The sequence below is a fragment of the Haliotis cracherodii genome, unplaced genomic scaffold (genome assembly GCF_022045235.1).
Source record: "Haliotis cracherodii isolate W230 unplaced genomic scaffold, xgHalCrac1.p SCAF_3, whole genome shotgun sequence".
Classification (NCBI taxonomy): Eukaryota; Metazoa; Mollusca; class Gastropoda; order Lepetellida; family Haliotidae; genus Haliotis; species Haliotis cracherodii.
The window spans coordinates 25941668-26207390 of NW_027266286.1; the positions used below are offsets into that span (position 1 = coordinate 25941668).

The following is a 265723-nucleotide window of genomic DNA, read 5'->3' on the forward strand; positions in this document are numbered from 1 at the left end:
GCTGAAGATCTATTCTAAGCCGGATCTTCCCGGGTGTACTCTGTGATTTAGCAGAGGCGGATCCTGGAGGGTTTAAATGAGGAGGGTCCAAATACACTACAATTTTGTAGTGTCACAGTCGTGTTGATTCGAACTCTGGCAACTGCATATATAAACAATTCTACAAAGCTGCTACACGCGATTTGAGAAATTAGGCACTTGCCATTTATTACAGAAAGGGGACGAGGTGGAAGAGGTGGGATTGCAGTCTCAGGTTTTTAAACACTAATGTACTGAAAATAATGATCCTCCCCAATGCTTGTAATATTTTTCGATGACCCTCCACATGTCCTTGTACATTTTGTCCATGACCCCCATGAAAAAGACATAATGCAAAATCACTTTATGTTTTATTAAACAATGTCATTTTTTTCATAACCCTCCCCAAATATGTGTATTCGTTTTTATGACCCTCCCCTAAAGACTGTCATATTTGTGGTGACTCTCCTCTTATTCCCTCTGACCCGCCCCTCCTTTACCAAACCACAGGTCCCTTCATTTTCAATAGTTTTACTTTTCCCATCATGGAACGTGGCGCTTTAGATGCCAACTTACCAAGCAACAATCAGTGTTAGAGGTCAACAGTGACAGTGATGTGACTACATGGAATTATTCCGATTCCGAAGTGATAGAATAAGATCAAGGTAGTGAATGAACTGTTCATGGCAAAGTCCTCTCTCGTAGTGGGAATCCAACTGATGTGTTATTTCGCACTCAAGCGCAAAGTAGAAATTGAAAGTCGAATAAGTATATGTCGTTGACTTCGCATTCACTGGAGTCTATTTTCGTCTGATGTTATTAAGTTGGGCCATGAAGAACACTCACTTGATAAAGTCATTGTTCTCCACAGTCATCAAAACTGTTGATGTTTAACCGAGAAAATGTCTGTATTAATGAAGACTGTCCAGCTGATTCAGTAATAGCTTTCTCATGAAGGAAATGTATGTTCGTGGCAATTTTAATATTATGACATTCCACCACGGCATTGAGTAAAGATTGAATTTGATTGGTAGAAAGTTGTATAAATCTTCTAATTGACACCTCTATTAAATCAAGACTTTTCCTACAGAACCTCTGCGTACGAATACACCGATAGAGTACATATCGATCCATACAGATACGGCTGCCGATCACCCACCGGAGCGCTTACCGATGTTTGGGGCGACGACGATTTTGAGATCAAATCAATACATTATTAACAATGGTACGTGTTCGCAAAAAAGCGGTAACGTTTATACGGATATGCTCTCTCATTGCAACACACGATAATAAACGTGAAAAGGAAACATTGGAAAAATGTAACATAACCCTTTATTCATGGCATTTTGTTACGTATATTCGAAATAAGTACATTTTACCTATAATGCATTTACTTACACGAGGGCCCGACACTGTCTTGACAGAAGCGACTAGGCCTACACTTCCTACCGAGACAGTCCGAGGAACACTTGACAATTCATCTTTCAAACGCATCCTACTTCTCGGTTTCGAAATCATTTGTTTTAGATGAAAGCTTGAAAACTCAATACGCCGCTTCCAATTTCTAAATTAAGTACACAATTTTATGGGATGATTAATATGCCCCTATCTGTCACCATCTCTCACCATCTGTTACCAAGCTATCATGCAGTAACGTACATTTATGGAGCAACGCAGACGCACATCAAGTTCACGGACAGTTGTTACATTTTATGCGTGCGGACAGGCAAGTTTTAATATAAATCCATACTTCAAATTAAGCACAGGTTTTTTGCTAAAACTGTTAAATTGAAAACTGTATTACAGGATCATATACACACTGGTTTTCAGGTACACTACCCGTGTTAAACCCGGCTTTTCTCTCCCTCAAACGTATGTCATAGTGATCTAGTGGTTGTTCTTGCTACATTAAGAAACGGTGTATCATGGTTCATGTTTTCATGAACATGTTAGATATTAGCATAAGTGTGCTATACAGTTTATTCGTAATTTCACGTTTATGACACAGACCACAGTTTAACATGGATACCCCACTAAGACACAGTATTATGAATCCGAGGCGACCAGTTCTTGTTCTTTCCAATTAATATTAAGTGCCAGGCAAGGAAAAAACGAGTGCCATCTTTTAATGGTCTCCAGGCGGGCTCTCTATCCAACAGATCAGGGAATCGGTCGAGTAAGGTAAGTAGCGGCAGGGATTAAGTAAAAAAAGTTCTTCAGGTGTCCCACGTACATATATTTTCATTCCTTTAGATACAATCAATATATACAAACGTCCCGATAGCCAGATGTGTGGCTGAAATAAATTATCACAGATAAGAAGGTATTTAAAAAACAATATAGTTTGATTAAATCTAATAGTTTCGTGACCAGGGAGTGATATGGTGTAGTATGTTGATCGGTACATTTTTTTCCTGACAAATAAGGTTTTGCAAAAAGCATCAAAAAGGAATTAACTCAAATGAAACAAGAAAGAACTGTCATGTAAGCATTGATTACAGTGTTGGTTAAATGCTCTTGGTCACATTTCTGCTGGGGATTATGGCAGTTTTTCTTTGCAGAATTATTAATTTGAATTTTTTTTTTATTCTCATATTTGGTGTATCTCTTTAAAGTATCGGTATGAAATGTGAAACGGCATACCCCTGAAACATATGTCGTCTTTAGTTATATGGAGTGGATTAACAGACTGATTTAGTTCACGGTTATCAAGCTGATATTGAAGGCCTTAATAACAGGTTCATGCAATTATTGCTTCACCCTATCAAGTCGCTTGTATAGGTTTTCGATGGAACGTGGATGATGGACGTTACTGAACTACTGGGTATGAGTAATTGCTTTTTGATTGGAAATCTAATCCTGTGTATTTAAATATAATTTGTTGGTTGTTTATTGATCTTGCTATTCGATATATGTACATTTTACCTTTAACGCATTTACTAACATGAGGGCCCGACACTTTCTTGACAGAAGCGACTAGGCCTACGCTGGCTACCGAGACGGTCATGGTAACCCTTGACAATTCATCTTTCAAACTTTATTTTTGGAACTTTTTGGAAGATGTAATGCTTGAAAGCCCTACGCCGCATCCTACTTCTCGGTTTCGAAATGATGTGCTTTGGATGAAAGCTTGAGAACTCAACACTGCTTCCAACTTCTTACTTCAGTACACCATTTTCGAAGGATGGAGGCTCGAAGCTCTTCTTCGCGTCTCACTAAATATGTTTAGGAAGCGTACAATATGATGATAAAACAGAGGCAATGATAATCGCTCCACCCTCAACACAATATAAAACTCAGCAAACCCACCTCACAATTGGACAATCCTTGACGCCGTTTTCCTCACCTCGTCAAAAACCTTGGTGTTTTTATTGACTCCTCCCTAACTATGGAAACACATGTAAAGTCCTTCCGTGCTCGATTAAAGTGAATTGAGATGTTTAGAATGTCCTGCATGAGTTTCATAATATATGAATTATAAAGATATAACACAAAACATTTCATCAAGACCTATTTATTTTAAAATGACTTAACATTAATTGTAATTAATGCGCATGACGTCTATGAATGACTAAAGTCAACGTATGCTAACAACTGGCGACTGATATGTGAATAACTGGGCTATGTTCTATCGTACAAATACCAACTATGACTCGTGTCCTCGGAATGTATTTCTCTATTGAATGCAGCAATTCAAATTACGAAATGTTATAACTGTTGAGTTACATACCAGATTAATGACATTGGAAAGAGTTATCATCCTTTAATAATATGCAATGATATTAGTTGTAGTGTGCGTGTTATAACCATTTTGTAACCACATACTTGTTTACATATGTTGAAGTGATAGTGCGGGAATTTTGATAAAAGAGGCATAAAACCACTCACTCACTCACCCACTCACCAATTTTAAAAGACAAACGCCTCAGTAGTTTTAGATTTTGCAATCTATGAAATATAGGGTTGAAAATTGGCAGAACATTCGAGGTTTTAAGGTTTCTATCTCCTAAAACATGTTACCGAAGTGGGAAGTGAGACGCGATGTAGAGCGTGGAGCATTCCATCTTTCCGAAACGTTGTACGGAAGTAAGAAGTTGGAAGCTTTCAAGCTTCCATTTTTCACAACTAAACTTAGAAAGAAAAATTTTGAAGTGTCACCCGGACCGAGACAATGACGTCTTCTGGTGCTGACAGTCGCCATTTCGTCACTCTCAACATCGCAGTGATCGTGCAAATAGTCTCAGATTCGGAGGCACAATGCACCTATAAAAAACAATAGTGCCCGAAAGGATGCAATCGGTTTCAGAACACGCACAATAAAGCAAAAGATACACGAACCACCGTGTCAGAGCCAGAGCAGTGACATTTCATGCACATGCTGGCGTCGAATGCCATGAAATCATGAAACTGACAGGCCACAAAAATGAACAATCCTTCATGTCATACTATGACGACTCGTCTTCAGGCTGGTTCCAATGGCAATAATGTTCGACCAGCTGGTATCTTACCAGTAAATCAACATGTTTATGTTGAGCAGCAGTTCTGGATTGTGTTCTGGTTCTTTTTTGTTGCAATATTTTAAAAACCATGGTGACTATGACAATTATTTTGGAAGCCACTGACTGTTTAATGACAAGTTCCTGGGAACTAGGTCAAGTCAACCACTTCCAAATTCAGGGATTGAGAGGGTCATTATTTTGTATTTATAGACTTTACTTGGGGAAATTCTTATCTAGCTAATAAAATCAGTACAAATATGTTATTTAACTTGTTGTAACTGGCTTTGGGGTTCCCAATATACCATTTAGCAGCTACCCATTTATTGCTGTTCCGTGCCACCTTTGCCATTGCTAGTCTGCAACTCAGATGACAGTGATAGGTTATCTAAGTTTGAAAGGAATGTGTCCTTGGACCGTAGCTCCTAATTACCTACATTGACATCGACATGGGATTTATGCAACACCAGGTTTGATACTCATAAACACTGCACTTATGGCACTGAAATCCACCCCAGAATACACAACTTACTTGACAGGACAGGCTCGTTAAAGTATGGACAACCTGAGACGACCAGGCATCGAATCGATCTCAAAACCGCTAAGCCCTCACTACTGGCTTTACCATCAGAAGCTCTTCTTGAGGTGTTCGTACCTGGTTTGCCTATCACATGTCCTGACATTCCATTTTGATTTTTTTTAAACATATCAGACCGTGATTAAATATTGTTTGTGTGGTGATCCGATGATTCATGATCACTCAGTGACTGGTGTCATCATGGGTTGCGGCTTGTCTCCAATGTTTCCAGATTCTGAAACACTTCACAGAAAAGCAAGCACAGCATATGAAGCTATCCATAGCAAAGCCGCTATTTTGGACCTCGATCTTCGTGTAAGGGGCCATCTCAATAGGTGAAAGAGAAGGTGAAGGTGAGGGTGAAGTGAATTGGTACAAATTACCCACTTAGTGATAGGAATCTTATTATGATGATGTATTAACTCAAAGCACAAAGGTTGATTTTTGTGCAAATCCTCCCAGTAATGCAAAAGGTTTTAAGAGCATTCTCTTGAAATCAAACAAACTCAGTCTGCCCGGGAAAAGCAAAAACTAAGAGTTTTAAACATTTAGGATAACAAAATTAGATATTGAACCGTATACAAGTTATGTTCCCGAAAACTACATTTAAATCATGCATGTTTTGTCTTGAAAGGGCAAGATCATTTATAGAAATATAACAGAAGCGGTCCCATCCCATCTTTTTACAGAATGCCCCCAAGCTCCTCTATCAGAATCCCGAGTGAGTGAGTTGTGTATAACGTCGCTTTGAACTGGGTTACAGAACTCCAATTATATCCTGAAAAACGCGATGTTTCATAATGTGTCCGATAGTAACCTTGACTTGCGGCAGGAGGTTATACAAAAGTTGATGCAATCGAGGCAGTGCCCTTGAGATGATTCATCAAAGTTCGATCAATTTTCAATCACAAATACAATTATCGTGCACACAAGGTGTTTTGATGCCTAATTAATATTGAGTGACTTGATCTTCAGCTCCATCCAATTCCATGCAAGAACATTACAATGTATTACTCATATTACCTCAAATATCACATACGAACATGTATCTCTTTCAAGCAGGTAATGATGAAGTTCAAACGATGGAGGTTATTGATGCTGGGTCTCTGTCTTTCACTGTGGCAAGTGACTCGAATGGCATTCTAAGCGAATATAATGAAATCAGCAAGTATTTGTTTTCCGTTGGATATGTACATGTATCTCTATCCAGCAGGAGGTGGCCCAGTCGTCTAAGGCGCCGCGATTGACGCGATTCTTGGGCACGCCTGAAACCTATGATTGTGGGTTCGAATCCCGGTTCATCCCGATTATGTTTCTAGGTTTGTCAGCACCATACCCGTGCTCGTGGGTTTCACTGAAGTGGCAAACGTCTGAGACCTGCATCACTTCGGGCTTTCCTCCCACATTAAGCTGACTCACCGTGATATAACTGGAATACTGTTAAATGTGGCGTTAAACCCAACTCACTCAATCACTCACTCTTTCCAGCAAGTCACGATGAAGTTCAAGTTATGGATGTTAGTCATAATGGTTCTTTGTGTTTCACTGTGGCTTGTGACTCGGCATGGCATTCCAAGCGGATATAATGAAATCAGCAAGCACCTGTTTTCACATGAATATGTACCAGAAGCAAACAGAGTAGACGACACATTAGTGAAACTTGGCATTCGGTGTGTGGGAGCAGGACCACATGAGGCAGAAGATCTGTTCTGTATGGTATGTAAAGGGTTGGCTTAGTTACTGAAATCACATGAGGAAACGTGTCGATGTTAAGAATTTTGAGTTGTTGTTTACCACATTGTCCACTTTCGCCATTATTGGCAATGTCACCATAGAAATTATATTATCAAAATCTTTGATGTATACATTTTACACGAATGTATTTTACCATATAATATTCTTAAGAGTATTACCTTGGTTTCATACTGTCTTCTCACACAATTAACAGTTGCATTCATATTTGAGCTAAGTAATGTTTCTTTCCGGACAATGTCTCAACATCAAGAAACTTTTGGCACACACATTGAACGTTAATCGAAGAGATGTATTTCTCTACCTGCTATATAAAGGACATTTAATGGCGGTTGTCAAATCGTTGTTAGCGTGGTTAGAAATTAGAAGTTATGTTATCACTCCAAGCCCTTTTGATAACATTTTATAGTCGGAATAAAGAGCAGTTGGTGATTTAGAAGAAAATCTTGTTGATAGGCAATGTTACTGGGTTTTCAATGTTCACGGTGTTATGTGCTGTGAGTCAACGAAGAGGATACCGCCTTTTGTGTTACAAAACATAAATGCAGTGCTGTTTTTTTTATACTGAGTCTTATATCACAGGAAAGACCCAAATATCTGCCAGACTTTAAGAATCCCTGCTGGTTCGCAAAAGAGGACGGGAAGTTACGCCTCAAGTGTGTGCCTTACTTCCATCTATTGGGTGTGTGCAAATCGGGGACCACCGACCTCGCCTACCGAATAAGGGCCCATGAAGACGTCCTCGGATGCAATGATTGTCGCGGAAAGAAGGAATGTATTTACTGGTGCCGTAGAAGATATGGTAATGATGTCATTATGTTAATACCACTGTAATTGTGTATGGATGAGTGAACGACTGAAAAGGATTTTAAGCACACTTACAAATGGGTAGTTACAGTATTCCAAATCTATTTGCTCCCTCCTCAACTCAAATGTTGATATAGTCGTGTGCACAAAGAGTCACAGATACAACAATGTATTTATACCTGGTAGTTATGGGACAAGAATTACGCACACAGTGATTGTTTGGTTGGTTGGTTGGTTTACGCCGCACTCAGCAATATTCCAGCTAAATGACGGTGGTCTGTAAATAATCGAGTCTGAACAATCTTCCACCAAGTCAGCGAGCCTGACCACCCGATCCCGTTAGTCACCTTTTACGGCAAGCATGGGTTGCTGGAGACCAATACTACCCCGAAATATTCCGGGTCTACGCACACAGTGGATACTCTGTTAGAAGTGATACTTCGTAGCAGTAAATAAATCAAGGTAGAAAGTGGTGCCCTTAAATGATCAATAAGGGGACATATAAAAAGTACATACAATGTGTGTACATGTTTACTCCAAGCGTATTTCGAAATATACTGTACCATAGAGAACATGGTTTTACACCAAAGACAAATGTCAGAGGAAGAATAATCATTAAAGAATATTTCCATTATGTTCGTTGCACAAGATAGAGCAGTAATTAATTCACATGAAGAGTTACATATTGGTATACTGGTTTTACTGGCATACTTTATTCGTATTTTGCATGTCGTGATCCACAACACTCAGTATGAATGGAAGTGTAAACTTAATTGCAAAACGAAAGTGCAAAAGAACAAACCCTAAGCCATTTTTAAATCACCCTGCATAAATATGTCGGAGATGCACAAATATTTATGACCATGTTCTCACAATGTATTGCTCCCTCATTTATTGCACATATTACTCCTTGTCTAGTCTGTCCTCCACAACCTAGAGAATACAATGGCGCCCAACCCATGCCTAGATTGCCTCAGCTCTAGGAAATTAAACATTTTCTGGATTCCATTTAGATTATAGTTTTCTTTTGTGTAGATATGTATTTTTGAAGATTATTTCTGAGACTAAATGTTAGACTACCCTTTGTCAATTAACGAACACACTTGCGACCTAAACCAGGACCCATGAGGCCAACATTGTAAAGTCACATTGCATGGATGGGAACTCAATTGATCACAGTTAATAAAGCGTGTGTAACCAATTGGCTTCAAGATGCACATAACTAACTGATAATTAAGTAACGAAATAAAACTAGATGATTTGACCTTCATTAGGCCTATCTAAAAATTATTGTACTTAGGATCAACAAAAAATCCAACAAACATATTCCACAAACCTCAGTTTGAGCATCAGGGACCACTTGCACAAAGCGATCTTAGCGCTAAGATGATCGTAACTCTCATACTTTAACATAGGCTTACAATAGTCTTAGCACTAAGATCGCTTTGTGCAAGTGGGCCCAGATCTACATGTGTCACGTGTATTGTTTGTTTGCTGGATTTGGGTACCTTCGCGCACAAGTTTAAAAACACAATCTGGCATCACTTCCTGTTTTGGCCACACCAAAACTTCATCTGCCACTACGTTTAATATCCCTTTCTTCAAGTCCAAGTATCTGGGATCTCTCCAAACACTTCGTCTATTCAGCTCAGTTCAGAAGTATTTGTGGCACTGTTTTCGAATCAACGAATTTCTGCATCTCGGTGGGGCATCATTCCCTAACCACGATTGCCTGTGCTGTGTCAAAGTATATTCCAGAGAAGGACTCTGTTGTGACGCCGTTTCTGTATTACATTGTTGAAGTCAATTGACCAGGAAGATTGTCGAGACACTGACATTATGGCAGATGCTCGTCATGGATTGAGAAAAAATGCACTTTTGCTTTGAGCTCCAAGACCAGAAAATGTGTACATACCGAAGTAGTTGCAAGAGATCCGTGTAGAGAGCAACTTGAATAATCGTGATGAAAATATTGTCGAAGTCAATGTTCACGCGCATGACAGAATTAGTGTGAACAATTTCTTATCTGAACATCGTTTCGAAGTATGTAAGGCTGTCCGTGTTTTATCCGAGATCCCATCTCAATTCTGTGAAATAATATGAAGTTTTCGTATCCCAGTTTCTCCTGCCTCTGTGGAAAAAAATCGTTTCCGAAGCAAAGCTACTCTGTCTAAGTCATAAATTAATATATAGACTAGAGCCAATTGTTTTAAACTTTATAAAAAAATGTCATAATATAGTGTTATCATTAAAAGACATTTTTTTAAATTTTACATTTTATTTAGTCCGCGGGGGCGGTCGGGTAGCCTAGTGGTTAAAGCGATCGCTCGTCACGCCGAAGACCCGGCTTCGAATCCCGACATGGGTACAATGTGTGAAGCCCATTTTCTGGTGTCCCCCGCCGTGATATTGCTTGAATAGTGCTAAAAGCGGCGTAAAAAACCATACTCACTCACTTATTCAGTCCGCCCGCTCCCTTCTTAGTTGAGCTTGGAGATTAGAAACACGTGTTAAAAGTATGGGTGGCGATATGCAAATAATACTTGGCATGCCACAAATGGAATAAACAGGGAATTAAAATCTGGGACACGGGGACCAGCGAAGAGCTTTCGGACAAGTGAGACTCTGCCAAAATACATTGCTACTGGGCAATGAAAACATATGATGGAAATAACAAAAACCTACTTTCATCACTTTAAAATAGTTTTGACCATTACCAGGGTTTTTACGATCATTGTCATCAAGTTCCAGATGTAGGCAAGACGAACACGACGAGAAAAAAACACTGTTGAAATCACCGACTGATATTTTGAGAATGCTATTCATAAACTGCAAATATACCGGACGTACACCACAGGATTACGTTTTGTGCCGTGATGGCATACATATTAACACTGCTCTTTTTCATCACGACAAACGTATTTCGTTCTCGTTCAGGGATACAAGCGAAGGACTTGGTGAAGACGACATGGCAAGGAGGTTCTGAAACCAAACCCTACGCCTTTGTTGATTTGTCTTTGGAATCTTTTGATGGATATTTATTTCCATTAAAACGTACTTCCTTGTCAAACGGCCCACATGGGTGGGTGTTTACATCTTGTCACCCGTTTTCGCACGAACCAATGGCATCTGTGTGTTATCATGACGTCAGTTCCAACCACAAAAGCATATTCAGATGATAGATATGCAAATAACAATCTTCGGTTGGTGTGGTGACACGTGGTCTGCCTGTCCTGGGTTTGTCCATTGTCTGTCCTGTATCGTGATTCCAACCTGGTGATAGTTGCAAGTAGCTATCGATGTATGGCTCCCAGTGACCAATGACCCTCATCTCTGTTCCGTATAACATGTTGCTGTCTATTTTTAGACGTCTTATGCGTTGACGAATTTTGTGAGCTGTTTTTGTACACATATGCACCGTGTGATAATGCTGGACCTGCATTACAGTTTTCGGTAAACAGTCATTTTACACCGACTTCAGTGACTTAAAGCAAGATTTTTCAGTTGCACATATGTCCGTTGCTTGTCTACGAGTTACATGATCTTGGAACATGAATATTGTTTCGTGTTTGAATCCAAATTCTAATAAATTTGATTCTCGTATAGTTTGTGTATGGGCCGTATGTATAATACATGAAACAGTCTGGTCCATCGCAATTATGTGCCATAATAGTTTTCATGAAGGCCATGATTCTCAGGTATGAGAGAAAGTATCACGTCACTCGGAATGTAATAACGTTATCAGTCTGATTTGTATAGACAGCAGAAAGCAGGAATAAACCAATTAATATAAGTAGTAGTTGTTGACACGATGGGAAATACAACATTCATTTGATGTGAAAAATAGAATAAATCATTGATGTTTCAAACCGCTGACATTTCCACAGGTTATGAATGGTCCATGAAAGAGAGGACACCCTGCAGCTTCAGCTGCTTTCAACATATGTTTGCTGACGCTGCGCAAAAGATAGAACAGACAACTACGGAAACAGGCTATCACAATATGATTACAGGTAAGTATACTTGACTATTTTTCATTAATCATTGGACAAATTGAAAATTCCAACCATCTCATGATAGGTCACAGGGGACGCAAAAGAAGGATAATTTACCTAGGCAGAGAATCCGACTGCCCCGTCCTTTGCAGAAATAACGATTTGAATAAAATTATATTGTTTGACTTAATCTACTCCCACCTTCAATCGATTTTCTTTTACGTATGACTTGTGCTACAATTGTATTTTGATTGTTAATGTTAAAATCATTAAAATGAAATGAGACAAAATTGCTGTTAAATGATAGCATCATGTTCCTTTATTGTTATCTTTATTCGTGCAGGTGACGCAACTCCGTCAGATTTTAGCGATTTCCGAGGATGGCCAAAAATACCACAAAATGTAGGTTCAGAGAAACCAGTGGTTATGACACCCCATCTTATGAGACACGTGTATACAGATCCGAAGTTCATTCTCATCTTCAGAAATCCAACTGAAAGGTATCTACACACTGTATGTATGTTGTGTGTGCGCAAAACCTTGGTTACTTTTGTAACAGTCAGAAGAAAGATAAATGAGTTTCGGGGAAATGGTCGCATTGGCAGGGTGAGTGAAATTATTTGAATATCTAATTGTGTCTATAACATGCTCACAGTACACAGCGTTCAAATCGATATCAACCCGGGTATTTCTGGTCTTTGAGTTGATAATTTTGAAGGTCAAGGTCACACTTTAAAATACGCATATGAACATCTTATGACCAAATGAACTTGATATTTTAGTCAAGGGAAATCACGACACTACGTTTACATCACTCTTTAAAAATATTGACAATGGGCAAAAAAATTTAAAAATAATACTTCTTCACTGAAATATTTGAACATGTCCTTCACTTATGAACACGGAAGTTTGTAGAAACGTTTTTTTTCGTTTAAGTTTACAATTACTGAACGTATTACTCATGCCTCCTGGTACATCTCTGTTTGATAATGATAAAGAACAATGCCATGATTATGAAAATGCTTTGTTGCTTATTTAAGTGCAATCTTACAAAATCTCTGCTCAAATACCCCGATATATCAAAGTGTTCACAGAGCTTGAAAATCGTATCCAAGTGAATTATGCCGTGTGATATGATTGCAGGTTATATTCTGATTACACAATGCGGGGCGGAAGATCAGCTGTGGCTTTTCACGAAGCTGTGAGAAGAGATATTCAGATCGAGGAGACCTGCATGAAGAACCACACGGTGGAACATTGTCTGTACAGCCTGGACATAGCACGAACACTTCGGGTAGGAAAAGTTTGTTATTAAATAAGTCTGAAGTACATTCACACAACTGACGAGATGTTATCGCATATTACAATGGCCATTCTTCTTTCACAGACTCGGATTTTCTTAGGGTGCTATTCAGTGTACATGCGAGAATGGCTGAAAGTTTTTCCCAGACACCAATTCCTTATTTTGCGAACAGAGGACCACGATGAAGATCCAGAATCTCAGTTAAGAAAAGTGTACAACTATTTGAAACTGAGTGAGTCTTTTTCTTTACCTTTCCATAAATATTCTTTCCCACTATTAACACAGAGAGAGTTATGGTAAGATCCAGGAAAGGATGTATAACGCATTCCTGTTTTATGTTTGAGACTTAGCACCATTACCTGTGCACATATTCCTCCTGCATCATAAATCATACCACGTTACACTGTATTTCAGATTATACTGAAGATTGGTTGAGTTTCATCGCCAATGTGCCTCATCAGCATGTATCTCAGAAGAAGATAAGACAGGGTCCTATGCTTGAAAAGACTCGTGTCCTGCTGGACAATTTTTACAGCAGATACAAACATGATTTGTCAAATATACTACAGGATAAGAGATTTCTGTGGTTGACATAAAACCTGCTGAAAGAGAGAGAGAGAGAGTACATCGATGAATCGAGGCCAGGCGTCGCGTCCAGTAATAACAGAGTCTGGTTATCATATCTTCCTCATCACGTTTTTGTTTTTTGGGTTTTGAGTAACCATGGTAGTATACTTGTGTTTCACCCTCCTGGCTCCCCACCCACCATGGAGCATCAACAAGGACGATGCCAAATGTCTGTGGGCCTCCAACAGGCGGCACCAAGGATGCCAAGAGAGTATACTCAAGCAAAAATATTAGAAATAATGTACCACCAGATTGGCCCTGGGCTTTACGACTCTAGGCAAAATTGCAAATAAATCAACATACATATTTGGTTTGAATACAATTTAAGCAGAAGTAAAATTTGCCAAATGAAAACTAAACTGGGTCAAATCTGTCCTGATAAAGATAACACACAGGGCTCGGCATGACCAGCCGATTGATAGGACCGGGCCCATCCTACCACACGTCTAGGCGAAGTAAGGGTCGAAGTGGTGTATTGGGCAACATTCCTTGAACCAGTGCCCTCAACCACCAGACTCCCGTCCTCCGCCGACACAGGGACGCAACCCACGGCAAACGGGTTGCCCGCTTCGGTCGCCTTTTACGACTAGCAATGGGGTGCTGTGGACACATTCTTGTTTGCCATGGTTCTGATATGGAGTGCTTACTTACTTACTTACTTTGGAGATTTAACGTGCGCTTTCCGACTGATGCGTATTTCGCACACGGGATATGGAGTGCTTACTTACTTACTTACTTACTTTGGAGATTTAACGTGCGCTTTCCGACTGATGCGTATTTCGCACACGGGCCCGGCCAGGCCATTTAATGTGTTTCCGAAAGGGGCGAGGGTGGTCTGTGCAACCCAAGAGGGGGCTTTAGGGGTTGCTTATATAGAATTTGGGAATTTTGAGATTTGGAATAGATGCCGATGGGGTTTGGGAGGAGAACTAAGGGAGCTGGGTATGGTGGATGATTGTTTGTTTATGTGATTTTGATTTGGTAGGTTATTATGTTTTTAGATGCGTTTTATTAGTTCCGTTTTGATTAAGAATACGCCTAAGGCCTTGAAGTTTTCTAGTTTATTTTGTGGGTTTAGTATTGCTTCTAGAGTGAGAGCCTTGTTTAGATTGAGGGTGGTTTGTAATGCGGTTCGATGTGTTAGGTAGTGTGTGCAGTGGATGAGTGCGTGTTCTGGGTTTTCTGGTTGTTTGCAGTGTGGGCGTGATATGGAGTGAACACGACGTCACTTAAATATGTTATGAATAACAGGATGAACTCAATGTCAATTAAGACCGCCTTTGATCTCTCTAAAGAACACCACGCTTAGTAATTTAAATGTGGGACACTCATATCGGTAATCGGATTAATTAATTACCGGCTAGAATAGCACTCAGCTGAAAATGTGGCTCTACCGGCAATAGCAATTCACAACACGACCCTCATCCAAGCACCCTACAGCCCATATGGCAACAACACTCTCCCACAAGCAAGCACAACAACAAAACACAAACACTAAGACAACATCAGCTACACCCATCCCGCAAACACCTTCACAACCCTCCACATCACATGCCTCCCCCATGGAAACTCAATCAGCTAAACCTAATCCAACCGATGACGAAGATTTCTCCACTATTGACGAAACAATAGACACTGTTCCAACTAAAACAAACCAAACTCCCCAACCAGCCAACACCCCAAACCAAAATAACCTCACCTTACTCCTAGCATACATGCATAGTCAAATAAATACGCTGTAGTCGGAAAGCGCACGTTAAATCTTCTATATCAGTCAGTCAAATCTCACCAAAAGCTAGTATGAAATCCTTCCACAAAGTAGCTTTCAATCTAAAATTAACCGATCTTCCCTTCTTCCTCTTTAACATCCATCTAAAAGAACTCACCGAATAAAATAAAAAATAAAAAATAAATCACCAATCACCCGAAACCAATAATGGAAGGACTAAATATTTTTCAGTGGAACGCCAACGGACTCACCTCCCACGGCCATGAACTAAAAACTAAATTTAAACTAAATAAAGGCCCTCACATTGCTTGTATACAGAAAACCAAATTCTCAAAAAAATCCAAATTCACACTACCTAACTACAACTCAGTTAGAACTGACAGAGCTAAACCGAAAACAAGAAGAGCCGCAGGAGGACTAATCATATTTATCAGGGAAGATATAAAGTACGAAGAAATAAAAATAGACACGCCAAACCTAGAAGCCAACGGCATTAAAATCACATTAAATAACCGAAACATAAACATCATAAATATTTACCACTGGGCGGAACAAAAAGTCCAACCTGAGGATCTAAACAAACTACTCCAAATAAGCGATAAATCTACTATAATCCTAGGAGACTTTAACGCTCACCATCCTACATGGAGCATACATGATAAAATAGATAATCATGGCAAATTAATCTCCGAATGGATAGAAACAAATGACCTAGTACTCCTTAATAGCAACCAACCCACGAGGTACGATAAGATAAACCAAAAAATGTCGACTATCGACCTAACCATATGCACCGCAGATCTAGCCCAAAGCACTCAATGGGAAGTGCACGACGTCCCGCTAGGTAGTGACCACTTCCCCATAAACATAACCATAGGAAAAACAAACGTACCAATCCAAACAGAAAACCAAGAACCAAAAATTCCATTACAATAAAGCTAACTGGGACCAATTCCAAGATATCTGCAACGAAGCTAACTTAAACGAAATAGAAAATAAGGATCCAGAAACCTATTGTAAAAACCTAACAGACTATATAATAAACGCAGCCAAAACCTCCATCCCCTTCAAAACATCTAAGACAGGCAAACCGACGGTACCATGGTGGAATGAGGAAATAGAACAGACTAGACGAAAACAAATATTTAAACATAGCCCACGAACTAAACCACTAGGTTCAAAAACTAGTCCAAATAGCCAAAAGTAGAGACTGGAAAACATTCTGCGAAGGTATAAATAACCGTACAGATGCCAGAACGGTCTGGCGCAAAATCCACGCCATTAGAGGCTTAAAACGACATAAAAAAACAAAACATTAACAACTCAACCAACCCCGCCCAAAAAGCAAATAATCTCGCCAACCACTTTTCGGCCGTTAGCAGTAACAGCAACTTCAGCCAAAAATTCCAAGATAAACTTAAAACAGAAAATAAACCCACAAAAGAATCAAACAATAACAATCTAGAAATAAATCAACCCTACACAATGGAGGAGCTCCTCAACGTAATCCAAAACAGGAAAAAGGGCACAGCTCCAGGATTAGACCTAACCTCTTACCAAATAATTAAAAAACTCCCCCTAAAACTACTCCAGGCACTACTCAAACTATACAATCTCATCTACCTAAACGGACAGGTTCCTACTCCTTGGAAACAGGCCCTAGTCATACCAATCCCTAAACCTAATAAACCAGCTAATCAAGCTAACTCATATAGACCAATATCCCTAACTTCAAACTTATGCAAAGTAAAGGAATCAATGGCTAAAAATAGATTACAACATTACTTAACCCAAAATAACATCATAAACCCAGATCAAAGCGGTTTCACTCCTGGCCGCTCAACCCTAGATAACCTCGCCCGACTAGAACAAGATATTAAGACAGGACAACTAAATAAACAATATACCACAGGCATCTTCTTAGACTTCTCTAAAGCTTTCGACATGGTATGGCACGATGGGCTAATACAAAAACTTAAAAAATAGGACTCAAAGGTCAGATAATAAACTACATCCAGGACTTCCTAAACAATCGTAAAATAACCGTGGGTATAGACCAAACTCTATCGGACCAATGTCCCCTAGAAAATGGCACTCCACAGGGCAGTATCCTCAGCCCCACCCTCTTCAATATAATGATAAACGATCTATTCGAGGGCCTATCCCCTAAAGTAAACACATCAAAATTCGCGGATGATGGAGCCATCTGGATCCGCACTAAAAGCATGAAAATGGCCCAAAATTTACTCCAAAAATCTCTTAATAAAATACAACAATGGGCTGACAAATGGGGCTTCTCCCTTAACTCAGAAAAAACAACAGGAATAGTATTCAAACATAAAAACATGAAACCCGCCTCCCCAATCCTCCAGCTAAACAATCAAACAATCAAATTTCAAAAACAAACCAAATTCTTAGGACTTATTTTCGATGAACATCTCACCTGGGATGCTCACATCCAAAACCTAACAACTAAATGCAGTAAAGACCTAAACACCCTAATATGCCTAACTGGCTCTAACTGGGGAGCCTCCAAGGATACTCTCCTCTCTCTCTACATATCACTAATTAGATCAAAACTAGACTACGGCTGCGCCATATACAACACCCTTAACAACTCCCTATCTAAAAAACTTGACTCAATACAATATCAGGCTCTCAAACTAATTACACGCACCCAACATGGCCCCTCCTACACCTCACTTCAGGCCTTAACAGGAGAGATGCCACTAAGTCTACGCAGGGAACAGCTAAGCTTAAATTTCTGGGCCGCGTCCCAATCAAACCCTCTCATCCAAAACTTAATAAACCAAAACATCAGCCCTAAAAACCAAGCTCTAGCTCGTAAACACCCCTTACTTACCCCAATATCCCAAAGAATAACAAACTACCTTAATGAACACCAAATTAAAAATCTTAAACAAAACTGCAAACAATCAAATATCTTCACCCCTAAACTTAAAATACCCAAAATAGACACAACACTAGCTAGCCAAATAAATAAACAAACCGACCCAAACATAGCTAAAACTACCACACTAGCATACATACACGAAAATTGGCCAAATTGGTGTCACATTTACACAGACGGATCCTCAGATCCGACCTCCAAACACACAGGTTTCGGAGTCCATACCACACAACCAACTAAAACCACACAATCCTTCCGACTCCCAAATAACCAATCAATATTCACGGCAGAACTAATGGGCATGGCCTCAGCCCTCCATAATCAAGAATCCAAAAAACCACAAAAAAATCCTAATACTTACCGACTCCCTAAGTGGACTGCAAGCCCTCCAAAACAAAAATACCAAAAACCGACCTAAATTAATAAATCAAATACTTAAAAGCTCCAACGACCTAACTAAGGCAGGCAAACAAATAACCTTCTTGTGGATCCCCGCCCACGTAGGAATATACGGTAATGAAAACGCAGATAAAGCAGCTAAACTATCCCTCAAAATCCCAGAAATAAGCTTAAACTTACCCATCTCAAAATCAGAAATTAAAAGTGTAAACAAGCAAAAAATCACCAAAAAATGGCATAACCTTTATCTAAACTCAAATAGCCAAATCAAAAAAGTGCTCAGCAAACCACTAACCAAACCAAAAATTCTCCATCCATCCAAAAAAATCGACAGAGTAATCACTAAACTCCAAACAGGACACACCAACCTAAATAACCACCTAAAAAAATTTAAAAAACACACTACAGGTAACAGCCCACATTGCAAACAACCAGAAAACCCAGAACACGCACTCATCCACTGCACACACTACCTAACACATCGAACCGCATTACAAACCACCCTCAATCTAAACAAGGCTCTCACTCTAGAAGCAATACTAAACCCACAAAATAAACTAGAAAACTTCAAGGCCTTAGGCGTATTCTTAATCAAAACGGAACTAATAAAACGCATCTAAAAACATAATAACCTACCAAATCAAAATCACATAAATAAACAAACATCCAACATACCCAGCTCCCTTAGTTCTCCTCCCAAACCCCATCGGCATCTATTCCAAATCTCAAAATTCCCAAATTATATATAAGCAACCTCTAAAGCCCCCTCTTAGGGTTGCACAGGCCACCTTCGCCCCTTTCGGAAACACATTAAATGGCCAGGCCGGGCCCGTGTGCGAAATACGCATCAGTCGGAAAGCGCACGTTAAATCTCCAAAATAAGTAAGTAAGTAAGTAAGCAATAGCAATTTCTGAAATGTGGCTCTCCCGGCTAGACACGTGTACCGTGTATATACTGGAAGCACTTGCAATCCGAAATACTGTCACTTAATACCCTCTGTCATCTGCCTCATACTGTATTTTTCAATGAGTATTTGTACGTTGGCCTATGGCCTTTATACGGAAATAAAGAATTGAATTTGCAGTAGTATGGGACAGATTCATTCTTGTTCCTCTACGTCTTGGTTGGGAAATTCTTCGATGCGCGATAGACGTTGTTTTCACACGCCTTTTTTTTGGAAGCGTGTATATATTACAGTCAATTTGTAAAATGTGATTCTCTCAGGCAATTTATAAAAATGTGTAAATATTTCAGTCATTTTGACTGAAAAATCTGTCCATTTCTTTAACAGATTGACCAAAATTGATTAAGACGATAAATAGAGCCTAAAATCATCACAACAGATTATGTAGGATTAGAAGCCAAACAATATAGAAATGTACTTTTCATCGTAACATTTTCAGTCTCTTTGTGGGGATATTAAACATAAAAATGTTAGGAATTCGTTGTCATAATAATACAGTTGGACATATTTTTCAGTCAGTTTGTAAAATAAATGAATATTCAGGCGTTTAATTAATTTTCTAAGTGAACATTTTGCACATTTTAACGGTAAAAATATAAACACGATAAAATAAGCAATGCTCAGGAGAAATATTTACTTTATTTTGCAAGTCAAAATAGTGTAAACGAAAATCGCACAATTACCAAGCAAGTGACTTATCAAAACTTCGTCACCATTATCGATGCTACCCACAAAGATACCTACATTTCCTTATTATCTCCAAAACTGTATTTCATTTTGTTGTTCAATGTGACCATACGCCCTTATACTATCAATAAAAATGACAAATGCGCTTACGAATTGCGCAGCACGGGTTGCTAACTAGTCTACGGTCCTGCTACATCATCCGGGTACTTACGGGGAAAAACAATAACAAAGGCAACAACCAGTCCCGGGGAATTGCTTTAGAGCAGTGCCCCTTTAAGTATTGTTTTTTTCAATGCTTAACATGAAATGCATACAATCATTGTAAGGACGAATATCAGTGTACCCCGGATATACAGGAGGGTACCTTGTTATTACAATAAGTCACTAGAGTACCATGGTGACAGTCTTTTGTACAGGAGGGTACCTAGTTAATACAATACGTCACTAGAGTACCATGGTGACAGTCTTTTGAACAGGAGGGTATCTAGTTAATACAATACGTCACTAGAGTACCATGGTGACAGTCTTTAGTACAGGAGGGTATCTAGTTAATACAATACGTCACTAGAGTACCATGGTGACAGTCTTTAGTACAGGAGGGTATCTAGTTAATACAATACGTCACTAGAGTACCATGGTGACAGTCTTTAGTACAGGAGGGTACCTAGTTAATACAATACGTCACTAGAGTACCATGGTGACATTCTTTTGTACAGGAGGGTACCTAGTTAATACAATACGTCACTAAAGTATCATGGTGACAGTCTTTAGTACAGGAGGGTACCTAGTTAATACAATACGTCACTAGAGTACCATGGTGACATTCTTTTGTACAGGAGGGTACCTAGTTAATACAATACGTCACTAGAGTACCATGGTGACAGTCTTTTGTACAGGAGGGTACCTAGTTAATACAATACGTCACTAGAGTACCATGTGACAGTCTTTTGTACAGGAGGGTACCTAGTAAATACAATAAGTCACTAGAGTACCATGGTGACGGGCGTGTGTTCAGGAGGGTCCCTAGTTAACACAATACGTCACTAGAGTACCCCGGGGACGGTTCTATATGCATGAAGTGACTTGCTGACGGTGTTGGTATCTGCACCGAAACGTTGCATTCGTTTTAAAAAAAAGAAGTCGTATATCCATAGAGCTATCTCCCTTCTTCATCTTTAACAGGAGCATATAAAAACTATTCAAATACATACCCATGAAATCCGAAGTGAACAATTAATAAGTGTTTCTCCGCCTAAAAAAATGCTCAAATTTCAAACCTTACGGAAAGCCGTAACAAATTTTCGAACATATCACAAAAATACTGCATTTGAAATACGCTTTGAGCAAGTATTTACTTGGGTTCTAACTTCGGAAGCCATGCTTGGATTTCTTTTGTAAATACGATCACAGCATTCATGACAATAGTGTTTATGAATACGACCATTCACGACGATAATATGTTTCATAGGTCAAGCTTCCGACCAAGGCCGACAACTGCAGCTGAACTGCGTCAGGCGTTCCTCAGAGTGTGGTCTCAAGTGCCTATGGCCTTCACCAACCGCCTCATCCATTCCATGTATCGACATGCACGGCAGTCATCAATGCACGTGGCGGACACACGAGATACTGACTTGTAATGCCATTTTCCCAGAGACTAGTGTTGTGTTTCACTTTAAGTACATTTGACATTATAATTTCAACCTTGATGATCAGCTCTGCCAAGCTTCATCTGTTTATTATTGTCTCAAAGTATGTTTACCGTGTTTGGACAAATAAGGTTTCTCATATATCTATCCATGCTGACGTTTCTTTTGCGGCAAACATTTTGCAAATACTCCAATAATTTAGTTTTCAATTTGAAAATGTATACACCTTATCTTGTGCTACAAAGTACCTTTACCAGATTGAATGAAAAGCTCCACTTAATTTAAAGCATGAATACATATTGAACTTACCTGTCAGTCAGCACGCATGAAATGCAACAAGTTTCCGTGAACAGGATGTGTCTGTGTTGCTCCAAGACTTTATCACTGCATGATCACTTGGTGACAGATTGCCGCTGTATACTGCTGTACAAGGTAGCGGCATTCAGATCAGCTAGAGTCATGGTCTTCCCCTGTTGTTGCCACATACATCTCTGACAACTAAATATGTGCATAACTCTGATTGGACGTTTTAGTTATTGTCGCTCGATGCACAAAGTGCAGGGGACAAACCCAGAGCACAAATATCAGCAGGGACAGTCAGGGATGAGAAAAGACATAAATCGTGCTTTAGATATTAATTATTTCAGGAAATAACAGTGTCAGAAACACCTTCAGTCGAACCTTTTGATGGTCGATGATGCAGCTCTTGGAATAGATAGGGAAAATTAGGGAAGCGTTTTTATTATAAGCAAACAAATGAGTCTGTGTGTATATTATTGCTTCGTCGTTCATTGAGAGTTCAACAAGAACCCCTGAATACGTGTTTTGCATGCTTACAATTGTAACTTTGATTTCTGCGATAATGACAGGCATTAAAACAAATTCCCCCTACAAATTTGCAAAGTATTTTTGAGAAATAACGAAAGGACTAGCACCAGAAAATGTCATTTAAAAGGGTAACCATGGCCAAAGATTTATCTGTTGCGCTTACCGAGAAATTGGCTGTATTGTGCACCTTGTAAAACAATTAAGGGCCATAACTCTGTATTCCATTAATCTTTATTACAGTGGGGATATTCGAACTCGATCAACATATTTATCCCTTTATGATGTGTGCTTAATGCCATCTTTGTATCCATAGCTGTTTTCGCTTTTGATTGTGCTTGTGTTTTTTTGTGTGGAAAAATACCACTCCACTCCACTCCACTCCACTCCACTCCACTCCACAAATGGTTTGGCGTTATAGTTCCATATACATGTATATGGCTAACATGATCTTCTCGCAAACCATTTAGGTACTTTGAACTGCATCAAGGCAATATTCAAAACGATCAAAGAAGCAGGCCTCACTTACACAGCAGGCCTAAACCCGCACATGTACAGATCCTTCAAACATAGATACAGTCAATCAAATCCCATTCCCTGAACATGTCCATGAGGGGCTTCATTGCTTAGGTTTAGCAACTTATTATGTCAAATTTGGGAAGACTTTTGTGGCATCGCCCACCCTTCTACACAACATGTTAAAACAAGACGCATCTTCCGAAGGGTCTGACATTGGTGAACAGGTATTAGAAAACCTAAAGCAAGCCATTACAATTTCCCCCGCTCTTGCATAGCCTGACCAAAACCAACCCTTCATCCTCACAACCGATGCATCTCAAACTGCACTATTGTGTAATTTAGGCCAACCAAATTCGTATCATTTAAACAAATGGATTGCTTATTCAGAATGCAAATTTGAAAGTCCATGACCTTCTGGTCCTCATGTCCTAACATAGGTAAGATTTATCCAATGTTTACACTGCAAAATTGATTGTACATGTACGTTACGTAATTAGATTGTCCCTCAAAATGTATCTTTTCAAACGAGTCAATATCCAAAGGTTTTGCCTATACCCAAGTGAATGTGTTTTTAAATATTCGAGGAGATTGTAAAATACTTTAAGCGTTTTTGAAATGCATGTAAAAGAATAACCTTTGATCATCTGCTGGCCTGAGCCAATAATATTTATATATTTTTTTGTTCTGGGCCGAAGCTTAATCAATAAACTTGATTGGTTAAATGAACAATGTTCCATTTGGCCTCAGGATACTCCAGTAGGTCACTGTCTTTGCTGCATCATCATCCACGCAAGCTGCTGGTAGGAAGACTGTTTCAAGTACGCCCCTAACGGAGAGGCTAAGATATCCTGTTGTGAATAACAGATTACCAGGCCCAGGTCCGTTTGCTTGTATTGGCTGTAGAAATGTTTATTCCACCATTACGATAAAACGAATTCGTAATAATTGTTTTAAGGGTGTATTCCTTTGAACTGCTTGTTTGTATGTTATATCATTTAAACTATGTCAACCACAGAAATCTCTCATCCTGTAGCAGATTTGCCAAATCCTGCTGTAACAAAGTGTCCAGCAAGAAACGGGTCTTTTCAAGCATAGGTCCTTCACTAATGCTCTTCGAACTGACCCGCATATGGGGCATATTGGCGATGGACGTCAGCCAGTCTTCTGTATAATTTGAAATACAATGGCTCTTTGAATGAGTTGTCCTGACGAAGGGATATGTGTATGATAGTATTGAAAGAGTTGATCCGCCGATCCAGGATGTTGATGTATCCCAAACATAAAATAAAGATTGTGTTACCATAAAACTCAGCATCGCCCTTCTGGGTCAATAGTTGGAAAGATTTTTCTTACGGAACGGGGAAAAAAGATAAAAACTCACTTAGTTTCAAATAGTTATACACTTTTCTCAGCTGAGCTTTTGGATCTTCATCGTGGTCCTCTGTTTGCAAGATAAGGAATTGCTCTCTTGGAAAAACCTTCAGCCATTCTCGCATGTACACTGAATAGCACCCTAAGAAAATCCGAGTCTGTGAAAGAAGAATAGAGATTGTAATATGCGATAACATCTCGTCAGTTGTGTGAATGTACTTCAGACTTATGTAATAACAAACTTTTCCTACCCGAAGTGTTCGTGTTATCTCCAGGCTGTACAGACATTGTTCAACCGTGTGGTACTTCATGCAGGTCTCCTCGGTCTGGATAACTTTTCTCACAGTTTTGTCGAAATCCTCAGCTGATCTTCCGCCCATCATCATGTAGTCAGAATATAACCTGCAATCATATCACATGGCACAAGCGTGTACGTAAACAACCAGTACGGAAGCCGACTTGAGAGGTCAGGATGTTATGAACAAGTATTTTTTGTGTTCAAACCATTCTTCCAGAAACATAAATATCGTATTTCATTGACATTTTCAAGTTCTCATTTTACGCATTTGAACATATGAAGTATTTGAACAGATATATTGTGTATTCGTATTAATGCCATCATATTTACAATTTCCTTTTCGCATTCTGTTACAGTACAGTTATTATACCCGTGTATATCGTTTTTGGCATATGGCCTATGAAATAAACGTTTGTCATATCTAAGCCTAAGAGGTCCTGTTTTCCTTCTGACTAAACTGTAATGAAATCTCGAGTGTGCTTATTTCATCAATAATGGTCGTGACCTGAAAAGTACAGTACGTCATATGCCACCTTGATTTCACAAACCCGATTTCAGGAAGCTATCGGTGCAGCAGCCGCAATTTTGATTTCTCTTTAAACTAAACTCTTGCTTCTTTGTTATGATGAAGAAAGATGTTATGGCCATTCTCTAAACATGTTAAAACGATGCAGGAAAAGGCATTGACGATGTCAAGGTTGGTTCAAATTGTATCTATCAATATGTAAAAGGTTGTTTTTTTTTAAAGTGAGTGTGGCTTAACGCCGCTTTTAGCAATGTTCCAGTAATATCACGGCGGGGGATACCAGAAATGGGCTTCACACACTGTACCCATGTCGGGAATCGAACCCGGGTCTTCGGCGTGACGAGCGAACGCTTTAACCACAAGGCTAACCGACCGCCCCGTTTATGAATATAAGGAATATAAATTGTGTTTGTCCATGACAGGTAAGTTGTAGTTACAGTCCCAACGCATACGTCACAAGAAAAATAGGCATTCTTAGGTCACATTTCAATATTTGTTTCCAATGTTTGCATACAGTTACCCTTTGTGGATTCCGGTTCAGAATAAATCCTGATGTTTGTAAGAGTCAACTCAAATCAGGATCAGATACTTGATTAGAAGTCATGGCGTGCATATTTGCTCTGAGGGCCAGTCCCTGTGACTTGGCTAATTAGAAATCTTGGCGTGCATATTTGTTCTGAGAGTCGGTCCCTGTGACTTCGCTAATTTGAAGTCATGGCGTGCATATTTGCACTGGGGGTCAGTTTGTCAGTCCCTGTGACTTCGCTGATTAGAAGCCATGGCTTGTGTATTGGCTCTGAGAGTCAGTCCCTATGAGTTCACTGATTAGATGTCATATTTGCTCTGAGAGTCAGTCCCTGTGACTTCGCTGATTAGAAGCCATGGCGTGTATATTTGCTCTGAGAAGCAGTCCCGGTGAGTTCACTGATTAGATGTCTTGGTATACGTATTTACTCTGGGAGTCAGTCCCTGTTGAGTTCACTGATTAGAAGACATATTTGCTCTCAGAGGCAGTCCCGGTGAGTTCACTGATTAGATGACTTGGTATGCGTATTTGCTCTCGGAGTCAGTCCCTGTTGAGTTCACTGATTAGAAGTCATGGCGTGCGTATTTGCTCTGGGGTTCATGTGGTGAGTCCCTGTGACTTCATGCATATTTGCTCATGCTTCCGGACATTATTTAGCCTTGCCGTGATTCGATTATTAACCAACCCATTCCTGCCGTAAAGGCGACTATGCTTGTCGTAAGAGGCGACTAACGGGATAGGATGGTCAGCCTCGCTGACTTGCTCAATTCATGTCATCGATCGCAATTGCGTGGATCGATGCTCATGATATTGATCACTGGATTGTCTTGTCCAGACTCGATTATTTACAGACCGCCGTCATATAGCTGGAATATTGCTGAGTGCGGCGTTAAACAACAAACCAACCAACCAATCGATTATTAACAGGTAATCGCATTTCACCAGAGAATATTACTAACTTCAGCATTAAACATCATACACTAACTCATTTACTCTACAGTATGCGACTGTAAAAAATAGACCTGTGTCTGCAAACAAAAAACAGGTACCTACCTACATTGTGTATCAGTTGGATTTCTGAAGATGAGAATAAACTTCGGATCTGTATACACGTGTCTCATAAGATGGGGTGTCAAAACCGCTGGTTTATCTGAGCCTGCATTTTGTGGTATTTTTGGCCATCCTCGGAAATCACTAAAATCTGAAGGAGTTGCATCACCTAGACGAATAGGGAGAGTGATGGAGTGAGTGATGGAGTGAGGTAGTTTGTTTTAAAGCCACTGAGCACAATATTTTAGTTATATGTTATATTATGGCGTGTAAGCTTCATGCTGGAGAGAGCCCGATCTTAGGGTGATGCAAGACAAAGGCATTTACCAGATTGTTGAAATCCACTTATATCACGGCGTGTCAGTTTGATGGGGGGGGGGGACCAATGAAACTGCATAGCGCATTTGCTCCGAGACTTGTGTAAGGGAACTTCCGGTACATTAAACTGACATATGCTCTTAATAAATGGACTTCTCCGTGTAAGCACTAAATAATACAACGGCTAATAATTTATTAAGAAACTATATGTACATGTACACTACTGCCTAAAAGTTCATTCCCCTTATACGCGTTGAGAACGAAATTGTCGGTTGTAGAATAGTAAAATAAAGCAGATTAATTGGGTAACAATAAGAAGAAAGGATAAAATCAAAGTCACCATAGTTTGGTGTAGAGTAATGAGAAACTATCTTAGAGGGGAAATACTATAAAATATGTTTTCATAACAGATTGTGTGAACGGAAGTAGTAGATACATTTAATATAAAACAAAAATAGATGGATAAATAACAGTAATAATATAAATCAACTGAGCTCACGCCTGGGTCAAGTCTAGGTCCTGGCACACCCGGGTTAATTGCACGGACTCGGCACGTGCATATGGACTGACTACTGTGTGTCGCACACCTGGCTAATTTGCACGGACTCGGCACGTAACATATCACACGTTCGAGTTTGATGGTAAACTCACAATATACATTGTAATGCATAAACGTTGCTTTTATAGGAAATATATCTGCGGACCTACAGGCTATTCAAGGTATCCGCGCACGTCGAGTCTTATGTCCGGAATATTCTTAACAGAAAACAGTACCTCATCAACTGTACCCTCTTCTCGGATATCCGCTACGACCTAAGGAGGAAAGCCTGCATTGCCAATTCACAGTTTCTGATTTTCCATCCTTGTGATCAACTTCGCTTCCTTATACAGTGTGTCAGCTTGTGTAAACCTCTGGCTGCAACAGTGACGTCAATGTTTCTCCGGCGACAACGTGCCGGGCAGTGATGTATATAATGTGTATGTTTTTGTGATTGATGGATGAGTATGTGGGCAGCGTTTGTATGTGATGTATGCTCACGTGATATTGAGTGGATGTGGTGAACTTCCATGTGTGATTGAAAATGAAATGTGTGTAATATTTATGTGTGCGTGCGTGCGTGCGTGCGTGCGTGTGTACTTTCAATTATGTTCGTGTATTATTCTTGCTAATTTATATAATGGATAATTTAATGATTATAAGTGCCTCATAGATCCTTCATGGGTCGGCTGATGTTTTTATATATCATACGTATGTATACGTGTAATGTTTTTTATTGTCTTTAAACACCAGGTGGCACTGTAATAAAATAATTTTAATTAATTTTTCTTCTTCTTCTTCTTCTTCTTCTTCTTCTTCTTCTTCATATCACACGTTCGAGTATGATGGCAGACTCACAATATACATTGTAACATATAAACGTTCATTTTATAGGTAACACATCACACATCACAAGTCGGACCCAACACTTCTGACAGAGATTTACTTAAGAAAATACAGTAAAAGTGTTTGACTTTAAGGGACCAGTTTTCTTTAAATACGATCTACTGAGACATTATAAAGTGGTATATAGGTAGATATAATAGTAGTCTATAGATGTAAACACATTTGATGTTACATCTGTGATGTTTAAGTTGATTTTGACAGCCCGGGCCAAGTCGGACCCAACAGAAACAAAACAGTTCTGATAGAGACTATGTGTTGGTGGTTCATGGGTACGTTTAATAACAGTTGAAACAAGTCGGGTCTGGTACACAAAGTCAATTCACAAGGCTCAAAAATCTGGTTCACTCGGATCAGGATCAACACATGTCCTCCACATGGTGGCTGACACCTTGGATCTAACAAAAGAATTTCAGAAAAATTGGATATAGACTGGGTTAATACTAAAACAATGAATAGTATTAATTAATTGAAGCCCAGGTAAAATATCTCCAAACACATAAACAGCTATCACTGTATAACAGCCGCCCCAAATTTAGGAACTAAATTTTAAACTAAATAAAGATCATGTCAATGTTTCACAATAAATCAAAGTTCATGATTTCTTCAACCTGAAAGAAATACATTTGAAACAAAACATGGAATCAATGGCTATCAAAATGTCATTAATTGTCAACTGGTTCAGGAACATTGTCTTATTCAGTCATATTTTGACAATTTGATCAATTTTGACACTGGTCGGTGAATCTCATTGTCACTGGTTTTCACTTTTGCTGATCGTACTCTACCGTCGGACCCTGCATAGGTCTCTACCACTTGTCCAATCTTCCACTCACTGCGAGTGAGAAGAGGGTCAATGATTAGCACAACATCGTCAGTTTGTACATTGCGCCGTTCGTCCGTCCATTTCACACGTGGCTGGAGATTTGGCAAGTACTCCTTGATGAATTTCCTCCAGAAGTGATCAGCTAGTACTTGAATTTTTACGAAATCGTTTCTTTGTTAGTCTGTCTTCATTCAGGTAGACAACCTGAGGAAGCGCTGGGTCTGATCTCCCGATCAGCAAGGTGTATGGAGTTACAGGATCAGTATCGGAGATGTCAGATGAGGTGTAACCCAGAGGTTTGGAGTTCAGAATAGATTCTACCTCTGTCATGACAGTTCTCAGGACAGATTCACTGACGGATTCAGTTCCTAGTATACTGCGTAGGCCATACTTGATTGATCTAATTTCACATTCCCACAATCCACCAAAGTGAGGGGCAAATGGCGGATTGAATTGGAATCGGATATGGTTCTTGGCGAGTTTTTCTTTCAGTTCCGAGTTCAAAGCTTCAAAAGCTTTGCACATTTCATTTTCACCACCTTTGAAGTTTGTGCCACAGTCTGACAACAGTTCAAAGGGACAACCCCTCCTGGAGATGAATCTGCGAAGGGCCATTAGGAATGCGTCCGTGTCCAGACTGTCAAGTATATCAATGTGGCCGGCTCGGGTTGTCATGCATTTAAAGATGATTCCATACCTTTTCTCTCTGCGTCTGCCAATCTTTATATACATAGGCCCAAAGCAATCTATTCCTGTCGAATAGAAGGTTGGTTTGAACAGCCTTAGCCGAGCCTCTGGTAGGTCGGCCATCAAAGGAATCTCTGGATTTGCTCTCCATTTCTGAAAATCATGGCATTGTCTCTGATGTTTTTTAACAGCTTCACGGCCTCGAAGAATCCAGAATTTTCTTCTGATTTCACCTTGTAGTCTTTCAGCACCATAGTGGTGGAGGTCAGAGTCATATTTCTTTATGAGGAGCATTGTGTATGGATGCTATGTCAGGATGCTTGCTGAGTCCTTCTCTCAGTTCTTTTCATGTTCTCTAACATGACTCTTTACCTGTTTTGAGTACAGTCTTGTCAGGTATTCCGAGAAGAGGAGTGGCGAAGTGGATTTCACTATCTACTGTCACTTTGACGGTTTTGTCCTCAAGGGTTTTGAAGGCAAAATGGTCTAGCTTGGATCGAGTCACCTGTTTTGTGGTGTAGAGCAAGATGTCGATCTTCCATAGCCTCTCAACATCATCAGTGATCTGGAGTTGAGGTTCGTGTAAAGTTCGAGTCAGGAAGCAGTGTTGCTTTCTGTTAGGTTCAAAGGCACATGGTCCCTGCAGTGACCACCCTAGTCGTGTGTAGATGGCCACTGGAGTTCCTTGAGGTCCAGCTCTGACTGGTTGCAAGGGCAATATCAAGGCAAAAGTTTCAATGTCACATTTGCCATGTAATGTTACAGGAACAATTTTCAACATCACATTGTTGGGATTGTCTAGATAGAATGAAGTTGTCTTCTTCAGTGATATTGTTCAGTTCATGGATAGCATGAAGTATGGTTAGATGTTGACCTTTGCACTCTCGGCATGGTTTCTTAAGGTTGCAGTCTTGCTCTTTATGATTTCTGCCAAAACGGATGCACCTGTTTTTGTCCTTTATCCATTGAAGTACATCCCTTGTTTCCAACTTGTGGAAACTTTCACATGCATTCACGTGATGGTCCTTGCTGATACAAAAAGCACAGTAAGATTGGTAAGACGTACTCGGAGTTTTGGACCCGGTAGGTGTGTTGAGCATAGCTGTAGCTTGTTTTGTTTTTGAATCTGACTTAGTGGTGTTTGTCTTGTCGGCAATTGCATGAGCTGCAATGCTTCTTGCCCTTGACTTGACATTAAACCACTGTGAAAAGGATACAAGATCATAGTTTTTGGTATTACTGATCACCCCTTTATTCAAACAGTACTCAACAAAGTTGTCACGTAAGGAGCCTGGCAACTTCTTAAGAAGTGTGTCAACATGTGAGGCAGTTTTCAGCTCATAGCAGTCATTACCATCTACAGATGTCAACAATCCGACAAGGGACTGAATTGATAAGGCGAAGATGTCAAAAGCTTCGTAATCACCAGGTTTGATAGTGGGGAGAGTCAATATGCGATTGATCTCGCCTCTAGCTAGGTTATGATCTTGCCCATAATTCTCCTTCAATTCTTCAACAGCTTTGGTGTAAGGTGTAGGATGACAGAGAAAACTTGTAGCGAGGGTGAGTGGTTTACCTCCTAAACGGTCTAGGAGCACTCCATATTTATACCTTTCAATGAGCTGTGGGTGAATATCAAGCAGACTTTCAAGTGCCATCTGCAAAACAGCAAAGTCTTTCTCTTTACCACTGATAAACATGGGTAATCTTGGTTTTGGCACCCCATATGCTGATAGAAGAAGTTCATAATTTGGTGCATTAGCAATTGGCTGTTGTTGTTGGGAAAAGTAACTACAGGCTTGTGGCATGACATTTGGTTGAGGTATTATCCTACTCAAAATTTGATAAGGATCACTAGGTGATATGTGTGTAAGTTACCACAAACATAACAAAAGACATGACTCTGACTCAGAAACGTGTTTAATCATGTTATGAATGAAAATTCATGAACGGCATGAACTTGTATCAATATGGAATGTTTGAAATCTGCAAACACCAAAAGGCATTTCATTAAAAAATGTTAACAGCAAACAAGAGAAAGAATTACACAGTTATGAGGGATAGTCCATCATTACACTTAGTCGATGAAGTGTCAGTATCGAGTATGACCTCCCCTTGCATCAATGACGGCCTGACAACGTCGAGATATGCTGTCAATAAGCACCCGGATGTTCCCAATGGGAAGGTTGTTCCACTCTTCCACGAGGGCATGTCCGAGCTCTGCCAAAGTCGTGGGTTGTGCTCTACGGCGTGAAAGGGCAACCTGCAGCATGTTCCAGACATGCTCAATCGGGTTCAAGTCCGGCGAGCGCGCTGGCCAATCCATGCGGACAATTGTCTCCTGCTCAAGGTACTGCTCAACCACCCTGGCGCGATGAGGACGGGCGTTATCATCCATCAGGATGAACTCAGGGCCAACAGCACCAGCGTAGGGTCTGACGTACACATCGAGGATCTCATCCCGGTACCTCACCCCCGTCATTGTTCCTCTCTCCAGGACATGAAGATCTGTCCTTCCATCTCTGTTGATTCCACCCCAGACCATGATGGAACCACCACCATAACGGTCATGTTCACTGATGTTGGCATCATGGAAACGTTCACGTTGTCGTCGCCACACCCGCTGCCTCGTGTCTGTAAAGTCCAAACAATACCTGGACTCATCGGTGAACAGAACTGGAACCCAATCGTTCCGTGTCCAAGTGACATGATCTTCAGCCCATTCCAAAATTTTGCTGTCGGGACCAGGCCCTGCTTACAACGCTCTGGCTGACGTTTAGTGCATTGGCAACGTCACGTTGTGAATAGCCAGCATCAATCATTCCAATACATCCGCCAAGTTGTTCTGTCGTCAGGCGACGCCTTACACGTTGAGGGGGCATTGCGTAGATAAACGTAGTGTAAACACTCAATTGAGTTTACAGTTTCACAATGAATCAGACACCGTTGCCTGATTGGAAATCGTGCAATGGTAGCAAAAGCATGAACTGTGATGTGAAACGCATTTCCCATGGCATGAAATGCACGTGCACGTGTGTAGGAGACGTTTTTGATTTCACTTGAACACAATATTGCCAGTTATGCAGTTATTTTGTTTTTTTATTAAGAAAAATATCTACGATCCTTATCAAATTTTGAGTAGTATATTTGTGGAATGCTTGGCATTGGATTAATACCACTGGTGTATGTTGGATATGTATGAAATGTAGACATCCCTGTCTGATATGGAGGCACAACTGGGTCATATTGTGAAAACACTGGCTTGTAGGGTGAGACATTTGGAAAGTCTAGACTAGACATGTGACCGGGATATGTGACATTTGACACATGTTGGGGTTTTACAGGTTTATGTTCATATTTCTGTTTCATGATAACCTGAGGTTTCTTTGGTATGGCACCACTTGAATTGTTAGTTGATATTACCTCCGACTTTACAGAGATTGGCTCTGCAAATGTGAACACAGATGTGGTTGGCTCAGTTGTCTTGGTACTAGGGCAGGAGGCTGTCCCTGAGATTTCAGATATTGAGACTCTTGTCATGGTAACAGGCGTAGTTGACACTTTGGAAGCTGTAACATTTGAGTTCAAGTTCAATGAAGTAATGTCAGGTAATGAAAATTCAACATTCTGAGAAGAAATTGGCACTCCAAATTGTAAGTTGAATTCCTTTGCATTGGCATTGAGACTTGATACTACACCAGCTGGAACACTGGCACTGATACTGTCAGTGATATTTATAGCACCAGTGACCTTTGACACTTCAGACACAAATGCATCAATGTCAGTTTCAGTCTTAATTGGTAAAACATTGTCTTTATCATTTTCAGAAACCATACCATGAATAACGGATGCCATTTCTAATTCAGCTTCTACTTGCCTCATTTGACGATGTCTCTGCAGTGATGATTGAATTCTCTGCTTTTCTCTCAAGCATTCATCAAGCTTATCTTTCATTTTATCATGAAGAATTTCTTCTTCGTGTTGTTTTTTCAGTTCACGTAATTTCTGTGCTGCTTTAATTTTCTGTATCTCAGCTTGTTGTTTTTCTGACAAATTTGAGGAAGCGGTAGATGAAAAATCAGAAAAACATGAGCGGGAAGGAATTACAGAAGTCACTGACCTTACATCATCCTGAATATGTTCACTTGGATCAGGTACACTATGCAGATAGGCCTGCAAATGTTGAGGAATTCGACGCTGTCTCTTACTTCGTCGAGTGTCACTCATTTTCAACTATTATCCGGCTCGCGGGACCATTTGTTGCGTGGTTCATGGGTACGTTTAATAACAGTTGAAACAAGTCGGGTCTGGTACAGAGGCTCAAATCTGGTTCACTCGGATCAGGATCAACACATGTCCTCCACATGGTGGCTGACACCTTGGATCTAACAAAAGTGGAATTTCAGAAAAATTGGATATAGACTGGGTTAATACTAAAACAATGAATAGTATTAATTAATTGAAGCCCAGGTAAAAGATCCCCAAACACATAAACAGCTATCACTGTATAACACTATGTTGAGAATGTAGAGGGAAAAGGGCTTTCTCTTTGAGCACCTTGTTTTCTTTAAGTACAACGATCTGAGACACTATTAAGTAGTATATAGGTAGATATAATACTAATCTATGGATGTAAATCCATTTGATGATACATCTGTGATGTTTTTGTTGATTTTGACAGCCCGGGCCAAGTCGGCCCGAACACTTCTGACAGATTTTCTTAAGAAAATACAGTAAAAGTGTTTGACTTTAAGGGACCAGTTTTCTTTAAATACGATCTACTGAGACATTATAAAGTGGTATATAGGTAGATAAAATATTAAGCTACAGATGTAAACACATTTGATGATACATCTGAGTGTGTAAAGTTGATTTTGACAGCCCGGGCCAAGTCGGACCCAACACAAGCCAAACACTTCTAATAGAGAGTATGTTGAGAATGTAGAGGGAAAAGGGCTTCACTTTGAGCACCTTGTTTTCTTTAAATACGATGTACTGTGACATTATAAAGTGGTATGTAATTAGATAAAATACTAAGCTTCAGATGTAAACAATTTGATGATACATCTGTGTTAACAAGTTGATTTTGACAGCCCGGGCCAAGTCGGGCCCAACACTTCTGACAGAGATTTTTCTTAAGAAAATACAGTAAAAGTGTTTGACTTTAAGGGACCAGTTTTCTTTAAATACGATGTACTGTGACATTATTAAGTGGTAAATAGGGAGATATAATAGTAGTCTATAGATGTAAACACATTTGATGTTACATCTGTGATGTTTAAGTTGATATTGACAGCTCGCACAAAAGTCGGACCCAACACAGACAAAACAGTTCTGATAGAGACTATGTTGAGAATGTAGAGGGGAAAAGGGCTTCCCTTTGAGCACCTTGTTTTCTTTAAGTACAGCGATCTGAGACACTATAAAGTGGAATATAGGTAGATATAATACTAATCTATAGATGTGAACACATTTGATGAAACATCTGAGTGTACAAGTTGATTTGGACAGCCCGGGCCAAGTTGGACCCAACACTTCTGACAGAGATTTTCTCAAGAAAATACAGTAAGTGTTTGACTTGAAGGGACCAGATGTACTGTGACATTATAAAGTGGTATATAGGTAGATATAATAGAAGTCTATAGATGTAAACACATTTGATGATACATCTGTGTGTTTAAAGTTTATTTTGACATCCCGGACTAAGTCGAACCCAACACAGACAAAACAGTTGTTTTAAGCATATTTATTTCACAACTTGTGAACTGGATTGGTAAACAAGCAAAAACTTATTTGAATACCGCTCCAGAATTAGAATACAATATAATATGACAAAAGTACAGTCAAGGAATACAATTGTATACATGTTCTTATCATAGAAACTACGTTGAAACTACGTCGTCGGCGCTGTCAGGTCTCATTTTTAGTAGTAATAGTGTACTGGGCCTGTCCTCATTTCGCCTACACCCTTATCAAAACAAATTTACAGCTGACTGCACATAAGTCAAGTGCTGTGTTACCTCTAAAATAATGAACTGACCCAAAAGAAGTTTAAACAGACAAGACAATCTGAAGCTTCATACATTGTTTAATAACTGATATTTACATTATGCAGTAATAATAATAATGACTCATGATGACTGTAGCTTTAGTACATATCCAAGGGCCTCAAGAAATTGCATTATATATATACTATTTATAACATGGGCCCCAGATCGATGACTATGCAAACATTACTGTGACATAAATAGTGACCATCTAGGTTAATCAGATTTGTTTCTTGTTAACTCAAATCATAATATCACAATAAAATATAAGCAACAATTACCAGTTAACCATATAGACCGATTTTCTGTTGAGTCCTGTATTAAATTGATTATTTTGTATCTGTTATTTGTATCTGGACGCCCGCATACATTCGTGTGAAAAACAACAAATACATTACAAGGGACATTTTTGTTCATGCATGTTCTAAATTACGCACATTTTAAGCGTGAAGACAAAATGCTGCTTAAAACAATGTATACTAAGACAGAATGATGATCAATATGGACATTTTCAATGGCATGGAATGGTTGTGATAGCATCCTTTGTCAGTTTATAATTGGCGTTGAATCCGGGTTAGAACTGGTATATGTTATAAGATATATGTTATTGTGTTTTGATATTCTTAATGACTCCACAGACGCTACACAATGGGGACACAAAACAGTACCAGCATTACATATATGAATATTACCTTTTTGTACCCTTGGGATATTGAATAATTTGAAGTTAATACATTTATGAGCAGGCTGTTCTTCTTTGAACACAAAAGGAGGGCATTCAGATGTCGGGGCGATTGACAGCTTGTGATTAATTGTTACCCGATGGCTCCAGCTGGGCTAGCAGACAATCACACTATTCTTGAAAAACAAAACAATTGAAAGCTTACTTACAAGCATGGGACGAAACATCATATTATCACTTTATCAAGTCTATGTAACCATTTCAAAATAATACAGATTTAATCATGCACATAAAATAATACAAACTAAATTTAAATTTGTGCATGTTGTATTATCGTAGAGAATTAAGAATTGTATTGATAATGCCAATATTAGAAATAATCTCCATAAGATCCATTCCTCTTTCTATTTTTTTATATGAAATAATATAATAACTTATTATTTTTAACAATCTGAAGGTGTAATAATGACAGTAATATCATAATGAAGCAACCTATGAACATAATATCCTTTTTATATTTATATTAACACTTTTATTAACATATTAACATACGAACATATCGTTATCAATTTTGTGCAACCAATTCAGGAAACAGTAAGTACATCAAGTACATCATAGTAATTTCTTCTTGGGACACTATACACAAGAGGAAAGATTCACCTCACGTAAAATTGTCAGATACGCAAGCATATTTCATTGCATGTCCATGTTGACATTTATGTTTTATTTCGTGAAAGATGACGATAAACATTTCTGCTTTTGATTTCATAGAAGTAAGTTAAGTTTTTGAAGATAGCAAATGGTAGTTTTCAATCGAACTTCCATCAGTAAATACTACATCATGGAATTCTGGGCTATTCGCATTAAAGACAGGGCTAATCGCATTAATTTGGTGACACATTTTAGGACAGCGTCTACACTCGCATTAATTTGGTGACAAATTTCATACCGGTATATGGTCTCTGATTTACAGTATGGGGAAGTAGAACTGAAGGGGTCGATGCGTCACGGGCACGTACGTTTTCGTGTACAGAAATATGCCCTTGCCAAAATCTGAGTCTTCAGCATAGGGAATGATGAGCAACGACTTGCTACAAACTAAGAATTCTATGATATTCATGCCAGCTCAATAGAAACGTTGATATATTTTAATAGTATCCCCACAATAGGTGGGATAAAGGTGATATTAAACTGATATTTTAAGATGACATAAAATTGAATTATATATGATGTTGGCAACATTGTTCAAAAATACCTAAAACCACAGCAAGGCTACTCATTCTCAACATGCCAGGCACAATATAGCTGGACAGGGGCAGGAGAGGGGACCTTGAAGGACCCTTCGCTGATCAGTTAAATAACAGTTACCGTATGGCTAATTGTGGGGAGAGGCTTGGCATGGATGGTTGGAGAACTGCAGGGGGTTCAGGGCACAAAGTTGATGGTACAGACAGATAAGAGAGATAATTTTACAACTGCAAAGTCTTATTTCCGAAAATAGATAATGCTAAACTTGGTATGAACCAGATTACTCACACGCGTTTGACATGTTCTTTATGCACGATCTACAATCATCTGCGATCAATATAGATATATAAAATATGTCTATAAGCATAAAATGTCCATACATAGCTGTGATATGTACATATATATTTATGAAACTTCGGCACACTTCCTTGAGGATAGCAATTCCTCTATTTCAACGTCAACACTGATGCAGTGTATGTACCACATAATGCTTTTAAGTATACTCAACAACAAAAGTTCCCGTGATACCAATATGTAAATGTATTTTTCAAACAAGTAAAGTTTGGTTTTCAATATTATAGTACATGTATGGAATCAAGTCACAAAAACGCAACTGCTACAGAAAAGCATGCATTCCATGCAAAAGTTGACTTTTATGCAAGCCCCGTGCATTTCACTACCCAAGAATGGGAATACAAACATGTGCGTTAAGAGGATTCTATATGCATTGTTTAGCATCGTGCTGACAACAACCACTCAGAAAAACAACAAAATTCCGCAATTATTCAACATTACAATATGCCACGCCTGTCCGAAAATGAGCGTCTGCGGGCCATTGGTATGCTTGAAGCAGGATCGAGTCAACGTGATGTTGCAAGACAATTTAACGTCCACAGAAACACCATTTGGTGTTTATGGCAACGTTGGCAACAGACGAATGCAGTCAAAGACCATCCTCGGAGTGGCAGGCCACGTGTAACCAATAATCGACAAGACAACTGGATTCGAACAACACACCAACGAAATCGATTCCAGCCAGCAACAGTGACTGCAAGAAGCATCCCTGGACTTCGACGAATATCTTCACAAACCGTACGTCGTCGCCTCAGATGTGCAGGGATTGTCGCCAGAAGACCCACCAGACGTCCCATTTTGACAGGAAAGCACCGTCAAGCACATCTACAGTGGTGCAGACAGCATCTACGCTGGACGGCCATGCAGTGGGGACAAGTTCTATTCACTGACGAGTCTCGTTTTCACAGCGATGGACGGATTCGAATGTACCGACGTCGAGGTGAACGTTACGTCAATCATTGTGTCATGGAAGAAGATCGGTTCGGGGTCGGCAGCGTTATGGAATGGGATGGGTTTACAGCAAGACAGAGGACCCGTTTGATAGTGGTAGAGAGAAATCTCAATGGACAGCGCTACCGCGACGAGATCATCGGCCCTGTTGTTCTACCGTTTTTGCGTCGTCATGGACCAGGCATTACCTTTCAACATGACAACGCCCGGCCACATATTGCTCGACTTGTTCAGGAATCTCTTCAACAAAACAACGTGAATGGCATCCCCTGGCCGGCTCGCTCCCCTGATCTCTCGCCAATCGAGCACATATGGGATGAGATGGATCGGCGCCTTCGACGTCAACCACGTGTTCCACAGACACTCCAGGAACTTCGAAACATGCTCCAGCAGATATGGACAGATATCCCACAGGACCTTGTGCGACACCTAGTCCATTCCATGAGACGAAGACGTGTTGCTTGCATCGCAACCAGATTTGTAAATTGACATTTTGGCATGTTCATGTTTTTTTATGAAATCACGCATTTTCTGAAGTCAGCATGGCAAATTAAACCATTAGAACACTTACAGGAGTCTTTTATCTGTTGCAAACCGAAATTGTTTCAGATTTGGTAAAGCATAACTTTGCATTAAATCTTATTCAATGTCACAGGAACTTTTGTTGTTCAGTATATAAAATGGTGCGAAAATGGCGAATTCCCTTTTGATGAAACAGCAGATCAGTGTTTGATGTTTGTTGTAGAAGTTGATTTTGGAAATGTTGTATTGCAAGTTCCAATTTTTTTTTCAAATTAATCAATGATGTCTTAGCACTGTAGTACTCAATTTCTTCTGGTATCTTCGGGGGGCACGGGTGGCCCAGTCGTCTAAGGCGCCGCGATTCGCTGTGCAGGGTTGCGTCCCTTGGGCACGCCAGAAACCTATGATTGTGGGTTCGAATCCCGGTTCGTCCCAATTATGTTTCTAGGTTTGTCAGCACCATACCCGTGCTCGTGGGTTTCACCGAAGTGGTAAACGTCTGAGACCTGCATCACTTCGGGCTTTCCTCCCACATTAAGCTGACACGCCGCGATATAACTGGAATACTGTTAAAAGCGGCGTTAAACCCAACTCACTCACTCACTCACTCTGGTATCTTCATTATCTTATATGAACATTTCCCTTGTTGTGTGGTTATTTCTTCCACATAAACTTAACATTTTCTGTGTTTTTCTCCTGCGTGTACATGTTGAGGCCTCTGTTAATCTTTGCAATGTATGTAGTACATGTGTTTCTCGACCAGGGATATTAAGACATCCATGTGCATGTCCCTGCAACACTGATGAAAAATCATAAACTGCATATCAGCAGTCGGAACAAGTTGATATGGATCACTGAATATATATATATATATTGAGAATGTTATAAATGTTTTGCCGGTGCTCATTGCAAATGGATCTTGTATTGATAGTATGTAAGGATGTCCATGGTCACCAACAAGTCATGGCAGCATAGATTCATCTTAAGAGTCTTGTTGATGTGCATTGAACTGGTTGTAAGTAAAACATGGGAGGGGGAAATATTTGTGGTGAAAGCGCAGCTTGTTTTTCTGCAAATACACACAAACACATCTTGTTGGAAACTATTGACATCAGATTATAATGTCTTACTATTGTCACAAAAGGCACTTTCTTTGTCACTGCCTCTAGGAGTGAAGCTGAAGCTGAATCCCCAGCACAATAAGTAATGCAGCATTACCGCATATGCAAAACACATGCGCTATCGTGTGCAGACAGATTGTCCTGCTAAGTACTTAACCCTACCTCTGATGGTCTGTACCTGTTTGACTGCACTGGCACTACTGTACATATTAGCCTGTAGACTGCAGGAGACGTCACCCAATGAAGTATTGTGTTGTTGATGAATGTTTTATGTAAACTTGAGTTAAATTAATCAGAACATAATGTCTACATTTTCAATAAACTGTTCAATCACTTAAAATACAATATGTTCTTTATCAGTTTACTTCAGCATTGTACCAATGCTCACGCAAGAATAAAGCATCTTTTTCTATGTCATAGTTGTATTGTAAAAATGTTAGGACGAGGTATCAAGATGCTTTTCTAACATGATGAGGATGGTTTGGCTTTTGTCCCCCTCCTGTCCCAGGCCTCCTTATCACATCTGACTTTTCTTTCGCTGGATGAAAGAAAACTACTGTATGCATTGTGTAGGCACTTTTAACACAGATAGTCACTGATATCAACAAACAATATTTCTCTGACACCTTAAATAAGGGCCTCTCAAAATCAGGTAACATGTCGCTGTTTTTTCTAAAAGAATAGAGGTTATTGTAACATATTTTAGATGAATTATTAATGGATGTGTGTCCGGAGCCAAGTAACACACTAAAAGCATAAATTATGATAATTGTTGCCTAACACTGTCATTTTTAATAAATCATATAATGAGTTATGAGTGAATAATTCAAGGGAAGATGGGGATTATTATTTATGCAAATTATGAAAATATTTATGAAATTGTCCAAACAATAACAATTATCAGCAAGTTGCATACAAAATATATAAACAAACAGTGTCATTTGATATGTAAACATACATCTCTGTTTCAATTAGCATAGTGATTCCTGACCTCATCTGCAGATATTCGCACATAAATAGATATTCTTGAATACAATTTCCTTCATGTCAGTAAACCATTTTCAGATCTACAGTTATGTCGTTCACAAATTTATAACATAGTTTGGATTGTTTTTAAAATTCTCACAGATATGGATACTTTTGCTAAAATAGGCTACTGTAACAATATATCATTCGTTTTCAACAACATCATCAACAAAGGCAGGTCCAGAATTTAGAAAATGGGTGAGTGTCTGGCAGTGTTAATTTATTTTAATGAGGGCTATGAATACGTGTAGCCGCGATGTGGTCCGACAGTCTCGGCTGGGATGCGTGTAGACATGCTATCGTTCTCGTTGTCAAAGGCTCAGTGTACCCAGCAAGGTATTTCGATTTCCAACTTTTACTTGGATACTTCATTCAATGTTACATCTGAGTAATAATGTGCATTAACTTACGCATTTAGGACATCAGTAATCTGCTCTCGGCGCCTGCTCCTTGTTCTTTGCGCCCATGCCACACCCCTGGAATTTTCCAAAACAGCGATCGTGTCGCATATGCACTACTTCAACAAGTAGCTCCCTCTCCCACTCGTTCCAATTCGGCCTCCTCTTGCCACCATCGACATTAAACCGCTGCGTTTCGTTCCGTTGACGTTTATGTGCAGACGACAAATTGCTGACATTGAAGAGTATCGGGAAATCGGGACCAGAACAGCCTGATAAATCGCCACTACCCCCTATCATCGATAGGTGCCCTAAATCCTGTGCCCTAACGCCTTGCAGACCTAACTCTTGGTCTGATCAGGGAATCAGAGTTCTGAGATGAAAGCCCATATCTAAAGCTATGCCCTCCACCGATTCCGTCGGATAAAGATGAATTTAGGAATAATATTATGCACAATAAATAAAAAATACAGTAAAATAGATATTTGTTCATATGTGTATACTTATCCTGTATTACTGCGTCTAAAGATGTCTCCGATGTTCCCGACTTCAGAGTTATGTGGTCATCCGTGACGTCACTTCTTGTCACAAGTGAGCTGTGTGATAGGGTTGGCTTCACAGCTAGTTGGAACAACTTTCTTCCAGCAAGATCTTCACACAGCTCTTTTCTATGCCAAGAACAAGCAGTAATATGCATTAAGGAAAAATGCAGGAATGTATACAAATATTTAAAATATCTAGGATTTTACTAGTTTTGGAACAATCTTCCCACATCCTGAAATAGGGTGTGGACCATGAACAGTTGTCTTTCTGAATATACATGTACCATTGAATCGCTGAAAGCATATCATGGACGTTTGGTGGTAGAATGTATCCTGCTTTCAATAGTTTAAAACATTAATGAATGTGAATGGCATCCCCTGGCCGGCTCGCTCCCCTGATCTCTCGCCAATCGAGCACATATGGGATGAGATGGATCGGCGCCTTCGACGTCAACCACGTGTTCCACAGACACTCCAGGAACTTCGAAACATGCTCCAGCAGATATGGACAGATATCCCACAGGACCTTGTGCGACACCTAGTCCATTCCATGAGACGAAGACGTGTTGCTTGCATCGCAACCAGATTTGTAAATTGACATTTTGGCATGTTCATGTTTTTTTATGAAATCACGCATTTTCTGAAGTCAGCATGGCAAATTAAACCATTAGAACACTTACAGGAGTCTTTTATCTGTTGCAAACCGAAATTGTTTCAGATTTGGTAAAGCATAACTTTGCATTAAATCTTATTCAATGTCACAGGAACTTTTGTTGTTCAGTATATAAAATGGTGCGAAAATGGCGAATTCCCTTTTGATGAAACAGCAGATCAGTGTTTGATGTTTGTTGTAGAAGTTGATTTTGGAAATGTTGTATTGCAAGTTCCAATTTTTTTTTCAAATTAATCAATGATGTCTTAGCACTGTAGTACTCAATTTCTTCTGGTATCTTCGGGGGGCACGGGTGGCCCAGTCGTCTAAGGCGCCGCGATTCGCTGTGCAGGGTTGCGTCCCTTGGGCACGCCAGAAACCTATGATTGTGGGTTCGAATCCCGGTTCGTCCCAATTATGTTTCTAGGTTTGTCAGCACCATACCCGTGCTCGTGGGTTTCACCGAAGTGGTAAACGTCTGAGACCTGCATCACTTCGGGCTTTCCTCCCACATTAAGCTGACACGCCGCGATATAACTGGAATACTGTTAAAAGCGGCGTTAAACCCAACTCACTCACTCACTCACTCTGGTATCTTCATTATCTTATATGAACATTTCCCTTGTTGTGTGGTTATTTCTTCCACATAAACTTAACATTTTCTGTGTTTTTCTCCTGCGTGTACATGTTGAGGCCTCTGTTAATCTTTGCAATGTATGTAGTACATGTGTTTCTCGACCAGGGATATTAAGACATCCATGTGCATGTCCCTGCAACACTGATGAAAAATCATAAACTGCATATCAGCAGTCGGAACAAGTTGATATGGATCACTGAATATATATATATATATTGAGAATGTTATAAATGTTTTGCCGGTGCTCATTGCAAATGGATCTTGTATTGATAGTATGTAAGGATGTCCATGGTCACCAACAAGTCATGGCAGCATAGATTCATCTTAAGAGTCTTGTTGATGTGCATTGAACTGGTTGTAAGTAAAACATGGGAGGGGGAAATATTTGTGGTGAAAGCGCAGCTTGTTTTTCTGCAAATACACACAAACACATCTTGTTGGAAACTATTGACATCAGATTATAATGTCTTACTATTGTCACAAAAGGCACTTTCTTTGTCACTGCCTCTAGGAGTGAAGCTGCAGCTGAATCCCCAGCACAATAAGTAATGCAGCATTACCGCATATGCAAAACACATGCGCTATCGTGTGCAGACAGATTGTCCTGCTAAGTACTTAACCCTACCTCTGATGGTCTGTACCTGTTTGACTGCACTGGCACTACTGTACATATTAGCCTGTAGACTGCAGGAGACGTCACCCAATGAAGTATTGTGTTGTTGATGAATGTTTTATGTAAACTTGAGTTAAATTAATCAGAACATAATGTCTACATTTTCAATAAACTGTTCAATCACTTAAAATACAATATGTTCTTTATCAGTTTACTTCAGCATTGTACCAATGCTCACGCAAGAATAAAGCATCTTTTTCTATGTCATAGTTGTATTGTAAAAATGTTAGGACGAGGTATCAAGATGCTTTTCTAACATGATGAGGATGGTTTGGCTTTTGTCCCCCTCCTGTCCCAGGCCTCCTTATCACATCTGACTTTTCTTTCGCTGGATGAAAGAAAACTACTGTATGCATTGTGTAGGCACTTTTAACACAGATAGTCACTGATATCAACAAACAATATTTCTCTGACACCTTAAATAAGGGCCTCTCAAAATCAGGTAACATGTCGCTGTTTTTTCTAAAAGAATAGAGGTTATTGTAACATATTTTAGATGAATTATTAATGGATGTGTGTCCGGAGCCAAGTAACACACTAAAAGCATAAATTATGATAATTGTTGCCTAACACTGTCATTTTTAATAAATCATATAATGAGTTATGAGTGAATAATTCAAGGGAAGATGGGGATTATTATTTATGCAAATTATGAAAATATTTATGAAATTGTCCAAACAATAACAATTATCAGCAAGTTGCATACAAAATATATAAACAAACAGTGTCATTTGATATGTAAACATACATCTCTGTTTCAATTAGCATAGTGATTCCTGACCTCATCTGCAGATATTCGCACATAAATAGATATTCTTGAATACAATTTCCTTCATGTCAGTAAACCATTTTCAGATCTACAGTTATGTCGTTCACAAATTTATAACATAGTTTGGATTGTTTTTAAAATTCTCACAGATATGGATACTTTTGCTAAAATAGGCTACTGTAACAATATATCATTCGTTTTCAACAACATCATCAACAAAGGCAGGTCCAGAATTTAGAAAATGGGTGAGTGTCTGGCAGTGTTAATTTATTTTAATGAGGGCTATGAATACGTGTAGCCGCGATGTGGTCCGACAGTCTCGGCTGGGATGCGTGTAGACATGCTATCGTTCTCGTTGTCAAAGGCTCAGTGTACCCAGCAAGGTATTTCGATTTCCAACTTTTACTTGGATACTTCATTCAATGTTACATCTGAGTAATAATGTGCATTAACTTACGCATTTAGGACATCAGTAATCTGCTCTCGGCGCCTGCTCCTTGTTCTTTGCGCCCATGCCACACCCCTGGAATTTTCCAAAACAGCGATCGTGTCGCATATGCACTACTTCAACAAGTAGCTCCCTCTCCCACTCGTTCCAATTCGGCCTCCTCTTGCCACCATCGACATTAAACCGCTGCGTTTCGTTCCGTTGACGTTTATGTGCAGACGACAAATTGCTGACATTGAAGAGTATCGGGAAATCGGGACCAGAACAGCCTGATAAATCGCCACTACCCCCTATCATCGATAGGTGCCCTAAATCCTGTGCCCTAACGCCTTGCAGACCTAACTCTTGGTCTGATCAGGGAATCAGAGTTCTGAGATGAAAGCCCATATCTAAAGCTATGCCCTCCACCGATTCCGTCGGATAAAGATGAATTTAGGAATAATATTATGCACAATAAATAAAAAATACAGTAAAATAGATATTTGTTCATATGTGTATACTTATCCTGTATTACTGCGTCTAAAGATGTCTCCGATGTTCCCGACTTCAGAGTTATGTGGTCATCCGTGACGTCACTTCTTGTCACAAGTGAGCTGTGTGATAGGGTTGGCTTCACAGCTAGTTGGAACAACTTTCTTCCAGCAAGATCTTCACACAGCTCTTTTCTATGCCAAGAACAAGCAGTAATATGCATTAAGGAAAAATGCAGGAATGTATACAAATATTTAAAATATCTAGGATTTTACTAGTTTTGGAACAATCTTCCCACATCCTGAAATAGGGTGTGGACCATGAACAGTTGTCTTTCTGAATATACATGTACCATTGAATCGCTGAAAGCATATCATGGACGTTTGGTGGTAGAATGTATCCTGCTTTCAATAGTTTAAAACATTAATCACGGCCAAATTTATATAAAAAACAACAACATGTTTTATAATATGTGCACGTATTTAAAAGCTTTCAATCTTCAAAGGGATAATAAGTGTTTGTCTTTATCATATATGCTGGTTTGTATGGTCATACCTCGATAGTGCTTTCAGCCTTGCTCAGATCACTCCACTCTACATGGCCCAAAACACTCACTCAAACCTCAGGTTATACCGCCTTGGGCTCAAATCAGTCCCTTACATTTTTAGACCCGTGAAGATCCGGGGTAGAATAGGTCTTCAGCAACCCATACTTGCCGTAAAAGGTGACTATGCTTGTCGTAAAAGGCGACTGACGGGATCGGAGGGTCAGGCTCGCCGTCTTGGTTGATGCATGTCATCGATCCCAATTGCGTGGATCGATGTTCATGATATTCATCACTGGATTTTCTGGTCCAGACTCGATTATTTACAGACCGCCGTCATATAGCTGGAATATTGCTTAGTGCGGCGTTAAACAACAAACCAACCAACCAACCTTACATTTTTACAGTATTCTAATTTTCCTGTCCAGTTTTGGCATACATTTCTAAAGTTTCCAGATGTCAAGTATTAATAGCAAATAGCAAAATTACTTAAAAGCATTAGGTTTGTCTGTCATACAGACCCCGAAACAAATATATCCAATACAGCCCAAAATTGGGCAAAATGAAGAAAATCTCTGGGCTCTTTTTTATTATATTTAACAACTATTGTTTAACAACTGGGTTTTTTTTCTATAAATTATGTTCATTTCTGAAATTAGATGTTATTCTAGCATCAGGTCTGTGGTACGTTCGCTGCATCAGCGTTGACATAAAAACGATATTTACATATATAAATACATACAGAGGAAATGCTTAGCATTTATCTTTTAAGGAAGAATGTGGGACTTGCTTAATACATATGTATGTGGACATATATGCATGGACATTTGGATGAATATAGATCTATCTCCTTATAGATAGTGATCGTAGATGATTGTAGAGCGTGCATTAAGAAAATGGAATAATTATGTGAGTATTCGAGTAAATACCACGTTTAGCAATATTCAGCCATATCGCGATATTGGTTTCCCACAAACAAGACGGACCATGAAAGTATGACTTGAGTTTGGACCTGGCTTTCTGGTGTGATGTAACACCCCATAATCTCCTGTAGATAAAGAGCTAAACGCACGAATAAAGATCACGAGATGAAACTGATGTATACATCTGGTCATATATTTGCCAAGTATTACAACGTTAATTCATCAGTATATATATGTATTTTGCGCAAAAGGATATTGTAGGATCGACGTTGACATGCGCATATAACCTATTCAACAGAGCTGTAGTATTTCATTCATTTGTCTTTTGATACATATCGATAGGAACATGGAGAGTCTGTCTGAAGAAATATAGACATGCATGGGATCTTTTGGATAGTTGTACTTCACGGTTAGACTAACGCTTAGTCTCTGAAAATATATTATTTTGGTTAAAACGACTAACTATATTTAAATTTAAAAGGAGCCTAAGTGAGATGGAAATTTCAACCTGAACCTGTTGAACATCTAGGCTTGTTTCATTTGGGGCTATAGCATTGCAGTGAGGCCTGGGCGGAAGAGAAAATAATATGGTTCAGGGACTGTGAGACAAACTACTTCATGGTCTGTATCGCCGTCGTGATCTTTAGAGCTACGAAACTAGAGCCATCTGAGACAGCGACTCGACACCTGTTTGCACCCATCAGATACCAGTCACTACTGTCACTACTTCCCTCTCCAAACGAAAGAAAATACGAAAAATGTCGGAAGCGTATATTTTTAATCCTTCTAATTTACAATTTAGATTCATGATTTAACCTTAAAGTAATAATATGTATCTCGTGTTCAAAAATGTATTATAGGTATCTGTGATGCTGGTACCGTTTTGTCGCCATTGTGTAGCTTTTATGGAGTTATTATGAATATCAAATACATGTCTTGATATATGGACTTGTAAAAGAGTTCATCAAGGAACCATATGCATTCTAACCCATTTAATTGGCGTGTATGGATATATTATCCATTTACTTATACACACGTATTATGGACATATACAGAATTTCATTGTACCTTATTATTAAAAAAAATACCCGTGAAGATCCGGGCTAGAATAGGCCTTCAACAACCCATGCTTGTACGAAGGCGACTAACGTAATCGGGTGGTCAGACTCCCTGACTTGGTTGATGCATATCATCGTATCCCAATTGCGTAGATCGGTGCTCTTAATGTCAATAACTGGATTGTCTGGCAAAGACTGGATTATTTACAAACCGCCGTCATAGAGCAGGTATATTTATGAGTGCGGCGTTTAACAACAAACAATCAAACAAAAACTATTATTAAACACCTTCCAACAATGAGAAATTAAACTTTTATTTTCTATATATTCAGTTTTATGTATAAAATAATTTGATTCATAATTTAATCATTGCGTTGTCTGTCATTCAATGCACATGTTCAAACCCCTAAACTTTTAATATTTCATTTTTCACAAATGGTTACGTTAGTGAGTTGCCTCGATCTTTTGTTACCTACTAACACGAACAGATTAAAATAATTTGTTTGTACTATCATATTTCAATTTATTTAATTCATAATACGAAATTAATAATTCATTTATCACAGTATAGATCATATTCGTATATATCACTATCTGATGTTAGGGTTTTATTGCAGAAATTACAATGAATTCAAAATGTGGAAAGATACACAATTTGCCATTATTTGAAATGCAATATTTCTCAACTTTTAAACTATAAAAAGTATGATAATTATAATGATTAGAATGCCTGTAACGGAAAGTGTTTAAGAAAGAAATATTAGTCGATTAGTCCCATTTTTCAGATATGTTGTTGCATTAAGTGTTTAGGAGGTCGCCTTCTGCCTAGGCAATTTCGGCTGACCTGTCCCTCTTTGGGACTCCTGTGTGTGAGTAGGGTACACCTATCTATTGTGAGTTTGGTGTTCACATAATTTCTGTTTTTGTATTGATATGATTTCTATTTTCTTATATTGATATGATTTCATTTCTATCCTTGGCTGCTCTGTTTATAGACGTTCGAGTAGCTGTCCATCTCTCAGAAATAGAGTTAGTTTGGCCTTCGCTATGGCATCTCTTGGCTTTAGGAGATCTATGACAGATAGCGGATCTAACTGCAATTCTTGTTTTAACCTAGCCCGGGCTGGGGCATGGTCTTGACATTCTAGTAACACGTGATCAATGGTTTCAGCATGATTGCAAGATGAACAAACCTTGTCATAGTGCTTTTTGTGACCAAGTCTGAGGCGTGAGATAGCAATTTCAATGTTCCTTTCATTTGAGTATGAGTTTGGCTTTTGTTGGACCTTGGGTTGAATTTTGTATAGCCATCTGCCGATCTTACTTGCGTCCCATTGGGCTTTCCATCTTTTTGCTATGGAGGCTTTGATTTTGCTTTTTATCTCTAGTTTACTAAAGGGAATAGGCTGTATATCCGCTTTGTCTAGAGCTAGCTTCGCCAGTGAGTCTGCTTTTTAATTTCCATGAATATCTATGTGAGAGGGGATCCAACACAGCTCCACCTGCTGCCCTTGGTCCGATAGTTTTGTATATTCGTATAGAATATTGTTGACTGTGTTTGGCCTGGAGTTTGAGTTTCTGTCACTGATGGCCTGAAGTGCACTTAGCGAGTCTGATAGGACGACTGCCTTTGCTTCCGGAAGTTCCAGAATGAGTTTGAGTGCATGATGAGATGCCTCCAATTCAGCCGTGAATACTGACTGACCATCAGGCAAGCGAACTGAATGTGCTTGGGGTTTGGAGCTGTGGATATGGATCCCGTAACCAGCACTGTTGTTGATAGGATTCTTGGATCCATCAGTGTATATAATGGGCCAGCTGTCCCAGGTAGTTTGAATTTTAGTGATAGCTACTGATCGTAGTAGGGTTGGGTTTTCTTTTTTAGTGACTTTTGATGTTAAAGCAGTGTCAACTTTGGGAGTTTTTAAAGTCCAGGGAGGGTGTAACCCTTTGTAGTGACTTTCTGGAGGCTGAATGTCATCCCAGATGGCTTTAGTGAGGGATTTTTTCGAGCTAGGGCTTCATCTCGAGCGTTTTTGTCTTGCCATATCTTTTTAACCAAAGGGTTTGATGTTCGTCCCCAGAACGATAATATTGCCTGCTCTCTTCTTAGTTTCAATGGGAGTTCTCCTGTTTCTACTTCTAGTGAGGTGCCTGTTGCTGCGCCTGTGGCCAGCATTAGGGCTTTGTATTGTATTTTGTCTAGGCGCCTCAAGACAGTTCTTGATGATGAATGAAAAGCCTCACAACCATGGTCAATTTTTGATCTGATAAGAGATTTGTAGAGGTCCAGCTGAGTGTCCCTCGATGTGCCCCAAGATGTGCCTGAAATTGCCCGTAATACGTTCAGGTCTTTTTGACATCTGTTTTCCATATGTTTGTGCCAAGTGAGGTGTTGATCAAGGATAACTCCAAGAAATATTGTAGAATTTTCGAATTTGATAGGTTTGCCTTTTATGGAGACACGGGGTATCATAGCATCTTTCCCCTGGCGTTTGAATAGAACTCCAACCGTTTTTTCACTTGAAAGGGTGAATCCCCATTTATTGCACCATTGATCTACTCCGTCCAGGGCTGACTGGAGTTTTTTTCTGATTTGTGAGATATCTCTGTGCTTTACCCATATTGCTCCGTCATCAGCGAATTTAGAAGATTGGGTAGGAGAGTTGACACCGTCAAAAAGATCGTTGATCATGATATTGAACAGGGTTAGGCTTATAATGCTGCCTTGTGGCGTGCCATTGTCCAGTGCCATAGGATCAGATCGATTGTTCCCTATTTTAACTGATAGCGACCTGTCTTGCAGGAAGCTGTCTATGAAGTTTGCCATGTTCCCTTCTACTCCATTTTGTGATAGTTTTGAGAGGAGTCCGTCATGCCATACCATGTCGAAGGCTTTGCAGAAGTCCAGAAATACTGCGGCTAGGATATTGTCTGTTTAATTGCGCTTTTTTTATTTCAATTTCCAGTCTTAGAATATGATCTAGACACGAGTGTCCCTTCCTAAAGCCACTTTGGTCATACCATGTCGAAGGCTTTGATGAAGTTCAGAAATACTGCGGCTAGGATATTGTCTGTTTAATTGCGCTTTTTTTATTTCATTTTCCAATCTTAGAATATGATCTAGACACGAGCGTCCCTTCCTAAAGCCACTTTGGTCATACCATGTCGAAGGCTTTGCTGAAGTCCAGAAATACTGCGGCTAGGATATTGTCTGTTTAATTGCGCTTTTTTTATTTCATTTTCCAGTCTTAGAATATGATCTAGACACAAGTGTCCCTTCCTAAAGCCACTTTGGTCAGGTTTTATGTGGTTGCCTGTTTAAAGGTGATACATGAGCCTTTTCGTAGCCATGTCTTCCATGGCTTTAGACATGTTTGAGGTGAGTGAGATCGGTCGATAAGAGTTTGGTAGGGCTTTGTCTTTCCCTTGCTTTAGCAGCGGGATAACTGCAGCATGTTTCCATGCTTTGGGGACTTCTCCTTTGGACCATATCGTGTTATACAACTAAGTGAGTAAGCCTTTGGTTTGATCAGGTAGGTTTTTCAATATGTCGTAGCTGGTTGTGTCAAGACCAGGTGCTGTGCCTTTCTATGTTGTATCGCATATGTGTCAGATATGCCCTTCAGTTGTATTATTGTATATCTCCAGAAAGATGTTTACATTGTAGTTCTCATTATTTGTGGATAATTCAAAAAGCAACATAGAAAATATATATTCTACCATGACGAAAGAATGCAGTGTATACAATAACTCGCAATTGTTCAAAAAGAGATTTCAAATCACAATAACATATCTGATATAAACAGAGGTGGAGATGCTTTAATCTCTACATTGTGCCCTTATCCGTGAGCCCTTGTTCTATTCAGCAAAGAGCCCAAACCCAAAACTCCACAATATATCCGATTACACTAACCATGATGGCCCCTGCTGCATTCTCCCAAACGTCAGTTCCCCATGCGATACTGACACCCTTGTACGTCTCCCAGACCATAGAGAATAAATTTTAAAGGATTCCAGCTCAAGTCTAGAACGATTTGGCAAGCCCAGATTGCCTCAATTCTATCCATGGAAGAAAGCATTAATAAAACAATATTGTTCTTGGCTCCTTTAGATTATATTTTTAACTGCGAAAATTTTACTGACACCGGTACTGTCCCTGTTGAAGCTATTTATAGCTCGAATAAGAATTTCGAATTATCGTCCATTGTTCGATGTCAATACATCGATGACAAGTAAGGATATCATAAAGTAATCGTTGATGACCCGCAACACTATAATAAACATTATAATCAAGTTGACTAGTATGTACATTACTACAGTGAACATGTACCTGATCATGCCCTTCGTAATATCAAATACTAATATGTTATTGTGTGATGAATTTAACTGGATTATTGGTGACATGTGATATTAATATTCCATCAATTTCTTTCCTGGTTGGTCTATCCATGTCTACAAAATAAAATTAAGAAATTAAAAAGGAGGACAGAACCATTCTTAATTTCAGGCTAGAGCTGTGGAAATCTAGACTTTCCCAATCATTGTAGCCTTGCGTTGGTCTCATTTTTTACCTTATTCTCTTGGGTCTACGTCACAGCTCATACCACACAATAACGACACCAGTTTGACCCCCGCCGGATGTTGTTGTTGTTGCATTAGGTGTTTAAGAGGTCGCCTTCTGCCTAGGCAATTTCGGCTGACCTGTCCCTCTTTGGGACTCCTGTGTGTGAGAAGGGTTCACATATCTATTGTGATTTCGGTGTTCACATAATTTCTGTTTTTGCATTGATATGATTTCTATTTTCTTATATTGATATGATTTCATTTTTATCCTTGGCTGCTCTGTTTATAGACGTTCGAGCAGCTGTCCATCTCTCAGAAATAGAGTTAGTTTGGCCTTCGCTATTGCACCTCTTGGCTTTAGGAGATCTATGACAGATAGCGGATCTAACTGCAATTCTTGTTTTAACCTAGCCCGGGCTGGGGCATGGTCTTGACATTCTAGTAACAGGTGGTCAATGGTTTCAGCCTGATTGCAAGATGAGCAAACCTTGTCATAGTGCTTTTTGTGACCAAGTCTGAGGCGTGAGATAGCAGTTTCAATTTTCCTTTCATTTGAGTATGAGTTTGGCTTTTGTTGGACCTTGGGTTGAATTTTGTATAGCCATCTGCCGATCTTACTTGCTTCCCATTGGGCTTTCCATCTTTTTGCTATGGAGGCTTTGATTTTGCTTTTTATCTCTAGTTTACTAAAGGGAATAGGCTGTATATCCGCTTTGTCTAGAGCTAGCTTCTCCAGTGAGTCTGCTTTTTCATTTCCATGAATATCTATGTGAGAGGGGATCCAACACAGCTCCACCTGTTGCCCTTGGTCCGATAGTTTTGTATATTCGTATAGAATATTGTTGACTGTGTTTGGCCTGGAGTTTGAGTTTCTCCCACTGATGGCCTGAAGTGCACTTAGCGAGTCTGATAGGACGACTGCCTTTGCTTCCGGGAGTTCCGGTATGAGTTTGAGTGCATGATGAATTGCCTCCAATTCAGCCGTGAATACTGACTGACCATCAGGCAAGCGAACTGAATGTGCTTGGGGTTTGGAGCTGTGGATATGGATCCCGTAACCAGCACTGTTGTTGATAGGATTCTTGGATCCATCAGTGTATATATGGGCCCAGCTGTCCCAGGTAGTTTGAATTTTAGTGATAGCTACTGATCGTAGTAGGGTTGGGTTTTCTCTTTTAGTGACTTCTGATGTTAAAGCAGTGTCAACTTTGGGAGTTTGTAATGTCCAGGGAGGGTGTAAACCTTTGTAGTGACTTTCTGGAGGCTGAATGTCATCGCAATTGTGACTTCGAATGAGTTCACGTACTAATATCCCAGATGGCTTTAGTGAGGGATTTTTTCGAGCTAGGGCTTCATCTCGAGCGTTTTTGTCTTGCCATATCATTTTAACCAAAGGGTTTGATGTTCGTCCCCAGAACGATAATATTGCCTGCTCTCTTCTTAGTTTCAATGGGAGTTCTCCTGTTTCTACTTTTGTGCTTCTAGTGAGGTGCCTGTCGCTGCGCCTGTGGCCAGCATTAGGGCTTTGTATTGTATTCTGTCTAGGCGCCTCAAGACAGTATTTGATGCTGAGTGAAAAGCCTCACAACCATAGTCAATTTTTGATCTGATAAGAGCTTTGTAGAGGTCCAGCTGAGTGTCCCTCGATGTGCCCCAAGATGTGCCTGAAATTGCCCGTAATACGTTCAGGTCTTTTTGACATCTGTTTTCCACATATTCTATATGCTTGCGCCAAGTGAGGTGTTGATCAAGGATAACTCCAAGAAATATTGCAGATTTTTCGAATTTGATAGGTTTGCCTTTTATGGAGACACGGGGTATCATAGCATCTTTCCCCCGGCGTTTGAATAGAACTCCAACCGTTTTTTCACTTGAAAGGGTGAATCCCCATTTATTGCACCATTGATCTACTCCGTCCAGGGCTGACTGGAGTTTTTTTCTGATTTGTGAGATATCTCTGTGCTTTACCCATATTGCTCCGTCATCAGCGAACTTAGAAGTTTGGGTAGGAGAGTTGACATGGTCAAAAAGATCATTGATCATGATATTAAACAGGGTTGGGCTTATGATGCTGCCTTGTGGCGTGCCATTGTCCAGTGCCATAGGATCCGATCGATTGTTCCCTATTTTAACTGATAGCGACCTGTCTTGCAGGAAGCTGTCTATGAAGTTTGCCATGTTCCCTTCAACTCCATTTTGTGATAGTTTTGAGAGGAGTCCGTCATGCCATACCATATCGAAGGCTTTGCTGAAGTCCAGAAATACTGCGGCTAGGTATTGTCTGTTTAATTGGGCTTTTTTTATTTCATTTTCCAGTCTTAGAATATGATCTAGACACGAGTGTCCCTTCCTGAAGCCACTTTGGTCAGGTTTTATGAGATTGCCAGTTTCAAGATGATGCATGAGCCTTTTTGTAACCATGGCTTCCATGGCTTTGCACATGTTTGAGGTGAGTGAGATCGGTCGATAAGAGTTTGGTAGGGCTTCTTCTTTCCCTTGCTTTAGCAGCGGGATAACCGCAGCATGTTTCCATGCTTTTGGGACTTCTCCTTTGGACCATATCGTGTTATACAACTAAGTGAGTAAGCCTTTGGTTTGATCAGGTAGGTTTTTCAATATCTCGTAGCTGGTTGTGTCAAGACCAGGTGCTGTGCCTTTTCTATGTTGTATGGCATCATCAAACTCTGTCACCGTAAATGGTATATTGTATACCAGATGCTTGCTTTGCGGCCGTTTTGAGATCTTAGGCATAAGCATTTTTTCCTGTTTGAATTCTTCGCTGCAATTTGTGTTGCTGGTGACAGATGAGAAGTGCTCAGCTAGAATGTTGGCCTTTTCTTTGACTGTATGGGCGTTGGCTAACTTGGGAATTTTTGTGGGTTTCCGCTTACCCCTGATTGCGTGTATTTTGCTCCAGACTGTTTTAGCATTTGTTTTCTCATTAAGGGATTTGCAGAAGGTCTGCCATGACTCTTTTTTAGAATCGTCTATGAGTTGTCTTACTTTCGTCCTGGCTGCTCGGACTTGGGCAAAGGCTGATTTATCCCTTTTTGACCTATTTAGGGCTTTCTTTCTCACTCTCCTAGCTTTTGCTATTTCCCTGTTCCACCATGGTACCGGCGTTTTGCCAGTTTTGTGGTCTTTTTTTTGGAATTGATTTTTCAGCTGCGGCAATAATTGCTGAGGTGAGATTTTGGCAAAAAAGGTCAGGATCATCCGAGGCAATTTCTGAGGACTTGAATGATAAACATTCCTTCCTGAATTTAGGCCAGTCAGCCTTTGCATAGTCCCATGTGGGCTGAGGGTCGGGCTGTTCCTCTAATTGTGGTGGGCTACCTATGTAGTGAGTATAGGAAGGTGATCGCTTCCCCAAGTGTCGTCATGGACTTGCCATTGGCAATGTGAGGCGAGGTGTTTGGTGGCAGTTGTAAGATCAATTGAACTCCACGTGTTGTGGACTTGGTCATAACGTGTGTGACTGCCGTTGTTCAGAGTTATGAGATTGTCGTCCTCAACCCATTTCTCTACCATTTTGCCGTATTTGCATGAATCATTCCTGTCTTCCCAAAGAGGGCTGTGGGCATTAAAGTCACCAAGTTTTATCCCATTTTTGCCTACTATTTGAGCTAGTCTTGTTAACTCTTCCATGTTCGTTTCATGGGTAACCCTGTGATATATGTTAGCTATGCGTAATTCGTTGCCATTTGCCAGTTTTAGGGAGATTACTTGGGTTTCAAGGTTTCCTACGTTTGCTTCAATATTCTTGGAGGTACAGCTGTCGTGGACAAGGGTGATTAGTCCTCCTCCCTTGTTGCCAGGCATAAGTCTTTTTCTGTCTTTTCTATATTGGGTGTACCCAGGTAGTGTGAATTTGGCTTTTTCACTGAGTTTAGTCTCCTGTATTAGAATGACATGAGGCTTGATCACCTTTTTTTTGACGAGTGCAGTCAGTTCATTGCCGTGGCTCTTAAGGCCATTTGCGTTCCACTGTAGTAAAAGCAAGTCCATGATAATTTATAAATGAGCGCTTATTGAGTTTTAGGGCATACCCTATTTAGGATCTGTTTCTTTGTTCCTTTGTATTTCATTATTTTGGAAGCCAGTTTGAGGATACAGGTGGCTTTGGCTTTGACACTCATTTTTCTGCTTGTAATTTGGATCAATGCCGTTGCAATGAACTCTACAACTTTGTTTGTGTTCTGAGCCTTTTGTTTACCATGAGCTGGTGTTTTCTTAGCCTGACTGATTCGTTTGCTGTGTTCCTCAGTTTGAGGATTAGAAGGCATGGGGTTTGATTGGGGAGCTTGGGTCTTTTTCCCCTTGCGTTTTGCAGTGGCTTTGTGCCTGTGAGCAGGCGGATCAGTGCTCACAGATTCGATTGTTTGCTCAGTGCTCACAGATTCGATTGTTTGCTCAGTAGAGTGATCAGTAGTCGCTTGGGTTTTTTCGACCTCATTGGGTTGAATAGATTTGGATTCAGATTGCTGAGAAGGTATTTTATTTATACGTTTGCTGATGAGCAAGCGTTTAGGACATTTCGGCGCCAAGGATGAATGACCCTCTTTCCTGCAGTTTGTACACCATGTGTTGCAGTTTTCTTTGCAAGAAACTCGGGAACAGTTTTTGCACTTGGGTGGCTGGTTACATGATGTTTTCGTATGTCCATAGAGCATACAGTTTGTGCATTGGGTTGGCCTTTTCCTGTATGGCATTGTTTCTATGTCCTTACCACCTAGATTAAGGTGGCCGGGGACTGACTCCAAGTAATGTGAGTATCACTACTCGTGTGTTGTTTGTGCCCATTGATTTGATCCTGAATGCCGACAGGATTGTAGGGTGAGTGACTTTCTTTTGAGCTTGACAGACAATTTGATAAAGCTCGTCGTCATTAATTGTTTTGTCAAGATGTACCGCACATCTGACATTGCTAAGCCACTTTGGGGTATCCCATTTTAGTTTGATCCCGTTTATGCTTTTGGGCATATCAATTGACTCTGTGAGGTTGTCCCCGACAACAACATACCCTCTTCCACACCGGAGCTCCTGGATTATGGTTATATCAGAGTATACCCAGATCGCGTAATTTCCTAAACCAATTAATGACCACATTGTCTAATTACTGGTGAGCCCAGATTGCCTAATCTGTGTGCTCACTAATCCATGCGCCCCCGGAGTAGGCCAACGTTGAGCAACGGGGAAGTCATAGCTGATTAGGCCTTAAACCAACACTGCTCTTTAGTGGGAATATTAGCGGTGTATAGCTTGCACATGAGTAAAGAATCATAAACCACTGAGATAGAGAGATCAGTAAATTTTGCCTTCCTCCAATGAAGAGAAGGATATACACAGATATAAAAGGAAAATGTCTCGCCCTGACCGGCTCCAACTGGGGGGCCTCTAAAAACACCCTCCTCTCACTCTATATATCACTAATTAGGTCCAAACTAGACTATGGCAGTGCCATTTACGACACCTTAAACAACTCTCTCATTAAAAAACTAGACTCAATCCTGTATCAGGCCCTAAAACTAATCACACGAACTCAACATGGCACCTCTTCCACCTCACTCCAGGCCTTAACAGTAGAAATGCCACTTAAACTACGTAGGGAACAACTTACCCTAAACTTCTGGGCCGCCTCCCAATCAAACCCACTAATCGAAAACTTAATAAAACAAAATATTAGCCCTAGAAACCAAGCCCTAGCCCGGAAACATCCACTACTTACCCCAATTTCCCAAAGAATAACCAATTACCTAAACGAACACAAAATAAATAATCTTAAACAAAACAATAAATCATCCAATATCTTCACTCCAAAACTTAAAATACCAAAAATAGACACAACACTAGCCGATACACTAAATAAACAGACCGATCCTAACATCGCTAAAACCACCACACTAGCATACATACATGAAAATTGGCCAAATTGGTGTCACATATACACAGACGGATCCTCAGATCCGATCAAAAAACACACAGGTTTCGGAGTCCACATCGCACAACCAACCAAAGACACACAATCTTACCGACTCCCAAACAACCAATCCATATTCACGGCCGAACTAATGGGCATGGCCTCAGCACTACACAATCAGCAATCTAAAAAACACCAAAAAATCCTCGTCCTAACCGACTCCCTCAGTGGACTACAAGCCCTCAAAAATAAAAACACTAAAAACCGCCCCAAACTAATAAATCAAATACTCAATAGCTCAAACAACTTAACTAAGGTAGGTAAACAAATAGAGTTCATTTGGATCCCCGCCCACGTAGGAATCTTTGGAAATGAAAAGGCAGATAAAGCAGCAAAATTATCCCTTAAACTCCGAGAAATAAGCTTAAACTTACCCAGCTCAAAATCAGAAATCAAAAGTGTCACTAAACAAAAAATTAACAAAAAATGGCAAAATATATACCAAAACTCAAATAGCCAAATCAGGAAAGTACTCAAAAAAAACCTAAATAAACCCAAAATACTACACCCATCCAAAAAAATCGACAGAATAATTACCAAACTACAAACAGGCCACACCAAACTAAATAATCACCGTAAAATAGCTTAACTACACACAACAGGAAACTGCCCACATTGCAAACAACAAGAAACACCAGAACACGTACTCATTCACTGCACACACTACCAAACACACCGAACAACACTACAGACCACCCTAAATCTTAAAACCGGACTTACACTAGAATCAATCCTAAATCCACAAAATAAATTAGAAAAATTCAAAGCCTTAGGCATATACCTAATACAAACAGGACTAATTAGTCGCATTTAAACCCCAAATAAAATATTAAAGCCAAAACTACCTTATTTGATAACCACCCAACACACACAGCTCCCTTAGTTCGTCCCCCACCCACTCTTGGCATTCTTTCCAAATCTCAAAATTTCAAAATTACTATATAAGTAACCCCTAAAGCCCCCTCCTGGGTTGCACAAACTCACTTTTCCCCTTTTTGGAAACATATTAAATGGCCTGGCCGGGCCCGTGTGCGACATACGCTTGCAGTCGGAAAGCGCACGTTAAATCTCCAATATAAGTAAGTAAGTAACCCTGTTGTTCCACACCAATCTCCCTCAGACTCATCGCTAACAACCAAAAAATCATGTGCCAAACAGACACCTCCATCCACCTCAACATCTGCCCAGACTTCAGCACCAAACCAATCCAAACTCATACTATTAGCATTTTCAACCAACACAACACCACTAAACGACACCTTCTCAAACAATAAGTTCGCCCTCTGCCTGCAAAAATCCCAAATATCATACAAATACATAAACAGATGCGGCAGGGGGTTCAAGGTCACCTTTCCATCACAAGACACTCCCAACCAAGCCCCCAGACAAACAATGATAGATGGTCTCAACATAACATGGCAAACACCAAAATGGCTCACATGAATACAAGGGGTTATATACATAGACCATAGGGACACACGGGAAGACATACTAGAATACATACACACAGCAAACCAACTCCATACACAACCTGAAATTACAGATTACAAGAGCATAAACAGCAGAACACCCATACCAGGCAGAACTACAACACAAACTATTTTCCTCACCTTCAAAAGCACCACACTACCATCACACATAATCTTCGGAGCACTCAGATACAAAATCAACCCAATAAGGAAAAAAAACCCTCAATGCAACATATGCCATTCATATAACCACATTACAGCCACTTGCCGTCAACCGCCCATGTGCCAGAAATGTGGGTCCCTCAGGCATGAAACCCCTGAGTGCACATGGGCGGCCTACTGTATTCAATGCGACGCCGAAGGACATACAGCCACCGAAAAATACTGGCCCACTTAAACAAAAACACATCCTTCGGCTAAACAAACATATCAAACAAGAACATCTACCCAAACCGGCCAGACTAATACTAACATACAATAGCTTACCAGAATATGAAAATATATCAGACACATCATCTTTTTCATCACTACCTGTCCCCATACCCCCCAGCCCCGGCCCACCCAATCCAAACGTAAACAACTCTTCTCCACCCCAGCCCCACACCCCCCCCCCCCCCCCACCCCAGCCCCCCCCCCACCCAACAAACACCATTCCCCACACCCCCTCATTAAACACTGTCTCACCCCAACTAGCCATTCCACCCCAACCATGTCTCCCTCCAGCAGTACCCCATCCCACAAGACACATGACACGCCCCAAGGCCACCAATCCCCTGTTACCTACCCCTACCCACCCCGTACTATGCCCCCCCCCCCCCCCCCCCCCCCCCCCCCAGCAGTCGACCTATCCATTTCTACCCCCATCTCTTCCAAAAACTCACCTGGAACCCCCACAATGATACCTGGGGTAGTGATCACTTCCCCATAAAAATCTCCATTAATATCCTCCCCGACCAGTCTCCTTCTGACCCCAACCCCACACCAGACTGTACTAATCAAACTAAATTCAACTTTACTAAAGCTGACTGGCAGGAATTCACCACATTATGCAATAAAATAGACACCCATAACATACACAATGCTGATATCGACACCTTCAATACAAACCTTAGCAACTCACTATACAACATAGCCGTGAAATGCATACCCACTAGCAAAACAAACCCCACACATAACACAGTACCATGGTGGAGCCCGGAAATAATAGAATCTAGAAAACTTAGGAAAAAAGCACTAAATAAGGCAAAACATGATAAATCTAAACTCGATTTGGTCCATAAACAAAGAAATCTCACCAAAGAACTAATCAAGGCAGCCAAAATAAATCATTGGCAAACATTTACATCAACCTTGAGGATGGGCAAACAAAATTCAAAAATACTGTGGAAAAAATTTAAGGCAATAAAAGGCAATGCCAAAACCTTTAACTCGCCCAAATTCCCCTTACTTACAACAGATAAAGAAAAGGCTAATGCCATGGCTGCCCACCTTTTGGCCATCAGCAGCTCCACCAACCACTCCAAACACATCCAAGACACTATAAACACTCAACCTGCATTCCAAAACAAAACCCCACACTCACATCTTCCTATTAATAAACTCATAAACATCCACGAACTTCAAACTGCACTAAAAACACAAAAACACAGCCCCAGCCACTGCATTAGACAATATAAGCTACAAAATCCTTAATAATGTCCCCATCAAAATTCCAAAATGAATACTTCAACTATATAATCAAGTTTGGACAGCTGGCTACCTCCCCAAAACATGGAAAAATGCATTAGTGGTGCCAATTCTGAAACCAGGGAAATCCCCAAATGACCCAGATTCTTATCGCCCCATCTCACTCACATCCCATCTATGTAAAATTATGGAATCAATAATTAACAACAGACTAAAGCACAAAATCCAAAACAATAGCCTTATTAAAGAGGACCAGAGCGGCTTTACAGCAAACAGACAGACCCTAGACCATATTTTAAATTTAGAACATGATGTTAAGACAGCTCAAGCACAAAAACAATACACTGTGGCCATTTTTATTGACTTTTCTAAAGCATTTGATATGGTTTGGCAACAAGGCCTAATTCAAAAACTACTAGATAAAGCCATTGATGGAAGAATTTTAAATTTCATTCACTCTTTCTTAAATAACAGAAACATAACAGTAAAGACAAACAACACCCTATCAGACCCCCACATTCTCGAAAACGTCGCCCCCCAGGGAAGCATCCTGTCCCCTACACTATTTAACTTAATGATTGAAGACATATTCCCATCTACCCCCAAAAATATAACTACAGCAAAATTCGCTGACGATATTTCATTCTGGACGTCATCAACATCCATAAAACAAATCGAAAAAGGAATTAAACCCATCCTCTCGAAACTAGAGTACTGGGCTTCCCAAAGGGGGTTCAAAATTAACACCAAAAAAACCATCGGCATTGTTTTCAAAAAAAACTTCATGCCAAATTTAACACCCAAACTTACACTTTACAAAGAGAATATTAAATTTCAAAAAGAAGCAAAATTCCTAGGAGCCACAATTGACCAACACCTAACATGGGCTCCCCACATCAATAATGTGGTCAACTCCTGCCAAAAAGATATCAATCTAATGAGAGCCATCGGCGGCTCTCACTGGGGAGCTGACAAACAAACACTCATAAATATATACAAAACCCTTATCCAAGCTAAAATAGACTATGCCGCCCCGGTCTTCCACTCTAACAGTTAATCTGGAAAAAAAGCTAAACTCAGTACAGTATAAAGCCCTTAAGATAGCATCAATTCAACTTAAACACCATCAATCTATACTCAGTTACTGGGCTGGGGCACAAGAAAACCCCATTTACAAAGAAATACTCAAAAAATAAAAAAAAACTCAAGACCAGCTACCATCAAAATGTTCAAAAATAACACTAACATAGCCCCTACTTCATCACACACCTGCAAAACCTCATCAAAACCTATAACCTACAACATATAACTCACTCGCCCCCCAACAACTCATACATCCTCGCTAAAATAGCAAATAAAACAATAACACTTGTATGGATACCCAGCCGAACAGGCATACCAGGCAATGAAATAGCAGACCAAACAGCAACAACTGACCAAACACCCACTTTACAATTCCCCCACAAGCAAAACCGAAACAAAAACACTAATAAAACACAATATTAGACAGCAAAGCTTTAATAATAACATTCAAAAATGTAAGTCACAATGGATTAAAACACTGTTCACCAACCCAATTACTAAATGCAAGAACTACACAAACTCCATTTTAGCAGACACAATTATAAACAGAATACAAAGCAATCAAACTAACTTAAACGAAACACTCTACAAACGTTAACAAAACAGACATACAAGTCCAAACTGCATACACTGTAACACCACAGAAGACATAAATCACATATTCACCACCTGTAGTAAATATAAACAAAAACAGGTAACACTATATAACTCTCTTCCGCCTAAATACAAAAACAATACTACCATGCTATTTAAACCAAACAACCCACCAGCCATCTACCTTCAAATAGCCATCTTTTTCAAAGACACTAATTTATTAGCAAGAATTTCGACCTCGTTCGTTCGTTATTAAGGGGTTTAACGTCCGCTTAGCATTTACTGCATTTCGCGGACGGGGTATTTTTTAATTTGAGGTGTGGCCCTCTGCTTTACAGTTAACACAATACGGGGCCCAGGAGCATTCCTGAATGGGATGATTTTCAGAGCCACACTTGGGGCATAGGGGCGTTTTTTTGCAGTCAGAGGACTTGTTTGGTGATTCTGCCCTGAGTGAGCGGTCGTTTGTTAATAGCTCGGAAATTGATGATTTGGGGTTGTGTGGGGAATTGGTTGGAAATGTTGATATATTCTTGTATGTCCTCTTGGGTGTCACGTGCATCGAGATAGATGACTCCTTGAATTTCAGATTGCCATTTAGGAATTTGCCAGTTTATATTTAGACCATCAATTATGGGGGTTCTGATGGCTGAGTTGAGTGATGCTTGGTCATTGAAGGTGATTTTGAAACCTCTCCCACAGGAGTTAATGAATTCAAAGTTAAGGGCTGATTTTTTAAGACAGACTGCAAATTTGTTTGCAGAGTAGGTTTCGTTTAGTGGTGTAGTGGAGTTGGCGTGGAAAGCTAGAATGATCTGTTTTGGGGTTGGGGGTTTGACGGTGTTGTTTTGGGGGGGGGGGGGGGGGGGTTGGGGGGGTTTGTTTGTCACAAGTTTTTTGGGGTATTTTGTTGAACTTCTCTTGGTGAGTCAACAGACAGTTTGTTATTTTTGGTGGTATTTGTTGTTGTTGTTTTTGGGGGGGGATAAATGTTTAGTGATTGGTCGGGAGGGGGTGATGATTTCCAGGTCTAATCCAAAATATGGGGGTATTATATTAATGTTGTGGGTAGCTGGGAGTTCCGGGAATTCTTTGGGGTCAGGGGTTGAGAAGATGGCAGTGGATAAGAGTGGGGAGGGGAGGTCCCTGGAGGGCGAGAGGGTAGAGTCCATGGTTGGGGAGGGGGCGTATGTGACGTTGGTGTGGATGAGACGCTGGTTTGTAATGGCGGCTGGCCGGCCGGCTTGCGCTGGGGGTCCGAATCCCTGGCTTGGGCTTGTGTCCAAGTTGTGAAGTTCGAAATCCCAGGGTGAGAAATTGATTGCTGTGTTGATATTTGCAGTGACTTTGCTGATGAATTGGGTACTGAAGGTGTCCTAAGACGATTGTTTCCGTGCCCGTATAGGGAACATGACTTGTTTCTCCAACATGTAAACAAAGAATGACGATTTAGACCTTCCCAAACAAAACCATTAAGTAATTCTCTCATACTACAGCAATACTTTAGATTCGGATCGGGATCGAAAATCTCTGCATGGACTGTCTTCTACGACGTCCGCGCCTCTAAATCTCAGCGCGGATTGTCCACAGTGACGTCCGCGCCACCAAGTCCTAGCGCGGATTGTCTACTCCGACGTCCGCGCCTCAAACTCTCCCATATCCACTCATAGAAACAATATAGCCGTTCATCCAGCCACTCTGTCAAGGTTAACAACCCCACTGCCACACACGCCGACACACAGCCTTTAACCCCCTCCCCCCGCGCTAGCCCCCTGCTTATTAACATAGGTTACTCTCTCTTATTCATATCCATTTCCCCCATTTATTTATTATTTATTATTAGTATTTACTCATCAGCTTAACTGATTCCTTCTGTCTCTCTACCTATCCTATTTATTTACACCCCCATAGACCCAGGTTAACGTAGGACCTTTTACCTCTTCACGGCTCCTTACTGCCTCTTAAACCCCAACCCTTCTTCTCACTACTTTATCCCCCTTCACTTACAGTTTTTTGGGCTGGACGTTTATTATTATTCCCACTATTTATGATTTTATAAAACCGTCTGCCCCGAGTGCGAAATAGCCAGAGGCTGAAGCGCTCGTAAAATCTCTTAACTACTACTACTGTTGTTCCACCAGTTGTGTCACAGGTCCCGTATTGTACGTTTCCATGACAACAAGATGGACCTAGGTTCCAAACTCTTCTCTTTTTTTACAATTTCCATGACAAATTCAACCTCGGTTAAAAAAGGTTAGGGTTTGTTTAGATGTCATAAATTCTGCAACAGGGGCGGGGGATATAGCCACGTCAGTGGCAAACTCTTGTTCTGTATTGTACGACATTGGATATATGCTCCTGTACCGCCGCTGATCGACTGAGAGAAAAACATGCAATGAACGCGATTTATCTAAATATAGAAAACAAAGAAATAAAGTAAACAATTTGAAGAAAGCTGCCAAGGAAAACTTTTGTCTCAACTTAGATGAATTATTATCTACACAAATCAAGGAAAATAGTTCTAATTATTGGAAACTTTTACGTCACTTGATCAAAGAGTCTGGAGCCAGCACCGTGAACCCACCTCTGGTCACTAACAACAACACTGTACCTGAAGCATTTTCTGATTTTGATAAAGCTGAAGCGCTCAACGATTATTTTGCGTCAGTTTCCAATGTTGATGATGAAGTCGCCTCAGTACCACCATTTGTTAAACTATGTGAACATGAATTGGATTATACCGTTATTGAAAGTCAAGAATAACAGATCTCATAAAGTCCCTACCGGTAAATAAAGCAAGCGGTCCCGACAACCTGAATCACAGATTACTTAATATATATCACTATCCATAGCCAATACTTTACGCTTGTTATTTAATTTGTCTCTTGAACATAGCACATTCCCATCACAGTGGAAACTTGCTAATGTAATGCCTTTGTACAAAAAGGGAGATAAATCCAACCCTTCCAACTACAGGCCTATTTCACTGTTATCTTGTCTTGGGAAATTATTTGAAAGACTCATTTTTAAAAGAATGTATAATTACTTTCTGGAGAATAAGCTACTTTCCAAATATCAATCGGGATTCATGCCAAACAATTGTACTACATATCAAAAAATTGAAATTTACCATCACATTTGTAATTCACTTAATGATCATAAATATTTTTGTATGATATTCTGTGATATTTCTAAGGCATTCGACAGGGTATGGCACAAAGTTATATTGCATAAACTTCAACAATATGGTATAACTGGTAAATTATTAGCTTGGTGTCGTAGTTATCTGTCAGCCTGTTGCCAAAGAGTATTTATTAATGGTAGTTTATCAAGTAAAACATTCACTAAAGCAGGTGTCCTACAGGGCTCTGTACTGGGGCCGTTCCTATTTCTAGTTTACATAAATGATATTACTGATCAGCTTCAAAATATTACTAGGTTATTCGCCGACGATACATGTATAGGAACTTCATCTACTGATATGGTAATTGAAGACAGACTAAATCAAGACCTTCTCTCTCTCCACCAGTGGGCAATACATGCTTTTTAGTCACAAACAGGTACAGGATTATCCAACTATATTTGCTATGCTAACAGTGCCATTGAACATGTTGAAACCCACAAACATCTGGGGGGCACGTTATCTCAAGATACGAAATGGACTGCACATGTTTCAATTATTGCTAGGTCAACGGCGAAAATGGTTCCAGCTATGCGAAAACTTAAAAATAAAAAAAAAGATATAATCTGTAAAAAATCTATCTGACATTTATAAGACCTATTCTGGAATACTCGTCGGAAGTATGGGACAACTGTTCTGCTTATAACGAAAATAAACTTGAATTAATACAACTTGGCGCTGCCAGAATTGTGACGGGCTTGACCAAATTTGCCTCGAGAGAAAGTTTATATTTCGAAACTGACGGGCTACCACTAAAAGAGAGACGAAAAAATAAAAAACTTACGACAGTGCACAAAATGATAATAAATGAATGTCCCTCATATCTAAAGGATTTGTTACCCCACAATAGATCAGCTGCTTCAAATTATAACCTACGTAAAAAACAGAACATGACTGTACCTTTTGCCAGAACAAGTACATTTAAAACAATGGAATTCACAAAATGAAAATATTAAAAATAGTATCTCTGTAGCTGAATTAAAAACTAAAATTAATCCAATTGTTATTAAATCTCCAAATTATTTCAATTATGGAAAGCGTCAAATTAATATTATCCTCACAAGACTTAGACATAGATGTAGCAATCTAAATGATGATTTATTTAGGGTTAATTTGTCAGACACTATTTCTTGCCTTTGCGGTTCCCCATGCGAAAATGCTTTTCACTATTTTCTTGAATGTAAAAAATATTCTTAAATAAGACAATTTTTGTTTATCAACTTTAGGAATATAGGGACTCAGCCAAATTTAGAAACATTTCTTTGTGGTAACAAAATTCTATCTGAAGAACAAAATAACTTAATTTTTAAATATGTCCATAAATTTATTGCAGAAACAAACAGATTTTAAATTGTCCTAATACAACAAGAACTATAACAAGAATTATATTTCACGAGCTACTTTCAAACTATCTGGATTTTACAAGTGATTGGTACATATAATACCTGGTTGTTTCAACACTCTGATTTTGATGTAAAACAATAGCATTCCCTGTAACTATCACAGCTTATATATGTAGGTATATGTGTTTGTGTGTAATACTGTATATATATGAATATGTGTGTGTTATTATATTTTCTCATTACTTGTAATTCCTATGCACTGTATATTTATTCTGCACCACAGAATTCACATACCACAATGTAGTGAAATGTATATAGGAGAAGGACTCGTAAGTTTGTCACTTGTGCCTAATCCATTTGGTTTTCCGAAATAACATTTGTTTAAATCAATACCGCTGCTGGTAGTTTAATTTGTGAAAAATAGCAGGACATTCAGCTGTCGGGGGTATGGGTCAGTGGGTGATTGACGGTTTGTGATGGCGCAAGCTGGGATAGGAGACGACACACTTTCCAACTATGCTAAATATGTGTAGGCTGGTTATCCTCGAACTCTAGCTGGGCTAACAGATGACTCACCAGTCTAAGATGTATTGAAAAAACACAATTAATTCTCAACCTTAACTAATGCTAATTTAACAAGAGACACAGGGGCACATAGTTGTTGATAGGGGCTACTTGTTATGATATGTTGTTGATTAAAATATGTATGTATCTCTGGCTGTCTTGTCATCCCTTCTTTCAGTAAAGTGGACTGTTCCAACTACCCACATTACCTAATTATATAAATCTCATCCAGGCATGGCATAGCCACATCACCTAATTGTATTTTGGTACCTTGTGGGGAGAAATTAAGCGATCTGGGAGGACACCGTTATATCATCTAACATAGCCAACTCTGCTCTTAAGTGAGGTGAGGTGAAAATTGGGTTTAACGTCGCGTCCAAGATTATTGCACTTATATAGCGACGTGCATGCACGTGTATGTGTGTGCGTGTGGCTGCTTGTACTAGTCCGGACTGATGCCGATTTATAGTGCTAGCTCACTGAGATACCATGCCGCAGATTAACACGAATACTCCACTCAGACACAGTATACTGACTCCGAGCCGACCAGTCCTTGTTTTAGCCCCTTAATGCCCAGCGCCAGACGTCCTTTGGAATGACGCGGCCGGGGATCGAACCCCGGACCTTCTGCTCTCCGGGCGGACGCTCTACCATTAGACCACGGAGGTGGTCCCTGCTCTTAAGTAAACAAGAACCTAATCAGTGAGGGGTCTTTTATCATCCATATTTGACTGCTTATAAAAATCTTATATCTCTCCTCACAGCTGGTTATTATATATTTTTGCTGCTGAATATTCGAAACAGAGTGATTGAGTTGGTACAACACATGTATATGGTTCCATTTTAAATGACTGCAGCGCTCCGTTATGAAAACAAATTGTTTTAACGCCGCTCTCAGCAGCATTCCAGTGATATATGATGGCGGTCTGTTGTATATGAAAAAATGCAAATTGAATCTTGAATCTTGAAAGTTGCAGCTTTTCCGCAAATCAGTACCACATGCAGTATACAGTATGTCAACTGCAATATACTGTATACAACATGCAGTATACAGTGTGTCGCGAGCTCCGCGCTGGGCTGGAGCACACATTTCCTGCCCCTCTCCCTTCTACAAACACCTCATGGGGGGTGTAACGAGGTCCCAGGTCAGGCGTGAACTCGTCAGTTGTCTAATACGGTCAAGAGTAAGATCTTCCGGACGATCACTGCACTAGAGGAATGTGGATTGTTGATGAGGTACAACGTGTTTGGAACTGGGAGTTGAACACTAAGCACTTATAGAGAAGAGCTCACCATAAAACGTTATGGACTCGCGGACGGACTTGTGTTTACAATTCAAGACGTACATGTATCAAGTTGAACTTCTACGACAGATATAACTTGGTTACCGCTTCCTAACTGTAATATTAACTGAACTTTACGCCTTTTATACATATTTGTGATGGGGCGACAATTCGACAACGAGACATATTTTGACATTGAAAAACGTCGTGTTACGGCATTGTCGCCCTTTTGTAAAATATAGAAAAAGATTATTCAAAGAGAGACAATGCGACTACGCGACAATGCGACAAATGGCCAAAATATCGCGTTGTCGAATTGTCGCGCTTTGGTTAATTTCGACACGTTTTGCTTGTTTTTGTAAGGGCGTCAATGCGGCAATACGACAACGCGACAATGTCCCTTCCAAGATTCCATAGTGATCCGTGCAAATAAAACTTAGTTATAAAATAGAAGTTTAACATGCCAGTTAAAAGATAAAGTGTAAAAATGCGCTGATGAGTTCATCTGCATGCCGAGTCTATACGCTGTGATCAACAATAATGCTCTGAGCCAATACATTTTGTCAAATGTATGACCTGTATTACCTCTAGGAACATGTTGCTTATACTCGTCCATGTTTTTGACGGACTATATAATTTACATGCTCGGTAATAGTGAGAACAGGCATCATTGTGTGTTTCCGTGCTTCGTTCAGGTGAACAATTGACTTGTCCTTGCATGTGTTTGTGACGGGTGCCACCTGTATAGCAGAATACGCTCACCTTTCGCACAGCAAAAAAAATGCAGTTTCCGGTATCCGGATACCTGCCGGATACCACCGGACACTTACCCAAAACGCGTCCGGGTATCCGGTGGCAGATACCAAGCCGGATACCAGATCCGTGGTATCCGGCATGGACACCTCACCTGAAAGTATGCCACCTGGAATCCGGGTATCCGGCAGCGGATACCTCACCGGATACCTCAATCTGGGTGTCCAAGGATCCGGCACCGGATACCAAGGATCCGGCACCGGATACCTCATTCTGAGTTTCCAAAAACGTGTCACAATTTGGGGGTGCATTTTGTTCAATTAAGTGTGAAACACCTAAATATATATTGGAAACTAGCCATGAAAATTGAACATTGCTGAAGGAATCCGGCAGGTATCCGGATGCAATCCTGGTAAATGATGTTAGCCTGGGCATATCAGATAGCTGTAGTAACATTCTGTGTCATTTTAGTTGTAAATATCCCCTTAAAGTTGAGATCTATGGGCATGTACTTTTGGAGAAGACAATTTTTTCAATCTTTTTAGATGTTAAGCTGTTTAATGAACAAACATCAGTTCTAATACGTGTATGATGATATCCTTAAATTTCATGTTCAGACTTCCAGATTGTTCTGAGTGAAAGTATAAACTCATCGACTGTGTGCTCACTTGGGCCTTTGGTCCTAGTGAGATGATAATATGATTATTTGTAAAGGTACAAGTACTTGTTACGAGCATACCAGCTTCATTTAAGTTTGAAACACAATATGCCTCACTCTGAGGGTGACATGTACCAGATTTCATCACACTACAGAGAGCTGTTCCTCAGTTACTGTGAACATTTTTACTGAAAGACATTGAAAGCTAATCTGACCTTCAATATCAGTTGCGACTATTTCAAAAACAATTGTAAATTGCTTCATTCAGTATAACATTGACAAACATATGACAATGATATACAACTATATGAGTAAGAGTTATTTAGACTTCTGCAGGAAAAGGCACATTAGAGAACAAGAGTCATCAGAAAGATGACATAACCCCCGGCAGATGTCTGTAAAGTAACCACTAGTAAATGTGCATTTCTGTATGTAATGAGTCAACAGTTTAAAGTTCTTTAAGAAGCATACATTGTTTATCCACAAAAGATCCACCATGGTCGCATCCATATGAATGCCAAGTTTTGATCAAATACATTGAATGGTTTTCGAATTCTGCCCCAGAAACGAACCTCATCCCCAATTGAGTCTATGTCCAACTTCATTCCATAAAAATTTAAAAAAATAAAAATTAGAAAAATCCCAAAATATCAAAAGGCAACACTTCAGTATGTGCCTGATAGCTTTGCCAAGTTTCGATCAAATACACTGAATGGTTTTTGAATTCTGCCCCGGAAACGAACCCCATCCCCAATTGAGTCTATGTCCAACGTCATTCCATAAAAAAAAAAATTATTTTTTTTTTAGAAAAATCCCAAAATACCAAAAGGCACCACTTCAGTATGTGCCTGATAGATTTGCCAAGTTTCGATCAAATACACTGAATGGTTTGGGAATCCTTCCCCTGGAAAAGGAAATGATTACGGATGGACAGACAGACTGGCTGATCGCTATATCACCCCGTATTATATGCCAGGGGGGGGGGGGGGGGGTAAAAGTAAGTGTATGACCTGTTGCCAACTTCTATCCCTGCCCTAAGGAAGAGTTTGGCCATTAACAATTTTTTTGTCTGGCTATGACATTGACCTTTGACATAGCAGATCAATGTGTTATTCCAAAGATGTCCAAGCAATGCATGGTTTCATCCGATAACTGTGGCTATCAAACTGAGGCAAAATATTGGAAAATCCCCATTTACACACCTGGCTAAAGAAACATAAACAACAAACAAATTATCAATTTCTTTTATTTATATGCCTATATCACACACTGAACATTGTTCACATGATGGTTCCTGATGCAGTATGCAATTTCCTCCTATTCTTCAATACTGACTGTTCGCTTGAAAGCATAAGCAGACCATGCTCACCAGTTCAGAGTTACTTGCCCTCAAATATCCTTTCCCTTCTATATTGCCATGGAAAAACAGGAACCAGGATGAGGGGAGGCCAGATCGGCTCTATCCCTGTTGCATTGTGTTAGTAGAATTGTGAACATTCTATTTGGTGTTTGGGTCCACATTTATAGACAAGTAGTCGCAAACATCATTCCTTTCAAGTGATTACCACATGGCCAAAGACAATAATTTCTTCAACGTCCTTGAAGGGTCCCACTCCGACTTGGCATTGGTTGGTCTTCTCACATTAGCCAGACCAGCCTTTGTGAGTGTGTCCCAGTGTCAATTGGGATATAACTTCTTGGTAGGCCCCCATTGAAATAACAGGATTCTCCTCATCACTGTCTGCCTATCACTTCTGATATCTGGAAGGGTCCTTCCAGACTGTCAACCAGTCATCCGGGTATCTCAAGCTGGACTTCAGTTTCTGCAAAATTATGTATAAAGATTGTAGCAATAGAAAAGAATTGTTGCAACATGTACTTACAGATAAAAGGCAGCAAATTCACTTAATTTATCATCTTTGAGTTTTGTTATATACCAAACATTTGAGATATATATTGTTCCATGCTGATGAGTTGAAACAATCATTAACTGACATCTCTTAAAAATGCTTCCCATACAAGCCAAAGTAATAGATGAGGTAGCAAGTGGGCTCATTGATCGCTCGTAATCGTACCCAATAACGTGGGATGTTGTCCATAACAGTCATCATCGGTGCGTCTGGATCGAGCTCATAACATTACTCACTGGTTTGCCTAGTTGGGATTTGAGATTTGATTATTTATAATCCTTGTCATTTAGCTGAACTATTGTTGGATGTGGTGTTAAATGAGTGAAATGGGAAGAGAGCCCGAAGTGATGCAGGTCTTACATGTTTACCACTTTGATGAAACCCACAAGCAAGTGTATGATGCTACCCTCGATTCAAACCCACGACCATTGGTTTCTGTCAAGCCCAAGAGATGCAACTATGCACAGCAAGTTGTGGTGCCTTTGATAATTAGGCCATCCATGCCAACAGGTGATAAAGAACAAGCAAACTGAAAAAATATTTGCAGAATAGCTACATGAACATGATGAACCAAACAGAATAATTTCAAATATTTACCACTCACTGCTACTCTTCTCTTGTTCCTCATTGCTTCCCTTTTTCCATTGATGCTGTGCAGATGACTGACTCATTCATTCATCCAGACATTCTGCAAAAATAAGTAGCATTCACATTACAGAATTATCCAAACTGTACATGCTGTACATTGAATTCAATTGAAAAGGCCCCAGTTGAGTTTCCAACTTAGAACTGTCCTTATTAAAATATTTCATCCCAAACATTCAGAGATAAAACATAATCCCATATTTAACAACTGTCAAACAATTATTGGGTCATTCAACATACACTTTACATAGGGAATCACTTGTTGGAAAAAAGATCCTCGCCAAGGTCAGAGTCATTCAATGAAATATTGAATTATTTAGTTATGAAGCTTATACAAAACAAGGACATAACAGTGTAATTATAAAAATATGTTAAGCGTAAAAAAAGTAAAGTCTTTGGTGGCCATTATTGTAAATTATAGTCTGTATTAGCATCCCACAAAAGTTTAGAGTTAATAATCGTTCCTAGATCTTTGTACATTTCTTCATTATCTATAAAAAGCGGATCTAATTTGGATCATCTTGTTTTGACCACAAATCCATTACGCCCCTTATGCAAATCCTTGTCGTCATAACAAACAGTTGACCATAATACTAAAAAAAGGACCCTTGGCGTTTACGGTAAAGTATGTAGAGCAGGAAAATATCAAAATCAATCCGTTCCATAAGATCTCTGCACGGAAATCATAAGGTCACGAAGCCCTGCTACGTACCTGGCATCCGCATTTGCTGCCAATCGCCTTTCCAAATACTGTTGACTTCCGCGTTGTGGATGGCTCAGAGGAACTTCGGCCGGCATTTCCGTGGTGGAGGTGAATGAGAACAATGTATCGATACACGAGGTAAGCTTATCGTAATCAAGCATGACAGTGTATATCGATACACGAGGTTTGTTTACGTCCATGTTCTAAAATGGCGCCCTGGACCGCAGGGGAATATGGGTAAATTGGCTTGTTCCGGGTTAACACAAAGCTGGGCCCCCGTCTCTAATATCACAATATTGTTTGGCGCAAGTTGGCGATGCGCATAGGGAGCCCGGAACCAGTTTAACACGACATAAGCTGGTTCCCGGCTCTCTATGCGCGTCGTCAACTTGCGCCAAGTTATATTAAAGCTCTGCACGCTAACGTCGAACCCATTCGACAGAGGTGTCCATCCCCGTGCATCTGATGTCGAACCCATTCGACAGGCGAATAGCATAACAACACCCCAAAATAAAACTCGCTATATCTATTTACCAAGAAGGCTTTGCGTAACATTTAAATTACGTATGACATGCATAAATGCTCAGCTTGCTCAATATCAAAACGTTCAGTCATTTATTTACCTCAAAAAGAAAATATCGCGAGTTAAAAAAGTTTCGGCCAAACTTCTCGGCACACATCTACCAGGAACGGCCATTGTTGACGTTTGGCACTTCACGTTGAGCGGCATGCAGTCCGATATTTTCTTTATAATTTCATCATTTTTCCTATTCGATCATAATTTTTTGTTTGCTGACGAAAGGAAAACACTCATGTCCCTTTATTTCTAAAAATTAGCAACTTTCGGTGTAATTAATTGTAAACAAAAACAATCTGAATCGTAACATCATCGATTGGATGGAACTTGTACGATCATGGCAACGGCGGTAAACAAACAACTCCACATGCATAGTTATCCCGTTAGACTATTACAATCATTTTGTTACATCTAACTTAATTTTCTAGAATTATTGACACGCATGTATAAATCTTTGTAAAAAGAATTTCATTTTTAAAGAGTTTGCAAATGATTTTGTTTGATAAACTTTCCGACACATTGCCAAGCCGACAAACGTCAGTGATACGTTTGGGCGTGGCCTAACTCGCGATTTGTTGAGTCGAACAAAGTCAACAAACACTGCGAAAAATGACAAATATTGGATGATACGCAAAATCTGAACTGATATACATTCTAGGTAAACCATTCAATAGCAAAATAATGCATTTTTATGAGAAATAATCAAAATACTTGCAATTTTAGCTATCATTTCTGAAACCGGAAGCACGTACCGCATGTGACACATGGAAGCAAAATATGCAAAAGTTGGTAAGCTATCATAAAGAAATTCCGAAATTGATTCAAATTCAAAAGAAAATACATAATTTACTATTTTTCGTCAACTAATTACTATTTATTGATCTGGAGAGCAGTCTTCACTCTTATTTGTTTCATATTTCTTCGTGATTGTCGCAATAAAATGTGTAAGTCTAAATCCGAAACCGTAATGGATTTCACGCTCGATGATTTTAATTTTCAAATATTTTCTATAAACGAGCGCAACGGAGAGCGATCCAACGTATTGATATGCCATAATAATAACATAATATTGTTATTGGTCTAACATTACAAAAAGAACAATTTAAATATTAAAGATGTTGTTGAAAACTTTCTGAGAACCTCCCGTCCTCTGAACCGATAACATTTTGGTACACAACGAGGTAGTGTAAATATATATAGATACTAGGCTCCTATTTATATATATGTGTGATTTTGTACCCAAAACAAATTAAATTATACCCAAAATACTTTGTGAATTTGTACCTAAGAAAATAAGACAATAGAGCTATAATTATATTTATGTTTTAATGTAGATGAACAGAACACATAATAAAATATTTCATCAAGTTCCAAATATGATTATGACTGTGATCCTTGAAATTGATTGTTTAGTTTTGAGAGAAAATTGACGTCTTGTCACTGAAGGAGAGGCCAGTTAAGTTGGTTAAACCTAAGTTATAATGAATTGTTTTGATAGGAAAGTGATATTATGTTATGTTTAAGACACCAAATTAATGTATATCTTTGAAATAATTCTAGGTAGATCTACAAAATCACATACCCATTTGGGTAACAAATTACTAGAAATTTTGGGTACAAAAGTCACCACTGTACATTTCAACTGATTTTCGTGAATCAATGGGATAAAAAAAATTTGTCTGAATGATTCCTTTTCTCAATTTTTAAGACAAGAATTTGTTTTACATAACAAAACAGGCAGATCTACACGGATCACGTTTAGTCCTAAAAATGTGAAAAATATGGACACCTCAGAAATGAGGGCTTATAAGGTTATAATTCTACCTAACTAGTCACATGGTTTGACTTAGATCTAGGTCTATCTAAGAAAAGTCCTTATGAAAATCTTTTTTTAATTTTTTTTATGACACTTACATTTCTGGCACTTAGACAAAGAGTATTCAAGGAAAGACAGATATGTTTTTGAATGAAAATATGACTTTCCTTTATAATTCTTTTTTCATGATGACAGGGGAACTTTTATACACACCAGCTGAGGAAGTTGTGATACTGTGATTGCATACAAAGAAAAAACAGTTTGGAAGCAGTATCTGTATGTATAAAATAGACCACATAAGGTGAACAAAAGTAATGGGTTGGCTGACTGGAAAAAATACATCTGGCAAGGGTAAACATGTACAGAGGCATGTTTCTTTTCATTCCAACCAGAAGACTGAGATAGCATTTTCTAAGAAACCTATGGCAAACTTACCAGCTTATGTGCCACCATGGTTCTTGTGATTAAACAAACAAAAATGTCATGTACTGTAACAAGTACTGTTACTGTAATTAAATTAATTCCTATTAAATTATATTTCAGAATTGTTTTATTTGGAAACAAACCACATAATGCACAACATTAGTGTCCATATGAGTTTAGTATGTATATGTTAAGGATCTGATTTATTCATTATTGATGGAATACTAAAATTAAAATGATGACATCAGAGAGTTACTTATTCACATAGTTGATTTTCAGAGTGCAAGACAATAATTGTTGAATAAATATGTTTAAACTAAAGATAATAATTGAAGTTTGATCAGTTACACTGTGCTGATGCAAAGACTAATATTTACTGTCCCCACACACCATCATTGTGGGAAAAATAACTATTAAATATAACTTAAAATTTTAAAACCTGTAAACAGCTGTAAATAATTAAACAATTACAAATCTATCATCAATGCGCAATCATGGTGGTCTTCATATTTTTGGAATAAATTTAGAAATCCTTCGTGAAACTGTTCTAAAATCATGCTAGAATCTATGAATGTATTCCCGAAAGGAAAACTATCCTAAATGTAATGTGGAACTAACACAGAAAATATGTACGTAGAATTCTATTGCTTATATATACCCTATCATATTCAGCAACGCGGGGATGTTATTTTGAAACACGTTTTGTCAAGCCCATTTTCGCGCACCTGTTGTTGAGGGTGATCTTGCTGATCGACGATATCCATAGACGTATTACGTGGGATACACTTGTTGTAGTGAAACTTATCAGCATGTACATCGCAGAAATATGAATCATGTCCCATTTATATTCACAACATTGAATGGTGATTCTTAAATATCAACAGAAGTTCAAATAAAAGATACCGAGAAACTTGCATGTGGCATGTTGATTTATCGTCTACCGTTTCCGGGTCACGGGAGCATGCAAGGTCAAACGGATTAACTAATACGCGAATTATATCGTCAAAGTCACATGTTTATGTCATGTTAGTGGTGATTACTGATACTGTGTATCGACTTATATTTTTGTTGTATGTGATAGGCGAACTATTTCAAAATTTACTGTAATTGTTTTGTTTCGAAAGCTTATCAGCAGACTACCCCTGTCTGTGACATCACATCCGGTGACCTTTGCACTTACTGAAATAGTGCTGTCAGAATTCACGATCTTTATTTTCATTTTTCTCTCGTCATATTTATTGGAATATGACGAATAAAACATTCTTCTATTGAGAAGATCGTCAACTTTCGCCAAGTTATATTTATAAAGGCAATGTAATCTTTGTTGATATTAAAATAACAATAACTTATGCGGAGGTCGGGCGAAGCGCGCCATGTTTGATTTTAGGACGGCTGCTAGCATCATGACACTGGTTGTTTATTTTTGTATATCGTAAATATTCAACCAAAACGCTTGAAATTAGGATTAGTGAATATTTATAAGTCATTAATTGTTTCCTGCAAATTTTATAACATGACACGTCAGATTAAACCGAATATTCGTATTTCTGCAACCGACATGATGACCTCGAAAATTAAGTTATTTTTCTGTTTAACGTTTAGATAATAAATTCACTGAAATGGTTCATAATTTACCATCGCGCTGATATATGCCGATTATAAAACCCGAATTTTTACTCAAGTAAAATTAAGATATCGGAGATATGATTATTGAAATCAATTTGCAAAAATGTTACGATATTAGAGGGTTCCTAGCATGAAATGCAAACCACCTTCAATAACGCAATTCAGGTAAGTTCAAGAAAATTTACAAATTTTGTGTTCGCTTTGGTCTTAACCTTGGTATGATTGAAAACACCAGGATATTTTTATATAGAATTGTGTAGTTTTCTATCAGGAATAAATGTGCAAAATATTTCTTCAATTGGCCCTTGTTTAATGAGGCACCGACTGTTTGAAATCACCCACCCTCTTTAGAGCGCCTTATGCTAAAATTAATCCAGCAGGCAGGGGTAAGAAGTGTGAAAATAATTCAGCAGGCTAAAGGTTAAAGACGAGGCCCAGCTTATACACTGAAAACGATCGGTCATTTCGTCAAAATTGGCCAAATATTGAGATTGCAGCTGAGGTAATGCTGGCAGCTGAAGTGACACATTAAGGTAAGGAATATGTGAATATTACAATGATCACGTATTAAAGTAATTTACCACATGTAAGCCTGTCACATGTGACACATTAACTTTCATAGCCAACATTTAAGTAAATGTATCAGGATATAATTATATTTTTATATAACAAGTAGCCTGTCTATCATATGTTAGTATTTGCTTATGTATATAATGAAGAAATATGTTTACTTTAACTGGATAATTTGTATGCTAATGTGACTCACTGTCTTATTTCATATACTCCCTTTACTCTGTGAGATGATTAATAGCCTCAACATATTTTTCCAGATGTGAAGAATCAAGAACAGCTTTAATGACAGGGAAGTTTTGCATCAGAGATCATCGTGATGTGGAAGATAAGACATTTTAAGGGTATGAACATTTTCACTTGAACTAGCTGAACAATAACCATGATGACAACTTTATCATGGGGGAATTTTGGGTGGTGGGGTAGCCTAGTGGTTGAAGCGTTCACTCTTCGTGCTGAAGACCCATGCAGGTTTGATTCCTGCCACATAGCTGCGATATTGCTGAGTGTGGCGTTAAACATCAAACAAAGCTAACAGCCGCATACATACTCACATGGGGATTCCAGGTTGAAGTTAGTCCCCATCAACATGATCAACCTATGCTAGTTGTAAGAGATAACTTAATGGATCGGCTGATCAGGCTCGCTGACTTGGTTGATCCATGTCATTGTATCCCAATTGTGTGGATGGATGCTCATGATGTCAATCACTGGATAGTCTGGTCCAGACTTGATTATTTACAGACCACCGTCATTTAGCTGGAATATGGCTGAGTGCAGAGTTAAACAACAAACACCAACATGATTCTACAACCTGCTCTTGTGGATACCATTTTGAGGATCCTACTCATAACTTCTTTTCGGGTCTTAACTATTGCAATATGTTCTACTACATGTGTTTTAAACATATATTTTTTTCATTGGCTTATCTAAATGATGCTCAAATACAAAATAATTAATAATATAATACTAATTCTATACTATTGCAAACTATCAGTTGAGCAATAATGTAATCATCTGATTATAATTAGATAATGAAGGAGAAGTCCATATTGATTAAATCTATTCTGAGATAAATGCACGTATTGATTGATTTATTTCAATGTTTTCCTGTACATAATTTTCAACAATTCCATATAAAGCTTTCTTATATCCATGCTGTATAATAATAATACCTATTATTTCTAATAATAGCATAATTTGGACACACAAATAAGTAATGAATGGTATTTTTATAACAGGTGCCACACATGCGGGATAGGTCATTTCACATGAATCATTTTTATGTGAATTTAAATCACTAATATCCATGCTGTATAATAATAATACCTATTATTTCTAATAATAGCATAATTTGTCACACACATATAAGTAATGAATGGTATTTTTATAACAGGTGCCACACATGCGGGATAGGTCATTTCACATGAATCATTTTTATGTGAATTTAAATCACTACAAGCTGATCTGAGTCCTGAAAGGATATGCCTTCGATTCTGTGAAAATGGAAATGCTTAAACATCTCCCAATATTAACCATGCTATTACAGAATCTGTTCACTTGTTTGTGTATGTAAAATATTTTTGAACCATTACATCCATCTAATGATTGTTTGTATGTGTGATGTGCCAGTAGAGGTATATATGTACAAGCATGTGCATACGCGTATAAAAAATATGTATGTTTGGCTAGGTACCAGTATAGGAATTAGTTGTTTTGTGCGACTTGTATATTAGCATCATCATAGTTTCAACAGACAGTTTATGTATATCAAATGTTAAATGTCTTTGAAGGGAGAATTGCATATCAAAACTGACATTATTTTATTACTTATGAGTAGAACTTTTTAAGTATCTGGCAAGATACATTTCCTTGGTCCACAGAAACATGTTACTAGTAAACTGTAAACTGACTTGTCAGTGTGGTTGGAAACTAACTAAGCTGTCACTACTCAATTAAGTAATTAACAGATAATTGCAAGTGATAATACCCACCTGACACTAATTGCCCTGTTAATCCCTAATCCACCATGAGTTGACATTGATTTCATCTTGCTAATGAGCTGTTGTGAGCGTAACAAGATGATAAACATCAAAGGTGGGGCAGGCTTTGATCAAGTGTTCTGTAGAAGAGATTATGTCATTTGTTTAATGTTTATTTAGGATTAGCTACATCCCTTGATCCTACCAAGACCATACTTGAGATTATCAGACAGTTTTTCTGGATACAACCTGATGTCTCAACTGTATTGGATTCTGCCTTGTAGCAAACTATGTGTGTGACAAGGACTTTGACCACTCTGTGCAGATGCATAACAATGCACTTGGGGTATGATTCAATTGGGGTATGATTCAATTATGTCACACAAGTCAAAGATGGGTTCCACTGTATTTAGAAACAGATGATAGATGCAATACTGTGTAACTTTATAACAATCAAACGAGTATTCAAATAGGAATACACATATTTTTACAATGACCCTTGAAAAGTTCCAAAACCAAATAGAACTACTTAAATAATGATTACACTTGACCAATATATTTGGCAGTTTTTCCCGTTATTGTTAATCTTAATTAAAGATAGGATAAATGATAAAAATATGATAATGATTTTACTCATGACTAATCATGGGCAGATACAGCTTTTTTTACAGCTACAGTATTTATTGTCTTTGGTGGTAATTTATACAGAAATAAAGATTTATTTTCGAAATAAAAAGGGGGGTGCGCACCACAGCACCCCCCCTCTGTATCCGCCCATGCTATTGCCAGCAAGGTCCCCAAAATGTAATATACATAGTTTTTAGTCGATTGTTCAGGTGGTTCTTTTCAGTTGATTTTTTTGCACCAGTGTCTATTTTGGCCTACTAATTAATGGTAGATATTAATTATCAATAATAAGTGAGATAATTATTTTCAATGTGGCTCCCATTGCAACTGAAGCAAGGAACGATTCAAATTAAGCCTGATTCAGCTGCTACATTTATATGTTCTTGCTTCTCTAATCAGTAATTCAATCAGTTGTATAGTGACTTGATATTTGGTGAAAATATCTGTTGTATGAAATCCTAATGTTACTTACTTTTGTATTTGAGATGATATTTGTATTTGGTAGCCTAGTGGGTAATGCGTTCTCCGAAGCACTGGGTTCTGTTCCCCACATGGGTACTGTGTGAAAAGCCCATTTCTGGTGTCCCCGCAGATATATTGCTGGAATATTGCTAAAAGCTGTGTGAAACTATACTAACTTGCACACTCATTATATAATATTTTGAGATCACTTACATGACTTGTGTGATTGAAAGTTTTGATAATTATGAATACCGTATTCGACAGAATAAGCGCCCAGGGCGCTCTCAAAATTTTGTGCTTTATGCTGGCAGCCTGAAATGTTAATGTACGACAAATATATTTTTCCAGAATGAAATTCCCCATAATTAAGGGTGCATATCACACACGAATGTGTATTATATGCAAATAAATAAGCGTTGTATACATTGATCAATTGGAAAGGGTGCTAATTGGGATTGTTAACTAGCCAATATATTAGCAAATATTCCCGTGGGCGCTTATTAGAGCGAGGCACTTATTACATCAAATACGGTAGTTCTGTTTTTATGTATAAGAACCTATTTTATGCAATTTGCATTGCCTTGTTTACCCTTCCTTATGTTTTGATGTAATGCAAACATTTGAGAAAAATTCAGGGGAGCCTGCCTTATGGCACTACAGGAATTGTTTTCAGAAGATCAATTACAATTTTGTATTTTCTGTAAAATTTACTGTTTGCTATGGCTTTTTTACATTGGTTAACATGGTTTGGTTAACAGTTGCTTGATAAACTGTCATTACCTTACTCATTGAGAAACCAACTTTTTACCCTTTGTCAATATATGTGTGTTTCTTATATTTTTAATAACAAGATTTTAAAGATGTTATAAATTGTTTCAGGCACCTGGATTTCACAATGACACCAGATCAGACAAGTCATACAAAGGACTCTCAGGGTGATGAATAATCCTCCCCAGAACAACTAGCAGGTTCACCTCAGAAAGTGATGATTCTGAATGAATAATGCCACATCAGTGTGATTCTGTAGGTTGTTTTATTACGACATTAATCAAGTCTAAAGGAATTAATACCACAGCAGTGAGACTATGTTTATGTGGTGTACACTGACGCTGACTATACAAATCTGAATGACTTTTGTGGTTTACTGCACAAACATAATTGACTTTAGATATTCTTCTCCCTTGAAATTCTTCTGAGATTTGACCGATTTGTTTATTTAGAAAATGGCATTGAAGCATCTGTTTCTGTTTTTGAATGTTCTTGCAAACACCTTTGGTTACTGAACCAATGAAATGTCATAAAATCAATAAATATGATTTGTTATCTTAACAACTTTTTTTGTTTTGCTTCTTTAAAGAAATATGATATTGATCATTCATAACATAGGTGCTAACATATATCAAATATACTAATGCCCTGAATGTTTTCCTACAATTAATACAGCTCACTGAATGAAGTTTTTAGTTCCATGTCAGTAGAAAAATTACATTGATATTTTTATGTACCGGTACTTTATTAGGTGTTTTCTGTGGATGCACCCATTTGGGTTAATGATATTCTGTTTCAAACTTCAATGAAACTCGTCTGTCAAGATGTAACAAGTACTGATACAGTTCCAAAATAATCTTTTAATCTCACCAGGAACAAATGCCCAAGTGAGCACATAGCCAATGACTTTCATTTGTTTTGTCAGAGTGAATATGGTGTTATGTCACTTTATGAGCAAAATTCCAACAATATAATGATGGGTGACACCAAGCAATGTACCGATGTGGTGAATCGAGCGCTTCAACCACGAGAAGCTAGAACAAACTGGGAATATGAAGATGAAATGTAAGGATACCATCATACCAGGACTGAATGCTTTTCATTTAATACGCTGAACATCTAAAATGAAATATATATGAATTTGAAAAATGTTTTCACCAAAAGTACCTGCCCATAGATCTCAACTTTAAGGGGATATTTACAACCAAAATAACACAGAATATTACTACAGCTATCTACTATGCCCAGGCTAACATTATTTACTAGGAGAAAGACATCTCGAAAAATTGCATCCGGATACCTGCCGGATACCTTCAGCAATGTTCAATTTTCATGGTTAGTTTCCAATATATTTTTAGGTGTTTCACACTTTATTGAACAAAATGCACCCCCCAAATTGTGACATGTTTTGGGAAACTCAGAATGAGGTATCCGGTGCCGGATCCCTGGACACCCAGATTGAGGTATCCGGTGAGGTATCCGGTGCCGGATACCCGGATTCCAGGTGACATACTTTCAGGTGAGGTGTCCATGCCGGATACCACAGATCTGGTATCCGGCAAGGTTTCTGCCACCGGATACCCGGACGCGTTTTGGGTAAGTGTCCGGTGGTATCCGGCAGGTATCCGGATACCGGAAACTGCATTTTTTTTGCTGTGAATTCGCGAACACCCGTTGGATGGCCTGAACCACTTCGGATTTTTATCCCACATCAGTCTGATACACCGTGGTATAACTAAAATACTGTTCAAAGTGGTGTTTAATGCGATCACCGTAGTGTGTTACTGCAACTGTCCAAATTTTGTGTAGTGATGTTATGTAATATGTAAAATAAAGCATATTCAATTAACCAATTGATTTGATTAGAATATACTTGCGTTAGTGTATTTTATTAACGCCCAAAACCGTATTTGATAAACACATATAATAACAGATCATATACACGCATGGTGCCTTGACTTACTATTAGCTTTAATAGGCCATTCCGGAATAAAATAGTTCCCCCCAAAGCGAGGAACATCTGTTTTAGTTTGTTTACAAGAAATGTATTCCAAAAAATATCCTCATTAGATGAGAAGGTCTGTTAAGAACTACCTCAGTAAGTCAATCACAATTACCGAGCGTCGTAATACATTTACATCAAGTACAAAATGGCCGACACGATAAACGTGACGGGAGATATGTCCGAATTGGTTAATTAACCTGTGGCGATTTCAAGCCTTTGTCATCACTGATCAATTGGCCGATCATTGAAAGGTAATTGTAAGGATGTGTCAAATAGATACTAAGGTAAATTCATAGATTGCTGTAGATTGGCACTACGATAGTTTGGATTTTGGGGGTTTTTTTTCTCTAGGATGGGTATTCTTGAACGGGCATGCAACCAAACTCTATGACTTATCCCAGAGTATGCTAAGACGCAACGTTCAAAGTTAAAGGGTCTAAATGATGAAAAACAACGCTTCTGTATAAATTCGTACGAGGGAATTCCCAGGGTTTTCCCCAGGAATGTGGAAGTAGTCAGTGTTTACGTAATTTCAAGAATACAGTCACGTGATAAACGTCATGTGACCCACCTCTCGTCCTATGGAAAAGCCGTATATCGTTAAACTTCACATTACAAAATTAGTTATGTTATAACCAAATGAAACACAACCCATTATCCGATAGAGGTAACTGTGCATAGCGGAGGGATATGTTATCTCAATAAACTTGGTAACATGGTTTGGTTTGACTTCTTGGCGCGTGTCTGAATTCCAGTCAATCTCGCTGCACTGCGCGCGACAGATACTAGAGCAAGGCATGCCAGAAATACGAAACCTAGTGCTTCCGAAAGGAAGCCTTGGGCATCACGTGCATCGGGGGACCAGCGCTATCTGATTGGCCGTTAACAGTTGTACAAGGCGGAGCAAAAAGCATCGTTTTTCCGTCCATTTTACGCTTGAAAAAATCGACGCTTTTCCGAAAGCACAATAAATACTGCACAATAAATATCTTGTTAGAGATGTGTGTGGCAACAGCTGGGGAAGACCACCTTGTCTGAATGCCGCTACGTTATTCATACAAATCAGTTCACGGACAGTATCTTCATTTCATGTATGCCGACAGGTAAGTTTCCTCACACCTTCCACTATCTTGTTCATTTCAAGCACGTGACCTGGAGATTCCCGTTGAGACAGCAGGGGTCGCACGTGCGCCTCGTGAAAACTACCACTATGTGTGGGATGCGGCAACTCGTGTACCTAACATATCACTAGAACAATTGGTTGATCATTTTAAAGATGTGTTTGACAATCTGAGAGATGAAGATATGGTTAACACCGATACGACTATTAATGATAGTCATGGGATCATGATGATATGAGTTGCTATATTCTGGACTCACCCATTTCACAAGAGGAGGTGCTTTGTGCCATCAACTCTTTGGAAATTGATAAATCCGGAGGAAATGACCACCTCATATCAGATTTTTTTAAATATGCGAATGATATTTTTGTCCCGTATCTTACAGTGTTGTTTAATAAGTTGTTTGATAATGCATACTTTCCTGAATCTTGGTCTTTGGGAATTATTGTTCCGATACATAAGCGAGGAGACTTCCATTCCCCATCCAACTATAGGGGTATATCAGTCCTTAGTGCACTGAGTAAGTTGTATGTTTCTATTTTGAACAGAAGGGTCACGTCTTGGTGTGAGGTCTATGGTATAATTGCAGAGTCCCAGGCTGGTTTTCGTCATGATTACTCCACCATAGATACTATCGTTATATTACAGTGTATTATCCAGAGATATATCAGTAAGCGTAAGGGTAGGGTATATGGTTTGTTTGTCGATTTTGCAAAAGCCTTCGACAGTGTAAACCGGATGAAATTATGGTCAGTACTAGCTAATAAAGGTGTCGCTGGCAAAATGATAAAAGCTATACGGTCTATTTATACAGCTGTTAAGGCCAGTGTTAAATTTAAACATACATTTTCTGAAATGTTTCAGTGTCCAAGAGGAGTACGTCAGGGTTGTGTGTTAAGCCCCCTTTTATTCTCGATGTTTATTAACGAACTAGCTGCTGAAGTTGAACAGAATTCTGGACCAGGAATACAACTTCATCCTGATATTACAGAGATATTCCTGTTATTATTTGCAGACGATATTATATTAATTGCAGATACTAAAGGTGGACTTCAGAAGCGTATTGATGTTCTAGAAAAATAGTGTAACGATTATGATCTAGATGTCAATTTGGATAAAACCAAAGTGTTTTTTTTTTAAGAAAGGTGGAGTGTTGTCAAGAAAATAGATTTGGTACTATAAAGGTCTAAAGTTGGAGTGTGTGTCCTCCTATAAATATTTGGGCGTTACTTTTACGAAAAGCCTGACCTGGTCAAGTCATTTTTCTAATGCTGGTCTACAGGGGAAAAAAGCAGTGTTTGGAATTTTAAAGTCATTGATAAAATTACATACTCTTCGATATGACTTATATTTTAAAATATTTGATATGAAAATAGTCCCAATTTTGCTCTATGGTTCCGAAGTCTGGGGTCTACACCAGAATGATGAAATGGAAACTATACATACGTTGGCATGCAAGCGCTTTCTAAGTGTCAAATCGTCAACACCCAACAACATGGTTCGAGGTGTATGTGGGCGGTATCCATTATAAATTTATGCATACAAAAGAGTTATTGGTTATTGGATCAGGTTATTGAGTATGTCGATTGTCGCTTTCGAAAGAAATGTCATTATATGATGCTTCAGGCAGAAAGTAATGGTAAAATTAATTGGGTATCAAAATGTAAATCTTTATTGTTCTGTTTGGGTTTGGGCTCTGTATGGAAAAACCAGTGTATAAGTCATCCTCATTCGTTTTTGACAGAATTTATGTCGCGTCTGAAATGTAGTTATGAACAGGATTGGCATAGTCTTCTGGTAAAGGGTAGTGAATCTTTCTCGTATTCTCTATTCAAGGTACCGTTTGGTACAGAGTTATATCTTAGCTGTGTGACCGTCAGTAAATTGAGAGTGGTGCTAGCTCGGTTTAGATGTTTTTCGCATCAGCTGTGTGTTGAAACTGGGAGATATGCTGATATCCCACGTAACAGAAGACTATGTTGTGTTTGTAATGCTGGTTATGTGGAGGACGAGTATCATTTTGTGTTAGTTTGCTCCAGTTATAACAAGCTACGCATGGATCACTTACCACAAACATTTTATGAATATCCGACCATACAAAAAATTAATATCATTATGTCTACAACTGATTGTAAATTAATTGAACGTCTAGCTATCTATATCTATCAAGCGATGTCACTTCGTAGTACAGTATTGTCACAACAATAACAGCTGTGTACATGACGTCCATTGTAATACAAATGTAACTATGGGCCGATGGCCTAGACTTACAAAATAAACCGAATTGACTGATAGTTTTGGAACAATCTTCCCACATCCTGAAATAGGGTGTGGACCATGAACAGTTGTCTTTCTGAATATACATGTACCATTGAATCGCTGAAAGCATATCATGGACGTTTGGTGGTAGAATGTATCCTGCTTTCAATAGTTTAAAACATTAATCAGGGCCAAATTTATATAAAAAAACAACAACATGTTTTATGATATGTGCACGTATTTAAAAGCTTTCAATCTTCAAAGGGATAATAAGTGTTTGTCTTTATCATATATGCTGGTTTGTATGGTAATACCTCGATAGTGCTTTCAGCCTTGGTTCAGATCACTCCACTCTACATGGCCCAAAATACTCACTCAAACCTCAGGTTATACCGCGTTGGGCTCAAATCAGTCCTTTACATTTTTAGACCCGTGAAGATCCGGGGTAGAATAGGTCTTCAGCAACCCATACTTGCCGTAAAAGGTGACTATGCTTGTCGTAAAAGGCGACTAACGGGATCGGGTGGTCAGGCTCGCCGTCTTGGTTGATGCATGTCATCGATCCCAATTGCGTGGATCGATGCTCATGATATTCATCCCTGGATTTTCTGGTCCAGACTCGATTATTTACAGACCGCCGTCATATAGCTGGATCACGATATGGCTGCAATACTGCCGATGTGGCGTTAAATATTAACACACATATAGCTGGAATATTGCTTAGTGCGGCGTTAAACAACAAACCAACCAACCGACCTTACATTTTTACAGTATTCTACTTTTTTCTGTTCAGTTTTGGCATACATTTATACAGTTTCCAGATGTCAAGTATTGATGGCAAATAGCAAATCAAGTATTTAATAGCACAGCACTAAAACAGCAAACAATTGGCTTTTGTTGCCTGTTTGTTGTTTTACGCAGCAATCAGCAATATTCCATCTATATGTTGCCGGCTTGAGCCTCTAGCACTGCCTCCTGACATAGGAAGGCGACTACTGATAATCAGCAATGGTAGAGATATACATTCCTTCCCCATTATTTGTGTCACACACATAAGATAAACATGCATGCAGTTCAGAGTGTCACATGTATAAAACTGTTTTAAACTAGAGAGTACACATTAAAATTAAATATTATCAAGTTAATATATTCTTCGATTTTAGGATTATTTTAGAAATGCTACATAACTAACGGCATTCCAACCATTCTGCACAAAGCAGAGTCGACATACCCATCTGGAATCTGGTATTCCAAGAACAACACTTGATTCCGTTTCTGTGATAACTATCTTAGTTTTGTAAAGTTGTTCATCTACAAAACAGCAAAGTTCAGTATCTAGAGTTTGAACAATGTGAATATTATGTGTCAGAAAGGATAAACATTCAACCTTTAACCTATTCCTCTTTAATAAAAAACAACAACATCTGTATAGTCCGTTGTATCAAGTTTTAATCAACATTATCAAGAGCAGCTCATATTTTGCCAGTGCCTCACAATCTGAACAACGTTACATCTGGGGAGATTTTACAGAGGATTTCCATCGCGACTGTTTCTGTTTCAAAGATATGAATAATATGTCGGGTAAGAGGTAGTCCTTCGCAACTAGGATCGAACTCTTCAATAATCGTAAAACAAAAAATATAAAATAAAAAAACATTTCTCATGCAAGGTAGCAAAGAAACAAAACTCGCAACTTGTCTGTCTCACAGTCCTTGAACCAGTCTATTTTCCCTTCCGCCCAGCCCTTAATATAATAACATGTCCCATTTTAAAGGGGCACTGATCTAACGCCATTTCCCGGATTGGTTGTTGCCTTTGTTATTGTTTTTTCCCCTGTGAGTACCCGGATGATACGCAACGCAACTGAGCGTGACCAGAGACTGGGCTACCGTCTGCAAGGACAGCTAAATAAACTTGGAGGCATTTTTGAATAAACACTGATTAGTTAAATGTGATCTATAAAGATTCGACAAAGGGCGCATGTTAATTAATTTCTTCAGCCTAAACAAACAGACAAAAAGAACGGCGGAGCTCATCGGAAGTCGTCATTTGGAAATACCCCAGATGGTTATAGTTTAATACTAAAAAAAAGGTATCCATGCAGTGAAAGCATTTTCGGATTTCGGATTGCGTCGATAATACGATTACTACTCCCTTGTTGTCATCAACGTTTTCTCGTATAACCCTACACTTGTGTATTTGTCGTCATTCACTTGATGCTCAGTTAATGAATTTATTACAGGTACAATTAGTGGTAGCACCACTTAGATTACCTGACAAAGGTTCTCATTTGGCATTTATTGTGTCTGGGGTAATTATTCAATCTATATCCAGGTTTGAAGTGAGGTGAAATGTGCGTTATGTAATATGCACGTGGCAGCCCAGCAAGAGATGAATGATCAGTTGATTTACTTTTTTAGGTAAATCAACGGATCGTTCCTAGTCATCAAAGGATTAACAGAAAATACGTTGATTGATTAATCACTGTTATCTTGCACAGTGGATATGTCAAAAGTGAGTGTTTACATGTCTAGGTTTACTAAAACAAAGGGAATACACTCATATCATGGCGTGAAGTGCCGATGTAAAAACAACATACTTTGTTCAAAGGGTTAACTGATAATACGTTGATTGGTTGCTCATTGTTATCAAACTCAGTGGATTTTTTAGGAACCGTGGACGTTATGAAAATAGTTGTCACGTGGCCTTTCTCAGCCAACCCTTGAGACTTGACACCTATGTGAAACACCTGAAACAATCCAAGTGATCAGTTGAGAAACGAACACTGGTTATAATATCCCGAAACGATATATATCTTTTAGAATATTTGATAGTTACAGAGACACGTGACATCGAATAAGTTATTTTGTATAGCTGCAGATGAGTGGGACATTATTCCTTTGTGTGGATATTCACGGATACATTCCTCGAACAAGGAAGCTGCCTATTTATACACATAAATTTGGTAAGTTGTAATTATGGTATTTGCATTTTGTTTTCCTTCATTTGAACCGATTCGTTCTTGTTTCTCTACGTCTTGGTTGGGAAATTCTTCAATGCGCGATAGACGTTGTTTTCACAGGTCATTTCCTTTGTAAGCGTGTATAGATTACCGTCAATTTGTAAAATGTGATTCTCTCAGGCAATTTATAAAATGTGTAAATATTTCAGTCATTTTGACTAAAAGATCTGTCCAGATTGATTGAGACGATCAAAAGGGCCTACAAACATCACAACAGATTATTATGTAGGATTAGAAGCCAAACAACATAGAAATGTACTTTTCAACGTAACATTTTCAGTCTCTTGGTGATGACATTAAACATCAAAATGTTTGGAATTCGTTATCATAATAATACAGATGGAAATGTTTTTCAGTCACTTTGTAAAATAACTGAATATTTATACGTTTAATAAATATGTTACACATTTTGACAGTAAAAAAATATACACACTATAAAAAAAGCAATGCTCAGATGAAATATTTACTTTGTGTTGCAAGTCAAAATAGTGTAAACGAAAATCGCAAAATTACCAAGCAAGTGACTTATCAAAACTTCGTCACCATTACCGATGCTACCCACAAAAATACCTACATTTCCTTATTATCTCGAAAACTGTATTTCATTTTGTTGATCAATGTGACCATACGCTCTTATTACTACCGGTATCCATAAAAGTGACTAATGCGCTTACGAATGGCGCAACAGAGGTCGCGAGCTAGTCTAGATTTCTGCTCTACATCCGGGTACTCACTGGGAAAAAACAATAACAAAGGCAACAACCAGTCCCGGGGAATTGCGTTAGATCAGTGCCCCTTTAATTCTGAAAACCCAATAGTCCAGAAACTCAACGGTCTTTGCCCAGTCTCGGTCAAAGGTATTTACAAAATTAAACATGCTGTTTTCATGGGAACATACAATGTACTAAGGAAGAGTTTATTTTTTTTAAATTGTTCAAAAACTCAATATTTACACCATGTCGCCCATGGGCCTGCCCATGGAATATTTCGCCCATGGGCGAGAAAAAGGTTTGGCCCATTGGCGAGAATATTTTTCTTTGCTCAAAACTCATGTTTTTGTTTCCCAAGTACATAAATGTAGTTCTTTCAAGTATCATGACACAAAATGTAACTCTTTTCAACCTAATTCAACGATTTTATAGCGATATTGAAATATTTCGTCCATGGGCGAGAAAAAGGTGTGGCCCATGGGCGAGAATATTTTCCTTTGCTCAAAACTCATGTTTTTGTTTCCCAAATACATAAAGGTGTTCTTACAAGTTTCATGACACATACTTTAACTAATTTTAATTTAATTTAACTAATGTACGACGTTATTGAAATATTTCGCTCATGGGCGAGAAAAAGGTTTGGCCCATGGGCGAGAATATTCTCCTTTACTCAAAACTCGTGTTTAGTGTCGAAAATACATAAAGGTGTTCTTACAAGTTTCATGACACATAATTTAACTCATTTTAACTTTAACCACACCACTGTACTCCTAAAGCTGTTTCTGTTGGCAAGGCGTCACAATCAATCTCAATGTCCTGAACACCACTTACATGATCCTCAGGCGGTATAGCTGACAGGACCTCCTTAGAGTTGGAGATGAACTTATGCAAATGAAGGCCTTTCATTGCACATACACTCCTGCTTTCATTAATGAGTGACACTGCATCACAGGGTGTAGGAACAGAACACAATCCGTCGTCGACATAGAAGTCGTTCTTGATGAACTGTGCTGTGGCTGAACTTATGTCTGTCACATGGTCTGTCACTGTTTGCTTTAGTGCAAAGTTGGCACAGCCTGGGCTTGACACAGCACCGGAAAGATGCACTTTCATTCGGAATTCGACAACTTGATCCTCAACGTTCCCATTTCTCCACCAAAGGAACCTTAGATAGTCCCTGTGTTCCTTGTTGACAAAGAACTGGTGAAACATTTGTTTCACATCACACATCAACGCAACAGGTTCAAGGCTAAATCTGCAGAGCACGCCTAACAGATTATTGGTTAGGTCGGGTCCTTTCAGGAGACAGTCATTTAAGCACTTGCCATTATATCTGGCACTACAGTCGAAAACGACTCTTATTTTATTTGGCTTCTTAGGGTGATATACCCCATGGTGCGGAATATACCATCTGTTACATGCATGTAGTTCACCTACAGGAACTTCCTCTGCATGTCCACCTTTAATCATGGCATTTATAAAGGCGGAGTAGTCACTGTGGAACTTTGGATTTCTACGGAAACGTGATTTTAGTCCATCAAGTCTTTGAAATGCCATCCCCTTGTTATCTGGAAGCTCTGGAGTTCCAACCTTGAACGGAAGCGGCATTTCATAATGTCCTTCTGCTACATGAATGCTTTCTTCCATCTGTTTCATGAATATCCTATCATCATGAGAGATGTTGGAAGCATTGTAGTCATTCTCATTAAAGTCTACAGAGAACATGCGGATCACATCATTTGGAACAATCTGCTCCTTCACAGATGTTCTTTGAGATAGATGAACTTCGGACGGCGGACGTAGTTTGAGCGGAATTTCCAATTGAATCAGAGTTCTCAATTTGTGATTGATCAATGATACCGACAACACCCAATCCCAGGTCGGTACGTTGTCCATATGGTTGACCTTCCTGAACTGGTGCGATAACCTCACGAGGTATGAGTGCTTGTGGGCAATTATAGCCTATCAATAGACCGATGACAACATCGTATGTTGGCTTCAATACATCACACAGTTGTCGTAAGTGTGACCATGCTTGCACTTTGTCAGGGGTCGGAATATGGTCCTTATTGGCTGGTATCACATCCCTTGAATATGTTCCAGGGAGAGCAATCCTGAACACATTGTCCATTCCTCGAACTTGAAGACCTCTGACCTTCTCGCTTCTGACATGTGCATTTGCTGAAGTCATTGTAGAGAGCAACAAATTAACTGGTGTACCTGTGACGCCGAGTTGTTGCACAAGTCTTTTAACACAAAAGTCGCATCGGATTGGGTATCCAGCAATGCATATGTCAACAGTTCATTTGACGGATTATCGGAATGAGATACCCAAACGGGGAAAATCATGGAGCACTTATCCACAGAATTGCTTCCATTACTGAGATGGCTAATACCTTTCAGCTTTGTCTCCTCAGAAGGTTTAAGGAGATCACCATGTAACATAGCAGCATGAAGGCGTGAGCATGTCTTACATGTTAGCCTGTTCTGACAAAACTTTGAAAGATATCCTGGCTTGAGACATCCAAAGCACACTTGACTGTCTATGAAGAACTGTTTTCTTTCAATCAAGGGTTTAGACAACACTGTCTCACAATCATCAAGCTTGTGTTGACCTTTACAGAAAAGGCAAGTTTCAAATTTCACATTTGATTTCTTGTCTAATTAATCTGTGACAGTGCTTAGAGATGAATCTTTCAGATTTACGTCGAACACTGTACCATGTGGTCGTTTAGCTGTCTGATGCTGTGACGATGCAAGAGTGTTCCGGGGCTTCTTCTCGTGTTTCAATTCCAAGGGAAAAGAAGTGACAGGATCACACATTATTTCTGCTTCCTCAGCAATGAAAGTCACAAATCTGGAGAATTTAGGAAACTCTGATGTCTGTTCCCTATATTCGGCGACTTTAAGTCTCCAACAATTTAGGAGCCAATCAGGTAGTTTCTGAATAAGCTTACGATTTTCACGTTCATCATTTAGGATGTCTAGTGATCACACGCTTGACATTGCTGTTCACACTGTCTGAGAAAATCTGCAAACTTACGTAATGCATTACCATCGGCCATGAATCTAGACGGTCACGAAACGCACCTCAAAAAATGAAATGGTTTCCAAAACGTTCATCAAGCAATTTGATCGCCTCACTGAATGCATTCTCTAACGATAAAAGAAAAAATCCCTTGACAGCCTCTTTGGCTTGTCCGTCAAGATAGCTTTGCAAATAATAGATTTTTTCACCTTCAGGAATACCTCGCCTCCCTATGAGGACATTGAATGCACTTTTCCATTTTGGGTACATTAGAGGGTCCCCAGAGAAAGTTCCTGGCTCTGGTGGAGGTAAACGCCCAATGTTTATCTGATTTGTTAAGGCCTTGATTAAATCTTCATTCTGAGATTCTCTGAGCGGAACGTTTTGACTGAACAGAACATTTTGCGAGTCTTGAACGTTTTTAATCGGAACAGATTCTATGTCTACATTCACAATGTCACTTTTGACACATGACACATGTGGAGCTTTAATTTCACTTTGAGCAAGATTCTCAACCTGAACTGAGTCAATATAATCTTGTACAAACATGTTTTTTTCATCCGGACATAAAGCAGGAGAATGAACAGAATCCTCATTCACTTCACTTTCTAATTTCTCTACAGCTTCTAATTGTGCCATAGCCATAGATAATTTCATTTCAGTTTGACACCTTTCAAGCTCAGCTCTCTTTTGATTTTCAACTTCAAGAAATTTCAATTTAGTCTTTAATGCTGCAGCTTCGGCTGTAGCAGCAATTTTGGTCTCATACAATTTTGACACATTCGACAATTTTGATGACTTAGTCTTTATAGATTTACATGATTTGCTGTCAGCGAATTTCCGTTCATTCAAACCACATTCAAGTTCACACAGTTTATCACTTACGGATTTAATTAAATCAAAATGTTTTGATTCAATCTCGTCAAATTTTGCAAGCACATGTTCATCAGAATAATTGAATTCAGTTAGTTTCCCATGTTCACTACACACAATTGCCATACGGTCTCCTAAACAATCACGAATTGAACGCAGTTCAGATATGTCCACACTGTCAGATACTAACTTCATGACACTACTCGCCTGCCGACGCCATGCAGATAGTGCAGATTTGAAACGTTTCACACATAGTTCAATCTTATAATCAGTGTATTCTTGTGTAGGTTTAGCCGCACGGCTACTTAAATCATCATCAATATATTGTCAATATTCAAATCCATGCTGACACTATTGAAATTCAACTTACTCCCGGTACACGTTCTTTCCACTCAATCGATGTTTTACTATAATGTTTTCGAAAACTCTGAACGTAGAAACTGAGTATTCATGATGTTTATGTTACAGAATTTCTAATATAGAGAACTCACAGTTGTCCAATTCCCTGAAATCCGTAAAACATCTTGACGGAATGCGGATAAACATAGGCCTTTCTCACCGGAAAGCATGGTACTCGCTCCATACCCCAAGGGAGCTAAAAACAATACTCACCACTAATGAGAAGAAACAATAAAGCGCTATTAAAATATCTTATTACCATATCTGACTGACTACCGTTACACTAAAGGTAAATATTGATAAATCGAAAATAGTAGTTTTTAAGAATGATGGAGCACTTTCTAGATCTGAGAAATGGTATTTCAGTGGCTGTCAGTTGGAATGTGTATCATCGTACAAATACTTGGGAGTTGTATTTTCAAAGAATTCATCATGGTCCAAACATACTTACAATGCTTCATTACAGGCTAAACGGGTATTGTTCTCGGTTCTAAAATAACTTTCATCACTTTAACCTATTCCACTGAAACTATTTTTTAAAGTATTCGATACTAAAATTGCTCCAATTATGTTATATGGGGCTGAAATGTGGAGTTTTGAAAACTGTAAAGAAATAGAAAGTATCCATGTACTTGTTTGTAAACGTCTGCTAGGTGTTAAAACGTCTACTCCCAATCATGTTGTGCGAGGGGAGTGTGGAAGATACCCACTGTACATTTCTGCGTATAAACGCTGTATAAAATATTGGTGTAAACTTATGTCCCTCCCAAATTCACGATATCCTAAGGAAAGTTATGGTATGTTATTTCAGCTAGCCACACATGGTAAAACTAATTGGGCTACAAAAGTCAAAACTCTTTTATACAGCCTTGGATTTGGATATATATGGGAGAACCAATATGTTATTTGCCCCGAATCATTTATTTCCGAATGTGAAGATCGGTTAAAATTTGCTTACGAACAGGATTGGCATTGGTCTTAAGCAAATAGTTCTAAAATGTTCCATTATACACTTTTCAAAAATTCATTTAGTCTAGAGTTGTATTTGTCTGCTATCACTATAAACAAATTTCGTGTTGCACTAGCCCAGTTTCGCTGTAGCTCCCACACTCTCCACATTGAGACTGGTAGATACGTTAATACTCCACGAGAGCAGAGATTGTGCAATAGTTGCAATCAAAGATATGTCGAGAATGAATATCATTTTTTATTAATTTGTAACGCTTATGATTAACTTCGTCTTCAGTATTTACCACAGAAGTATTTTGTACATCCTACTCTTGCTAAATTCAATATGCTTATGGCGGTAAACAATGAAACTGTTATTAGAAATGTTGCAACTTTTATATACCATACTATGAATGTTAGACTCCAAACACTAAGCCTATAAATGTTAATGATGGACCAAATATTGTACCATGGGCCGCTGGCCTACACATGTACATGAATAAATAATTGATATAACAGAAGAGATGTTTTCCATCTTGTAAAATAGTGTTTTCTTATGGCTATGTTAGTTTCTCAATAAAGTTCCTCATGGCTTGTACCCTTTGTCCCCCCACAAATAGTCCGTAATGCAGTGTAAACTTTCTCGGATTGGTTCTTGTCCTTTGGTACAATTATCCCAAATATGGGAGCAAAGATATGGCCAATAAGCTTTACATAACTTTTAACGATTTATGTGAAAGGAAGTATTTAACTGAGTGAGTGAGTATGGTTCACGACAGGGGGCACCAGAAAGGTATTTAAGACTTCTAAGGCAATTAATCACAGGGCTTACCTTTTTAACTATATCGTCAATATCAGAATGCTATTAACAATCTGACTGAAACATTTAACCAAAAGTCACTGATACAAAAAAAATTCATTTTAAGGTTAGGTATTGCATGTAGACTGACTTCAACGTGAAATTGTATAGTTTCTGTTTCCTTTGAATTATACTTTACTTGCTTTCATCCATTTGGTAATTTTCTCCAAATCAGCATTAATATTTTGCGCAGTAGTATTTGGAATTGTCCACTTGGGGAACTGTCTGGACCCCGCTGCAAACACAGTAAACAGACATTCCAAGGTGAATAATATATACAATTGTTTCTTGGCTCGACATGCTAGGGTCCATAATGTTACTTATAATGTAAAACTAATAGTGATTTTAAATTATATTAAAACATTTTTATACATTTGTGTATTTAACATGAGAGAGGTAGCGACACACATATATAAACATGCTGTATTTTATAATAATGATTGTACAATTCTGAATGCTTTAAACCTGTTGCATTAAACAAAGTTTGGATATGATGTTGTCACATTGTGAATCAATTTATTTGATATTCACTTAATGGCTTTGTTGTGTACTAGACTTGTAAGTGATTTTTTTATTTCTTCCAAATGTTCTATTGCGAACACATACAGAGTCAGCGCTCATGATTGCCATATCTATTGCACGGATGAATAAAAATATCATCATTAATAAACTTGCCTGAGCAACACTGTGTGTTCTGAAGTAAAATCGATGTAAGGCACCCTGCACGGCTTCGTTCACGTTCACCCTCAAATGTACGATAGAAAAATCTACGATTCTGTGTGTTCTATGTTCAACTACATTTTTGTGACAGGCGTTCGTTTATTTATTAAGATTCCACAAATTCATAAATCACATTGAGTTGCTCGCCTCTTCTCAACTGATGCTGACTGCCGGTCACTTCTCAGTCTGCCTTCATCTCAATCTGCCTACACTTTTTTGTAGGCAGACAGAGTATAAATTAGCACAGTTGGTGAATTTGTTCGAAATTCATCCCCTCACAACCACGAAGTTTTTGAAGACGACACAACCTTACGCCTCATGAGTAATCTACGGTGCCGAATCAAAGAAGATATCAAGCCCATACAGCAGATTTACAATGAAGTCATGAGTCCTCTTAGTGTTCAAGAAGCTGCCACAACACCAACCTTTGCCAGTATTGACGCAGGTAATTAGTTTGAAATATATATTTAAATGATATGACTTCCTTGAGTTTAATACTATGGTGCAATTTATTACTAATTATTTACATTTCAAACATGTAAGTACTTAGCCGATGTTTAGCTGAATGAGCCCTGGACGTAATTATGGAGCCAGCTGTACGGCATTCACTGCCTGCAAGGAAACCACATGTCCCCCGTTGTCTTTGCCTTGATGCCGAACAGACAGCGACACACGTATGTAAGATTGTTCAACCAACTCGAGAGTACTGTTGAGACTGTTACTGGTGCAGAACTTCTCCCTATCACCATCCAAACTGACTTTGAGCTGCCAGCTATTCAGGCTTTGGAAGAGACATTTCCTTCATGGGCGTTTGTTCCATTACAGCCAGTGTATCCTGCGCAAGGTCCAAGCACTTGGTCTTGTTAGACACTACAGAGAGGATGCAGAAATCCAGAGAATCATGAGACGATCTGCCTGCCTTCCTCTCCTGCCACCAGACACAGTTCAAGATGCATGGCTGGAGATCCTGGAAGATAGGCCGGACATTCCTCTTTTGAACAACTTCACTGACTACGTGACATCTACCATTTTCAGGAAAGGCCAATCCAAATTTACATGAATTTGTTTCCAAATTGAAGGATCTTGAGAAGATTGACAAGAGCTGAACTTCAACACGGCGGCCAGCCAGCTCCCCGAAGGAGAGTATACTGAGACTTAGACTCGCGTCTTCAGACACTGAAAGTGAAGCTTGTGCAAGGACAGATGAGCTCAATGAACTTCTTAGATGCTGCCAGCCACCTGTTGAAACTGAAGATGTGAACTGTGAACTAAGATGACTATGTGAACTATTGATAGATCTAGGCCCAATTTCTCAACACAAAGTTTTTGCTATTAAATAACATTAAATATTACACATTCTTTTTTGTTTGTCTGACAGTCTGCACACTGTTATTATTGAAATAGGGGTGTTCTCGCTGTGCCTACACTTTAATTTACAGTGTAGGTAGACTGAGATGTAGGCATACTGAGAGTGAACCCTGGCTGCCTTAGCTAACTGGAGTCCGCATATAACTAATTACAAACTCTGTTCTAATTATGCTAATCGAGGAAGTGCATTATACCAGATGACAAACTTAGTTGTCCTGTCACACTAATCCTTGTTTAAAATGAACACATGTCAATTGACTAAACGTACAACATTTTTTATATACGTACGTAGGAGTATCACATTGGACAGTGCACACAACTGATTGTCAAAACAATATCAAGCAACATTTTAGATTTAGAATCACCATACCATGACATAACAGAAACATATAATTGTAAGACCGCATAGACCAAAAAACCGAATGAAATATGTTTGGGTTAAGGAGAAACATTAAAGTGTTTTATTATACTTTGGGAACATGAGCAATAGGATGTAGCAACATAAACATGCATGGAATAGGGAAAATGGGGAAAACAAATTGAAAAGGATTTTAACACAAAATGATTGAACTAAATAACTTGCCTGAACACAAGGGGTACCCAAACTTGTTTGACAGTTATTCGTGTGTTGTAGATTGTCGAATGGGACCCATGTGTGTGCGTAGGGTACATATATCTATTGCAAGGTTAAGTACTCATACACTTTCTCTTTTTGTGTTGATATGATTTCTATTTTCGTACATGAAATGATTTCATTTTTTTTCTTTAATTGGCTGCTCTGTTTATATTTGTTCGAGTAGCTGTTTGTCCCTGATAAATTGATATAGTTCTGCCTGGCTATTGCATCTCTTGACTACAGGAGATCTACAACATATAGCGGATCTAAATGCAATTCTTGTTTTAACCAAGCCGGGGTTTGACTTTCAGGTTGTTTGCAAGATAGGCATACCTCGTCATAGTGATTGTTGTGAATTCCTCCAAGTTTTGTTTGTTTGTTAGTTGTTTAACGCCGCACTCAGCAATATTTCAGCTATATGATGGAGGTCTGTATATAATCGAGTCTGGACCAGACAATCCAGTGATTGACATCATGCGCATCAATCCACGCAATTGTGATACGATGACATGCACCAACCAAGTCAGCGAATCTGACAACTCGACCACTCGACAACTCGATCCCGGTAGTCGCCTCTTACGACAAGCGCTGTCGCCCTTTTACGCCAATAATGGGTTGCTGAAGATGATTAGGTCGTCTGACAATTGGGAGTAAACCATAGCAAGTACAGCGGGATATCTGAGAAACAAGTTGATCCTTTTATTGGACCGATTAGTATTATGACCACGGGCCTCGGCACAAGCGTGGTGTTGGAAGACAAGTCATACATGTACATCCCATATGGGACTGTTTTTCGCTATTCATATTCTAAATCCATTCACAATACCACAACATTTTAGTACTCCTTGACTTCAAAAATGTACAATAGATTGAACGAAAACAAATGATATATTGCAGATTATTCAATCATTGCCTCTATTATCAGCCGCTACGTTTGTATCGTTTGCATTGTACAAAGAAATATTTTTTCTGTCCTATTGCAGATTTAGCCTCAGAATGTGCTCATTCGAATTAGGAACGAAAATAATTGCTTATCATGAATATATATGATACATTTAAAATGACTACACTGTACACTGTAGATGTATTCACTTTAAAGTCGTATACGACTTTCGACCTTCGCGAGCGAGTTGAATGATCCAGGTTGATTGGAACGAAGTCTAGAACGGGTTATAAAGTTTTGTACATGTATTTGGTAATGTGTAGGTTTGTTAAATACGATTTTTTAAATTCCTTTTATTGAAAATGTAAAAACATTAATTATGGGCTGAAAAATAGAGCTGACTTGTCTGGTGGACACGGTTTAACCTTACTGTGCCCTCACCCTGGTTGTTGTTGTCGTTGTTATAAGGGATTAAGAGCTACCGCTCATTGCATTTTGGGGTTACAGTCTGTCTGACTAAAGTGGACATGTGCAGGTGAACTCAGGTGTTCAATTAGTGTCTGAAATGCCCAAAAATGTGAACTCCAGACAATAATAACCTTAACGTAAATAATACACGTGCGTCTGCCTTTCCCCTCGTTCACCTTCAAAATCCTTGATCATGCCAGAGTTCTGAAATTCTGACAATGTTGCTGAACAATAGAATCTGATGGACGTATTGTGCAGAACCTGTTTGACACTATGGGTTCCAGGACCACTAACACTGGGAAGAGTGGCACTCTAAGCTGAAAACGTTTGGTCCTAACTGCCCCAACATCTCCAAGTTTGTAAGCTTGTAGACATCATTAAGAAGAAATGAACAGTCCCATGCTGAGACCTTTCTCAAAATTCAGGGAATTTGTTCTTGCACTGTAGCATATCGTGTGTTTCATCTGTATATGTGTAATGTGTATATGTATAAATGATTACACTTATAGCGCATATTCTGCAACAGAGTATAATTAATCAACTTATTATTGTCTCTCCATTTACCATGGCTGACTGCACCTTTTAACAGTGGACAACGGTTACAGTATACATGTAGGCTTTTTGTTCAAAAAGGAATATGCAGGAAATTATATGTAACAATTAACTGTGTACTAATAACATGGTTGAATGTTATCAGTTTTGCGTTCTGAGATACAGTGATGTAAGCATCTTCTACAATTAACAATACATGAAAATAATAAAATACAAAACTCTCTGCCGGAATGTTTCGTGGAAATCATTTGATCAAGTAAAAATGACTGCGTGACAAGACGAATCAACTATTTATACCCGATAAAAGAAACTGCCTTATTTTAGAAAAAGTGCCATAACAGGACATTTGAAATTTCTAACAAGCAGATACATTAGCGACAGTGACTAGACTACATGTACCTAATCCGTATCAATCAAAGGTGTCAAAAAATGAAAATCATATCTGTCGGAGACCTACCAAATTACCAAGTTTTATTAATACTATATTCATCACAATGCAAATACTTTAGTGATACATTTTTCAGTGGAGAGGGCACACACACAAGTATATTGCTTTCGTGTGTGAATGCAGGTTATACTTGGCATCTCAGTTCTCAGTTTCATACCGGATGTATATCTGAATTTGTATATGGAACCATGCGTACAGCATGACAATTACTTGCTAGTCGTTAGTCTACAGCACACATAACACGGTCAAACAATTTTGGGCACCGCTTTTGCAAGTTGTTTAGTACAATAATGTTTTATTAAAATCTCTTTCAATTTGTTTTCACCATTTTCCCTATTCCATTCCATGCCTGTTAATGTAGTTCCATCCTATTGCTCATGTTCCCAAGTATTATAAAACACTTTAATGTCTCACCTTCCTAATCTAACGTTATCACAGTTCAGGTCATCACCATCATCTAATACACAAGCGATGATACCAAGACATATTTCATTCGGTTTTATGGTCTATGCGGTCATCCAATTGATTTTATTAGTCTCTAAATCTTATGTCTAGTACATATTTTCACAAACAGGGCTATTAGCTGATATAAAGAATGTAACATCCAGTTGAATTCCCAGTTGACCTACTTACTTTTTTATCAAATAAGAGGACTCTATACGAAATACGTTAGTCTCTTAACGAACTTTCTACAAATAATATTTTGAATAAGCCGTTAATACGCCAGTTGTGACAGGGATGATGGTATGGTAGCTGTATCAGACAGATTGACAGTCGTTGTTACGTGCGTCACTAGGTTATTAGTACGGCATTGACCTTGACATGTGTCCTTTGGCAAACATCGTCCTAACCAGAAGTGCTGAATTATAAGATGCACTTGGGTGTAAATTGACTGGGGAAAAAATAGGAACCACATTATTGATATATTAATGACACGAAGCTCGTAGATGTTACTGCATGCGAGAAGCCATGCAGTACAATATACGTTTATGTATACAGCAGCTGTTCATTTTGGGAAACGCCTTTGTTCATGTTCACAATTCATGTCAAAGATTTTAGATGATGTTTCAGAATCAGTGAGGTGAATTGGGGTGTAACGTTGCACTTCTATAGCGACGTGTGTGTGTGTGTGGTTGGTGTGTGTGTGTGTGTGTGTGTGTGTGTGTGTGTGTGTGTGTGTGTGTGTGTGTGTGTGTGTGTGTGTGTGTGTGAAATGATATTTACTTGACTGTTTGTAGTGGATGCAATGAAAAGTACATCGGGACGACAGAACGCAAAATGTTTAGTTTTCCCTCTTTAACCCTCTGGATGCCGAGGTTATTTTTCTGACGCACATTTTCCTAAGATCGGAAAAGTGAAGGTTGTGCGAGAATTGCGCTCACGCGGCACAGGATCTACCTCTGGCTTTAAAAGTACACAGAGGTGGGGAATATCAGATTTCCTATTTGATGGTGTAAATTTAAGTGCAAATATTAAACCTGTTTTTAAAAAACGACATTTTTAAGTGTTGTCCGAGAATATATTCTGCAAGGAAAAACAGTAAATTTCTCCGCTTTTTATCGTACACCGATAAAAGTACTATGCGGCGATTTTTTTTATTTAGAAGCTTTACGGAAACTGTGAGCGAACAAAATACTGCCTAATATCTGAACGACATAGCTACATATCAAATAGAGTTATATGCGTATGTATAACGACATACATTCAAAATTGTATATTTTGTAAAGACATCCCCAGATAGTTTATCAAACATCCATCCGAGAACATTACTAATGCAGTACAATATAGTCCTATGTCTCTGCAGCTAAGAACAATAAAATAAGCACCTACGGTTTCATAACATCACTTAAGTTCATGTTTTGTCAAATTCCAGTGATGAATGCTGAAGGTGACTGCTTCACACGTGACACTGACCTGAAATGTGATCCAATCGCATGGGATTCGAAAATGCTTTGATTGTTCATGAATTAATACAACATTTCCCAAGAAACTTTTATGACCTTTTACGATGATGACCTTAACTTGAGGGGAAGGTCATAGAAAAGTTGATGCAATCAAGGCCGTGCCCTTGAGACAATTTGTACCATGTTTCGTCAAATTACAATCAGAAATAAAATTATCGTGTTCACAAATTGTTCCAATGAGAACAACACAATGCATTACTCAAAAACCTTAAACATACGAACATGTATCTCTTTCCAGCAGGTCACGATGAAGTTATGGATGTTATTCACAATGATTCTTTGTGTTTCACTGTGGCTTGTGACTCGGCAGGGCATACTAATCGAATATTATGGATTCAGCATGTTCCCGATTTCACATGGATATGTACCAGAAGCAAACAGAGTAGACGACACATTAGTGAAACTTGACATTCAGTGTGTGGGTGCAGGACCACATGAGGCAGAAGATCTGTTCTGTATGGTATGTAAAGGGTTTGCTTCGTTACTGCAATCACCTGAGGAAATCATTACTTTCTATCAAGGGGATATATGGTAGAGATTCGTGTTCCCTCCATTCTGAAGAACTCATCAAAAGCTGTCTAATAATTCCTTTGTACAAGAGATGCCTTTTGTTGTATTTTTACACGAATTAAATTATGTTTTAATCAGGGAATTTAGAAATAGAATCACCCCTTTTCTTAGTAAAGTATAACAATGATCGAGCTGAGACTGTGTAGATTATAATTATATTTGTAGTTGGAATAAAGTGCAGTTGGTGATTTTGAAGAAAATCTTGTTGATAGGCCGAAGAATAAAAACAATGTTACTTGGATTTAAATGTTCACAGTGTTATATGCTGAGAATTTACGAAGAGGATATCGCCTTTCATGTTACAAAACAGCACTTCATTTATGTTTTTTAATACTGAGTCTTATATCACAGGAAAGACCCCAATATCTGCCAGACTTTAAGAACCCCTGCTGGTACGCAAAAGAGGACGGGAAGTTAAGCCTGAAGTGTATACCTTACTACCATATTCTGGGGGTGTGCAAATCGGGGACCACCGACCTCGCCTACCGCATAAGGGCCCATGAAGACGTCCTCGGATGCAATGATTGTCGCGAAGAGAAGGAATGTTTTTACTGGTGCCGTAGAAGATATGGTAATGCTGTCATTACATTAATACTAAAGTAATTGTGTATGGATGAGTGAACGACTGAAAAGGAATTTAAGCACACTTAGAAATGGGTAGCTGGAGTCTTCCAAGTCTATTTGCTCCCTCCTCACATCAAGTGTTGACATGGTCGTGTGCACAAAGGGTCACAGATACCACAATGTATTTATACCAGGTAGTTATGGGACAAGAATTACGCACACAGTGGATACTCTGTAGGAAGTGATACTTCGTAGCTGTAGATCAACGTAGAAAGTGGTGCCCTTAAATGATCAATAAGGGGACATAAATTAGGTACATACACTGTGTGTACATGTTCACTCCAACCGGATTTCGAAATATACCGTACCATACAGAACATGGTTTTACACCAAAGACAAATGTCAGAGGAAGAATTATTATTTACGAAAATTTCCATTATGTTGCACAAGACAGAGCAATAATTCACATGAAGAGTTACATATTGGTATATTGGTTTCACTGTCATACGTTAATTCGTATTTTCCTGGTCGTGTTCCATAACACTGAGAATGAAAGGAACTTAATTTCAAAACGAAAGTGCAAAAGAACAAACCTTAAGCCATTTCTAAATCGCCTGTCGTAATAAATATGTCGGAGACACGACCTGTTTGTTTTGATACACAATATTTTTATGACCATGTTCTTACAATGTATTGCTCCCTCATTATTTCCACATTTCACGCCTTGTCTAGGCGACCCGTGAAGATTCGGGGTAGAATAGGTCTTCAGCAACCCATGCTTGCCGTAAAAGGCGACTATGCTTGTCGTAAGAGGCGACGAACGGGATCGGGTGGTCAGGCTCGCTGACTTGGTTGATGCATGTCATCGATCCCAATCACGTGGATCGATGGTAATGATATTAATCACTGGATTGTCTGGTCCAGACTCGATTATTTACAGACCGCCGTCATATAGCTGGGATATTGCTGAGTGCGGCGTTAAACGACAAACCAAACCAAAACCAAAGCCTTGTCTTGTCTGTCCTCCAGAACCTAGGGAATACAAAGGAGTCAAGTCAAGAGTGATTTGGCAAGTCTCGATTGCCTCAGTTCTAGGGTATTAAGCATTTTTCTGGACTCCATTTGGATTATATTTTTCTTTTTTGTAGGTATGTAATTTTGAAAATTATTTCGGAGACTAAAGACTAAAAACTTGGTTGATGCATGTCATCGACCCAAATTGCGTGGATCGATGCTCGTGATATTAATCACTGGATTGTCTGGTGCAGACTCGATTATTTTATCGTCATGGATAGAGAAAAAATGCATGTTTGCTTTGAGCTCCAAGACAAGAAAATGTGTACATACTGAAGTAGTTGCAAGAGATCCGTGTAGCAAGCGACATGAATAATCGTAATGAAAATAATGTTCAAATCAATGTTCACATGCATGACAGAATTAGTGTGAACAATTTTTTATCTGAACATCGTTTCGAAGTATGTAAGGCTGTCTGTGATTTTTCGGACATCCCCATCTCAATTCCGACTTGAAATAATCTCAGTATCCCAGTTTTTCCTGTCATTGTGGAAAATTGTGCACCGATCTAATAAACAAAATTACTACTACCATAGCACCGTCATAAAAGAATCATTTCAACCTTACCCTTCTTCAGCTGTTCATTAAAAAATTCGTTTCCGAAGCAAAGCGACTCGGTATACGTCATAAATCAATTTATAGACTAGTACAAAGTGTTTTAAACTTCATAAAAAATGCCATAAAATAGTATTATCATAAAAAGACATATTTTTTTTATTTTATATTTTATATCAGCCCGCTCTGGAGATTAGAAACACATGCGAAAAATATGGTAGGCGATATGCAAATAATACTTAGCAAGCCACAAATGGAATCAACAGGAAATTAAAATCTGGGACACGGGGACCCGCGAAGTTTCACAGAGTGAGGACGGCACGAAGAGCTTTCTGACAAGTGTGACTCTGTCAAAATACATTGCTACTGGGCAATGAAAACATGTGACGGAAATAACAAAAACCTACTTTCATCACTTGAAAACATTTTGACCATTACCAGGATTTTTACGATCATTGTCATCCAGATTCCAGTAGGCAAGACGAACACGACGGTGTTAAAATCACCGATTGCCGTGGATATTTTGAGAATGCTATTCATAAACTGCAATTATACCGGCCGTACACCACACAACTTCGTTTTGTGCCGTGATACATATTAACACTGCTGTTATTCATCACGACAAACGTATTTCGTTCTCGTTCATTGTCTTTGGAATCTTTTGATGGATATTTATTTCCATTAAAACTAACACCCTTGTCAAACGGCCCACGTGGGTGGGTGTTTACATGTTGTCACCCGTGTACGCATTAACCAATGGGATTTGTGTGTTACCATGACGTCATATTGACCTGCCAGATCACCCGTATAAGCTCCGCCCACTGAAAGTGCGGTAGTTCCTACCACAAGTGCTGCTATAAATGATGGATATGCAAATAATGATCTTCATTGTGTGTGGTGACACGTGGTCTGCCTGTCCTGGGTTTGTCCACTATGTCCTGTATTGTGATGCCAACCTGGTAATAGTTGCACGTAGCTGTCGACGGTGTCATGTATGGCTCCCGGTGACCAATGACCAATGACCCAAATCTCTGTTTTTCATAACATGTTTCTGTCTTTGTTTTATTAAGCTTTTGTAAGCTGTTTTTTTTTGTACTCATATGCATCCTGTGATCATGCTACACCTTCACTCCAGTTTTCGCCAAACAGTCATCAACATGGACTTCAGTGACCTAAAGCAAGCTTTTTCAGTTGCACATATGTCCGTTGCTTTTCTACAAGTTACATGACCTAGGAACATTGTTTCGTGTTCGAATCCAAATTCTAATAATTTTGATTTTGGTATAGTTGTTGTTGCTCGTCAGTATATTATACAAGGTCGTATGTATAATACATGAAACAGACTGCAATAACGTTATCAGTCTGAATTGCCAAGACAGAAGAAAGCAAGAGTAAACCAATTAATATAAGTAGCAGTTGTTGACACGATGGAAAATGCAACATTCATATGCTGTGAAAAATAGACTTAAAGAGAATAAATCATTGATGTTTCAAATCGCTGACATTTCCACAGGTTATGAATGGTCCATGAAAAAGATGACACCTTGCAACTTCAGGTGCTTTCAACATAAGTTTGCTAACGCTTCGCAAAATATAGAACAGACAACTACGGAAACAGGCTATCACAATATGATTACAGGTAAGTATGCTAGACTATTTTTCATGAATCATTGGACAAATTGAAAATTCCAACCATCTCACGATAGGTCACAGGGGACGCAAAAGAAGGATAATTTACCTAGGCAGAGAATCCCACTGCCTCGTCCCTTACAGAAAAAAACCGATTTGAATAAAATTGATAAATATATTATTTGACTTAATCTACTCCCACCTTCAATCGATTTTCTTTTACGTATGACTTGTGCTACAATTGTATTTTGATTGTTAATGTTAAAATCATTAAAATGCAATGAGACAAAATTGCTGTTAAATGATAGCATTATGTTCCTTTATTGTTATCTTTATCCGTCCAGGTGACGCAACTCCATCAGATTTTAGCGATTTCCGAGGATGGCCAAAAATACCACAAAATGCAGGTTTAGAGAAACCAGTGGTCATGACACCCCATCTTATGAGACACGTGTATACAGATCCGAAGTTCATTCTCATCTTCAGAAATCCAACTGAAAGGTATCTACACACTGTATGTATGTTGTGTGTGCGCAAAACCTTGGTTACTTTTGTAACAGTCAGAAGAAAGATAAATGGTCGCATTGGCAGGATGAGAGAAATTATATGATTCTACGCAGCTGTGTCTATTACATGTTAACAGTACTTGTAAAAGCGTGTATACTGATATCAACCCTGGTATTTCTGGTGTATGAGTTGATAATTTTGAAGGTCAAGGTGAACACTATAAAATGCGCGTATAAACATCTTATGACCAAATTAATTTGATATTTTAGACAAGGGAAATCACGAAACTACGTTCACATTACTCTTCACAGACATTCTATGGTCATTATTGGATTTTTGTGAAGGTTCAAGGTCACCCAATTTCAAAAAGGCAACTATCGAAAATAAGGTTTGGAAAATTGGCAAAATGTTTAATAATTCTTCACTGAAATATTTGAACATGTCCTTCACTTATGAACACTAAGTTTGTAGTTATTATTTTTTCTTTGAAGTCTACAATTACTGAACGTATTACTCATTTTCAACTGAAACTGCATAAAGGCTTCGTATACAGTTTGGAAACATATTGAAATCGTTTTATATATATAATGCCTCCTGGTACATCACTGTTTGATAGTGATAAAGAACAATGCCATGATTATGCAAATATGCAAATGCTTTGTTACTTCATTAAGTGCAATCTTATAACATCTCTGTTCAAATATCACGATATATCTGAGAGTTCACATAACTTGGACATCCTATCCAAGCGTATTATGCCATGTTCTTTGACATTTAATACAAGTTAGCTAGTTATAACGTCCCCACTACTCATCACTGAATAAAGTTGAACTTTACCTATGTATGCATATAATGATAATGATAAAGAACAATACCATGATTATGAAAATGCTTTGTTGCTTATTTAAGTGCAATCTTACAAAATCTCTGCTCAAATAACCCGATATATCAAAGTGTTCACAGAGTTTGAAAATCGTATCCAAGTGAATTATGCCATGTGATATGATTGCAGGTTATATTCTGATTACACAATGCTGGACGGAAGATCAGCTGTGGCTTTTCACGAAGCTGTGAGAAGAGATATCCAGACCGAGGAGACCTGCATGAAGAACCACACGGTGGAACATTGTCTGTACAGCCTGGAGATAGCACGAACACTTCGGGTAGGAAAAAAATGTTATTACATAAGTCTGAAGCACATTCACACAACTGACGAAATGTTATCGCATATTACAATGGCTATTCTTTTCTCACAGACTCGGATTTTCTTAGGGTGCTATTCAGTGTACATGCGAGAATGGCTGAAGGTTTTTCCAAGAGAGCAATTCCTTATCTTGCGAACAGAGGACCACGATCAAGATCCAAAATCTCAGTTAAGAAAAGTGTACAACTATCTGAAACTGAGTGAGTTTTATCTCTTTCTTTACCTTTCCCTAAATATGTTTTTCCACCATAAAGCCAGAGACCGGAATAGTCCATGAGCCAGACCCCAAAGTTTTATAAAGTGTATACCACCTGGGGTGGCAAAATCTCAGTATGATTTTTTGAAAGTCACATATCCATAGATGAAAAAAAACCTTTGAAAGCAATCCGGGACTCAGGGCTTAGTGGTAGTAATCACCTCATAAAGGGGGACCCCTGAGTCGAATCCACGGGAACAGATTTCGGGGTAAGGGAAACTAGAAAGTGGAATAACTTTACAAGCAATAGTCGTATCGCTAATACATAAATAACAATGAAGTCACCAAAGATCACGAAATTTGACCCCTGCTTAAATTATTACCACCTGTCAGAAAATACACTGCAGACACCACACCAGTGGGACTTTGTTAACCCAAATGATTGAAGCCAGGAAGTACTCAAGTCTGTTAAAAGTCTGAAAAAGTGAAATTTATTGTCTTTTGTGGTGTGTACAGAACGGGTTTTGATGCATTTTAAGACAAATGTCGTTTTGTGCTAATAGCATACAAGATTTTATGAAGTTGGACTTCCTGAAATTTGTCATTATGTTCTGATAAAAAAAAACACTCCTATTGCTAATAGTCATGTCCTATGTGTATTCATATGTTGGTTAAGTTAAATTTTATGTAATTTGGTTACCACTAATCCAAGAAGAATGCCATCTAGTTCCATATATGAACTTGGTTTAAACCTGAATATATTACAAAATATAACTTTTTCACATATATGTTGAATACGAATAAGAAGGGACGCATCTGGACCTTTATTCTGCAAAATAAAAGACAAACTTAATGTTTTGTACTAAAGTTGAATTTGAAACAATGACTGCTCCCTTTCAATGGCCTCCTCGTGAGAACAAGAACAGGGATGTTAGCCAAAAGCATTATGAGAGTATAGACTTTTTTGGTATGAAGAAAAACAATCGCTAATATGTAACTCTCCTTAACATATGGGAAAGTTTAAATAATCTTTCAAGATGCTTTTCAAGAGATAACTCTCATCTACCATTTTTGAAAAAGGGAGCAGTTAATGTGTTTAAAGTTGCTGCTGAAGGAGATTTCCATCGCTCTGGCTATAAACTATGCTTGGAAAGACGCCACAGCTGCCACAGACTCTGTTTCTTGCGACCTTGACCAAACATATACTCAAATTGAAGAATATCCATATGATACCTGATGAGAAAAGCAAACCTTTGGATTATCCTGACAACTAAACATTGACTGATCTGGTCAAAGAAAACCAGAAGTTGAAGGAACAGCTCCTAGCTGCCAAGCAAGACACTTCTCATTTTGATATAATGATGATGAATGTATTTGTTATGCTTAGAAATGAAGTCAAGGGGTAAGATGTTAAAATTCCTTGGCCACCAGTACCAACATACATGAAAAATGCATCTGCCTACTTTCCTGCATCAGTAACCTTCTTCTTGAAAATACTTTAAACTTGAGACAGTGACACATCATTTCTTGTATCAGACCATATTCACATAGGGTAAGTGAGTGATTGAGTTAAAATTGTACGTCACATAGGCAAATATTTCAGCCATATAGTGACGACTATAGGGTAGGACATTGTTTATGGTAAAACATGTGTCAAGATGAAACCCCAAAAACAAATCCTGATGCCATATGTTGGGAAATTACTCAATGGGTGTGTGGAACTAATTCGCATTCTGAACCTAATTGGACGTGGCGTTTCATACTCTCAAATTGAAGAGATTGACACCGAGAGAAGAAAGTGTTACACTACCATTATGAATACAACCAAATGTCCAAGTAACATTGGCGTTTGATAACATCGATTGACTTGAAGAGACACTAGGTCGAGGAGGGACATCACACAAAGTGAATGGAATCTACGTGCAGCAAAAGGTGTGTGGTCCACATCATTTGAAGGATGTCCAGAATGAACCAACACAGAAGCAGAGAACTATCAAGTCGCAGCTTCCTAGCTACAATGCTTATGTACGAGATGGTCCGCCACCTCGTGATTTCATTGAAGTAGATGGCCTGGAACAGAAACAGGAGGTGTACAAGAAAACCCTACTATGGACGATAACTCGGTTGCATTGTTCAGCAAACCTGTGAGTAGCATGAAGGAGTTCAATATTCAGGTCCATGATAAAGTTGTGATTGGTGTTCCACTCACTGTACATGAGGTTTTGTGTCAGTCCTAGAAGATCAGAACGTCTCTAGCCCTTGGGAACATTGTTTTGGTTTGCGACCAAGCATTGTATGTAAAGGCCACTGAAAACCTTTGGAAACAGAAGACGCTATTTTCTGAATCGTCCCTTGGTTATGCGTATTTCACACAGAGCGCACAATGTTAGGTGTGGTAGAAAAGGTAGACCTCTGCATAGAATCTGGAGTGATCGCTGAAGGTTCTGTTGAAGGTGTACTTAATGGTCGAAGATACAACTGTGTGGTTGGATTCCACAAATTGCTCTCGGAGGCACTGCTACGGCGTGTGTGGAATGGGTTTAACTGATTGAAGGCCTCAAAAAAGATAAAAGAGATGATAAATACGTTTTCACAAGACATATGCCAGGAGACCTTCTATGAAGCACTTCGCACTTCACCATACGACTATTGCTTGTAAAGTTATTCCACTTTCTAGTTTCCCTTACCCCGAAATCTGGTCCCGTGGGTTCGGCTCAGGGGTCCCCCTATATATGGTGATTACTACCCTAAGCTGTGAGTCCCCGAGTGTTTTTTTTCATCTCTGGGTATATGACTTTCAAATAATCCCCAGGAGGTACCAATTTCTGGTCTGGCTCATGGACTACCAGAAAAGGAAGTATAACGCATTCCTGTTTTATGTTTGAGATTTATCACCTTCAAAGTTCAGCATATCACCTCCATTACCTGTGCACATATTCCTCCTGCATCATAAATCATATCAAGTCACACTGTATTTCAGATTATACTGAAGATTGGTTGAGTTTTATCGCCAATGTGCCTCATCAGCGGGTATCTGAGAAGAAGATAAAACAGGGTCCTATGCTTGAAAAGACACGTGTTCTGCTGGACGATTTTTACAGCAGATACAAGCAGGATTTGGCAGATATACTACAGGATAAAAGGTTTCTGTGGTTGACATAAAATCTCCTGAAAACAAATGGTTCATGTAAGCAATTATAAATAACTCAATGTATCAAAATCGTAAATTTCATGCAGACGATTTATATATATATATGACTTGTGATGTTATTTACTTGATTGTTTGTAGTGGATGCAATGAAAAGTATATCGGAAAGACAGAACTTAAATTAAAAAGAAGAATGAATCTTCACCGTTCACAAACAAAGCAGCAACACAACCGCACGATTCCACTCAGTGAACATTTAGAAGCATGTGGAAACGGCAACTTTTTAGTTTTCCCGCTATATAAGCTAAATTTTGATAATGAAACTACATTGTTTCAAAAAGAGCAACATTTCATTCATAAATACGCGCCTTAGTTAATGTAAAGGCGTAAGTAATTTGTCCATTGTCACCTTGGTATTGTGACGTCATAGTTTCCTTAATGTTATGACGTCACGTAACTATATGTTACTACTTCATGTCCGTTATTCAGTTATGGCCTGATGAGACTCGTACGTGGTACGAGTTGAAAGCGCTAGCCTATTAAAACTGTGTTCAATCTTACACCACTTATATATTATATATATATTTATATTAACCAACTCGAAAATCGTAAAATAACATTTCATGCAGACGATATGCTATCGTTACTTGCGTGATAAGTTGGAATATGCACAAAGGAAGAACTGTTCAATCTATAAAAGCGTCATGCCCTTTTCCACAATCATATGACAAATGACAAAAGCAGATTCCATTTTACGATTCTGACTATATATATAGGCAAATTAATGAAATCACTAACATGAAGGTTTCTGTATTCAGCACATTCCGATTTGAGGGGAGGGGGAACCGGTGGTGTTAAAGGCGTATTTGTGACTCTGTTACTATTAAATGGGGTCGTGATATTGTGATAAATATTGAAAGCACAGTTGGCTTTCAAAACATTTTATCGGTTTCTATTTTTTTCTAATCGTCTGGGGTTTCTTTTGTTTTTCAGAAGTGGTATGTGTTTCATTGTGTTTTGAAATCAAATGATAATGCAGAATCAGGGAATCGTAGTCTCAGTTACAAGGAAATACAAAACGTCCATGCCAGAGAATCAGACGAAACAGATTCCCTTTGGCATAAGCAAAATGGCGGTAGCAAAAATAACCTGAATGGATCAGTGAAAATCAGTGATGACACCTGCCCGTGAAGATCCGGGTTAGAATAGGTCTTCAGCAACCCATGCTTGTCGTAAAAGGCGACTATGCTTATCGTAAGAGGCGACAAACGGGATCGGGCGGTCAGCCTCGCTGACTTGGTTGATGCATGTCATCGTATCCCTAATGCGTGGACCGATGCTCATGATGTTAATCACTGGATTGTCTGGTCCAGACTCAATTATTTACAAACCTCCATCCTATAGCTGGAATATTGCTGAGTGCGTCGTTAAACAAAAAACAAACACTGATGACACCAGGGCCCACTTGCACAAAGCAATCTTAGCACTACGACTATTGTAAGCCTATGTTAAAGTGTGGGAGTTACGATCATCTTAGCGCTAAGATCGCTTTGTGCAAGTGGGCCCTGGTGTTCGCGGAAAGGGTGGGCATGTCCGGGAGTACCCGTCACTTAAGCAATTTGCATAATAAGTAAGTGTTTGTTTACCGCCTCTGGTGCAACGAAGCACGACCACTGTTTTTTTCAAACTGTAGCTCTTAGTGTTTATGGCCTCAAAGCAGTCGTGTGTAATGAAAGAATTATAAAACAATAAATCCTGTTTTGGAGTCAGATATGGATCAATGGCACCAGTTTATGTTATTATCTATCGTTACACAAGTTACTGGGTTTTTTATATCGAAAACAAAATGGATTTGTTGCTATATCAAAACTATCGTTTGCATCCTGTTGTTGGAACGGTGAGAATAAATAATTGACAACAGAACAAGCATAGGAAAAACATCTCATAGATATGTGATTATTTGAATAAGTTTTGTGCATTTGTGCGACAAATGCTTAGTTTATGTCATCTTTATTACCAGGTAAAGATAAAATGTCTTTTATTTCAAAAGTGTTTGTTCCATGAATCGCCTGCTTTGATGAATAAGGAAACATAGCTTCTGTTGTAGGCGCCCCTGTATATAATGTTTCAGTTAAACAAACAGTTGGACCCCGTTATCTCGAACTTAGTTATCTCGAATGTACCGTAATCTCGAACCTCATCTCCGCCTTACTATATAAATGCATATAAACTTGACCGCTAATCTCGAATTCCAGATAAACATACATAGCACAATCTCGAACTTTGGACCCGGCCCAATATTGACTATATAAAAGTATATACCTTTGTCTCGAAGTTTGCAATTGCCACATTAACACCTCTGGAGGTCGAAATGAGCATTTCACATAGCTGTGAGTTATTTTACTTGATTCAGGTTGTGGCTGACATTTGTTCGTACGCGTTCACATAAACATGTGTCGCAATTTTCATTGATTACCTGCGAAATATATTTTAACTAGTTATCGGATACACGTGTTGCACCTTTTAATGTATCGTTCATGGTATTGCATTTGTCATGGATCTATAATACTCAGTCTGTTACACAATCTGTATTTTACTTATTGACGTTCTACCTAAGCGAAAAATACCAATTTCCATGCAAAGAAAATGCTATTCAGAAAATATAGTTACATGAATAGGATTTGTGAACAGACAATTAATTATTTATATAAACACCTCCTCCTTTAAAATAACACACATTTTAACACATACAAATGTTTTACGATCAATAAATGATGTCATATTTCTCTTCAAGCCAGACGCAAGCTGTCGTTGAGTTTTCATTCAGCCAAGGTAAAGTCTTACCTGATCACAAATCTCTTTCTGTTATGTTTCATTTAACAAGTGACCTAACAATTTCAATGGAGCCCCACATAGACAAAATGGATCGGTGGAGATGCGTGAATGTTTATTGATATGAAAACGTAGATTCTTATTTTAGGTAAATACATGAAGCTGAACGTGTTCCAACAGAAAATGACTTGTAGAAACTTAAGTACATGTAGGTGGCAACGTGACTACCATTGCGGTTCAAAATAACTGCGTATAGTGTATCCAAGTACAAAGAAAGAGGATGACCCCATTTGTGTTTGTTCAGTCATCAGAAATGTTACAAGAGACTCGTTTGCCAGACGTAACATACAACAAATGAAACACGAATGTAGTGAGTGAGTGAGTGAGTGAGTTGGATTTAACGCCGCTTTTAACAGTATTCCAGTTATATCGCGGCGTGTCAGCTTAATGTGGGAGGACAGCCCGACGTGATGCAGGTCTCAGACGTTAACCACTTCGGTGAAACCCACGAGCACGGGTATGGTGCTGACAAACCTAGAAACATAATTGGGGCCAACCGGGATTCGAAGCCACAATCATAGGTTTCTGGCGTGCCCAAGGGACGCAACTCTGCACAGCGAATCGCGGCGCCTTAGACGACTGGGCCACCCATGACCCCGAAACACGAATGTATGTAAAATTATCATCCAGAAGATTACCACCTCCTCACCTCTCCTCTACCTACACACGCGTGCATGCACGTACGTCTCTATATGCAATAATCTTGGACGCGACGTTAAACATATTTTCCTCTCACTTCACCTCAATGTTGAGCTGTTGCTGTAGTAGAAACGGTACTATACTGAATTTGGAATCGAACGTGTCAGCGCTTGTTTATATCAATTAAACGATTATTGTATTAAACATTATTGTTGTACTATTTAATTCGACCCGTGAAGATCTGGGAAAGAATTGGTCTTCAGCAACCCATGCTTACCGTAAAAGGCGACTATGCTTGTCGTAAGAGGTGACTAACGGGATCGGGTGGTCAGGCTCACTGACTTAGTTGAAGCATGTCATCGATCCTAGTTGCGTGGATCGATGCTCATGATATCAGTCATTGGATTGTCTGGTCCAGGCTCGATTATTTACAGACCACCACCATATAGCTGTAATATTACTGCGTGCGGCAGAAAAAAACAAACAAAGAAAACTATTTAATTTGCACGCACGCACGCACGCATGCACGCACGCACGCACGCACGCACGCACGCACACCAGTGAATAGGAATACATATATTGCCTAACCCGTGTTGAAATCCCAACGCATTCAATGAAAGCGCACTCACACCTTTGCGAGTACTGCAAGCTGCTAAACATCATAGCTGAGAGGGTGCGAGGGACACCCACTTTCTCTCGACCAAGCCCCACGCAAGATGTGGTATGGTATGAGCTCCATCTCAGAGACGTACGATGTGACAGGAGATCCAGCTCGGATATAACCAAGATGATTATCGCTTCAGCTCTAACATACAAGAGCGGAGAGGAGATCCATATCAGAGATACATGAGCCGAGCGGATGTCCATCTCGGGGATACATAGCTAAATGGAGTCCATCTCAGAGATACATGAGCCGAGCGGAGGTCCATCTCGGGGATACATAGCTAAATGGAGTCCATCTCAGAGATACATGAGCCGAGCGGAGGTTAGGGTTGCGACGGGTACTCGAGTACCCGATAACGTGTCGGGTAGCTTAGGACCCGAATCCAATTTTCAGGACTCGAGTACCCGTTCAGGGGAGATAGTTATGCAATCATCATGAATTATGTCCGTTCTCAGTAGTCTAGATCTTATACTTACCAGATCTGATTTAGTACTTTCCATGAGACAGGCGTACAATGAGAAAGTCCATGTTGTGGTGATAAGAAATCACAAATGACATTCCACAAGTGTTAGTTAAAATTCGTTTGATAACTTTTCTTGATCACTGATTTTTTAAATTTTTGTTCGGTTAAAAAACAAATTAGGTTTTTCAAAGTTAAAAGTTTGTCTTTATGCTTCAGCACAATAAAAACAGAAAAGTTGTTCTGTTGGACTATTTTAACATAAAACAAAACAGTTTTCAATAATTTGCTGATCTGTTTTGCTGTTATTGTCAAAATTATTTTACGAAATACTGAAATAGTGCAATGTTACAAATTACAATACAAGCCTAGATCACTCAGACACATATCGATTTATTACCCATGTCCGACTCACGTGTCAAGCAGTCATGTGATCTTGCCGTTTCCCGCTCTCGCCTGTTTTGGTGACAGTGCTCAATGACTGGCGCCAGATTACTTTGATATTCTGCGTCACTTGTGGTTTTAGGTAAGCCATGCAGGCATTTAATAAAAAAAACCATAATACCTTAGAATAGATCAATAGATGTTTGATGACCCTTTATTCGCAAAAGCATTACAAACAAGTGCGACAACATTGAACTAAGGGGACTCGAGTCCGGTTCGGGTATTTTCTGCCGGGTACTCGAGTTCAGTTTTCGTACCCGGTCGCAACCCTAGCGGAGGTCCAGCTCATAGATACATGAGCCGAGCGAAGGTCCAGCTCAGAGAAACATGAGCCGAACGGAGGTCCATCTCGGGGATACATAGCTGAAAGGAGTCACCTCAGAGAAACATGAGCTGAACGGAGTCCATCTCAGAGAAACATGAACCGAGCGGAGGTCCATCTCAGGGATACATAGCTGAGCGGAGTCATCTCAGATACATGAGCCGGACGTCATTCATCCGTCTTTGAATCTCGTCCCACAGGTGCTCAATGGGATTTAAATCGGAACTGAGGGCGGGACTGAGGGCAGGCCACTGCATGGTTCTGATGCCATTCTGCTGGAGGAAGTCTCTTGTTACTCTCGCATTGTGGGCACGGGCGTTATCATGCTGAAACTCGTCTTTGCGGCGACGTGCCAAATGAGGTATGACGTGTGGTCTCAAGACTTGGTCAATGTCCCGAGCTGCTGTGACACCATTGCCTCTCCGTGGACCGATGTTCTCGAAGACCACAGGGCCGATTCCCTGTGCAAGACCAATTCCACCCCACACCATGATTATCGAACCACCCCACGAGTCTCTCTCAACAACACAGGCATCCGAATAAGCTACTCCACGGCGTGGCCAGACTCCCTCTCTGCCATCTGCTGCTGAGATACAGTAACGGCTCTCGTCTGAGAAGAGGACTCTCCACTGCTGGTGGCGCCAATGCTTGTGTTGTGTTGCCCACTAAAGACGATCCCGGCAATGATGTGGTGTCAGAATGGGTCCTCGATGTGGCCTGTGACAGTGGAGGTGTTTGCTCGTTAATCGTCGACGTACGGTGTCCGCACTAATGTATCGCTGGTGTGTCATCATGGTCTGTCGAGCAGTTTCTGCAGCAGTAACAAAGCGATATTGAAGATGCTGTCATACACTCTGACGATCCTGACGTCGAGTGGTGGCCCTTGGTCCTACACTACGTGGTAGGTCATCTGTAGTGTTGGTGGTCTGGTACCGTTGCTGGAGCCTGTATATGGTCCTTACGTGGACTTGAAATGCATTGGTTTCTGCCGGACGGTTTGTCCAGCTTGCAATCGTCCAATGGCTTGGTGTCGCTGATTTCTTGTCAATCTTGGCATGTAGTAGCAATTCAATAATGAATTAATGTTATCCGATCTGGGTGGATATTTTGGGCAAGAAATAGGGGAACGAATGTGCATTTCAATTTGCACGGAACTCACGTGCATCGGGGTACCATGGCCGTTGCCGTGATGCGTTTGGATTTGGTTTTGGTTTTATTGTCATCTGCTTTTTTTTTCATCATCAAATTTCATTTTTCGGGAAAAGGTAATGTTAAATTTTAGAAACTTTGACAAAAATTACCAATATATTTAAATGACAACTTTACATGAAATGTTACTTGGGGTGACGTTTTTTTTTTGTGGTTCAGTATATATGAGCCGAGCGAAGGTCCATACATAGCTGAACAGAGTTCCATCTCAGTGAAACATAGCTGAACAGAGTTCCATCTCAGAGAAACATAGCTGAACAGAGTTCCATCTCAGTGAAACATAGCTGAACATCTCAGTTCCATCTCAGAGAAACATAGCTGAACAGAGTCCCATCTCAGAGAAACATAGCTGAACAGAGTTCCATCTCAGTGAAACATAGCTGAACATCTCAGATCCATCTCAGAGAAACATAGCAGACACACCCTTATCGCGGTTGGTGGTACACAAGGACTCGAAAAACCGCAAAAGAAACGTCACCCCAAGTAACATTATCAGACATCTCTACCCGATTTTGCATCAGGCTGTACAGACACTACGCCACCAGTGCTTCACCATGCAGGTTAGATACGTTGTGATATGTACTCGAGTTGTTAAAAAAGCGGTATCTAACTTGGACGAGTACAAGTGTTGTAATTTATTATTCACTTAAACTTAAACTAGCATTATCAAAATTAAAATATTTAAAAGAAGGCGTTTCTTGTATATGGGTGGCGTATGAATACAATCTGATGACCACAGACTTTTCTTTCAAGATGAAACCTGGCAGTCAAGTCCGCAGCTTTCGAGATTGATTATAAGATACGATAAGATCTGGATTCTAAATTCATGTCCACAACAGCTTTCATGTCAACAAACATTATCACGTCAGAGACATCTGCACTCAAAGGAAAATCTAGCTTCACAACTCGGTTCAGTGCATTCGTGACCAACTCGTGTTATTCCGGGACAAGCCGAATAGCGACTCGTGCCCCTCTCGAGGCAATTTTTGCGACCGGGGTCCGTCTTAGCGCAAACGGGCATACCTAAAATAATTGTCAATTCGTTGCGTAATGGTTCACATATATTTCACATGTATTATATATATTTCAGATGCAATATAAAGCACATCGGGATATGCGGAATTATACAGAATGATTGAACACATTTAATTGTGTCTTGGGTATATTTTTAGGTGCAAGACATATGTAAATCCAAAAAATATTTCTGAGGGATTCTTTAGCGAAGAACTTGAAATCATATGCGCATTCTGATTGGTCTGTCGTATTTTCGCACATAACACTCATCGATAGGGGGACGAGTCTTCTTGCAGGTTACGGAAAAGGGCGAGTGGTGACGAATGGGTCCAGTGTAAAAATAAGGGAGCCTGCGAGATGATGATTCATCGAGTCATGTCATGGGAGTTGACAGATGCTTTATCTCTTATAGAATTGGTTGTAAATACCCTTTAGCTGCATAGCCCATTACGGAGTTCAAATGGTAAACGAAAGATTGAATCGTTTGACATAAGGATGACGTCTAACGACTGTCCAGTTTTGAGCATGTTTCGGCATAATGTTTTGAATACAAGTCATGCTCTGAACATTTATTATGCCACGTTGCTTGCACTACTACATCGCAAGCTCCTACGTTCATACAGTTTGGCCCTCACTCTAATAAGGTTCATACTCTAATGAACTCACACAAAGTGAAAGTCAATTCTTAAAAAATGCGAGCATTATTCTACGGTACCAGTAAACTATCCTTTCGCCCGCTACAATCCGAGGACGTTGTCATGGGCCCTTATGCGGTAGGCGAGGTCGGTGGTCCCCGATTGGCACACACAGAAGGTGATAGTAAGGTATACACTTGTGCGTAACTTAAAACACTTCAAACGTAACATTCTGTCCGCCTTTGTGTACCAGCAGGAGTTCTTAAAGTCCAGGAGTCCGCGGTCTTTCCAATGATGCAAGACACAGTATTACAAAGCAGTACTTCATTAATGTTTTTTTCTTTAAAATATCACATGACCCTTCAGTACGTTCGTACGTTTGTTGTTTATGCCGCACTCAGCACTTTTCCAGCTTTATGACGGCGGTCTGTAAATAATCAAGTCTGGACCAGACAATCCAGCGATTGACTTCATGAGCAATTAGGATACGATGACATGCATCAGTGAGTGAGTGAGTTAGGTTTAACGCCCCTTTTAACAGTATTCCAGTTATATCACGGCGTGTCAGCTTACTGTGGGAGGAAATCCCGAAGTGATGCAGGTCTCAGACGTTTACCACTTCGGTGAAACCCACGAGCACGGGTATGGTGCTGACAAACCTAGAAACATAATTGGGGCCAACCGAGATTCGATTCTCAAAACACCTATGCTTTTCTTTTTTTTGAAGAGTTTATATTGAAGCGAGAGATTGACGATGACTTTGACGAAATTAGTCGGAATACCCTGTGTTAACCTTTTCGAGGTTTCCCGAGCTTGTAAGTGACCGGATGAGAGGTCGTTCTGACGTGAAATAGGTCTTCGGCAACCCATGCCTTCCGTAAATGGCGACTATGCTTGTCGTGAGAGGCGACAAACGGATCGGGTGGTCAGCCTTGCTGACTTGGTTGCTGCATGTCATGGGGGCACGGGTGACCCGGTCGTCTAAGGCGCCGCGATTCGCTGGGCAGAGTTGCGTCCCTTGGGCACGCCAGAAACCTATGATTGTGGCTTCGAATCCCGGTTCGCCCCAATTATGTTTCTAGGTTTGTCAGCACCATACCCGTGCTCGTGGGTTTCGCCGAAGTGGTAAACGTCTGAGACCTGCATCACTTCGGGATTTCCTCCCACAGTAAGCTGACACGCCGTGATATAACTGGAATACTGTTAAAAGTGGCGTTAAACCCAACTCACTCACTCACTCCTATGCCACCATAATGAGGTGCGCAGTAGAGTTGAAGCGTAGCAGGGAGAGCCTTTAAGACGACCCCTGTCACATCAGCAACATCGGAAATGATCCACGATAGGGTGATGACATAACAGCGAATTATAGGCTTTAAGCATTGAGCTCGTTGGGTTCCAAATCTTCTCACATCTAATCAGGCGCAACATGTCTCGTGATAATCTAGCAGTTGGAAGCTAATCCAGAAAGGTTCTTGCAACTGTTTGTGACTGTGGAAGAAATCTGAGTTCACTATTTCCAATTACAATACAAACAGTGGAACCATTTGAATCAACACCACCAAAGATGGCAAACGATGTCTCATCAGCTGGGAAGGTTATGGTCGCCATGTTGGCATGGATGTCAAAAGTGAAACAAAGACTAGGATACTTGATTCCTTAGAAAATGTGTGCTCTTCCATGATGACAATGCGCGAGTGCACAAATCATTGCCATGGCTACAATCCATCCACGAGTGTGGCTTGAACACCTTCAGCTACCACCTTTTTTTTCCCAATCTGACTTACATCTGCTCCCAAACATGAAGAAAGCTCTAACCGCACCCATTTCGACTTGAGCGATAACGTCATAGCAGTCGTGGATAACTTTTGGGACTTTCAAGAGAAGGGGAGGTGAGGTGAAACTGGGTTTAACGTGACGTGTGTGTGTGTGTGTGTGTGTGTGCTAGTCCGGACTGGCGCCGATTAATAGTGCTAGCTGTGTGTGTGTGTGTGTGTGTGTGTGTGTGTGTGTGTGTGTGTGTGTGTGTGTGACTTCCATTACACTTGGATAAAATCCCTGCGACATGTAAAAATGATGAATGTAAAAAATTAAGCCACGCCCACCGAGGCGCACTATTTTTATTACTTCGGAATGTCGGGGAATCCCAATATTACAGCCGAGGGAATTCCCTTTCTGCTCACGTGTATCGTGATGCACAGGACATTTAGCGACTTTCATGCATATTCATTGTCCAAACAAACCTTTGAAACCGAAGGCCGAGAATGAATGAAACAGCAAAAGTGCAGGCTCGCTCGCCTGTTTTGTTTCTGCTCGCCTCGGTTCAACTTTCATGTCTTCGGGTTTCCTTTCTAACTAGCATTTTTCCAACTGTGTTTTACCGTAATCAGGGAAGTAATGTTTGAATCTGGCAGTAACTGACCATGTAATTTGAAACAGCCGCCTTATCACGGACATATTTCTTCCAGTTCCTTACAGTCTGACTGTTGCAGTTCTTTTCGCCACTTGTCTTAACTGACAGGTCCAATGAACATTGTTTTGATCCTGCTCTCCGTTGATTGGCTACTGCCAGTGTAGGCGTGTCAATTTATGTGCATAAATTAAACAATCACCTGAGTCATGTCACGCCACAGTATGTATTCCTACACCTGGAATGTTTATCAATCTCTTCTCCCATAACAGGCCTTGATCTTCAATCGCCAGCAGTGGTTTATTCGCAGTGGTTTATTTTTTTTCACCTAATCTGATTGGCTGCCTGAGAGTGGAGAGTTGTGTCATCGTGTTATGATTGGCTGGCTAAAAATAATTGACGGCACTATTTTCGGATCGGGGATACCCGAGGTCGTCTAGTACAGGAAATCCCCAGCAGGCAAAACATTACCGTAGTGACAATGTTTCCATTGCCGAAAGTTGATGACCGAAGGAAAGTTTGTGGGGGAAGAAGGGGTATGATATATGGAGATATATCACAGAATTTTGGCTTCCCAATGTACCAGATTCAGTTACAGAATGAGAAGACGGTAACCGAAGCGAGATACCGCATCGATATCACGGGACCAGGGGAGCAACTCCGGTACATTCTTTACTGGGCGTTTTCAAGGCTAATAACAAAGCTCATGAAACAGTTAATTAATTCATGTAAAAATACCGATGAAATAGTGAAACAAACCATATTGTTTGGTATTTATAAAAAACAACAACTGTCAACCACATAAGAAATGTCACCTTCCAACAAAGTTTTGATCTAGAGCCGATCGATCAAAAACATATTTCATAGATCTATTAAATTAATCGAGACTTAAATTTCATATTTTAAGAAAATAAACACTCAGATAATTTGGATCTAGAGCAATACTCAATTTTAATGCAGGAAACGATCAATCTTTGTTGGACGGACCGTACATCTCACGACCAAGATGTTTTGCAGCCACAGCAGTTGTTTCCCCTTTCAACAGGTGGAGTTTACCAAGATCAATATAATTAATGTATTTTGGCCTATAATTATTTGGTATTTTTTAAACATTAAGACTTCAATTATTTAAACTTACTATCTCAGGACAATTAAGAAACTCATTATGAAAAAAACATTACCCCGTTAAAACTTGAATATATTAAGTCATACCTAAATCTAAATAAACTCCAGAAAGTAATATATGTATTTATATTTTTCTTAACTATTTTGATTTATTATAGGGAGCAGACAAAATGATGAAGATAAAGATAGTGGGCACCAATCAACCTTTTTTAGGTATTTTTTTCAAAAGCAATATTCTTTTTTTTCAACAATGATGTACATTTATGCATCTTAAAATATATTGTGTATTTTAGATAGGATGAAATAATCTCAAAATTAATTTCTTATTATAAGTTTTAGGTAGAAACTCAATATCACAGTCAATTATTTTCAGAATTTACAGACAATACAGAGTATTAAGACATGTAGAATTAGGTTTGTCTCAAGTATATTCTTTAAACCAAAGATTTATTATTTACCATGATTACTGAAAAAACCCACTTCTTTAGAAATGCATTAGGAATGTCTAATTTTAATTTAAATACTTTTTGCCAAAAATAAATCACATATGAACAGGTCACTCAAATACATATTTATTATTATGTCTTGTTTTCATGAAGATAAAATGAATGTTTAAGAACATGTAAATTTTAAACTACCTTATCAGTAAGTCTTAATTCTAATCTGATAAAATAACAAAAGAATAAAGTTTGGAGGTAACTGTTGCAGTAAAATTACAATGTAAAATTACAAGGGTATTAAAATGCAAATATTTGTAGAACTACTGAAATGATAATTTATTGTTTACATACTATCCTATGTATTTATGTTTCACACACAAAAAATTATTGTGCTTGTCAAATTCACATTGTTTCTTGTCATTCACAAATATGGGGAAATTAGATGACTCATTTAGTAACATTTGGTGTCATGATGTTAAATATTATGTTCAAAAGAAAAACTGTCAACTGAAAAGGGTTTTTTTATATCATAAAAACACATGGGCTCACAATGTTCAGGAACAAAAAAAATTGTAAAAAAGATGACATGAAATATTCATCATTTTACACATTAAATTATTCACTGTAAAACTAGTTTTAAAGAGGTAAATTCGTCCAAAAGATTTTCAATCCATTGAAGGATTTGAGAAGATGTAATCAGCTGATCAGTTGCCTGAGTTGGTAATATTATAAAATCTTGCCTGATCAATCCTGCTGACAGTTCCTTTGGGCACTTGTTTTTCGTTAACAATAGTTCACAATATATAAGACAATATTTAATTTCCTCTTAATTGGGTTTATAACATTTGTTTCTAGCGAACAAATAAACGAATAACGTATTTACATACACTAAAAAGTGGGCCTATTTAGTGTTGCGCATTGACAATGATAGTCACGACGAGACGAATGCAAATAAAGTTATGGGCCGAGAAATCCAAAACCATTAACAAATATCAAATCACATTACTTATTCTCAAAACGTTACCCCCATCAGCTTTTAATAGTTAACAAAAAACATAACACGAATGCTAACAAGTGGCTTGCCTGTCACGGAAACTTCGTGTGAGTTGTCTTCGCTAGAACCTTTTTACCTGTTTATGTTACAGTTGTCTTACTGAGCATATTCGAAAACGAGGCTGGGGGGAATCCCGAGTGGTTACTAAACACGGGAAATCTTCAACTACGAGCTCGACTTTTTATGGCATATTGTTATGGGAGAAAAAGGATTAACCACTGTGTTCGGTTGTTACCGAAAAATCTACACACTCGTGATTAATCTGTCACAATTAGAACTCGGCAAAGCCTCGTTCTAATCGTGACAGATTAATCACTCGTGTGTAGATTTTTCGGTAACAACCGAACACAGTGGTTAATCCTCTATGTCACTTTTGTCTGTTTTGATATATACAACTGTAACGCGGATTCATACAGTTTGCACATTGGTCTTTCGATTCATACCTCAACGAACCGAAAACAATACACAGTCAATCCTTAACTGTTACCATAAAATCTGCGCACGTTATTACTGACTTCAGGGGCCTCTGTGGTTCATTGGTCCCTTGCATCCCCGTCGATGAAACAATGCCTCTACTTGATTCGTTGGTTATGAATAGCGAGTACACCTATACAAACACTTTAAGTATTGACGGATACCTTTTTCACAATTCCAATCAGCAGGGAAACTGTTACGTTTCGCAGCCGGGTCGTTTATATATATCTTAATACTTTAACATAGACTTTATTCTTGTGGGGCTAATTAAAAAATTCGTAAAAGTGACCCGGGGGGCTAAGGCAAACAGGTAATGCCTTTTCATGCAGAAATACCCTGGATATTCCAGAGGACACAGACACATATATTTTTGAATATTTATTACAAGGTTCGAACTGTACAAATTGTCTTTGGTTGTAAACAATACACTTACAAACTCTTGTACGGACATCCTTGACAACAGGTTTCGTTCTCATGAAAGTCAATATTTGTACATCAATGTCGCCCGGAGGTGTAAACAGTAAAGCCTCTTTATTCCGGAAATCTCCGCATACCGGGCGATCCTTTTTAAATCGCATGCTAGAAAAACACTCTCTGCTACAAACAATAGTTCATCTTGAAATTTGGTTACGGGGATACTAAAACGAGAAGCGATTTTTTCGGATTAATGATGTTTCACTGCACAGAGGGGATCATTGCGCTTGCTGATGGGTGTTTTGTCTCGAGGAGATCATATACAGCTGAGGTTGATGTAGGGGATCTCTTCAACTTGGACCTCATCGTTGATAATTGCCACTCTCTTTGAACGAACTGGAAGTAATATGGAATATCATACTGGGTGAAAACCAGTACCAACAAGAATGCATCAATATCTCCCGCTATCCATGTATGTTTACAACAATTGTGAATATAAAATCTTTTAGGTCTTTGAGCCGCCTCCGTGGTCTAGTGGATAGAGCTTTTGCCCTGAAGAGAGAAGGTCGGAAGCTGGATACCGGCCGAGTCATACCAAAAGAAGTTAAACTATATTGTACTTTAGTTTACCCTGCCTGGCGGTCGGCATTAGGAAGACAAAGCAAGGACTGGTCGCCTCGAAGTCAGTATACTGCGTCTGATTGGGATATCCATGTTAAACTGCGGCATGATATCGCAATGGGCTAGCACTATAAAACTAACATAAGTCTGGACTAGCACACATACGAACGCACGTACATGCTCATGGCTATATTGGTGCAATAATCTAGAACGTTGCGTTAAAGCCCTCACCGATGAAAACAATTGGCACTAGAAACCTGGAAAACTTTGTTTACATTAATATGGCAGGCTTGATCGTTCGAGAAGTTTCTGTATGCGACAGTTTCTAGATATATATTACAGTGACCTGAAGGCGATTCGAATCCTGTTCGACCTTACTGGTTTCTAAACTACTTTCTAAGTGTGATTGGATACCTATTTTGGAACACCTAACTCCTCCCAGCTTTAAACACTGTATGCAACAACGAAGGCAAACCTCTTTCAAGATACTTAACATTATTCTGAACCTTGGTGTGCTCAAATACATGCATTCTAGGGCCTCTTACCTGTGACTGCAGACGCTTATTCGAGACGTCGTATTGCCCTTTTTATTGGTTTATTGTGTTTTAGAATAATGTTATTGATTATCATTATTCATTGATCGTGTGAGGTCATTTACAGATTTCGTATTTTAATTCTGTGCGAGCTGATGTCTGTGTTAACGTGTTCGTTTCAATTTGTAAATCACCTTCTTAATGTTATTATCTTCCTTGCTTTTTCTGCACCCTATCTGTGCTCGCTGGTTACATTTTCAAGTGACAAACGTACGAAATATTGTCCTATGCGGAGTTAACCCTGAACTAAACATTAACGAAACTCAATCATCCCCTTATCTTTTTCATCTTACATTGTTTTTGGATTAGCTGATCTGCCGGAAGTTGCAGTTCTTCCACCTGAGTTGGAATATCTCTTTTCTCAGAATCACGTTCGTCATTGGATGAAGGAGGGCCGCGTTTCGTATCTCGTCGGCGTGGGTGACGGCGGAACGTTCTACTGAGGACATTGACAATCTGGAAAAAGAATATTCAATATTGTCAGTCTCAGAGAGACCGACTAACTGAAACACAGTACTGCTTCTTAGATGGTGTTGGTGTTGAGTAGCGCACTTACACTTTGTGTGTAGTGCTCTTCCTTTGAAGTTCAGGAACTTGAGGGCACTACTTGGCCCACTTGCACGAAGCGATCTTAGCGCTAAGAAGATCGTAACTCCCATACTCTAACATAGGCTTACAAAAGTCTTGGCGCTTTGTGCAAGTGGGCCCAGGAGTACAGCATGTTGTTCAGCTTATATACCATACAGACAAGTGGGGCGTTTTCAATATATTTGAGCATCGCACGGATATTATTGCTGAGTTTGTTTGTTTGTTGTTTAACGCCGCACTCAGCAATGTTCCACCTATATGACGGCGGTCTGTAAATAATCAAATCTGGACCAGACAATCCAGTGATTGACATCGTGAGCATCGATGTACGCAATTTAGATACACTGACATGCATCAACCAAGTCACCGAGCCTGCCTCCCCGATCCCTCTTACGAAAAGCATAGTCGCCTTTTACGGCAAGCATGAGTTTCTGAAGACGTATTCTCTACACGGATCTTCACGGGTCTTTTGCTGAGTAGCGTACATACGATAACGACAAGTAAGGCATTTCCATTACATTTGAGCAGCGCACTGATATTATTTCTGAGTTGCACACCAACTTTAGTTATTGTAGATCATATATTTGTCTGGATATTTTCTTTTATCTGCCTTTTTTGTTATTAGTGAATCTCTGAGAACCATCCGAGATAACTCCGGACAGAGTTGAAAGTTATATGTGGTGATTATTTGTGGATATTTCATCGGAGATGATTTTTCGATCAATGTTGCACACTACACAATTCTTTTCAATGAAAAAAGGATCCTGACAGTTTCTTATTTTTTTAAACGACCTCTTGCATGACCAGTGAAGAAGTCATTTTTGGTGGTAAAGTCTGAGGACAAATTATTAGACAGGTCATAGAAAAGTGATTATTTAATTAGATTAAACAAATGTTATTGTTAGTTAGTGAGTGAGTGAGTGAGTGAGTGAGTGAAGTTTAACGCCGCCTTTAGCAATATTCCAGCAATATCACGGCGGGGGACACCAGAAATGGGTTTCACAAATTGTACCCATGTCGGGAATCGAACCGGGTCTTCGGCGTGACGAGCGAACGCTTTAACCACTAGGCTACCCGTTCGCCCCGTTATTGTTAGTAGTTTAACTCTGCACTCAGTAATATTTAAATGACATCGGTTTGTAAATGATTAAGTCTGGACCAGACAAACCAGTGATAGACATCGTCAGTATTTATACATGCAATTTGGTTACGATGACATATAATGAGCCATTTCATCACCCGATCCATACAGTCGTCTCTTACGATAAGTATAGGTTGCTGTTGACCTATATTCGTATCCCCGGGACAAGACTTAATAAAGAGTGAGTGAGTGAGTGAGTGAGTGAGTGAGAGAGTTTGATTTTACGCAGCTTTTAGCAATATTCAAGGAAAATCACGTCAGGGGACACCAGAAATTGGCTTCAGACATAGTACCAATGTCGGGAATCGAACCCGGCGAAACGGAGAACACAGCATATTACCGATCTGCCGAACTCCCGCAGGAGGCCTCGACCCGCGGGTCTCTGCCTTGTTACTGCCCCCTCGCTATGACTTATCCTCTCATTGGTCACATCCCGGACATCACGTGATCTGTAACCTGGGTGACACAAACAGCGTGGTGAAATATCACATGGTTACCTTCTAAACCTCTGCGTTGTACCTTACCTGATAATATATGAACAAAAGCTCTAATGAAGAACTTGGTATATTGTTTTCTGGCACACTCCTTGACCCTTATATACTGTTGTCTGGGGGATTAGTCACCTTCACTGGGTGTGTGAAGGGTTACAGTTAGCTACACTGGGTGTGTGAAGGGTTACAATCAGCTACACTGGGTATGTGAAGGGTTTCAGTCAGCTACACTGTTGGGTAGATGGTTACAATCAGCTACACTGGGTATGTGAAGGGTTTCAGTCAGCTACACTTGTGTGGATGGTTACAGTCAGCTACACTGTTGTGTGAAGGGTTACTGTCAGCTACACTGTCCTGTGAAGGGTTACAGTCAGCTACACTGTTGTTTGGATGGTTACAGTCAGCTATACTGTTGTATGGGTGGTTACAGTCAGCTACACTTGTGTGTTTGGTTACAGTCGGCTACACTGTTGTGTGGATGTTACAGTCAGCTATATTGTTGTGTGAAGGGTTACAGTCAACTACACTTTTGTACATGTATGGATGGTTACAGTCAGCTACACTGTTGTGTGGTTGGTTACGGTCAGCTACACTTGTGTGGATGGTTACAGTCAGCTACACTGTTGTGTGGATGGTTACAGTCAGCTACACTTTTGTGTGAAGGGTTACAGTCAGCTACACTGTTGTGTGAAGGGTTACAGTCAGCTACACTGTTGTGTGAAGGGTTACAGTCAGCTACACTGTTGTGTGGATGGTTAGTCAGCTACACTGTTGTGTGGAGGGTTACAGTCAGCTACACTGTTGTGTGAAGGGTTACAGTCAGGTACACTGTTGTGTAAAGGGTTACAGTCAGGTACACTGTTGTGTGAAGGGTTACAGTCAGGAACACTGTTGTGTAAAGGGTTACAGTCAGGTACACTGTTGTGTGGATGGTTACAGTCAGGAACACTGCTGTGTGGATGGTAACAGTCAGCTACATTGTTGTGTGGATGGTTACAGTAAGATATACTGTTGTGTGAAGGGTTACAGCCAAGTATATGGGTTGTGTGAAGGGTTACAGCTAAGTGCAGTTGTTGTGCAAAGGCTTACAGCCAAGTGTATTGGTTGTGTGAAGGGTTACAGCCAAGTGTATTGGTTGTGTGAGGGGATACAACCAAGTGTATTGGTTGTGTGAAGGGTTACAGCCAAGTGTATTGGTTGTGTGAAGGGTTACAGTCAAGTGTATTGGTTGTGTTAGGGGATACAACCAAGTGTATTGGTTGTGTGAAGGGTTACAGCCAAGTGTATTGGTTGTGTGAAGGGTTACAGTCAAGTGTATTGGTTGTGTGAGGGGATACAACCAAGTGTATTGGTTGTGTGAAGGGTTACAGCCAAGTGTATTGGTTGTGTGAAGGGTTACAGCCAAGTGTATTGGTTGTGTGAAGGGTTACAGCCAAGTGTATTGGTTGTGTGAAGGGTTACAGCCAAGTGTATTGGTTGTGTGAAGGGTTACAGTCAAGTGTATTGGTTGTGTGAAGGGATACAGCCAAGTGTATTGGTTGTGTGAAGGGTTACAGCCAAGTGTATTGGTTGTGTGAAGGGTTACAGTCAAGTGTATTGGTTGTGTGAAGGGTTACAGTCAAGTGTATTGGTTGTGTGAAGGGTTACAGTCAAGTGTATGGTTGTGTGAAGGGTTACAGTCAAGTGTATATTTGTGTGAAGGGTTACAGTCAAGTGTACTGGTTGCGTTAAGGCTTACAGCTACGCTTGCAGTCTGACAGTTGCATTGGTTGTATGGATACCGATCTGCTCTTCAATGATATATCTACTGTAGCTACCTTCACGCTGTGTGACGTCGCTGGAGAAGTGCACAGTCCTGTCTCGATTGGCTGGTGCGTGTTGACGCAGGACAGACACCATCGGCTCGGAGGCAGTTACATCCCCTAAATCAACCCCTGATGGTCTTGTGGATTCAAGATGTGGATCACTTTTTCCTGACTTCAAAGCCTTCATCTGGGAAAACTTGGGTCTTTCAATATCTGTTTATAGTAAGAATGGTTCTGAATATCCTGCTTCGATAACACATACTCTCTCTCCCGTCACACACATTCTCGTTGCATTTTCTCTCTCCAGTCACACATTCTCTCGACTGCCACTCACATTCTCTCGCCTGTCACACTCATTCTCTCTCCCGTCACACAATCTCACTCACTCCCGTACGAGACATTCTCTCGCCTCTCACACTCATTTTCTCGCCTGTCACACACATCCTCTCTCTCGTCACAGTCTCTCTCCCGCCCAAGACATTCTTTCGCCTCTAACACTCATTCTTTTGCCTGTCACGCAGATCCTCTCTCCCATCACACACATTTTCTCTCCCGCCCAACACATTCTCTCGCCTCTCACACTCATTCTCTCGCCTGTCACACATTCTCGTTCCCGTCACCCTCTCCCGTACGAGAATTCTCTCGAATGTCACACACATTCTCTATAGCCTGTCACCCATTCTCTCTCCCGTCACACATTCTCTCTCCCGCCCAACACATTCACTCGCCTGTCACACATTCTGTCTCCCGTCACACATTCTCTCTCCCGCCCGACACATTCTGTCTCCCGTCACACATTCTCTCTCACGCCCAACACATTCTGTCTCCCGTCACACATTCTCTCTCACGCCCAACACATTCACTCGCCTGTCACACATTCTGTCTCCCGTCACACATTCTCTCTCCCGCCACACATTCACTCGCCCTGTCACACATTCTCTCTCCCGCCCAACACATTCTGTCTCCCGTCACACATTCTCTCTCCCGCCCAACACATTCTGTCTCCCGTCACACATTCTCTCTCCCGCCCAACACATTCTGTCTCCCGTCACACATTCTCTCTCCCGCCACACATTCACTCGCCCTGTCACACATTCTCTCTCCCGCCCAACACATTCTGTCTCCCGTCACACATTCTCTCTCCCGCCCAACACATTCTGTCTCCCGTCACACATTCTCTCTCCCGCCCAACACATTCTGTCTCCCGTCACACATTCTCTCTCCCGCCCAACACATTCTGTCTCCCGTCACACATTCTCTCTCACGCCCAACACATTCACTCGCCTGTCACACATTCTCTCTCCCGCCCAACACATTCTGTCTCCCGTCACACATTCTCTCTTCCGTCACATATTCTCTCTCCCGCCCAACACATTCACTCGCCTGTCACACATTCTCTCTCCCGCCACACATTCTCTCATCCGACACATTTATTCTCTCTCCCGTCACGACCGCTTCCGTGGTCGAGTGGTAAAGCGTCCGCCCGGTAAGCGGAAGGTCCGGGGCCTGACCAAAAGACGTTAAAAGATGGTATTTGTTATTACCATGTTTGGCGCTAAAACAAGTACTGGTCGCCTTGGAGTCAGTTTAATGGACTGGCACTATGAAATCGACAAAGGTTGTCTCATTTGGCTAGCACTATGAAATCTCGTTACATTTTCTCTCTCTAGTCACACATTCTCTCGCCTGCCACTCTCATTCTCTCTCCCGTCACACACATTCTCGTTACATTTTCTCTCTCCAGTCGCACATTCTCTCGCCTGCCACACTCATTCTCTCTCCAGTGCGGCAAAGTGTGTCTCAATGAGCTAGCAGTATGAAATCGGTAAAGGTCTCTCGCCATTCTCTCGCCACACACACATTGTCTCTCCTGCAACACATTCTCTCCAGCAATTCCTTCTCTCCCGCAAGACATTCTTTCTCCCACTGCACCTATTCTCTCGCCCGTCACGCACATTCTCTCGCCCGTCACATATATTCAGTCTTTATACCATGTGTCTCTACCGTTCCTTCGTCCACTCCTTCTGTGTCCTCGAGGTCTGTAAGCCGTAGGCTGCTTTCCCCTTTCCATTCCTGATCCTTCTCGGAGTCGAGGGACGCGTAGTCTCTGTCCTGCTCATTCTCCGTGTAGAACAGTTTGCGTGCTGGCGCCGAAACATCAAACGCCTCCACGCTCCTATGTACTGATGACCCGACACTGTGCGAGGTTCCATCTTGAGGCAAATGGTCCTGGTTGTCACGTGACATCTGTGTTCCGTCAGAAAAGGTTGTGGCGTTTGTTTAAAAAAACATCACATCACTGTGAAAAAAGATAAATGGGTAAAACTTACGATATCATCACTATGAAGTAACATTTTGAATAAATGTACTTACCTAGATATCCGGTGTTGATAAAATTTGTTGGCGATCATGTTTCGTACGTTATGGTACTTTATTTCAAATTTATATTCCGTTTACGACCCGTGAAGATCCGGGTTAGAATAAATCTTCAGCAACCCATGCTTGCCTTAAAAGGCGACTATGCTTGTCGTAAGAGGCGACTAACGGGATCGGGTGGTCAGGCTCGCTGACTTGGTTGATGCATGTCATCGATCCCAATTGCATGGATCGATGCTCATGACATCGATCACTGGATTGTCTGGTCCAGACTCGATTATTTACAGACCACCGTCATATAGCTGGAATATTGCTGAGTGCGCGTTAAAAGACAAGCCTAACCTAACCTAACCTATATTCTGTTTGTTTGTTTGTTTGACGCGTCACCCGTATTTTCTTGTTATATGACGGCGACCGACATTTAGTCAAGTTTGGACCAGACAGCCAGCGACTGAACCATATCACCGAGCCTCACCATCAGATCCATTCGGAAGCATTGGTTTCAGGGGACATATGTTAACTCCGAATCTCCACGGGGCCAACCTTCCAGTGCCAGTAACGTGAAATATCATTCGTCACCACTCGCCCCTTTCCGTAACCTGCAAGAAGACTCGTCCCCTATCGACGAATGTTATGCGCGAAAATACGACAGACCAATCAGAATGCGCGTACGACATCAGGTACTTCGATCAAAGAATCCCTCAGGAATAATTTTTCATTTTACAAATATCTTGCATCTAAAAAAATACCCTAGATAGAGTTTATTGTGTTCGGTCATGCTGTATAAATACAGTCGAGATGTGTTTTAATAACATCTGGAATATGTATGAATTGGGGTAAATATACATGCATCATTACACAACGAGTTTACAATTCTTTCAACTGTGCCCATATGCGCTTAGTCGCTATTCGGCTTGTCCCGGATTAACAGGAGTTGGTCACGAATTGTGAAATATATGCTGCTTCTGCAGCTATAAACCTACCATCCTTACTTTAGTAGTTTGGATACTCCTACCATCCATAGTTCGTTAATAATATTAAACATATTATGAATTACCATTCATGATACCGGAGTCGAAAAATATCAAAGCAAAATGATTGAAAAAAATTGAGCTTTTTAGACGTGATACTTATTTTTCAAGATAAACAACAAACCACACCACTTCCTGGTATAATTATTGACAAATTCTACCATGAATTTGGAAAATACTCGATTTTGATTGGTCAATCAGAGGTTATCTGCGCGTTCGGTTCCAAATTCAATTTAGCGCGGTTAAATCTACAGGTAACCTAGCTCTACATGGAAAACACAGTAATTGTCTTTTGTTGTTAATAAATATAAGGCTCTCCAGGTATCCTCTCTACAGGGCTTAGTTAGGTTTACCGAAATGGGAGCCCTGGGGATACAGAGGACGGTGTTCACACACTAAATTACATAACATTTGTTGAGTGATGCAGCAGAAAGTATTGCACCTTACAATTCGTAGCATGACTCTCTGTATTGGAATGTCTTACGTACTGGTCTCGGTGTAATTGATAAAATGTCAGAGAGGCGTAAAGAAAAAGACTACGGGAGCTTCGTGTGCAACGTATCTCTCGAATTTCCTCAATAATATTTCATTGATTGTATGTTATTTAATCTCTCGCTGTGTTACAGGGACAAGTGTCCTTGCTCTTCACTTTGAAGTCGAACAAGAATACACTTTACACGTTTGGGATCAGCTTGAAATTAACGCCGCAATAGTCCAGCTATAGACGGCGGCACGTAAGTACTAACAAATCAGTGATGAGCAACGTCCTTTGCCGTCAGCGTACGATGACACGCAAACATAGAGTAGCACCAATCAATTATCGCCTCGTGGGAAAAGCAAAGGTTGCTGAAGATATATTCTAACCCAGAATCCCCACGGGGAATTTCTTACTAGTTGAATCCCCGAAGACAATTGCTTAGGGTAGATTTACACATGCATTTTAACCAGAGTCTTCTCCGTCATGTCTGATGACTTAAGTGAGTGAGTGAGTGAGTTGCGTTTAACGCCGCTTTTAACAGTATTCCAGTTATATCGCGGCGTGTCAGCTTAATGTGGAAGGACAGCCAGAAGTGATGCTGGTCTCAGACGTTTACCACTTCGGTGAAACCCACAGTACGGGTATGGTGCTGACAAACCTAGAAACATAATCGGGGTGAACCGGGATTCGAACCCACAATCATAGGTTTCTGGCGTGCCCAAGGGACGCAACTCTGCACAGCGAATCGCTGCGCCTTAGACGACTGGGCCACCCGTGCCCCTTCTGATGACCTAAAGCGGCATGTGGCAGCTTGGCTATTTGAAGAATAGGGGATAAAGCAGAAACAATGGCCCTGCGTGCATTTGCTTAACCCGCTTGATGCCGAGTTATTTTTCATAAGATATTAATCTCCGGCTTTAGAATGACGCAGAGATGTAGAATATAAAATTTCCTTTATGATGGTGTACATGTAACTGCAAATGTAAGGATCGGTTTGAAAAAAAGATACTGTTGAATGTTATCAGAGATTTCTGCATGCGTTAAAAAACATCAATTTTCCTGCTTCTATCGTAGACCGATAAAAGTACTGTCCAACGATTTTTTTTCGGAAACTGTTAGCGAACCTAAAATCGGAACGATTTATATAATGGGTAAAACTTACGATATCATCACCATCAAGTAACATATATTTAGATTGTACTTACCTAGATATCCGGTGTTGGTAATACTTGTTGGCAATCATGTTTCGTACGTTATGGTAATTTATTTCAAATTTATATTCTGTTTGTTTGTGTGTTGGTTGGTTTGACGCGTCACCCGTATTTTCTTGTTATGTGTCGGTGACCAATATATATATATAAAATGGCTGCTCGTGTGTAACGTTATGCTCTGCTCCCTAGCTTCCATTCACCTAATAAAGGAGTAAGCATATGCTCCGAAATGTTGTGTTCTCATAAAATGAAGTTGACATCCATAAATTCACTTCCTTGTGTGTCACTTCTCAATGCCATTCAAAGACGTTATACATCCATTACAAAAGAAATAGCTTCCGTAAAGAACGAAAATTAATTGTGAAAGACGTACAGTAAATATGTCAGCAGCAGGATAGAATAATCGTGTGTACTTTCATTCACCCGACCTTCATCTCAAAGAAAATACCAAATACGCAGGACGGAACGTTTGACAATTTCAGTTGGTTTTGGTTTGTTGTTTAACGCCGCACTCAGCAATAGTCCAGCTATATGACTGCGGTCCGTAAATAATCGAGTCTGGACCAGACAATCCAGTGATTAACATGAGCATCATGAGCATCGATCCACGCCATCGTGATACGGTGACATGCATCAACCAAGTCAGCGTGTCTGACCACCCGATCCCGTTAGTCGCCTCCTTGTCGCCCTTTAACCAAACCATTGTAATCTATTATTAATTCCCTAATTCTTACTACTATACTCTTCCCTTTGTTATTCTAACACTACCAAGCCAGTATACGCAACGAACGGACGAATGGATCTCTCAAAAATATAGTTTTATTTTGTTTTCATTTGAAACAAGTGGAGTTTCCGAGCACAATGTTTGTTTTGACACCTAATTTATTTCGCTTGATTTCATCTAGACACTTTGTATTAGTGATTTCATCTAGACACTTTGTATTAGTGACAAAGACCATTCGTCATTTGACTCTAAAATGTATGAGGAACTCAGGGATGCATGTGTCGCAGCTGAGTTTGAAATATACGTGATGTAATAGGCGACTCATAACTGGCAACTTATGGCGGAAGGTTCATTTCGGCGTTCGTGTTTGGGTATTTTCCAAAACATCCTAATCAAGGTTTGTAGGGGACGTTTCAGAATGATCATTGGCGATTTGATATAAAAAAAAAAGAAGAAAGAAAACAAACTGCCGTGATCACTAATATGCTATTGTTTTAATTCAATTTTCCGAGTAAATATCCGATATGTAAGTTTCAAAACAAACACTAAATAACGCCATGTATGGTGATTTAGTAATGGGTCAAAAACAATCTCATTAAAATCAGATTAGATTGTTTTAAAAATGGCGTGATTTATGATGTGACTAATTTTCAGAGGTCATTTTCAGTCATTTATCTAAAACGACTGTCGCGACAGAACAGAGAATTTCCCACAGAATTCATAACTATGATGTGTTTGTGTGTGCGGGATGTTTGTTGAATTTTATTCGACTTCAAATTGAGGGTTGAAGAGACCCAAGAGCTGAAAATATGTCATGATAAAAGCAATTGCTGGCCTTATTCGTCTGGGGGCACGGATGTCGCAGCTGGCTTCCGATATGCTCGCGGGTTCGAATCTAAGATTCGCCCTGATTATGTTTCCTAGTTTGACAGCACCATTCCCATGCTCACAGGTTTCACAAAGTAGTAAGCCTCAAGACCTGCATTACTTTAGGGTCTTCCTCCCACATTAGGCTGGCACTCTGTGTGAAATAACAGAAACATCTCTTAGTGCGTGAACACGTTCATCGCGTTGTGATACCCCTCACGGGTGAAGCCGATATTAACTTCAAATCTACACTTGACTGGGTTGGTGTTTTTAAATGCCAAATGTCATTATGACTATCAAGGATATGCACAAGTATAGGAGATGAAAAATTATGTTCACTTACTTGGAAAATGTAAGAACAACTCTCAACAGGGATGACAAAATATTCTACCGTTTCATGACCTCATTTAACGTCGCGTCACAGTTGCTATGACGTCATAGTACTGATGACGTCAACCGAAGAAAGCATGACCACCTGTAAGCTGGGCCCCGTCTCTCATATCGCAAGTTGACGACGCGCATAGGGAGCCGGGAATCAGCTTAGATCACGTGTTGCTAAAACCACGAACAAATACATGTTGCTTTAAAAATGTAAATTGACATGTGATTATTCGCCTATTCAAAACAATGTGCCGGCTGTTATACCAGCCAAGGAACTTTGAGCAAATATAAGGTTTCCACTTCCAAGACTATTAATATGAAATACAAGAAATGCTTTCCGAAAACACCAGCCATTTTTGCTAAAATTGAAGAAATAACTATCTTATGTGACGAAGCCTTTCATTTCGTGTCAGTCCAATAATAACATTGCATAAATAAAGCCGTAAAAGTGTATGAAATGTATGAAATCAAATCAAGTCATTTGGTATAGCATCAAAGTGCAATGAGGAGTAGAGATATATAGTAACATTAGTATTTTGTTTTTGTCAATCCGTCAACGTACAAAGAAGGCGCACTGCCACGTGACCTCTTTTAGCCACGCCCCAAGCTCGGAACCAGGTCATCATTCCCTGGTTAGCCTGATTACACACAATTCTATTTCCGTGGATTTCCGAGTGATCGCGGTACCTGCGATTGGTGGCCACAACTAAATAATCTACTGAGAGCAAATATTTAAGTAGCCGTACCCAAAAATATAAACCTACAGTGTTGCCCAAATCTGCCTCAGGAGAAGACATCAGGGAACATCTCCTTGAAAAGAAGAGAAAGGCAAAGGAAGAGAAACAGATGAAAGAAAGCAGAAAGAGAGGAAACGAAGCTTAAACGAGAAGAAGAGAAAGCCGCCCGGAAAGGCCTAAGAGAAAAGAAACGGGAGGAGAAGCGTGAGCAAACTTTTCAAACAAATTGAAAAGAAAAGAAAAGCAGCACTAGACAGTGACGAAGACCTCTCTGAATTCCAGATTCCCTACATGGATGACGACGACTACGACGACACCGATTTTCAAGATAATACCCTCCGGGATTTTTGTCACCTTTGTTTGAGTCAGGATTTGGCGGATGATGATGACTGGGTGGGATGTCTAAATTGTACTGAATGGTTCCACAAGAATAGCTTGGGATACCAGACAGCGTTAGTAATTGGCACTAGTCCTGTAGTCCTTGCCAAAATGCCCAATACTGAAGGTTTCCTAAGGGCTAGTAGAAATTTGCCATTTTTAATGGTTTGGCTATATGTTATCATTATAAGAACTAGTGAACTAAAAATGTTAGTTTCTACCGCTGCCAGACATTAACACACCAACAACTCGCCGACCTTCCCTTCACGTGTGACATTTGTAGCTGAGAGAGAAAAAAATGTTTCCCTCATATGCAATGTGAATTTTATTCTTGGCATAGTTTGCTTTGTTAACAGAAGTGAACTCAGTGTTCATTTCACATTAAAATGTACAAAACATAAACATATTTTTTCATATTTTAACAGAAAATGGAATATCCCTTTTACGTCCTTTTCCTCGAGATTCACGAATACTTTGAACCACCTGGGTGGGGTATAGACACCAATGCTGTTAGCTATCACCATAGCACGAAACCCATCGCAATATTTTCGTCCATAACTGGGTAATATTAAACCTGAAACTATATTCATTTGATGTACTGGTTTATTTCTATGATTATGATTTTGGGGGAAAAATATGACAACTATGAAGAACTAGATTAATGATAGACTTTGCACCTAATTAACAACGGAAGATTATTCAGCGAATGTTGTCACTTGTCATATTATATTGTACCATGTGTATCATGTTAAGCCGTTACCATTTATGGCACTGAAGATGAATCAGGAACCAGAAAACATCTCTGACGTAAACGCTCTCAAAACTAGTATCGGCAGAGTTCCCTTACAGTTGTCAGGAGTCCTCACTCCTTTGATGACGGAAGGTTGCATTTTAATTGTGACACCTTTCTTTACTGGTAGAATTACTCACAGCGGGCCTGTTAGGGGATGGGTCCCAAAACTAGACTGAATTTTATGTATTGCGTATCAAGCCGCAACGTCCTACTTTATTCCAAATAATAGAAAGACTGAATGCAACAGGATTCGATGGTGACAGCGTTTGGGTTTAGCGACTGAGGTGAGGTGAGGTGAGGTGAAATTGGGTTTAAGGTCGCGTCCAAGATTATTGTACTTATATAGCGACGTGCATGCACGTGTCTGTGTGTGTGTGGCTGCTTGTACTAGTCCGGACTGATGCCGATTTATAGTGCTAGCCCACTGAGATACCATGCCGCAGTTTAACATGAATACCCCACTCAGACACAGTATACTGACTCCAAGCCGACCACTCCTTCTTTTAGCCCCTTAATGCCGAGCGCTAGACAGGGTAACAACAAGTACCATCTTTTAACGTCTTTTGGTATGACGCGGCCGGGGATCGAACCCCGGACCTTCCGCTCTCCGGCGGTCTTAGTGACTGAGAAGAAAACTAATGTCAGTATAAGAAAACACATGTATCTGTGTATAGCGATACCAAAATGAGAGAGACAAGCCAATGAAGTTGTATTTATGTTGCTATTATTTTGATGTTTTCACTGACACAATGAAAAAAATACACAATTGTAATTATGTTATATTCGGTTAAGACATTTTTTTAAAATTCTTAAAGTGTCCGGGTACTGCCTCAAGGGTGTCCGACTTCAACAGCAGGCGTCCGATTACTACCGAAGTAGTCGTCGAGGAAATATCCTAAGAATTTGCTGAAACAAGCGCACGAACACGACCACTAACGACTATAATCACCACAGCAGTTACCTCCCTTCACATATACGATGAAAGAAAGTCAATTGGTACTTTGGTTCAAGTTGCATGCCGTTAAGAACGTTAAGTGTCCGAGTGCTGCCCACCCGCTCCCGATATAATTTGGAAGAAAACTCTTCTATGAAGGCCTATTGGTGTGCAGCGATTTGTTCATTCGGACGTCACATGTATTTAACTTAGCAAGACCCTTGTGGATCGTACTCTGTCACGGCAGTGTGTTCGGATTTGCCTAACATCGGGCTAAGTGTATCTTTTTATCATGTAAGGTCTGAAGGCTCGATTATGTTTTCACTTCATAATTATTTTGAGTAACGATTTCTCCGACATACTGACCGATGGCTTCACTTGCTTTATCCCTCCAACGGCAGATTTCGGTAACCTTGTCTTGAAATCAGAGTACTCTATCAGTCCATTCAATCAACGCTAAATTCAACGACAACCAAAATATACCTTTCATTCCCGCTAAAAAATTGGTGTCCAAATGACCCTGACCCTTATGTGAGGCAAGGGCAGCTAAACTACATTCTTTGGTGAGAGTGACTTCCCTTTGGCCATTGTCATTCAAGCTCCTCACAGCGATAGTACGTTCCCGGTGCTCTCTATACTATCGCTGCCACCAGTCAAAACTCCCCACTGTGAATAGGTGGCCACAACCATGCTTGGAGTTGAACTCGCAACCGAATGACCGTTATGTTTACAAACAAGTGACGACTGTCGTGACGCCGAATACACTTATCGCTGCTAAATTACTTTCTTCGTTTGTCAATTTGAATTTCTGTTTCATTAAAACTATCGTGTTATTGATATAGTAAGAATGTAAGGGAGAAGTTGGTTGATTTTCCGTTAGTCTGCAATCTCGAACCAATCTGATTATCAAAACAACAAAGTGAATTCATCTGGAAAACATGGTCAGTCGTAAACCTTTTCAAATTGAAATATGATGGCATTCCCAGAGACATAAAAAAAAGTATAAACGTTACTACATATGGGGTTGGAGGGCAAATTTCAAGATTCTTGAAATGGCCGCGCCCACACTGGTGGCAGCGATGTTACCGAGAGTGTAACGAAGGTGTCACGCGCTGGGAAGGAGCTTGATTGTCATTCAAGCTCTCAGTCAAAATCCCAACAGTGATAGATGACCACAACCGTGCTTGGAGTTGAACTCGCAGCCGATTGACCGTTATGTTTACAAACAAGTGACGACTGTCGTGACGCCCAATACACTTACCCCTGTTAAATTACTTTCTTTTTTTGTCAATTTGAATTTCTATTTCATTAAAACTCTCATGTAATTGATAAAGTGAGAATGTAAGGGAGAAGTTGGTTGATTTTCCGTTAGTCTGCAATCTCGAACCAATCTGATTATACAAACAATTAAGTAAATTCATCTGGAAAACATGGTCAAACGTAAACGTTTTCAAAATGAACTATGATGGCATTCCCAAACACGTAAACAAAAGTATGAATGCGACTACATTTGGGATTAGAGGGCAAATTTCAAGATTCTTGTAATGGCCGCACCCACACTGGTGGCAGCGATGTTACCGAGAGTGTAACGAAGGTGTCACGCGTTGGGAAGGAGCTTGATATCATTACATCGCTGCCATCAGTGTGGGCGCGTGCATTACAAGAATCTTGACATTGTGTTCAAATAGTGTTTGTTTGTTTGTTTCTTGTTTAACGTCGGACTCGGCAATATTCCTGTTATATGACAACGGTCGGTAAATAATCGAGTCTGGACCACACAATCCATTTATTGACATCATGAACACCGATCTACGCAATTGTGATACGATAACATGCATCAACCAAGTCAGCGCGCTTGATCACCCGATCCCGTTAGTCGCCTCTTACGACAAGCATACTCACCTTTTACGGGCTTGCTGAAGACCTATTCTAACCCGGATCTTCACGGGTTGTTCAGGTAGTGATCATATTCTTATACCGATGAGTGCTGAAAGAGTAATCGCCCTTTACGTTTAACACAGCTGAATTACGAATTATTGATTATATGATATATACTGGGTTAGTGAGTGTGATTGCTACGCGGCATTGAGAGTAAACCTGTCATAATGTAATGAATGAATGCTGTTCAATAATAGTAAGAATAGTAAGGCTGTTTGCCTATTGCTGATGCTGGGTACATGTCGTCGGGTGTGATTTCGTTTGTCTGCCATTCCGTTTCGGTTCGACAGTTGTATGCACCCGGTTCATACTTTTTTATGTAACCACGTGCTGTCCGTATGCGTGTGTTGACAAACTGCCATGCCTTGCCTATGACTATTAAATGGTCTGAATAACTGCCGAGGACTTCTTAGTCTTCTTTTAAAAACCCATCAACAATCGGGCCGATACTTTGTTTTGAACACATAAGTCTGGCACGCCTAAGCAAGGAATTACTGAACTCGTAGGCCAACTGGTGTTGTTGTTTGGTTTTTTTATAACTGTCATTGTATATTTCACATGATAATGCTGATATGGATGATTTTCCGGTAATGATTCCCACCCAAACTATGATAAAAAGATTGAAGTGAGAAAGTGTGTATGGTTTTACGCCGCTTTAGCAATATTCCAGCAATATCACGGCGGGGGACCCCAGAAATGGGCTTCACACATTGTGCCCATGTCGGGAATCGAACCCGGGTATTCCGCGTGACGAGCGAACGCTTTAACCACTAGGCTACCCGACCGCCCCTAAAAAACATTGAAACTGCCATCTACCGCAAGCCTACCCACACTGACCAGTACATTCACTATTCTGTTCAAAGCGGTGTTGAACCAAATGCAAGCACGGAGTATACTCGTTACCCGTTCACCTGATCAGTGTACTGTTTTATCCTCAGCTCCCTGATGTATACAACGCAAGAAGCTTAGGAAACTGATTCAGCAACAGAGCATCCATTGAAGGATAGGGTGTAAAGTGTGTACAATATATACTACTCAAAATTTGATAAGGATCACTAGGTGATATGTGTGTAAGTTACCACAAACATAACAAAAGACATGACTCTGACTCAGAAACGTGTTTAATCATGTTATGAATGAAAATTCATGAACGGCATGAACTTGTATCAATATGGAATGTTTGAAATCTGCAAACACCAAAAGGCATTTCATTAAAAAATGTTAACAGCAAACAAGAGAAAGAATTACACAGTTATGAGGGATAGTCCATCATTACACTTAGTCGATGAAGTGTCAATATCGAGTATGACCTCCCCTTGCATCAATGACGGCCTGACAACGTCGAGATATGCTGTCAATAAGCACCCGGTTGTTCCCAATGGGAAGGTTGTTCCACTCTTCCACGAGGGCATGTCCGAGCTCTGCCAAAGTCGTGGGTTGTGCTCTACGGCGTGAAAGGGCAACATGTAGCATGTTCCACACATGCTCAATCGGGTTCAAGTCCGGCGAGCGCGCTGGCCAATCCATGCGGACAATTGTCTCCTGCTCAAGGTACTGCTCAACCACCCTGGCGCGATGAGGACGGGCGTTATCATCCATCAGGATGAACTCAGGGCCAACAGCACCAGCGTAGGGTCTGACGTACACATCGAGGATCTCATCCCGGTACCTCACCCCCATCATTGTTCCTCTCTCCAGGACATGAAGATCTGTCCTTCCATCTCTGTTGATTCCACCCCAGACCATGATGGAACCACCACCATAACGGTCATGTTCACTGATGTTGGCATCATGGAAACGTTCACGTTGTCGTCGCCACACCCGCTGCCTCCTGTCTGTAAAGTCCAAACAATACCTGGACTCATCGGTGAACAGAACTGGAACCCAATCTTTCCGTGTCCAAGTGACATGATCTTCAGCCCATTCCAATCGCTCCCGCCGGTGTCGAACAGTCAGGGGGATTCGGACACATGCCCTTCTCGAGTAGAGACCTGCATTGTGAAGACGATTCCGTATCGTCTGAGTGGACACATTCACACCCGAGGCGTTCAGGAGGTCGTTACGTAGGCTGGTTGCTGTCCAGAAGGGATGACGTCGTGCCTGAAGAGCCACAAAATGATCTTGGCGTTGGGTTGTCGACCTCTAAAGACCACCCCCATGTCGGTGTGCTGCTGTACCAAAATTTTGCTGTCGGGACCAGGCCCTGCTTACAACGCTCTGGCTGACGTTTAGTGCATTGGCAACGTCACGTTGTGAATAGCCAGCATCAAGCATTCCAATACATCTGCCCAGTTGTTCTGTCGTCAGGCGACGCCTTACACGTTGAGGGGGCATTGCGTAGATAAACGTAGTGTAAACACTCAATTGAGTTTAAAGTTTCAGAATGAATCAGACACCGTTGCCTGATTGGAAATCGTGCAATGGTAGCAAAAGCATGAACTGTGATGTGAAACGCTTTTCCCATGGCATGAAATGCACGTGCAAGTGTGTTGGAGACGTTTTTGATTTCACTTGAACACAATATTGCCAGTTATGCAGTTATTTTGTTTTTTTATTAAGAAAAATATCTACGATCCTTATCAAATTTTGAGTAGTATATGTCTCCACCGTTACAAGTGGCTCGTGTATAAATGGATGCATGAGTATGATTTGTTGTTGATGTTTACAATAAAACAAATATATTAAATTCATTGAATACCTACAAGCAGGTGAAATTCGGAGTAGGATTTCTATAATGTGCACATCAAACATAAATTTGAAGGAAAAACAATATTTTTTCCGGTACAGGCTTAAATTTGATGTGATAATGAAAGTGGTACACATTGCATGTAACAAATATAACCTGAACCTTTTTCTTTTTCTTTTTGTGATATATTGATCTTATTTTCAAACAATGTTCATTGATATTTTGTCGGTGTTTGTTGCTGTTTGATTTAAAACCGCTTTGAACAGTATTTCATTTATTTTTGCAGACCACCAAGGAACAGAAACAGTAAGAAGGCATATTTCATTTATTCACTTCCACACATTTTCAAACCAGCTAGTACATGATTAAACATATAATCCCTCCCATCCTGTTTACTTAATTACACACTGTCACTGAGTGTCAATAGTCTGATAAGGAAAGTTCACAAACATGCTACATCGCGTCAAGTACCTGACAATAACACCAGTAGTCCAGCCTTATAAAGTTACTTGTAGATACACACGCTGCTCAGACCTTCCTTGTCAAGACCCATGAAGATTCCGGGGTAGAAAAGGTCTTCAGAAACCCATCCTTGCCGTAAAGGTGACTATGCTTGTCGTAAGAAGCGACTAAGGGAATCGGGTGGTCAGGCTTGCTGACTTGGTTGATGCATGTCTTCGATCCCAATTGCGTGGATCGATGCTCATAATATTAATCACTGGATTGTCTGGATTATTTACAGACCGCCGTCATATAGCTGGAATATTGCTGAGTGCGGCGTAAAACAACAAACCACCAACCACCACATCCTTGTCAACTACAACAACACCTACGTTTGTAGCCTAGGAAAACACTGTTGACACTGCTTTAGCATACTTTAGCTATGTTTCAGCTATGCTTCAGCTGTTCCTCTCACGTACCCACACGTCTCTATTGGGGTCAGGGAGTTCTTCCATCTCATTGATGTCCTCCTCCGCTGTCACGCTCAGGAGCAGCTCTGGCAGTCGGCCGTGGTTCACGTCACCCACCAGCAGTAGGATCACTCTGTTAGGGTTAGGGGCGGTCGGGTAGCCCAGTGGTTAAAGCGTTAGCTCGTCACGCCGAAGGTCCGGGTTTGATTCCCGACATGGGTACACTGAGTGAAGCCCATTTCTGGTGTCCCCCGCCGTGATATTGCTGGAATATTGCTAAAAGCGGCGTAAACCCATACTCACTCACTCACTCACTCACTCACTCACTCACTCACGCACTGTTAGGGTTCATATTAGAGATGTAGTGCGTGGTCGACTTCATGATAAAGTAGGACCAGGGATCATCAAGAAAACCTGACACAACCAATACTGTCTTCCAGCTTGTGTTAATGCTTTCTACAACATTGTCAGCCACGAAGGAACCTGGAAGGAAGTCTCTGTCTGGGAGGATAAGTTTCAGTTCATGTCTCTCCTCCAATGCGATGCATAGTTCTTGCATAACAAACTCAAGTTCCTGCTCTGAATGAGCAATATAAGCATCCTTGTTAAAGTCCTTCCTGGACACTCTCTGAACCCCTTAAACCATGAGGACGAAAATGAGATGTCCAATCTTTGTCCAGTTGGTAGACACCAGAATTGCGGACACAAGGAGAAGATCTATTTAAAAACATCAGAGTGATGGACGCAGATAGCCACACTCGACCCTGACATGTTGTCCAGTGATAGGTAAACTCTTGGCAGACTGTGTGGGTTGTTGTAAGGACACCATACTCAGTCACGCATGAGTAGTTCCCGTTTCCTTCGAAGGTAACTAATAATGTAACGATCCATTGAACAAACATAAGACACTGGCAGCAACATGATATAGGGTTTCCATCCAGCTTCAGGGTCAGCTTGCTCCTCTCTCCTAGAGTCTCGAGCTCCAACATATCCATCGTGTCATCGTCAAAGTAGGTGATGGAGTTCACTGAGACGTCGAGGAGGCTGAGGTCAGGCAGATCAGTAGACATAAATGATACAGACACAAGACTGTTTCTGGACAGATTTAGAATAGTCAAAGTACGAAAAGTGTGCATGTCCATATATTGCAAGTTGTTTCCTACAATCTCTAAATGACGTAAACTGTATATTGTCTTTAATCCTTGAAATACCGGCCCGCTTCGAGAAGTGTGTTCTTATCCAAATCCTTGTTGTTCAAGGACAGGGATGTCAAGTTAGGAAAAGACTGTAAGAAGTCTTTTGTCATCCCACGGCCCTCATTACCACTCAGATGTAGATGTTTGAGAGCAGTTAAACCCATCGACAGGTTGTGTAAAACCTTGCACTCCATTGTGAGCAAGAGTCAGATGCTCTAAATGAATTGCTTTAACGATAACGATCCGTGTTATGGAGAATTTCCTAAAGCCATGCAACATCTCGTTATATTTACAAATACGTAAATTTGGAGGAAAATATATGGTAACTTCATTCACATGTAGCATTTTCACCAAACTAGAAACAGAAATGCTTCTATCCTTTATTCGCTTAGACTTAGCTGTAGTGTTCCTAAGTACGTTATAAGATGTCGCCATGACACTTTGCTTATTATACGTCCGTTGAAGGGACGCATCTATGAAGTATAATTGTTTACACACACTCATGTCAAGAAGTGCATAAAAACTACGAATCAAGTTACTATTTGAAACGTCCAGATACTTCAAGCATTTAGAAAATACTTTCAAGGAACTAGTATCTACGTATATCATGTGGTTAGAGCTTAGATCCAGATGCTCAATACAAATGTCTGTTAGATCAGAAAGAGCTAATCATCATTTGAGATGAGTTGTTGTTTTAATTCTGCTGATGATGATATAAACCCGTGGGAATGCTTCAATAACACCCGAGACACATTTTTACCACTAAGACCATAGAATACACGCAGAGCAATATTCATTGGTAGACAGTTCACCTTTTCAAAAACTACATTAGAAATAGACTTCAAAGAACGAAAGCTCCCGTTTCCAATGAATGAATGAGACAATATATGAGACAATCAGTTCTTCTAAAGGCACATGTACAAAAACCGAAAATGTATGGTTATGTATCACGTGTGTGTTAATTGGGTTTAACGCCGCTTTTAACAGTATTACAGTTATATCGCAGCGTGGTTATGTATCATATTTATGGCACAATAATGACTCCCATAGTCATTATATCCAGTACCTATATTCAGAGATGTCAACTTTTGTAAATATCCAAATCCAAATATGTCATCTTCAAACGTGTCAATTGTTAGCATTTCCAAATTGACCAACCACTTGAATATCCAATGGGGAGAAGCTCCTCTCGTTATGCAGTCGTTGTATCCAATATTTAAAGCAGTGAGTTTCTGAAATGGTTGAAAGATGTCTTTGGGATAGGTATCATTATCCAACTGCAGGTGATTACAAGAAAGGTTTAATACCCGAAGGTGGGTCAAATCCTCAAATGCGTGTGGTTCCAACTGTGAAACTCGACACCCCACAATTTTCAGATTCAACAACTGTGGGATTTGAGTAAATGCCTGGTTCCTCAGAACTGTTATATGGTTGTCAGTGAGGTCCAGGCTGGCGGTGTTGGAGGGCAGATCACCAGGAACCTGGGGCATGTTGAGACTGCGGCAGTCAACACGGCTACCACCTAATTCAGGGTCAGGGTATATTTAACATGTGTTCCTGCTTGTGGAGTAGCCCACAGTGAGTATGATGAGGAGTCCAGTTATCATCTTCTTGGTGGCCTTTCAGATGTGCTTATTTTTCTTACTCTTGCGTTGTGATAACGTTCAAGACACACGATGAGATGAGAGCCAATTGCTGGTGTCTGCAAACCCAGAAATATCATATTACATGGTATATGGGTGTTAAGAACATAAGGACAATCACGTTTCTCACAACTTATAAATACTTAAAGACTCTGCTTTTAGTAGACATTTCTTGTGGCTATGGAAAAGGTTTTGTCGCTTTTATTAATGGTTTTTGCTCCTTCTTTTTCCTGTTTGCATACAACCTTTTTTTAAGAATGTATTTGGAGTCTGCACACACTTTCTGACTAATAGTAAGGTTGCAAGTGCATGTTTGTATGGGAGAAAACACTCGTCCGAGGTTTGGGTCTAATGGCTAGAGTACCTGACTTCTGATTAAGAGGTTGTGGGTTCGATTCGTCTCATTCATTAAGTCAATTCTTGTTTTCATTTTAGAACATTGGACGTTTGAAATATTAAGTCAAAATTTGATCTTACTTGTTATGGTCGATGATATCTGGTATCATCACAAACTCATGAAAATCAGATCTAAGATCTTAGTGCCGCTAAACAAAGATCTTAGGATATCCCATTACTTCACGTCAGAACGACCTTTCGCGAACTTTGACCAACCACTGAAATTACTAACATCAACCAATTAGAAAGCAGCTTTCTCGAGCTTTCAACCTGGCGACTTCCATTTCAGACTACGCTTGAAAAATATGTTGACCCTGTTCTCGATTAAAATTTGAAAACTGAACAAAAAAACTATTCCGGAATGTCTAATTTATGGTTGAGATTGAATTGCAGTGCTTCCCACGTACTGTGCAACGCCTCTTTCGTTCATATGTTTATACCACGGAAGCGAGAGATAGTCGATGATTTTGACGGAATAAGTCTTTCCGGCCATAACTGTCGTTCGAAATACCCCGTGTTAACGTTTTTGAGGTTGCATGATTAGAAAACACATTCCGACTGTCACTTCCATGATCTGACAAGCGACGCTTTGATTGTTCGGATGAAAGGTCGTTCTCACGTGACCCGAAATCGGATGTCCTCAGATCTTTGTTTAGCGATAGCGAGAACTAAGGTCTGATTTTGTTTGACACTGATTAACAAACACCGTAAAAGGTGACTATGCTTGTCGTAAGATGCGACTAAGGGGATCGGGTGGTCAGGCTCGCTGACTTGGTTGATGCATGTCATCGATCCCAAATGCATGGATCCATGCTCATGATGTCAATCACTTGACTGTCTGGTCCAGACTCGATTATTTACAGACCGCCGTCATATAGCTGAAATATTGCTGAGTGCGGCGTTAAACAACAAACACACACAGACACACACACACACACACACACACACACACACACATGGTACATTCGGAATCAACATATTAAGGGACATATACATATTTCTATAAAAATGGTTGTAAAGTTAGATTTCCTGTTTCGATCAAAATGCTATCTGTTATCTATACGGCAACATTATCAGGTCATCTGACTGGGTTTCTGTCGTTAACTGACGTTAACTGTCTGATTTTAATGAGATTATTCATTTCACCTTGTATGTTTCAATATAATAGGTTTGAACGAAGATGCACGAAATCAAAAAGATGATATAATCACAATCGCCATCACATACATATTTCGACCTAGCAAAAGCCTCCAAACATATTTTCTCTGAAAATACCGTTCTGCATACTTCTCACGGTTATGATCCAGTGATAGTATTAAGTAAGTAAGGTTACGGGTACCGGCAGATTTTACAATACAAATGACATCTTTACTTAAGCACATTTACTTTGGTTTCCTCGTTTTCCTTCACAGACTTAACATTTTTGCCACATGATCTGGTTCCTGGACCGGACAGGAAAACTGCGTACAGGAACGTATACATTTTATCAATTCTGCTTCCGGATACGGCACACTCCCCCACTCGGTCGTGTCCAAACTCGGTTGTGTCGAACTCACAGTCCGGTTCCGGCAACATCTTATCACTGTTATAACCATTGTGTCGAATTCCCGGTTTTCTCGAACTTGTGTTATAGTCCAAAGAGTTAAAAAATAAGTTATAATTTACACTGATAGTGGAACTCGATTTTTTTTAAAAGCACAACTTTGCACAAGTTCGAATTTGTATGATTTGAATAAAATGCATATAGACGCATGAATATAGATATGACAAAGGCTTCTTTTTTTGTGGGTTTTTTTGTATAAATGTTATTTACCTAACATGCACATGCACGTTTTCTGAACATCATCTCCCGATGTTGTCCATGTAAGTCTCTTGTAAGCGTTGGGGGCGGTGGGGTAGCCTAGTGGTTAAAGCGTTCGCTCGACACGCCGAAGACCCGGGTTCAGTTCCCCGAATGGCCATTGGTACAATGTGTGAAGCCCATTTTCGGTTGTCTGAATATCGCTGAAGCGGCGTAAAATAATACTCACTCACTCTAAGCGTTGATTCTTCCTTAGAGGTTAGACACTCTGCGGCTTATCAAACATGCAAGTTAAACCACAATTCGAATTCGTATAATATTTTAAAACCAAGCATTTGGTTGATGCAGTTCCGGCTCCTGAATTACTTTTGAAAGTTTTACTTGCGAATAAGTTAATTACGTCAGAAACTATGGACACTTTCAGCAGCGAGACTGTGCAACGGGGTTTTAGCTAGTTTTCCATATACCATACAATTTGTCATCGAGTTACTCAGGAGAACATAAGAAAGTTAAGGTGCACCGTTTTTTGATATATCTGTATTGGTTTGTCCAAATTTCCAAACCATACAATAATTGGCACACCGACGATATCATAAGCTTTTAAAAAAGCCGAGAGCTACAATGATCTTTCTGCTTTTCATACATGTAAGCAAATAATACTAACTTAATGGTAATTTTAAACCTTCTATGAGGCGGTGGGGTAGCCTCGTGGTTAAAGCGTTCAATCGTCATGCTGAAGGTCTGGGTTCGATTCCTCATGTGTGCACAAGGTATGAAGCCCATATGTATTGTCCCCCGCCGTGATATCTCTGGAATATTGCTTAAAGTGGCATAAAAACCATACTTACTCACTTAAACCTTCTATATCTCGGGCAGACCTAGATAAGTATAGTTGTGTACAAGTTCCACTTTTCTGTCTCGAATGTTGAATGATAGTTTAGCTAATTTCGAAGGTGGCGGTTAGAAAAGGGTTATACTTAACTTTATGTTAATATTACATTTTCAGGATTCACAATAGTTGAGGGCATCTTGTACTGACTTTGGGTAATCACCGAAAACCACAGTGCCGTCTGAATACAAAAGTGTTATTAAATATAGATATGACTGAACACGGGACATTATTACTCATCACATTTACATCTTTACACCTACTTCGTAGAGGAAATATCTACGGGTCATTGACAAATAAGCAGAAAAGTAGGGGTGATAATTGTTCACCTTGACGCACACCCCAGTAACAGGGGAAATGAGCCTGACAGTTCCCTTCCGATATCTACACATGATTTTATATTAGAATATATATTTTGAACCAACTCGAGAAACTTATACAGTACTTGTACTGTCTCCAAACAGCATGAGTGGTTGCGAAAAGCATTATTCCTTCACGGCTCTCGAGTGTCATTGGCATTCACTGTTGTCGACCAACTTCAAAGCTACAAGGCACAAATAACATAAATAGACATTCCAACATCGATTGATTGAGATCAATCATTTTGAGATGTCTTAAAGTCGAATGAGTGATGTCAGTTAATGCTTGACATTTAGTCTTGTAATGCATTCTATAATAAAGATTCATCAATGGCATTCGTATTTCACAAATCGTCTCTGTGCATCTTCAACCCATCTGTACCTACCAGTAGTGGAACAGGGCGTACGGACTTATTCAGGCTTGCTTAACAACGGTATAAGGATCTATACCGAAACGTCGCCTTTACAGTATTAAAGAGGTTGTTATGCATACATTATGTCTACTTTGTCATTGAATAATGTATATGAGATGTATAATGTATAATGTATAATTTCGTGTATAACCTATTACCTTCATACAGCTTCGTCGGCTGTGCTTCATCTACATCTATCCTGTCAGTCTCGATGTTGCTATAACGCTGCACTAGATCGTTAACATTGTAAGTCTATATATTCTCGCTCGCAGCGAGACGAGGTTATTGTCAATTGATGGAGTCATATCCAGTAACTGATACAGCCACACCAGGTACTGGGGATAAGTTCGCTCTCAAAAACCCTTCACTAGCAGACGCCGAATTGGTTATCTTTTTACTTCAGATTCGAATGAAAGGATTTCTGAAGGAAGGGATTCAAATTTGAAATTCTTAACTTTTTTGCGGTAGGGGTTGGGGGCCGGTTGTTGTTGTTGTTCCTCTTCTTCTTCTTCTTCCTCTTCTTCTTCTTCTTTTGTTAAGGGAATGTGTTAATTGTTACTTTGTACATACAACTACAAAATGTAATATGTCTAATCAAGAACGTTGCTTGCTGTGGACCCGGCAAGTTACTGCAATGGAAAAATAACATATACTTTTTTGTGCGAATACATACCATCCGTCCCATGGCCAGGAACGTAATGTGTCTATGCCGCTCATGCATATTCATCGGGGTTAATCATCGGGTCGAGGCTTTGTTTCCCTGTGTGTTTCCTGCCCGGATTACTGAGGCCACGCCCTATCAAGTAACGAATATATCGTCTTCTCCCTGCATAGACTACATCAGTGGCCTAGTGGATAGAGCGTCTGGCCAGAGTGCGGAGAGTCGATGGATTGATCCCCAGGCCGTGCCATACCCAAAACTATTAACGTATAGAACTTGTTCACCCAGTGTGAGCATGTACGTTAGGGTTAGGTTCCTAGAACGGAAGTGTCCGCTTCCCTGTGCGAAAGGTAGACATTTTGATCAATGAATGGTGTAACATTTTAACTAAACTCGACTCAAGAAGAACGGCCGGGTGTGTGTGTGTGTGTGTGTGTGTGTGTGTGTGTGTATGTGTGTGTGCGTGCGTGCGCGCGCGCTCAGTTTCAACTCATGTTTTGCGGTGTGTAGCATCTAAATGGCTCAGCGGAGAAGTTCGAGAAGGTAGAATTTGCACCACGTGTGATTACTGATATTTGAAATAATCTGGATAAGATTGTCTTGACAGATGTAATCATCTCTAACTTATTCGATTGATGAAAAATTGCTGAATACGAAGTCGTGAAATTTGACGTTAAGGGGAAATTTGCCATGGAAGTGTTCAGTGTGGATTATCGCCTCGAAGGTAGCGTACACTTACAAGTAAATTCGATGTCCACTTCCAAGGGGTGGATTCATTATATTGAAATGACTCTTTCGCTCTCATTTCTCGCATATAACCGTTTGGACTTGATGTGGATACGGCTCAAAAGAACTGTATTTGAAATTTTGAATGCGATATACGGTACTTGTCAGTCATTATTGCGCCAGTTCCTCTATCAATATCTGCAAAGTTAATTTAAAGATTTAGTTATATGTAGTCTGGTATTCTTGAGTCATAAATCAACATTTAGTAATGACGATTATAGTGTTTGATGGGGACATTCAGACATCACAAACATCATTGTTAACCTGATATCTGATAATAAAACTTGAGGTGGTACCATCAATCTCATTAAAATCAAATCTTAGTTCTCGCTGTCGCTAAATAAAGATCTGAGGACATCCTATTACGGGTCACGTGCTTTGACCGACCAATGAAATGTCTAACGAGAAGTGGACATTAGCCAACCCGAAAGCAGCTTTCTCGAGCTATACAGCACTAGTTTCAAAATGGCGATTTCCATTCCGGATATACTTTGAAAATATTTTGATAACGTTCTTCGTTCAAATTTTGAAAAGTGAACAAAAGAACATGGTGGAATGTCTACTAGTTGGCTAAGATTGTCTGGCAGTACTTCCCATTGTCTATGCAAACTCTCTTCCGTTCAAATATGTATCCAATTGAAGCGAGTGATTGGCGATGGTTTTGACGGAATCGGTCGTACAGCCCGCAATTGTCGATCGGAATACCCCGTCTTAACCTTTTGAAGGTGACTAGAAAACACATTCCCGACTGTAACATTCCTGATCTGGTAAGCGACGCTCTGATTGATCGGATGAAAGGACGTTCCGACGTGACCCGTAATGGGATGTCCTCATATCTTTAGTTAGCGGTAGTGAGAGAGTGAGTTGGGTTTAACGCCGCTTTTAACAGTATTACAGTTATATCGCGGCGTGTCAGCTTAATGTGGGAGGAAAGCCCGAAGTGATGCAGGTCTCAGACGTTTACCACTTCGGTGAAACCCACGAGCACGGGTATAGTGCTGACAAACCTAGAAACATAATCGGGGCGAACCGGGATTCGAACCCATAATCATAGGTTTCTGGCGTGCCCAAGGGACGCAACTCTGCACAGCGAATTGCGGCGCCTTAGACGACTGGGCCACCCGTGCCCCCAGTTAGCGGTAGTGAGAACTAAGATCTGGTGTTGATGAGATTGGTGAAACCACATCATTAATATCATTGTGATCATATAATAATAAGAGAACCTCTCCGAGCGTTAAATTGATTTGGACTTCTCTGGACCGCTCAGCTTCTCAAGAGAAATATTGCTGAGTGCGGCGTAAAACAACAAACAAACAAATTTCATGAGAAGCATTGCTTCCTCACTGAAGCTTATATGTGCAGGCACTATAAAGAGATGAATTCAGCATTCTTTTGCGTTTTCCTTTGTGCTACAAGTCGGGAGTTTCTAAATGAATGATCAGTGGAATGCCAAGTATGAATCTTACAGTGGTGTATAAATGAATTGTAGAAGTAGTTCTGGGATTGACCACATGTCATCACAGGGCTTACAAAGTCACCCAAAATGTACTGGCACATAGCGAGTGAGTTTTAAACGCCACTTAAACCGATATTTCTTTGACGAAACCCGGGAGCACAGGTACAGTGCTGACAAAGCGAGAATAACAAGACACATAGTCACCAATACACACGCACACGCACACGCACACGCACACGCACCCGCACACGCTCACGCACACACCTATATAAAAATTAAGCAATATCACGACGAGGTTACCAGAAATGACTTCACACACTGTACACATTTGTGAAATCAACCCGTGCTTTCGTAGTGTTGAGCAACTATTCAGTCACCTGGCTACCCCATCTCCCCATCAGTGTCACTGCCTCAATTTGAACAAAAAACACAGTTATGCAGCTGCTTGATTTTATTACGCTTTGGTGCGCATGTGCAGTTTCAGTTTTGTGTCATCTATCTGCGACAGACACAGACATCTTGGCCGTTACAGTAGCCTCCCCTGTATCCCTTCCACAGACAATGGGCTGCACAGGCGGCGCCACCAATAGAGTTGCCCTTTATGTTGAGCTGAGCCAGAATGTCACATGTGACACGTTTCTCTAAAACAGAACGCCACTGGTCACATTTTATGTATTATATGTCAGACCATTATGTCAGACCTATTTCATCCCCGTGTGAGGGATGTTTTCACCAGTATTCACACGATCAAGGAGGCTGAACTGAACTTGATTTAGAATCAGGCCGCTATCAGCGGCATCAGAGGTACAAAAGTATTTCAACAACATAATACATATACATATAAATATAGAATATGTACAAAAACATCTTGGCCGAGCAAGCATGCATATTCATACATATTTACTTGGGTAGCCATATATGTGCAATTCAAAAAGAGGGAGAGTTACTTGAGTTTTCTCATTGTTCCTAATCGTGAATTATTGAAAAATAAATTCATTTTATGCATATTGGGTTTGATGTAGTAGAATCTGTGTAAAGAATGTTTTCTTTCGTTTTCTAAAGATGGACAAATAAACAAATAATGGAATTCATCACCTATGTCAGATAATTTGCGAAGTTGGCATTTCCTTTCGGTTGAAGGTATTTTTCTCCATCTCACAGTTTCAGTAGGTAGATTATGATCACAAGTTCTAAACTCATGTAAGACTCGCCAAGCGTTTTCCTGCAGTACGTTTTATTAATATTCAAAATTTGGCAAAACAGCCACATAATATTCAGCGTTGTTAGCGTTGGTCAGGGGTTAATTTCATACAAAAGAGGCGATGTTAGCGTTGGTCAGAGGTTAATTTCAATCAAAAGAGGCGATGTTAGCGTTGGTCAGAGGTTAATTTCATTCAAAAGAGGCGTTGTTAGCTTTGAACAGAGATTAATTTCATTCAAAAGAGGCGATGTAAGCGTTGATCAGAGGTTAATTTCAATCAAACGAAGCGTTGTTAGCTTTGATCAGAGGTTAATTTCAATCAAACGAAGCGTTGTTAGAGTTGATCAGAGGTAAATTTCAATCACACGAAGCGTTGTTAGCTTTGATCAGAGGTTAATTTCATTTAAAAGAAACGTTAGCGTTGATCAGAGGTTAATTTCAATCAAAAGAGGCGATATTAGAGTTGGTCAGAGGTTAATTTCATTCAGACGAAGCATTGTTAGAGTTGGTCAGGGGTTTATTTCAGACAAACGAAGCGTTGTTGGCGTTGGTCAGAGGTTTATTTCATTCAAAAGGGGCGATGTTAGAGTTGGTCAGAGGTTAATTTCAATCAAAAGAGGCGATGTTAGAGTTGGTCAGGGGTTTATTTCAATCAAACGAAGCGTTGTTAGAGTTGATCAGAGGTTAATTTCATTTAAAAGAAACGTTAGCGTTGATCAGAGGTTAATTTCAATCAAAAGAGGCGATGTTAGAGTTGGTCAAAGGTTAATTTCATTCAAAAGAGGCGATGTTAGAGTTGGTCAGAGGTTAATTTCAATCAGACGAAGCGTTGTTAGAGTTGGTCAGGGTTTTATTTCAATCTAAAGAAGCGTTGTTAGAGTTGATCAGAGGTTAATTTCATTTAAAAGAAACGTTATCGTTGATCAGAGGTTAATTTCAATCAAAAGAGGCGATGTTATAGTTGGTCAGAGGTTAATTTCATTTAAAAGAAACGTTAGCGTTGATCAGAGGTTAATTTCAATCAAAAGAGGCGAGGTTTTATCCTTTGTCCCCAACTTGTATTTTTATGATTCAAATGAAACTGTTCTATAAAAAATCCAGGGGTGAACCCCCATCCCCTGCCCTCCCGGCTGGCTACGGCACTGGTATCCATGTGGGTTTAGTCTTTGTTTTTGTTAAACGTCTCACTCAGCAATTTTCCAGCTATATGGCAGCAGCTTGCTCATAGTCGAATATAACAATAATGATAATAATAATGATAATAATAATGTATGAAATGTATTGAGATATTCGTCATAACGTCTCACCAATCCTGGCGGCTTCAACTGAGCATGCGCCAAGAAGGAACAGGACCACGGCGAGAGCGAAGATTTGCATCTGAAAACAACGCATAACGTCACTGAGTTAAAGGGAGACTATTCTACATTGCATACTCGGATCCAGAGGGGTTGTTTCCCCTTTGTTTAGCATACTAATCATGTGACTAGATCCAGATCTAGACTATAACTAGATCAGTTGGTAACATGTTTTCAACAGAATTAGCAATTAGCAACAAATGTTTGGCTAAGAAATGCAAAATGTTCACCGAAATATGTGCAAGCATTTTTTTTCAATCCGTCAGCTTCACTACGAACGGTAACGTCCGGATTAACAAGGCTTCGCTCGATATGAAATGCTGCAGAGTAGCCAGGTTTATAAATAGGTTACTGTTACAAAAGCACCATGGATAAGGTCATACAGTGAAATTTCTTTCGGGGTCAAACTTAGGTAGAGACAAACCCCGTTAACTCGAACCTAGCGGGACCGTGTTGTCGAGATATCCGAAGATTCGACATCCAGATAGATCAACTTACAGTATTATATATGTTTTAGTTGTCATAAGGATTACAACTTGGTTGAGGGGCGGTAGGGTAGCCTAGTGGTTAAAGCGTTCGCTCGTCACGCCCGACATGGGTACAAAGTGTGAAGCCCGTTTCTGGTGTCCCCCGTCGTCATATTGCTGGAGTATTGCTAAAAGCGGCGTAAAACAATACTCACTCACTCATTATTGGTTGAGGTGAGGTGAAATGGGGTTTAACGTCGCGTCCAAGATTATTGCATTTATATAGCGACGTGCATATACGTGTGTGTGTTCGTGTGGCTGCGTGTACTAGTCCGGACTGATGCCGACCAGTCCTTCTTTTCCCCCTTTAATGCCGAGCGCCAGACAGGGTAACAACAAGTACCATCTTTTAACGTCTTTTGGTATGACGCGGCCGGTGATCAAACCCCCGACCTTCCGCTCTCCGGGCGGACGTTCTACCACTAGACCACGGAGGCGGTCTTATTGGTTGAGCCTCAAATTGCACTGTACCTTTTCAACGACGTTCTTTGTGTGAAGAAAGGTAGATAGATATTAACAATACTTACGGTTGTCTTGCACAGAGGTAACGTTGCCTCACAATACTCAGTGATGGTGTAGCTCGAGCTTTTATGTATACAAAGTGTGAAAAAATAACATGCTCACTCGAGCTATTTACATAATAACAGGATATATGTGTATATCAAAGGCTTTCCAAATCGCATGTAACACTCAAATTGAACGGCATGGTGACGCAAAGCTGTTTGAAATGATTGGATGGTTACAGATGTCGAGGATATTTCCCAATGTTCCATTTCTCATTGTGACGAAAATGATATCCGATGCAATTCGTTATTTTGACATGTACCATATGTTTCAATGTATTTTCAGGTGATCAATTGACTTCCCTTTGCAGGTGTTTTTGACGGGTGCCACATCATTGATATTATGTATCAGTCAATGCCAGGTAGCCAGACATAATTTATTCTGTACTTTAGGCCCCAAGCCAGTAATACAAACAAGATGGGGACATATTTGAATGTATATGAATACACTTTATGTTACAGCGATAGGTAATTTGCTTCTCATTTTTAGTACTTGTCAAAGGAATTTAACAAACCAAACAATCCAGTGATTGACATCTTGACCATCGATCCACACAAATGGGATACGATGACATGCATCAAACCAAGTCAGCGTGCCTGACCACTCGATCCCGTGAGCAGCCTTTTACCACAAGCATAGTCGCCTTTAACGGCGAGCATGGGTTGCTGAAGACCTATTCTACCCCGGATCTTCACGGGTCTCTTTCTGTGAAAACGTAAAACACCACAAGAGGTTATTACAAGATAGGAAGATACCTACAATAAAATAGGTAAAAGTGGTTTATGATGTGTTCCGAATATGTGGGTCTATACACACTCTTAAAAATATAGACGATACTGTAAATTATCAGATGATTACATAAATACAAGGTGAGGTGAAATGGGATTTAAAGTGTGTGTGTGTGTGTGTGTGTGTGTGTGTGTGTGTCTGCTTGTGCTAATACCGATTTTATAGTGCTAGCCCACTGAGATACCATGCCGCAGTTTAACATGAATACCCCACTCAGACACAGTATACTGACTCCGAGCCGAACAGTCCTTCATTCATCCCCTTATTGCCGAGCACCAGACAGGATAGCAACAAATATCATCTTTTAACGTCTCTTGGGGGCACGGATGGCCCAGTTGCCTAAGGCGAAGCGATTCGCTGTGCAGAGTTTCGTCCCTTGGGCACGCCAGAAACCTATGATTGTGGGTTCGAATCCCGGTTCTAGGTTTGTCAGCACCATACCCCTGCTCGTGAGTTTCACCGAAGTGGTAAACGTCAGAGACCTGCATTCGGCTTTCCTTCAACATTGAGCTGACAAGCGGTGATATAATTGTAATACGGTTAAAAGTGGCGTAAAACCCAACTCACTCACTCACTATTTTGGTATGACGGGCCATCGAACCCCGGACTTTCGTTTGAGATTACACATTTGGTCAAACTTTCGTTTCTTCGGCGTGGCATGGTCCGAATCAATCTCCCAGTGACAAGTTGAGGGAGTCTTGTCTACTCCTGGTGCAGTGGCCCAATTCGGCTGAGGTGAGGTGAAATTGGATTTGACGTCGCGTCCAAGATTATTGCACTTATATAGCGTGTGTGTGGCTGCTTGTACTAGTCCGGACTGATGCCGATTTATAGTGCTAGCTCACTGAGATACCATGCCGCAGTTTAACATGAATACCCCACTCAGACACAGTATACTCACTCCGAGCCGACCAGTCCTTGTTTTAGCCCCTTAATGCCGAGCGCCAGACCGGGTAACAAAAACTACCGTCTTTAAACGTCTTTTGGCATGAAGCGGCCGGGGATCGAACCCCCGACCTTCCGCTCTCTGGTCGGATGCTCTTACCTCAGGACCGCGGAGGCGGTACTCGGCTAACGATATACAGCAACACACAATATGTCATCATTTTTTCAAGACGTTTGGGACATCGACCCATTACTTGTTGCAACGGTGCTACAGCCATTTCTTCACATTTCTGTTCTCAAATTATTCGCATAGAAAATAAACATTCCCATATTTTTATAAGTATTCGAATTATTCTCACGTTATATTTGCGTAAACTAAGAAATATATAATACTTTTTGAGGACATACAATTGCCGCAGCTGTTGATACGCACTACATATCAATATGAAATGGTAAACTATTCATTTTCAACATATCCGTAGCTACACATATCACATATTCTTGGTTTCTTGGCATACCCACGTGTCTACCAGTTTCTATTTTAGACGATGCGAGCCATATCGTTACCTTGCCAAAGCCACGTGAAACCTACTCACAGTGACACAGCCAATATATGGTTCAAGGCCGAAATTGGGTTTAAATAAGGGGTACGAGAACGATTTAAATACAGCCTAGAGATAGTGAGGCATGCCAGTCCTGTTGTTACATATATCGTGATCTAGCCATAAACTCCGAAACAAAAGAAACTATACTGAAAATAGAAAATAGAGTACAGAGCATAAATCAGCATGTATACAATGCCGTAGTCAGCCGGTGGGGGGAGGGGGAGCAGTGCCCCCCCTCCAGATTTTTTTTATAGAAAACTGTTTTGGGGGGACAAGTGATACTTGTACAAATACATGCAAAAGAAACGCAAGTCGAGTATGCAGTATACATGTTATTTATTTTCAACAGTAGAAATATAAGACAAGAAATACTAATAGGGCAAGATTGAAAAAAACTGAAGACAGTTTAATGGATTAAAAGGCAGAGGACATAATTGGGTTTTTTTTAAATGTTACGGGCTTACACAGTTTCGGGTCAATACCTAAAATGTCAGTCAATACCTGGTGTGACCACCATTAGCATTGATCACTGACACACAACTCCTGTACATTGAGTGGATCAGACGATTTTTGAAGGCCTTAGAGATCCTCCTGCACACATCCAGAGCGGGTCTGCGTAGTTCATCGGCAGTTGTAGGGACTGGGCGCACATTGTGCAGACGCCTTTGAACCTCATCCCACAAGTGTTCTTTGGGGTTCAGATCAGGGCTGAAGGCTGGCCACGGTAGAACACGGATGTTGTGTTGTTGCAGAAAGGCCATGGTAGCTCTGGCAACATGGGGACGAGCGTTGTCCAGCTGGAAAACATGTTGTTGATGTTGTGCAAAAAATGGAACAACGTGGGGTCTGATCACTTGGTCGATATACCACTGAGCAGTGACGCCGTGTCCCCGACCTTGACCAACATTAAGAAAGCACATGGGTCCAAGTCTCGCACTAAGTCCAATCCCTGCCGATATCATGACGCTAGGTCCACCCCATGGATCCCTTTCCACAACGTTTCTGTCAGCGAAACGATCACCTCGCCGCCGCCAAATTCCGACTCATCCGTCTGCGTGGGAGACACAAAAGCGACTTTCATCAGAGAAGATGACACGCCTCCACTCACGATGACGCCAATTGCGATGACTGAAGTCGTGCTTGTCGATGCCGTGGTCGGCGACATCTGAGGTTGTTTGAACGGAGACGTCGGATCACAGTGTCCCGGCTAATGTGTCGATTATGTGTTCCTATGGTCTGTCTAGCACTTTCACTTGCAGTTAGGAACGGATGTCGCTGGTGTTGACGGGTAATCTGCCGATCTTGTCGAGGTGTGGTGACCCTAGGACGACCGCTCCGAGGAAGGTCATCTGTGGTCTGTGTAGCATTGTATCGATGCAGGAGACGGTAAATTGTGGTTATGTTAACGTTGAAATGACGGGCAACATCTTGGACAAACTTCCAAACGTCCGATAGCCTGGTTTCTCTGAATTTGAGTTAGGCGTGGCATTGTGGACCAAGGAGTGGTAGGTCAAAGAATCGGCCACAATTTTATACCCACTACAGTTCGTGACAGTTCGTGCATTTTCGATTTCGCAAGAAATGGGTGCATGATACCCACATATTCATTGAAATGGTGCGTTTTGGCGATTCGTTTTTTTATGTTGCGTTTTAAACGGGGCTTCCAAAATGCAACCAAAAATATTGATAACACCATCAGGCTTCACTACATGCTAAAACTCGTATCAATTTATGGTTCCGTGTTTGTTACGTATTTGCTTAAAGCCACTTGCGTTTCTTTTGCGTGTGAGTATAGTAATCGTGTCTGAATAAATAACAGCTCCTCACACATATGATAATTATATACCTCATACAGCAGAAAATCACCCTGTTCGGCACACCATGCCCTAGCCGTTTTGTCATGAACAGATGACACATGAATGATCTGTAAAGGATATGATGCGTGTTCGTGGCAATCATCAGATCCTGTAATTAAACTATAAATTACCAGTGAAAAAACATTAGGGCATTAACATATATATGAAAGTATCTATTTCTATATGCTTGATGCTAATTCCAATTGATTTTTATGTATGCCTAGTAAAGTGTATGTTACATCTGGACCAATACCTCAAACTTCCATAACGAACCAGTGTCTCTTATTCGTTCAAATAATTAAATGAAAACTCCAAACGCTGTGCTTAAGAGGTGAGGTGAAATGGGGTTTAACGTTGTGTTTAAGTCTTTTGCGCTTATAGTGCGATGTGCACGCAGGTGTGTGTGTCTGTCTGTGTGTGTCTTATTGGACTAGTTCAGACTAACAATTTTATGGTGTTAGGCCACTGAGAGACACGTATATCCCACTCAGACACATTATGCCGACGTCGTGCCCCTTAATGCCGAGCACTAGGCAGGATAAGAACAAGTACCATCTTTTATGGTATGTTGGTATGCCGCAGCCCGGACCTTCTGCTCTCCGGGCGGAAGCTCTACCACTAGACCACAGAGATGGACCCTGTGCTTAAGACGTACTTGCTTCCACATTTGTGTGAACATGTAAAGAATATATTCCTTTGAAGCGAAATGCTATTTTGCCTTTTACGCCCAATGGTATCTGTTTCGTTGGATAATCGAGACTGGTTATTCTGCGGCGCTGACCAGCGTGTATTCTTTCGCTTCCAACAACAGTCTCCTAGTTTTCAGATTATGTTTTGGTTATAATTGATTTTGTATATTATCATATCTTAATGTATGATAAAGAATGTTTGTGTCCCTAAATATTTGTTGATACTTTTGCTTATATTGTTTAAGATTTTGCAAACAAGAAACTAGTTTTTTATGTCGCAAACACAGGGTGTGGTGAACTGTCTCTGCGTGTTAGGTAGGGAGAATTAACGTTTCAAGGTTTTACATTTTTAACCTACACAAAAAGTATATAATAAATAGGATATCCGATATGTCTCGTGAAATATCATGTTTCTCTCATCTCCTGAAAATATATCCTTTCCTCCTGTCACTCGATTAGAGACACATGATATTTCACTTGACACGTGAAATATCCTCTATTTATTTATTTTTTCGAGAGAAAAAATCCGTAAACCATGCAACATTTAAATAAAAGGCCTAACCGACTTCAAGACGAACCTGGTATTTCACACGACAGTTCATAAACAATTGAGCCCGTACACATGGTGACTTACATATTTGATATATTTTGATTTATCATCCAAAACTTGCTCCCACCATCTTCCCGAGGCAAGAGAGTTAACTGACTTTAAAAGTCCAGTTTCGGTAAGAGAGTTAACTGACTGTAAAAGTCCAGTTCCACCCTTGCCGAACTAGGCTGGAATTCCTCGGCTCGATCGTAGCGCCACCAGAGGCTATTACCGGTTAGGTCCCTTCTAAGCCTCTCCTATGGACCAATCCGATTCCATCACTTGCATTTGTTTCAAACAAAATGGCGGCGCCCAGTCGAATTTCTTTATTTCACATACTGAAGAGGCCACAGGCCTATAGTACAAGTTGAAGAATATACAGTTTTATACAATTTATGTACATATCTCACCAGATCACCTCACGTCATTCCACCTCGCATTTCAACGCAGTCACATAATTTCACACATTCAGTACAATACCATGCCCTGTAATTTCATAATTTCTATATTACCATATCACATCTTGTTATATCATACAACATATTCTATAACATCATATCATATTGTATCATTATTATAAGATCATATTATATAGTATTATTTCATATAACATTATCATAACATACTATACATACCATCGTACCATATATCACAACTATATTGTATCACATTTCAACATGTCATATTACACAACACATTAGCAATGTCATAGCTTGTCACATCTTATCTTATCATATCATACCATATAATGCCATGTCATTCCATGCCAATTTATTTCATATCAATCAATCAATATTTATTCAACACTGGAAGACCGCAAGCCATATAATATGTACACTAAAAAAACAGTATTTACACAATTTCTATAATACACATAATATATTGCATCATATCCCCTCATGCATCATATCACACCACATCACTTCATATCATATCACATCATGTCATGTCACATCATATCATTTCATATACATATAACGGCGCCCAGTCAAGACGATCTGATCGTTCATCAAGATCTATATTGTGATGAAACGGGTCTTACATCGTGAAGTGCATCAAATCACGTGAGCATCTTGATTCAAAACATGAAAAGGTTTGGAAAATATCTAGCTGTTGACAACGACTTGGCGGTGCAATTGCTTTGCAAATCCTGCCATCGACCGAAATCTGCACGCCAGTTTACGAACCGGATTTCGATTTCGTTGCGCGAATTTGATTGGACTAGGCATAGACTCGTTAGTCCAGCCAAAATGTAACTTCAGAATATCAGCCTAGTTCGGCAAGGGACTTTTATAGTCAGTTAACTCCCTTGCCTCGGGAAGATGGGCTCCCACAGGAGTGAGATCAAGCGATATCTCAGTGGAAGAACAAGTGAACATAATGAAAATAGTTGTCACTTGTGCTTTCTCAGCTGAGAGAGTGAGTGAGAGTGAGTTTGGTTTTACGCCGCTTTTAGCAATATTCCAGCAATATCACTGCGGGGAACACCAGAAATGGGCTTCACACATTGTACCCATGTCGGAATTCGAACCCGGGTCTTCGGCGTGACGAGCGAACGCTTTAACCACTAGGCTACCCGACCGCCCCCTTTCTCAGCTGACCTTTGAGACTTCACACCTATAATATAACTGAAACAAACCAAGTGGTCAGTTGAGAAACGAGCACGGGTTATAATATCCCGAAACGCTATATATATTTTAAAATATTGAAACACGTGACAACGAATAAGTTTCTTTGTACAGCTGCAGATATATGGGATATCGTTCCTTTATGTGGATATTCACGGATACATTCCTTGAACAAGGTGGCTGCCTAAAATTGTAACTTTGGTAGGTTGTAATTATGAAATTTGCATTTTGTTATCATTCTTTTTCTGTAGCATTTAACATTCATACGCAATGGCGCCCGTGCGGAGTGCGACAACATTTCCAACGACCAAACCAGCCGTTTTCGTGTCTTGGGACATCTTGCAATACTATTTCACAAATTAGTATTGGGACCTGTTTGCAAACTTTATGGTACTGTGTTTAAAACGTAGGTCATAACTGATCAAAACAAAATCACCACTGAACGTATGTATTATATCTGAGGCAATATACCGACTCAGCATTGAAAATAAGCGAGGTGAGAATACCTTGAAATTCTCCTCGATACTCAAAGGGCCTAAAAGCCCCGCCGAGGTTGCCTCACCTTTTCGGAAATGCCCTTTTCGACCAAACACTAAATGGCCTGGCGGGCCCGTGCGCAAAATACGCATATGTCGGAAAGCGCACGTTAAATTCCCAATTAAACTAATATAAGTAAGTGAGCAGAGGGCTTTGCGCCTACCACTGCGCACCACAAACATGAACGCAGTCTAAGCACTAGACTGGTTCCCGGATCCTCCGCTTGGTATCGCTGCACTTGTTCCGATCTCCAATCGCAGGAACGAACGGGAACCAGTTATCTAAGCAGGTGCCTCGTTGAACCGGAAGTAAACACTACCATGTGTTCAGAGGTCAGTAACATAAGCACGAAAGCAACATGTCGAGTAGGACGGATACAGACGATCGCCGAGTACTATCAATTCAGAGTACGGTGGTTTACGGTTATGTCGGCAACAAGAGTGCGACCTTTCCTCTCCAGGTAACATAAATGAATCGGAAAAGCTTTCCTGATAGATTTAAAAACGACGGGAGCACGTGATGCTCTAGCAGTCGCGATTGACATGAAGCTAAGTGCTGTGCAGGGCCTCATGGTTAAGAGGGGCGTGGCCGAAGTGTGTGTTCTGAACAACGTTGATCTGAAAATTGATAATTCAATATTACACATGCTGTATTTATTTTATAACTAAATTGTGTTTTATGTTAAACTATTACACACCTTTTGGATAAAAATTCCAAGTTATGCTCGTTATATATATACCCATTGTGTACAAAAGGATTGACGTAGGTTATGTCTAAAAGTGCGAGTACATGTATTAATTTGCAATGAATTTTTGTTTATTATGATGATGATTTGATAAATTATCAAGCAGTTTTTACAACCGATTAATGTGCTAACTACAAATCTACCTGAATGTGTCCCCGAGAAGACATCAGTATAACACCTGAAGAAATGTGATATTGTCAGCCGCATGCGTGTCTCTATTGAATAAATTATTTTCCATGTGGACCTGTAGTCTGTATTTACAGCTATACAGTTAACATTACATCCAAAGAATATAATGGTAACTCATCAAGACGAGTTCTTCGATAAATTTACATTATCGAAATTATGCAGTATAATTTCCAAATTATTCTGAAGCCTGGTACTTGGTGTTTGTACCTACATGGATTCCAGGGTTGAAAGGTTCCCACAGCTTCCCGAGGCAAGTCCAGTTTCCACCCTTGCCGAACTAGCCTTGAATTATTGAGTTATGTTCGGCTGGAGTAATGAGTCTATGCATAGATCCATCAAAATCGGTTTGTAAACTGCCATGCAGATTTCAGTCGATTTCAGGATTTGCAAAAGATGTGTACCGCCAGCTCGGCTTCAAGAAATATTTTCCAAATATTTTGTTGTTTTTAACCAAGGTGCTCACATGATTTGACAAACTAATGAATTACAAAATATATTTTGATTATAAATCAGGTCGTCTTGTCTGGGCTCTGCTATTTATTTGAAGCAAATGCAAGTGATATCAGAGATGGAATCTGAATGGTCAACAGGAGGGACATAGAGTGGACATAACTTGTAATAGCCACTGGTAGCACTACAATTGAGCCCAGAAATTCCGTCCTAGTTCAGAAAGGGTGGAAACTGGACCTTTGTAGGTAGTAGACTCCTTTGCCATGGGAAGAAAAGGTCCCCAGTACCCCACCCATTCTGCAGTGAACCATAACTAATTTCCCCTCAGACCTTAATACAAATCCATTTATCTTCTTTAATATGTTTAATCACTTGCATTCAGAAATATCAAGGCATTAAGTAATTTACTGTTTAAATTTATATTTATTACTTACTAAATGTCAGGTGACCCTGGCTATATATAAGCCTTGGTCCAGAGAGTAGAAAAGAAAGGTCTTACCCTTAGCCTAGCTGGGGTTAGGCTGGGTGCTCTGGGGCACCTAGACAACAACCACTACCACTATGTACTGACCTGGCACATAGTGTCTTTTGTATGTATATATCAACATGTATAAAGTAAAACAGTATATACCACAAGCCATCGTCTCCAAGTTGTCACTTCCTACCGAGAACCATACGTCGGCCCCTTGCATATATGAGTATGCAAATTATTCATTAATCAACGTCAGACCGACACACGTTGTTACAACACTGAGTAAAACAGCATGTCTAATTGGTCACAGGTCTAAAGATCGGAGATTGACAGCATCTTTGATATAATTTGCTAGCTTCTTAAAGGGGCACTGATCTAACGCAATTCCCGGGACTGGTTGTTGCCTTTGTTATTGGTTTTTCCCCGTGAGTACCCGGATGATACGCAATGCAACTGAGCATGACCAGAGACTGGGCTACCATCTGCAAGGACAGCTAAATAAACTTGGAGGCTGGAGGCGATATTTGTTTACGAATTTTTGCATAAACACTGATTGGTTAACTGTGATCTATAAAGATTTCGACAAAGGGCGCATGTTAATTAATTTCTTCAGCCTAAACAAACAGACAAAAAGAACGGCGGAGCTCATCGGATGTCCTCATTTGGAAATACCCCAGATGGTTATAGTTTAATACTAAAAAAGTATCTATGCAGTGAAAGCATTTTCGGATTTCGGATTGCGTCGATAATACGATTACCAATCCCTTGTCATCCACGTTTTCTCGTATAACCCTACACTTGTGTATTTGTCGTCATTCACTTGATGCTCAGTTAATGAATTTATTACAGGTACAATTATTGGTAGCACCACTTAGATTACCTGACAAAGGTTCCCATTTGGCATTTATTGTGTCTGGGGTAATAATTCAATCTAAATCCAGGTTTGAAGTGAGGTGAAATGTGTGTTATGTAATATGCACGTGGCAGACCAGCAAGAGGTGAATGATCAGTTGATTACTTTTTTTTTGTAAATCAACAGATCGTTCCTAGTCATCAAAGGATTAACAGAAAATACGTTGATTGATTAATCACTGTTATCTTGCACAGTGGATATGTCAAAAGTAAGTGTTTACATGTCTAGGTTTACTAAAACAAAGGGAATACACTCATATCATGGCGTGAAGTGCCGATGTAAAAACAACATACTTTGTTCAAAGGGTTAACTGATAATACGTTGATTGATTGCTCATTGTTATCTATCACTTAATGGATTTTTAGGAACCGTGGACGTTATGAAAATAGTTGTCACGTGGGCTTTCTCAGCGTACCCTTGAGACTTGACACCTATGTGAAACACCTGAAACAATCCAAGTGATCAGTTGAGAAACGAACACGGGTTATAATATCCCTAAACGATATATATCTTTTAAAATATTTGATTGTTACAGAGACACGTGACATCAAATAAGTTTCTTTGTACAGCTGCAGACGAGTGGGATATTGTTCCTTTGTGTGGATATTCACGGATACATTCCTCGAACAAGGAAGCTCCTAAAATGTATACACATAAATTTGGTAGGTTGCAATTATGGTATTTGCATTTTGTTTTCCTTCATTTGAACCGATTCGGTCTTGTTTCTCTGCGTCTTGGTTGGGAATTCTTCAATACGCGATAGACGTTGTTTTCACAGGTCTTTTCCTTTGTAAGCGTGTATATATTACCGTCAATTTGTAAAATATGAGATTCTCTCAGGCAATTTATAAAATGTGTAAATATTTCAGTCATTTTGACTAAAAAATCTGTCCAGATTGATTAATATGATCAAAAGGGCCTACAAACATCACAACAGATTATTATGTAGGATTAGAAGCCAAACAACATAGACATGTACTTTTAAACGTAACATTTTCAGTCTCTTGGTGATGACATTAAACATCAAAATGTTTGGAATTCGTTATCATAATAATACAGATGGGAATGTTTTTCAGTCACTTTGTAAAATAACTCAATATTTAGACTTTAAATTAATTTGAAAATGTTACACATTTTGACAGTAAAAAAATATACACACTATAAAAAAAGCAATGCTCAGGTGAAATAATTACTTTGTGTTGCAAGTCAAAATAGTGTTAATGAAAATCGCAAAATTACCAAGCAAGTGACCTATCAAAACTTCGTCACCATTACCGATGCTACCCACAAAGATGCCTACATTTCCTTGTTATCCTTGTTATTTCCTGATCAATGTGACCATACACCCTTATTACTACCCATAAAAGTGACTGATGTGCTTACGAATTGCGCAGCAGATGTCGCGAACTAGTCTAGATTTCTGCTATACATCCAGGTACTCACTGGGAAAAAACAATAACAAAGGCAACAACCAGTCCCGTGGAATTGCGTTAGATCAGTGCCCCTTTAAGGAGGAGAAAATCAGATGGAGACATCCTAACCTGTTGTTAACTTTTTATGTCACTACTATGTATACTTAACAGTCGCTTAATAATGGAATTGGTCAGTTGTTCAAATCTGTTCAAAAAAATATCTTTATTCAATTCCCAGATCTGTGAAAGTAGCCAAGTGATATTCATAATGTCAGTGTCATTATAATCTGGGCCTGGTTGTTCAGAACCTGGTTAACTCTTAACCAGCCGTTAAGTCAGTGTTAAATCTCCGTTAAATTTAACCAAATGGTTATGTTGTTTCCCAAAGCATGGTTATCTTTAACAACTGGTTAAACACTTGGAATTCTTGGATAATATTTAACCTAATCGGTGCTTTAACCAAGATGTTAAAATTTAACCGAGTGGTTAGCTAACCTAATGGTTATCTATTGATCCTGCAACAGTATTTTAACGTCTGGTTAACTAACGTGTGGTTAAATATTTAACAGTTGGTTAGGAGTTAACCTGACGTTAAAATACCCGGGTTCTGAACAACCGGGCCCAGATCTTTTACTCAAATACGATACCTCTCTGCTTGAAGAACTGTGACACCTCCACAGGAAATCATGTTGGGTGAACTTTCAGATCAGCCAATCAGCATCGTGGGTTATAATTTCTGGGTATGAGTGGGAATGAGCATCCAGACCAACATATGTCACTTCTGTGGGTTCCAGGGTAGAATAGGTCCCCATTTCTCCATGTTTGTACCTATGTGGTTTCCAGGGTATAATAGATCCCCAGTACTCCATGTTTGTACCTATGTGGGTTCCAGGGTAGAATAGGTCCCCAGTTCTCCATGTTTGTACCTATGTGGGTTCCAGGGTAGAATAGGTCCCCAGTACTCCATGTTTATACCTATGTGGGTTCCAGGGTAGAATAGATCCCCAGTACTCCATGTTCGTTCCTATGTGGGTTCCAGGGTAGAATAGATCCCCAGTACCATATGTGGGTTCCAGGGTAGAATAGATCCCCAGTACTCCATGTTTATACCTATGTGGGTTCCAGGGTAGAATAGGTCCCCACTACTCCATGTTTGTACCTATGTGGGTTCCAGGGTAGAATAGGTCCCCAGTTCTCCATGTTTGTACCTATGTGGGTTCCAGGGTAGAATAGGTCCCCAGTACTCCATGTTTGTACCTGTGTGGGTTCCAGGGTAGAATAGGTCCCCAGTACTCCATGTTTATACCTATGTGGGTTCCAGGGTAGAATAGATCCCCAGTACTCCATGTTTGTTCCTATGTGGGTTCCAGGGTAGAATAGATCCCCAGTACCGTATGTGGGTTCCAGGGTAGAATAGATCCCCAGTACTCCATGTTTATACCTATGTGGGTTCCAGGGTAGAATAGGTCCCCACTACTCCATGTTTGTACCTATGTGGGTTCCAGGGTAGAATAGGTCCCCAGTTCTCCATGTTTGTACCTATGTGGGTTCAGTGGTGAAAGTGTAGATCTTTAGTTTATTTTTGTGATGCAAATGACAGCCATTTGCATTCAGAAAGCATTTTGACTATTTTCATAGAGTTCATTATTACCTGCCTGTCCTAATGGCTGAACCACCATATTTTCTCTAGTTCTCACCCAGTATTTTGAAGTGCAGTATTTTGGAAAACTTGTTTTTGGTATTATATGCAGTCAAAAACTACATCGCATCACCTCAGGTGAACACACGGGAGATAACAAAATAGATCAATGAAAAGTGTATAGTTACTCGAATGGCAGCATGGATGTGGGTCCACAGATAGTAGCATTCATCACCACTCGCCCCTTTCTGTTACCTGCAAGAAGAATCATCCCCCTATCGATGAATGTTATGTGCGAAATTACGACAAACCAATCAGCACATGCGTGTACTTCGGTCCAAAAATCCCTCAGGAATATTTTTTTATTTTACATATGACTTGCATTTGAAAATATACCCGAGACACAGTTGAATGTGTTCAATCATACTGTATAAGACTGTAAGTTCCGGTGTGTTTTCAATAGCATCTGGAATACATTCAATATATGGAGGAAATATATACATGAATCATCAGACAATCATTGACAATTCTTTCAGCTTTGCCCATTTGCGTGTAGACGGAACCCATTCGCTAATATGGCAACGAGAGGGGCACGAGTCAATATGGGGCTTGTCCCGGAATAACATGGGTTGGTCACAAATGAGATAGTCGCATATGTTTCAGATATGCTACTTTCTTAACATCCATGATTATTTCTGAACATGTCTACAATGATATGCAATAGTTCATGGCAGAAAGAATATGTATGTGCTTCCTTAAATTCATACAGCAGTTGTCATGATAGTAGTATGCTAAAATGAAAATAGTTGAACAATAACTACGAAAATTGAATTCTATGTCAAGCTACATGAATTAATTGACAGTTAGCACGACAATTTGGTTGTGAATTAACAATTAAACCAGGTATTAAAAACAAATATTGTTTCAGTGGTTTCAAATATTTGTACAATATCAGTGATTTATCTAGGATTTCAAACTAACAAAGTTAAAAAAAATATGATTATATTTACACTATAACCGTAGTTCTTTATAAGCTTATATACAGCATATGGCCAGGACTAAAAACTGATTTCATTATATCCATCAGTTCGTTATTAGCGTGGTCGTTATAAACATAGTTTACTGTATCTACATGATCATGATCAGTTTTAGTGCCGAATATTGTCCTATAAGAAACTCTAGATACATCCCTGCGGTCGACAGAGGATTCTAGCACAGCATGCATTGAACATGTTGAATTGTGGAGAAGTTTGGATAATGAAATCCACATTTTACAAGTCCTGACAGGTATTGTTATAAAACAAGGCTTCAAATCAATCAGCTTGGACCACAACAGTGTTCATCTATGTATTCATGGGCAGTGGGTTGGCCTAGTGGTTAATGCGTTCACTCATCATGCTGAAGTCCCTGGTTCGATTCCTCATATAGGTACAATGTGTGAAGCCCATTTCCGGTGTCCTCTGCTGTGATATTTATGGAACATTGCATATTCCTTATTTTGATAGGGCAATAAAGTTCACCCCAATGAAAATCCAGGTTAGAATTGGTCTCCAACAACACATGCTTATTGTAAGAGGTGACTAACAGGATTGGGTGATCAGGCTCGCTGACTTGTAGGGCTGGGACGAGCCCAAAGTTACTACCCGGGTACCCACACCCCTATTACCAGACCCTACCCGGGTACCTGCTGTTGGTGTCAAGAGATAGGTACAAAATGTCCGATTGGGAATACTTTGACAGTAGCCCTGGCAAAATGTATTTAGAAACACGTTTTCAACGATGTGGTCATACACACACTGAAGTTGACTGAAGTTTTAGCTTTGTTCAAACATACATAAGTCATGAAGAAATGTGAACATTAGAGACTTAAAATTGTCGTGTAACCTTGTAGTTATATAGTGAATTTTTGTCATGAATCAATATTTCACATGATTAACCACGGGTCCTACTCAGTACCCACCCGACCCGAGTACCCGAGTTACCCGCCCCAGCCCTACTGACTTGGTTGATGCATGTCACCGTATCATACGTAATTGTGAGGAATTATGCTCATGATGTCATCCACTTTATTGTCGATGTTTACAGATCACCACAGTGATTGACTAAAGCCGAGATTCCGCAATATTCTGCCATCATTGTCATAGAGCTTTGCATCATGTGACTGTGATGGAGTGTGCAACATTGTTGATCCCTGATTCTTATTCCATATTAAAACAATTATCTAACATGTTTAAAGCTTTTCAATTATTATTTTGTCCCTTAAATTGTGAGAAAAAACATCAACAAAACAATCACAGGTAAAGTTTCAAATGCAGGCAAATTTGGCGTTTGAAATGACAACAAAAACTAAAACTAAATGGATAAAAACCTACCACTCTTTCTCCATCCTAATATAAAAATTTCATTAACAATGCAGTTTGGCATGATTACCAGCGCAGTTTACTTACTATGGTGCTTGAGCACCTTGATTAGAAAACTGAAAACATTTGAAAAATATTAGTCAACGCCCAGTCGATGGAACCCATGCTTTGCAAATCCTGCAGTCACCGAAATCTGATCATGAAAACGCTCAAATGATGCCCGAATATTTAACATGCAATTCAGACATGCAAAATATGAATCCTACAATAAAACAAAATGTGAAATAAATAATTCTCACTTTTAAACAATCTTGTATTTTGATGACATGAATTTGACACTTGATATTTCTGAATGCAAGGGATTAACATTTGTAAGGAAAAGACAGGAGTTTGTGTTAAGTTTTGAGGGGAAAATGGTTGTGTTTTTACTGCAGACTTTTGGTCATCTTACAGAGCTCCAGATAAGCTTTTGGTGTTGTGGGTATTTTACCCATGCATTTTAAAATCATTGGGTATCAGTTATTCTATCTGGGTATTCAAATTTCTGTTACCCACTAGTTTTTACACATGTGGGTATTTAAAGTTAAATATTTAAAAACACTATTCATCTAGTCCCTCCAAACTGGTGTCATGTTGGTTCGAGAGCTTTATAGGACTCAAAAATGCTATGATACTTCCACAAGAAAGTGCAAATGATCATGATGTAACTGTCATCGTGGAGTTTGGAAATGGTTGACAGAATGCCCATTTATAATATCGAAATAAGTTGCTGATTTGCTAATCGAATACGCAGGGTTACTTCACAATATGTTGACGATACGCACAAGTTTTATTTTTGTAGCGAATCTGTAATGTTTGCTGCGTATTTGATACGCTTGGATTTTATTTTACTGCATATTTCTGCATTTTTTATCATGTTTATGTGTATTTTACATAGATACGCAGCTTATCTGGAGCTCTGATCTTATCAAAGAAGTTGTCTGTTGATGTTTGTTGACTGGCAGAGAAGCAAAACTAAAGATGTGGCACTAGAAATTTGAACATAGTCTCTAACATTACTGACAAATATCATGTTAATTCTGCTGTTTACATTACATTTCTCCATAAACAGTGAGGGGGCACGGGTGGCCCAGTCGTCTAAGGCGCCGTGATTCGCTGTGCAGAGTTGCGTCCCTTGGGCACGCCAGAAACCTATGATTGTAGGTTCGAATCCCGGTTCGCTCCGATTATGTTTCTAGGTTTGTCAGCACCATACCCGTGCTCGTGGGTTTCACCAAAGTGGTAAACGTCTGAGACCTGCATCACTTCGGGCTTTCCTCCCACATTAAGCTGACACGCCGCGATATAACTGGAATATTGTTAAAAGCGGCGTTAAACCCAACTCACTCACTCACCATAAACAGTGATTGGACATTTCAGTGCAACAGCTCACTCTCCCTGCAGTGTTCTGCCACTCATGTTGAAAACAGCTTCTTCTCTATCAACATTTGAATCACGACTCAAAACTTGTCTTTATGAGCAACAAGACATTTGCTTAATGTGGCCTAATTTGAATAAAAATGATTAAGACTTGTTGTGTAAAATCTCTCCTCAGTGTGTGGACCTACACCATTAGCTGATCCAATGTAGAAACATTGTCCTATGTAAATGTTCCGTGACGTCTACGTGACCATGCAATAGTTATTTCCCAGCTCCTGTGTTCATGAATAACTTGCCTTGCATAGGCCCATCATGTTAGCAATTAACATATACAGTATTTGATGTAATAAGCGCCCCGCTCTAATAAGCGCCCACGGCAATATTTGCTAATATATTGGCAAGTGAACAATCCCAATTAGCACCCCTTCCGATTGATCAAAGTACACAAGACTTATTTATTCGTGTATAATACGCACTTGTGTGTTATATGCACACTTAATTATGGGCAATTAAATTCTGGAAAAATATATCTGTCGTATATAAACATTTCCGTCCGTCAGCATAAACCACGAAATTTATCTTTCAACTCTGTTTTTTCCACCAAAATAATATTCTAATAAGAGCCCCCTATTTCTAATTTTGAGAGCGCCCTGGGCGCTTTTTACGTCGAATACGGTATAAATCATGAACTATTGTTCTACATAGAGTAATATTTCTAGTATCAAAAACTATCATCACGAACATTATTAAAACATTTTGGTTGTGACGAGCAATAACGAGGAAACCGATGGAACTACGTTAGTACAGGTTGAGGTATAACGTGCAGGTTGAGGTAGGCAGATTGATAAGATGGGGACAATGACAGATGTCGCTGTACTGTTGAGGAGGTCGAGGAATGCAGGTTGGTGAGATGGGGACGATGAAGGCAGGTAGCTGGGTTCTGTCCTTGCAGCCATCGTTTGTATGGGGTTCTTCAGGAAGCAGTGTCACTACGTTCCTGTTGCAGGTGTGTAGGCAGTGAGTTGTGTCCGCGGTATGTGGGGTGTTGTGAAGCATGCATGCAGCACCACGGCCATTGTGTGTTGGGTTCACCTGAGTGTATCAGCTTGCTCTATTTGTGCTGAGGCGGATCTGGCGACCATACTCTTCCTGACTCAATTTTTGCTTCATGTACTTAATCGCTTCAACAAGTGTTTTAATTTTCCTTCTGGTGTATAATGTTTCTTTTATCCTATTACACATTTCTCCTCCACTTGTGTCACATATCTCCTCCACTTGTGTCACATTACTTCTCCAGGTGTGTCACATTACTCTTCCACTTGTGTCACATTACTCTTCCACTTGTGTCACATTTCTCCTCCACTTGTGTCACATTACTTCTCCAGGTGTGTCACATATCTCCTCTACTTGTGTCACATTATTTCTCCAGGTGTGTCACATTACTCTTCCTATTGTGTCACATTACTCTTCCATTTGTGTTACATTTCTCCTCCAGTCGTGTCGCATATCTCCTCCACTTGTGTCACATTACTTCTCCAGGTGTGTCACATTACTCTTCCTATTGTGTCATATTACTCTTCCATTTGTGTTCCATTTCTCCTCCACTTGTGTCACATATCTCCTCCACTTGTGTCACATATCTCCTCCACTTGTATAACATTACTTCTGTTGTGTCACATTACTCTTCCTATTGTGTGACATTATTCTTCCACTTGTGTTACATTTCTCCCCCACTTGTGTCACATTACTCTTCCACTTGTGTCAAATTACTCCTCCACTTGTGTCACATATCTTCTCCACTTGTGTCACATATATCCTCCACTTGTGTCACATATCTTCTCCACTTGTGTCACATATCTCCTCCACTTGTATAACATTACTTCAGTTGTGTCACATTACTCTTCTTTTTGTGTGACATTACTCTTCCACTTGTGTTACATTTCTCCTCCACTTGTGTCACATTACTCTTCTTATTTTGTGTCACATTACTTCTGTTGTGTCACATTACTCTTCCTTTTGTGTGACATTACTCTTCCACTTGTGTTACATTTCTCCTCCTATTGTGTCACATTACTCTTCTATTGTGTCACATTACTCTTCCTATTGTGTGACATTACTCCTCCACTTGTGTCACATTACTCCTTCACTTGTGTCACATTACTCTTTCACTTGTGTCACACTACTCCTCCACTTGTGTCACATTTCTCCTCCTATTTTGCCATACAAAAAGAAGTTAAAAGACGTTACTTGTTGTTACCCTGTCTGGTGCTCGGCCTTAAGGGGCTAAAACAAGGACAGGTTGGTTCGGCATCAGTATACTGTGTCTTAATGGAGTATTCATGTTAAGACTAGTACAAGCAGACACACCCACACACAGAGAGACACACACACACATAAACATCACACACCACCAACACACAGACAGACAGACTCACACACAGAGAGATACACACACACATAAACATCACACACCACCAACACACAGAGACAGACACACCCACACAGAGAGAGATACACACACACATAAACATCACACACCACCAACACACAGAGACAGACACACCCACACACAGAGAGATACACACACACATAAACATCACACACCACCAACACACAGAGACGGACACACCCACACATAAACATCACACACCACCAACACACAGAGACAGACACACCCACACACAGAGAGATACACACACACATAAACATCACACACCACCAACACACAGAGACAGACACACCCACACACAGAGAGATACACACACACATAAACATCACACACCACCAACTCACAGAGACAGACACACACCCACACACAGAGATACACACACACATAAACATCACACACCACCAACACACAGAGACAGACAGACTCACACACAGACAACGGATGTACACACAGGTTGTGTTTACTTCAGTGTCATTTTCATCAAGTCTGTCTTTGTTTCTGTTACAGGTACATGGATTTGACGTGAGCACAATCAACTCGGTTCAGTTTTCTAATCACACAGGTAAAAAAAAAGAAGGTATGCTCTGTCTGTGTCAAACCGTGTGTTGGTTGGTAGCCAGCATGTTCTTGCTGCACAGAGATAATGGTGATGGCACCCAAGCACAAGAAGCATGATTTAGGCCAGTTTTTATCTATTTTAAGTAATATTTTGAACTAAGTCAAAGTTTTATCATGCACCAAAGGACTTCTGGGTTTTAATCATTACGGTATTTATATCCAACAGTTCGAAGAACAGTACCAATATTTTGTCTTTACTCTTAATGTCATCTGGCAGAATAGCAACAGGTTTAAAACTAGGTGCTTTTCAGCATGAAAAAGACATTATCAATTCATACTAGCTAACTTTTGTGTCAATTGTAGCTTTATTAGGCTTGATAGCATTCTTAGACTAACGACCCAGACTGTATTTCAATGACAGTACATTTGTTCATGCAGCTAACTACCATCAACTTTACAGTTGTTTTGTTAAATATCTCAGAATATATTCATCACACCAATCATATACATTGATAGAAATCCTAAACTAGCCCAGTGATCACTGCTACCTTCCAACTTTCGGTTTGGCATGGACAGTGCTTAGCCCTGTGGAAAGACACGGGGACAGATAACCTTTTTCCTACCAAAGTTTCCAGATCATCTGCAAAGTTTTTATTGTGCAAGATCGATCTGCAAATCGAAAGGTCTAATTTTGAAAGATTTTGTATTATGACAGAATGACGATTCCATGGTAACTCTTATCCACTGACACATGTTGTTGAACAATTGCTTCATTTAAGGATTGACTGTGGATATTTTTTGGTTTATTCCGCATAGCGGATTCTTACAATAGTTTGCACCTCCGATTTTCGATTCATACCTCAATGAACAGAAGAAATTCCACAGTCAATCCTTATAATTAAATTCAACAACGAAAACATGTGTTATCTACAATAGTTTACCAAAAATAGCCATATATATCAAAGTAGACAAAAATGTCAAGATTGATAAACATTCCGGGTGTGGGAATACATACTGTACATGACATGAAACAGGTGGTTGTTTAATTTATGCACATAACTTGACACACCTACAAAGTCAGTAGCCAATCAACAGAGAGTAGCATCAAAACAAAGTTCATAGGACCTGTCAATCAAGGCAAGTAGGCGAGAAGATCTGACACAGTCACACTGTAACAAACAGGAACAATATGTCCGGGAGAAGGCGGCTGTTTCAAATGACATGATCAGGTACCACCAGATTCAAACATTAAATCCCTGAGAACGGGAAGACACAGTTGGAGAAATGAAACCCGAAGACGTGAAATTTGTGGAACCGAGGCGAGCAGGAAAAAACAGGCAAGGGACCCTTCACAGTTGCTGTTTCATTTCTTCTCGGCCTTCGGTCTCCAAGAGTAGTTTTGACAATGAATATGCATGAATTTCGTTAAATGCCCTGTGAATGACGATATACGTTAGCTGGAAGGGAATTCCCTCAACTGTAGTATTTGGATTCCCTGATTTTCCTTAGTAATAAAAGAAGTCCGCTTTGGTGGGCATCGCCTATATTGTTTACATTCTTTGGAAAATTAATCCAATAACACACGACCAATTCAGCCAATCGGAATACAGGAATTAAAATGAACGCAATTTAGCAATTTAATTATTTTGATGTGAAAGTACCAATTAAGAATGTTCAGCCCTTTTTATACAATATTATATCCAAACTCATATTTGCAACTTACGAATGTGTCGAAAACTGCACAATCTCATTAAAATCAGATCTTAGTTCTCGCTACCAATCGCTACCAAGATCTGAGGACATCCCATTACGGGTCACGTCAGACCCACCTTGTGTGAACTTTGACCGACCAATGGAATGACCAATCAGAAGGCAGCTTTCTCGTGCTTTACAGCACAAATTTCAAATTGGCGACTTCGCTTCGAAACATATTTTGAAAAATTCTCGATTACAAATTTGAAACCTGAACAAAAAACCATTCTGGAATGGCTAATAGATGGCCTAGATTGTAAGGATTCAGTTGTTAAACCCGTAACTATCGTTCAGTATACCCCATGTTAAAGTTTTCAAGGTTGCATGATTAGAAATCACATTCCGACTGTCACTTTAATAATCTGGTAAGCGACGCTCTGATTAGTCGGATGAAAGGTCGTTCTGATGTGACCCCTAATGGGATGTCTTCAGATCTTTGTTTGGCGGTAGCGAAAACTAAGGTCTGATTTTAATAAGATTGAAAACTGCAAAGTTTATAAAAGTAATAAATTATATTAAGATCCTGGTCATTTATTACAGAGGTTTTTGATTTATGCCGAGAATTATAACCTTCCCTTATGCTTGTCATACCACAGATGATCCTCCCGATGTCCTTGTACATGTTTTCATGACCCTCCATGAAAAGACAAAATGCAAGTGCTTATATTTTATTAAACTGTCCCATTTTCCCGTGACTCTCCCCGAATATTAGTAATGTTTTATTTGACCCTCCCTTGGAGACTGTCATAGTTTGGGGGTGACACTCCCCTGATGCCCTCTGACTCATCCCACCCAATGCTAAATTGCCGATCCCTGAGTCAAGCAGAACAGCATAATAAATAGATATTACTGTATTCGACGTAATAAGCGCCCCGCTCTAATAAGTGCCCACGGCGATATTTGCTAATATATTGGCATGTGAACAATTCCAATTGGCACCCCTTCCGATTGATCAATGTACACAAGACTTATTTTTTCACCTATAATACCCACTCGTGTGCTATATGCACCCTTAATTATGGGCAATTAAATTCTGGAAAAATATATCTGTCGTACATAAACATTTCAGGCTGTCAGCATAAACCACGAAATTTATCTTTTAACTCTGTTTTTTTTTCACCAAAGTAATATTCCATTAAGAGCCCCCTATTTCTAATTTTGAGAGAGCCCTGAGCGCTTATTACATCGAATATGGTATCATATATTTCAGTGTGAGTTTTCAAAGTTGAGAAAAGTGATATTTTCATTGCAGTGAACATATTAATGCTTGATATTTCAATGCAGTGAACATAACACTTTGATGGAACTTTTGTCGTTACAAGGATTACCTTGCTTTTAACCATTTGTTATTCTCTTGAATAAATTGTAAATATTAATTGTAAATTTCTCATTTTACTCGTCAATTGTGACTGTTTGGTTTGCAAAGCACTATTTTTGTTGCTTGACCAGCATGTATTCTTTCACTTCCAACAGCTGACTTGTAGATTTCAGAATCTATTTTTTTAAGTTGATTTTGTACATAATCATATGCAAATGTATGATAAAGAATTTCCGTGACCCTAAATGTTTTTTTTACTCTTGTTTATATTTTTCAAGATTTTGGAGACGCGGAACTGTGGCTATGCCACTCGTGAAAATATTCCTCCTTTTCCCCGGTCACTCGATGAGAGAAACATGATATTGGACTTGACACATGAAATATCCTCTACTTATAACTTCCTGGTCTCTCTGGATCATAAATATCATAGATTAGGAATACAAATTGTATTTTGCAAGCCTTTGGTGAGCATAGTACATATTTTTTATTCCTAATACATTGAATATTATATTCTTAGCGCCAAAAGAAACGACGTGAACCATAGAAACATATAGAGAAGTATCCAATGTATACCAATTATTGACAAAAATAACAATCAGTCAAGTGTTACCACGGAGTGTCTTTATTCATATCACAGTATGCTGGATGTGATTTCTAAACTGTACACGCTAATCCTGCACAAGACAAATGATGCATCTTGAGTCATGGGTCTATGACGTCACTTGTGATGCGTTAATGTGTGTCAGTTTACACAACATACCAGCATGTTCATTTGTAATATATATATTATCTTTTGAATATGATTAGTTAATATGTATGGAATTCACGTTTCTTTTGGCAATGAGTATATTTATGATAGAACCCTGCATGAATACAATGTTTATGTTAACCGCACAATATATCATAGTTCCAAATGACTTCTTGTCAGCTATTTTAGTCTACGTCAACACATCGAGAAACGCCTTTCTAGGCATTTTGGGAATGTTAGTTTAGTTTTTAGTGATAAAGAAGACATTGCAGCAATGTGTGGAGCTTGAATGTTATCCCTTCTGGGCCACCTAATTATCGGATCGTGGGGCACGGGTGGCCCAGTAGACTAAGGCCCCGTGATTCGCTGTGCAGTGTTGCGTCCCTTGGGCATGCCAGAAATCTATGATTGTGTGTTCGAATCCGGGTTTGCCCCAATTATGTTTCTAGGTTTGTCATCACCATACCCGTGCTCTTGGATTTCACCGAAGTGATAAGCATCTGAGACCTTCAGGCTTTCCTCCCACATTAAGCTGACACACAGTGATATAACTGCAATACTGTTAAAAGTAGGGTGTAACCCAACTCACTAACTCACTGATTATTGGATCATGATCGTAAGTTTATAGGATTGGTTTATCCTACCGATAACACTAGCGATTATATGATCATCATATGATGTTTCAGTAGTGTTTGAACTTATGTTAAAATTTCTAGTGTCATTCTTCAGGTGCTGTTTCTGTGCAAATCAACAAGATGAGTATATATAGATATTATAGAACTTGAATAGGTTGGCCTACAAGGATAGACATGTCCACCATGTTAATTTCTCTGTATCACTCTCTTTTCAGGGTATGGAAAGTTCAAAGGTCAAGTGTTAGATGATCAAGACGTCACCGATCTCTATGAGGGTCTAAAGCTCAACAATTTAGTACAATTTTCACATATTTTAACAGGTAACCACAAGTCATATATCTGTCACTTCATGGTATTCAAAATGAGATTGCTGAAAAGAAATGGAAAACATGAGTGTTGGTCACTAACTGCGTGACCAGCCATCCCTTTTATCATGATTATGAATATGATTATGACACGCGACATTGTTTCTTTGATGTGAAACCATAAATAACTCCAGATTTACTTCCAAGGCGTAGAGACCTGTGAAGATCCGCGAGAGAATAGGTCTTCAGCAACCCATGCTTGCCGTATGCTTGTCGTTAGAGGCGACAAAAGGGATCGGGTGGTCAGGCCTGCTGACTTGGTAGATGCATGTCATTGTATTCCATCTGCTTCTCTCGATGCTCATGATGTCAATCACTGGATTGTCTGGTCCAGACTCGATTATTTACAGACCGCCATCATATAGCTGGACTATTGCTGCGTTAAACAACAAACAAACAATAATATATTTTGGTCACAACGTCTCACCGATTCTGGCGGATTCAACTGAGCATGAGCCAAGAAGTAGCAGAACCACGGAGAGAGCGAAGATTTGCATCTGAAAACAATGTATGACGTCATTGAGTTAAAGGGAGACTACTCTACACTGCATGCCCTGTAGACTAGTCCTCTGCCTCTGTTGCGCACGCTACACAAACTTTCATTCGTCACCACTCCCCCCTTTCCGTAACCTGCAAGAAGACTCGTCCCCTTATCGATGAATGTTATGTGCGAAAATACGACAAACCAATATTAAAGAATGCGCGCATGATTTCAAGTTCTTCGTCAAAGAATCCCTCAGAGTCATAAAGCTGGAATATTGCAGAGTGCAGCGTTAAACATCAATCCAAGGGGTGGAGCTTTTGATTCCTTATGTAAGAGGCGGAGTTACCACAAACAGGTCCGGTTATGGCATTAACAGTCTCTTGATACGGCAACTTGTTAGGCCAGCTTGGTTTCTGGTAATGTAGTTTCATTCGCTCACAACACCATGAACACCATTCTTGATTGCATTTCAAACTCCATTACACACAAACCACAACTGCAGCATCTTTGTTTAAAAAAATTGAGTTTGAAGGTTGAACATTTGGTCAGAAACGTTGACGTTTGTATCTTGTCTAATGGATTGATGGTAACAGGAAATGGACAGAATAAATAAAAGTGTTAATTGAATTGCGATTGTATCACAAGATATTTCAAGGGGCAGTTCACGATATTTCAAGGGGGGTGTTCACGAAACTAATCTTGTCTACTTCCACTGCAAAAATGAAATGGACTGACCTGTGGTATTGATTGGTCTCTAATTAACGGTCATATGTGTCGTTCGTGCAAAACATGAAACATAGTCTTTCTCCCAGACCCTAGAGAATAAATTAAAAAGGGAGTCCAAATCAAGTCTAGAATGATTTAGCAAGTCTAGATTGCCTCAGCTCAAATGGAATATCGAGTGGATATGAGTATTTCCATTCTACAACAAACTTGGAGCAAGGACCTGTCAATCAAATATCAGTTCAGTTCATCTCACCACCAAACACACCATTTCATGTAGACCTTTGGTCCCATGAATAAATTATGTCATAACATATATCTAACAAATATGACATGTATCATGATACACTTGTTCCATTTGACAACTAACACTTCAATGTTCTTCTGTACCATGCCCATATCGGCTGTCACGTATGTACAGTAAATGGATGGGTGATAGCCCTTGAATCCCAGCTCGCAGCTTTCACCTGGTTTCTTTAGTGTTTCTTTAGTGCCACCAATTTGCTCACACTATCAACCACTGGTTCACCACGTGATCACACACTAAGCATCTTCCCGAGGCAAGCGTGTCTGCTAGCCTATATCAAAGCCTAGTTTCTACCCTGGCCAAATCAAGGCCACTTTTCTTGGCTCGACCCTGGCACCACCGCGCGTGGAGTTGTGCCTCTTCTAATGAAATCATGATATCCAATCAGATAACTATCGTTTCATCTTAAACGTGGGCCATAATGCTCGAGAAAGCTGCTTTCTAATTGGCTGATGTCATCATCTTGTTAGTCATTTCAGTGGTCAGTGAAAATTTGCAAAAATTCATCTGACGTGACCCGTAATGGGATGTCTTCAGATCTTTGTTTAGCGGCAGCAAGAACTTAGATCTGATTTTAATGAGATTGAGTTGAAGTTGGTTGGTTGGTTGGTTAGTTTGTTGTTTTATGCCTCACTCAGCAATATTCCTGCTATATGACGGCGGTCTGTAAATAATCCAGTGATTGACATCATGAGCATCAATCCACGCAATTTGGATCGATTACATGCTTCATCAAAGTCAGTGAGTCTGACCACCCGATCTCCTTTTACGGCAAGCAGGGGCTGACCGATTCTACCCCGGATCTGAGTTGCAGTTGAATACATTTCATTTGATACATACTAACAGATCTCTCTCCAATCTTTCATTTCAGGGTACATAGGTTCAAAGTCATTCCTAGAAAAAGTTAAAGAAATAATTCAAGAACTGAGAAGTCATAATCCTAGCCTGATATATGGTAAGTTTATTCCAGCTGTTTCAAGCCTATTGTCAAATACGCAAAATGGACATGTGATACGACACATAGGGCTTGTTAAAATACCGTAAATCATGAAATTAATGCGAGCATAAAATATGTGTGAAAAATGTCAGTGCCCCTGTCCTGCATAAATTAAGTGACACATTTTATCTGGACATATTAGAGTTCATTGTCATGTGAGGTTCATTGCAAATAGGCGGAAACAGTGACATGCATACAAGACTCATACCGGTAGTTAACAATGTAACTGAGTGCTATATTTAGACAGTGCTTCTCACCAAGTTCTGTATCAAGGATACACACAACCAAATGTTTTGCCATAGACTTCTGTAGTAACGTTCTATTTTTTTTTAAAATAACTAAGCATTCAACAGCTATTACCTGTACGTGTGTGCACAGTTTGGCCTTAGAGCAGCAATAAAAAAATAAAAAATGACTAGCTTAGCCAGCTCTTTTTCTGAGTACACACCACCCCCAGTTTCACACCAAATGTCACCTACTTGAAAATAGCTGTGGTCACATTATGCATAAGTCATCATGTTGAAAAAGACAGTACTAAATATAGAAAAACATGGTCGGTTTTAATAACTGGATGGATGTACATTTGAAAGACATAAAAATCTTACAGAATATCCTCCAATCACAGCCTGCAGATATCTCTCGATCTGCACTGAAGGCTCTCTACGAAAACCGCACTGTCCAAACTGGTTCTGATTTGGTGTAGTAGAACCTCAAGTGTGGTTAATTGGCTCCATCTGTGACCCATTCATATGTGCGTTATTTGTAAGGCTAAAAAATAAAAATAGTCTTGGTTCTCAGGTACTGCCCAGATCATCATAAAGTTCATTGCACGTTTCTTTTTTGTTTCCATTTTCATTTGGTCTTTTTTGCATTGTGTTTAAGTATTAGGATTTTTATATATTTTTTGAAAATGGAAATAAAAACAAACCATGCGGCAGACTTTATGATGATGCAGGCGGTGCCTGAGAACCAAGACTATTATGTTTTTAGCCTAATTTCCAGCTTTTGATTTCATGAAAATGGGATCACATGTCAAGCAGTTGAAATTTGGGAGGACAGCAAATAATATTATTCAATTGAATTGCTCTCACCCCATACTATGTCATGTAATTTTTAAGGAAGATCAGTTTGCGGTCATAGGGAAGGCTACTCAAATTAATTTCATGACATATTTTAGGCCAGGTGATGATGCTCGCATTAATTGGGTGATGCATTAATTTCATAATTTATAGTATTGAACCTGTCCCTATGGCTGTTGTATTTAAGCACTGTATAAGAATGACTTGTGCAACTCATATTTCATTTTTGCTCTGCATTCTGACTTTTGAACAAACCCTACCATTCCTGGGGTGTCAGATTCCAGGAGAATTTGGTCATGGTCTTCATACAGACTCGGCCCTTTCTTCCCCGACTTTGGGACACAGGGTGTGTGGTGAAAAGAGGTCATGTGGTACATCAGAATCACATGTTACATTTGTAACCTAATGAAAAAATAACATGATTTTAATGAGATTGAGTTGCCAGTGTTTTCATTTAGAACACAACTGTTGTCCTTCAGAGGCACCCAGGAGGAAAACTAAACTGTATACAAATATAGACAATGACTTTTGTTTCAGTGTGCGATCCTGTTATGGGGGACAATGGAAAAATGGTAAGACTCTTAACTGTTAAGATACTCTACTAACTGAGGTGGAAGAATCATTTGGGATGATGAGTAGAATCTCACCATTTTGTCTTTGATAGAAAATATATCAACACTTGTCAATAAAAGTTTAAAACTCCATGGTATATCTCCGGGTTTTAAACTTTTATCGACTTGTGTTGATATATTTGCCATAAAAAGACACCGTGATGACGTTTTCTAGTCAGGTGTCTTGACTCTTTGCTTCTCTCCTGTTACGATCCTTTCTTTATCAGCACTGTCATTCACATAAAATGTGACCCACCAGGAGAAAGGGACCTTATTGGTTCAAGGATACATTTGTGCTGTTACGTTTGACGTCAACTTACTTCAGTAAAAATCGAGCAAACCATGCGTGCCATAAAAGGCGAATACCGATATGCTTGTCATAAAAGGCGTCTAACGGGATCGGGTGGTCAGGCTCGCTGACTTGGTTGATGCATGGTCATCGATCCCAATTGCGTTGATCGATGCTCATGATGTCAATCACTGGATTGTCTTGTCCAGACTCGATTATTTATACTCCGCCGTCATATAGCTGGAATATTGCTGAGTGCAAGAAACCAACCAATCAGTAAAAATCGCCATGTGTGCATAAAAATAAAATCATTATTTCAAAACGTTTCAGCATACATATCTACTTTCAATTAATCAGACATTATGTCTTAAAACTGCAGTTATTTCATAAATAGTTATAAGTCGGAAAATGGGTCCAAATATTTGAAGCCATGTATCTCTGTAATAAATATGAATTGAGGCTTGTGAATTGTATTCTTGTGTTCCTAAGATACTGTAGTTATAAATTATGATGAAAAGTGACATTTATGATGTATGACCATATTTAGACATACATATATGGCTGTGTGGTAATGTAACATTTCAAATACAATGTTTCACTGGACAATGGTTGTCAAGAATTGGTTACTATGGTTACATCCATGCGTAACTCACTCGTTCTCTCTGCTCGCAGTATGTTCCAGAAAACCTTCTGGAGGTCTACAGGGAGTCCATTGTTCCTTTAGCAGACATTGTAACACCCAACCAGTTTGAACTAGAGTGAGTACACATACACTGTATAACAGTATTGATAAACTACCATATTCAACGTAATAAGCACCTATGGTGCTCTCAATATTAGAAATAGGGGGCCCTTATTTGAATATAATTTTGTGAGAGAAAAACCAGAGTTAAAAGACCGTAAATGTCTTGGTTTATGCTGACAGTCTGAAATGATACCAAAAAATCGTATTTTACACGACAGATACATTTTCCAGAATTTAATTGCCCATAATTAAGGGTGCATATAACACATCAGTGCATATTATACATGAATAAATAAGTCTTTTACACATTGATCAATCGGAAGGGGTGCTAATTGGGATTGTTCACTAGCCAATATATCATCTAATATCGCCATGGGCGCTTATTACATCGAATACAGTATTTGACTTATCCTTGTTTAGATAGCTTATTGTTTTATCTCCTTCATATCATGAAATACATAGCCTTGACCCATACACCTAGTCTGTCTCCCAGACCGGAGAGAATAAATTGAAAAAGGAGTCCAACTCAAGTCTTGAATGATTTGGCAAGTCTGTTTTGCCCCAGTCTAAATTAAGGACTGTTCTGGGTTCCATTTGGATTTATTTTGTTTATTTTGTAGATATATTTTTAAATAAGATAACTTTATTTCTTGGACTAAATGTCTCAATGTCTACCATACACCACCAAAGCTGCGCTGCGGAAGTGTCCACATGATATCCATCTCCAATATCACTGACCTAGCACAGGATTTCAGTTGCTGCTCAATCTCATTAAAATCATATCTAAGTTCTCGCTATCGCTAAACAAAGATCTGAGGACATCCCATTATGAGTCACGTCAGAATGACCTTTCATCCAACCAATCAGAGCATCGCTTACCAGATCATGAAAGTGACAGTTGGAATGTGTTTTCTAATCATGCAGCCTCGAAATATTTTACAGAGGGTATTCTGAACGTTAGTTACAGGTTTTATGATTATCTCCATACAATCTAGGCTATCTGTAAGCCATTCCAGAATGTTCTTTTTATCAGTTTTAATTTTTTAACCGAGAACAGTCAAAATATGTTTCAAAGCGTAGTCACCAGTTGGAAACTAGTTTCGTAAAGCTCGAGAAAGCTGCCTTCTGATTGGCTAATGTCGATTTCTTGTAAGTCATTTCACTGATCAGTCAAAGTTCACGAGAGGTTCTGAAGTGACCCGTAATGGGATGTTCTCAGATCTTTGATTAGCGGTAGCAAGAACTAAGATCTGATTTTAATGAGATTGGTTGCTGCTGAGCTTGATTTCATCATCCAATCAAAATGACTCTTCTTAATGAGGGTTCGGCAAAGGCCTATGTTTTCATATATTCCAAATAAAGGATTTTACTTCGAATCAGAATGAACTTCTAGCTGGAAAAGATGTTTGTTGTCTTTTGTATTAAGACAGCGTGAAGGAAGCCTTTATGCTACTGGGATCCTAGTTCCAAGTTGTATTTGAGATGGTACATAACACAAGTCGAATACTTGTGATAGCGCTACTTCCCCTGTACCCCATAGGGATTCCGGATTAGAATAGGTCCCAGAATCTTTGCTGGGCATTAGAATCGACCAAGTGGATCGGGTGGTCAGGCTCGGTAACTTGGTTGACAACGTGTTTTCAAACCCTGATAGCCTGGATTGTTGCTCACAATATCGATCACTGGATTGTCTGTTCCAGACTTGATTATTTACAGTCATATAGCATGAATATTGTTGAGTGCAGCATCTAACAACGAACACAACTTCCCGTTCACAGAGTTCATGGAGCCAGTACAGTGAAATTTGATTGTATGACTATTTTCGTGTTGTGTCATTCTAACGGGACAAAATCCAAAACTTTGATGGAAAATGGGTCCAGGGTATGTATCATATTTGGATTGATGATTATCATGATTAAACCTCATTCTTCGACTATTTTACCTGAAGAAAACGTACAACTAAATGGATAACTTCTTCTGATTAATTGCATATAGCGACGTTTCGGTGCAGATTCTTACACTGTTATCAAGCTAGAGTGAGGGTGCAACAATTGACATCAAAACATCGCTTATATACAATAAACCAGAATTTGTTATCCATAAAGATGTATGTTTTCTTACTTACTCCCCGACGTATAGAATGCCAATCGAACAGCTAATTTACCCTAATGATAGTAATCAGTATCCATCGTACGGCAGTACTGATACATTTCTAGACTACTTAGCTGTGACATGTAAACACTCTGATTATCTAGAGTGAGCATTCCAGAAACAGTTTAGATTTTCAAGTTGCACCGAATACTGTAAATCGTGAAATTAATGCGTCTCCCAAAGAATGCGACCGCTGGCTCCCAGCCAAAAATGTGACTAAATGTGAATGCAACACCCCTCCTGCTCTCTTACTTACTTAAATTAGGAATTTAATGTGCACAATTTTGTGTATTTCGCGCACGGGCCCGCCAGGCCATTTGGTGTTTGGTTGAAAAGGGCATGTCCGAAAAGGTGAGGCAACCTAGGTGGGGCTTTTAGGGTTGCTTACTTAATTTGGAGAACAAATTTGGAATTTTGAAATCTGCCATGCAAAAGGTCTCTCAAGCATCAGTGGATTTATTTCTAAAGAAAATGTCCTCTGTCAGGGATACAGGAGAATCCTCACTTTATCCAACCTTACATTAATCCAATCACACACCAAATAGCACCGCTTATTACATGATTAGCGCTGAGTAGAATACTTTCACTAAAACAATACATGTGCGCTGGCTCGTGTCGGCCTTTGACGCAGTCGCTAAGAACAAAGACACCGTGTTGCATGGGTGACGTCTATCTGGACTTGCAGGTGTGATCAGTGATGACGTAAGTGAGTAGAACGCTTGTCTTGACCCCAGCAGTGACAATTCACAGGATGTAATTAGTGTTTGAATGACATTGTTTATATACTTGTTACAGGTGCTGCTCGATAAACAGTGATGTGGAATACATAGTTGTTTGTTTTCAGCGTATGTCTAAGTTGGTATTTCTGTATCCAAAATGTCCTATTGTTGATATAAATGCGATGTTTAATAATGCGGGCAAAGACCACTCGCAAATTCGCTCACGTTAATTTCAAGATTTATAGTATCCTAAGCACACTTTTGCCCACTATTTCAGACTTTTAACAAGGTCTAAAGTAACCAATGAGACGGAGGCTCTAGCAGCGATGGAGATGCTGCACAACAAGGGGGTGAAGACCGTCGTCCTGAGCAGCAGCAGCCTCGGCCGCGACGGGGTGCTCATCTGTCTTGCTAGTTCAAACAGAGGTGAATTTGTCCATTATCCGCTATTCTTGTTTCTAAGCATACCTGCTCTTATAGTAGATGAGTCAAGATGAGAAATATCTGCAAAGCATTTTAGAATCTGTGGTATCAATGAAGACAGATCGGATTTGTGGATTTCATCTTCTTTATCCTTGTTTTGGTACAGGTGCTTGTACCTTTTCCAAGCTTTTTATAACTCAACTGTGCTCAAAGTACTGATGCAGCATTATGCGAAAGTTGCTCACTCACTCAAGGTCTTCAAACGTGTGACAAGATAATGATCTATGGTACATGGTGCAGGTTGTTTTTGGCCAGATATATGATATAATCATGTTTGACACACTGTCCAATATAAATATGGAAATACATAATTCAATATGGCCACATCTTCACGTTCAACAAGGAGGTTAATTTTTTTTATTGTAAGACTTGTTTGATCATCTTGGCAGATTATTCGCAACTAAATAAGTGGAATTCACTTTGTAAGGGCATTAGTCCAGACTTGTTCGCAGGTGTACAAACAGCCAGACACGCACACAGACACGTGCACCAACACACACATACACGTGCCCGCACATCGCTATATAAGTGCAGTAATCTTGGCATGCGACGTTAAAACCCATTTCACCTCACCAACCTGAGGGGTAGTATAGGTCTTCAGCAACCCATGCTTGCCATAAAAGGTGAATATGTTTGTCGTAGGAGGCGACTAACGGGATCAGGTGGCCCGGCTCGCTGACATGGTTGATGCATGTCATTGTATCCCAATTGCGTTGATCGATGCCCATGATGGTCCAGACTCAATTGTTTACAGACCGCCGTCATATAGCTGGAATATTGCTGAGTGAGGCGTAAAACAACAAACAAACAAACAAATCTTATGGCTTGTTTCCATCAAGCAGTCCTTTATGTTATGTTGTGGTGTTCCCCCAACAGATGGAGTTAAGGAATGCTACCGTATAGAAATCCCACTGTTACCAGCCATCTTTGTTGGGACTGGTGACCTGTTTGCCGCATCACTCATGGTTTGGATGCAGAAGGACAACAGTCTCAAGGTAGGCGATGACAAGTAGGGATGACTAACTTGTGTAGATCGAACACTAGTATCAAGTATTAGAGAAGAGTGACACATGTCTCCAGCCAAGGTCTCAAGGTCTCAGTGATCAACCTGAACCCCCTTTCTTTTCCTAAGGGCCACCTCTGTGGTCTAGTGGTAGAGTGTCCGCCTGGAGACCGAAGGTCCGGTGTTCGATCCCCGGCGGGCATCATACCAAAAGACATTAAAAGATGGTACTTGTTGTTACCCTGTCTGTCACTCGGCATAAAGAGGCTAAAACAAGGACTGGTCGGCTTGGAGTCAGTATACGTTTGACAATAGTTACTCATTTAAAATTACTGCACTTCACAAAATCTGTTTTTCCAGCAAAGTTGTAACATTTATGCTTTTGTTAAATTGAAGCAAATCAAAATCTTTCAGCGAGCCTTCATGAAATACATGTTGCATTGGCCTAGGTGACTGTTTTGCTGATTTTGGGTGTCCCCACGCCCATTACCGTTAGCAAACAAAGCTTTGGTAGTGACCGATGTTTTAGCATTGATAGTCCAATATAAGTCGGATATAAGCTGGATTCAATACATTGCTAGTAGACCTACTTTGTGCACCTCATGTCACAATGATATGGTGAAATAGCAAAGCCTATTCAACCATATAGAGTAGTGTTACACTCATGGTTCATGCTTTGCCATTGGTCATATTTTTAGCCAATCAGCAAATTCTATACAGAATACAAAAACTGTGTTCTATGTCAAGTTATGATCACACATGTACAATGTTAATATTGAGAGATTTAAAAAAATAATTCTAGTTGATATTGTATGCGAAAAGAATCATGTTTTGATTCCACACAGAAGGTTTTGAGAAGCATAGTCAAAGAGTATTTCAGATTTTAATGACATAGAAGAACTGAATGGAATAATTGGCTTTCCATTGAATAATAAAGGATCCACAGTGTGACTTAAATATGTATACTAACTCGCCATCACAAAATTTCAATCGCATATGCCACAAATTTAGTCACTGAGGGCTGTTGTCATTCACTTTAATGTAAAGTTATCTCCCTTCTTATTACAAAATGTGGAATGCAATATGGAATGTGATTTAGGTCAATTTCCCAGACATGACATCAGGAGCCCCCATAAATTCTTACTCAAGAGTTCCCAGGACTCACAAGTAGACAGACCCAGGAAACTCCCTAGACCTGGCACAGGTGTGCGTGTACCGGCAACAATCTAATGACAGCCAGGCAGCAGGTGGTGGTGGTTCAGACTTGTTATACAGCATTTAGCATTCCATGTACCTGGACATGTTTTGTAATGAGGTACCTTCCAAGGTTAATTATTCACGGGTACCAAATAAGACTTTGTAAATCACTGATGGACCATACACAGTGGTTACTGAATTAGGCAGAGCTCCAGATAAGCTGCGTATCTGCGAACATTACAAATACGCTACAAAAATAAAACTTGTGCGTATCATCAAAATATTGTGAAGTAACCCTGCGTATTCGATTAGCAAATCAGCAACTTATTTTGAAATTATAAATGGGCTTTCCGTCAACGTGGCCAAACTACACGATGACATTTACATCATGATCATTTGCCATCACACTTTCTTGTGGAAGTATCGTGGTATTTTTGAGTCCTATAAAGCTCTCGAACCCACACGACACCAGTTTGCAGGGACAAGATGAATAGTGTTTTTAAATATTTAACTTAAATACCCACATGTGTTAAAACTAGTGGGTAACAGAAATTTGAATACCCAGATAGAATTACTGATACCCAATGATTTTAAAATGCATGGGTAAAATACCCACAACACCAAAAGCTTATCTGGAGCTCTGTTAGGAATACCACTTGTTCTACATTAATATGCCTACCTGATTGTTTGAGGAGTGTATGTGAAATGGATTTATTCCAGGTTGCTTTCGAGAAGACGATATCTACCGTCCAGGCTGTGATAAGGAGGACGCTAGACTATGCCAGAAGTAGGTACCATAGATCATCCTAGACTGTGCCAGAAGTAGGTACTACAGGCTACCCTAGACAGTACCCAAAGTAGGTTCTATAGATCAGTGACACTAGACTTTGCCTAAAGTAGGTTCTATAGATCAGTGACACTAGTCTTTGCCTAAAGTAGGTTCTATAGATCAGTGACACTAGTCTTTGCCTAAAGTAGGTTCTATAGATCAGTGACACTAGTCTTTGCCTAAAGTAGTTTCTATAGATCAGTGACACTAGTCTTTGCCTAAAGTAGGTTCTTTTGATCAGTGACACTAGGCTTTGCCCAAAGTAGGTTCTATAGATCAGTGACACTAGACTTTGCCTAAAGTAGGTTCTATAGATCAGTGACACTAGGCTTTGCCCAAAGTAGGTTCTGTAGTTCAGTGACACTAGTCTTTGCCTAAAGTAGGTTCTATAGATCAGTGACACTAGGCTTTGCCTAAAGTAGGTACCTTTGGTCATACTGATACTAGCCCTATCCCAGATGTACCAGATGCTTTGCCCATTGTAACTTATGGTTAAAGTAGATGTGTTACTCTCTTATTGGAAACGAATCTTTGTACAGAATCAGAACATATCAACTTGTAAGGACTCTTTTCATCTCTTCCAACATAAAGGAATACTCGGCTGTTATAGAGAAGAAAACCCTGGCTGCATGCCTTCAAAATTACTTCAGTGGTTCCCTCAGTAGTGATGTGTAAAACATCAGTAAATATGATTGCAAAATCTAAGTTTGACCTTTTTTCTTCCAGAGGTAGCTGGCGAGCACGTGAAGCCAACGCCTGCCCAGATGGAGCTGAGGCTAGTGCAGAGCAAAGATGATCTGGAAAATCCAAAGATACTGTACACCGCAGAACTGTTCTCTTGATGCTGACCACCTGATAGTGGGGTCAAACGCCCGACAGTGGCACGTCCTACTGTGCTATCACTGTTGTGTATATTCTTCACATAGAAAAAGAAACGTTTGCAAGCTGTTATTTATGTGAGAATGTGATTTATTTTTTTTTAGATAAGCAGACTATTTATACAAGTACAGTCGAACGTCGTTATCTCGAACCCAGTTATCTTGAACGTCCGGATATCTTTTAACAATTCTCTGGTACCGAACGCCTTGCTATATGATATTCATGCCTCGTTATCTGGAATTTGCAGATATCTCAAGGTTACAACACAGTCCCCCTAGTTCGAGATAACGGGGTTCGACTGTATTTCAAATTTTGCAAAATTAGTTTGCCACATAAGAATGAAATGTTCAAATTTGTGTGTATTTCAAGTGATAGATATATATATATAGACCAGAGTATTATAGATATATATGGCCAGACCAATGTTCTTTTGTCTTATAGGTTTTCTTGGCAATTTTGCCACACTTCAAATGGATATAGTGTGTTGGCCTGGATTGACTTGAGCTTAGAAAATACTAACGATTTAGAGTAGACAAAATTAGTTACTTGTTTTATGGGAAATGTTTTTTGAAATGTCTAGAATGACAGCTGTAAGGAAATACCTCATTCACCATGAGATCTCATTATAAACAGATCAGCTATAACAGCCCAGTGTGGATAGTAAAGTTGTATATGCTTCAACATGCTTCAACATACTGTTCACATCCTCAATTATCCAGTTTATGAATACCCTAGGCCCATTAGTACCATAGACTTGTTTCGAGTCTGAATGGAACAAAGCTAATTACATCCAGCCGGTCACAAGACTCTAATGAGTAGGTGAAATTCTGGGTTAAAGGGGAAGTGTACACGCAAAAATCACTTTCTTTCTTTTTCTAAACAAAACGCAATTTTAGAATTAGTTAGTATCTGTGTTTGAAAATATACACTCATTTTTTTTCACAGTGAAAGTAGGAAGCTCACAATAGTGTGAAAGTGATATGCCGTTATGAGGCCTTCGTTTAACGAGCGAAATGGGCCTGAGTTATCCCCCTTAGATTATGACGTAATTGGTGCCAATTCAACTGGGTCCCTGTCTATTCTCAACGCAAAAGATATCAAGGACCAGTTTGCGGTAAAACAACATGGTCTACGACACACTCCGGCGCAGTGGTGACTCAGCATAACACAATTCTGGCTGGCATCTGAGATGCTAGAATCACAAAACTGTACCTACACCACGTGAAGCGGCTCTAACAAAGCATGATGACGTCATAATGTTTATCAATTGGCACCAATGACGTCATATTGCAAGGGGCATAAGCCATGGTGTTTTTGTTATGGAAATAGAACACTTGGTGAATGTGAAAAATATGAATCGTTTTAGTGCAAAAAATATGTTAATTAAATATGATGTTTTTATATTTTTGTCTATGACACTTCTATGTTAACACTTTTAATGAGGAAAAAGTACAAGAAAAAATGGTTCATTTCCGTGTGAACTTGCCCTTTAAGCATGTTACGTGGAGACGCCACTTCCCAAACAAAGATGTGGTTGCAAATGGGTCTGTGGTATTTATCATTATAGAATGGAAAAATATACACTGGATAATGAAGCATGACTGTCCAAGAGAATGTGAAGTATTGCTGATGTGTTCAACAAAGACATTAATCCTGAGTACATAGTATAAGCAGGAAGGGGTTGATTAGTGTGTGAAATGTGCAACTTCATGCATTCAGATTGTTAGCAGCTTGAGTCAATGCATAAGGTTTTTAACAAAATACATTCCATCTGAAATTCATTGAAGCCTCAGACTTTTCTCATACATATACAAGAGAAGGCACATGTCATGTTACATTTGGGGACCTTACCTCCAGAGGATGCACTCCACAAAGCAATTGTGGCGCGATGATTGCTCCATGCCATATTGAGGCATGTGATCACCTTAGCGCTAAGATCGCTTTGTACAACCGCATCCTGTTCCATAAGAGCAATCTGAGTACTATAGTGGTTGTAAGTCAGTGTTAGATTATGAGAGTTGTGATCTTCGTAGCACTTTGGTAACTTTCATGGCCCTGTTCCATAAGAGCAATCTTAGTACTACATTTGTAAGTGTATTTCCCTTTGTGGAACAAGACCCAGATGACACAAGTTAAGTGTGATACCGCTGTGGGATTCCAGGTCAGAAAAGATGAAACTAGGAGACATATTTGACAGCGTGTCCCAGGACCCCGACTTGTGACATTGTTCATAATATCAATCACTTGCTTGTTTCGACCGGACTCAAATTTTTACTGGTCACCCTTGTAAAGCTGGAAGATTGGAGCGTGTGATGTGAACCGACATACAAAAAAAAAGATGTATGATATAGCCAGAGTATGCCTGAAAACTTGCTTTTAAATACAGCGAATATAGTCAGATTTATGGTGATTGTGTTTTTTATAGACATACTGTGAAATTATTTACTCAAAGCCCTAGGATCCATTAGAGCAGGTTAAGGAACCAGCTATAATCATTTCAGGGAGAGGCCTGGGATATTTGTGAGAGACGGGACATTTTTTGTATCACTGCTTCAAAATAAGCATAACAATTTTGTGGAAGGAGTAGCTGCATATCAAGTGGTTGGTCCCTCATCCCTAGTAGGAGATGAGGGGTGTACCAATATATGACCCTAGAGTTTACGAGGGACCATTGTATCCTGGATCATCCAGGGGCACATCACTATTTCCATCTATTTTATCACTAACAGCAATTCTCCCGCTTGCTGTAAGAGGCGGCTATCCTTGTCATAAAAGGCAACTAATAGGATCGGGTGGTCAGGTTCACTGACTTGGTTGATACAGGTCAATGTGTCCCAATTGCGTGGATTGATGCTCAGGATCAATCACTGGATTGTATGGTCCAGACTCAATTATTTACAGACCGCTGTAATAAAGCTGTAATATTGTTGAGTGCAGCGTGAAACAACAAACAAACAAACACAAGGAGTAATGTGCAACTCACTTTGATAAATTTGTTAAACAATGTTGGATATTTACAGGCACTGTTAAACAATGTTGTACATTTACAGGCACTGTTAAACAATGTTGGATATTTACAGGCACTGTTCAACAATGTATATTTACAGGCACTGTTAAACACTGTTGGATATTTACAAGCACTGTTAAGCAATGTTGGATATTTACAGGGAAATCTTTGCTTGCAAATGTTATATAATCTAGATATTATTATTGTGATATTATTTCCATTTACAAGCTATGCAGAGCTCATTATTCCTTAGCAATAACTGTGTGACCTGGTGTTGGTGTTAGAGTGTGAGATTTCCATTGAAGTAGAATGTGTGTATTCTCTTTCATTGACTTATTATCAAATAGTAAGCTATACATTGTTTGTAAATGCAGCAACATTTAAATTGACTCTAGCCTGTTAGCCCGTGGCAAGTAAAATGCCTAATGGGCATTCCAATTTAGAAGACTTCAAACCCAAAATTATTTTTTAAAATCCTACTTGTGTTACAAAGAATTGTTTTCTTTTAATCGTGAAATGCTCGCATATTATTTGGGATTAATATTACACTGAATATGTGGAGTACTTGGAACAACAAAAAACAAACAGAAGTGAATCAGCTATAAAAGGGTTAAAACATGTCTTGCATCTAATTCCTAATGTTGATGCAGTGAGTTAGGACTATAGGTGTTATGCCACAATAAATTTTCACATTTTCATCCAAATTTTCAGAAATGCTGGTAGGGAAGCATTTACTTTAATGGTTTGTAATTTCTTTAAAAAACTGTTTACTGTCAGTGGATGCGATTCATGAATGCCTGAATGTTTAGTGCACAACACATACATTGTATGAACTATAATAAAGGCAGGCACAAATGTAGCAATTGTCTTCAGCTGAGTGAGTGAGTGAGTTTGGTTTATCGCCACTTTTAACAGTATTCCAGTCATATCATGGCGTGTCAGCTTAAAGTGGGAGGAAAGCCCAAAGTGATGCAGGTCCTAGACTTTTACCACTTCAGTGAAACCCACGAGCACGGGTATGGTGTTGACAAACCTAGAAACATAATCAGGGCGACCAGGTATTCGAACCCACAATCATAGGTTTCTGGCATGTCCAAGGGACACAACTCTGCGTCCCGAATGGCGGCGCCTAAGACGACTGGGCCACTGTGCCCCCGTCTTCAGCTGAAGGTACTTGGATAACTGATTGTGAAGCAGGGTGTTTGGTTGGTTGGGATGAACATCCAATAATTTGTTTTCATGTGGTCCGTACAAGCATAATGTTGAACTTATTGGTGGTCCTTGTAATCCCACCATATGCTTACGTGTGATGTTATTTATACAGAGTTTAATATACAGAGTTTCAAAGAGTGTTTGACATTTTGTATACTGGTCCTTGTGAAACAAAACAGCCTAGAGAGTATGTGAGTTGGGTGTATGGCCTTTTGGAACAGAATTTCAGTTGTATAACGGCATAACTGGGGACGAAAGTCATAATTAACACAGGTCAAGTTTGTCACTTTGAGGAAACCCACAGCTGTGGTGCTGAAAGACCAAACTGACATTTAAACCATGACCACAGATTGAAATACAAGCAGATCCTGATTGGCTAAGGGACACAACTCTGCACAGCAAGATGAGCACCTGGGACCACTGGGCCATCAATGGATCACCAAATAAAATGAGTGAAAATAATTTTTGTTCCACAATGTTCAAATCCTAATCAATGTATGAAACAGGGTAGCACTGGTGGCCCAAGACACAGTTTGTATAGAATTACCCCCCTTAGCTGCCAGGATCTGCTGCATTGTCAACATCAAGGATGTACTTTTCATTAACACAATTGTGATAGGACTGAAATATTGTTTCAAGCAGCATTATACACAGATGTTTACACTACAAATCTAGTCGTTGAAACATGTTGCCAACAAAATACTGTAATCACATACTAGTGGTGGTCATTTTGTCGTGTCAGGGTTTTCATCTACCACAATACACAATCATCAAGTACTTTCACTGACTGTGTTCTGACAGTCTTTAGCAATGTTCAAAATTAGAGTCTCTGTTGGTTCCGATATGTGTAGTTAGGTACCATATTTTTTGTGTGTTTTTGTTGAATAACAACTTGATTCTGAATTATACATCAGTTATACTAGAGACATATTGAATAAAAACATAAAACATCTGGTTATCTTCATGTTTAATATTCATGAAAAAAATAGTTTGTGTGTACTCGTTTTGCATGCCACAATCCATAATCACTCAACCAAATTGGGCAGTGGGGTAGCCCAGTGGTTTAAGCGTTCGCTCGTCACACCAAAGGCCCGGATTCAATTCCCCACATAAGTACAATGTGTGAAGCCCATTTCTGGTATCTCCCGCCATGATAGTACTTGAATATTGCTAAAAGCGGCGTAAAACCAAACTCACTCACTAACTCTATGGAATAATGTGTGGGCAGACATCTACACTCGGTCCAACTTTGAGCTGTTCTACCCTCACTTCTTCACTCACTCACTCACTCACTCACTCACTCGGTGACCGGTGACTCTGTCACTTTGAGCTGTTCTCCAATATGAATCCAGTGCCATGATATAACTCAAATACTGCTCAAAGCAGTGTTGAAAACAACTTATCCATTCACTCCTATCTGGCAAGTCTCAGACTTGAGCCTCATCTTCTGACACAGTGAAGGGCGGTTGGGTAGCCCAGTGGTTAAAGCGTTCGCTCATCACGCCGAAGACCCAGGTTCAATTCCCGACATGGGTACAATGTGTGAAGCCCATTTCTGGTGTCCCCCGCCGTGATATTGCTGGATTATTGCTAAAAGCGGCTTAAAACCATACTCACTCACACTCACTCTGGCACAGTGACTGGGTGGATCAGGCTCAACATCACACCGTATCCTGATGGGACTTTGGTTCAAGGTAGCAAGGATATTTCTCATGGACTCTAGAGGTCCACTGTCATCCGCTGCATGATTTCATTGTCAGGAATCATCTGAAAAAACATCCTTAGCATTGAATTAAAGACATTTGAAAAAAGGATAATGTATAATCATAATAGTCAAGATCAAGCTTTTATATTTCAGTGAACAAGCCAACATAAGGGACTGGTCATTTATTAGGGGGAGGAGATTGGTCAATTAGTAACTGATAAGTAACTGATTAGGGACATTAGGTTTGCATGGCTACAGGAAACTTAACCTTTTAAAATAAGTGTTACATTGGACAAGGGTCACTGTGACTTGCAAACCATGATATTTCCACAAATGTACCACAATAGTTGTGCAGCCTTTAAAAAATAATAGAACTGGTTCTCAGGCACTGGTTTTTTTTAAATATAGTGCGGGCGGGCAGCTTTTTTTTTGTTGCTTTTTTTCAAACTAGTCTGTAACCAATAAACAGTTGCGTAATCAATAAACAATTGTGTACAATCGACCTAGAGAGGGCCTCCCTACATAAATGTATTCCTTGATAAGTAAACTACTGGAATACAGTATTTGACTACCGTTGGACTTGGAATATTTAAGGATTAGTGGGGTTTTTTTTTAAAATAAAAAAAATAAAAACGAAACATGCGGCTAACTTTATGATGATGCTGGCGGTGCCTGAGAACCAAGGCTATTATTCTCTTTAGCCTAATACTAACTATTCATAATAAGGAGAGTTCTCAACTCAGTCGACAATTTACACATCATGGCACAAGGGACACAACTCTGCTCAGCCAGTGTTGCACCTTAGACCTCTGGGCTACCTGTGTCAATATGGATCACAGAAATCTCCGTTCCTTGTTCAAGTCTCAATTACACATACCTGTGAAGATCCTGGGTAGAATAGGTCTTCAGCAACCCATGTAAGAGGGCAACTATGCTTGTCATAAGAGGTGACTAACAGGATCGGGTGGTCAGGCTCGCTGACTTGTTGATGCATGTCATCGTATCCCAATTGCGTGGATCGATGCTCATGATGTCAATCACTGGATTGTTTGGTCAAGAATCAATTATTTACAGACCGCTGTCATATTGCTGCATTTTGTTGAGTGTAATGTTAAACAAACAAATAAACACAAGGAGTATTGTGCAACTCACTTTGACAAATTCTTCCTTTGTTATCTCTCCTTCATTCACAAGGTCAGGGTGCCTTAGTGCCCGGAATGTAAGGTCAAGGATGACGTCGTCAGTGACAGTAGATCCCAGCAGTGTCTTGTAGATGCGGAACATTTCGTCATGAGTGAACACATTCGTCTTGTAAACATCGAACATGTCGAACAGATCTGAAGTCACACAAACACATGTGTTTCATTCTAGGGAACTGAACCCCAGAAAACTGACACCTAGAGCCCTGGGGACTCAAAGGGATAGCAGCTCTAAGGTGATCGAAACTTCCATACTTTAACATAGACTTACGACAGTGGTAGCGCTTCAATCGCTTTGTGGAACAGGCAGCCTGTGATTTTTGCCTCTGGAAAACTGTTGCCCTACAAACATTTCCAACACACCCCTTATATTACAACATAGTGCATACACCTGATACCCATCAGAACATTGTTTCTGCTTTACCGTATTCACCATATTAAGCCCCCCCACCCCTCCCCAATGAGCACCCTCTGATCAACATCTGGATGAATCTTTAAGTATTCTTTAAAAATGCCCCATACTAAACCATATTTTCGTGAGTATGTTGCAGACTTTTTACAGAAAACTTGGCAGTGCAGACGGTATATAATTTCCTCATAACTATTATCAAAAACATTTTTCTTTTATCAATGTTTGAATGAAGGTTCATCTCTATTAAACTCGGACAACAAAGTTAACTTGTGTATGATTTTAATAAGCACTCTCCAATTGCAATTTTCTGACTCTCCCAGACAGATATACTCTCATCTATTTAGGTGGGGGCTCACAATCCACATTTCACATGTTTATTCTCAAGTACTATGAATTTGAATAGACAGAGTTGGAGCTTCATTGTTTGAAAGAATAGATCTAACTCAAAATTTTATTACAATATTCTGAAACACTTTTAAAACACATTTTTGAAATTTGAACTCGACAAAATGGCCACAAAATCAAATTAATTTGTGCTGGGTATTTAGGTGTGAGGTAATCAAACAAACAATGTCCCAGTTGACACAAGCAATGGCTACTATATGGAAACATGGATACCAGCTTCTACCACATCCACCTTATTCACTAAATTTGTCCCCAACTGGCCACCTACCGTTATTTAATGTTGAAAACCATTGTGTGGTCAGAGTATTAATAGGACTTAGAACTGGTTGTTGCTGTGGAAGGCCATCTTCCCAAGGCAAGGGAGGTTACTGACTATAAAAGTCCAGTTTCCACCCTTGCCGAACTAGGCTGGTATTATGGAGTTACATTTTGGCTACTCTAATGAGCCTATACATAGTCCAATCAAAATCGCGCACCGAAATCGTGCAGATTTCAGTTGATTGCAGTATTTGCAAAGCATGTGCACCGCCAACTCGTTGTAAACAGATATTTTCCAAGTCTTTTCATTTTTTTAATAAAGGTGCTCGCATGATTTGATGCACTTCACGGTGTAAGACCAGTTTTATCACAATATAGATCTTGATTAACGATCAGATAGTCTTGACTGGGCGCTGCCATTTTGTTTTAAACAAATGCAAGTGATACAAGAGGGGGAATCTGATTGGTCCACAGGAGAGGCGTAAAGGGACATAACTCGTAATAACCACTGGTGGCGCTACAATCGAGCCCAGGAATTCCAGCCAAGTTCAGCAAGGGTGGAAACTGGACTTTTAAAGTCAGTTAACTCCCTTACCTTGGGAAGATGGTGTAAGGCTGGTTGATAGACCATGATTTGACCTTCTACGAAGAAGTGATAACTGAACTGGGCCCCGTTTCACAAAGCAATCGTAAAGCTAAGACGACCATACCTTCCATACTTTAGCAAAAGACTTAAGACATTCGTAGCACTTTGAGGAATGGGGCTCTTGAGAACAGATGAATTGTGTATTGAACTGCAAGGTTGGTTGGTATTTTTGTTGTTTAACTCCGCACTCAGCAATACTCCAGCTATATGACGGTGGTCTGTAAATAATCGAGTCTGGACCAGACAATCCAGTGATTGACATCATGAACATCGATTTACGCAATTGTGATCGATGACATGCATCAACCAAGTCAGCGAGCCTGACCACCCAATCCCGTTAGTCACCTCTTATGACAAGCATAATCGCCTTTAACGGCAAGCATGGGTTGCTGAAGACCTATTCTACCCCGGTTCTTCACGGGTCTTGAACTGCAAGGGGATTATATTCAAAAATAACTACGGCTCACAATATTTAGTTCAGTGTATCCCAGACACAAAACGTTTCGATACGTCCTCAACACAAAGATATATCACATTACTTAATACCGTATTCGATGTAATAAGTGCCTCGCTCTAATAAGCGCCCAGGTCGAGATTTGCTAATATATTGGCTAGTGAACAATCCCAATTAGCACCCCTTCCTACCCCTATTCGCATATAATACGCACAGCTTCCTTGCCCTATTCGCGTATAATACGCACTCGTGTGTTATATGCACCCTTCATCATTGGCAATTAAATTCTGGAAAAATAGATCTGTCGTACATAAACATTTCAGGCTGTCAGTATAAACCACAATATTTATCTTTCAACTCTGGTTTTTTCACCAAAATAATATTCTAATAAGAGCCCCCATTTCTAATTTTGAGAGTGCCCTGGGCGCTTATTACGTCGAATACGGTATATGCTTATGAAAAACGAAAATCAGTTGTAATGAACTGACATAGTTCTTATGTGTTTGTATTTATTTATTTGTATCCATGTGTTGTATCATCTGCTTGCTGTGAGTGTATGGCTTTGTATATGGATGTTCTCATACAACAACAATTGTAATCTTACACTCTTTCTTTTTCTGTGGAGGTGTCTTTGAGCTGAGTACGGCACAAATCAGCAGGAACTGTTTGGGGAAGATTTTCTTAGAGCTGGGGTCCTGGTAGCTTGCGATCACCTTAGGGACAAACTTGTTCCCACAAAACTCAGGAATAGTGACACATACATCGAATGTGATCCCACGAACGCCTCTCTCCGATGGGTCATAGTCGGCGTAACGCTTCAACAGACGCTCAAGATCTCGCTGTTTGACTGAAACAGTTGCATTTTCTCTAAATGGCTCTGTCGAAGCTGTGATATTAACTAAGGCAGTGGTGACATGGATTTCAACTTCTGTGCTTGATTTGATTTAAAAAAATTATGTACCAAAATGTCCCATTGAAATAATAAATAAGTTGAAATCCTCAAGTCAATCTGTATTCATGACATCTCTTGCAGTTGGGCCTCTAAACAGTAAGATGACAAGCTGTAGGTTCATTTTACCTTTTAAAATAAGAGTTACATAAGTTGGTTGGTTGGTTTGTTGCTAACGCCGCACTCAGCAATATTCCAGCTATATGACGGCGGTCTGTAAAATAATCGAGTCTGGACCAGACAATCCAGTGATTGATATCATGAGCATCGATCCACGCAATTGGGATCGATGGCATGCATCAGCCTGGAATGAATCAGTCATCATGTGGACAGTGATCATGTGGACAGTGATCATGTGGACAGTGATCATGTGGACAGTGATCATGTGGTCATGTGGACAGTGTTCATGTGGACAGTGGTCATGTGGACAGTGGTCATGTGGATAGTGATCATGTGGACAGTGATCATGTGGACAGTAATCATGTGGACAGTGATCATGTGGACAGTGATCATGTGGTCATGTGGACAGTGATCATGTGGACAGTGTGGACAGTGATCATGTGGACAGTGGTCATGTGGACAGTGGTCATGTGGACAGTGATCATGTGGACAGTGGTCATGTGGACAGTGATCATGTGGACAGTGATCATGTGGACAGTAATCATGTGGACAGTGGTCATGTGGACAGTGATCATGTGGTCATGTGGACAGTGATCATGTGGACAGTGTGGACAGTGATCATGTGGACAGTGGTCATGTGGACAGTGGTCATGTGGACAGTGATCATGTGGACAGTGGTCATGTGGACAGTGATCATGTGGACAGTGATCATGTGGACAGTGGTCATGTGGACAGTGATCATGTGGACAGTGATCATGTGGACAGTGATCATGTGGACAGTGGTCATGTGGACAGTGATCATGTGGACAGTGATCATGTGGTCATGTGGACAGTGATCATGTGGACAGTGATCATGTGGACAGTGGTCATGTGGACAGTGATCATGTGGACAGTGATCATGTGGTCAGTGATCATGTGGACAGTGATCATGTGGACAGTGATCATGTGGACAGTAATCATGTGGACAGTGGTCATGTGGACAGTGATCATGTGGACAGTAATCATGTGGACAGTGGTCATGTGGACAGTGATCATGTGGACAGTGATCATGTGGACAGTGATCATGTGGACAGTGGTCATGTCATGATTGATGGGTGGGATGACTGACATGCACGTCACATGGTCGCTGTAGGTTTAATTAATATTATTGTATGTTCTTTACTGCGTTCTTAAACATTTGTGTGTACTGGATGTGCATTTGTGCATCCATTAACCTGGGATTACCCGTGCACAAGGTGAGGTGAGATTAAATAGGGGTTAATGACGATTTTATAGTGCTAGCCCACTTAGTTACCATGCTGCAGTTATAAAATGAATACCCCACTCAGACACAATATACTGACTCCAAACCGACCAGCCCTTGTTTTATCCCATTAATGTCAAGTGCCAGGCAAGGACAACAAGTACCATCTTTAAACATTTTGGGGAATGACATGATCAGGGACTGAACCACCCACCATCCACTCTCAGGCGAGATGGTAATGTGGCTGTTAACCTTCTAGCGCCTTACAGGCAGCTTTGGGTTGTATACTCTCCAGGGAGTCACTGTTCCATTGACCGGGGTAATAATGTAGCGCTTTGAGCATGAACTGCTACATGAAGGCTAGCTCATTATGAGAAGACATAATTATCATTACACTACCACTAAAGTAGTAAATGATTTACGAACTGCATCGTTTTTGGCTTTCAAGCTGACATGCCATAATATGAATGAAATACTGCCCAAAGTGGCATAAAAACTATCTCACTCACTCACACACTCACCAAAAACTTACATGGAGTTATCTGTGCCAGTTCTCGTTGTTGGGCCTCTGTCAATGCCGAACTGGCGTTCCCCTGCAACAGATAAACACTAGATCAGTCTTTCAACGCATGTTGATGAAACTATCTTAGTGCTAACATAGATGTAACCATTTTTGTTGTTGTTGCTAACCCACTCAGCAATATTCCAGCTATATGTAAAGAATCTAGTTTGGACCTGACAATCCAGTGATTGATATTCTAAGCAACGATCCACTTCTTCAGCGTAACGAAGGCACGCAATCAACCAAGTCACTGATCCTGAGTCATACGTGACCATCTAATCCATATGGCCAGCATAGGTTGCCAGGTACCAATTCTAAGAAGATCCAGGGTAGGTCTTCAGCAGCCCATGCTTGCTGTAAATGGCGACTATTCTTGTCATTAGAGGCAACTAACGGGATCGGGTGGTCAGGCACGCTGACTTGGTTGATACATGTCATCGTATCTCAAGTGCGTGGATCGATGCTCATGATGTCAATCACTGGATTGTCTGGTCCAGACTCGATTATTTACAGACAACGGTCATATAGTTGGAATATTGCTGAGTGCGGCGTAAAACAACAAACAAACACCAATTCTAAGGCAGAGTGCCAATTTGGGGCTGTCTTAACCTTTATTCGCATGGGTTGAAATGTATCGATATACATAGTGATTATATACACTCTGTAAGCTGTTGGCTCACGACAAGTGTTAGAGATAATTCAAACAGTTAGTATACAGGTCACGTGGTGCCACGTGGTCCTGTGCACAGTGCAGAGGTCACAAATCAGTTAAGCAACTGGATGAGAAACAGTCACTAAACCTGGCAGTGTCATTATTAAAACATGACGTCACGATCTCTCAGATTAGAGACGATAGGTCCAAGCAGTGGGACTAAAAACTGATAAGTCATTATTATCCTGCATATTTCTTTCAGCTTGTAAGATTTAAAAAAAAATAATTATGAATCATTCATTGAATGTTGTCACACAAATGAAAAGGGTCCATGAACAAACGATTCGGCAAGTGTCAGTTATAGTAAATATAATTATACATAATTACATAGAAATATGTGTAAAGCTCCAACCATAATTTCAACCGAAGTCCCTTTATTCCAACTTTCGTAGGTTGTTTACTTGTTGTCATGTCTCCATTTTTACGCCAGGGGGTGTAACTCTAACTTCGTCATTCTGGAAACTAGGTTCGTGTCTACTAAATCTTAAAATGCGCAAAGAAGCGGGCGCATTTCAGTAACGATACCAGTTAACCTGCCCGTTCGATTTCATCTGGTTATGTTGGTGATACGCGCATTTAGATATACGCTACACTCGTCAAAATCTCCATAGCATTGCGTGAAAGCCCCACCATCCTCTCAATATAGTAGGCGAGGGCAACGAAATATCGCTGCGTGGAGCTTAAAGCCAAAGACAGACAGTAGTCCAGTCAAACCGCGATTTCGCAACACCATGCAATCTATAGTCTGTTTCAGAGTTTATTTTTCTCAACAGATTCTCTTTGTGCTGTTTATCTATCTATTATCCCATCTGTCACGATTTGGAATATTAACGATTCTGCGCAAACCTAAAGGCAAATGCACTACAACATTGTACACTAGTTTTAAACATAGTTTGCATTAATGAATTATTGTCACTGCAATTTGAAGTTTGGTAATTATATTGTTTGTCTATTATTAAACATTTTCAAGAAATAAATGGCTTGCTACAATAAAAAAAAATTAGGTGTTATGTGTGTCAAGGTGGCAATAATTAGAATATGACAAATATGTAAACATAGTCTTTTCACTGATATGTACCAACAATGACAGCTTGTGGTGTTGGATTGTCAGGAGAAAGTTCACCATCATCAAATTTAAATTCTCAAATATAAATATGTCCTCTCTAACCAGTGTGCACTATTCTTTCCAATTGTTGACTTCTTGAAATGGGTTTTATACATTGTTTTATATATAATACAAGCCATATCTTTAAATGGTATTTAAAGGCTGCACTATCAGGAAGACATGATTGACCTATAGATTTAACATTTCTTAAAAATGCGACGATTCACATGTGCTTGTGTACCTTCACCAAACAGCGTTTTTATGGGTAGCAAAACAAGAACCTATGTGCATGGTAGCTGATGGTAGATCGCGTGCTTGTCTAACCATGCACCATCCACTCGTTAATCAATAAATATAGAAGTTGAAATCCACCAAACAGTCCTGCTGCAACTAATTACTAGTATTAATTCATCTGGGTTAAATGACATATAATTAGTTACATTAAACTGCGTCCACTCAAGTTTTCTAAGTACCATGATGATAATAATGATAATGATGATGATGATGATGATGATGTGGACGACGATGATAACATCAAACTTGGCCTTCGGTCTCGTCTGCGAGTTTGTTATTATTATAGATGCATTGTCCTGTGATTTATGTCATCGTGTCCGAAATGCGTGGATCGATGCTCATGACATCAATCACTGGATTGTCTGGTCCAGACTCGATTATTTACAGACCTTCGTAATGTAACTGGAATATTTCTCAGTGCGGCGTTAAACAACAAACAAACAAACTGTCAGTTATATTTCAACGCAGCTTGAAACTGTCGTGTGGCTTCTACAACAAACGACCTCCGTTGCTAATTAATAGCAGCTTCGCTTGAATTGTTTGATAGGCATTACTTAAAAGTTGACGGATGACAAGGCAGACAGACTGGTGATGCTGAGATACACTCGCCTCAGCACGGCTTGCCTAAACTGCGTTTCAGAAAATGTTCCAGTTGCTTCCACAACAAACTACATACGTTGCTATTTATAGCCACTACGCTTGTCAGCAGACGGGTGATTGTGAAATACACTCGCCTGGAAAAGCAAATTTCGCAATCCGCTTGCCAGGCGGTATATAAGGCTTGAGCCTTCCCCGGGCCGTCATTAGAGATGTGATCTTTAACAGACAGGCGCACCGCGCTCGAGATTAATTCTTACAGATTCCGCAGGCACTTCGGGACGAGAAAAAGACCATCAACATGGTAAGTTATATTTTTGTACAGCTATTTAGAATATGTTGTATTAATGTGCAGCTAATGATTTATGTTTTTTTCTATTTATTGATTTTCTCTCGAAAAAAATTATATGTGTGTTTTCGCTTCGATATGAAGTATACTATATATGGGTCCAGGAATCTTTCATAATGGACCTATCTCTGAGAAAAAACAACTAAATACTGTTACTTGCTTTACTTTTTTTTCAATTTTGGGGGGTGAAGTATTACATTTTAATGGAGAACTTATGTATAGGTATCACATAGCTGGAATACGGTGGTTGTCTGTCTAATACCCCGTTCAGGGGCGGTCGGGTAGCCTAGTGGTTAAAGCGTTCGCTCGTCACGCCGAAGACAAGGGTTCGATTCCCGACATGGGCACAATGTGTGGAGCCCATTTCTAGGGTGCCCCGCCGTGATATTGCTGGAATATTGCTAAAAGCGTCGTAAAACAATACTCAATCACTCAGTCACTAAAACCCCGTTCACATGCGCCTCTACACATATGTGTGTATATGTGCATACGTGTGTAGAAATACATACGTGAGTATACATGTCATGTGAACGCGTTTACTCATGTGTGTATATTTACACCAGGAGCAAATCTGCATCATGTCTGGAGCAGATGTAAATGTAAAAATGCACTGTGCGTATATGTTGCAATGTGAACGTTTATGTCAACGTAAGAGGATGATCTAATTAATATCTGTTCTTTCGCCAACACCAAACAAATTGTCAACAGTTGCCAACTTTAATGCATATATACAGAGTTGAGCGGACGGTGTTTTCATTTGGTTTCAAGGAGTCAAAACTTTGTGTACAAATAAAATGAAACACATGTTGCTTCACGCGAAAATTGTTGGTGAAGTAACTCTCTTCTCATTCAACTTTGATTGGAAAACAACCTGTTTTGTGTTGAAAGTCGTGAACAGACTGACGAATATGTGTGCCTTACACAATTTACATACTTTATTTACACACCTAAGATGCTTTTCATGTGAACGCTTAGTAAATTTACATATACACACGTATGTATAGTTACACGTGTGTTAAATTACTGATGTTATAATGTTGTGCATGTGAAAGATGTATAATTCACGAGATTGATAGCTTATCTCATTTTTATTACCATAGTATTGACAAATCGCCTTTGCCAAGACAATAGATATTTGAAATGTGTGTAACTTTAGCATTAGCAAAGAGAAACGAGTCATACTCGAAACCATTTTTTGTCAAATCCTTTAATGAACAACGATCCTGACCTTCCATGATGATCATTACTTACTTATATTGGAGATTTAACGAGCGCTTTCCGACTGCAAGCGTATGTCGCACACGGAATGATGATCAGTGTCCGTATGCATTAATATACGCGCCATGCTTCAGTGTGTTCGTTGTTTAACGCCGCACTTAACAATGTTCCAGCTATCTGACGTCGGTGCCATGCTTCAGTAGGCAAAGGGAGAATATCGATAGCGCACTTAACACATTGTTCTTTGACCTAAATTCTTATACCATCGTAAAAGGATTTGTTAAAGGATATTTGTGACGCACTGGGCAATATTTTATGGGTCACCTCGAAACATTATTGTTATGTTCCCCCGTATCCCCATCCCCACCTCTATTATAACGAGTAGTATGTAGTGCACTTATGTAAATAATAGGGTTTGCCTATGTTATAGAATCAGGAATTTCAATTTATTCAGGGGATGCATATTGTCTCAGAGCTACAGATAAGCTGCGTATATGCGTGAAATACACCCCAAAATACCTAAAAACTTTCAATTAATTGGCGTACAGGAACGCATGCATTAAATGAAAAACTCAAATGTATAAAAACGAGCTAATGTACCTTCGGAGTTATATCCACCAAAAACATTTCATATTTTAAAATCTTAAAATGTTCACTCTTTTGGGGGAAAAAACCAATAGAGTGATGAATAGACGAGTGAAAAAAAATTGGTTACCCAATGAAAAATGTCATAACCCAATTAAAATACAAAACCTTGGGTAAAAACGCAATTGCTCAAAAAGTTATCTGGAGCTCTGCATTGTTTTCATTCATAGAGGCTGGAAAAATTTCTCCATATGGTCCTAAGGTACCAAGTTGTTTGAATAGCGACATGATTCGAAAAAAATCCTTTCTTGCTTTTTCAGGTGATCCTTACAACCGAGCAGAAGATGCAAGTGATGGAGCGGAGAGACAACATCCGCAACATCTCCGTCATCGCCCACGTCGACCACGGCAAGACGACCTTGACCGACTCCCTGCTAGCACGTGCAGGGGTGATCTCAGGAACACAGGCGGGGGAAAAACACGCGACAGATACACGGGCTGATGAACAGGAAAAGGGCATCACCATCAAGTCAACGTGAGTATATTATGCATAGATTGATGAGAGCATAGCATTAAAACCTCAGAATTTTTAGGGGCACGGGTGGCATAGTCGTCCTAGGCGCTGAGTTTCGCTGTGCAGAGTTGCGTCCCTTGGGCACGCCAGACATCTATGATTCTGGGTTCGAATCCTGGTTCACCCTGATTATGTTTCTAGGTTTGTCAGCACCATACCCGTGCTCGTTGGTTTCACCGAAGTGGTAAACGTCTGAGACCTGCATCACTTCGGGCTTTCCTCTCACATTAAGCTGACACGCCGCGATATAACTGGAATACTGTTAAATACGGCGTTAAACCCAACTCACTCAGATTTTTTATGTATAGTTTATTGTTTCGATGATTTAAAGGCATTAATTACAGATTGTTATAATAAATGAAAAGGAGACTGGTGAAATCTATAGAAATAGATCGAGTTTGGGGAGGGGGAGTCTTTCTAAAAAGAAATATCACTATAATGGTGACATAATTGTAATTTTATGTATTTTATTTCTTAGCGCCATTTCCCTGTTTTATGATGTCGACGTGGACACGATGTCGCATGTGCCGGGTGTGAACGCTGATGCTGACAACTTGTTTGTAGTCAACCTCATCGACTCCCCTGGTCACGTGGACTTCTCATCTGAAGTGACGGCAGCGCTCCGCATTACAGACGGCGCAATGGTCGTGGTCGACTGCATCAGTGGTAAGTGGTCGCCCTTCAGATACTTTAGATTCCACATTTCTACTCCCCAAACCAGGATCATTCAATACCTTCCAAACACCTGACACGGAATTCATGTTCCATAGTGTATCAATCATGGTGCCAGTCTTCTCCATCGCACCCCAGATGGTTCCGGAATAGTGTTGGTCCCTAGTAACCTATGCTTGTCGTAAGATACAATGCATTGGGTGGCCCAGCTTAGACTAACACGTGTCATCGTTCCACCAAAGCGTTGAATGTGTGCTCATAATATGAACCACTGGTTTGTCCGGTCAAGACGAGATTATTACAGGCGCCGTGATATGGTTGAACTATTGTCTCTAAACAACATAAACGAACGATATTGACGCGAAAAATACGTCCTAATATCTCAGTTTCCTTATGAAACTGACCGCCTCCGTGGTCTAGTGGTAGAGCGCCCGGTGAGCGGAAGGTCAGGGGTTCGATCCCCAACCGCGTCATACCAAAAGACTTCTTGTTACCCTGTCTAGCGCTCGGCATTAATGGGCTAAAACAAGGACTGGTCGGCTCGTAGTCAGTATATTGTGTCTGAGTGGGGTATTCATGTTAAACTGCGGCATGGTATCACAGTGGGCTTTCACTATAAATCGGACTAGTCCGGACTAGTACAAACAGACACACACACACACACACACACACACACACGTGCATGCACGTCGCTATATAAGTGCAATAATCTTGGACGCGACGTTAAACCCAATTTCACCTCACCTCACCTCACCCCTATGAAACTTTAGTATATTATTGATACATAGCCAATGGTCGTGGCTTGGTAAGATAGCCTGTGCCCCCTCGTCCTCAGGTGTGTGTGTCCAGACTGAGACTGTCCTGAGGCAGGCGTTGGTGGAGAGGATCAAACCGGTGTTGATGATGAACAAGCTGGACCGCGCGTTCTTCGAGACGCAGCTGGCACCGGAAGAACTGTACCAGACGCTCAGGAAGATTGTTGAGGATGTCAACGTCATCCTTGCAACCTATGAAGACTCCATGTCCACCATGGGCGATATAATGGTGAGGGATCAGTTAGGAACTCATATATTGCAATATGTTACAGACACAAACAATCGGGAGTCAGAATACTGTGTCATCAATGCTTCTTTTAAGTCTACGATCACACAGTGCATTTCTTTGTGTCCCGTGAAGATTCCGGGGTAGAATAGGTCTTCAGCAACCCATGCTTGCCGTAAAAGGTGACTATGCTTGTCGTAAAAGGCGACTAACGGGATCAGTTCAGGCTCGCTGATATGGTTGATGCAGGTCATCGATCCCAATTGCGTGGATCGATGCTCATATTGTTAATCACTGGATTGTCTGGTCCAGACTCGATTATTTACAGACCGCCGTCATATAGCTGGAATATTGCCGAGTGCGGCGTTAAACAACAAACCAACCAGCTCGTCATGTCAAACAAAGATTCATTTATCCGGGCATTTTTGTACTATCTGGTTTAACGGGGTTTCACTGTAGGTGATATGAATGAGTATGGTTTTACGCCAACTTCAGCAATACCACGCTTCATACATACTTGTAACCTGATCTGAAGCACTACTCGAAACCAAACACTCTCTAGAGAAATATATTGCAGTTGGAACATACATATGTTTATTATTTTTTCCATCTCGATAATTATTTAGGCTGTTTTTATGTCCCTCAAAATAAGAAATTTCTTAAAACGGACGCGTTGGCATGACCCTTGACCTGTCTTTTATCTTGATATCACGCAAATATGGATGTATTCAACCGGTTTGTGAATCTCCAGAAAGGACTCCAAATCATCCTGGTCCCTTCTCTGATCAAAACCCTTGCGTTGATCAAAATCTGCATGTCTCCTTGGAGTGTTTAAGTAAGCCAAAGGAACTCTAATCCTGACTCAAGTGTTGACACCCTATTCCTTGTCCTGCAGTTGAGTCCTGCCAAGGGCAACGTCTCCATGGGCTCCGGTCTGCAGGGCTGGGGCTTCAACCTGCGGCAGTTCGCCCGGATGTACGCCAAGAAGTTCGGTGTTAAGGAGGAGAAGATGATGTCCCGCCTGTGGGGAGCTAACTTCTACGACCCCACGGCGAAGAAGTGGCGCGCCGCAAAGGGAGAAAATGGAGAGAGGGGTTTTAACAAGTTCGTGGTGGAGCCCTTGTTCAAGGTTTGTTAACTATTCTACCACAGCTTTGAATCAAAATAAGAAAAGGGATATATATCAGTTTATTTGATTTTATCTTAACCAGATAACCACGATTTCTGGTATCAGAGGAACTCGATATATCATTAAAGACGATGTTCGTTAATAGTCCTGCGGAATCTTAATGTAAGTGTTTTAATAGCGATGCAACGCTTGTGCCGAACTACGGATAAGTCGGTGCATTTCGATTGACTCAAGAACATCGAGGTTTCACTGTATTAATACATCTGTCAATTTGTCATCAGGTTCTGTCCTTGGCAAAGGCTGGAGACAAGGAGCAGACGAGAAGTCTTCTGGAGAAGCTTGGCGTGAAGGTCAAGGCCGAAGACATGGATCGGGAGGGCAAGGAGTTCATGCGTGGCATGATGAAGAAGTGGCTGCCGGCCGCTGACGCAATGCTGGACATGATCCTCACCCACCTGCCCTCCCCCGTAACCGCCCAGAGATACAGGACGGCAGTGCTCTATGAAGGGCCCCAGGATGATGTTGTGGCGCTGGGTAAGTTCTTTCTGGAGATTCATATGTTTGTTTGTTTCTTTGTTTCTTGTTTAACGCTGCACTCAGCAATACTCCAGCTATATGACAGAGGTCCGTAAATGATCGAGACAATCCGTTGATTAACAACATGAGCATCGATCCACGCAATTGGGATCGATGACATGCATCAACCAAGTCAGAAAGCCTGACCACCCGATCCCCTTAGTCGCCTCTTACGACAAGCATAGTCGCCTTTCACGGCAAGCATGGGTTGCTGAAGACCTATTCTACCCTGGATCTTCACGGGCCTTTGGCGTTTCATAACCTCTCTATTCATGGTAGTTAGAATTCATCGCTCGCTGACGTTGCAGAGTGCAATGCGAGTGTAGGACACCAACATATATGTGTTTTATGTTTGAAATAGAATCTTTGTCTTCTACAAGCGAAGATTGATGCTCATGATGTCAATCACTGGATTGTCTTTGTCTTCTACAAACATAGATGGCGGTCGGGTAGCCTAGTGGTTAAAGCGTTCGCTCGTCACGCCGAAGACCCGGGTTCGAATCCCGACATGGGTACAATGTGTGAAGCCCATTTCTGGTGTCCCCCGCCGTGATATTGCTTGAATATTGCTAAAAGCGGCGTAAAACCAAATTCACTCACTCACAAATATAGATCGATGCCCACCATGTCATTCACTGGATTGTCTGATTATTTACAGACCACCGTTATATAGCTGGAATATTCCCGATTGCGACGTTAACCAGAACAAAACATGTGTAGGGAACGACGCACTATCCTTTTGAACATTGGTTTTAATCTGACCCTATATAGACGACTTAAATACCTATTATAAGGGCTGATTGTATGGTCGAGACCACCGTTATAACATTCATTAAGTATAGTTGGACTGATTTTTGTATTGTTTGCTTTTAATTCAGGAATGAAAAACTGCGACCCCGAGGCACCCCTGATGCTGTATGTCTCCAAGATGGTCCCGTCAACGGACAAGGGCCGCTTCTACGCCATCGGCAGGGTGTTCTCCGGCCGGGCCTTCACAGGACAAAAGGTCCGCATAATGGGCCCCAACTATAGCCCTAACGTTGAGAAGAAGACAGATTTCTACGACAAGAACATTGCCAGGTAGGAATAATACGAATACAAGTAAAGCATATCAATTGAAACAAACCAATTTTCTAGGATGGTATAGATTTATAATCATATGCTTGTTTGAAGTGAAAGGTTCCACGAGCTTAACGCATCTCAAACAAAGAAGCTGGAAACGCGAAGGTTATCACAATCAAAAACAGTAGGTGAGGTGAAATTGGGTTTAACGTCGCGTCCAAGATTATTGCACTCATATAGCGACGTGCATATACGTGTGTGTGGCTGCTTGTACTAGTCCGGACTGATGCCGATTTATAGTGCTAGCTCACTGAGATACCATGCAGCAGTTTAACATGAATACCCCACTCAGACACAGTATACTGACTCCGAGCCGACCAGTCCTTGTTTTATCCCATTAACAAGTACCATCTGTTAATGTTTATGGGTATGACGCGGGTACTTCAATGTATGTATATATCTATCTGTCAATATGTTTGCAGCACGGCCATAATGATGGGTGGGGCTGTTCTCCGCGTGGACAGTGTGCAGTGCGGCAATCTGGTGGGATTGGTCGGCATTGACAAGTACCTACTGAAGACAGGCACCGTCACTACCTACATGCAGGCCCACCAACTCAAGGTAAAACTGCTGTCTTCTCTCAGTCAACCCACAGTTCAGCGTTCGCTCGTCATGCCGAAGACCCGGGTTCGATTCCCGACATGGGTACAATGTGTAAGGCCGAATTCTGGTGTTCCCCGCCGTGATATTGCTGGAATATTGCTTAAAGCGGCGTAGAACCGTACCCATTCACTCACTGTTCCACATACCCTTGACGATTCAACTGGCATCTGTTGAATAGCAACAAAAATATCTTACAAATTCGGCATTAAACTGTATCTTCCATAAATTCGTGCTCAAAACTCCTTTATCCACACAAGATCTTTCGCCGTTCAACGGCTCTTCGGGTGTAATGAAAACTTTAACTTACATTGTAGTCCCAGGCGATGCATAACAGTGGTATTTGTGTGTGTGTATTATATATATAATTAGAACATGTAGGACGTTTACCACTTTGGTGCCTACAGATCGACCATTGTCCGGTGGAATCTGGGATTCTGAGACAAACGTTTAAGGGAAGCTTGAGCAATTCTACTCAGTGAGAAGCGATCACTAGCTAGGCCACTCCACCCCACACCACCCCACCCGACACACCTGTGGCCATGCAAACAACTATTCTGTATATGACACTTGAAATGACCATATACCTGTAGTCATAACGTTTGTGTATTTCATACAATATATTTAGTTTTTAGTTTCGAAAATGTGCTGAGCGTGACTATTTGTTTCAGGTTCTGAAGTTTTCCGTGAGTCCGGTGGTGCGCGTGGCGGTAGACGTGGTCAACCCGGCCGACCTGCCCCGCCTGGTGGAGGGGCTGAAGCGGCTGTCCAAGGCCGACCCTATGGTGCAGTGCATCTCGGAGGAGGGGCAACACATCGTGGCGGGGGCCGGGGAGCTCCACCTAGAGATCTGCCTCCAGGACCTGGAGAAGGACCACGCGTGTGTCCCTATCACGGTGAGTTGTATTATCATGTACTGAACCACAAATGTTAGGGATCATGAATAATTTTGGGGATATTTCTTTTTGTAGTGAAGACTACAATTTCATAAAATTGTTCCCTAACATATTCATCTCTAACGTTTGTTTGTTCAGTATACCAAAGACGTACATATCTATATACGTCTTTGAGTATACGGACCGTGAAGATCCGGGGTTGAATAGGCTTTCAGCAACCCAAGCTTGCCGTAAAAGGTGGCTATGCTTGTCGTAAGAGGCGACTAACGGGATTGGAGGGTCGGGCTCGGTGACTTGGTTGATGCATGTCATCCAATCCCAATTGCGTGGATCGATGCTCATCATTTCAATCACTGGATTCTCTGGTCCAGACTTGATTATTTACAGACCGCCGTCATATTGCTGAATGCGGCGTTAAACAACAAATAAACAAACAAACAAACTTTGAGTAGAGGTATACCAGGCGTCCTATCAACAACACCCATGGCCCCCATCATGGCGAGTCCGTCGTCCCACAATTTATGTCCGGATTTTTTTTGGTCTTAAATCAATGAAGCAAGTTTGGGATTAAATATGAGGTCTGTTATCTCATCCGGATTAGTCAGAGTCCGGTTTTGACTGATTCATCATAAAAAAGAAGCCTTGAAAAGAAACCTTCCATTGGTCTCTCTTTAATAATTTCCCTCTTATACGACCGCTGCTCACGCCCAAACAAGAGTTTTCACACATTGTGCCCTTATTCCTGATACGTTGATTATTCTGTTGCAGAAATCCGACCCTGTTGTAAGTTACCGCGAGACGGTGACCGCCGAGTCCGACAGAGTGTGCCTGGCCAAATCCTCCAACAAGCTGTGCCGGCTGTACATGAGTGCAGGGCCGATGCCGGGAGGACTTGCTGAAGAGATTGACCAGGTAGGGGAAATATTGGATTGACATTGATTGCTTTAATTTCTCTCGAAATTCTTTAATTTCTTAATTACATTTACAACCAATTACAGACATCCATTATTCTGTTTTACCCCCTATCATCAACCCGTACGACATCCGCTGCGCACTGGTCAGGGGTGAGTTAGTTTGGTAAAGATTCCAGTTAGAAATGGTCTGCAGCAATCCATGTTAGTCCCGTCCAAACTTGATTCTTTATAGACCGCCGTCGTATAGCTTGAATATTGCTGAGTGCGGCGTTAAACAACACAAAATCTATAGTTTGGGTAAGAGCGCTTTCAACAATATATATTAGTTTTGATCTGCTGTATGTGGGAAGAAAGCCGGAAGTGAAACAGGTCCTTGGTGTAATTACCCACTTGCTGAACCCCAAGATTCTACTTGTGAGTGGGTGAGAGAGTTTTGTTTTACGCCGCTTTTAGCAATATTCCAGCAATATCACGGCGGGGGACACCAGAAATGGGCTTCACACATTGTACCCATGTGGGGAATCTAACCCGGGTCTTCGGCGCGAGGAGCGAACGGTTTAACCACTGGGCTACCCGACCGCCTCAGATTCTACTTGTGACACCAGTAGCACATTCTCCAGGGTTCGATTCCCATCATGGGTACAATGTGTGGAGCACAGCCACCACACTGCTCCTATATTCCTAAAGGCGGCTGAAACCCCACCCCAGTCCAATGAAAGCAACAAAGGTAATCTACATTTGTCGAATGAGCTTTATTTCATCTACCCTTGGAGCTTGTCAATATGTTCTATCATATTGTTCCAGAACACAGTGACAGCAGTCCAGGACACCAAGGAACGTGCACGTTATCTTGCCGACCATTTCGACTTTGACTTGAACCAGGGAAGGAAAATCTGGAGTTTCGGCCCCGCCGGAAGTGGTCCCAACATGCTGGTGGACAAGTCTCGAGCAGTGCAGTACCTGCAAGACATCCGGGACAGCGTGGTAGCGGGCTTCCAGTGGGGGTCCTCAGAGGGTGTTCTCTGTGAAGAGACGGTACGTGGCGTCCAGTACAACATCGTGGACGCCAACATCCACCGTGACCCAAGTCACAGACGTGGAGGTCAGATCATCCCTGCCACCAGACGATGCATGATGGCCGCCATGTTGACGGCCAAACCGAGGCTGTTGGAGCCCGTGTTTCTCGTCAGTATCGAGGTGAGTTTTAGTTCCTCAGTCATACCAAAGGAAACCCGCCGAGAGCTACCACACTATGGAATATGTACACACTACAAATACAAAGAACAAACAAAGACACAATCCCCAGAAAATTGGTTTGCATCGTAATGTTAAGAATTAACCCGACACGTGGTCAATGGAACAAAACACAGCAAATCACGAAGATTTAACCATTGTCTGCTGTTTTTCTTTGGTAGACTTGAATACTCACGGGCATAATGACACCAGTTTGGAAAACACATATATTTGTTTCGAAGTCTATAAAACAAAATTTACACAGGTATGTAATATACAGTAAACTACGGTTATAACGAACACGCATATAACGAACTGACCGATATAACGAACATATTTTTCAGTCCCGACCATTTGTTGTATAAATGCTGTATAGGCTTATAACGAACTACGGTTATTACGAACTAAAATTAGTGGTCCCTTCGAGTTCGTTATTACCGTCGTTTACTGTACATGAAAGAGAAGTGCGTGGTGGTGTAATTGAAAACTGGAAATTGATTTCGTTAATTATTGCTTTTAATATTGTTTTTGCAGTGTAACGAGACAGTAGCTGGTTCTGTTTTCAATGTCCTGGCCAAGAGACGAGGTCTGATTATTGAAGAGACCCATCATCCGGGCAATCCTATGTGCACCATCAAAGCACACTTGCCGGTCAACGAGTCTTTTGGTGAGTTGTTGAAGATGGTACGAGTTCAGTACGGAGGTTCTTGTGATCAAGGGGCGGTCGGGTAGCCTTGTGGTTAAAGCGTTCGCTCGTCATGCCGAAGACCCGGGTTCGATTCCCGACATGGGTACAATGTGTGAAGCCCATTTCTGGTGTCCCCCGCCATGATATTGCTGGAATAGTGCAAAAAGCGGCGTAAAACCATACTCACTCACTCACCTTGTGATCAAACTTCACACATCACAATGAAAACCAGGCTCCGTTTTCACACACTGTTATACGTGAAGTGTGTTTTGGGGTCGGATGCTTACATGTCTGTAAGAGAGAGATTATTTGTTTGGTCACTGCTTCAATGCATATAGTTCTTGTCTCTTTACATGGAGACCGCCTCTGTGATCTAGTGGTAGAGCGTCCGCCCGGAGAGCGGAAGGTCCGGGGTTCGATCTCCAAACGCGTCATACTAAAAGACGTTAAAGGATGATACTTGTTGTTACCCTGTCTGGCGCTTGTCATTAAGGGGCTAAAACAAGGACTGGTCGACTCGGAGTTAGTATACTGTGTCTGAGTGGGGTATTCATGTTTAACTGCGGCATGGTATCTCAGTGTGCTAGCACTTTAAATCGGCATCAGTCCGGACTAGTACAAGCAGCCACACACATACGCGTGCGTGCACGTCGCTACATAAGTGCAATAATCTTGGACGCGACGTTAAACCGCATTTCACCTCACCTCTTTACGTGGAGCCTGATAATTCATCTTTTCACATACACACACCCCACCTGTCTCTGAAGGCAGCGTTATGATTCACAGTCCAATCCAGTCAGTTATGTAAAATTGATTCTCAATACCATGTTTAAATTATCAATATCAGATCAGATACAATATTAAATGCCCAATAACCTAATTTTCTCCATTCCATTCTCTCAGGTTTCACCAGTGCGTTGAGGGCCCAGACAGGTGGTCAAGCATTCCCACAATGCCTGTTTGACCACTGGCAACTACTACCGGGTGACCCCACTGATCCAATGTCACGGGCTGGACAGGAAGTGGTGGACATTCGCTCGAGGAAACAGATGGCCACCTCGATACCACCTCTTGAGAACTATTTCGACAAACTTTAAACATCTAAATAATTTGGTCACATTAAAAGCAGTTGGGGAACGGTTTCAGAGATTTTCATCTTCGTTTTCATGATTTATTTCCAAAAGGTTTTAGGGACCGGTCGTTTATTATTTTGGGGAATCCGGAGAGGGTTGAAATATACACCATAGTCTCTTGGGGAGGGTCATGAAAAAAATGTACAAGGACACGGGGAAGGTCATCCATAAATATCACAAGCGATAGCGGAGGGTCATTATTTTCAGTACATTAGTGCATCAAAAGCCTCTCGCTCAACATCCTCCCCCACCCGAATAATAAATGATCGGTCCCTTATCGTGGCATTCGTGACCAACTCGTGTCATTTGCAGGTTACGGAAAGGGGCGAGTGGTGACGAATGTTATCGTTGTACATGCACGTACGCGTGTATCATGAATAATTTGTGATCGATAAGTTTTCTTCTTTGACTTCTTTAAGACACATGTTTAGGCAGAATAGAAAAAGAAAACTGGACGATCTATTGAGAAACATGCGGTTTAACGAGAATGTTTACATCGCTATATAAATTAAAACATGAAGATTTCAGTTTAATTCTCTTCCGATTTTTTGCATTTTTCGTTGGAACTGATTCCTGTTATCAGTTGTGTTCTAGCACGAGTGTTCGTGCACCAACTTCCTTGTATGAAGAGAAACTTTATGATGGTGTGTCTTATGTTATTTTTAACTGTTCCTCGCTGTGAATGAGACCTGATTGTTCTACCAGAAAGTATACAGTCCACGTTGGGAATATTATTGGAATAGATACATTGACAAGTAAATCAAGAAAATAAAACCGATATAAACATTATTGATATCTATTGTTTGTTTTATTGTTACAATTTAACATTTGATTGTTAACAATATACGACTCACTCTGCCGCCTGTTCAGTATTAATACACGGATGTCTCCCTGTCATGAGTTACATCTACAATAGCGTTCATGAAGACGTCGTCTTTTCGGGACAAGGGAGGTAACTGACTAGTTTCCACTTTTAAAGTCAGTTACCTCCCTTGCCTCGGGAAGATGGAAAACCTGTAAATCTCAGGGACGGCGACTCTATCTTGTCATGGATTGCGAGACGGCCTCCGTGGTCTTGTGGTAGAGTGCCTGCCCTTAGAGCGGATGGCCCGGGGATCGATCCCCGGCCGCGTCATAACAACAGACGTTAAAAGATGGTACTTCTTGTTATCCTGCATGGCGCTCGGCATTAAGGGGCTAAAACAAGGACTGGTCGGCTCGGAGTCAGTATACTGCGTCTGGGTGGGGTATTCATATTAAAGCTGTGGCACGGTATCTTAGTGGGCTAGTACTATACAATCGGCATTAGTCCGGACCTGTATAAGCAGTCACACACACGTGCATGTATTTCACCTCACCTAAGTCACACATTCTGAACACCAGGTCCTCATTAGTTGATAGACATCCGGTATGGAAACCTATTCTGCTCGTCACGGGAGGATTAGTGACTTCATAATACCCAAATCTCATTAAAATCAGATCTTAGTTTTCGCTACCGCTAAACAAAGATCTGAAGACATCCCTTCACGGGTCATTTCAGAACGACCTTTCGCCAACTTTGACCGATCAATGAAATGACTGACAACAAATCGACATTAGCCAATCAGAAGGCAGTTTTCTCGAGCTTTACGACACTAGTTTCAAACTGGCGAAACATATTTTGAAGTATTCTCGATTAATTCTAAAGGTCATTCTGGAATGGCTTATAGTTGGTCTAGATTATATGGATATAATCATAAAACCCGTAACTGTCGTTCAGAATACCCTCTGTTAAATATTTCGAGGTTGCATAATTAGAAAATCCATTCCGACTGTCACTTTCATGATCTGGTAAGCGACGCTCTGATTGGTTGGATGAAAGGTCGTTCTGACGTGACCCGTAATGGGATGTCCTCAGATCTTTGTTTAATGAGATTGCATAATACCGGTCTATTGTATTACAATGATTAATGAGTCGGTGAGTGAGTTTGGTTTAACGCCGATTTGAACAGGATTCCAGTTATATCAGATCAATGTGGGAGGAAAGTCTGAAGTGATGCAGGTCTCAGACGTTACCACTTTGGTAAAACAAACGAGCACGAGGATAGTGCTGAAAAAAATTAATAACAGAGAGCTACAGATAAGCGTATTTGCGTGAAATACCCCCCCCCAAAAAAAAAAAAAAAAAAAAAATATTCAAAACCCAATTACTTTCAATGAACTTGCGTACAGAAACGCATACATTAAATGAAAAAGTCAAATGTATAAAAACAGCATGCGTAAATACCCAATGAAGCTTTTTCAGCATGCGTGCAAAGGAGCTTATTTCCGAAACACAATTACGAGCTAATTTACTTTCCGAGTCAAGCCTTTATATTTAGAACAGTTATATATATCTAAAACATAATTTTAAATCTTAAAATGTTTACTAATTTTGCGAAAAACCCAATAGAGTGATGAATAGATGAGTGAAAACAAATTATTTATCACCCAAGACAGGACTTATGGGTATGGACATCATTATCATTTTGTCAATGCGATGTTTCAGTACAGACACAAGTATCTTCATCAGGACAATGGATCATCATAGAGGAATAACTTGTCTCTGTACTGAAACATCTTATAAAACCTATATAATGAAAAAAGAAGTTAAATTCATATTGTCTTCAATACAGTTCTAAATTCCATAGCTATATAGTCATCATTGCACATACTTCTTTCCAATCCCATTAAAATATGATCTTTCACTTGGATACTATACCACTCTAACGCTCAGAGGTATCGTATAGGAGTGAAAGATCTAGTTTTGATTAAACTGATTTTCTTCACGATCCCTATTTGCAGAGACCATATACCGGTATATGGTCTCCGCTATTTGTAACCTGATTCGGGAAATTTACTTTTTTGTCTACCAAACTTTATCAGCGTTTGACAAAACACTTTCCCCAGACGATATCAAACAATTTGTCACAATAAGTATTCATAACCAGCCTACAAGAAGACTAATCCTGAAATGACACGAGACGGTCACCAACGGGTGTCAGACCATTTGATAAAAATTATACATACACAGGCTCTTTATATGCGGCAACATGTTGAAACGGACAAATTATCCAATGGCCAGTCAGGACTGGAACCGGACGGTTTAATCCGATAAGTCTTAAATATGAGAGCCGAGAATGAACAAGGTTACATGTACTTGTAGGTAATTAAAAATGGGTTTCTTATTATCACCATGGAAACGTATGATTTAGGACCATTTATATCTAATTAGTCTCCTTTCTTAACAAAGAGAGGATTATTTTATCTGATACACTAATGTCATTACACAATCAGGTATTTTAATCTTCTTAGAGTTAAGGAGGTATTATATGCACCACGGTCCCGTGGCAATCTTGCCTTTGTCAGTGTTGATGTTGTAAGTGCCGTGTGTGAAACGGAGATATTGGAACGCTGTTTTGTTTGTTTGTTTGTTTGTTGTTTAACGCCGCACTCAGCAATATCCCAGCTACATGAGGGTGGTATGTAAATAAAAAATCGATTCTGGACCCGACAATCCAATGGTTGATATCATGAGAATCGATCTACGTGACATGCATCAAACAAGGCAGCAAGCCTGACCACCCGATCCCGTCTGTCGCTTCTTATAAGAAGCATAGTCGCCTATTCTACCCCGGGTCTTCGACATGTAAACAACTGAGCGTGGACTATAAAAAGTATAAACCAGTGGTTGACAGCATAAGCAAATACCCACGAAATCGATGACATTTTCAGCCAGGTCACACATACAGCAACCACCCGATCCTCGTAAGGCTGAAGTCCAGGGTTCTAAGGACATATTCATACCAGAAATCCTCACAGTTTAAAGGGAGGTAAACATGAATGTTAAGCCCCTTTAAAAGGCATTAATTATTTCTGGTCTTTTCGTTCGGCCTACAATGAAGCGACGACGCGAAACAAAACAAGACTCACTAGCCACGTGTACACCTATACTGCATGGATCGACAAGCCCGTACTTATAATCGTACAAACACACACTAACTGCACAGGGCGAGGCATTATGCCTCTTCTGCAGTTTGTACTTTCGGTTTTTTCGCGGGACAACGCACGCACACACACACACACACACACACACACACACACACACACACACACACACACAATAATCTTGGACGCGACGTTAAGCCCAATTTCACCTCACACGTATGCATGCACAGACAGGGATGACAATAGACGGGGATGACAAAAGACAGGGATGACAACAGACAGACATTTTGCGAATGGCATGTGCTACGTTAAAGGGCAGGGCGTGCTTAGCCTTTTCGCGAACACCTAGCTTGTGTCATCTCTAAATCTTCAGTGATCAATTCATATATTTTTCAGGGCTATTTTGCCTTTTACGCGCAATGGAAGCTGTTTCGTCGGATAATCGTGACTGGTTATCCACTGGCGTTGACTTTAATTAATTATAGAGAGACACACGCACGCGCGCGCGCGCACACACACACTCTCTCAAACACACATACTTGTACTCTCTCTCTCTCTCTCTCTCTGTCTCTCTCTCTCACACACGGACTTGTCACAGGTATTTCTGGTCCAGATTCGTTTAGACTAACATCATGTTGATCTAATATGTTTGTACGTTTATGTCGTCTCAAATATAATGGTCACCTTGAATGAAATATCCACACAAAAACCGGTATTAACATACCGCATGCGACTATGCATGTAATCCACAAACAGTCAATGAGAGCAAAATCACCCGCACTGCTTGTGCTATACGTGAATTTATATCCAATATTGTGGTTTTAATGGTTTCACTGCGCTTCTTCAGTATTGGCAGTGTGGTACTAACGGCAATTATTTACATATAAACTGTTTCTGGGGAAATGAAGGTTTATGTGAAATAGATTGGGAGATTACGAAAAGAATAAATTCTTTGGCTATAATAAAGTAGCAGATTGTTGCTGCGAGGAATACGGGTTATTAATTCCGAAATGCGGAATGACATGGAATTGTTAAAACAAATAAGTCTTGCTTCTAAAGACTCACCATAAGCACAGATTATAAACTACTCATTCCGTTTTGTTTTCAATCCCTGGGATACGAACCTACAATGTTAAGTTGCTATTCGGAGGTCGTATTAAATTGCAGAGTTACGCCCCTTGTAATCCACGAGATTTCGCGAGAGGTTGTCGTTGTCAGGAAACGAGCTAAAACGGGTACCTGTTTGCAAACAGACGCAGTTTTCATCAGGATCTCGACCAGGTAGCATCGAAAATGGACGATTTTCAATCAGCAGAAGAGGTAATATATTCACTCGTTCTGATATGTTACTTATCACACCCAGCTTTGTGGCAAACGCCAACAGGTTGACTCATCATGCATTGCTATCTTGTGTCTGACAGACTAAACAAGTAGGCCTGGTCATGTTCTCACTGATGTCAACCGTGCTACTTTTGTGGTTCTTCAGCAAATAGGATTTTTGTACAATATTGATAACTGAGTTCTCTTTATTCCTTGAAATACAGATATAGATTTAGATGAATTCTTTAATATGTAATTTTTGTTTCAGACCTCATTTGTTGTTGATGAAGTGACAAACATCATCAAAGAGGTTAGTACTCTGCAGTGGTCATTGTTCCTTTATTGTATATCATTGCTATCTCTACCGTCATACTGTTTGAATTTCTAACCTTTCGTAGTCAGTCAATACTTTGTGTGCATAAAACTGATTATGTAACAGTATCGATGCTTATCTTGCATACCAACTATGCCCTCAGATCATAAACTATGATAACCGACTATTTTGTTTCTGACTATGAACCAATTTTGTTAATAAACTTACAAGTAAGGACATGGCATGATTCGGTGTGAAGATTGCAGTTTGTTTACAAGACACAGTTGCCTTCTAATAAGTGTTATCTTGCTAATTGACTCACTTGAAACATTCAGTGATTTTATAGGTCTATAATATCTACATTCTTGGTCCTTCAACCCCTTTTGGGATTGGATTGCTGGTGTCTTCTCAATTTGCCTACAGCATAAACAACTGGTTCTCATAGTACACTGACTTGATAATGGGACTGTCCAAAGCTTGTGTCAGAGCTGTATATTTAAACACATTTGGCAAATGCAGGGTTAGAAACTAACAGTTTTTGTCCACTAGTCCTTATAATGATAACATATAACAAAACCCTTAAAATGGGCCAATTTCTACTAGTCCTTATGGTACCTTTACTATTGGGCAGTTTGGTAAGGACTACAGGACTAGTGCCAATTTCTACGCTGCAAATGTGATATATTACATAGTATACTGTAGTGGATTAATTATGTTTCATGCCTTGAAAATGTTTAGAATTCACACAAGGTACATACAGGGAAAGCATTGAAATGAATAAGTAGTTTATTATCTAACTCTTAAAGTAGCAACATTTGTGTAATTCAAACAGTGTACCTTGTTAATTACTCTGCTCCCACATTCTAAATTCTGTCACTGTGCCAAATACTTTTGTGTCTACTTGTTTGAGTAGTATTTAGTGTTACCAAATGGTTAAATATTGACTATAAGCTTATTATAGCTATGTTAGCTTACTAGCCCTAACAATATTATATGAGATACAGACTAAGGACTAGTCTATGCAGATAGAGTTGCAGATTGTGTTACAGTATAATTCATGTTTTAGAATTCAGTCTTCTGATATGTGTGTTGTTTCTATTATTCATCCAATCATTGCTTACTTAGTAAATGATACTGTCTTCATGTCAATTTCAGGCAATTGAAGGAGCGATTGGAGGCAATGCCTATCAACACAACAAAGTGAACCAGTGGACCTCCAATGTTGTGGAGCAATGTCTAAATCAGCTTACAAAACTGGGAAAACCCTTTAAGTACATAGGTATGCCATTTCCATCATGAATATGTTCCTTATGATCTAACATGTCTAACAAACTATAGAATTGGTCTTGAGAATTAGGAACAGATATACAATGTAATAAGAGACATGTCAAGGGTCAGACATTCATATCATTATATTTGACTAAGATACATTCAATAACTCATCATTCAATGATGAATTCTATTATCACTTTTTTCACTATAAAGTCATGATTATCATATTCTGTATTGAAGAAGTTTCATGAAAGACAACTAACATGACAATGTCCATTTTGCTTCAATCTCGAACTAGTAGAGATATCAAACACAAGTTACTTAGTTTATGTTCTTCATTGATGGATAATTAGTTATTAACAATGTAAACCAGTTTTGGCCATGCTGTAAACTCTTCTGTAGGAAGGGCTGTGACAGTTATGTTTGATATGGTTAATATTGCTATGGTGATACGTCAACAAGAAATATCTCTGTCTACTTATTACACAGTGACATGTACTATAAAACAAAAGACGGGTGGAGGGCTTCACATGGCCTCCTCATGTTTCTGGGACAAATCATCTGATGGTCAGTCCAGTTAACAGTAAATCAGCAGTATGGTGTTGATGTTGTTTCAAGGCATTATCGTTTGTCAAACACGTTGTTATTACTGTTGTAACCATGGTAACACAGAAACTGGACTTGTTGGTTGCTATCATCGTGGTATTCAGCCTTGAATCGAAGATTAATCGTTAAATCAGATCACAGGCAAGTTCATGTACATTTGACTTGTTAGTATTACAGGGACTGTAAGCATGAGAGGGCCACATCATTCTTGAGACTGACATCACTGCATTGTGCCCTTGTGTGTGATGTTATTGCACTTTAGGATATCATACGTCAAGGGAAATCCAGTTTTTAATTAAGAAACTTTTTCCAACTTGCTTAAAAGTTACTAACAGCACATACATTAGCATATGATTTGTCTTTTTTAACATGTTTATGATTGATGTGATTATTGTGTCATAAACAATAAATACTGTAAGTGATATTTTTGTGCTAAAATGTTGACAATGTGATCATGGTGATAACTCAAGTTTTATATAATTGAATAATGTACACAAAAGCTGGTGCCCTAATTATCCAAAAACATGGTGTCAGTTTTACACATAGCATTTACAATGTTTAGTTTCAAATTGGGGCGGGTGGGTAGCCTAGTGGTACAGCGTTCGCTCGTCACGCTGAAGACCATGGGTGCAATGTGAGAAGCCCATTTCTGGTGTCCCCAAACAGTGCTATTGCTGGAATGTTGCTAAAAGCTGCTTAAAACCAGACTCACTCACTAGTGCTTACATAACAGACTTCACTGATAGTGTTGCATGCAGTTTGTCTTGGCCTAAAGAATTAGGACTATGTCTGCCTAATACTTAAAGGTGAACTTAAAGGAAATGTTGAAACAATATGGTGTTCGGCTGTTTCAACAGTCATTGTTGTCACAGTTCAAATAGCTGGAAAACAAGTCAGTCTTGGGTTAGTTGTTATCATTGCAGACTAATTGTGGTAAGCATTGTAAAGGGCAAGTTGCAGTTGTTAATTGAGTTAATCTGGGTAATCCGGGTAGCCTTGTGGTTAAAAGTGTTCGCTTGTCACGGCGAAGACCCGGGTTCAATTTCCGACATGGGTACAATGTTTGAAGCCCATTTCTGGTGTCCCCCGCCGTGATATTGCTGGAATATTGCTAAAAGTGACGTAAAAACCATACTCACTCACTCCCTAAAACTTCCACAGACTGAAACAGCATAGTACATTGTCCAGTGCTCAGCTGACCCTCTCTCTGCAGTCTGTCACCTTGATACTGGTTTAGTCCAATTGTGTCCCAAAACGTCTACACAGGAGATGACAATATTGTTTCTGGTTTATTGACTTTCCTTATATTTGCCATGTTGATATATTTGTTTCTAGCTGTTTTTAATATATTTTTAAGCAGTGTTAAGCATGTAAAATTTAATCACTTAAAATTGGTTAATGCAATTTACATGGTTTTTGTACAAGTATGCTATTGACAGAAAATAGCTCATCACCATTTTTGAAACTTGACTTATAGTCATTATAGATAAGCTTTTACAAAGATGGTTCTATGACAGAGTTTGTCTTGTAAGGTCATCATGTATCAGAGGCAATATTTCAAAACCAGTGATGAGATTTTGTAAACTTAATCACTCTCAACTCTTGGCTTTAGATGTCAACCTAACAATACTTAACAGAAACCTGTAATCATGGTGCAGGGATAATTCAGGTGGGGCCTTGTGCTTTTAGCCCCTGAATTTGAAGAAAAGGCCCACATTTTCAAATACAATGGGTCATTTTAACAATTGTGCTGTATGGGCTAATGGAATATTTGAAATTTTCACATAAAGGGCCCATGTCAGAAAATTCCTAGAGTGAACCCTGATGGTGACCCTTGAAGATCTGTGGTAGGAAAAATGTCTTCACCAACCATGCTTGCCGTAAAAGTGATTATGCTTGTCGTAAGAGGCGGGTGGTCAGGCTTGCTGACTTGGTTGATGCATGTCATCGTATCACAATTACATGGATCGATGCTTGTGATGTCAATCACTGGATTGTCAGGTCCAGACTCAATATTTCCAGACCACTGTCATATAGGTGGAATATTGCTGAGTGCAGCATTGAACCACAAACAATGTAATCATGGCAATACCAATAGGGATGCTCCATGTTGTGGAGAATGTACTGTTGGATGTTGTTATGTATGTCTGTAGTGCTGTTGTCTGCTTACAGTGACTTGTGTGATCATGCAGAAGAATGGCGCCGGTCTCCACACTGCTAGTTCCTGCTTCTGGGACAACTCCACTGATGGTCAGTATCTCTCACTGTTGCCCCACGGGGATTAGCAACCCATACTCAAGAAGGGCAGAATAGGTCCCCAGTGTCCCATGCTTTTCTCCCTGTGTTATTTCCAGGACTGAAGTTGTGCCCCGTACACAATGCCTGTCTCCCACCTTACAGGGGATTCAGATGAGAATACATCAGTAAACTGCTGGTTTCACTTTGGGGAATCTGAAGGGAATTAGGTCCCCAGTATCCCATGCTTGATAGGGTTACAACTTAACACGAGCCCGCTAGCTAAGGGCGAGTACTAATTACCCAATTTCCCCATTGTTTTAACATTACAAGAGCATTTTATCTGTACCCAGACTAGTTAAGTGTTTGAATTTAGTTCTAACCCTGCTTGACTCCCAGTGCAGATTCCACAGCCAGATAGGTGCCCTCTAAACATCTGGGTATTCTAAGGAAGAATTGTCCTCAAGTGTCAATGCTTGTCTCCTTGTGCAGATTCCATAGCCAGATAGGTCCCCTTACACAATGCTTGTCTCCCTGATTCAGGGTCATGTAAGAATAGGCTCCCCAGTATCCCATGCTTGCTCCCTGTGCATTATGCTTATCTCCCATCAACCACGCTTTTGATGAGATGACAGGTCACTTTGATATACATGAAATATTGCTGACTTCAGTCACTGCTTGCTTGTTATCCATTGCACCATGCAGGAATAAAGTTTTAAATGCTTGTGTATTTTTTATCATATATGTGATGATATATAACATGAGTAAAAGATTGAATGAAGGTATCAATTTTTACAAAGAAACTAACAGTTTCAGTCCACTAGTCCTTATGGTGATAAGATATTGCAAAACCCTTAAAAGGTCAAATATCTACTAGACCTTATCATGCCGAAACTATTAGGCAGTTTGGCAAGGACTATAGGACTATTTCTAACACTGCCATGAGGTATGTGTCTAATCATGAGCAGTGGTTGAAATTCACTGGGGTCATGAATGCTAATGACAGCGTTAGAAATTGGCACTAGTCGTATAGTCCTAGTCAATCTGTCCGATAGTTAAGGCATCATAAGGACTAGTAGAAATTTGCCAATTTTAAGGGTTTTGCTATATGTGATCATTATAAGGACTAGTGGACTGTAAGTGTTAGTTTCTACCCCTGCTAATGACAGTGGTGTTTTAATATGGGGATCCTATTGCTTCCATGGTTACATTACACCTTTGGTAAGGAGACCCTTGGTGTCACAGTGTAAGCCAGTTGGATATATTATGTACTAGTCAAGGCTGGTAGCCCCAGACACAGTTTGTGATATTTGGGGCTGTAGGGATTCACTGAAAGTTCAGTGCATCTAAATTCTCTTTGCCACGTTATGTATCACATCAATTGGTCATATCTATATAAACAATTGAAATGTATATCATCATATAAACATGATGTATTAAGTCTTTAACATGTCAAAAAAGAAAAGTTTCACAAGAATATGTAGGGTAGCTGTGTATTATTGCTACTACAGGATTTAGTACGATTAACTATGACCACGAGCCAAGATCATGTACATATGGAGAATTGTTTGTATTGCAATTACTGTGATTATGTCTGTTTAAATAATTACGTTGATCAAAAATGTAGAAAATTGCATGTTACATATTATTGGCCTTTCTATTCTGGTAAGGAGGACACTCCAACTTCAGGGTGTCATTGTCTGATTTTCTTCAACATACCATTGAAACACTCATCTGTACCATGAACAGGCTGAGCATGTGCAACTAATGACATCAGTAACATTCTTGGAAATCTAGTGAAGTGTGCCATGTGTTGCTAGGCTCGGAGGGGGCACGGGTGGCCCAGTCGTCTAAGGCGTCGAGATTCGCTGTGCAGAGTTGCGTCTCTTGGGCACGCCAGAAACCTATGATTGTGGGTTCGAATCCTGTTTCGCCTCGATTATGTTTCTAGGTCTGTCAGCACCATTCCCGTGCTTGTAGGTTTAACCAAAGTGGTAAACGTCTGAGACCTGCATCACTTCGGGCTTTCCTCCCACATTAAGCTGACACGCCATGATATAACTGGAATACTGTTAAAAGCGGCGTAAAACCCAACTCAATAACTCTCTAGGCTCTGACACCAGTGTTCATGTCTTGGACCCCTCAAACTAATTAATGAGAGTCCCCTAGATAGACACAGTAAATCCCTTAACTTTCACTTGCCTTTTTGAATAAAACTTAACACATTGTGTTTTATGGCTTGTGATGTGATTGTTTGGTTGAATTGTTCACAGGTAGCTGCACAGTGAGGTGGGAGAACAAGATGATGTACTGCATTGTCAGTGTCTTCGGCCTCGCCATCTGAACAAACAACATCGGCAACTTGTACAGATACACACAACATGCATCATTCATTCACAGCTTGTGATACTCCTTAACCTTATTTATGTTGACTGTTGGATTGTGATGTTTGTGGAGGTGCCATTGTCCCATTTTCCCATTGGAATAACTCTAGATGAGTTAGCATATGGTGTAGATCTTGTTCCCCAGAATGTTGGACAATGGGACATTGCATTACCTGTGTCATTAAGACAGTGTTTTAATATATGTTATAGCTTATTGACTTAACCTCTACTTCTGTTTGTATAACTCTGTAGACTACAGGACTTCTATGCTTGGACATTAGGAGGTTGGTGAATTGCGTTGCCAAATTTATGTACAAAATGTGGTTATTTGGGGTTTTAAGTGTAGGATTCATAATTGTTAAGTAAGAACATTTCCTCTGTTTAGTTCTTTCACTTTTTCTGCGATTTTATTGGATCATTGAAAAATAAAATAAATCATCATATTCAATATTAGTTGTGTTGTGTCTGTTTGGATAGTTTTGAAGTCAAAGGTACCACCCTATGTTTGACCATCTTCCCGAGGCAAGAGAGTTAACTGACTATAAAACTCCAGTTTCCACCCTTGCCGAACTAGGCTGGTATTCTGGAGTTACATTTTGACTGGACTGACAAGTCTATGCGCATTCCAATCAAAATCGCGCAACCAAATCAAAATCCGGTTCATAAACTTTCTAGCAAATTTCGGTCAATTGCAGTATTTGCAAAGCATGTGCACCGTTTTATTACAATATAGATATTGATTATTGATGAGATCGTCTTGACTGGACGCTGCCATTTTGTTTGAAGCAAATGCAATTGATACATGAGGTGGCATCTGATTGGTCCATAGGAGAGGCATAGAAGGGACATCACTTATACGCTATGATCGAGACCAGAAATTCCAGCCAAGTTCATCAAGGGTGGAAACTGGACTTTTAAAGTCAGTTAACTCTCTTGCCCAAGGAAGATGACATTTGACAAAGTTGTGTCTTGAGCTACAGAAGGAAAACAGTTGGCTATGCAGTTTTAACCAAAAGTTGAATAGCATTTGCAAAAGTAAAATTACAAGGGGCCTGTATCCCTCACCTGGATATTTACACAATCATGACAAAATATACACTTACATTGTACATGTATATAATACTGCCAATATTTCATAGTTTTGTTTCTGTCAGCATTTAAAATGGGTAGATGGCAAATCTGACAGCATGAGCGTGTATTTCTCTAACTACAAATGTAGCATAAAGATCTGAACCGTTTCCATGTTATGATCCAGGATAAATCATATTAAAGGTATTATTCTCTTCATAACAAACAAATGTATACAATGTATCTGTTTATTATAGGGTGGGGATATCTGTTTGCATGTTATGGTCAAAGTTCTAACTCCTTTGGGAGTGTCGGAAAGGTGAACAGAAGGGCCAGTCCTGGTAGCATATGTGCATTCCTCTCATACTCTCAATTGTACATATGGTTATATAAACTCTTTATAGCCCGGCCCCTTAGTCCCAGGGGGGTGGGAGTAGGGTTCAGCCCTCCATTTGTACATATTCATAAAATAAACCTAGTGATTCAGACATTGAATAGGAAGTTGCCAATCTCAATATGAAGGAAAGGGCAAACTTTCTACATTACACTCATTTATGAGAGTGACAATGGCATATTCAAAATAGTAATGGCACAGAAAGTTGCCGGTACCTTAGAATTTAAAAAAAAAGTACCTTGTGAGGATGCAAATCATACTAAGCCAGTGATCGGTAGTGATAAATGTTCTTTCACTTAAGTGATGTAAAACATGTAAAATGAACATACAAATCTATAGTACAGTATGATTCATAAAATTAACCTGGGGATTCAGACATTGAATAGGAAGTTACCAATCTCAATATAAAGGAATTGGTCAAACTTTCTAAATTACACTCATTTATTGTAGCTCATGGTGAAATGATATTCACTGAGTTGAAGTTAGATTAACAGTTTTCTCTTTGTTGACACACCTACACGTAAATTCCAAAGGGCACTCTAAATCAGCTTGGCAAGTGCCCTGGACACACTTGTAAAACATACAGACAATAGCGTATTGAATAGACAGATATATTTTATTTATGTCTCACATAGTTAGGCTAAAGAAAAACAATAGTCTTGGTTCTCAGGCACTGCCCACATCATCATAAAGTTTGCCACACATTTTGTCCTTAAATATTCCAAGTCCAACGGTAGTCAAAGACTATATTCCAATATTTACTCATCAAGGAATACATTTATGTAGGGAAACCCTTTCCGAGGTTGATTGTACACAATTGTTTATTGATTACACAACTGTTTATTGGTTACATACTCGTTTGAACACCCCCCCCCAAAAAAAAAAAGAAAAAAAAAAGAAAAAAGACACCGCCTGCCTGCACTATATTTTCAAAAAAAGTTGCCTGAGAACCAATTCTTTTGTATTTTTAAGCCTTACATACAAACAGTACATGCAAAGTAAAATACATTTAACATTACAGCACTTGCAGTAATGAGTCTCTCAGTTGTTAGGACAGATTGACACAAATGTACATAAACAATACAATCTGCATGCATATTACACAGAATACTAACAAAGTGTGAAAATACTACAAAACCCCATGACATAAAACATCAGATCATTGTTTTAAAATATGGCATACATTTCTATCCCTCAAGTTAACTTGACAGTTTAAGTGTTGCACCCAGTGTAGGTCCTTTCTACATTTTATGGTTTACTCATGGTTTACTCATCAAGGAATACATTTAATGTCATTTATGTAGGGAAACCCTTTCCGAGGTTGATTGTACACAATTGTTTATTGATTACACAACTGTTTATTGGTTACATACTCGTTTGAACAACGCCGCTCCCACCCACACCCCAAAAAAAGACACCGCCCGCCTGTACTATATTTTTTTTTAAAGTTGCCGGAGAACCAATTCTTTTCTTTTTTTAAGCCTTACATACAAACAGCACATGCAAAGTAAAATACATTTAACATTACAGCACTTGCAGTAATGAGTCTCTCAGTTGTTAGGACAGATTGACACAAATGTACATAAACAATACAATCTGAATGCATATTACACAGAATACTAACACAGTGTGAAAATACTACAAAACCCCATGACATACATTTTAGGGTTTATCTTTGCTAACCTATTTAGCTTGGGTCTGTACAAATAAACATAAAATTATTGTGGAGGTTGCTATTTCGCCATTGTATTTGACATGAAGTAGTTTGGGTCGGTCAGTTGAATGAGATAATATTAATGGAATAACTGTGCAGAATGTTTCATATTTTTTAAACCCGACTCAGTCAGTAAGTCATCATAAGGATAACATGCCTACAGCGATGTCACTATGGAGTGCAGTGAAGCCAGCAAACTATGGACATCATCAGTTGCCTGCAAGGTAACCAACCTGCGAAGATCCAGGTAGAGAATGGGCCTTCAGCAACACATGCTTATCGTAACAGGCGACTATGCTTGTCGTTAGAGGCGACTTACAGGATTGGGGGGTCAGGCTTATTGACTTGGCTGTATATCTGCATATCCTTATCGCGTAGAAGGATGCTCATAATGTCAATCACTGGATTGTCTGGTCCAGACAGGATCATTTCCAGACCACTGTCATATAGCTTGAATATTGCTGAGTGCAGCGTTAAACAACAATCAAATCAAATAAACCTAAGTTAACCGAAAAATTACATTGGGAGGACTGAGGCTCAGCATCATCAGTCCTTTAGCATGGAACATAAAAATATGTACTCTTCAAAACTACTGAGACACGAGACAATATAAGTTGACGCAGCATCCCGCGTTACGTTTTATTCAACAAGCTGGAGCTGGAGGCTCTTGCTATAAAACCAAAAGCGGGACAATAAAACCCCATGTACCCCTCATGATCCTGCTACAAACTTATATTGTCTCATGTCTCTTGTAAAAGAATTAAAAGAAATTCAAAATTGATAGAAAACAGCTGTCTGAGCTGAGGTTAACTTGTGCTATGGCACGTGTTTTCCATTGACTGGGAAAATGGATGCAGCTTTTTGCTTTGAAGCGGGGTATAAGGGATTTATTCTGCCTGTTGTATAAGTGCCTGGATACTGAACAAGGGGTGGGGGTATCTTGATATGAAACAATAGGTATGACGTCATTGCTTCCGCCGGAATTTCCGGTGAAGAAGCGTTTAGACTCGAGGGGTAGCGTCCCGGAAGTGGATGACGTCATACCTATTGTTTCATATCAAGGTACCCCCACCCTTTGTTCAGTATCCTGGCACTTATACAACATCTGCCTCTCAGAAATCCAAACGCTGCCTAATTTGCTCATGGTGGGGTATAAGAGATTTATTCCCCCGCTGAGAAATTTATTGCCCTCCAAGTTGCCTGTGGTAATCTTGGCATAATGCAGGCGTGGCGAGAAGAACATAACAATGATCACTGAATGAATTCCCAAAATTGCCAAGAAAAGCTTTCAAATTACACAAAAATAGTATTGTAAATTGCTGTTAGCATTGATATTCAAATGTTTTCTACAGAACTACTGACAACTAAAAACTAACACTTCAACAACGAAATGTGATGTCATCATCAGGAGAAATGTGCTTCTGGTTGAGCTCCCCAGTCTGTCAATTTCACAGGCGAAGAGGTGAGGTGAAATTGGGTTTAACGTCGCATCCAAGATTATTGCACTTATGTAGCGACGTGCATGCACGTGTTTGGCTGCTTGTAACAGTCTGGACTGATGTCGATTTATAGTGCTAGCCCACTGAGATACCATGCCGCAGTTTAACATGAATACCCCACTCAGACACAGTATACTGACTCCGAGCCGACCAGTCCTTGTTTTAGCCCCTTAATGCCGAGCGCCAGAAAGGGTAACGACAAGTATCATCTTTTAACGGTTTTAGGTATAAGGAGGCTGAGGATCGAACCCCGGACCTTCAGCTCTACGGGCAGACGCTCTACCACTAGACCACAGAGGCGGTCTCACAGGAGGCAGTCTCACAGGAGACGTGGGTGAAATGGGGTTTAACGTTGCGTCCAAGATTATTGCACTTATATAGCGACATGCATGCATGTGTGTGTGGCTGCTTGTACTAGTCAGGACTGATGCCAATTTATAGTGCTAGCCCACTGAGATATCATGCCGCAGTTTAACATGAAAACCCCACTCAGACACAGTATACTGACTCTGAGCCCACCAGTCCTGATTTTAGCCCCTGAATGACGAGCACCAGACAGGGTAACAACAAGTACCATCTTTTAATGTCATTTTGTATGACAAAGCCTTGGATCGAACCAAGGCTTTCCGGGCAGACGCTCTACCTCTCACAGGAGAAGAAATTTACAGAGTCAACATGCCTTTGAAAGATTTAAGAGCATGGACAAAACAAGGTCAAGAGTTTAACATATCATCAAAAACCAAACATACACGTGTGTTTGGCTATACTTCTAACTACACATATACCAAGTTTCATTACATTTTGTAACAGATATGACTGACTAATGGCATAAGATGGGCACACCTAAACATTTTTGTGAGTGCCCCAAGTCAAACTTGAGAAACAAAAACACAAACTCACATTGTAATACAGTGACATACAACACATACAAAGTAAACTAGATTAGACGAGCCATTCCATGCGGAGTTTCAGGAGAGTAGTAGACTAACACAAAGGTACATATACATTTACAATTTTTACTTGCATATAAAGTATAAATTCATCAAATTCATATTGAAAAAAACATAATATAAAACTAGGGGTATGGGTGGTCCAGATAGGGGATGTGGGTGGTCCAGACTGGGGATATGGTGGTCCATAAAGGGGTATGGGTGGTCCAGACAGGAATATGGGTGGTCAAGACAGGGGATGTGGGTGGTCCAGACTGGGGATGTGGGTAGTCCAAACTGGGGATAAGGTGGTCCATAAAGGGGTATGGGTGGTCCAGACAGGAATATGGGTGGTCCAGATAGGGGACGTGGGTGGTCCAGACTGGGGATATGGTGGTCCATAAAGGGGTATGGGTGGTCCAGACAGGAATATGGGTGGTCCAGATAAGGGATGTGGGTGGTCCAGACTGGGGATATGGTGGTACATAAAGGGGTATGGGTGGTCCAGACAGGAATATGGGTGGTCCAGATAAGGGATGTGGGTGGTCCAGACTGGGGATATGGTGGTACATAAAGGGGTATGGGTGGTCCAGACAGGAATATGGGTGGTCCAGATAGGGGATGTGGGTGGTCCAGACTGGGGATATGGGTGGTCCAGATGGGGGATACGGTGGTCCATAAAGGGGTATGGTGATTCAGACAGGGGGATAATGGTGGTCCAGTCTAGGAATGTGGGTGGTCCAGATGAGGGGTTACGGGTGGTCCAGACTGGGGATGTGATGGTCCAGACAGGGGTATGGGTGGTCCAGGCTGGGGGCATGGTAGTCCATACAGGGTATATGGTGGTCCAGTGGCAATTTTCAGTCCCTTTAATTTGACAGGATATGCAGGCCTTTGACTTGTATCACAGATTTAGATTGTCATAGATTTATGGATAATGACCCATGGCCTGTCATACCCATCAATGAAACATTTTGTTCCAATGTCAAGTTGAAATAGTAAACACAGCATGTTTATATCCTGCATGAGACAAGTGAATCACTATATTGTTGATGCAACATATTTGTAACTGGTACTGAAAGATGTCCATTCAACATCAGTACTTAAAGCAACATCCCCACCAAGTTTTCAGGTAGAATTAGCCTTGAAAATGGGACTGCAGGCACCAATGGTCTTAAATGGAGGCAAGTTGGTCGATTTCAGGACAAGAAAGTTTGACTCAAGCTTCTCTGCTCAATCAAAGTTTATCTTGTATGTCAATCTAACACAATCATATCATAGCACTTTACACACTGTTGCAATGCTGCACAGTGGAGAGGTGTTTGATCCATCTTGTTCTTGATTCCTTCATCAGCTCCCTTCTCAACCAGTGCTTGTATTACTTCATGAGAGTGGGGTTTATCAGACAACAAACTACAGTGTAAAGCTGTATTACCATCACTATCCTGGGCATTTACATCTGACACTGGAAGAAACAGCTTAACACACTCTAGACACTGTCGACTTGCTGCACAGTGGAGAGGTGTTTTACCCTCCTTGTTCTTGATTCCTACATCAGCTCTCTTCTCAACCAGTGTTTGTATTACTTCATGAGAGTGGGGTTTATCTGACATCAAACTACAGTGTAAAGCTGTATTACCATCACTATCCTGGGCATTTACATCTGACACTGAAAGAAACAGCTTTACACACTCTAGACACTGTCGACTTGCTGCACAGTGGAGAGGTGTTTTACCCTCCTTGTTCTTGATTCCTACATCAGCTCTCTTCTCAACCAGTGTTTGTATTACTTCATGAGAGTGGGGTTTATTAGACAACACACTACAGTGTAAAGCTGTATTACCATCACTATCCTGGGCATTTACATTGGACACTGGAAGAAACAGCTTAACACACTCTAGACACTGTTCCCTTGCTGCACAGTGGAGAGGTGTTGGATTAGTTTTGTTCTTGATTCCTTCATCAGCTCCCTTCTCAACAAGTGTTTGTATTACTTCATGACAGTGGTCTTCATCAGACAACACACTACAAAGTAAAGCTGTATTACCATCACTATCCTGGGCATTTACATCTAACACTGGAAGAAACAGCTTAACACACTCTTGACACTGTCGCCATGCTGCACAGTGGAGAGATGTTTGATCCTTTTTGTTCTTGATTCCTACATCAGCTCCCTTCTCAACGAGGGTTTGTATTACTTCATGAGAGTGGGGTTTATCAGACAACAAACTACAGTGTAAAGCTGTATCACCATCACTATCCTGGGCATTTACATCTAACACTGGAAGAAACAGCTCAACACACTCTAGACACTGTCGACTTGCTGCACAGTGGAGAGGTGTTTGATCCATCTTGTTCTTGATTCCTACATCAGCTCCCTTCTCAACCAGTGTTTGTATTACTTCATGATCGTGGTCTTCATAAGACAACACACTACAGTGTAAAGCTGTATTACCATCACTATCCTGGACATTTACATCTGACACTGGAAGAAACAGCTTAACACACTCTAGACACTGTAGACTTGCTGCACAGTGGAGAGGTGTTTTACCCTCCTTGTTCTTGATTCCTACATCAGCTCCCTTCTCAACCAGTGCTTGTATTACTTCATGAGGGTGGGGTCCACATTGACAGTCACGAAAACCATAGTGTATAGCTGTATTACCATCCCTATCCTGGGCATTTACATCTAACACTGGAAGAAACAGCTCAAGACACTCTAGACACTGTTTCCTTGCTGCACAGTGGAGAGGTGTTTGATCCATCTTGTTCTTGATTCCTACATCACTTCCCTTCTCAACCAGAACTTGTATTACTTCATGGGAGTGGGGTTTATCAGACAACAAACTACAGTGTAAAGCTGTATTACCATCACTATCCTGGGCATTTACATCTGACACTGGAAGCAACAGCTTAACACACTCTACACACTGTTGCCTTGCAGCACAGTGGAGAGGTATTTCACCCTTCTTGTTCTTGATTCCTACATCAGCTCCCTTCTCAACCAGTGCTTGTATTACTTCATGAGAGTGGGGTGTATCAGACAACAGACTACAGTGTAAAGCTGTATCACCATCACTATCCTGGGCATTTACATCTGATACTGGAAGAAACAGCTTAACACACTCTACACACTGTTGCAATGCAGCACAGTGGAGAAGTGTTTCACCCTTCTTGTTCTTGATTCCTACATCAGCTCCCTTCTCAACCAGTGCTTGTATTACTTCATGGGAGTGGGGTTGATAATCCGAGAAAATAAAACAATAGTGTAAAGCTGTATTACCATCACTAACCTGGGCATTTACATCTGACACTGGAAGAAACAGCTTAACACACTCTACACACTGTTGCAATGCAGCACAGTGGAGAAGTGTTTCACCCTTCTTGTTCTTGATTCCTACATCAGCTCCCTTCTCAACCAGTGCTTGGATTACTTCATGACAGTGGGAGATAAACAACAACAAACTACAGTGTAAAGCTGTATAACCATCACTACCCTGGGCATTTACATCTGACACTGGAAGAAACAGCTTAACACACTCTATACACTGTTGCCTTGCAGCACAGTGGAGAGGTGTTTGATCCGTCTTGTTCTTGATTCCCACATCAGCACCCTTCTCAACCAGAACTTGTATTACTTCATGAATGTGGGGTTTATAAGACAACAAACTACAGTGTAAAGCTGTATTACCATCACTATCCTGGGCATTTACATCTGACACTGGAAGCAACAGCTTAACACATTCTATACACTGTTGCCTTGCAGCACAGTGGAGAGGTGTTTGATCCGTCTTGTTCTTGATTCCCACATCAGCACCCTTCTCAACCAGAACTTGTATTACTTCATGAATGTGGGGTTTATCAGACAACAAACTACAGTGTAAAGCTGTATTACCATCACTATCCTGGGCATTTACATCTGACACTGGAAGAAACAGCTCAACAGACTCTACACACTGTCCCTTTGCTGCACAGTGGAGAAGTGTTTCACCCTCCTTGTTCTTGATTCCTACATCAGCTCCCTTCTCAACCAGTGCTTGTATTACTTCATGGGAGTGGTCTTCCTCAGACATCAAACTACAGTGTAAAGCTGTATTACCATCACTATCCTGGGCATTTACATCTGACACTGGAAGCAACAACTTGACACACTCTAGACACGGTTGCAATGCTGCACAGTGGAGAGGTGTTTTATCTTTGTTGATTTTTATACATGCGTCTGCTCCCTTCTCAATCAATGCCTGTAATATTACATGACTGTGGTCTCCATGTTGTCCATAATTAGTACCTTCCACCAAAGTAGTATAGGAGTGTAGTGTATCATGTCGGAGAGCAATATGTAGAGCTGTATCACCCACTCTGTCTTGATGGTTTATATGATTCATTAAACCATTTTCAAGAAGGAATGTCACACATTTTAAGCACTGCTGAGAGACTGCCAGGTGTAGGGATGTTTCATTCCTCTCAGTTTTATCTTGAATATCTGTTTGTACACACATGATTTCAGCCACTTGGTGGTTATGCGCAACACCTGGATAGTTCAGTGAAATGTGTAAAGCTGAGCAGCCATCCTTATTTACAACTTTAGGATCCGCATTATTATCACACAGCATGTTGACACAAGTCTTACATCCATGCATCACTGCAAGCGACAATGCTGTGTTACCATTGTAATCTTGCATATTTACACTGACTCCATGACGGATTAACCTTTGTGTAGTTGAACATCTGTGTGATGTTCCCTGAGAAAGATGAAGAGAGACTCGTTCAGAACCATGCTTCAAAGCAGCCTTTGCTTCTGGTCCTTTCTTTCCAGATATACACTTAATACAGCTAAGTGCTATCGCTAAATGCAATAAACTCTGATTCTTTTTATTTGATATACTCACAATGCTTTTGTCAGAATTAATCATGTCTTCTACCAGCTGATCATCATGGAAATCATTCATTAAATACAAATGCAGTGGTGTGTCCCCATTGTCATCTTGGCTTATAACACTCGCTCCCCTTTTCATGAGTCGAGAAACCAAGTGCTGTTGTCCCTGCCTTGCTGCATCATGTAGTAAAGTGGCCCCATCATGTCTTCTTTGATCAATAGTGATGCCATTGTCAACTAAAACTTCAAATGCTTCATCATCTTCCTTCAAAACAGCACTGTATAGAGCATTCTGTTTCTCATCATCAATATTTCTAAAACAATTGCTACCCATGAGATACTGAATCTTTTCAGCACTTTCAAATTTTGACACGGCAGACTCTGTAATGATCGACCTGTCAGATTTGTCTTTCCAGTTGATATCTGCTCCATTTTCACATAACAATCTGACAACATCAAGTCCCTGCCATACTGCAGAATCGAGGACACAGGATCTACCATTTTTGTCAACAATGTTAACATTCAGACCAGTCGCAATAAGTTTGCGTATGCACTGAAACATGTTGTTGCTATTCACAGATCGCCTTTCCACCAATCTGCTCTCAATACCAGTTTGCCCTTGGATGAGATTTGTTACTGTGTAGTGTAATAGTGTCCTCCCTTTGTGGTCCAAAACTGATGTGTTACAATCATTTTGAATGAATATTTTCAAAACATCAAGGTCACAGCCATAAGCAGCATAATGTACTGGTTCTAAACCATGTATGTCTTTGCTTATTGTGGCATTGCTCTTACAAAGAATGTCTACTGAGTCTGGAATACCTGCTTTTGAAGCATAAAACAGAGAAGACTGTTTGCTGACATCCAGAACATTGATGTCAGCATGGGCCTCTACCAACATTTTCACACAACCTGAATCTGAGAGTTGAGCAGCATAATGGAGAGCTGTGCACTTCATGTTATCAGTCAAGTTGATAAAATTGTCATCATTAGTTGAATTCTTATCTAGCAATAGCTTCAGCTTTTCCTTCTGGTCAATAGAAGATTTCAATGCAGAATGAAATGGAGTTGCCCCTTCTTGGTCCACTGTCAACTCAGCCCCATGTTTCAACAGTAATTTAACACCATCAGCACCACCATACATGCAAGCCAAATGTAACGGTGTCCGACCAAATTCATCAGTCACATGTATATCTTCACTTGATCTGAGCAACAGTTTCCCTAACACAGACGAGTCTTTGTGACTAGATGCAAGGCTAATTTTTTTGGAATCCAGTTTTCCACCTCCTTCTTCAAGAAGCATCATCACTTCAAGTATATCACTTCCAGCATTTGTCATCATTTCAGTAACATCCATGTGTCCATTGCCACTGATTTTTAGCAACATCTCTATGCAACGGCTGTAAAACTGTTTGTGGTCTTCACCTTGAGCAGTGAGTCTTTGAACTAAAACCCGGATCACTGTTTTATTACAGCAACAAATCGCAAGAACTAACAGCAGTTTCAGGTCAGTTGCATTGCATTCTATCTGACGAGTAATAGTGGTTGAGGTATTTGGATCTATTCTTGGTGAGTTACAAAGTGCTCGAAAACAAAACTTGTTTGGTTTAGCTCCATTTGAAAGAAGGGCATTCACCAAGTCATTCTGACAAGTAAACACTGCACAAAGCAAGGCTTCATTGAAAATAGGCTGGATATCCTCAGATTCATATCCACAGAGTGACTGGATCAAACTTAAAGCAAACTCCTTCCTACAACTCATGATAACATGGGATAGAAACAAGCAATATTCAAGAATGTTCACAGTTTGGGGCATACCTAGTTTTTTACTCAGAGGTATAGCAATGTCCTTGACGACTTTCTCTCCTTTGTGCCTGGACAGTTGGTATATGTCATCAGCTTCCCATTCCTGAAATACCACATGTAAGAACTCTGTGTCTTGTAAAGCTGGGTGAGACAATATAATGCATCGATTGTTCTCATTTGACAGATACTCCCTGACTTTAACAACCAAAATTGGATATTTCTTTTTAGCAAGAAAAACAACATTTCCTTGTTTGCATCCCTCCTCTTTCTGTGCACTAGTTCGAATAAATTCTAGCAGCATGAGTGGTGTGCTCATTCTGATACCTAAATCAGGACAAGCTTCACACAGGGCTACAAACATGACATCATATATTGACCTGTGTGAGAACTGGAAACAATCGTCTGAATGACAAAGATACACTCCACAGACAGACTCCGCCGTACATTTTAAGTCAGCCGCGGAAGGACAAGCTTCCTTTAACCTACAAAATTTCTTTAGGGTCTTATATTGCATTTCGAATTTGTCCTCATGCTCTAATGACATGAACTCTTCCATAGAAAGACGTCCTTCATTCATGAAAACCAACAGCAATACAAAATATACTTCAGGCTGATCATTCTTAACACAGTCAATCAGATATTTGATAAATTCAAAAGGTTTCTTGAAAAATTCCACTCCTTTAAACCTTGCCCCTTTATTTGTTGCGAAAAATGTACAGCATTGTGGGAATCCCAAAGCAGTGTCCATATTGGCTATTTCTTTCATGTCTTCCTTTCTAACATATTTTCCACACAACTTGTCAAGGAACTGTAGTTTTTCTTCCTCTCGGAGACAATACACTCCTTCATCAAGAATGATCTCTTTTGACCTATTTATTACTTCATATCCAAATATTTCTGGTTCTCCTTGAGTAATGATTTCTGGCCGTGACGTAATCACTAACCATATCTGTCCAGACTCCACAAGTGGCCACACTACATCAAACTTTTTCCTCCACTCGTCAAGACTTGATTGGATCAAATTAGTTCTCCCAAAAATGTCATCAACCAGAACAACAAACTTTTTAGCATCAGAAGTACTTGATTTGTGTATGTGATTCCACTCATCTGGTGACGATACCTTCACCGGTATCCTTGAACATGATTTTGCAATCCTTTCTAACAAGGTATAGCCCAGATGTGACTTCCCTGACCCTGACCTTCCCCTGATGATGACACTGCCACACGCCTTCAGATGTCTGTAGGCAGCCCTCTCCGTGTAGGTTGGAACATGTTTTGTGGAATCTCTTGATCTGATCTTCAGGCTGGTCTCCTCTGAAAGAACAAACTCAAGTCAGTACAGGTATCCATGAATTATAATTCAAAATGTGTAATGTTTCCAGATTGCTAGATATCAAATATTGTATACTTAGACTGCATTACTCCTTAATGCATTTACTACTTTCTGTTGACAGAAAAACTGTGTGAGGTCCAGCTGAAGAAGAAGTTGTTCCAACCAGTTGTGAGGCAGACCCCATCACAAAGCACCTACTGCTTGAACATATGCATTGTCACAAATATGTGAAGGGGACGTCATAGCATCGTATTACTACAGGCCGCTTCCATGCAAACAATGAAACATGGAACAGCTTCAGTTGGATAAACAATAACCAAAGCAACAAATATAATGCTCAATGCAATTCTCTTTACCCAATCCATGACCCTATAGTGTATATTCTCTAAGCCATATCATTGCCATATATGGACATGATGAAATAATGTTCCTGATAACCATGACAACAGGGTATGAAATTAACATCTACTAGTAAGATTCAGGAAGGTCCAGTGGCATTTCCTGGTGGACTAACACTTTCAGCATTACCTAGAGTGCAACTCTGTAGCAGATCATTGTTGCATGCGTGTGAAAATATTAATAAATTAATTTGTAACCCTGTAATATGGTTTCCATACATTCAAAAGTATATATACAGAATCTCACTACATTCAAATTTCCTACTCCACCACACCTCTTCACCACCTCCATAGGAGATCACTTCAGGTAAGCCCTAGCGAATTTCGACCACCCAATCTAAAATGACCGATGTCAGCTTTCTATATTAATTTGCCTTTTACTAGTTTTAGGGCTGGGACGAGTCAAAATTTACACCTGGGTACCCACCCCGCTATTACCTGACCCTACCCATTACAGGTCTCAAGAGTTTGGTAACAAATGTCTGATTGGAAATAGTTCAAGCGTAGCCCTTGTAAATTGTATTCAAATATATGTATAATACGATCTGGTCATGCATACACTGAAGTTGCTGAAGTGTTATTTTTATTCAAACCTATAATGGTCAGAAGCAATGGTGCTTAGTCAGAAAGAAATGCGAACATTAGTGACATGTACTGTAATCATAGAGTTCTTGATATTTTTAATCATTAAACAATATATCACATGACTAGCCATGGGTCCAGGTAGTCCTGTGGATACCCGGGTCCTACTCAGTACCCACCCGACCCGAGTACCCGAGTTACCTGTCCAACCCTATTGCCGTTATTTCTTCACCACCTCAATTTGATAATTTCGATTTGTACAAACGAGATGGCACACACACACAAAAACATTCCTTCCATGGCACTCCCTTTTGGGTTAAGATACTGTAGCACACGGAAACAAAAATATAATCGTGCAGCTTTAATTATCTTCATTTGGAACTGACTATTTCAGTTCGTTCTAAGGATACAGAAATCCGATATGAATAGGAGCAAACGATTTTATTATTTTGAGATTGGTAGATACATTAATAGCACTTACCAATAAGATGTTGAAGAAGTGAACATTCAGCTGCTGAAAAACAAATATTTATTCACTAATCATTATTCGTATTGCAAAATGAATGAGAGTGTGTTCTGCAATCTTATTCATCTGAAATAGCGTTAAAAGGTAGGGCTGCAACGATACAGGAAGGTCACGATACGATACGCATCTCAATATTCTGGTCACAATTCGATACATACCCTGATACGCAATGATAAAAAAACAAGACTTAAAGCATGTCAAGATTGAACCTTTCATGATTTTGGAACAGTCAAAATTATTTTATAATAATAAGACTACTGAAGTTGTTCAGCTTCAAAGAGGAACTTTGTCTAACTTTCCTTCAACACAATTCAAAGTTCAAACACCAGAAAACAATTAATGTACAACTTCAAAGAATTTTGATGCAATGGTCGAAGAAATTGTATCTGAAATTATTGTTTTATCAGGAATAATATATTCCAATATCGTGTGACCTTAGTTGCAGCTTTTACTATATATATATTTAAAATTATAAGAACCACAAGTGTAGCATTTTGGTACTGGTGATTGCTGTTGCAGTATATTTTTAAGCATGGAACAATTTGACCAGTCACCCTAAGGACTTCCCGTGCTACGCTGCGAAAACGTTATTTTGACATATATTAGCCAAATTGCCATAAATATGACTTTTAACAAGTCAAAGTATGGCATTTTTAATATATGTATCCGGTAAGTTCGTTTCAATGCGTCAAAAGCGGTAATCTGACCGTGGTTGCTGTATCTCTTCACACACAATTTCACATAACTTAATGAAAACAATATTAAAGGAAATTTTGAATAAGATTAATAAAATATATTGCAAACACAAGTCCAGAAATACAATGAACACGTTTTAATAACAAGATAGTATAATAATGGTATTGAATTGCGTACTTCAGTTCGGATTTGCTGACTGGTATTTTCGGTGTTATGTGCTTGCGGTGATCAGCTGATAATGTTTTATGAGATGGGGAAAAACATCTGTCGGTGTAAAACCTGAGCTTATAAAAAATGTAAGTACGTCTTGGTGAGCCATGCGTTACCGCGCGCTATTACCAAGTTAGCGGTTTATTGAAAGGCACAATAGCGAGGAAATGCTGTACTTGGGATTTGCGTTTCGTATCGTGGCATATCGATAAATGGGCCCACGTTTATCGTATATCGTATCATGGGTCAAGTATCGCGATGCATCGGAATATCGGTGTATCATTTCACCCTTATTAAAAGGGATTGGATACCAGATACTTTGAGGTCTTTTCATTGTCTATGAAGTTTCTTTGATGAGTATCTTTTCTATATCAACCCAAATTTGAAAAAATAGAGTCAGGGCTTGATTTCAGGAACTTGTTTTAACTTGAAACAGGTGCATGTTGACATGAAACGCAAGTTGCACTAGACGAAACTATGTATTACTCGTATATGCTATACCACATACATGTACCACACACTTGCTGCATATAAAACGTCTTAATGACACCTGCTGAAATGTCCGAGCATGATGAATAATGCCCAGAAATGATAATTTCAATATGATTCACATGTTTAAAGACAATCTCATTAAAATCAGATCTTGGTGCTCACTACCTCTAAACAAAGTTCATTCATAGAGAGATTCATCTTCACATGACCTGTTATAGGACATCCTCAGATCTATGTGTAGCGAGCACTGAGATCTGATATAAATAGTTTAAAGTCAGATTGGAATTCTGTGACCAGTGTATAGCTTGGATCATTCATAGAGAGATTCATCTTTATACGCCTTGTAATTTCAGAAGAGATGTTTTAAGGTATCATTGAGGAAATGATAAAGAGATCATTGTTGTTTAAATCTTTTCTAAAACATAATTTCAAAAACAGTGACCTTGCTCTACAAAAGAAGATCAATTTACCTGCATTATTCACAATCATCAAACCTGTAGCGTTACTGTTGTTGCCTGTTCCACCAGTCACAGAGCCTGAAATGCATCAGCTTCATTCATAAACGCCATGGGATAAACATTTGAAACAAACTTTCCATAGCCCATGGGAAGTACTGCAATACTATCTAATAGACATCAAGAATGTTCTTTCGTTCAGTTTTTAAATTTTGAATCAAGAACTTTGTCAAAATATTTTTCAATGCGTAGTCTGGAATGGAAATCGCCAGTTTGAAACTAGTGTTGTGAAGCTCAAGAAAGTGCTTTCTGATTGGCTAATGTCAACTCTTTGTTAGTTATTTCAGTGGTCGGTAAAAGTTTGCCAAAAGTTGCTTTGACTTGACCTGTTATGGGACATCCTCAGATCTATGTTTAGCGAGCACTGAGATCTGATATAAATAGTTTAAAGTCAGATTGGAATTCTGTGACCAGTGTATAGCTTGGATCATTCATGGAGAGATTCTTCTTCATACGCCTTGTAGTTTCAGAAGAGATGTTTCAAGGTATCATTGGGGAAATAATAAAGAGATCATTGTAGTTTACATCTTTTCTAAAACACAATTTCAAAAACAGTGACCTTAACCTACAAAAGAAGATCAATTTACCTGGAACATTCACATTGATCACACCTGCAACGACACTTTGGTTGGCTGTTCCACCAGTCATACCAGTCACAGAGTCTGAAATGCATTAACTTCATTCATAAATGCCATAACTCATCAAATTCAGCAAAATCGTGTGCATTGTCAAACACATGGTCAAAAAACTTATTTCCAAGAATTAATGTGGGATTTTCAATAAACTGCCTGTGACATGCAAATTTTGGAGAAAAAAATGTTTAAGGTCATTTAATCATTGCATCAGAGCAAAAGTGAAGAACTCCGAAATTAAGTCTTTATTGATTCGAGGGCATGTGTGGCCTTGTAGTCTAAGGCGCTGCAATTTGATGTGCAGAGTTGCATCCCTTGGACAGACCAGAAAGCTATGATCGTGTGTTCGAATCCAGGTTCGCCCCGATAGTGTTTCTTGGCTCAGCACCATATAGTGTGCATGATTTTCACTCTTTGTTTCAAGTTTGGTAATTTGTACAATTTATAGTATCAGACCTTGTGTCAAATATGCCCAGATATATCCCTACTGACGGTAATAACACCCTTGCAGAGAATTATTAAGAAGTCACAGTAGTATAAGACATAAATTATACCTAATTATTATATTACTTTTTTCTTTTACTTTTGTCAAGATAAAAAATATAGATAATTACTAAGATGTCATGTTTTGTTATAATTATCAATGTAAGTTTCACAAAGTTGCCCATAATTCAAATAAATATTGTTTTCATAATACACTGGTTTGTTGCAGTGTTAGTTGCTGGAACATCATGGCTAGATCCCTGTGGTGTTGGTAACACATCATCAACTGATGACAAACATTCTTCAGTGACATCACCTGAGTTTGCCTTTTTCCGCACTGTGTCATCACCGGAATCATCGGCCTTCCGTTTCCGATCCATCTTGTCTGTGACATCACTTGAGTTTGCCTTTTTCCGCAATGTGACATCACTGGAATCATCAGCCTTCCGTTTCCGATCCATCTTGTCTCTGTTTCCGTTTCCAATCCAATGGACAGTTAAACCTAAAACAAAACACCACAGTTGTAGCTGTCTGTTAGGATGCATGCAGGATTACGTTATGTATAAACTATGCCTGATCATGCAGTTATTTTATTCACAATTGATCAAATTCTTGATGTGCAACCAAGTTACTTGGTTCATATATCCTCTGACTGAAAATTAATTTCAGTAATGAAGGAACTTCAAAGTTCATCGATCCCAATTGCATGGAGTGACGCTCATGGTGTCAATCACTGGTCCGGACTCAATAATTTATACACCTCTATCATATAGCTAGAATATTGGTGAGTGCGGCGTTAAACAACAAACAAACAATATCATAGCCAATTGCTAAATCACACCTACCGCCATTGATATCTTCCCTTTTCTTAAATATCTTAGCGTGCTATTAATTTGCATCTGAGAAGGTATGGAACCCACAGGAACTCGTTATTGGTCAGTAAATAAAAATATATACCCCCTATATGTAATTTGGCTATGATATTGTTTGTGTGTTTGTTGTTTAACGCCGCACTAACCAATATTCCAGCTATATGACAGAGGTGTATAAATAATCGAGTCCGGACCAGTGATTGACACCATGAGCATCAATCCATGCGATTGGGATCGATGACATGCATCCCAGATATTCACGGGTGTGGCTGTCATAGAAGCTCCACTACACAAGGAAGTTTAAAGACAGCCATTTTGGTGTAATATATACTTATCTATATGCTGTTATATTTATTGGTCTTTCTCTACTTACATATAGGGGGTATATATTTTTATTTACTGACCAATAACGAGTTCCTGTGATGGTACCAGGTTATTTTCCTAATAGTGATACTAACCGCCAGAGAGTTGCGTGGACAGTGAATGTAAAACTGAATGCGGAACTATGCGTGGAACACAAATGATCAACTTTTCATTTTAAACAAACATGTTTCTAATCATAATGTACCTGCGAACCGAATCTGTCACCAACAATGAGAGGTCATGGCATTTGACTAGTATATGACTAGGGAGTCTATTTAAGACAAATAGACTCCCTGATTTGGCTCATCTACCGTTGGCTTCCTTGCATCTCACTGTGGTTGACCAACAGGGAAATCCCCTTTTCTCCGTTAATACTCGCACTGTTCCGTCCAAAACTACGATTCACATTCGTGACCATTCGTGACCAACTCGTGTTATTCCGGGACAAGCCGAATAGCGACTCGTGCCCCTCTGGTGGCCATTTTTGCGACCGGGTTCCGTCTTTGCGCAAACGGGCATACCTAAAACAATTGTCAACTCTTTGCGTAATGGTTCACATATATTTCCCTATATATTGTATATATTTCAGATGCAAGTTACAGCACATCGGGAGATGCGGAATTATACAGTATGATTGAACACACTTAACTGTGTCTTGGGAATATTTTAAGATGCAAGACATATATAAAATCAAAAATTATTTCCGAGGGATTCTTTGACGACGAACTTGAAATCATACGCGCATTCTGATTGGTTTGTCGTATTTTCGCACATAACATTCATCGATAGGGGGACGAGTCTTCTTGCAGGTGACGGAAAGGGGCGAGTGATGACGAATGCCGGTTACCTCATTCATCACCGCTCGCCCCTTTCCGTAACCGGCTAGTCCCGGATTAACACGAGTTTGTCACGAATGCAGGTTACAAGTCGGGCTAACGGAGGGTCGCAAGATCTCATCCGGTTGCTTGTCTTTGAGACATGTGACCTACGGCAGAGATCGTGAGAAGTTGTAGTACTGCATTCTAAAGATATTCAGTTCTGCTGAAAATAGATCTATGATTAATATTATAACTTTTCTATATTTTTATTGTCTGTATGTCACTAAACTTGCAAGAAAGGAGAAATGTTCTTTTCCTTTTTCAAATATATATTTATTGATGAATATTTGAGCAAAATAATCTCAATAAATAATCCGGGTCTTCGGCGTGACGAGCGAACGCTTTAACCACTAGGCTTTCCGACCGACCCAGCTGGTAGTCATGGTTAGGTATATCTTAACTGAATACTGAAGAAGCAAAGAAATTTATAAGAAATGTGTTAAATATTCACTTGATACTGAATCTTTAAGTGACGAGTCAGAGAATGAAAGGGGTGGATAAGCTACCCCGGGAAAGATAACGTTTAAGAGACAGATAAAAAAAACATACCGAACGCTTCAAGGCAACAGCAATCATTTGTGAATTCATTAATGGTTTTGATAGATCTGGAGAAATACTGGCGTAAGTCACATTTAAAATGTAGAAGTTTCAAACAAAACTCGAGAAATAGCAGAATATACTTTCCGGATTGGACTTATTTACAATTGTACATTTTCAGTGATAGTAAATAAAGCATAAGTTCGTTATTAACTTGCAAAATATATTCACATTTTGCATCACTTATCATCCATCTTTTCAATTTTACAAAATGTATCTCCTGATCAGGTGTTAAATAGAATTCATTTCATTGGATACGCACTTGGAACAACCTGGAACTCAGATTTAGTTTTAGATTTAGAGATCACACAATGCTATTAAATGATAAATCTCACTTCTCCTCATAATAATTACTTGAAACTTCTTCAGGACATAGAACAAAGTCGCCCGAGTGATTCTAGAACCTTAACTCAATTTTGACCAAAATAGTACAAGCTGGCTCTCAGGGTACGAAATGTACTTTCACATTGATACATATGTATGTATGCGGTGATGTCAAATCATTCAGGCTGCGGTTGTGAGGTTGATACCTGTTTATTCCGATAGTAGTTGAAGGCACTCCAATGCAATGGACAGCCAACGCTGCCAAATCCTTTGAGTTTGACATGTCTAAATCTTGAGTGCAGCCCTAATGCAGTGACAGGGTAGTGCAACACATTACTTTTTGTTTTATTTGTTGTTTAACGCCGCAATCAGCAATATTCCAGCTATATGACGGCGGTTTGTCAATAATCGAGTCTGGACCAGACAATCCAGCGATTGACATCATGAGCATCGATCCACGCAATTGGGATACGATGACGTGCATCAACCAAGTCAGCGAGTCTGACCAACCGATCCCGTTGGTCGACTCTTACGAAAAGCATAGTCGCCTTTTACTACAGGCATGGGTTGCTGAAGACCTATTCTACTCATGATGTGCGGACAGAGGCATGCAGTCACGGACACGATGCGCACGAGGTGCCTAAAAACCTGTGTTTGAATGTATCAGGACAGATCGTTGCACATCATTATCAGAGAGCACAACAACATTTGCTTCAAAGGATTGCAACAGCTGAATGCGGTTATGGCCCCTTAGGCAGATGCATATGCTGGTTGAATTTGGGTCACCACATCACGTTGCAAACGTCTATGGTGTCAGACACAATGTGATCAGCAGGGCATGGAATCGATACCAGACGTTTGGATCAGCTACCCAGCGACATGCAGGTGGTCGACAGCGTTCTACTACACAGCGGGAAGACAGATGGCTTCTGTTTACAGCAAGACGTCCTCGTCATCACTTTGTGACTGCTACCACACTCAGCAATGAACTGCGGACGCCATTGGCGTTAAAGGTTCTACTCAGACAGTGCATAATCGTCTCCGTGAGGCTGGTCTCCGGTCACGGAGGCCATGCATTCGCACACCACTGCCCCGATATGACAGGCAGGCACATACTTTACGCTGGTGCAATCGGACCGGACTTCATCCTCATGGACGATAACGCACGACCCCATCATGCCAGGGTCGTTCATGCTTACTTACAGTAGGAGACCATTGTCCGAATGGAGTGGCCTGCTCGGTCACAAGACCTCAGCCCTATCAAACACGGGTGGAAGGAGCTGTAGATTGCCTTTTCACGAAGACCTGTCGTTCAAGCAATTTTACAGGAACTCGGCAATACTCTTACTCAAGAGTGGAATAATCTTCCCTTGGCAACCATCCAGACACTTATTTCGAGCATAAGACGACGGTGCCTGGCAGTGATCGCTTCACGTAAAACACATTTGCGCTACTGAGCGTTATGTTTTTGGACGATGAATGTGCACCTTTCAGTTTTGGTCAGATACCTACATTTTGAAAGGTAATCTGACTGATTATAGGGTCACATATTGATTGTTGGCATTGTGTGGCACATGACAACCGACTTTTGTTCATCAAACATTTTAAACACGCAATTTTGTCTTTGGCTATTTAAACAGATGCACAAAATTTGACGTATTACCTTTTATAGTTGTGATCCTCTTCAGTAGTATACATCAACCCAAAAGCAGTATAGATCAACCCAACTTAGACGTAATACCCTTAAACCTTAAACGGACCAGCCCTGTGACACGTAACTGTACAGTAAACACAATGGCAAGAGGCAGCCCGACTGACTACTAATCACTAAAACCTGAAATAAGATGAAGTGAATGAGTGAGTGAGGGGCTGGGTTTAACGCCGCTTTGAACAGTATTCCAGTCATATCACAGACAGCTTTTCGTTGGAGGAAAGCTCGAAGTGATGCTGGTCTCGGACATTTACCACTTTGGTAAAACACATGAGAACGGGTATGGTGCTGACAAACCTAGAAATATAACTAGGGCGTATAAAAATAATAATATCTATGCAAATAATAGAAGTTACTGAATTCATCCATGATACACATAAACAATGGCCATGGACACTTAATACGTTACGTGGAGACCCCGGTTAATGCAACCGGAGGTATCGGGATGTTTTTCCCTTTTTTACTTCAGAACGCAGGCTGGTAAATAAGTTCTAAGCCAAACCACGGACCTACATCATAGCTTTCGTCATAGCGCTTTCCACTAAGGTGTTCTTTCAGTTTAGGAAACAGAAGGAAATCACTTGGTACCAGGTCTGTACCAGTATAGAGGGTGAGGTGCTCATGATGTCAATCACAGGATTGTCTGGTCCAGACTGGATTATTATTAGCTGGAATATTGCATAGTGCGAAATTAAACAACAAACACAAGTAATAGGTGTATATTTAGCATCCTTGTAATAACAAAGATTCATACAAAAAGTACAGTCGAACAGTTACCTCGAAATCCAGATTTAAAAGTTCGACTTATCTGGGATCACACCTGTTAATTATGCTTCAGTATGCATATCCGTGCCACGCACCCATTTTGTGTTTACACCACACCTGTCCGTAGTTGTTTCTACAGGCAATCCAAGTTGTTGCAAGCAAAAATGGAATTCCAGGGGTTCACAATATAATGTGACGTGACCGTGAAGATTCCGGGGTAGAATAGGTCTTCAGCGGCCCATACTTGCCGTAAAAGGCGACTATGCTTGTCCTAAAAGGCGACTAACGGGATCGGGTGGTCAGACTTGCTGACTTGGTTGATACATGTCATCGATCCCAATTGCGGGGATCGATGCTCATGATATCAGTCAATGGATTGTCTGTTCCAGACTCGATTATTCACAGACC

The 265723-nt window shown here is 39.9% G+C and overlaps 8 protein-coding genes, 2 long non-coding RNA genes and 1 pseudogene across 12 annotated transcripts; 6 read left to right on the forward strand and 5 right to left on the reverse strand.

Annotated features, from left to right (window-relative positions):
• Positions 1-1705: 1705 nt before the first annotated feature.
• On the forward strand, positions 1706-13544 carry LOC139476073 (carbohydrate sulfotransferase 15-like). The gene is made up of 8 exons (XM_071259313.1): positions 1706-1744; positions 6580-6807; positions 7426-7645; positions 11538-11663; positions 11989-12145; positions 12789-12939; positions 13033-13180; positions 13363-13544. The coding sequence occupies exons 2-8, from the start codon at positions 6589-6591 to the stop codon at positions 13542-13544; spliced, it is 1203 nt and encodes a 400-aa protein (XP_071115414.1). The 5' UTR covers positions 1706-1744; positions 6580-6588.
• Positions 13545-73711: 60167 nt separating this feature from the next.
• LOC139474088 (uncharacterized) lies at positions 73712-76114 on the reverse strand. Its single transcript, XR_011653978.1, has 3 exons — positions 75793-76114; positions 75033-75123; positions 73712-74348 (listed from the first exon to the last, which is right to left on the reverse strand). It is a non-coding gene; the product is annotated as an uncharacterized lncRNA (long non-coding RNA).
• Positions 76115-80652: 4538 nt separating this feature from the next.
• LOC139474087 (uncharacterized) lies at positions 80653-85184 on the forward strand. The gene is made up of 3 exons (XR_011653977.1): positions 80653-80758; positions 81056-81139; positions 84746-85184. It is a non-coding gene; the product is annotated as an uncharacterized lncRNA (long non-coding RNA).
• Positions 85185-101205: 16021 nt separating this feature from the next.
• On the forward strand, positions 101206-116338 carry LOC139475326 (carbohydrate sulfotransferase 15-like). Its single transcript, XM_071258551.1, has 9 exons — positions 101206-101252; positions 101404-101593; positions 107116-107337; positions 107799-108018; positions 111154-111279; positions 111614-111770; positions 112789-112939; positions 113033-113180; positions 116157-116338. The coding sequence occupies exons 1-9, from the start codon at positions 101206-101208 to the stop codon at positions 116336-116338; spliced, it is 1443 nt and encodes a 480-aa protein (XP_071114652.1).
• A 14432-nt stretch (positions 116339-130770) lies between these two features.
• On the reverse strand, positions 130771-138003 carry LOC139473722 (uncharacterized). The gene is made up of 5 exons (XM_071256441.1): positions 137748-138003; positions 135769-135969; positions 133801-133916; positions 132025-132187; positions 130771-130913 (listed from the first exon to the last, which is right to left on the reverse strand). The coding sequence occupies exons 1-5, from the start codon at positions 138001-138003 to the stop codon at positions 130834-130836; spliced, it is 816 nt and encodes a 271-aa protein (XP_071112542.1). The 3' UTR covers positions 130771-130833.
• Positions 138004-151189: 13186 nt separating this feature from the next.
• LOC139475327 (toll-like receptor 4) lies at positions 151190-154004 on the reverse strand (annotated as a pseudogene).
• Positions 154005-172363: 18359 nt separating this feature from the next.
• LOC139474758 (pyridoxal kinase-like) lies at positions 172364-203776 on the forward strand. Its single transcript, XM_071257875.1, has 10 exons — positions 172364-172486; positions 184582-184636; positions 189301-189405; positions 191836-191919; positions 193578-193612; positions 194613-194698; positions 197833-197981; positions 198915-199033; positions 200959-201025; positions 201794-203776. The coding sequence occupies exons 1-10, from the start codon at positions 172385-172387 to the stop codon at positions 201907-201909; spliced, it is 918 nt and encodes a 305-aa protein (XP_071113976.1). The 5' UTR covers positions 172364-172384; the 3' UTR covers positions 201910-203776.
• Positions 203777-207362: 3586 nt separating this feature from the next.
• LOC139474883 (calcineurin subunit B-like) lies at positions 207363-215273 on the reverse strand. 3 transcript variants are annotated; one of them, XM_071258073.1, is made up of 5 exons: positions 215158-215273; positions 214089-214149; positions 211849-212091; positions 209023-209207; positions 207363-207932 (listed from the first exon to the last, which is right to left on the reverse strand). In XM_071258073.1, the coding sequence occupies exons 1-5, from the start codon at positions 215239-215241 to the stop codon at positions 207885-207887; spliced, it is 621 nt and encodes a 206-aa protein (XP_071114174.1). In that variant the 5' UTR covers positions 215242-215273; the 3' UTR covers positions 207363-207884. The 3 variants fall into 3 exon arrangements, with proteins under 3 accessions (XP_071114174.1, XP_071114176.1, XP_071114175.1); XM_071258075.1 differs by having other exon boundaries at positions 215183-215270; XM_071258074.1 differs by lacking the exon at positions 215158-215273 and adding an exon at positions 214728-214774.
• A 1663-nt stretch (positions 215274-216936) lies between these two features.
• Positions 216937-230345, forward strand: LOC139475975 (translation elongation factor 2-like). The gene is made up of 13 exons (XM_071259197.1): positions 216937-217130; positions 219299-219513; positions 220031-220218; positions 221060-221268; positions 222161-222394; positions 222676-222928; positions 223849-224050; positions 224515-224653; positions 225364-225588; positions 226357-226500; positions 227307-227699; positions 228270-228402; positions 229327-230345. The coding sequence occupies exons 1-13, from the start codon at positions 217128-217130 to the stop codon at positions 229518-229520; spliced, it is 2532 nt and encodes an 843-aa protein (XP_071115298.1). The 5' UTR covers positions 216937-217127; the 3' UTR covers positions 229521-230345.
• Positions 230346-234716: 4371 nt separating this feature from the next.
• On the forward strand, positions 234717-242100 carry LOC139474374 (dynein light chain Tctex-type 1). The gene is made up of 5 exons (XM_071257360.1): positions 234717-234842; positions 235111-235152; positions 236311-236434; positions 239206-239283; positions 241542-242100. Exons 1-5 carry the CDS (start codon positions 234816-234818, stop codon positions 241610-241612), a joined length of 342 nt encoding a protein of 113 aa, XP_071113461.1. The 5' UTR covers positions 234717-234815; the 3' UTR covers positions 241613-242100.
• A 6412-nt stretch (positions 242101-248512) lies between these two features.
• On the reverse strand, positions 248513-261372 carry LOC139475328 (uncharacterized). The gene is made up of 6 exons (XM_071258553.1): positions 261246-261372; positions 260122-260307; positions 259278-259352; positions 258646-258711; positions 256733-256765; positions 248513-255252 (listed from the first exon to the last, which is right to left on the reverse strand). Exons 2-6 carry the CDS (start codon positions 260264-260266, stop codon positions 248513-248515), a joined length of 7059 nt encoding a protein of 2352 aa, XP_071114654.1. The 5' UTR covers positions 260267-260307; positions 261246-261372.
• Between the last annotated feature and the right edge of the window lie 4351 nt (positions 261373-265723).

Bases quoted from the DNA above. Each gene is read 5' to 3' on its own strand.
- LOC139474374 (XM_071257360.1), top strand. From the start codon at position 234,816: ATGGACGATTTTCAATCAGCAGAAGAG. The intron at 234,843-235,110 runs GTAATATATTCA...TTTTTGTTTCAG, and splicing joins ATTTTCAATCAGCAGAAGAG to ACCTCATTTGTTGTTGATGA. The intron at 235,153-236,310 runs GTTAGTACTCTG...TGTCAATTTCAG, and splicing joins TGACAAACATCATCAAAGAG to GCAATTGAAGGAGCGATTGG.
- LOC139475328 (XM_071258553.1), bottom strand. From the start codon at position 260,266: ATGGATCGGAAACGGAAGGCTGATGATTCCAGTGATGTCACATTGCGG. The intron at 256,766-258,645 runs GTAAATTGATCT...TTTGTTTTTCAG, and splicing joins GATGATTGTGAATAATGCAG to CAGCTGAATGTTCACTTCTT. The intron at 255,253-256,732 runs GTAAGTGCTATT...TTGTTCTTTCAG, and splicing joins ACTTCTTCAACATCTTATTG to AGGAGACCAGCCTGAAGATC.
- LOC139474883 (XM_071258073.1), bottom strand. From the start codon at position 215,241: ATGACAACAAGTAAACAACCTACGAAAGTTGGAATAAAGGGACTTCGG. The intron at 209,208-211,848 runs GTAAGATTACAA...GTGTGACTTCAG, and splicing joins TCCACAGAAAAAGAAAGAGT to ATCTGTTCGACATGTTCGAT. The intron at 207,933-209,022 runs GTGAGTTGCACA...ATGTTTTTTCAG, and splicing joins CAAAGGAAGAATTTGTCAAA to ATGATTCCTGACAATGAAAT.
- LOC139474758 (XM_071257875.1), top strand. From the start codon at position 172,385: ATGTCGAGTAGGACGGATACAGACGATCGCCGAGTACTATCAATTCAG. The intron at 172,487-184,581 runs GTAACATAAATG...TTTCTGTTACAG, and splicing joins GTGCGACCTTTCCTCTCCAG to GTACATGGATTTGACGTGAG. The intron at 197,982-198,914 runs GTGAATTTGTCC...TTCCCCCAACAG, and splicing joins TCTTGCTAGTTCAAACAGAG to ATGGAGTTAAGGAATGCTAC.
- LOC139476073 (XM_071259313.1), top strand. From the start codon at position 6,589: ATGAAGTTCAAGTTATGGATGTTAGTCATAATGGTTCTTTGTGTTTCA. The intron at 7,646-11,537 runs GTAATGATGTCA...ACATTTCCACAG, and splicing joins CTGGTGCCGTAGAAGATATG to GTTATGAATGGTCCATGAAA. The intron at 11,664-11,988 runs GTAAGTATACTT...TTATTCGTGCAG, and splicing joins CTATCACAATATGATTACAG to GTGACGCAACTCCGTCAGAT.
- LOC139473722 (XM_071256441.1), bottom strand. From the start codon at position 138,003: ATGTCACGTGACAACCAGGACCATTTGCCTCAAGATGGAACCTCGCAC. The intron at 132,188-133,800 runs GTAATATGCTGT...TTCTTTTTCCAG, and splicing joins TGCGGGAGTTCGGCAGATCG to ATTGTCAATGTCCTCAGTAG. The intron at 130,914-132,024 runs GTAAGATGAAAA...TATTACTTCCAG, and splicing joins TCAGCTAATCCAAAAACAAT to TTCGTTCAAAGAGAGTGGCA.
- LOC139475975 (XM_071259197.1), top strand. The intron at 219,514-220,030 runs GTGAGTATATTA...TTTATTTCTTAG, and splicing joins GGCATCACCATCAAGTCAAC to CGCCATTTCCCTGTTTTATG. The intron at 224,654-225,363 runs GTAAAACTGCTG...TATTTGTTTCAG, and splicing joins TGCAGGCCCACCAACTCAAG to GTTCTGAAGTTTTCCGTGAG.
- LOC139475326 (XM_071258551.1), top strand. From the start codon at position 101,206: ATGTCCCCCGTTGTCTTTGCCTTGATGCCGAACAGACAGCGACACAC. The intron at 101,594-107,115 runs GTGACATCTACC...ATCTCTTTCCAG, and splicing joins TGAACAACTTCACTGACTAC to CAGGTCACGATGAAGTTATG. The intron at 111,280-111,613 runs GTAAGTATGCTA...TTATCCGTCCAG, and splicing joins CTATCACAATATGATTACAG to GTGACGCAACTCCATCAGAT.